Raw genomic sequence first — 233303 nt, 5'->3', positions numbered from 1 at the left:
GGCCAAAAAATCTGAAGGCATTTCCTAATGAACCTCAGTGGGATCTGCGATGGGAAAATGATTAAGTCAATACAGTACTTCATTCTCTCTGTACTTTTGGTGCCATCACCAAGTTTATGGAGGAGTTGTGCACATTTCAACACCATCTAAGCAGCATTTGGAAGAAAAAAAAAGCAGCAAGTTCCTCAGGGTTTCCACAGCTTTCCACTACATAAAAATATGTGCTATGGGGCTTCTTTCCAAATCCTAATTTCAACAATTGCATCTACTGCAAAATTCCTTACGGAACCACCACACCATCCAAAGTGCTTTTCAAGAAAACCTGAATTGCACTGTATATGTAAAAACTGGCATTAACCTTTAGTGTTTACGTGAGCTTTTTAGATAAACTTTATCCATTACAGGTTACATGGCTAAAGTTATCAAATATAATAAAATTTCTACTGGAGAATATACTCTGAACTTACAATCTTAGGAACTTACATAAGTTTAAGTATGGCCACATCAATCGACATGCAAGAAATTCCCAGGGTTACATACTGAGAAATATATAACACGGTGCTTTTAAAAACAACTGCAGCACAGATTCCTCTGTTTTAATTAGAACTGCCGAGTGGATTCTCACTAAATTGATCGACCCAAGGAGCAACCCTTGAAACAGATGTTTTCTCATTTGCAGCAACGTTTGAATTGAAGAAAGAATAAATGATGGAACAATATGTAGTTTGTATCACAGCAAGAACGGAGCTCTGACAATGTAAAACTCCCAATCACATCTCGAGTTCTCAGATTTCACACAATTCCATTTAGTATATACGTACTGGAATCAAATCCCTATGCTTCAGGTCACATCTCTGAATAAATATCATTAAGTATATTGAAAGGAATCTAACTATGAAAGGAGGAAAAAAAAAAAAAGCAAAAAGACTTTTTTAGGAAACAAATCATTTCACTCCATGAAAAATTTAGCTTCTCTTCCAGTTTGCTCCATAGAGTTCAGGTTTTATTTGTGGGCACAGCAGTAACTGAACTATTAGTAAAATGAACGTGGTTTTGTTTATGACTTGCTGTGGATATTTTGTGCAAACAAAAAAACCTCACCATCTGACCCGGGCACCAGTGAGCTTTCACATGAAAGGGCCTTTCACAGAAATATGTCAGAGTATCTAAAGGGGACGTAGAATGCCAAGTTCTACTGTAAAAGAATCTCAGAGGGAAGAGATATCCACCTAACGTGTGCTTTGTAAGTGCCCTTATCTGAAAAATTTCTTTGCAATAATTAAGATGCTGGTATACTTCTCCTATTACACAATCTCTTACACAACCACATGCGGTACATTTATAGACAGATTTACAATCAGAAAGAAAAGTGTTTGGTTTTTTTTTTTCTGTCTTGATAATAAAATTAGGTGTTTTGTTTCTCTTTTGTTTTATACAAACTGTAGTCCAGCCCATTTAGCGCTCTCCACGCAGCAGATGAGCTTCTAGACTCTCCCCATGCTGGTTAGAACAATCCTTTGCAGCATGTTTCTTCTAGAATTAGGTTGTTCCACAACAAACAGCTATAGCACAACACTAACTCCAGGTCAGACACTACGTGCTGGTAATTTGCTTTTTCAAATTCACCCATCATTCATCATCATCATCCTCGTCTTCCTCGCCATCAGAAAGGGAAGTACAAGGGCGGATCTGTCGGTAGCGATCAAGCCACTTCTCCACCATCTGGGTGACCAGAGGATGGTTGCGCCTGCGAGAGCTCTTCTGCATGGCCACCAGGACCCCACCTTCTGTCACACAGCAGTCCAGCCACTCCCGAAGCAGCTTTTCTTGCTGTTCCTCGTTACCTATCTTCAGGGAGAGAGAGAGAACAGATTGAGAATGAGGCTTGAAATGTTAACAGCAACTTTCTTGAAATCACCTTCCAATAACTGAAATGAGCATACAGAATGACTTTTTACAAGGGTGAATAGTGATAGGACAAGGGGGAATGGTTTTAAACTGAAACAGGAGAGGTTTAGGTTAGATATTAGGAGGAAGTTTTTCCATCCAGAGGGTGGTGAGGCACTGGAACAGGTTGCCCAAGGAGGCTGTGGATGCCCCATCCCTGCAGGCATTCAAGGCCAGGCTGGATGTGGCTCTGGGCAGCCTGGGCTGCTGGTTGGTGACCCTGCACATAGCAGGGGGTTGGAACTGGATGAGCATTGAGGTCCTTTTCAACCCAGGCCATTCTGTGATTCTATGATACACTGTCTGGGGTAGCAATGCAGATCCCTTCCCAGGCTAACACTATTAGCATCTCACAGTCACTGCCAATCAAACCAATGCACACTGCTTTTTCAACCAAAATTTGAAAGTTTTGGAAGTCTTCTCCAGCTATTCCTCCCTTTTAAGTTCTCCAAGCAGGCTTGTCCAATACAGTTTTCCAATATTTCAGTCATTTGTGAGAAACTACTTCTACAGAAGGCACACTGTCTAATTAGGACAGGTCCTACAAGAGCCTTCTGGCTTTACAAAGCACTTTTTAGGAGTCCAGCAGTATTTGATACAAAACACTTCCTCTTGAAAGACACTGCTAATGCCATGCCTTACTAAAAAACATCAGCAGCCCTCCCTGAACTTGGAAGGTTGTATTCTTTTCTCGTTCATCTGTAGGATGGCCACTTTTAGGGATGACAAATTATTTTCATCCATTCCCTCTACTCCCACACATACACACTTTATTATAGTGGCTCCTTATCATTATATAGTTATTAAAGAAGTAAAGTTGTGTTTCATTCTAAGAAGAGACAGACCATGCTGTAAATGCTGGCCAATAATTATTCTGCATCCATAAAAAAAAAATTCAGTCTGGCATTAGTGTCAGAGTCTTTATTTGTGGGTCCTTTCAAGGTACACCTGTACCCTGCGTGGTGTATTTACATTCAACTTACAGACCTACAAATAAACACCAAGTACATGGAGGAAAACACTTTAGAATCACCTCAGGTGATGAGGAGGGGAGCAGTATGAATCCATCTGAACAGCCTAATCCTGACCATTCTCTGAACTGCAGGAACGTGGATGCTGAGGCTACAACTCAGAAGGAGCTGTGAAGAAGGCTAGCAGCTACTTGGTTATTTCTTACCTCTTGAGCAGAAAGGAAGTGAATGTGCAATAATTTCCTCTCGCTATCCACCAAGGGTAGAAATGTAACAGTAACATCATCGTCAGTGTTCAAGTTAGCACCAGCACCTCGATTGCCATACCCATCGTTCTCCATGGCAACCAGAGCAGAGAAATGGCCCCTCGTGTAGCCCAGAGCAATAGGACTTTTCCAACAAAAACTCTGTTCCCATAACAAAGGCAAATACACACCTACAACAACAGAAAATAAAGGGTGAGACTCAGAACTACAATCAAGTTCTACATGCAGCTCTTTTGCTACAAAGCTTTTGGTTTGGTCACACTGCTCAGCAGAGCCAATTCATTATAACTGAGTTGGCACACTGGGCTGGATCTGCAATGGCACGAGGTTAGGCAAAAGCCACTGCAGTTCCACCAATGCCACATCACTGTCCCCCTACAATCCATGATCTGCTGTACAGTGATGAACAAAAGTAAGGTTAGGAAAGCAATCTTACACTGACTTTTTTGTGTGTGTGTTAAGATTTATATACAAGATATATGAAGATCCAAATCACAGAGATAAAAGCTACAGTTATGTGTCTATTTTTACCAGAAGAAGAATCCTGCCATCTGCTTGCAAAAGCCTATTATTAAAAGAATGCACTGTGTTAAGCATCATTCAGCATCTAAGCACGCAGCCCATTCCAGAGACAATCCAACTTCTCATCAACATCGTATAAATAAATTAACCCACATCAATTACGCATCTGGAGTCTCCAAAATAAGCAAGACCGACCACCAGAACCTGACACTGCTTTGCTCACATTTGGAAAAAGGAAGAAAAAAAAAACACTGATGGCACAGGTTCCAAATAGAATTGCAGTTTTTCTCCCTTCTATTTTTAGCAATAAAGAGAGTAATTCGCTTGAGGAACAGCAAGTCCCAAAACAAAACCAGAACCCTTTTCTAGGAAGAAAAAAAATCATTCTTGGTGCGTTCTGCTGCAAGACAACTTCAGCAAAAGCAGCCCTTACCTTGTGACAGTTTAAAAATAGCCGTGCATAAACTTAAGTGCACATGTAGCATAGCAACCTTTCATAGTACAGCTGCTGCCAGCAAGTTAGGGACAGAACTGCAGCAAAACAAGGCACCTGGTTCCTCCTCCAACATCCATGGGCACTGCAGGGCAGCAGTAACATGGAAACCTGAGGCAGGGGGTGCTTTGGGGGGTTTTATTTAAGCTTAAAATTCATCTTTTCTACAAAAAAAAACAGCAAGTTCTCAGTATTTGGCCTTCTCTCACTCCCTGCATTCTTTAATTAGAAAAATCAAGAAAAACCTGAAAGAACTGGAAAGACTCACAACTTTATTTATTGGGGGGGTTGGACTCGATCTCTGGAGGTCCCTTCCAACCCCTACAATTCTGTGATTCTGTGATTACAAAATCTAGATTTGAGGAGAAATCTTTAGGAATATCTTAGCTCTCTGTTCATCCCGTTCCCCACTTTATAACAAAGTCTCATACAATTCCCTGCTAAACCCAAAAGATGCAGAACAAGAGCTAAGTGTTAACCAGAGGACATCTGAAGCACTAACATTTGGGCAAGGAATGCTTATCCCAGCACCCTCAGGGTGAACACTGATCTCTTCCCCAGGTTACAATTGCATCTATCAGACAAAGCCCACAGAACAGAGCAGGGGTTCACAGCTACCCAGGCAGCATCCACAACACATTTCATTTCTCCAATCCCATCTGGTAACACATCAGTCACTTCTTCCCTGTTTAGTTCTGAAAGCTGTACATTTGCGCAGCTAGACCAGGAGATGCTTAAGGTCAGGTGAACAGATCTGTTGCTGTCAGAGCCTAAATATTTAAAGAAGCATGAACTGCTGACTGCAATCTAGAGGTGACCAGAAGGCTGTGAGTTATGGGATTCACAGCAAAGTTGCCAGGTCAGAACAAGCAATTCCTGGAGAAAAAGAAATCTGATCAGCAAGGAGGTTTGGGGGCTGGATAGGAAGTTTAGATCACTGTCCAGCGTGCTACAAACAGGCTGTTAAGAAAAGCATTTAAAGATTTTTCCATCTCTACTGTAACCCACGTAACTCTTCCTTTTTCTTTTTTTGGTTAACGCGATCTTAAACATAGACAAAGGGCTATATATTGAGTCACAGAACTCTGAGCATGCCTCAAAGCTTCTGAGAAAGGAACACATGCCAAGTAGAGCTCACAGGCACAGGAGAGTCTTGTACCACTCACAGGAGACACATCTTGCTGGCCCATTGCTCTGCATGCAAGGGCTGAACAGCCGCTTGGTTTCAGCTGTGCTGCTGGCATTTAATTAGCAGACATTAACTACAAAAATGCAGCTGGACAGAGCGAGATGTGACTGCAGGTAATTTGACACAGGAGTCCTGAGTTCACCTGCTGTGCATCCCTGGTGCAGCTCACAGCAAGCACAGCACTGTTCATTAATATCTGCCTGCATTCCTGGAAGCGCACACTTAGCAAGAGGCTGTCCCGTGCACCTGGGTACCTCCTGGTTCACTAAGCAAGAAAACCATTTCAGTGTGTTTAGGCCTTGCTTGCTTGTCTTAATGCCCAATTACTAAATGAAAACATTTGGCAACCGCTCAGCCTTTAAGTCAAAAGCAACTAAAAGCCCAAAGGATGGTGTCTATATATGACTAACTGTTCCTTCCCAGCCTGTACTTTGATCATCTGAAATGAAAAACAAAGCTACAAAGAGTAACAGATTTTATGCTCTCTGAAATATTCCACTTTCCCATTCCTTGTGCAGGATGTTTTGTCACTGCCCAAGATGTACCAGCCACACAGCTTCCACAATTCTCTGAAGACTGTAAGCAGTTACAGCAGGTTAAACTTTAACTTCACCTGCAATTCTTTTTCAGTATGGACTGGCCACCTCTCCCAGTTTGCCAACTTCATTTTTGTTTACAACGAGCAGGCTCTAGATCTGTTTCAGAAAGTTCTCTACTAGGAGGCTCTAAACAACCAAACAACATGTGCAGGTATAAACAATGCTGGGTAGGAGTCAGGCAGAGATACATGAGCCAAGAAGATGAACCATGAGCCGAAGGAATGCCTTAACACCCTGCCACACAGCTGCAGGGCTGGACTGAACGCTTCTTTCCACATCTGTTACATTCACTGCTGAGTATGTACAGATGCTTCCAATCCCCTCTTATGTTTTTAATCCTGCAAACAGGGAGATGCTGAAGTGTTACCATCCAATACGTTGGTGAGTCACCCAAAAACACTTACTTGATTTCTAAAATAGAATATGCTGCTTAAGGAATCTACACACACCTAGGCAACATAGCACCACTATATTTATCTTAAAGATGGCTAGGCTGTTTGCCTAGAGTGCAAAAGCAGTAAGAATCCAATCCAGATATCCAAAGCCACAGTACAGAAGCAGGCCAGTATTTACATCACACTTACGTTTCAGTCATTAACACCTCACAGCATCACACACAATTTAAGAACTGCCTTTCAACTTTATCATGGAATTTCCTTTTGCAGAAAATGATTGGCCTTATCTGTTGACCAATATTTTGTAATCACGTGTAACCAAGTAACCTAATCTTATACCTCACACAACAGAATGCCAGTAGAGCAGGTGTGGAGAACTCCTTTTCCAGCTTCTGTGGCATACATTCAAGTAAGCAGCCACTTCTTTAAATACTAAAAGAACTCCAACTTTATCATTCTCCTCCCTACTTTACATTTCTCCGCCTTCCCTTGCGTACTGGCTTTGCCTCTGGCTTTGAGGACAATTCCTCTTCACTTTTGTTAGGGTTGCTTCAATTCACCTGCTGCAGTGTGCAGAAGCACCCAGCAAATCCCACTGCCACTCTGCTGGGAAACCAGGCCAAAACAAACAACGCAAACACCTTTAGCCCACCTCTCCACCATGTTTATGAAGCATGCTGTGGAGTCTCCTCCAGGAAATGCTAAGTACAATTTCATTTAAAATGAACATTCAAAGCCACTAATAGCACAGACAGGCAGAATTTCAAACGCTATTTATTAAGCCTGTGTCTTACAGCAGTACGAACCATACAACTTTCAGTTCATTTTAGACAAATTAAAGGCTAAGAGCACATTGAATGGAGGCAAAAATGTTTTGTTTTGAAACTGTGGTTATAGGCAGCATGCCCACCACACACTGAAGATTGGAAGTTTTGAGTGGTTTGTTCTGTTCTTTTTAACAGCAGAAGAGTTTGCCTACAACACAACTCCACCCCCTTCCCTCTAGTAGCTGGTGTCATTTCTTTCAGTTTCCTCTATGACTTACAGTTGAGCATTAGTTAACACTAAATTTGAAAAAATACAGGCTTACCTTGAAAGCGGGTATATCCTAATGTTTCTCCTCGGAAACTCTTATAATATTTTACTCCATAGACTATGATTGGTCTTCTAAGAATATGTGCAAGTACAAAAATGTGTGTCTGCTCCAAACTTGCTCCAGGCTGAAACAAAGACAATACAGACAGTGTTTGAGAAAGAACTTATTCTCTCTACTTTGGAATTCGAAAATTATTCTCCAAACTGAGACAGAAAATGCTATTAAGGGTTATCTAGAAAAAAAATGAAAGAGTGTAAGACTACTGCATATCAGTTGGAGATAAGCAAAACCACTTCAGCGTGCAAAAGAACTTAATCTGTCTGTAATAATTCTTCCTCCTATCTTCCAAATTCAGTCTAACACATCTCATCCTTCAGTTAGCCAGGAAGCACTGCAAAATATTTAGTCTAAAATAATTTGCTCATCTGGCGAAAGCTTAAGGTAAGTATCTTCTGATGACAGGAAAAGAGCACATCCAAAACAAATGGCAGGAAAATAGCTATAAATATCATGAATATCATTTAAAAGGGGAGCTAAAAATGTTCCTGTAGTTGGAAGCATACTGAAACGTAAATCTCATTTTGGAGGGGAGTTGCAAAGTATCAGTCTGCCAAAGTTTCACTAGTGTAACTTAGGGATGTAGGGGTATGTTCTAGGAGGTGTGTGTTGCAGGATCTACGAGGCAGGGCAGTAAGCAATCTCAAATCAATTTATTCTACAGACTGTGCTTGAATACCAATGGAACCAAGCTTTTCCCACACTATACTTTTCAAAGGCAAGCTCAACAATTACATTTTTAAATTCACTTGCCAGGAAGAGCCAACTCAATAATAATTTAATATTGCTGGCTTAAGAGGAATGTTTTTCTTTGCAACAGAAAAATCTTATTCTTCAAAAACAGTCTGAGTTCTAGAAATTTCTTTTCACAGAATCACAGAATTGCCAGGGTTGGAAGGGACCTCAAGGATCATGAATCTCCAACCCCCCTGCCACATGCAGGGCCACCAACCTTCCCACCTAATGCTAGACCAGGCTGCCCAGGGCCCCATCCAATCTGGCCTTGAACACCTCCAGGGATGGGGCATCCACCACATCTCTGGGCAGCCTAATGATCTTTTCAGAAAGATCAACATACCCTTTCAAACATCAAATTAATGAAGAATTTCTCTTACCTGGCTTGCAAGAGAGAGTATGAATGCCCAATCTTCCTGCCACTGTTCCTCTCGCAATGAGAAATGTAAACCAAAGCTTTGGGAATACCACGATTCCCAGTCTTTCCAGCGCGTGTAGAACCTAAAAATGTTGGGGGTAAGGGAGGAGGGAGAAAGAGAGAGAAAGGTAAAGGCCACTGTATGCCTGGTAGCAGTACTCAGCCCTTGTAATTAACCCAAATCTGTAATGAATGGGAGAGGAAAAAAGAGCATAAGGACAATATATATACATATTTAGATCTGCATGAGACTCCATTTTGCCAATCCTCATTTAAGAAATCACTTGGGAATCACATACCTACAACAAACACACTGTAGTTGATACAACCTCCAAGAGGCTCCTACCTCATTTGATACATCTTATAACAGCTTTTATGAAGACATGTTTAGCCTTAACTATTTTTAAGTGTTGATCTGCAGCAAACAAAACCAAGACATTTCATTTCACGTAAGGGAAGTTACTCATTCTTCTCATGCAAGCAATACAGATATTTTCTTCTTTAACCACACCATGTGCCAATGAACACCAAAGCATATCAACTTAAAGCAGATTCTGCCTCTTAACCAGTCTATTTGAGGTCAGTTTCTGATCCAGGAAGCAAGGTAATGATACATGGAAAAGGTATAAAACTGCACGGAATTAAAAGCATCAAGTACCAGAAAATAAAATTGATCCTACCTTTTTTTTTTTTTTTTTAAAGTCATAAGGCTTTAATTTTCATTAAAAACTTGCATTTTATATGCTAGTTTACTCACAGTGTTTTATCTTTCTTAATCATCACAAAGAAAATTGACTTACATATTCAGCAGCATATGCTAACTTCTTAAACTTTTTATCTAAGAGAACCTGAGAGAAGTTTGATCGTATTCTGCTGCTTAAAAGCAAACAAAAATCAACACACAAACTATAAAATACTGTGGAAGTTTTCGTAGAGAAGCTTCTGGGGTTAGCCATATGGTCAGAGACATCACCCCACACAAGGGTCTTCTGATAACCCTGTGGACAAGGCCTTAAGACCTCGATTTTGTTCAAATTAACACAAGAGGAATGAATGTATCTGTAAAAAAAAATCCTGTAAGCCAACTTACATTCTCCACCTAAAGATAGCAATGGAATATAAAGGGGGACAAATAAAAATATATGTCAGGGTAAACTGGAAAAAAAAAAAAAAAGTGAAGGTACTTAGATGACAGTGAAAGACAACTCTGGGAACTTCACTATCAAGCTGTTCTGAGCACCAGACTGTCTCAACCACACACTTCCTTGTTCAGCATCTGAACAAACGTAACAAAATGAGGCCAGATGAGTTACTTGGGTGTTCTGACTAAACCTTTGTTTTTAAGTACCTCTGTGAAGACTTTAGAGAACAGTTCCAATAGATAAAAATATATTACTGTTGAGACTAGTGATTGCAGTTAGGAGCTTATTTCTTTAGCAACCACCACTAAAGCCAGAGATAGCAGCATCCCTTCGCAAGTGCTACATGTCCCAGCCCAAGAAGTTTAAAGTTAATGGTATCTTCCTATTCAATCCATGTAGCATGTATAGAATGTGCAGGATGATTTAGTCACAGCAGAATTTAACTGTGAGTTCTCACAACCTCAATCTGGATTTTTTGAAAGGAATTATGACTCAAGTCTGATATAATGTCACCACAAAAATGCCAGTTGACTCTTCAAGAACATCCACCCAGAGGTAGATCAAGTCCTATTAAGGATGTCATTCTGCAGAGGTTTGTCTTAGAACCAGTGCTAATTTTTCTAGCAACCAACCAGCAAATAAGATTACACAGACTGAAAGCAGGCAACAGCATTTAAACAATGATGAGGGTGCATGTACTATATTTTAATCTGGTTTACATTGGTCCTCATTGAAATCACTGTTAAGTAAATTCAGAGGAGAATACAGCTTCTGCACAGAACATGAACTAAGAAGATTAACCAGATTTAATATATTCTAAATAACGAGCATTATGTTTGACACAACAGTCAACAGAAGTTAGCATTTACAGTTTGAAAGATTGGTTTAAAACTCAGTCATCTGCAGCGTGTGTTTAGATACCATGCTTTGTCTTGTTACCATAAAGAACAAAACCTGATCTATCATAAGTTGCTGTTCTGGCCTTAGCGGAACTGCCTGTGATGCCAGGGACATTCCTGCGTGGTTGAGATGCACATTCCACTATAAACAATTCTCAAGTAGTGACAGAGCTATTTGGGAGACAGGATCTCAGGAAAACAGCTTGAGAAGCACCACATGACTGAATCCAGCTCTAGATAATAATTCTCTAAGTCTCTCAAAACAGCAAGTAGCTGGGGGCAGCAATCACAAAATTTTCTTAGAGGTACCCCCAAAAGTAGCCTTTGTTGCCTTCCTGAGAAAGGGGACAGGCTTCCTCCCTACTATGCCAGCTGACAGAGTTTCTCTTGTCCTTGATGACAAGAACATATGAAATCTAATCTCCCATGTCTTACATTAGCCTTTATCAATATCCTGCTTTAGTCCCAATGCACACTTGAGCTGGCACAGACCAGCCGGGTTCTGACTGCAAATATTTCTCTTCCAACAGTGGCAAACCACGGTACAGGATTAAAGAAGGCTGCCAGTGTAAAACAGCAAAAGTTAACTCAGGAAGATAAATTATTTCTACAGCCATGTGACAGCACTAAGTGTCAGCACAGTGCTTTACTGCCATTGCTTTAGCAGACAGCACAGGAACAAAAAGCAGTACCAAGTAAAGCTGCAACTAAGCAGATAGAATGAAAATACTGAGAAATGTATATAGGAATTAAAGGCTATTTTCCAATATAATCTTCTGCAAACTATTTCCCAACAGCAGGGAGATAGAGCACATGCACATTTTACACTGCATGTACAGAGAAATTCTAGTTTTAACTGTGGTCAGCACACTCCTGACAAGCACACAGCACCAAGTATTTCACTTTGTTTTATGTGCTGTTGGGTGAAGATCGCAATCACTGACATCAGGATGCCCAGCTTTCCAGTGCTTTGCATTTAAAAGAAGCTAGAATAGATTACCATGTGAATCACACTGACTCAACACTTTGGATCCACACAGTTGTGTTTATGTTGTTTGGTTTTGCTTTGTTGTTGTTGTTTGTTTTTTTGTTGTTTTTTTTTTAAATACAACTACGGTGCTACGTGAAAAACTATCTTTAAGGGTGACATAGGAACTAACTTACCAATGTGAGCAGTCATGTAAACTGTCGTGAAGAGCTTTCCGCAGCACTGAATCCTTGTCATAAATGCCCCAAGTGGCTTGTAGGACTGAATCGAGCAGGCAGTCCCCTGCAGTCCGATTCCAAAGTGCATATAATCTGCTGTCCAAGCGTGTACCCAATTCCAGTGACCAGTTGATAATAGGAGATTCCTCTTCGAGCTCTGTAACAAGAGGGAGTCTTGAAACCGAATTTGCATTTGAAGTCTCAAACTGGATAGCATGTCAATAGCACAATCTCAGTCTATTTAAATGAACAAAGCTGTATTTTCATCATACTACATACACAGGTGAAGTACAGCAGCTAAAGGCACTTGCTTCCTTGGGCTATATACTGTCAAGAAAGAAGAATGTACAGAAGCCTTAAAGAAACATCACATCAATTGCTTTAGGATCACTTCTGAAGCAGAAAAATTGTTAGGTTTTCTGTAAAGAGCTTAAAGTTTTAGCTGTAAAGCTTAAAAAATACCCAGAAAACTTTAATCCAAAGATGCATTATGAACATAATTTCTAAGACTTCATTCCTACCCTGCCTCTTGGACAGAATGGAAATATTAAACAAAATTTCAGACTAGATATTAACACAAATCACAACTTCAGGCAACAAAGCAACATATGCACTCAAATCTACTTATTAAAATGTATTTACTGAGATAAATATTCTTTAACGACAGGGAGAGAGACTAGTCAGGAGAGTTTACCTTTCTGAACATCTCTATCAAGTACTTCATCAAATAGCTTTTCTTGGACTGTGGGCGGTAAGTCTTCAATATCTGGAGAAAAGGGAAGACAAAAAAAAGTCACTTATTACCTGAAAAAGAGAAGTTACCAGCTGTTATTCAGGAAAATATATTGCCTTTACCCTACCATCCCTAATGCCTCCTCTGAAAAAAGTAATTGTCAAATCCACAGACTTTTGGAAGAAGAGATGCTGTAACACTCAACCAGGTGGTTCTAAACAGCATTCTTACAATGCTGCTGCTTTACAAAGATTAGTACAATTTCTATCTACGCGTTTTCTTATGTTTCGTAGTACTTCTAATCCTCAGTTACTGTTTCCTGTAATAGAAGTCCTCTAATAGATCCTTTTGTTAAGAGGCAAGCAGCTGAATGACATCATCTTGACTGCAGCGTACCTCTAAATATTACTCATTAAGCACTCCTGCTATAAACAAGTACAAATCTAAAAGGGTCTTAAAGGAAAGTACTGAAAGCTGCCATAGCTATGAGAAACATCACTTGAGAGTCCAGAAATATCTAAGCCCTGATCTTGACACAGCCTTTCCTTACACAACTTGACTTTTCATCCATTTCCTCACGTCTGAAGAGGACCACACGCTCAGTTCACAAGACTGATGTATACATCAAAGTGTGCAAAACCAAGAATTAGTTTGCAAATTCAACTACTTGGTCTAACCTGAATTATTAAAGAAATAAAAAACAAAAGTAGAGCCCATGTAGACACTACTGCTCTCAAAAAGTCAACGTATAGGTTCCAAACAAACAGTTCTCGACTAGGAAACAAAAAACAACCAGAAAAAAAAGGAAATAAAGCAGCAATAAGAACTGTATAGCTACCTGCAGGTAACGTGAACGTGACAAGGTCAGTCAGAAAATAGCAAGCAAAGTCTCCTTTCCGCTGATGAAGAGATGCAGCAATTTCACGACGAATTTGTTCCGTGACCTCTGGACACACCATGGCAGGAATGCACTTTGCTGCATGTTGTGATACCTGCAACATAAAGGAGTTACTGCACTCAGTGTTGTTTCTAGCTAAGTATTGAGATTTCAGAGCGATAAACATCGGAGGAAAGTATTTTGTTAGGAAGTGATGCAATGAAAGTGTAAGTATTGGTGCTCTGAAAGATGCAACAGTCACATACAATGAATTACTATCTCTCATTTAGCATGAAGCTGATAATAAGCCTGGTTAAAATTTGCTTTGAATCACAGAACTGAATTAACAGACAACCACTTCCAGCAGAAAAATGGAGGCAAAAATATAGCAGAGAGAAATATACCTCAAAACTGATACATGAGCCCAGCCTACACTTTGCATTAAACTTCATTACCATCACACAACGGTTTCCTACAGAGAAATTTCCCAAAAGCTATCAAGTTAAGACACTTAAATGTCTCTGCATTCTAATTGGTGGCAGAAGGAGCTCATTCAGTGATGCATGGCAAGCAACACCGGGATGACTGTGTATTTAAACAAAGCTTTATAAAAGACACATTTGTAGCAGTTAACATTCTAGCAAAAGAGGGCATACACTGTAGCTCAAACGCTACTAAATACTTCCACAAATGCTACATTGAATAAATATTTCTAGCAGGTGAAGCAAAAACAGGCAGCATTTCAACAAGTTAGCTTTTTAAAGAAAAAGTTTAACTCCATTCCCACAGATAACTATGTGAGCCACACAGAAAGTACTGATATTAGCCATACAGAAGTATGCACCCTTCTCAAGACTTCTGCTCCATTTGTCTTGCTTTATCTACTCTGTTTAATTACTCAACCCCATGCATTCCATCAGCCTCATGAGCTTCTTCTCAGGCAGGGCACTCTCCTCAAGAATGCATGCTTCAAAACTGGAGTAAGCACCAAATTAGGGAGGCAGACAGAATAAAGGCAGAGACGGAATAAAAACTGCTCATCAGGCAAGAAAACAAGTCTGAGATTATGAAAAAGATAACAAAGATAGCTGTGGGTCTTCTAAGAGGGAAGGATTACAAGAAGTGAGGTGCTCCACACAAAAACACAGAAGAAAATGGAATGTTCAAGAGCAAGGGGTCAGAGGACCCAATGAGCCTATGCACTGGGGAAGAGTGGGAAAATGTCACCATACTGCAAAGCAAGGAATTTGCTTTTCTCCTAGAAGCTCCCAAGAATCTCAGGGAAGAAAGAAAAGGGCAGATCCTTGCCAGGTAGATGCATTTGTTAACAAAACTCTGAAAAATTAAGCTGTCACTGAGCTCTCTGTTCTGCCCTCGGGGCATTTCCTCTCCCCCACCCAAAGCACAGGAAGCCCCACAATAGCTCACTTCCACCACCAGTGAGGTCAGAACTTTTGCCAAGACTGCACGATTTAATAGGAAAACCTCTATGTCCTCAGGACTACCACATACATACAGCCTTACAGCAAACTCACCTCTTAGGGAGAAGCAACAACAGATGAAATGCAGCGATTCATATATTCTAACAACGTCAGTGTCAACCAGCAAATGAAGTTAGATGTCACTGGCTGCAAACAATGGCATAGTTACATAAGGCTCCTATTCAGTCTGTGCAATAGCCAAAGCAGCTCACCTCTGTAAGCAGAATTGCTAGCATGTCTTGTCTCTGGAAGCGGATTGCCAGATGTACAAGTGTGTACCCCACATCAAAAGCAGACGGGCGATTTAGCAGGCGTACTTCATCAGCACTGAGCTGGCGGGCAATGTCTCCTCCTGATGACTTGTAGGCTTCAACAGCAGCTAAGTCACCTTCTACAACTCCTGAAGAAAAGAAGAATAAAATAATTCATTCTAGATAGCAATTAGACCACTGTAGACCAAACTACCTTAACTTATGTGGCTTCTCAATAGATATCTAACATGAAGATCACTGCATACCAGCAAACATTCAAGTGATTTTATTTTTTTTAAACAAGAAAAGAACCATACTCACACTTACCTCACCTCCTGGACTATTTCCACTGCCCAAAATAGCTGGAAGGTGTGGCAGAACAAGAGGTGCTAAGGACCCTTCTGGTAGGAAACACCCAGCATAACATAACATACCCACTTATTTGTGGAACAGTATTGCAGGAAGTTCATTCATTGATACTGCAGAGATTCCTTTACTGTACTTTCCCTTCTTATCTTCAAAACACATGACCAGACTTAAGAAATAGAATCACTAAAGCACTGTTTAAGTATGGTTTAGAACAGTGCTGGAAGAGGATACAGGACAATTTCTCTTCAGCTCACTCTCTCTGCTACTGACTGGACCTACTTATCATTCAGTTATCTGTACTTTGTTTACTAATAAAGGACTAAAGAGAAACCACACACTTCTGGAGTCCCCAGGAATCTAACTGCTGGACCACACTTCACATCAAGACCATTCATGCAGAATACATTCCTTAGCTGCAATTAGCAGGATACAACGTCAAGGTGTGGTGGTGTTATATTTAACAATACTGGTTCCAGTTCAACACATTACAAGTCAAAAGCATTTTGAAATTTATGAAGATCTTATTTTAGACAGCTCACATTGCTTTCTTACACAGCACAAATTGAAGAAACAGAAAAATAACCTTAAAGCCATTTTTTAATAATAGAGAAGAATCACAGAATGGCCTGGGTTGCAAAGGACCTCAATGCTCATCCAGTTCCAACCCCCTGCTGTGTACAGGGTCGCCAACCAGCAGACCAGGCTGCCCAGAGCCACATCCAGCCTGGCCTTGAATGCCTGCAGGGATGGGGCATCCACAGCCTCCTTGGGCAACCTGTTCCAGTGCCTCACCACCCTCTGGGTGAAAAACTTCCTCCTAATATCCAACCTAAACCTCCCCTGTCTCAGTTTAAAAGCATTCCCTCTTGTCCTCTTGCTATCCAGAAGCAAAGAGAATACTTCAGATACACCAGTCAGAAGCTCTATCTGCAGCAGCTCACATACAGAAGAGTAAAACGCAGAACAGAGAAATAGGAAAATCCTGTCACCCACTTTTTGCAGCTAAACTGTGTGTCAACTTGTAATACTCAGCAGTATTTACCTACAGCCACAATACAGGAACAGGTGACAAATTTTTCCTTCATTCTACTTTACAAAGACTCAAAAACCCACCAGAAGGGAAAGGGGAAAGTTTCAACCAGGGCACGCACTTATGCTCAGGACTGAAGTCTGAACACCCGACAAAAAAGCAGAAAAATATTTTGAGAAATCTATCATTTTCTAATTCAGAGATTAGAAAGATTTCAGAGGGAAAATGGATGACCAGGGCAAGATTTGCTCAATAGGTAGAACTAATTTGATAAAGCCTCTACAGCTGAATTTTAAATTATTCAAGAGTTATCAAAAGCAACAAATTCAACTGCAAATTTCAGTCACAGAACCTCTGCCACTTCATCAAAAGTCACGTATTATTTCAATGGAAAAGCTGCTACCGACAGAGCAAAGCTACTTCAGGAATGGGAAAGAAGAACACAAAGTTCACTGATCAATTTCAAAACTCTCCCTAAAACACATAATACAGAAGCATGGTATGGGATATATGACCAACACAGCTCTGCTCCTGTTACATTTCTGCTTCCAAGTAGAACTGAGCCATACCAAAGGAAGAGGTAAGAGCTTTGTCAATGCATGCTGCATCCCTAACAAGAATGTCAAGTGTGGCATTTTATTTCCAAAATGTTCTTTCAGCAACAGATAAGACCCAACAATTCCCAGCAGCCTTGGTCTGCCAGCCTTGCCAGGTAGACTGCACAGCAGCATACACTACAGCCTTCAGACAGTAGTGTACTTCATAACACTACCTGTTAGTGTTCTTCTAAGCTACAGCAACAAGCATGCTCAGCAAGAAGCAATGCTGGGAGGCAGCCACTGGAGGCTGTGCAATGCTTCAAGTGAGCAGCAGTAAAGACCCAAACTTGCACCATGTGCTGGGCACAGTACTGCCAGTACTTGCAGTGCACTCCCAAGCCTTGCAATGCTTGGCATTTCAAGAAGTCCCAGTTTTCATTTAAAGAGTACATTTCTAATCTCACTGATGAGATTTAAGCAAGCCATCAATACACATATCAAAAGTGGCATACCATATATGCTTTCTAGGCTTTATTTTTAAGAAGAGGGGGGAGGGTTGTAAATGTGTTATAGGTTGGCAGCACTTTAACAGAAGAACAGCATCGTGTCCTACATGCCACCTCAAGCTGGCACTGACAGCTGTGGAGGAGTGGTGATGTGCAAGCACTAAGTCTGGCCATCCTCTGTTCTTCCACCCAGTCAGCCAAGTGAATATGGAAAAGAAAAAAGGGAAGAAGTGGCAGCAGCTCTTTTTTAGCACAAATCCAGGCAAGCTGTTCCATGAGATTACTAGCAATGCTGTAATGGAGTCTCCACAGATAAACACAGCACACAAACCGTGCAGAGCTTGCTTCACAGCACTTTCCTCACAGAGCCCATTAGGAGCCTCTCCTTACAAGCAGCACATTCTTGAAAACCTGCTGTGTGCTCCTATGTCCAGTGCTCATCTGTACCAAATACTGCAATTTTAATGCCCTGAGCATCACTACAGCAGAGCCTGCTCTGTGGCCATTACAAACCCCAAACACCTACTCTTTTCCAGCTGTTTAGAACAGGGAAAATGGCTGACAGCTCACCAGGCGCCAGTCATAGCAATCCAAGGCTGCAGTGAACCCCAAGCAAAGATGCAGCAGCCTCCAAAACAGACTGACAGAAATCTGAACTAAGAAGTGCCAACCTCACCCCAAAACCAGGGGGCAAACCTGCCTACATGCAACACTCACGAGAACCATCTGCAGTTCTTAAAGTCTGTGCCACCACACCAAAACAAGTCCTCAATGCCAGTAGGAGGCACATTCCTACGAGGGTTTTGGTCTCTCTCAGATGATAGCCTCCAATTCATTACCCCATTTAAATAAAGCTCAACAAAACACTCTTTACAAGAAATATCAGAGAAGTAATTACTGATGTTCTAATTCACTTCTTTTCATAAAGCACAAGTGCCCCATTACTTACACAAGCACTCTTTGAACCACGTTCTGAAGCGGTGCCACGCCAGTTGGACTATTCCCCACTGACACCCACTGCATTCCTCATACTGTTAAAATGTCAGAAGGAAGAGTGGCATTTGCCTTAAGATTGTACACACAGCATCCCCAAGCCACATTTCTTGCTAGGGCACTGCCCTGATTATTCACAAGAGCAAGCTGATCCTTACAAGAACAGCTTCTCTTTGAAGCGCATCCCAGAAGAGGTGGTGTGATACTACAAACTGCAGACACTGGTCTGTGCCCCACCATGCTCCCCTCCTCCCTAAATCCACACTGCCTTAACTGCACAGCCTCACTGACCTCAAAACCACCAGCTGTAAAAGTTTCCAAGAAAACAAAAAACTATAGCAGCTGCCTTCATTCACCTCAGTACCTTTGTGGAGAACACCAGCTGGCACAGCTTGCAAATTAAGTAACTTAACTCCTTCCAATACACCTCTGCAAACAAGGGCAGAGAATATTAACCCTCACTTTAACCACATTATACACTTGAGAAGTAGAGACAGAGCCCTGACTGACATCCTACAGACAGAAAAGTGGAGACCTATGCTGCTCACCTCCTGCTACAGATACAGCTGAGAGAGGTTAACACCACAGATGTGATTTACCCATCCGTGCTCCCAAGAAGGGGTCACACACACCAGGTGACAGCATACTGACAGCCCTAAACCCAGCTCAGACACCTGTCTGAAGCCTCACTGTCCCTCAATCAAAGCAGTGAGTGCAAGGAGCTGTGGTTTGACCAAAGAAGCAGAACTGTACTCTGGAGGTCCAAATACTTCAGAGCACATTGGGTGGTCACAAAGATTTCGCAGTAATGCCATATTTTATCATTTTGAGCAGCGAAAGCTTTCGGGCAGAGAGGAATTTTCTCTTCTTAGAGGAAGGACTCCTTCACAAGGGCATATGGAGCTTCACACAAATTAATAAAAAGAAAACAGAGGGATTGTTTGAAAAGCCTTTAAGGGCCTCTAACCACATCCTTCTGCTCATTCTTCTCTTTCCTTGTTTCCAGGACCTCCCTCCTCAGCACTGGCACACAATCAGCAGCAGAACACATTCTGCTAATGACAGTTTGACACACAACCCTTCCATACAGTGCATTTTTTTGAGTTTCTCAAGCTCTGCAACTTGCATCAACTTCAATAATTACCTTCCAAAAAGGCACATACTTCAAACCTGACGCCAGCCAACACCAGTATGCATGGAAAAAGTAATGATACAATCAAACAGCTCTCCCACCTCCAAGCAGGCCACACGCTGTGCTTCCAACCCCTTGCTACAAGGCAGAGCAGCACACACACAGGTGGGAGCTGTTGGAAGAGATCCCTGCCATCCCCTCTCCTACCTGCCAGCTGTACCCAACCCCACACCGCCCTGATGGCCGATCCCTCACTTGCACACTTGTGCCCTAAAAACAGAGAAGCATGCATGATTTTAAAGTTAACAACTTGTGTTTCCAAGGCAAGTTTAAATAAGTATTTTTAACTTGATTACTTATTCAAATACTTTTAGCTTAAAACACCACAGAGTGTTTAAAGGGAGTCAAGAGACTGAAACAGATGTACTTCAGGATCTGAGGTTTACTAGCAAGAAATAAGGAACAAAGAGTTTTACACTCATTGGACAGATCTGCAACAACAGCACAGATATGTATGCACACACACAACCAGTTAGAATATATATATGCACAATGCAGAGGAAATCACACCAGGGAGCTCCTTTCCAGGTGACAGTGGCATGTTTACATCACTACCCTGGCACAGCAGTACACATAGTGGGGAAGGAGGACAGGCTGTACAGCTCACAGCAGGGCCTTCCCCCTCAGTCATTCCACAGCACTGCTTGCCACATTTAGCAGAGGCCAGCACAGCAGGTAATCACCTGAATTAGTCAGTCACTAATTCATGCTACACTTCCCCCAAGCACTTCAAGAGAGCCTAAGCTGACACAAGCAAAGCACAAGGCATGACCTCTCCCTACCTCCAGTAGTCTGTTTCCACCCATATGCTTCCCACTTCCTTGTTACAGGGCTGACAACCCCCACACAGCAAGGTTTAGCTGTGCCACTCATGTGATGTGACAAGGAAACCGGTCCCTGCAGGATGCTGGGCTGAAGGCAGCTCTGTCCTGCAGCTTGGCACAGCCCTGTAAACACCACCTGAATGCAAACAGAGCTGCTCTCCTTTCCCACAGGGCTTGGGGATGCCTGGCTAACACATCTGGCATCGTTTCAGAGAACAGGAGAATGACAGAGGGCAAAAAAACAAACCTGTAAGAGAGATAAAGTAGTTGACAAAGAAAAAACTAAGCAGACCTATGAAGGAATATTAGGAACAAGCTAGCAGTCCTTTTAAGGATGTACTGCAAAACAAGATTCATTACAGACTGCTCTAAGTATTTTTGGATTTGTTTAGGAAACACACACAGTTTTTTTCCTTCAGGCAGCTCAGAAGAACGCAAGCCTGGTTAGTTTTGGAGCCATCCTCCTGCAGCAAAGCCTGCCCACGACAGCAGCTACCTTCCCAACCTGAGCCTGGAAAGCAGGCTCTCCTGCAGCAGTTAGCAAGCAGGACTGGAGGAGAAAGAATACAGTTTACCCCTGATCTGTGAGCTACAGTTTAGAATCAGGAACATGCAACTCAGGAATCCCCACCAGTGCTCTGCAGTGACGACACTCCACTGTGCAGCCCAGCCTCAAAACATCAGGAGGGGAGTCTCCAGCAAGTACTGAGCACAAGCCCCAGACATCTCTGAGTGTTAGGAGCTGGGACAGTCTTCCTCTGTTTGTACTGCTAAAACCCAGAGGCAGCTTTAACCAGGCACTCAACCCAGTTCCACCCAGCCCTACAGCAGCACTGCTATGCTGAAATGGAGCACGAGTAAGCATGCATTAGCTTTTCTTCTCCCCTCCTCTCCCTTCACTGATCTTGCATTAAGGCCAATACAAAAAAGCACCTGTGTTCCTGCATCATGCTGAAACACAGGAGTTGCACTCCTAACATTCTGTACAGCCTGTGTCTGCAAGAAATAGAAGCCTTGATGGTATATTTAATGAGAGGTAGGGAGAGTATTAGCAGATGTCTCCAACAGTAGTTGAAGACAGCACATATTCTTCTAAATCCACAAAACAAGATACACATCCACAAGTTTCACCCAAAAAGAACAAATGTGGAAAAAAAAACTAAAAAGAATTTAATACTACAGTTGAAAAGATGAAGTTAATTAATCAAGTGGTCTAAAGTACCACACGGTATCGTCGGTATACTCAAAAGATGCCATCTAAGAGAAAAGAAAACCACCAGTTTGCCAAGAATTCCTCCTACTCTTGCTCCTCTAATTTTTATTTGTGACATCAGGGAAGCCACAGCTTGTACATCCAAAGATGCTGAAGTGATCCATCTCTCCCACACACTTACAGCGACGGGACCCCCCACCACTGTGGGTGCAGTGTGAAGTTACCAAGCCCTACCAAGCCATTACTCATCAGCTGGACTATACTAAGTCAACATCCTGACTCTTCCTCTATCAGCTTTCAGCAACCCACTTGATATTTCATACAGACTTGTCAATTTTTAGATAAGCAGTTACAAAATGAAAACAAGTGTTCAGCACAGCTAGAAATTCACAAGAGCTCCAGCCAGCAAACAAACAATAAATCACCAAAGTCACAGTAACTCCATTGATTCCAATGGCAAGAACAGGCACTTCAGGGAAAATTATTCCATCAAGAGTGATGTTGCTTTAAGCACATCACACTAAGGTAGCAAAACAACTACTATAAATGTGACTTACTGCATTTAAAACTACTAGGTGAGCTGACAGAGCTGCCCATACAGATATGCTCTACAAAACACCCAGAGACTGCAGCAGAAAAGCTGCAAAGCTTTAACAGCATGCTTAAGGTTATTTCCATTGCCAAGAACACTTGGGAAAACATTACATTGGTGACAGGAAAAAAATCATTTCTCAAATCAAGGATTAATTACTAATAGCTTTTGGTGCTGTTTAGGTGTCTTGTTTTGTTTGTTGTTTTTTTTTTTCCTTAGCTCAAAAGGAAAAGTATCGTAAGCTTTTAAGTTATAGAAGGAACCCAAGGATTCTTTCAGCAGAACAGTTGCAGAATTCACAGCTCCACTTGCATTCTGGTTTTCTCATCAAGTATCAGGATACTTTCAACCTACTTTCAAACTGTCTTCATTATAGAAGAACTAAATCATTACTGCCCTACAGATAGCTTTTAGTTTCGTATGCAAACTTACAATCACAAGCAACACTGCATATAAACAAATGTAAATAAATGTACATACTTAAATATAAGCTACAATCATCTCCACACAGACTAAGTTTGAAAATCAAGATACTTCTTTTAGTAACATTGAAACAGCCAGAAAAAAAGGTCTGTCCAAAAAGCAGAGGAAAAAAGTCATAACAGTTGATACAATCAATATTAGAATACAAGATAGGTGCTGGCGAGCCCCAGGAATGACCTCCAAGGACTGACTTGGGGTATTCCATAATTTACAAAATGTCATACAGCATTTCAGTTGCTTCATTTCAGGAAAAAAAAGGCTCTCCATGTCTGCTAGCACATCAGAAGCTTAACACACCAGGTAACAGAGGCATCTAGCTACTAGCAAAATGAAACACATCCAAGCTATTTACGTGACAAAGAAGCGGAGTATTTATTAGCTCACTAAAACCATATCCATGATAGCTACAAAAACATTTACACCTGACCAAATATATGAAATAACACAGCTCCACATATCAGTTTTTCAATTACATCAACATGAAGTGATGTTGTGAAACACTGAGGAACAGCATAAGACATACTATTAATACAGCAGCTTCAAACAGAGTGTTTTACCCTAAAAATAGTTGCCTATTTCAAGTCTTGAATCTGCTCGTATGCTAGGGTACAAGGTATCTGCTTCCAGGAAGTTACAGCACAAAAGGTAACTCACAAGGTCAATAACTGGAGAAAACCCTGCTCTCATAAGTCTCTGATCTTTAACATCACTGGGAGAATTACCCAGAATTACTTCAGGAAAGCAATAAGATACAAAACCAATCTGGACTTTTTTTTTTTTTTAAGCAGTTGACTACAAAAACATTTATAACAGTATGCAACATTATTACTTTCAAGGTCAGTATTACACATGCAGTTACTTGGAGCTACATATTTTAGTGTTATTTTTAACATCTGACAGAGCATCTTGTACTGTTGTGAGCTCTACACTGTTTACAAATACTCCCAAGCTGCAGCTGCTGCTTCTACTAGCATATCTTGCCATTGCAAAAAGGAGAGTGCTTATAAATATCCAGTAAAGGCTTTTTTTTTTTTTTTTAATTCGTTCCTTTTAATAAAGTATTAGAGATTACAATGTTCTGTACATTGGTTTTGTAGTTTTTCCACAGAACAACAGCATTCTACTACAATGATATCAATCCCTACAGAAGGACAAAAACACCCAAAGATCCACAAAACGCATCTAACTCTGGTCAGCTGATGCATGAATTCCATACCCTCTCTCAGCAACTGCTATTTCAGGTTTACTCTTTAAAATTAAAGCACAAAGATCTACAGAAGCTGTTTCAAAACCAAATGACACGTTTGTTCTTAAATACTTCATTCTCCCAGAACACCACACCACAGGCACTAATTGTGTAAGGTAGTAAGGAACAACTTACCAACACAAGCATTTAGAAACAGCCAGTCGGTCTTTTTCATCCTATTTTTTATTTGCTTTAGTTTTTTGAAGTCAACTTCAAGTTCCTCCTTGCTGCCAACAGCTCCAGCCAACTCGATTCTTTGGAAGTCCATTTTCACATCCGACTCACGTTTGGTTGTAGGCGGGGATCTTCTTTGGCTATTACCACTACTACTGCTTCCCCTCCACCGAGCTCTGTCTTGCTCATTTATGATTGAAGAAGCTTCTTCAGTGTCTGCCAGTTCTATTGCTTCTATGTTGTTAGGTCTGGGATGGTCACACACAACGCATTTCCTGGCCTTTGCCCAGTTTTCATATGTACAAACAGAACAAGTCCAGTGCTGAGCCCTTGTGTTCAGTTTATTTCTGTCATTATATTCCTCGCACGGATCGACAGAAAAAGGAACTGGTCTCGAACCAGACCCTGAAGACTGAGGAGACTCCGTGGGACTCCGGGTCCTACGCTGAGACAAGCACTGAGTACATCTTATCGCTCTTGGCCAGTTCAAGTACGTGCACATGTGGCACGACCATTTATTTGCACTTTCCATACTGTAAGATGATTTAACCCTTGGTCTTGCACTGGAATCCGGACATATCAAAGGACTACTCCCTCCTTCAGTACTTGTAGGATCCCAGTCTCGACCAATATCACTTGAACCACTTTTAAATGGATCTTCTGTGATAATTGTTCCACTAGGCCTCTGAGCACGGCACATGGTACATTTGATTGCAGATGGCCAGTTTTCATACGTACAATACTCACAAGCCCATTTAATTCCACGCTCTGTCATCGTGCACTCCTTGAAATGAACTGCGTCAGGCAGAAAGCTAAGTAATCACAACACATCATTAGTACACAATAATTGCATACAAACCCTGTTTAGGAATAAAAACCACACAAAAGCAACAAAAAATCCTCAAAACGTAACTCAACTGATGTGTATTGCACCAAAAAGTATGAAAGTCAAACTGGGCAAGGAGACAATCTGTTTTTCCTTCATACTACTAGGACACTGGCAGGAAGTGCTGGGAGGAGCTATGACAAGGGTAAGACTTGAGAGTCAAATGACTAATACTCAAGCCACTTAAAGGCATAATTGAAGACTTCCTAAATGCAGAAAAAGAACCTTAGTCATGCATTTCAGGAATTTCTTAGATTTGAGCAGTGGTATCTAAAAGAAATTCTGAAAATAGATAGACATTGAGCACAGAGAGTACCAAGATAGAGCCTGGAAGGGAGAGGCACATCAGATGGGCAGTTATACAAACAAGTAGTAGTAAGGTATAAGCTTACATAAAAGGCATATGCTTCAGAATTTCACATGTGCTTAACCAAGACTAGGGCTTGATTTGACACACTCATAACAGCAGTGCTATGAGGTTAAAGACACACTCAAAAGCAAAGCACAAGCTACGTGTGATAAGCCAATCCAGTACTTTCATTTTACAACCCAGATTTCAATCCAATTCCAACTCACTTTTTCTCTAATGAAGAGGAGATCCTGTCTTCATGCTGGCTCAGACCTTTTCCTCAGATTGCCAAATATGAAGGATGAGACTAAGCAGATAACTATTCCTGTAAACAAAATGAAAACAGACTCATTATAGGTTTCCTACCGGACTTGAGTAACCATAAAGTTAATAATTAAATGCCACACCTATTCTGATCCCAATTTGCATGTTTGAACTCAGTCATGGCCTGCTAAGGCTAAACTACAGACTAGCATAAATAAGTCAATATTTGGAAAGAACCAGTCACTAGGAAATTGATCAGTTAATCTCCTAAAGAACTAGATCCAAGCAACATCAAATTCACATCAAGATGTCTGTAAACATTCTCAGTGGAATGTGAAACTTAGGATGGAGAGGAAGAAATCTCAATCCTCTCCAGGCAGCATAGAGGGCAAACGGGATAAAGGTTATATGGCAGGTAGACAGAGGATAAACAGAAATGCATACAGCCTATTTCCTCTCTTACTACAGCATCGCTATGCAACATGAACAACTCAGTTATATACTATTCTGAAGCACGCAAAACTGTCTGAAACAGGAATCTGTTGTATCACTTGACCAATAATTCTCACGTTCACCATATTAAAACCCTCCTGGTTAGTGAAAACACTGTGAGTATGGTAACACAAAAGCTCGAAGTTGCACAACAGGATCAAATTGTAATCTAGAAAAACTAAGTACTTTATACTTTTTCTCCTGTCAGGAAATGCTTTATCAGTTAGTACATTCTTCACTCAAATACCTTCACAAGCACCATCATCTATCAAGGCACAGTTACACGTCCACAGCCACTGGACAAGCCCCATGCTGCTGGGAGAGGCACATCAGCACTCTTTTCCCCAAAGCCATACCATCACTGTGCCCTTCTGTGGATTCCAGCACACAGCAAAACTTTGCCCCAACAACTCAAGCCTCATCTATTCAGCAGCTCAGGCAGCTGTGCCAATAAGCATCTGTCACACAGCTGGGACAGAAGAGAGAACAGCACTAATGAACCACCAAGCTTTTTCAGAAAGCTCTGGCTCTAACCCATCTGAGCAGCCTGCAGAACACCTGAGTTCCACCTATATGCTGTAAAACTGTCAGAGCAGGAATGTGCTGAGAAGGCAACTAAGTTTCCTGCTATTTCTCCTCCAAGATCTCAAAGTTCATGTATGAGACCAGAAAATTAACAGGAGCAGTCAGATCATACTACAGTCCCAATATCTGTAATAAAATAAGGTGGGAAGAGGAGGGTGTTATCATAACAATATGAAGTCAATGCTACTGAAGGCAACTTAAAGACAACTTTTCAGAAGCTTGGAGAGGAAGAAAACCACAACCTGTTTCTCTACTCCAAAGGCAAACTAAAGTCTTGCCAAAATAATTTCAAAACATAATAGAATAGATTAATTCCATTTGGTCAATAGCTTTCCTGTCCATTCACCAAATTGGTTTTTTTTTGTTTTTTTTTTTTAAAGGACTAACATTTCTTTAAGCTTATTCTCCGTACAAACAACAAATGTAATGTTTCCTTGTTATGAACTTGAGAGAACTGAACATGGTTTTAAGAATCCCCCATCTCCCAAGTCAGATTGGTGCACTGCATGAAACGAAGCCTGAGAGAGATCTGCAGATGCCAGCAGCCCCTCATCTAGCCTGGATTTAAAGCCTTAACCCCACACTTCCCACTGCAAACAAATCCCAACAGAGAACAAACCACCTCGTGCTGGCAGCGAAGCAGGGGAAAAAGAGACTGCTGCTCCAGGTGAAAGGCACTGGCCACAAAAGTGATCTAGGATATATTATTTTATGATACCAAACAGCACAGTACACACCGTGTTACAGAAAAGCATTTATAAGTACCATGAGATTAGAGAATAATTATAGCTGAAAACCTGATGTCAGCTTTTCTTTGAAGATTTTCACATAGCTGGAAGATGGGGATGGATGCTATGTTAAGGAGTATTATCTATTAATACCAATACAGATAGCTCCACGTTTTCATACACAGCTCTTAAGAAGGCTGAGTGGCTGCAGCTTCAAAAAGCTTTTGATACCAACCCCTACAGCACAGACATAAGAGAAAATGAGCACATCCACAGGTTGGCTCTTACTTGTACATCTTGGTATGACCTCCAGCTGCACCTCCATGCCAATACCAGAGCCATCTGCTTTGCTGGGAATACTGGAATAGCAGCCAGTCATCGAGCAGGCTGAGCACTACTACATTTTTACAGTTACTTCTTTACCACCCTGCCTTCAAGTGAGCTTGTTATTTCAGATTCTTCCCAGAGGAGAAGCTGAATCACACAGCACCTCCTCACAGAGGAATAGCACAGCGGTGACTATGAGGCCCAAGTGCATGCTTTCATGTCCAGAAAGCACGAGCAGGCAAGGAATTAAAAGCTACACAATTCCCAACAAGCTCCAATCGATCAGTAAGAGCAGGAGGCTAAATGCATTTGGGACAGACTAGTACAGTAATTTAGTATATTAGGGAGAACAATATTAATTTATTATAAATCAGATTCTAAAAAATTCAATTTTATAAAAAGTTATTCTGGTAAAGTCAGTCATTTATAACAAATAATCAGAAAGCTGGATTGGTTTTTTTTTGGTTGGTTTTTTTTTGTTGTTGTTTGTTTTGTTTTTTGTATGTTATTTTTGCTTTGTTTCAACTTTCAAGAATGCTCCTTGCTTAGGTGCTTAGCAAAGTACAAAATGACACAGGGGACTGGGGAAAAAAAAGTTCTGAAGTCTTAAAATATATATTTTTTTTATGACAGGATGGAACTACCTTCCCCTCAATACAAGTCAGTTATTTACAGCACCCAGAGGTTAGTTTTCCTTCAGTTCAAGCTAGGCAGAAGGCAGAGCTCCATGCTATTTGATGGCCAAGCCATTCCCAAGCAAGAGGCCAGCTGCTGCTTCAGCCCACACTGCTGATCTCTCGCTGGGATTTGCCAGAAGCACATCTGTGCTGGCACAAGCCTTACAGACCAGACTGATCAATGCTCCCACCTTAACTTGTTGCTCACGAGTAATGACGTTCAGACAGAGCTCAGCTTGCCCTGTATTTACAGCACAAAGCAAGGCTCAAAGCTACACCTTCAGTATGGCTCCAGGAGTGGAAAGCCACCACAACCAGGGGGCTGCCTCTGTGCCCCGAGGTCAGGTTGCTTTATTCAGTTGTATTTCAGAACACCAAAAAGCAACTTCTGACAGCCTCTGAGCGTGGCTGTTACACCTTACACACATCCAACCACAGAGAGGAGCGAGGAGAAACGGGGCTGTGAGTCAAAGCAAGAGATCAAACTGCACTTTCCCTGCCTGTACCCTTTCTGTATTGTGAAATGTGGCATTTAAATGCATGTCTGCTAAGAAAGCCTCAATCTGACAGCTGTAATTAACTAACAGCTGGAAAACATTGCTGTGAAGTTTATATATAAACACGTGCTAACATCTGAAGGAAAAAACAGCTTTTAAAGAATAACTGCCAAAGATTAACTCTGCATAGTTTGACACACAGAAATATTCTCCTTTTTACATCGCTGCCTCGATTTCTTCCTTGGTTACCAATAAAACAACGGCTACACTTCCTAGAAAGCTGACGTTCATTCATACACAGGTAAGATTTCCAACTAAAGCTGCCACGTATCTGAATTATCACAAAAAGCTGTTACGATTAAATACATATTAGTCTGAATTCAGATAACTGTACCTGTTTTTGTTGTGTAAAGCTGCAGAACACACACAAAAGAAGCACACACGAAGAACTGTGGTCGACAACTCCCAAGGGGAAGCAATCCAATGGCTCTGATCTCACCCTTTACCAACAAAGGCACCAACACTTATGAATGCTGTCACTTTGTTGCTCACTCCAACAGGGTTATCTCTTTAAGTACACCTTAGCCTGTACCAAGGGACTCTTCAAACAAAAATCTGTCCATTTAAAAAACAAAATACAAAGTGCAGCCATTGAGAAGGTCCCCAAGCTTCCATCCAGGCCAGTTTGTCTCTTTCTCAAATTTGTAAATTTACTGAAGGTCTCCTCAACTATCTCCTATATCAGACACTTTGCACGTCACTTTCTACGTTACAAATTTACTTTTGTTACTTGGGTCCAAGAATCCTTGTGGAAAAAAACAAAATTTACACTGTCTGTACACTTAGAGAAAATACATTCTGAAATGGATTGCTAAGTATCAAGAATCATTTTTCACATGAAATTTGCCTTTGGTTGACTTTTTAAGGTGGAATTTTTACTGTCAGTTTCCACTCTTACTTTATCACTTACTGTTACATTCTTTTTTCCCCAGCACTCCACCTTCAGCTATCTGCTATTCCTGCACCAGTTTTCCCACATGTTCACAATGAGGCTCAACAAATGAGTGTACCACAACTACCCCAAAACCAAAGCTTCTCTGGCTTGAAGGGAATGAACAGTGGGTTCTATTGTAGTCTCTGCAAATTAGTTTATAAAAAAGGAAAGACAAAACAGAACCACCACACTGACCTTGACAATGGGATAACCATATCAGGTCAGCATTGAATACAGACGCTTAGCACTGAAGGCAATGCCTACATATTATAATAAAGAACAAAAGGATTACTGCAAAGTCATAATTTCAGAAGCACTCTCTCTATTAGCCTGAATACACTAACACAAGTACTGCAGCAAGCAAGCATAGTTTCTTTTGGTTGTTAGCATGATTCTTTAAAAATGAAGACGTTGTCTCAGATCAGCAAGAAGCAAAACCTTGCACCATCTTAGGAAAAGAGCAGCACAATGCTTTTCTGCTGCCTGCTCCAGGGCTGCTTTAGCTTACAACATCTGTTTTTCTGCACAGAACACAAGCAGGCTATTGGCAGCACAGGCAGTCAGAACAGGTCTCGGGCTACCACAGCAGAAAGCCCCTTCTGATATAAATGGATACCAGCAAGAAATGTTGGGACACAATGGTCTTCGATGAGCCTTTGGCTTTTTGGCATTATCCCTTCCATCCTCACCCAAATCACCACTACACAAATGCCAACACCATCAATAAAGTACATCATCAGCAGTGCGAAAGACATGAAAAACTGGAAGTGTTCCACTTAGAACTGAAGGACTGCTTGCAATCTAGTACGTTAAAATTTTGCTTCTGTTCTGGCAGTTGAGGCTGGCAGCTAATATCCTAGACTGCAAGCTTTCAGTGTGACCCGCAGACCACTTCTCATCTACTCCTATAGAGCACGCATTAAAATCCAGAAAGCCCTGATCTTACACAAGGAAATACGTCACAAGAAAGGCAGATCTCTAAACCAATTAAGAATTCTGATTAAGTAGTACATTTTGAAAACACAAAGTCTGTTCTGACAAGAAGCTTCACTTGCAGTCTATCAAAAGCTGCTTCCACGTGGATGGATGGATTCACAGCTTGTTTCAAAACATCTTTAAGACTAATTGGTTAGATATTCACTGTGTTCAGAAAAAAAAAAATCACGGTATTTTATGTCAGCTCTCAATATGCCATTCACATGTCCAATACAAGTGTGACCATCTCAAACACACCTTAAAGCCTGGCTTCACGTCAGCAAAATAATTCCCTGTTACACAACACCTAACTCTGCAAATGCTCTGTGTGGTGTGAAGTCAAACATTCAGGAGATGACAGATCTCAGGAGACATCTGAAATACAAGAATGGAAAGCGGACTTTGTTAGGACACAGATCTACCTATACACAGACTGAGACAGAAGCCTCCATCCAGAACAGATGGATGCCAACACTCAACATTCCCTCTTCCTGAACTTTGATTTTAATGTTTATCCCCTAACGCAGCCCTGTGTCCTCGACCACTGCAGTTAATCCTGCTGTAGACAGTGCAAAGCTTCCATCTGATTTGTACTGATCTCAAACCAAAGTATGTCTCCCCTTATTAAATCTCTGACTAAATACTAAAAGCAGCATTAACTGCTGAAAACAAAGCCATAAGGGACAATAGCAGTGGGTCACAATTCAGTGTTTTCTTATTTCAGGAGAGTTACACTTTCATTTTGTTGATAGTCTTTTTTTTTTTTGTGGGTTTGTTTTTCTCTTTTTCATCTCTATTAAAGTTAACAACTGTTGAAATGAGATGTTACAACACATTAGGAGGGACTAAATACAACCACTTACTTAGAAACCAATACCATTTGGTAGAACAAGAGTTTTAAAGCAGATCAACAGTTACATAATAGATGGCATCTCCTACACAACATTAATCAAAACCAAGCAAACAGACCCAAAATAATGAGCTCCGAAAGAAAACTCGCATGAACACAGGCAAATTTAATTGATCTGAACACTGATCATCAGTCAAAGACAAATACCAACTACAGATAAACACAGTAACAAACATAGAAAAATGTTCATTACATTTCTCGATAATCAAAGTTGAAGGAGAAGTTTCTTTCTAAAAAGGCCAAATACAAAAGCACAGTTTATCTGTATTTGGACTCTATGCCTAAAACATGAGACTTGTTTCTGTTTAGATCTCAACCACCCTTGCAGAAGATGAAGAAAACCAGATGTCATGCTCTGAATAAAAACACACCGCTGAGTCAGACATCAAAACTTAAAAACACTTAAACCTGTCCAGCAACCAAGGAATATTACATTAAAATTTGTACGTTTGACATTCAGTTCAAATAATTATCTGCTGGACCTCCCTAATAGTGGTTGACCATAAATTAGATCATGGCTAGATGCAGACATCCACCGTTTGGTGGAGAAAAGCCATCTGCCTGCGAATGAAACAAGGAAAAGCACTCTCCACATCAGCTAGTGTGTAGCTTCCCCCTCATTAATGGGGAGCCACTTTGGGATAGAGTTAAGGGCTGCCTTTGGTAGATGTTCTTGTAACTAGGTTCAACGTTCAGCACAAAGAAGCTGTACAGGCTGTGCTCATGGCTTCATCCAGCTCTTCCTGAGATACTGGCTAGACAGCAAAGTGGCACGGGGAAAAAAAGACAAACTGATAGCACACACAGCACTGCTCAGCACAGTGCAAAGGAGTCGTATCAACTATCATGGAAAACAAAAACACAAAGTAATAAAGATTTTAAAACATTTTCAGAACATTTTACTTTCTATCGAAGTTGGCTATTCATTTAAATATAAATATATATAAATTAAAACTGTATCAGTAATAAACCCTGCTCTGCTCACAACAGGTTACCAGCAACTCAAGCTAACCACAATCATAGAATGGCCTGGGTTGAAAAGGACCACAATGCTCATCCGGTTCCAACCCTTTGCTATGTGCAGGGTCACCAACCAGCAGCCCAGGCTGCCCAGAGCCACATCCAGCCTGGCCTTGAATGCCTGCAGAGATGGGGCATCCACATCCTCCTTGGGCAAATTTTACTGTTCCAATAAAGGCAGATACTCAAAAAAGGACATTAAGCCAAACCAAAGCATCAGAACTTGATATTTTAGTATTTGGTAACAAAGCAATGGCAAGCACGACCCAAATGTCACTGCACACTGGCTTCTATGCTGATGGGGAACTGCAGACTCTTTGCTCACAAGTGACAGCTTCAGAAAGAAGTCCTATTTACACTTCAAAAATAGACACAAGTTCATCCTTGCAGCCCCCCCACCCCCGGACAGCAGGCTTCACACCTGCCATTTGTTCTGTCCCTAGCTCTCATTACTTCCAGTGTCTGCAACTCAGCCTTAACGTATCCTTGTTTTAAGAACAAGCAGGATAGATTGATTACACCAAGAAAAATTCAAATACCCGAAGGGAAAAATGAAAAATGCCAACTTAATTATACCTGCCACATAGCAGGAGATGCAAAGAGCTGCAATCTTGTCTGGTTTGCAGAGAAGATGCCCCACACATACCAGGAACTCCTCCACTCTTCCCCACTATATTAACATCCCACATTTCTTCATTAAAAAAAAAAAAAAGAAAAGAAATCTACAATTGTTTCTGCATTCTTGAGCCAAGGTCAACCCCTCCTAAAGACGGTTCCTGCTCCAGACCTCACTGCATTCATTCCCTACTGCACTCACTCCAAACCGTTACTTCTCTGTCACCTGAACAAGTTTTTGCATCAATGGGACACAAGCACAGGAAGAGGGGAAAATAGAAAACCTTCTCTTGAAAAACACCAGGTTTGAAAACGCCAGTTTGAATACAGAGCTCCTACCTGCACCACAAAAGGAAAACATTCATAAACTAATAAGTTTTCAGAATAGCAGTAATGCAGTTTTTCTTCTGAAGTATTTAGCTGTTAGACACCAAAGGGATAAGTCCTGTTATTAACCTTCTATTTCAAAGAAGTTCCAAGAGAATCAAATACATCCATGAGAGAGCAACTGATGCAAATGAATAAGAACCTCCCGAAGTTGACAAGTGTTACAGTCACAAAATCAATCAAACCCTCTGCAGTTTACAGCACTGTCAGCTCTGCAAGAAGTGCTACAAAAAAGCAAAGTGCCTGAATTACAAATGTTTGAGATCTTAATTAGAAGATGAAAGTTCTTTTTAAGGTGTAACAAATTCCATTCAACTGACATTTCAGAACTAAAATTATGCATTCTTTAATTGATTTTTCCAAACTATACCATTTGACAAGTGAAGTAAAAAGCCCTTCATGAGCTGCGTTATGAAAAAAAAGAACATCCTCAACTTTTTCTCATTCCCTTCTTTATCTGTAGTACTACTTAACAAAAATATTTAAATGAAGAAATCTGTTACAGCTAAGCCAGCCATTTCCAGCTGCCAAACTAAAGTTTAGTTCCATTTTAGTACCAGGAGACTTGGATTCTAATTTATGCAGTCAAAATGAGGATTACTTGGTTGACATCAATTTTGAACGGCTCAAAATAACCCAGTCTTTAAGTTTGGGCAGTCGGGACGAAGGGGCACGAGACTGCTAACAGAACTGCCAGCAGCAGTTTAACTGTTTTGCTGTCATTTGTAGCTGTATGTCACGCTGAAGGCTGCATTAATCTGAAATTCTACATAATCTCAACTCTGTGCAAGCCTGATAGAGCAGAGAGGCTGCAAAGAGAAAGCTTAATGCCTAGGTTAATGCCACATGAACGAGTCATTACACTGATGTTTCTGAACATACATTGATCAAAAAAAAAGGCTTCCTATACAATAAGTATTTTCTGCTTACATTACTGACTTATTTATGGACCTACCTTGCAAAGATAAGTGGAAACACAGATGGGGTTTCCTACTACAAAGCAATCTACACGCTGACTGACATGTAATTAAAATGGCCACGCACATCGAAATAAGACTTAAAATGCTGCCTTGACCAAGTTTAACTGGTCTCCAATTTAATTCATGCTTCCACGATGAATCCCATTGATGCTTTTATGCTACCAAGTACTGCAATTAAATTAATATTTTTAATTATGCTTCTGAGAAAATGCTAATGGTACAACTCTACAATGACAGATTACGGCCTCACAGGTCATCACCATCTGCCCATCTATATAAAATCACAGAATATCCCGAGTTGGAAGCAACCCATGCAGAACAAGTCCAACTCCCAGCATACTAAGTAGCCCAAGAAAAATAAAGGTAACAACTCTTTTTTTCTCCCCCTAAGAAAGTTAGACCATATAATTAGAGTTTCCCCCATCCTACACAAGGCAATGCATCAAAAAATCGTTTCCTTTTAATGCTGTGACAGACATAAATCAGAACTGATGTTCACATATGAATGCACAGTGAGACACCACATCCAGCTGGCCTAGGGACAGAGGCAAATAAGAGTCTGTGAGAACACTTCCATCACCTCTCTGGGCAACCACTTAAAATACAACCAGCCACGGAGGGCAGATTGAGGTCGGATGTCAGGGGGAAGTTCTTTGCTATGGGACTGGTGAGGTGCTGGAACAGCTGCCCAGAGAGGCTGTGGATGCCCCATCCATCCCTGGAGGTGTTCAAAGCCAGGCTGGATGGGGCCCTGGGCAGCCTGGGCTGGTGTTAAATGTGGAGGTTGGTGGCCCTGCGTGTGGCAAAGGGTTGGAGATTCATGATCCTTGAGGTCCCTTCCAACCCTGGCCATTCTGTGATTCTGCCTTCACAAACCTCTCCCGCAGCCAGCAAACACACAGTTATCAGGTGAGCAGAGGAAAAAAAAAAAAAAAAACAAAACGCATGAACCCAATGGGATACAACAGGAATCCCCAAGAATTCCAAACAAACTTTCCTGCATTGTTACCCCTGACTGGCAGCACTGTGACAGAAAGTTCTCAGCGCCCGCCATGGAGGAGCCCAGGCTTCTCCCACCCACCGCAGGGCAGCCCGGGAGGCTTCGTGTGACTGCACACAGACAGCAGGCACACCGGGAACCTCCTGGGAGCGTACCTGAGTCTGGTGGGAGCTGCTGGAGGGTAGGAGAGCGAAGGCACAGCCCTGAAAGCACCGACGGTCGAGGTTTAGAGCTACCGACTGAACTTTAATCTAGATAAGAAACCTCAGCTCACAAGAAGCAGCTCTGTTTTGAAGTACGCCCAGCCCGTGCTGCTGCCCATTGCCAGCAGTGTGACGGAGAGCAGTGCTGTAGCGCAGACACACGGAGGAGATCGCACCCCTTATTCCATCACAGCGCACGGAGCCAGGCAGACACCCCTTCCCCCTCTCCCCACCCCCAAATAAAAAAACAACTACGAGACAACAATGACCTCACTCCAGCAGCCCCCGGTACCGCAGCACAACATCACAGAAGCGCTCAGCGGAGAACGCCGGCCGTCCTGCCTTTGTACGCCGGCCCCGCGATGGAGACAGCGAGCGATGCGGCACCCCGGGGCCGCTCCTTCCCCGTCCCTCAGGAGGAGCCGAGCCCCGGCCGGGCAGCACAGCCCGCGGGCGACCCGCACCCTTAGCGGCTCTCCTCAGGAACGGCCGCCCCTCCCGCAGCCCGCCAGCGGAGCTGGGTTTACCTGTCCGCCCCGCCAGCAGCCGTCCGTCGGGCACACGCTCGGCGCTGCGCCCCGCGCCGCCCCCCGGCCCGCTGGCTGAGGCGCGCTCTCCCCGCTCACGACATGGTTTCTCCCAGCGCGGCGAGCTGCCGCGGCCGCGGGCGCTCCCACTCGGCACGGCCGCGGGGGGGGGGAGGGGGCGGGAAGGGGGAAAGCCCTTCGCCCCGCTCCCGGCCTCCTCTAATGGCGGCGGCTGGAGTGGCCCAAAGCAAAATAAACCCCCATACGGCCAGCAGCCCGCACGTCAGCTCGGCCTGCCGGCCTGCCCCGCGCCCATTGGCCTAACGTGCGCCTCCCGTTCCGCCAATCGGCGCGCGCCTCTTTGGAGAGAACGGGTGACGTCATCCCTACCCGTGGGGGCGGGGCGGAGGGGGAGGGGGCGGGGCGCTCGTTGGCCGGGGCACTCGTTGGCCCCGCCCCTCGCGCGGCTCCTCTTCTCCCCTCACGGCGCCCGCGCTTTCAACGGCTCGTGGTGCTCTGAGGGAAACCCTTCCGCGGGGCTCAGCGGTCCGGGCAGCCGTGCGCAGGTTAAGCATGGTAGTGAGACTTTCCACCGAGCATCCACATAAGTTGAAATCTAAGATCACCGATACAGAGTTTCCTCTGGAGGTAATCCGCCTTAAGCATCACATGGCCCTCATAAACGGCTCTCGTGGCAGCGGGCTCTGAAAAAATGCCTCTTAAAATACCAACTTCCTTAACAGCTGTCTTTCCAGTTTTCTCACAGGAAAGGAGCATCCTATGCAAGATGAGACCCCAGTGAATGTCCGGTGCCCAGGCAGCACCCACCCACCACAGCTGCCCATGAGTTGCTTCCATTCTCACACTGCAGTGTATTTCTGCACAGAAATGAACTGCCGTGATCCCCTCAGCATCTCAGTTCCAGCACAGCAGGTGTGGGATTGAGCACTGCTCAGCCAGACCCCTCTTTAAGTTCTCGGATCGAAAAACCCTTCTTTGCCCACATCTCAGCTCTCCCCTCCTGGGTCTTGCATCATTTGATACCTGTCTGCTTTTCCACCGCAGTTCCTACGTTTTGTTTCAGGCTTCTGCTGATGTTCTAGCACTTTTATCTCTGTGGTTTCGTGCACTATTCCCAGCCAAGGCAATGGAGGGGCCTCCATTAACTAGCTAACTGCTGATCCCTCAGGGTTGCACTGGGAAACTCGTCCCTGCTGACGAACTGAATCCATTCCTTTTCATAGAATCACAGAGTCATTGAGGCTGAAAAAACACACTAAGATCACTAAGTCCAACCCAGTCCACCCCACCGTGCCCACGTCCCTCAGTGCCATCTCTGTGGGTCAGAAACACCTGCAGCGATGGTGAGCCCATCACTCTCTGGGCAGCTGTGCCAGTGCCTCACTGCTCTTCTGAAGAAATTATTCCTAATAGCCAACCTGAACCTCCCCTGGCACACCCTACAGCCATTACCTCTCATCCCGTCTCTGTTACCTGGGAGAAGAGGCTGACACCCAAAGCTTTGCCATGAAGGAAAAGCACCCAGTGTGCTCAAGCAGAGCAGCAATGCCTTGCGCTGGAAAAAATGCCTTTTGTCCAGCAGACAAGCATCTAAACTGGAGTCAGGATGAGTAAAATCAAATTGTTTCAGGAGACCAAAACAGAAATACGTCTCAATTTGCAATTAAACGAGTCCCATACATGCACAGAAAACTATGGAGGAGTGTAAAGTGGGGATAATGTGATTCATCTTTCTGAAAACAGTGATTTACTGAAATCTCTTTCTATCTTTGCTGAACAAATTGTGCTCTCATCTGAATCTTTGGGAAAAATACTAACAATTAAATGTATTTAGCTATAGAAAGGATTGGGACAACAGTATTTTCTTTCACACACTCACACGGAAAATCCAGATAAGGTTGGATAAATCCTGTGAAATAAATTCTTCTTAAGAAATCATGCCATCTTCCTGCTTAGAAATAATGCAGAAAACGTATCCCTTTCTCTTGATGGAAAAGCAGTCATCTAAACCAATGAGTGATGAGATCAATCATAAATGTTGCTACAACAGTGCAGCAATGGGAAATTTCCCCCAAAGGAATGTTATAGATTAGACTGTCTGAAGAGATATGAAAATAAAAATAATACATAATTTAGTAGAATGTAGCAATTCAAATCCTTACAGAATTTTTCCTAACCCTGTCAGGAAACCATTTGATGGTCATATTATAAAAACATATTTTTAACAAAACACAGTGCCCCTGCAGCACGTGAGCAGAATGCAATGTATTTTACAATGCAGAAAAAGACCTTTAAAGAAGGTAGGTTCATATCGCTTCAAAACCTTTTGTTGCATAGATAAGCAAAAATTATGATCAACTAAAAGATGTTTGAAAATTCTAGAGAGAAATGAGCTTCCTATCTGCATAGTTATTCTGCAGAACAGGCACTCCAAGTAATGAACTAGGTAACAATATAGTATAGGAAGGCAAACACACATGCAAAACTGAATTTGAAAATAGTTCTCAGGGATGTTTATTTCAAAAGGGAATCTCAGCATGTTGGCGGTATTATTTAAGTATATGTAAGATCAGGTCACTGGCTGGATCTCAAAAGCTGCTGGCATCTTCTGCAAGGTTTACTTTGAAGGAATTTACCATTTGTTCTAGACTTAAACAATAGAGCACAATAGGAATGACCTTTCAACAATTCAGAACATTGCTACTTACATGCATATTTTATCTGATTAAAGCCTTCAGACTTTTGATATGGAGAAAAAAAAATCAGGTTCTAGCTGACTTAACAACTCAGTTCTTGATAGATTTGGTATTTGACTACCTTATTCTTTGCTAAATGTCAGAAAGACAATTCTCTTTATTTTAGAGGTAGCAGAAATTGTAGGTAAGTACTAATTCCACTCTAAATTTTAACTTTATTCCACCAGATAAAGGATAAATTTTAACTCCCTTGTGATGCATTAGGAATGTTCATACCTGCTTGACAGCTTATTGTGTTATTTGGGGGACTTTGCTTTGCAGAGTTGAATCTGCTCATGTCTTGGAGTGTGTGCCTTCACAGATTGGCTGCATAAGAAACAGAGCTGCTTTCAGTAAGTCAGAATAAATATATATATATATATATATATTCACATTGTTAGCAAAGTTCCTTCCCTCAGCCCTCCCTGACGTTACTGTTCTGATGCACCCTGCTCATAACCGAGCAAATGATACAGAATGCTATAATTGGAAACTAAGCTCTGAAACCATTCACAGTAGCGTATTTCTAGATGTTGCATCATGGGATTCAGTTAAGCAAAACTGTACTTCAGGTAACCAAAAGACACATACCAGATTATTTTCTGCTGGTGTGGATTCTTCTCATATTGCAGCACAATTTTCTCAGTCTGAGTACAAAGATTACATCTAGTTAGTGATGTATAAGCACAATCTCTCCCTTATGCAGTTCTCTTTTCCCTGGTAACTACTCGCTCTCAGGCAGAATGCTGGCTCCCATTAAGGCAATTCATCCCAGCTCACCCAGGAGCAGGGCTGTACATGCTCACCAGATGGTTCTTTCTCACTAGCTGAACTTTGAATACGCAGAACTCTCTGCTCACACCAGTGCTTCTCTTGCCTTTGCTTTATTCAGTGTTTCCTGGCTCTTTATGATCAAGAAAGGCTTGCGACTGAAACTGAAACACTTAGATAAAAGGTAAGGAATAGAAATGCACAAAAGTCTAAAGAAAGGTTTTGAAGCTACTGAAAGCAGGATATTTTAAGTGGTTGACTGATTTGTTACCATTTTTACATCACCTATCTGAGTCAGCCCCAGCCCTCACACCCAGTAATCACATACTTGTGTCTCTTTTTACCATTTTAGTGTGGAACATAAAAATATCCAACTGCAGCTAGATCACTGTAAGAGAAGGCGTGATGTCCCGACATCCCATTCTTCCTTGCTGCATCTGTAGGGTGCTGTTACAGGCTGCCATCCTCAGACCTGTAAACAAGTTCCATTTATTTGCAACTGACCTGAGGAAGGAAGGCAGGTTCCTCCTCTGGGTTTCCCACACACTCCCAGTTGTGATGGGAAAGTCATCACCTTCACACTAGTGCTGTGTTGTGTCACCCAGGAGCTGCCTTTCTTCTACCCACGGCTAGTTCTGCCCATTTTGTCAGCCTAGTTCTTAGCTACTTCTCAAAAAATGTCCTTCAGAAAATGTTGTCAGAGGCACCTTCTCCCAGAGATGGGCATAACACAGCACACACTGACCCAAGCATTCCTCTCATTATTCAACTCCGTGACTGCTCTGCTACAAAAGCAGAACACGTGTCCACAAGGCCAGCAACAGGGACGTCTTATCTCTCTGGTACCACATGGTAGGAGACAGGCAGTTTTTGTTTTGGGGAAAAAATAGCTTGGAAAGGTAGAAAATAAACAAATGCAGCAATACCTATTGTACAGTTAGGAGCAACTGTGCAAAAATAGAACAGAAGCGAGTGCTGAGTTGTTAGCTCTTCAGTCACTCTGAAATGTGTTTCACTAGCAGCAAGAAAAGAGGTTAAAAGTTGAGAGCACTTGAAAGCTCTAGCATGTACTATATTTTTCTTCATTTCCCTAGTTTCACTTCCCCTAGTAGAGGAAGGGGGTGATGGAGTAAATTCATCGTGCTAGGGCTTTCCAGCTGAAGAGTTTGAGCCACCTTATCAGGGAATCTTAGAAACTTTCCTTGGTTGGGCAGACATTCAGTAGGTAAAGGAGTCTGTGCAGCACAGCCAACAGAAGAACAAGGCACACAAAGGAAAATGGAAAAGTGGGAGGTGATGGCAATGGCGATAATCCAGTGTGCAAATCCAGGCTCTGGGAGGATGCAGGATCTGCCCGTCCCAGATGGCAGGCACAGCATGGCTGCTGCAGTGGCTCTGAGCATGCATCAGCAGGTCTGTCAGAGCGCAAGAAAGCAGCGAGGGGGGGGGGGACAAAGAAAAGAGGAGAAAAAGGCAAGATGCAGTGCTGCATGTTAAAAACAAAGGGGAAAGAAAAGTAAAAGATGGAAATGCAAAGCGAGCTCTTTGAATCTGCTCTTAAAGAAAGTCATCAGGGAAGACAATGACAAGAAACAATGCAACTATAAAAGGAAGCAGCAGCCTGAGTCCCTCTAGGGGAATGCAAGACATTTGTAAGGACTTCAGATAAAAATCCATGAGAAAAAATGGATTAAAATCCATAAGCTAATTGCTGCCGAGGAATGTCAGTCTGAAAGGGGCTGGATTCCTTTGTGCAATGGCCAACATGTCACTTATCCCCTACAATAACACATTTAACCACTACCAAACACCTGGAACTCAAAAGAAGCATTGACAGAAATGGGGGGCAAGTGTAACACTAGCTCCTCCAACACTGCTGAGTGTGGGTAAAAATACTGCATGAATACAAGCTCTGGCTTAGATGCCAGGTTTAGGTAGCTCCCCAATCTGAGCGTTATCTTTTGTGAGCCCCACAGACAGGCAGCACCTTTCCCTGAACGTTGCCTATAAATCATAGAGGTTAAACTCCATGGCCAGAAGCTTGGCTGGGGAGTTCAGACTCACGCATTTTTCTCCTTTTTAAGTGAGCATACCACTTTTCCTACATAGCAACTCAGTGTTATCAGGTGGCAGTAACTCTCCTCCAGTCAGAGACAATGTCAGCAGCACTTAACATTTGGTGAAAGCAAGAGGGGGTTTTATTGTGAAAGAAGGCTACCCAGGAATGTAAAAGGCAACAGAGAACAGACGCAGTTCGCAGAATGCAGCATGTCATGCCAGGCATAATCACTGCCAGCTAATCAGATTATTTGATGAGACAGAGGGAGCAAAATCCATCTTCCAGTTGACGTAATCCGCTGATAGACTTCTGAAGGATTCTGAATACGTTTCAGAAGCCATTCCCTAAACTTCTCCTTGAAGCTTTTTGGTTTTTTATTAGCAAATCTAAGACGAAACACGTGCTGCTCAAAACCAAAGAACGAACAAACAGAACACAGTACAGGTAGCAGTGAGACTGAGAGGGAGGCACCTAGCAGAGCAGTGGGTTGGTGCTGGCTGTCACACTGAGGGTTAGCAAGATGTGAAGGAGTGTCTGTAACTCCAGAGATGGCTTGATGCTATTAGTGGAGGACTGTGAGGGTGATAAATGGTGAAGAAAAGGAATACACAAGCCTGGAATTAAATACAGAAGATGGTTTTCTGGATAGTCCTGAATTTTAAAAGAGAATAGGTTTCTAATTTTAATTCAGGCCTATCGGGCCATAAACCCTTATCACTTTAATATCATTGCCTTATTTTAGGGATATGTTCTGCAAAAAAATGTATAGCTTCCAGCATTTCTCAAAGAGGCAGCTTCAACAGCTAGATAAAATGCAGCTTGAAATCTTCTTCCTATTTCTAACCATACAGAAAGAATTTGGCAGGATTTCCCTTGTAATTGCTATACCTTATTGACAGATACAACAAAAGAAAAGTAAACCTGAGAAACAGAAAAAAAAAAAATCAAATTCAAACTAGATTACTTTCCTGGAAACACAGTTTTGTTTTGTTTTTGATTGCTTTCATTCCTACCTTTAAAAAAAAGAATTCAGTAATTATACATTGAGCAACTATTGTTTCCTGTATCAATCATCACAGACGCTGCTATATCTTCTTTTTTTTTTTTTTTTGTATGCTATGCTAAAATCATGGGTAGATACAGATTAAAATAATTGCAGTGTAACACTGTCTGGGATCACTGTCTCTCACTGCACAAAGAAATGCTGAAGCAAAGCTAAGGCATTTATCGAGCAGCAGGCGCTCATTAGCTTGTTGTCAGTACTCTCCCATTGATAGCTCCTACGTGGATATTTTGTAGGTAAGCAACATTATAAATAGACCTTTTGTAGCTAACATTTTTGCTTGCATATAAAATATATGTTTGCTGTCTCCCAGATAATTCTGGCTATGCTAAGGAACACAGATTTTGTGATTCAGGAATGTGTTGCTTCAGTAAACCCGCTGCATGTCTCAGCTGCCTATGAGTTTCTTTTGCCCAGCCTCCACAAAATGTCTATGCTTTGCCAGCCTGCACTTCATAGAATCATAGAATCATACAATGGCCTGGGTTGCAAAGGACCACAATGCTCATCCAGTTCCAACCCCTGCTATGTGCAGGGTCACCAACCAGCAGACCAGGCTGCCCAGAGCCACATCCAGCCTGGCCTTGAATGCCTGCAGGGATGGGGCATCCACAGCCTCCTTGGGCAACCTGTTCCAGTGCCTCACCACCCTCTGTGTGAAAAACTTCCTCCTAATATCCAACCTAAACCTCCCGTCTCAGTTTAAAACCATTCCCCCTTGTCCTATCATTTGCAAACAACCATTCCCCCTCCTGTTCATACACTCCCTTCAAGTACTGTCTTACATTAGACAGACTGCTCTGGAACTGCCCGTGTCCAGAGACACGGGCAATTTTCAGTTTACAGGAATTCACCAGAAAAGGAAAATTGTGACTTACAGTATACATTGGAACAACATACATTTGAAATTGCTCAAATACTACAGCAAACTGGATCTTCTGCAGAGGTTGGAGTAAGTATTAGAAAATTCGGAAGTATAATTAACTGAGGAGTGAACTCCTGTCTCAACAGCTTATGTCATAAGCCAGTCAGATCCATGTATCATCATTTGTCTGTACACCTCATTGCTGGCCAAATAAAACAGAAACTGAGGGTGAGCCATAGACTTACATTTTCCCAATGCAATTCAGGTTAATCAATAAAACCAATTTTAAAAAATTATACAAAATGTTGCACTCCTGCTGAAATAATTGAAAATTGGTCAAACTGTTTGATCTCACAAAGGCCACGTTCTTTCACTTGAGCTCAAACCTTCACAAACATTAAAACCCTTGACTGAGACACTCACTGTTTTCCTTTCCTTGGACATTGCATTGCTCTCCTTGCAGTGCTGGAGTTTTCCTGTAGCCCAATTTCCCCCAAGATCTCTTATCATTCATCTCTCTGTCAGTCAGCTGACAAGGGTCCTGGGCAAATGCCCAAGGCTCAGTTCAGCTTTGGACCTTTGCCCACAAGCCATATTTGATCGTATAGAAATATCACATTCAATTGAATATATTAGTGATATCTATTAGACAGCTGCTGTAGATAGAATCCAGGCTACATGTGTCAGAAGAGGAAAAAAGCTGTTAAAATGAGTGGGTCTGGCTGCTTCCATCAAATTAGTAAGCCTCTCTCAAGCATAGCAAGAATCTGCTTGGATTAGTGCTTTCCTACTATTTGTGGAAGAATCAGAAGTTCTGGCATTTCGCAGTGGTGCTCTCTCTCTCATCTCACCTTCCTGGCTTTCAATTTGCCAGCCTCTTATTCCAAGTATGCTTCTTGCATGGATAGCTCATTCTTCCGAGAGGTTTCATGTCATTCTCAGGCACTCAGTGAGGAGGTCAAGTGGAGCTGGTCTTCCCTCATAGCACACATCTTATTTCTTGGCTGTCTTCCTCTCCCATCAGAGAACATTCTGAAGAAGGTCTCAGTAGCATATTGCTCAGAATCAAAATAGCTGCATTTTATTCAAACTTGATAACCTCATGAGAAGAGTCCCTCAGACTTTGACTTCTCTTTTATAGCTGTTGACTGCTTCGGCATATGGTCCTGTTAGATCTTCTCAGTTAAAAAGCATTAAATCACAGTTCCGTCAACTCGCGGTAACTGAATGCTTTTCATGGGATATTTGCTTTCTGCCCTAGACCTTCTGCCTCTGGAGACAAGTGATTGAGTTAGACTTGGAGGTTTTATTTTCAAAATAGATTTCTAATCCTCCAGACAGGGCAGAAAAGCATAAAATATAAACTAAATATAACCTTGGTGCAACCTGAAGGTGCATAAACCAGAAGTCAAGACAAAAAAAGGAACTAGAAACATTTGTTCTTAGACTCGCTATTTAAAAATATATTTCAGATGGTTTTGAGACTGATACATCAGTTCAGTTTGGGTTTTTTTCCCTGATGTTTTTGGTGGCCACTTCTACAATGCAGAATACAGTTTCTGTTTGTGCCAGTGCTGGACCTCTATCCTAACTTAGTGCAGTGGAACGAATAGATTTGCTCTCACCTCATCGTCACTCTAGCTGAGGTTTGTACTTCAGTTACATTATTGGTAGACATGCTCTGCTTAACTAATTTCCTCACGTAGCAGATTACCTGCAAATTCCTTTTCTTTTAGATCTGTCAATCATTGCATTTTGGCTGCATGGCTGCCCCAGTTCATCCTAGAAATGACTGCGCTGTAGCTCTGGCTACAGTTATTTCTTTGTGTTTGTCAGTGCTGTCTACGGCTTTGGCATTAAATATGTACCAGATAGCATCATGGAACCATGGAATGATAGGAGGGGAACCTCTGGAGTTCCCTGCTCAAAGCAGGGAGAACTTTAGTTAGACCCAACTTGAAAGGCAGGCTGTGTTGCTCAGATCCTCATATGACAAGTTTGGAAACACTCTGAATTCAGATGTAGCACTAGCTGTCTCCAAAACACACACTCACTCCCTCTTTTTAGTACTGGAAGCCCAAAAGAGGTTTAATTTAGTTGTTTACTCATTGAGAGATAAGAGCTATAAAGCCACAATTTGCTGAGGCCATAGGAAATTAAAGATATTCTGAATTAAACACAACCCATTAACCTAGAACACCAAGGAAAACTTTAGCTTCTTTTTCTATCCTAATAGCAGAGGGGCCATGACAGAAAAAAATAATGATGTAACAATTATCAAAGAGATTATCATAAAGGGGATCTTATCAGTGCAGCTCAGAAGTTTGCCGTAACACTGCTTACGCAAAGCAATTTGGTGCCATCTACCACAACGTCCGCTATTTTCTGAAAGCATCTGCCGAGCCGTATTTCTCCTCCAAAAGGAAGGCTTTGGCTTGTCACCTAACAGCCATCTCTCCAACAACCATTTACCTGAGAGCTCTTCTGAGATTTCCCATTTTCTAACTGCAAGAAGAAAGCGACGTGCGCGGCTCACCGCACTTGAAAACGTCTCGGTAAATTTCCCTGCATCTAAACTAGGCTAAACAAGTTACTTCCTAGGCACACTGACCCCTCGGGGGAACTGCACAGTCTAGTTCAGACTCCATCCACATTACAAAGCCCTAATTTAGACCTGATGTTTTTCCACATGGAAGCCAGTTTTCACAAGGTCACCCCCAACAGAGACAGGAAATTTTTTACTCTTCCTGTGCAGACCTTGAGTTTTGAAAAACGCTTTTGCTTTTCATCATCATCTGCATGCTATTTTTTTCCATCCCACTTACATTAAATGGTCTGTAGCAGCAGTTGTAATTTATGCAGCACCGCAGACAGCTATTTCAGGCTTACATGTAATGCCACCACCTAGATTTTAAATGCTGCTTTTAAATGAATGCTCTCAAAACCACTGGATAGCTTTGACTGGGGAATGGAGGCTGTGTGGTATGGAGGCAAAACTGGGCTGTATCTGATGGCAAACCGAAGCATGAAGAAGATAAAAAAGGGAAAAGGGCTGAATGTACATTACAGTCATTTTTCTATTCCCAGGCACAATCCCTGGGAATTTTGCAGTGTATTTTGAAAAGGTAAGACCTGGTGATGTGTGCCTGTCTTCGAGCATTAGTGCCAAATACCTAAACAGAACAATGAATGAGATCTGTAGGTCTGTACTTGCCCTTCTCAGAGTGCACATGTCCTTGACAGCTCTGCTTTCCTCCACTGCAGTGACAACACTTCTCACACCGGAGGAAATACTCAGCTTGCATCTTCCTGGAGAGCAGCAATTTCCCCGTTCTCATAACTCAAGTGTTCCTCACCAAACAGCTGCAGCATCTCCTTGAACGGTGGAATATATGGGTTTATTTTGGAGTTCTTTTCCCTTAAAGGACTGATCAAATTAGTGCGAGGGAAACATACCTAGAGCATCTTCAAGAACAGCTGTTCTTTACAAATCAGCCCCAGGAAACCTTTTGTCTGTTTATACTGCAAATTAGCAGAATGTAGGCTTCTGTATCCTGAAATATTCTGTCATATCCCATTAAACAAGCGGAGAAGTGAGCCTTGGTTCCGAGCTGCAGATCGTAAATGTAAGTGGGAGGAGAGCAAACAGTCCCTTCAGCACTCACCTTGCTGCATTTGCTGAGGCTCATGTCATGAATTATGTTTATCTGCATTACCTCATTCATCTGGACCTTTAAGCAATATCCTTAGGAAAAAAAAATAGGTGTATTTAGTGTTGGCTTTCATGCATTTATTTATTTATTTTACTAGAAGCGAGTTTCTCTACATCTTTCTTAACTAAGCTGATCATAGAATCACAGAATGGCTTGGGTTGGAAGGGACCTCAAGGATCATCAAGCTCCAACCCCACTTGCCACCAACCTTCACATTTAATACCAGCCCAGGCTGCCCAGGGCCCCATCCAACCTGGCTTTGAACACCTCCAGGGATGGAGCATCCACAACCTCTCTGGGCAGCCTGTTCCAGTACCTCACCACTCTCTTCCCCCTGACTTCCATCCAACCTAAATCTTCCCTACTTCAACTTAAAGCCATTTCCCCTTGTCCTGCTGCTATCTACCCTTTCAGAAAGTTGACTCCCCTCGTGTTTGTAGGCTCCCTTTAGGTACTGAAAGGCTGCAATTAGATCACTCTGCAGCCTTCTCCAGGCTGAACAAGCCCAGCTCCCTCAGCCTGTTTTCGTAGGGGAGGTGCTCCAACCCCCTCATCATCTTTGTGGCCCTCCTCTGGACCCTCTCCAACAGCTGCTGATATGCATGGGTTGTGTAAAAATACATAAGATCTCTATGAACAAGCTATTATTTTCTAACCTGTGCCTGGCCTGGGTGAAAGCGAGCTGTGTGATGTTTGGTCTCACATTTGCACTATGTATGTACGTTCTCATTTTAGCACAGTGACCCTGATGGCTGTGGGCTCGTGGTTCTGGGGGTTTTCCATCCAGGAGTTCAGATAGAAGCGGGCATTCCTGATCCTGCATTCATCACACTGAGCAATAAGCCAGGGCCCATGGTCCTCTATCACTGGTAACTGACAGTAATAATAGTCTCTCAGCTGTCATAAGAGGATGTGAACAATCCTTGTTTGGGTAATGAAGAATTCAGTCCCATCTGATGACTGTCAGCTGAGATGATCTCAGAGGGAAGAGATTCTGCCCACAAATCCCATTTTCCCCTCCCCAGCAGCATTCCTGTCCTTGTCCCTTCCTGCATTCCTCTTCCCCCATGCTCACCTCAACACAGCAGCCTGCACTGGGAGAGTTTGCCCACATCGTGGTGGTGCAGCTCGGAGCGAGATGTACAGCTCATGTCTCCTTCACTGATGCAGACAACACACATCCCAGTGCTATTGAAATCTCACAGTTTAGGCCAGGCTGGATGTGGCTCTGGGCAGCCTGGTCTGCTCGTTGGTGACCCTCCACATAGCAAGGGGTGGGAACTGGATGAGCATTGCGGTCCTTTTCAACCCAGGCCATTCTATGATTCTATGATTCCTGCTTTTCTCAGGAATCACAAACAAAGAATTATTCATAGAGCAAATTCACACCCGTTCTACTGTGCTGTGGCAATTCTGGGACAGCAGCAAGCACAGCACAGGCACTGCATGTTCATTTTTTGCTGGCCTCCTTCTGCAGGAGCCAGGCCAGAACAGGGGCTGTGTTCTTGCTTCCTATAGTGGCAAAGGAGATGCTCAGGAGGGCACAAAGGAAAGTGACTCATCCCTGTGATCATTAATTAATTAGTGCCCTGCTGCTCCTCAGGGCAGGCCAAACTGATTGTATGTGAGGAAAGCTGACACAGAGAAGTAGAAAATTCAGCTCACAAAGGAGCTTAGAAGGTGTTCAGTCCCAAATGAATCCTACCTGCTCCTTTGATACAACGAGATAATGGCCTCAGCCAGCACAAGGGGAGGTCCCTGTTGGATATCAGGAAGCATTTATTCTCCAAAAGAGCAGTGATGCAGTGGCACAGCTGCCCAGGGAGTGGTGGTCACTGCCCCAGGGATGTGGCCCTGAGGGATGTGGGCAGTGGGCATGGTGGGATGGGTGGGGATTGGGGATCTCAGATGTCTTTTCCAACTCAGAAATGACTCACCCTGGTGAGACAGATGCTTCACTCCCAGATGTGGACCAGTGAAGCTTTAGAGGCTGACTGCAACCAGCAAGCACCTCCTGGATGCTGGCCAAAGGCAGTGGTTGCACCCCAGCACCCAGATGAGGTGCTTCTGCCCATCAGCGCTTTGCCATCTCCAGGTTTCTGAGGTTTCTAACGCTGCTTGCTGAGTCAGCAGACCAAAAGCCATTCGTCCTGCTAAAAGGAGCAGGCAGATGGCAGCCACCCCTCCCTCTCACCTCCCTGTCATCAGACAAGTGTATTTTTAGCCTTTTCCCTGTGATCTTTAAAACGACTCCAGACACACAGGTGCACTTCGTAAGCAGGCCAAAAGACAAATCTGTAGCAGATTTGTGCACTCCCTGCTCTGCTAGTGTGCCTTGGGCAGCAAAGGCATCTGCTGCCCAGAACACACCCTTCCCAGCACCCCCTCCATGTCTGTCCCAGAGCAAAATTCTCACCAGATAACCCAAACATTGTAACAACAACAACAAAAAAGAAATCTTCCAGCCCCATCTGCCCAAAGGAGGAGGGATGCTGAGCAGGAGGGCAGCTGCTACTCACCTGTCCTCACAGTTTCTCCCTTTCTCTTGCTTCCAGGGCTGGGGACAGAGCTGAGCAGGAGTTGGGTGCGGGAGAAAGCGTCCGAAGCTGATGGTGTTACCAAGAGCTCAGGCTGCACTGCCAGCTGTTTGCTGCTCATGTTGTTTAATGAAATTTATTAAGCAAAGATCAGTATTGGATGCACAGCCTCCGTCCCTGTCTTAGAGCATGAGCTTGGCCTGAATGTTCCATGTGGACAACAATGCAGGGACTCACCTCCTGGTGATGCAGGTTGTTGATCATCCTGCCCTGACCCCAACCAAAGTTCTGGGGGTATGGAGAGAGCACACAGTGACTGCTTTGGACTAACTCCCTGCACATCCTGAGGACACCACAGCACAGGAGAAATTTGGGGTGAAGCTTCCTGGGGACACAACAGGATGGCCAAATGCATTCGTTAAAAACATTTCTGACTTCTGAGTTCAGGATGATGTACTTCTCTTGGTAACTAAGAAGTATGAGGTCTCACAGCTACCACAGTTTATTAATTTGTCTCTTTAATCTAATTCTCTGTTCTCTGTGGAGAGAGACTAAATGAATCATATGTAGCTCTAGTTACAGGAAAAGCCAGCACAGTGCAAGGGGAGAAATATAGAACTGCAATTCAGGAGAGTCAAAATTCATTTAAAAATATGGGTAAAGAATTTGTAGTGACCACAACCTAAAATAATAAATACTTCATGAGGAGGAATTTACCTCTCTCTTCTGTACACGGGTGAGGAATCCAGTGGAAACTGCTTGTAGAGCTGTAAATAAGCAGGGGTTACGATGCTGTGTGTTCTGGGGGTTCCTCTCTCATCCTACTGCTTTCCTCCATACAGACATGGCTTTGCAAGGCAAGTCCTGGAACGACAGAACGTGGGGAGCAGAATGCTGAAGCAAACCTGCTGATCAGTCACTGCAACCCACACTGTGCCAAGGGAAGAGAACCTGGTGTGCATGGCGCTCAGCTGTGAGGCCATGATGCTGAGTTGCTCGCTGCTCTTCCGGCGAATAATTGGATTGGAAAAGAATAAATCATTATTATTTTTAACAGAGCCATTATCCCGTCCTCGTCCTAAAGCTTCTGCTAACCTCTGGCAGCACAGCTCAGATCCACGCAGCGCCTCTTAACCCCAACCCGCTTTAAAATATTAATCCTCATGCAGAGCACGGGGTGTGAGGGCTCTCATAGTGATGGTGGTCCCATTTGGGAGGAAAATAAGTGTGTTATGATGTCCTCACAGTGATTTTTTTTTGCAATTTTTTTTTTTTACCATTTTCTCAGTTAACATTAAAAAAAACCCATGCATCACAATGCAAAACGAGATCTGATTCTAATTATTTTTCTCTGGGAAAGAGAAGGGATGGGGATGGTTTTCAAGTGGGAGATGATACTATTAAAACATTAAGATGGTTCTTTCTGATTCCTTTTTCATGAAGAATTGCTGACTAACATGAAAATACACCAGGAAGGGGTCATTTTGGATTGAAAAGGCATTGCTCTGTAGAGTGATAGCAGCAGTAAAATTGCAGTTGATGGCTTTCATAGATCCCATTGTGAACCCCAGTGGCAGCGGGTGGTGGACACGTCCCCATCCCACACCACATCAGGGTGCTCTGGCCATGATAAACCTGAGCATGGCACTGCCTGGAGATCCCTTTGCTTCCCAGCCCTGATCCTGCTGCCTGCGGCTCTGCCCTCACCTCCCTTCCTTCTGTTTTCCACCAGGAATAACCTGGAACATACAAGGGTTAATGCACTCCCTTTCAAGATGCTTCCATGCTGAGCCCTTTTGGGATCCCATGTAGGCGACGTCCCTGACTTTGGTAGGGTGTGGACCAGCTCACCCTCCCTCCAAGCAATGCAGTCAGCAGTGCCCCATCGCGTTCTGCAGACAAATGCATTGCACCCACATGAGCAAAGCGATGGTGGGACCTCACCTTCCCCCAGCAGTGGCCATCAGCCCTCCTCTGTGTCTTCATCCTCCGTGTGCTCAGTGGATCCCATGCTCAGAGAACAGACCTGCCACCAAATGGTTTCAGTGGGTGAAGCATTTGCTGAAGCCTTAATGAAAATGCAGAAGCTCCAGATGAGTGTTTTAGTGAATAAATGCCGTTAATCGCATTTTCAAAGAGCTGTATGACTAAAATTAATACCTCCTTCCTCCATTTCTACTGGTGAATCCTCCCCAGGGATAGTTCCACTTCTCGACCATGGATGTACCTACGCCAGCCACAAACCTGGCTGGCTGGAGCACAGCCTGTCAGCATGAGTCCTTCCCAACCACAGCTCGATTCTCCTCAATGTCCAACCAACACACCACCAACCCCAAGGCAGGAGCCAGCGGGGCCACAGACACAACAAGCTCCTCTTCCAGCATCAACAAAGGAATTGTGCTGAGCTTCACTTGTGTGAACACCTGGAGGCTGTGAGACCTCTTGCCTTCCTTCAAAAACCATTTGTTGTTGCTCTGGAGCTGTTTTCCAAAATGACAGCACTGAAAGGTTTGAGTTGGTGTCTTTTGTACCTGTGACCAAAGAAAGGGGAGCTGAGATACCTGCAGGGCTGCAGCAAAGGGAGCCCCAGAACAACAGTGGGTCTCAGTCTGCAAAGTGTTTCTGGGGAAGGGGAGAGAACAGAGCATTGGAGAGTTCTGGTTATGATTCCCCCCTGTGATGACAGTGCAGTCACAGCTGAGAATTATTCATGGTATCCAAAATGATCGTTGATAAAAAGAAGAAAAAAAAGAAAGGAAACAGAAAGATGTAAGGCAGAGCAGCACCTTCTGCAAGCTCAAGGCTGGACTGCCCCTGAACCACCTCCATGAGATGGTCCTGTTGTACTCCTGAAATGTTGCACCCAATGAACGTATGTGGCTGAGGCTTACAAACCTCATCTCCCTTTGCCATCAAGATCCCTGGACGGTCTCTGAGGCCTCGAAGTGAAGCCCTGGCAGCTGCTCCCCACCCGTCTGTGAGACTTTAGCCAACGTGGGCTACAGCTGTGATATGGGCAGAGAAAAAGGAACCTGAGCATTGCAGCAAAGACACTGGGCATCTCGTGCTCAAGCAAGATGAAGAAGCATAGAGGATGAGTGTAAATCCTTGTGCACAGAAGCTCTCTAACAGATGAGTGAAGCGCTGAACCACAGAATCATTATGGTTGGAAAAGACCTCTAAGACCACCAAGTGCAACCCCAACCCATCCCCACTAACCACGTCCCTCAGTGCCACATCCCACAGTTCTCCAGGGGCAGTGACCCCAGCACCTCCCTGGGCAGCCTCACCTCACATTTGGCAACTTCAATACAGTGTTCATAAAGAAACTCAAATTTCTGGTCCCCATTCTCAGCCAGAGCCCAGCTGGCACTTTGGACCCAAGCAGACAATTCTATCACTTCAGTCTTTCATTCACAATGCTTTAAAATTGCAGTGCCCAGCAGCCATAGCACATGCTGGTGAGCCGTCCTCAAGACAACTACAGACATGAATGCAGTATACAGAGATCAGCTCCACCTACAAAACCAATCCATTACTGTAATTACATGGACCAGAAGCCCTACAAATGCATTGCATCATTAGCTGGTCGTGTGCCAAAGGTGAAGAGCTGGCCTGGACACAGCTCAGCAGCAATGATTCCACTCCGCATCACTTGTTATTCCCCAAAACCCCAAAGTTAAAACAGCACCTTTCCTTCACGCATTCAGAACATACACCCTCACTCTCAAATGAGTAAGGAACAAAGCTTAAGAGGAAATAAAAATAAACAGGCTTGAATATAACTTGACATTAATAAAGCTTAAGAAAGGATTAGGCTAAGCTTGGGAAACACGCTTGGTTCCATTCAGCAGCTCCTTAGGCTTCCCTTCAGAGCACACTGAGGCTGCAGCAGCCCCATTTGGGTGTGGGGCAATGCACAGCAGTGAGAAACAGCCTGAAACTCAGCTCTCTTCATTCGCACTGCTGATGTCCTGTTACGTTTCATGTCAGCATCGAGGAGCTCCCAAGCCTTATTAGGTGCATCGCAACAGAGAGCAGCTGATGGGACAGTTCAAGGTCCCATGAAGAACAGCAGATCTTCAGCTCTTCAAAACAAGGACAAGTCAAACAGAACTGCTCAATATTTTGTAGGGCTGCAACTGCTTTGAATTGCAAGCACTGATAAATGAATAGAGCACCAGGGGACAGTCAGGTTGGGAATCAGGAAACATCTCTTATCCAAAAGAGCGGTGATGCAGTGGCACAGCTGCCCAAGGTGTATTGGGGTCACTGTCCCTGGAGGTGTTCCAGAGCCATGGGGATGTGGCACTGAGGAATGTGGGCAGTGGGCATGGTGGGGTGGAGATCTGGACTTCTCCAGCCTTGAGGATTCTATGAGTAATGATGCTGGGCTTTATGCACTGATCACAGTGTGCCCCATCCATCACCTCCAAGCCCAGTTGGAAGAGAAAATTTCTTTCGAGAGTGAGGTATCTACAGTGAGCAGATCACCCTGAGCATCCACGGAGGGAGCAGGACTGGATGAAAACTCGCTGCTAAAATAGCAGCCCTAATCCAAGCACTAAAAGCCCTGATCCCAGTGGGCACCACGATTAGGGGCTTAATGGATAGCTGGCACCTCCCTCGCTCTCGTCATCAGTGCTTTGGGTGGGATTACGAGGGCAGGAGGTGGATCTGTCACTGTGCTGCTGCAAGGACATGGGTGGGCCCATAGTGATGGAGGACACTGAGGATGGGTGGCTGCTCAGATTATCTCCTGGCTTTCTGTTTGGGGATTTACCACTGAGCACTTGGCAATTAGAGGCAGGAGCTAAGATTAGGACAGCCAGAGATCTTCCTGGCTGCAGAACACAAAGGACGAGCTCTTTCCATGCTCTAAATATTCTCACCTGTGTGCAGAGACCACTCCCACAAGCAGTTGTGACACTACAGCCATGCAGATATCCACCTCCCACAGCATCCCTCAGTGCATCCTTACCCTTCCAGAGGAGGAAATCCAGGGTCACCATCCCTGGAGGTATTCCGGGGCCAGGGGAAGTGGCACACTGAGGGATGTGGGCAGTGGGCATGGTGGGGGTGGACTGGGATTGGGGATCCAAGAGGTCTTTTCCAAAGTTAACAGTTCTATGATTCTCCATAATGTACAGTCCCGTTCTTCTGTCTACAATCAGGAAAATAAAACATTTGGAGTTAAAAAGAACAGCAATCCTAGGTTTCTCACAACAGTAGAACAGGGAAACATTTCCTTGTGCCAGACAAACTATGGGACTTCAAACTAAGAAGCAGACACATTTCCAGTAGCTTTTCTTCTTGTTAGTTAACAGACCTCGCTGCAGGTCTTCCACTGGTTTTTCTTTTCGTACGTGCACACACTCCTGAGACTCAGCATTCCACCTCCAGTGGAATTCCACCTTCCATCACAGAATGGCTTGGGTTGGAAGGGACCCCAAAGATCATGAAGTTCTAACCCCACTGCTTCATGCAGGGCCACCAACCTCCACATTTAATACCAGCCCAGGCTGCCCAGGGCTCCATCCAACCTGGCCTTGAACACCTTCAGGGATGGACGGGGCATCCACAGCCTCTCTGCAGCCTGTGCCAGAACCACCACTCTCATAGTGAAGAGCTTCCCCTGATATCCAACCATCTTCACTCTTCCCTTCCTATACGTGCTATGTGTAAGAGACATGCACAACTTGGGCTATTTTGTTCTTGGAATGTCCCAGCACTCACCCATCCCTGTACCACTGTGGCCACACAGACATGGCAGGTTTACAACAGGCACTGCCTCATCTCCCTTCTGCCCAACCCACCTCTACAAACACCCAGCTGTGGCAAGTCATCCATCTTCAGCTGCATTTCTGTACTCTGCTAAGGTCACTCATCAACACAGAATCTGACAAATATTAAAATATAAATTACAGGATTAAATAAGATTTTATTGTCACATTTAACTGCTTTGTCAGAGATGTACATTTTGCAGGTTTCTGTGCGGAATAAAAATAAAACCAGAGTTGCCATCTTGTCAATTCTCATCTTGACACACGCATGGACAGCCGAGCTGCAGGCGCTCACTGACAGCAGCAATGCACCCAGAACCAGTTCTGTTCAATGGACTGCAAATCCCAAAGACAAAATGCAACAGCTTAAGGCTAACAAGAATCGTGTAGAATAGTTAAAACAGACCACGAGATGCTGAATGGTGGAAGCACTCGAAGAGTGGCAGATTTCATATCTCCTTTTGCTTAATTTAGTACAGGTAAAGAGAGGCTAATGAGCAGAGCTTTTCCCACATACGTGCTGAAGTTTCAGTCTTTTGTAAATCTGATGCATTCCCACCTTCAGTGTGACTGCTTTGTTCTTCTAGGCATAAACCAAAAGTGGTTGCTCACATCTCAAAGTGATAAATGCTTACGATGTCCTCATCGTAAACTGTGTGTTTTCTCATTTACAGATCAGGGATTAAATCCAATAATACAAACGTTTTAGTGGCATAATTTCACATATTTTGGGCAACGTTAGTATACAAGCAGTAATTAAATAAAAATAAGTGCATCCAAACATGAAATTCTCTAAATACACCACACTTCATTTATCCCAAATGGCAATTTTCTGATGAGCTGCAGTTCAAATTAAAATAATCATTTACACATTTCATCCAGAGGAAAAGAGGTAATAAACCCAGGGGACTCTCCAAACAATCTTCTCCCACCCCATCCCCTATTTATTACATAAAATAACTCATCTAGAAGCGTAAATCCAATATTCAGATGCAAATAAAATGCAAGAAGCAGTCTCTGCTGTTTGCAATTTGCAGACTCCAAAGTCCAACCACGATGGAATTTACCACTTCCGTCAGTCATTTGCTCCTGTATGTGCACTTTGTATTCATACTAAAATAACAAACGAGACAATAAATGAGGCTAGTGTGGCATACAGTCATTGTAAACCCAGCAAAACCAGAAGAGTAATATTTATGACATTCATTCGGATGATTTATCAGCCATCCCACCCCCCAAAACCCTTTACAGAAAAGAAGGCAACCAACATTGTAAGTGATAGACACATTCTGCTAGTAAAAATGTTGAAACAAACCCCTTCTCTGTTAAAAGAGCATGCCCATAGAAGGTAGACTACATCTGTTCCAGTCAGGCTTCTCAGAATTATCAACATCTCTTTGCTCGCAAAGGCCAATTTGGCTTATCACAGAAAGCTATTTTGAAGGCGGCCGATACATTTTTTTTTTTTCCCTTTCAAAAATTAAAATTCAAGGCATGATAGTGCAAGAGGTAAGTTTTGATTTGAGAACATTACTTGTAGACTAACTGTGCTTAGTTACTACAACCCAATTTATTGTCTTAAAGAAAATACGGCAACAAAAGCTACAGGATTTCTATAAATTTCATTTTGCCTAAGTTTACCAGTACATCCATGAACCTCATCAGTATTAGTACAACTTGATTATCCTAATGATGATTCCATTACAAAACTTGCAAAATGTATCACGAGGTGAATAAACCATCTAGTGCAAGTCTTCTACATTGTGTGCACAGTAATCCTGTGTAGTTCATCTCCTCCAGGTTTAATCCCCAAGGTCTCTCTGTAACAACAATGAAAAACAGTGTCACATCCATTTTTTTTTCCCCCCTATCAAATCTGAGAAGTTTGAGTGTTCCTGGAGTCACCATCGGGATGTGCTGAAGGCCGTGAATCCCTCGTCTGTGAGTATTCACTGTCAGATGACTCTGTAGGTTCAAGCAAGTTTTCGTAATCACTGTCTTCTGACTCATCAACATTGTCACCAACCGCTCTTTGGGAAGATGGCATGGATGCTCCATTACCAGAATATTTCAATCCTGTGTTTGTTGAAACGTAACCAGAAGAACCAACTGCTTGAGGTCGAGGCATAAAAACACTGCTTTCCAGGAGACTGTGACTGACAGTACTTTCTTGACTGGCTGCACTGAAATCCGAATATGGAGGGGGAGGATCAGAGACGTCTGAATCTTCGAGCGTGCAGCCTTCCACTGCAAATCCAGTGTAGGACATTCGTGGAATAAACATAGGTTCCAAGTTATCTGCTGGCATTTGCCTACTTAAAATTGCTTGCTGCAATCCTAGAAGAAACAAAGCAAAAATGGTGTACTTAATGCTTTTGTGAAGTGCACTGCAAAGCCACCAATCTATAGCAGCATCCACCCAACCCTTACCCTGCTCACATTAAGATCCCCACAAACATAGCTGCATGAAGTTTCCATGACTTGATGCTTTTCCTTCTGTTTTCTGTCCTCTCACATCAAAAAGCAGCTATGCCAAGGCTCACTGTGCCTGTGACTCTTCAGTTCATGTGCCTTTAATAGTCAAAACAAGGCCAAAAGCCACAGATATGCCTTGCCTTCAAGGATTTCACAGTCTCAGCATTTCATAGTGAACAGAGAGAGTAACATGAGCAGTACTTGCATTCCAGCCTTGATGATGGAATGTAATCAGCACATGCTTATTAAGATTACAGATGGTACTATTGCTACTAATAGCCACCAGCATAACAGAGTATCAGAAAAGGAATTTCAAACTGATCCTAACAAATGAGGTGATTAGGAAAACAATTTATGGAAGGTGCACATAGGAATGATGAGCTGCACAAACTACACAATAAGGGACAGTTGCATCCTTCTGCAGAAAAGAAACTGAGGTTTGCTGCTGATTGAACAGGCATTACACGTGTGTTGTGTGTAATGATACAACTGGAATGCTGCAGCTAATTTTAGGCACTCCAGGGTGAGAAACATGGCACAATTGGAGAAACCCTGCAGAACAGAAAGATTTGCTCCTGGTCTGGATATCACAGCCTAAGAGGACAGACTGAAATAACTCGGATCGTTACACAAGACTGAGGAAACTGCTTAAGCCTTCAAACATACAAGGAGGGTATTATGGAAAGTTAATTAGAAGGCAGCTTAAGTTGATAGTATCGTACATTACACATGAGGAGAAACTCCTGTGCAGTAACACTTAAGTGCTGGGATAGACTTAAGTTTGACTGGTTTCTAACTGGTTATTAACCTCCAATCAACTGTCAGAACTGACACTCATGTATTTAAGGCTGTCTTGCAGCTAAGTGCTAGACTAAGTGCTATCAGCTCAACTGAGCATACACCTTGCTTCTGGAAAATGCAAAAATCAAAGCTGAATAGTTTCTGTAATCAAGCCAGCGACTCTCTCTTACCTAAATAAAAGGGCACATTTCCCTCAAGTGTCCGAGGAAGGAGCTAAATAACAGAACTGCAGTTTCAGTCTCCAATATGAGAACTATAGTGGGGGACTTTCCGGCATTTGGAAAGTGCACAGCCTACACCCCAGAACACTAACAAAATCATTTCAGTGATCTGTCACAAAGTCTCAGCTGACTTTATGCTCTAGTGATAGAGCAATAATCCATTACCCAAACATTCTCAAGAAAAGCAGGCTTTCACACGATACCATCACAGGAATCTGAATCAGATGCTCCTTTATCTTCCAGCCCAGAGACTGATTAGCTGGAACAACTCACTCACAAAAACCAAGGAAATTCTCCCAATATTGAGGGAGTGGGAGAACAGAAGGCCAGCTTCACTATTTAGCTACTTGCATCTAAAAATATTAGAGATACAAGCTGCGTGTTTTCTTGTTTCAGCTCCCTCTGGCATCAATTCTCAGTCCAGCACTTCCATCTCTCTGGTAGTATCTGGAGACTAACACTGACTGCTCTTCCTCCTCCGCTCCCAGCTTCTGCCATATGGGCTGAGATCAGCTCCAGCCTCACTAAAGAACCAGCTCTGCCTCTCCCTGGCTTGTGAAGCAGCAGATCCCTGACTGTTTCATCACCAGCCAAGCAGGAAGCAACAGTGACTCATGCTGCTTATGCCTTGCAGATAGGCTGTGACCTGTGCTGGTTCTTCACCTCACCTGTGAGGTTCAGGGAAGGAGGAACCTGACAGAAGGCTGAAGTTTGATCTAAACTACTAACATGGTAACAGTACCTCCCAGCCTGGAGAAAAAAGCATCCCATCAGAGCAAGAGTGGCCTGTTGCACAGGTGGGGTTATTAACCAACACAAGCTGTCTGTCAACCTCAGACACAGATACAAAACCAATTAAAAAAATGTAGCTAAAAATACAAAAATTGAGTATTCCAAAACATGGGAAGACAGAGGAAGTGTTTGCTAAAATATACAGGTTGCTCATAAGTTTATTTTTAAATATCACTTCCCATTTGCCTATTCTCTGCCTCTATTTCAACAGAAATTTCTCCAGTGCCTAGATGGGTTTTTCTACTCATGGCTTTACTCTTTTTTCCTTTCCTACAACTGATCTTTCCCTGTGTTACTTCCAGAATTAATTCTCCCACTCTTCCCCTACAGTTTCACCTCTCCCCTTTATTTCCAGCATGCTAACACTGGTTGACTCCTTAGAAACACTTGCAGCACGTACACTTCCAAAGTGTAGGTACCATCCAGCCCAGTGTGGAATATTTTTTCCTTTTGCTATGAGCTATCAGGAATGAAACTCAAAACAATTCCACAAAACATTCTGCCTTTGCAGTATCTTGTTCTGAAACAATGGAATTAAAAGGTACTTACTTATTTTTTGTTCTTTTTCATTTTTCCTTTGTGCAATTTGCCTTTTTAACTTGTTCACATCAGCTTGAAAAGATTCAACCACACGTTCACTTTTTTCTACATCTATACATACTGCCTAGGAGGAAAACATCAGATATGTTCAGACTTTGCAACAAATACAGGAAAGATTCCCAGAACAACATTAACAAATCCAATGCCACAGAAGAAGCCATTAAAAACACAAAGCTAATGGCAGGAATTTGCTATTTCAGTGCATTTTTTTTCACTGGCTGTTGTGAATTCACAACTGCTGCATGAGAGAAAAAAAACACTCCCAAATCATTCCTCAGTTTAAGGAAGATGGCCATAATAAGAATCAAAAATAGTTTTCCCTACTTGGTGAAAGAGACTTTTTTTTTCCTGTTTGAACTCAAAGAGTCTACAGTTACCTTAAGGCACTGCCATCAGCACAATAATGATACTATGGCAGCATGATTACAAAACCTAGCATGAAGGTGCATGCTTTTCATAGCAGGCCAAATTTAAACCAGAGTGTGAAACAGCTGTGTCAACAAACAACTGCCCTGAGCTCATCTCCCAGCTGATAACACTTAAATAAGCAAAGCCCAGCGTTTTTCAGCAATGTTTCCTTATTCTGGTTAAGAAACAAATGGGAAATTTTAGGTAGACCTTCATTTATAAACAGTGCTGCATTACATGGGTCTCCTTTTTAATCCAAGCATGTTACAGTGGATTTTGCTTCCATCTTCAGACAATAAATACTGCTCATCATCAGTAAACACAGCCAGTTTTGAAGAGTACACAACTCTAAAAGCAAAGATGAATCTTGAACAGTAAGTCATCAGCAATTTACTGCTGCTTCTTCAAAGGGTCGCAACCAATGATCTCACCTCCAGCTGGAGTTGAAGAACACGAGCTCTGCTTTCAGTGCTGCATCTAATTCTTAAAGACCACAGCACAAAAAAAGGCACCACACACAAAACTAATTGGTGAATAATGCAAACACAGGCACCTCAGCTGCTTTAGCAGAAAACTTGTAAGGTTCTGTGAAACACCTACTTGAAAGGTCAAAGTTCCTCAAGTCAGCTAACACCCAAGTTCTCTCTCAGCTCCGTAACGACGTACAGCAGCAGGATGGGCATGGTAAAATACAACCAAGCCATATCTAAACAAGTAAAAGGAGCACTTCCTGATGATACCACAGGGCAAATGTGAAGGGAAAGCCTGGAAATTAACTGTGACTCCATCACAATGAGCAGATGTGTGCACTCCTGAGGCAGCACAGCTACAGGCTGCGAGCTGACAAGCTTGCATGTAGCAGGTTTGATAGACGAGGAGCTTTCAGATGCTCTGCTACATTTGGAGCAGGATGCACTCGAGCTCTACACAAAACATTCACAAGTTTTAACTAGCAGATGGAGCTCTGTGCTGCACACTACAAACCAAGAGCCAGGAATCAATTTTAAACTCACAAAGGCAAATCCCCACAGCCTTCAGGAAAGCTTTTCTTCAAGATGCACTCTTAAAAATAGCTATCATCTCCCAGAAATCACTGAGCAACAAGTCACATTTACTTGCAAAAGACAAAGAATCAATGGCATTCATACAAATCATTTTTTCAGAGGTCATTGTCACGTCCCACTATTGAAGTCAAACATTTTTGCACAGTTTATGAGAAATCATTTATGAGCTCTAAATAACTCCTGTGCTCTTGCTTTAATTAAAGGATGAAGAAAAGATGCCACGTATACACCGACCAACAGTAAATAAAGGAAGTTACCTGCACTTTTTCCTGAAGTGCATTATAAACCTGATAGATAGCCCTGATGTCCTTCATCACTCCATCTTTGTCAAAAAAATCAGTACTACAAAAGGAAGCAGAGATCATCAGTTAAAGAAGACAACACAAGTTCCTACCTCACGCCCTCTGAGTTGCTGTTAAGCAGACAATTGCTGTATTTCTAAAATATATTTTCTTTTATACTGCTAAAAAAGTACTAAGCTCTAAAGAACCAAAATTTGAACAGCAGAACATTTGATATCAAAGCTCCTTCTGGAACAATGAAGTTCCATGTTTATTCAGATCAAACATATGCAGAAAACTCTAAGCTTGTATAATTTCATTGTCAGCAGTTATAAGAGCTTTTTTATATTAACAAAATTTAAATAAAATGACTAAAACCAGCAATAACAAAAACTTCAAACACTCCAAATAAGTGTTCTGGTTTTAAAACAAGCCTGCATAGAGAACTGCTTGAGAAAAAAATAAATAACAAAATAATCCTCCAGCCAGAAGGCCTACAGAACTGACTGCCCATAGCAAGTCTGCTTTTCCACTTAGCACATTGAGTTACAACTGTTCCTGTCAAAGATTTCATTCTAAGCAGAAAAAGCACAGTAGGAACCAACTGCTCATTCTCCTCCAGAACTGTTTTTTTTGCAGCTTGAAGTGCATATCCTCACTATTTTGGGGAAGGTACAGAAGGCAGAGCTTGGGATCACCTTACCCGTATTCCTTAATAACTTTGGCATAATTCTGAGAAGTATTTGGCACTGAAGACACTTTGTACTCCTGTTGACTAGTGTTGCCTAGATTAGGAATAGCAAGGGACACTCTTTGATTATACCTGTAGAGAAAGTTTAGAAAGAGTTCTTAATTACGGCTCGAGAAATTATTTACAACAGTCTTGATGCTATTCTGTCTCTCTGATGATCACACCTTGTCTCATTTTCAAGCTTCTTATTATAAAAACTGTTAAATATTAGAAGTTGTGTTTAAATGCATGATCAAAAATCCCCTGGAGATGGACGTACCTCTGTAGCTCTAACAGCCATTGTGCCAGAGACATGAGGGTGAACCTGCATTCATGTCTCTTACAAGGAATATGGTATCAACATCCCATTTCTCTTCAAATATACTGGTTTTGTTGTTTGAGTATTTGAAAACTGAGAAGAACTCTCACTCACCCCAGTACTGACTCATCACTCAGTTACTTGCATAGGGTGGTGGTGGGTGAAAAGCCATAATCACTCACAACTGTATACCAAGGTAACACTTGATAAACAGAAAACCCTCTGCGTAATTGTGCCAACTTCTTTATAGTGTAAACTATTCTGAATAGCAATAAGAAACAGAACAAAAACCAAGGATTGGCTCATCGTGGAGATAGCTTACCTTCGGTTTGGTCTAAAAAGCACATATTCTAAAGCATGTGTTGAGTTATTTGCAGTGGAAATGAAGCTGAAGAGAAGGAAGACGAGATCAGGCACTCCAAGAATGTGGGTCAGCTGTTTATGGATGATGTGCTCTCTGTAGGACATTTGCTGCTGAGTGTTTCTCCTAAATCTGTACCATCCAATAACGTTCTGTAATCAAATGCATCAGAAAAAATTGAGAGATACAGATGTATTGACTGATCATAAGGTTCCCCTAACCTTGATATTTTAATTAGCCAGTTCTTGCAACAGCTTTGCCTGACTGAATTACCAGAGGTTTGCACCTATTAAATAGTCCCAGAAATGGACACATCCTGCTGCACACAACTACTAACTGCTCAGCCTGCTACAAATGCTCACATGCCCTCAGTGGCATTTAAGAGCCCACTTTCATTAGTTTCCAATTCCATTGTTTACTTCTAATAACAAATCTTGGAGCACCTTCAAATTAATCAGACCTGAGCAGTTTTCAAACACAGCAGATGTATTCACTTTTTTTTTTTAGCCTAAACATTTCAACTGCCTATTCACTCGTATTGATTTGCAAGACACATTTCCAGTGCTATGCAAACATATGTGCAAATACTTTGCCTGTTCGTGAGACGTATGGGACTAATCTGCTGTACACAGCCATAAAATTGTGTATTTAATTGTGATAAGGCTCATATGCACAGCAGATATTATAATTCAATGATTATTTTGAACACAACGTATTAAAATTATTTAGTGTAAATGGGCAATTAAATTAAGGCAATAATGACAAAGGATGCATCATTAACAATCCCAAGAATAGGCACTATCACACAGTGACACATTAAGATTGTGTACATTTATTGGAATAGAGCAGAATTAATGTATCTAACAATATGACACTCACTGTCATAATGAAGCACTGTTTTTGACCTCTTACAGTAAAATCTGTACAATCACACAGTCTGATGTAGTAAGTTATTTTGTTAGCAGCATAGAACACAAGACTATCTTAGTTCCAGGACAGCACTGCTGCTTTTCTTTTTTGACTACAACAATTAATGCCATCAGATCTAAAGTACTTTAATCACATGTATGTAACCACGTATGTTCTTTGTGTGTGTTTAAGTGTAAATAGGTAAGTACACACAAGAGTTTATTCTGACAGCATTTGCTGGAAGATAAAAACCATCACAATGATTTACATTGCAACTGCTGCACAGATTTTGGACTTGCTTCCCTAAAGATCCCTCCTCAGCAGAACTGCCTGTAAGCAGAAATTGGCAGTTCAGGTTGGCAAGATGATCAGAAAATAAAAGACTGCAGTTTACTGATGATAACTTCACCCTTGCTGAGAAGCAGAGTAGATCCCAGAAGCCTAGCACACCATCCTTCACCGTTAGTTCTGTGATCACAGGGATGCAGTCTGCAGCTCTACAAGCAGCTGGGATAACACTGGTTTGCTGCTGGTTTGTAACAAGAAATATAACAACAGAAAACACAGCCTTTTATCTGTCACTCCCACCCTGTATTAACTCTACTGCTATCCAGATGTTGTGAGCCCATCTCCTTTATGAACTAACAATGTCCTCATGACAGAAAGCTACAACAGCAGGCATGCAACTACTTCTGACAAGATCCCCAGCTTAAAAGTGGCAGTGCAACATTTGCCTTTACAAGGCTATAGCATGACTTTTTTTAAAAAAAACAACTTTTTAAAATGAACTTTTTGGAACAGATTTTCAGACCAGAGACACTTTTGGTTGGCTTCAGCAGCAGAGTACACAATGGTTATGCTACACATTCAGCTCAGAAACTAGATGGTCCATTAATACCAGCCCTTCATTTCTGGAGATGTAAACTCCAATTCTTCACTCTTCTTCAGGGAATTTAGTTTAACCTAAGTACCAGGAACCCACTAAGTTGTGTACAGGATAACCCTTGTTCAGAACATCAGACCAGATTTGTTAAAGGGAACTATTTCTTCTAGTTAGCTGTCTTTTCAAAACCATTCTGATTATGTGCTCTTACATCTAGAACAGAGGAAAAGAGACAACTTACTTTTCTTCGATCCTTAAGAATCCTGTCCAAACTCTCCTCATTAACCTTGCCTGCATAGTCATAAAAGCTTGAACCAGAAAAGAAAAAATGTAGGCACTTAGTTTACACACACACAATACATAAAGTACTTTAGACTCTTCAAATAGATGGCATTCTATAAATTAGAAATCAACCTCTGCAATTTTATCCTTATCACAACAGGTCAGTATTCACACCACCTACTTAAGAGATACAACTTGAGTGCTATATAGCAGACAAAACCAGAAGCCTGGGGTGACTGCATAGCTAATAATACAGCAGCAGTCACTCACAGAGGAGGATGCAGAGCACTGAGGTGAGACGTATAAGGTGCAAGCAGTCTGTTTTTAAAAACTGGTAACAAAATATAACATGCCCCAAATGCTTTCACTGCAGGTGTTAGTTTGATGACCAGTATTTCGCTGGCAGTCCCTACAGCAGAGGAAACATACAGAAACAGACTGTGGAACTGTATTTTGACAAGCCTACCTGCCAGAGAAGTAAGGGAAGCAGGACCAACTGACATGCAGCTACAAATCACTTTCCTGAGCTCCAGTCCTGCAATTAAGCTCACATGAACAGACCCCTGAAGCCAGTTCACAGTTACACTGGGGTCAGCAACAATCTCAAGTACTATGGTCTTCCCACATGGCTCTGCTTACAGAACAGAGGCCCAAATCCTAGCAAGTTGTTACTCAGAGGACACGACATACTTAAGAATTTATAAAGCTATCCACACAGATAGGGTTATAAATTCAAATGGATCACACTTCATAACAGAAGCAAAAACATTTGAAAATAGATTCCTCCTTGACTTACCTGCCAAGTCCTCAGGCTCTTTCAAGAGCTGATATCACTAACACCTAAAGCAGTGCAGGAAAACACTCTGTTTTAGAGGTTTATGATCTCAACTCTTGTTTATGTAGGGGAAAAAAAAACCAAAACAAAAAATTCTGAGCTCAGTACTTGGCTGGTAAATAAGGGTGGAAATAAGATTTGGTTTAATACACAAGCTATTTTGAATATTAAAGCTACAATTACTGATTTCAGATACAGTATCCGCATAATCTTTTCAATTCATTCTCATAACCTTTGTACATTCTTGTAAGGATTGAATATCCAATTCTTTCTTCACAACTTGTAATTCTCCCATGGGATGAGCAACCACAACTTCACAGAACACCCTAATTTGAGAACTGCACAGGTGGAGATATCAGGCCTTTTAAAACCTTTACTTCTTATTCAGTTCCTGATCCTTGCTAAGTGCACTGGGGCCAAGCTCATGACGTTCATCAGCAATGCAAGAATACAGAGCAGATGAGCCACAGGACTCCTTAGCCTGGCTGCATTTAAATCAAATGGATAAGGCAGAATGCCCCCACACAGCAGCTGCTGCAACTAAAGGAACAACTGGCATCTTGCTCTGCTACTGATAAAGTTTACCTGAACTTTGCGTGATTCCCCTATACTCTGAAGATAATACATCCATCCTTGCTCATGTGCAGAAATCATGCAGTGAAATGCAGACTTCCTCCCCTTCTTTCATCACCTCAGATACTAACAACACATTTCTTGACTGGGGAAAGATGGTAAACGTGATCGGTTTTGAGATGTGCTGCACAAAGCACCAAAGGGAATCAGGAAGGGCCCACCAGACACTGGGACATTATCTCAGTGCGTGGAGCCTCCAGCATATAAATCACTAGGATAAGAGCACCCTTCTGTAATTATCAGATAGCAGATGATAGACTGCAGCTTTTCTCTCTAATGTAACTAATGTCAGTCACAGTATCTAAGGTACTGCATCTTCTTAATTGGCTGGAAATCTCTAAATAAAGATGAGAAGAAATTAATTGGGAATTCCTTCTGAAAAAAGATTTCTAGGCAGCAATTTAGAAGCCATCGCTGTATAACAAATGAAGACTATACAGAAAAGCTACACGTAATAGATTAAAGCTGCTAAAGGGAACATCAGACCTATATTTAATTTTAATTCTGGAGTGCAGAAGATCAGAAGGCAAAAAGAACCAGCAAGCTGAAAGCTTTGCAGTAATTAGTCAGTGCACATCAGTACAACTAACTACAGAACTTGTTAACCCAGCAGGTTTATAAGGTACTGCAACCCAGGAGGCCTAAGCAGAGCTAGTCTAGGACTATGATAAATTAAATTGGTTTTGACATTCACCTTAATTATCAGTAACATGGCTTAATCTGACCTGCATCCTCCTCCACTGCATAGGTGGCAATTTGAAGAGGCAGAAAAAGCAGCCTGGTTACCTCAGCACTCTTTCTAAACTAAGACTTTATAGTAAGGCAGTAGGTACCAAAACTGAACACATGCTCCCATTGCCATGGTACAATTTACATGCATTTCTGTACCATCACCAGGTGAGGAAACAACACAAACATTGCAAGGTACAGCTGAAATGCTGCTACATTTCAGTGAGCTATTTTGTTTTATATTTCTCAGCCAAAACCAGAAGAAAACAGAAAAAGCTTACCTAAAGAGTTTTGAACATGGCTCATGGTTGTGGATTTCTGCAATAAAAAGAGAGACATATGTCCAATTGCTCAAGATAAAGAGGCGTTACAGTGGCATATCTTGCATAACCTTTCCACATCACGCCTGTTGAGCAAACAAACTTCTGTATCAGACCACACAATGTCCTTTCGTGTCTCAGCAACTCTTGATGACACAGCATCATACCCTGAAAGCAGCTTCTCTTTCTCATCTTCCATTTCATAGAGGAAAATACTTGAGCAAATCACAAGACACGCACTAGCTCTGATATATACAGGTATACCCTACTCTCAGATATGTTATTTTACAGTTGTGATCTCTTCAAAAAAGCATTTATGATTATTTCCTCTTTAAAAGCCTTTCCACGTTTTACTTGCATTAATATTCACTGCTGCTTTAATAAACAGTGTTGAAGAAGAGGGATAGGGGAGAAAAATCACTGACACTTTAGACATGGGAATATTTAACCTGGCAAGACAACTGGAATCTATTATGAGAAAAGGTGTTAAACAGCACTCCTTAATGATGAGCTGCATTTTCATTTTACACAACAGAATTATAAATTCTTAAAAAGTTGCACAGACATTTTTCACTGATGGGTTACTAATAAATGCTAAGATGCCCATTTAAGCAAAGACTGTAGCATGTCAGTAGTCACAGATAGGAAAAAAAGCAAAAACCCAAACCATTCAGCTTCCTCTAATACCAAGCACGACTTCCTTTCTGTGGCATTCAGTACTTCTGTCCAGTTCTCCTCTACTCAGACTCCTCAGATACAGTCTGTCACTTAATCATATTATCATGCTTTCATCACATAACTTTTGTCTGAAACCAAATGCTGCTCAGTCTGAGCAAATATACGTGGCAACACTATTTCACATCCTATATCAGAATGCTGCTGGAGTGTTCAGCAACATCTCTGTTTAGAGCCTTCCTTCCTGCGTGACTCACTGCTGTTCTGACAGCCATGATGGCAACCTCAGCAGAATCACAGGCAGGCCACAGCTCCCAACAACAGACTGCACACATTGGCATCGCAGCACATTCAGCCAGCATCCCAACAAGGCTCCAAACATCAGTGGCACACACACTGCCTGAGAAGCATCACTATCACCAGCAAGAAGAATTTGTTGTGCTGCTGTTTGACTTTGAAACAGCTCCAAACACAGAAAGCCATGTCAGCCTCATGTTTTCATTCTGGCACACGGGAATCTGTGGGAATGATCTGCTAAACAAGGCCAGCAAATTTAATTATTCCAGCTCATACTAACGCCTTCCAGCAAATCTATTGACTATGACTGCTGAGAATACATTACTTGATTCTTGCGTTACTGCATCACTACACAAATGTGTGAAGCTACCATCATGCTGAGTTTTACACATTGACTTATTTTACATAAACATATAGATTATCCTTACAACATACACACTTAAACACACACACAGTGCCACTAAGCTTTGAGATAACAGACACAAAAGTGCTGAAGTTCATCTGTGAGAACTGTAACATAACCAACCGTCAATTGCATTTTAACTTCTAAACTCTCTGGTCAACTTGTAAGGCTGATGGATAAAGGCTGAAGTGAAAATTTGGTCAACAAAAAGTATCCAGAATATAAAGCACTTGATTTATGAAATCAGACTAGGGTGCAGCTGATTAGTGACATTACTGCATTGCATCAGGAACTACAACTAGATAGCACTGAGCAGCCACGTTGAGTTTTGTCTGAACAACAGACATCAGCTGCTTTCCTTGCTACAATACTTTGTGTTGTTATATACACACAAGATCTATCCCTTTATTTTCTGTAATTTATCTCACAGATTAGTACAGGTCACACAAGTCAATTTATCACTTATTTTTCCAAACCAGGAATCTACTCAACTTTCCAGATCCACACGTACACAACCAGCCCTACTTCAAGGCTGCAAGTATCTTCAGATGTACCATAATATAGCATGTACTTCCAGAGACCATTAGTTCTGAAAATATCATTTGTGAGATGACTGGAAGATGTCTGTGTAATAGCTAAGCTTTTTAAAGATCCTGGTAAATCATCTACAATCCATTCCACAAAGTCAAGTACGTGCACATTTGGGTTCGTACAGATGTAGATATATTTTAACACAAAGTTATATGTATGCATACAAAAAGAGATTTGCTCTTAAGGACTCCCTGATTTCTTTAAACTGCAGAGTTGGAAACCTGTGATAGCTCCTCACTCAGGACTTTAACCAAAAGATATTCTGCTACCAACGTTTCAGTTTTCATAACAATAAATCATCAATACATACTAGCTCTTCTTGTCACTGAAATAAACCACTTGGCAAATATCCTTGACAAATAATGTCACAAGACCTTACAGTGCTACCATCTACCAGCCTCTGATCCAAACCCTCTTCTCTCAGAATTTCTCAAAGCTCTGTTACTTACCAATTACCTGTAGAAATTCTGTGTTGCTGATCTGGGAGTCACTGATGCTAAAGGTCTCTTCTTGTCTTACCTCTCCTAGCAGAAACCCTTCCTGCAATTTCAAGGGAAACAAACAAAAGACTAAAAATAGGGGAAAAAACCCCACAACATGCAGTAATTTATTGTAACTTTCTTAGTATTAAATGGATGGCTAAATACAAAGTTATTGTTTGAAATAAGCACGTGGGCTGTTGTAGGTATAATCTTACATTTACTAGGGTTGATATCTTAATAACAACACTGTAGCAATGAGCCACCCCATTACAACATGGGGATTTTGTGACCAAAAACACCCATTGTAGTGAAGTGAATGCACCCTCCCTGGAAACATTCAAGGCCAGGCTGGATGGAACTGAGAGCAACCTGGTCTAGAGATAGGTGTCCCTGCCTATAGAGTCACAGAAAGATCATAGAATGGGCTAGGTTGCAAAGGACCACAATGCTCATCCAGTTCCAACCCCTGCTATGTGCAGGGTCGCCAACCAGCAGACCAGGCTGCCCAGAGCCACATCCAGCCTGGCCTTGAATGCCTCCAGGGATGGGGCATCCACAGCCTCCTTGGGCAACCTGTTCCAGCACGTCACCACCCTCTGAGTGAAAAACTTCCTCCTAATATCCAACCTAAACCTCCCCTGTCTCAGTTTAAAACCGTTCCCCCTCCTATCTCTATCCATCCTCACAAACAGCCGTTCCCCTTCCTGTTTATACGCTCCCTTCAAGTACTGGAAGGCCACAATGAGGTTTCTCCGGAGCCTTCTCCTCTCCAAGCGAAACAATCCCAGTTCCCTCAACCTTTCCTATAACAGGGGGTTGGAGCTAGATGATCTTAAAGATCCCTTCCAAAGCCATTTTATGAGGCCATGATTCCCTAAGCAGTACAGCGCTCACGCAGGGAAAGCACACACTTGACGGACAGGCACTGCCTCTAGTCCCAGCCCCATGGGAACACAGCAGGCAGGGAGCAGCCCTAAGAACACCACAGGCGGTCCAGAAAGCAGAGTTCTCATCTACAGAGTCTGGAACAGAGGGATTTAGGAGCACCGCTCCTGCGGCTCTGAGAAAACACCGCTGTGCCCGCAGCCCCCACACACGCTGCCCACTGAGCGGGAGCCCCGGACCCAGTTGCAGCCCCACACCCACCCGGACCCCCCCAATGTCCCAGCCGGGCCGCAGCGGCCGCTCAACGCGCCCCGCGGGCGAAGGGCCGCTCCTCAGAGCCCAGCGGGGGCCGCTGCAGCCGGCCGTTACCCCCCAAGCGGGCCGAGCCCTGCGGGCCCAGAGCCGCCGAGCCTCAAAGAGGCGGCTCCGAGCACCTACGTGGTCGGCGCTGCTGTTGGCGCTGAAGTAGCAGACGGAACTGAACGTGTAGCCCGAGATGGAAGCCGCCATGATGGAGACCGCTGCCGCCGCCGCCAACGCTCCCACAAGGCAGCGCGCGTCCCACGCCCTCCCACTTCCGGCGGAGCGCGGGAGCTGCTGGGAGATGTAGTCCGACAGCGCGCAGGCTGGCCGGGGAGTCATGGCGTCCTTCGAGGTCATCCAATGCATCCGCACCAGCGCCAGACCGTGTCTGTAAGCACCACAGCTACCAGATATCCTGGTCACTCCAGCATCTCCAGCTGTCTGGCAGCCCCTGCCACGATGAGGATTCTTCCTGAGGTCTGAGCCTCGCCTGAGTCAGCACAAAAGCAGTGCGATTATGATGGTTTATAAGTAATGTGGTGTGGTCGCAGATGAAATGGATTCTCTTTTCCCATCTGGGACACACAGTGTTGCTTATGGAGCTGTTCAAGACCAGTTTTGCATGGGGCCCTGGGCAGCCTGGTCTAATATTAGATATGAAGATTGGTGGCCCTGCCTGTTGCAGGGGGTTGGAGTTTCGTGATCCTTGGGGTCCCTTCCAACCCAAGCCATTCTCTGATTCTTTGATTCTATGATTCTATGGTAGTTGTGTGTAAGTCAGATTCTCTATTCAAGAGACATCAAAGCAACAGCACAAATCTTTAATAAAGATTGCCTGGACTTTGGGCAGTCCTCAGGAGTTAAATGATGAGAATCCGTCCCCTTGGAGCTGAGCTGCTCCTTACAAGCACGCTATCCATCGCTTTCAGTGAAACACTTTGGTATGATGATAAATCATGAGCCAGAAGGAGAATGAAATGTTGGCTTTGGAAGTGCTTGGACAAAGGACACAACAGTGGGGCAGATCTGAGCAGCACCCTGCTGCAACCCCCTAAATTTCAGCGCTAGGAAGCAGTGTTTTCGTCCAAGGAAAAGCCTGGCTCCAGGGGCCGGCTTTAGGGAGAACGAGCCCGGCAGCACGGAGCGCCGGTCCTCCACGCCTCAAGGGCGGCGCCCTCTCCTCCCGCGCCCTGCGCCAGCCGCACTCTATGGTCGCGTCGCGCTTCCGGGCGGGCATGGCGGGCGGCGGGGAGGAGCCCTTCGCGCCCTCGGCGCTGGGCACCAGGCCTCAGTGAGTGGGGGGCTGTGGGCAGGGTCGGCACCGGGAGCAGCACCCGGCCTGGGGGAGTGCCTGGCTTCTGAAAGCCGTTTGGTTTCGGTTGTGAAGTGGACTCCAGGTGGTCCCGTGACATAGATGCGGGCTCGCTCTCCTCCTTTTTCCCCTCTTTGAAGTCGTTCGCAGTGCTAATTGCGATATCTTCTTCTCCCTCCCCGTAGCTGGGATGCGGCGTATGAGAGAGAGCTGCAAGCTTTTCAGGAGACGGGAGACGCTGGGGAAATTTGGTAATTAAACCATCTCTACCTGAACGTGCCTGTTTGTTTCTAAAGGGGACGCTGCCAAAATGCGTCCTCCGGGTCGGTGAACAGCTCTGAGTGTTGGCAGTGGGAAGGGGATGTCAGTCTTGGAGCCACCCGTTCCTCTCCTGACCGGCTTTGTAGTGTAAATCGATACGTTGTGCTTACACAACTGTCCTGGCAGACAGCGAGCTGAGAGGTATGGTCTGTTGTACTCAGAAGTGTTCATTGTATCACTGAGTTCTGATGTAAGTAGGCAAGTTGCCAGCACTGGCTTCTCATACAACATATAGAGGGCTTTGCCTTCCAGAGGTGGTGTTTCAGTGATAGTGCTTGAACGGAGCTTATAAGCAGGAGGAGGACTGACTTTTTATGTAGTCCGACAGTGCAATGGGGAATGGCTGGAAACTGAATGAGGGGAGATTTAGATCAGAAGTTAGGAAGAAATCATTCACTCGGAAGGCAGTGAGGCCCTGGCACTGCTTGCTGAGCTGTGGGTGTCCCATTCCTGGAGGTGCCCGTATCCATGGATGGGCCCTGAACAGCCTGAGCTGTCAGGGGCACCCAGTCCAGTGTAAGGAATTGCAGCTCTGTAACCTTTAAGGTCTCTTCCAAGCCAAGCCATTCTGTGGTTTGGTTCGTTTAAACTTAAGCAGATATGAGTATGTCAGTTGTTAGGCAAGTGCTTCAATAAGAAGGGCTCTGCAGAAGCTGGGGAGCAAGGAAATACATTTGCTGTGTTGACTGTGTGTCTTTGCTAGCTTGATTACCTGAGCCCTTGTTCCTAATAGGTTTGGAGAAGAAAGCATGGTTCGCATAATCAGATGGTTGGAGAAACAAAAGGTGCCCCTTGACAGCTCTGTGCTTGACATTGGAACTGGGAATGGTGTTTTACTGATTGAATTGGTTAGTATATTCTGCTTTTGTAACAGTCAGTGCTCAGAACTCAGTTCTCAGTTCTTGTCCCTTCCTCAGTTCTGACAATAATACTTTGATGCAAAAAACGATCAAAACCAAGTAGTTTGTGTAAATGCTTTGAAAAGTTGGTAGCACCTCAAGAAGCATCCATTTCTGCCAGGGTGGAAGCCCCTTAGCAGACAGGTTTTGAAGTGTTATGGTGATGTTATAGAGTGATGCAAGGTGATTTGCAGCTGCAGTAATCCTTTCATGGTTTTGACTGATTCCTTTGCTATGATATTACTGCAGAATTGGTAAAGAAGGAAGCTTTGTTGCTGTAGTAGTTCCTATTTCCAACATTCTCCATTGGTTCCATTAGTTACAACAGAAATTAAATGGAAGTCAAGGTTGGGTTTATAGTGCATAGTTGTTTTAAAAAAACACGGGCTTTGATTTTAGAAGTGTTTAAAGCCTATGTGGGGACTGACTGCCTTGTTGTAGTGGCAATTTAAAAACTATTAAACTGCTGTAAGAGCAGATGAAGGGTATTCACCACCCAAGTGAGGGTGTCTGCTAGTAATTGAACCAGCTCTGTCAAGGAGGAGCAGGAGGCTGCTTGTGAGTACCACCTTCAGGACACTCATCTGACTCCAGAGTTATGTTTGGCACTTGAGTGAACGATCCCTTCCTGTCCGTATGGAGTCAGGCCATACAGGTTTAGCAGCATTTAATGTTGTTTATCCTTAAACTTTCCTTCTCTGCCCCAGAGACTATAGGAGTGAATGGAAACTCCCTGAAGTGACTCAAGCTCTTTGTTTCCAAACAGAGGAGCTGTTGTGGAAACTACGTTTCCACCCCCAGGCCTTCAGCAGAGGCATCTCAGGAAGCTTGGTTTGTTCTTGGAGCTCTGGGGAGGAACGTGGGCAGAAGCCTAAGCAATATGCTGTTCTTCATCAAATGCAAACAACGCAGTCTTTGTGTTTAGCTGAAATTAGTCCTCAATTAAGAACAGCTGGCTAGCACTGCGCTCACTGCTAGGAGGAGGAAGGACTTTTAAAAAACGTAGTTCTCTTTGTTGTTGAGGTATTAGCCTTTGGAATAAATAGACAGGTAGCAGATTGCTGAATGCTAGTTGAGGTCCTTGGAATTCAAAAACAACAACCTCTCCCCTCCACCATTCTGCCTGCAGCTGCCTGTAAGGCCATAGCTCTTCAGAGCTCTTCCTGCTAGGTTTGAATCCAGCCAAATTGGCTGACCCACGTGCTGCCAGATCTGCTCCTACCTGGGAATGCAAATATGTTACCACCCTGCTCCCAGGTACCCAGATCCAGCTGATGAGAGGCGTGTGAGCCCATCTGCTTTGCAAAAGGGTTGCTGGGCTGTCACTGCCTGAGCTGGATGAACTGGGTTATCATTATCATTAGTTCAAAGTCAGCAGAAAAGTCTCTATGTGCTCTTCTGTGTGGTTTGTAACCTGCCTGATTATCAGTGATAGAAAGACCTCACTGCATGCAAATAGTTGCACTGAGATAGACATTAGCATGAAAAATCAGAAAAACAGAAGTTTTACAATGGCTTTCTGTATTAATAAAATATATTACATATATTTGCTCTTAGAATTTAGGCTGTAAGCTGAATAATTGCTTGGTCTCATGTATGTTAAAGAGGTTTTCTTATTTTGAAGCATCTGGCATTGGCATGTTCTCATCACAGAAAATTCCTGGTTTGGAGGTTACTTTTGGTACAGATAAGAGCTTATTTCCCTTCGGAGTTTTTGAGAGTTCTGCTCAGTTTCCCACTTGTTGACATCAACCAGCTTTCAGTCAGCAGTTCTTCTGATGAGGTAGCAGGCAGATGGGGTTACTGCAGTCCGTTCACTTGGCTGTTTAGCTCTGGTGGTGATAACAGAAATAAAAATGAGAAACAAAAGCAGAAGTAAAGGCTCTGAGTTGTTTTTTTGGTGTTTTTTTTTTTTCTTCTCCTCATTAAGAGGGGGAAGGATGAATTATAGGGCACTGGAATAGACCTGGTGAACAAAAAATCTGTTAGCACACTGACTAAGATTCTCTGCTTCTATCTAGGCAAAAAATGGCTTCACTAACCTCACTGGGATTGATTACTCACCTTCTGCAATACAACTTTCAGAAAAAGTAAGGGAGAAAGAAGGGGTGTCTAACATTAAATTACTGGTAAGTGTTGAGGGAATCTTCATTAAGGAAATTGAATGCAACTGACCCCAAGGTTAAGTGACCTACTTGATATTCAGGAGCACTCACTGTAATATATTAATGATGTATTTTGAAATTCATTTGTATTTTATAGCTGATAAGAGAATTCTAACCAAATAAGTCTGTGTTTACAGGAAGATTTGTGGTTATCTTGTTGTTTGTAGCAGTCAAAAGCTGTCCGAAGAGCAGATAGCCACTTGACAAGCTCTGTATTTAAGCTGATATGCTTTGAATGTTAGCTTTAAGGCAGAAGACTAAATCCTCATGGGAAGGAATCCCTGCCAGTAGCTGTGCAGCAGGGAGTTTGGGAGACCTTGTTTGAGCAGGGAGGGACCAGTTGACTTCCAGAGATCTCTTCCAGCCACAGCCATTCTGTCACCAGTGTTTCTCTGCTGTGCTTTTCCCCGCCAGCTCTGTATCCCTATGATGTCTCTATTCTTGTATCTCAATTGTGATCTCTGTAACAGGCACCATCTTCTGTATTTGTACAGGGCCCAGTACATGGCACCTGGAAAACCAGAGATCAAAGTACAAATGATGATTTGAAGAATGAACTCCCTTTTTTGTTAGCTTGAGCTTTAGATGAATAGTTATGTATGTGGGCTTTATAGGAAATAGATTATTATGTCATAGGTAGACAACAAAGAAGCTGATGTGGCATTGTAACTTTGGCTTACCCTTTCCTATTGCCAAGCTTGAGGCTTTTGGGTATTAAAGCATTGGTTTGCATTAAAGATTCAGGAGGTCCTGAGCAGAAGATTGTTTTCACAGTTGTAGACTTCTGGTTTAGGTAGAAGACTTCCTGGCTCCATCAGCTGAGCTGTTGGGATTTCACATCTGTATTGACAAGGGGACTTTTGACGCTGTGAGCCTTAATCCTGACAATGCAGTTGGAAAGAGGAAGCAGTACGTGAGGTCTCTCTGCAGTGTATTGAAGCCAGAGGGCTTTTTCCTCATAACATCTTGCAACTGGACCAAGGAGGAGCTGCTGAATGAGTTCAGAGAAGGTGAGCAATTGAACAGAACCATTTGCCAGCCTATGGTTGAGCAAAGGTGCAGTGGGTAGATTTTAGTGTCTGCGTTAACATATTTTCTCAGATCAGGATAAGACAAAGTAGTAGAAAGACCAGTAAACTCCTCAGCCTATTCTGTTTTCCTCAAGAATTACTGCTGCTACATTTGCCAGCACCAATGTTTCAAGGGGGCTCAGGTTTTGTTATACTTTAGAGAACAAGGATCTCAGTCAAGCTACTCTGGGAAAGGAGGGAATTCTACACCCACGTGGGTGTTTTTTTTTCTGTTTTGGCCTTTTATTAGCAGATCCAGTTCACCCATACAACTGCTCTAAAAATTACCTGTGTTTAGGGCAGCTGGCAAGTCTGACTGACTGTTTTTGCCCCCTCCTCAGTGACCTTTCTGGTACTCTCTGAAGGTGTTTTTGCCTTGTTTTGTTTGTTTGTTTGTTTTTTAATGTGATTGTTAGCTCCTGAATCTCATGTCTGAAGCTTGAAACTCCAAGAGTGTGGATCTAAAACAACCATCCCTTCTGGGGGACTAAAATCGCTGGCAAGCAATCATCTTTTCTGCCATTAATTTGTGTGATTCAGCCATCTGAGATTTTTATTACCCATGGAATGGTTTCAGCTGCATAAAGCAGCAGTGCAGTGTAACAATACAGTCCGATGGAATTACAAAGTAACTGACTTGCGAGTTGTCCAGACAAATAAAGAATGGTTTGCAAAGGGTTATCCAAGAGAATAAAATGACTTCCTTCTAATAAAAGCATTTTAATTTCTGTCTGGCAGGATTTGAAATTGTGGAGGAGCTGCCAACACCCAAGTTCTGCTTTGGAGGAAGAATTGGAAACAGCGTAACAGCATTGGTTTTCCAAAGAAAAAAGTGAGACCATCCATCTTGGACAAATTAGATTAGCTGAGAAAAGTCTGAACTTTAAAGTAAGCCTGACAGCAAACCTCAGACACGTGTGTAAATAAATGTTATTTGAGTACACAGTTAAATGCTATGTATGGAACTCTAAGGGACTATAAAACATTGCCCTAGAAACATAACAGCTTTGCATAACTTGCCTGTAAATTTTGTCCTTGCTACAACCTCGCTTGTTTCAGGGAGGCTGCAAGTTTGAGAGAGACAAGTCATTTTAAATATTGACTGAGATAGCCAAATGATGTTTGCATTTGGAATACAAAGATTATCTGGTATTTAATTTCTGGATTGGTAATCAGTGAAGCATGATAGAAGCAAGGGTGTTCTACAAAGTAAGTCTCATTTCTGTGTTGTGGTGTAATTGGAAACAAGCTTTTGAGATGTAGTTGCTGGACCTTTCATTTTTGCAGAAGGTAAATGTGAATGTAACTGTTAAGGAGGGAAATGAATATAAAAGCTGAAAGTCTTGCAAAAAAAAAGTCAGTGCTTTAAGTTCAGAAGTTGTGTGGCTAAGTGTAGTTCTGCCTCCTCTGAAATAGCTTGACTCTTTCCCCACAGAGGCCAACTGTTGAGTGCTTTTACAAATCTCACCTGTGAGAATGTAGGCTTGCTTCATTACTTACTTCCACTGATCCCATAATTGTATAAAGGTGTGACATTATAATCTCACTAGCATGTGACATATGCCTTTTTCATTACTAATTTGCTATATAATGATATCCTAAGAGCCAGCAAAGACCATATATTTTCCAGTGAATTTCTCAGGATAAATTTTAGTTGCATAATGAGGAGTTTACCTATAAATTCACTCTGTGAGATAAGTGGGATTTAGGGCAAGTTTGAGGCAGAGTTCCTGAGCCTGTCAGCTTCTCAGGACTACACTGAAATTTTCTAGTAAAATGCTCAAGAGATGAGAAGAGTGAGCCTGCAGATAGGTGGTGCTATGGGAAGGAGGGACAAGGAACAGAAAAAAGCAGGGTGACACCCACAAATGAAATGGTTTTGATTCCTAAATTGGTAGTGGCCTCTCTTCAAGCACATGAGCTATCAGTTGGGTCTAGCAATTTCTGTATCTGATCTGTAGCTGGCAATATTCTTAAGCCTGTGCACTTTGAACTATCACTGGAGAGTAGAAGAATGCTTGTAAAACATGTTGAGGAGAGCTTTTTTAAGGCAGTAATAATCAAAGGCCTGCTGTTTGAAATCTGCTGTTAGAAACCTGACCCTTATGAATAATGGAGTCTAGGCAGCAGCTGTAATAGTGACTTGAATAATGTCTTTTTTACTGACTGGTAAGATTTGGAAACGACATGTCAAAGAATGGCCTTGATTTTGGGCAGTTCACCTTGCTAGATGATTTTTCGTGAAGGTATAATCTCAAGATGTCTGTGCTTCTCAGTGAGAAACCTCTTAAAAGAGGCAGAGAAATAAACAGTGAGTTAGAAGCAGTGAGGCTTTGCTTGTGGTTTGGAGAGCTTTATGGTAGTTCATAAAGGTGGATATCTGCATGAATACACAGTTGTGTGACTTTTGGTGTCAGCTGCAAAGCTAAACTACAGGAGAGTAAATACAGCATTTGAAATGCATTCTGCTCCTATTGTGTTTCTCTCTGGAGATTTTGCTTGTGATTTCTCTGTCAAACGTGAGATTTGTGGATAGTAAAACTAATACCATCCCTGGGTCTCAACAAGCTTTTTCTGTAGTCCCGAGTTTAGGTTGGATGGTGCTGTAGGGCCAGCATACCTTCATGGAGCTGTGAATAGCTTTGCATAAAAGGTAGGCAGGACAGAGAGGGATTATGTTCCTTTGTTGACCTACAGCATGCCAAAGGCTGACATTCCCTGAGTGCTGGTAAGCTTTGCACCTGGCTTCATGAGCCAGATCCCAAGCTCAATGAGATGACTGGAAAGACTGGAAGGGAAAGGGTGGTGTCAACCACAGCCCTCTAGAGGGATCCACTGCTTTGAAATGAAGTCTCTCCCATTCTCCTTAAGCAATGAAACCTCAAGACTAGGACAGATCTCATCTTCTAAGCCAGGTGTTTTCAGTATGTGCAGCTCATCATGCAGTGATGCATGAACTGCTTGGAGCTGGTGGTTGTGGCTGGGCTGTGCCGGTCCTACTGGTCACTGCTGACCTTTTCTTCTAGGAAAATGGCTTTTAGGATAGAAACCCTACAAGCAGCACTTCCACAAACAGCTGCATTTTGGTACAGCTCTGACCCCCAGTACCTGGCTCCTGGTATCTGCCATTGCCAAGCAAATCATAGAATCATGATAGAACCGTTAGGGTTGAAAAGGACTACAATGATCCAACCCCCTGCTATGTGCAGGTCACCAACAGCAGACCAGGCTGCCCAGAGCCACATCCAGCCTGGCCTTGAATGCCTGCAGGGATGGGGCATCCACAACCTCCTTGGGCAACCTATTCCAATGTATCACCACCCTCTGTTTGAAAATAGCCTTCTGTGGTTCATTTTGGAAGTATTTACTGGGAAATCCATTGTGTTTGTTGTGGCTCTTATGCTGCTGAGTGTGCTGGGAGCATTTTACCTGTGGGAGAGCAGACCATTGGATTTTTATGGGTTGTATGAAGAAAGTGAACTGTCAGGATGAAATATCTGAAAGAGGAGACCGAGTGAAATTATGAAATAAGTATTGATTCAAGAAGGCCTATCTTTACAGGTGGAATTCAGTTAAAGCATAAGGTAAATAGATTCTCAAGACAAAAAACCTCTGCATTTTCAGCATCACAGCACTTTCTTGAAGTAAAAACTACTCCTCTAATCATATTGCCATAAATTAAAAAGTGGGAAGTACCAGATGTGAAAACTGTAACACAAATGAATGAACACAGAAGATTCAGAAGAAAGAATAATGTTGTCTTGCTCCTTGACTTCCTTCTTGGTGACCAAGCTGTTATTTATATCAAAGTATTTTTGTTTAATGCTCATTGCTCCCTAAGGAGCAAAGAGTCAACGGCAGTGCAGTCTGTAGGGTGTTTTTTAAAGTTATTTTTTTGGAAGGCTAAGAAGGTATGGAATTAATATTCTGGTATTAAATGTAAATATAATTTTGTGGTCTAAAAGGAAGAATTTATGGGAGCTACAATTTTTTTTTGAAGGTATGTTGGATTACATGTGGAACACTAACAGAATTATGGCAGCTGCTGTACCGGAGAGGGCATTAATGGTGAAGTGAGAGTGTTCTGTCAGTGGCTTCACAGTGGATTCACTTCAGTGATGAAGTCAATCTGTTCTATCTGGAGACTATTCAAGTCTTTATAGAGAGCACTGGGTAGAAATAACTACAGTACATCGGGGTCATATCTACATACAGATATGGGCTCTCCCCCTCCGTTTCAAACTCAGTGTTGTAGCCCAATTTCTGACCACCAGGAATGGCCTGCTGTCCCAGTGGGATTTGGGGTGTTGGTCACCTGTAGTGACTGGAGAATCCCACCTTTCACTTTAGGAACTACAGGAGTCGCTTTTATGATTTACTTTGTATCTTTCAGAACAATTTCATAACAGAGCTTTCAGATGTTTGGGATTTCAGTCCTGCCAGTGTGACACCTCCTTGCTCTTCCTGCCACATGTCCCACCACGTGGATCTTAGCTGTGGGTCTCAGGGGAGCAAACACAGTGTGCAGACAGCGCTGTGTTTCAGAGATTGACCTTAGGACACCTGTATAGGGTCAAAGGCCTGAATGGAGAAATGAGGCAATGACTCCACTCACTTGCAGCAGCAGGCCTCACTGTCCAGGTGTGTGGGGTGTGTGATGGCCATAAGGCTGAGAAGTGGGGCTGACATTCATCCTGTCAGCATCTCTTTTCATAAGGATGAGTTCTCAACTAGCTTTTCTGCTGCATTAAGTACAGTATGCTTTTCTTCGTTGCTGACGCTGGCTGCTGTGTATTCCCAAGTTCCAGGAATGCACTGGCAGCATTGTAGCCATTGTAAGGAAAATCCATGTGCATACACTCTGCTATGTCCGTGCTGCTGGGTTCCAGGGTGCCTAGTAAAAGCTGCCAACATTTGTGTTATTTCATACCAGAGGAAAACTGTGATCGTGGTATTTAGCAACATACAGCAAAATTCTCAGTGCTTTGGCACTCAGCTGGCTTTCTGAATCTTGGCACACTGAAAGGTAAAGAACGTGCCTCAGGAACTGTTTTATTTGTATGGACCCATTAAGCATTTTAACATATGGATCGTCTCCTATAAAATACATGAGGAAAATGCACAAAATAAACAGACCAGAGCTTTGCACTGCCACAGGGAGACCCACCTGCCTCCGTGCTTCCATGGTGTGTTGCTTTTGCCTGGGCTTTGTGGTGCTTCCCTTCCTTCAGAGGGGTTGGCTCTGCTCTGCCCCATGGCTGGAAGGTCCTTGGGTGCAACCTAACCCTGCTGGGCAGGGGAGCAGCCCTTGGATAGCTGGGGCTTTCAGTGGAAAAGGGATGAACTGTTACAGCCTCGAGGTGGAAGAGGGAAAGGAACACTGGTGTGTTTTATTTGATACAGGGGGAAAGCCAAGCCGTGGCTTAATTTCCATTTGTTAGGTAACAGTATAGCTTGAAATGAGCGGATTTCTAGGTTACTGGAAAGTAAACAGGCTGCTTGATGTAGCCGTATAAATTCTGGATAATGGCAAGTGCATATGCTTGTGCTGGAAAGCAGAGCTAACACACAGTATGAGAGAACACAAACAAGCCTCAGTGCAGCCACCTGAATGGCCAAGTGCTCATGGGCAGTGTCACAGACCGAGCAGAGATGGGGGCAATCTACACGTGCTTTTTGTAGGGTACCAGCTCACCTTGTTCGGGTACACCGAGCTAGAATGTATCGGTTGTGTTACAGAGAGATGGAAACTAGATTCCTGCACTGGGGACACTGTGCACTGTGCTGACAGCCCTGACAGCACAGAGGACGAGAGGTGAGCAACGCTGTGCTTGGACTGAGCTGTGGATGCAGGCAGAAAGCAGCCTTCTGCTCCGCTCTTGGAGCCCAGCCCTGTGCTGCAAGGGCTGCCACGGGGATGGATTCAATTATACTGCAAGCTTGATTGCTAAATGTTCAGCTGGGAAACCATACAAACTCTATTCAGACTTGATTCCCAAAGTTCTGCAAAATGAGCTTGCAAGTGTTTTATTTTCATTGTTACTGAATATATATGATCGTTAAAGCACACCTTTTAAGCGGGATGGAGGAGCTTGTAGTAGAATGGCTTGGATTAGAAGGGACCTCGTTCAGTTTCAACTTTAGCAAGGTTAGCGGCAGATAAATCAACCACTGGACCGGGCGCCCAGGGCACCTCCAGGGCGGCAGGAGAGGAGGCGGTGGTGGCCGGGGCTCTTCCCTCGGGTGCCGGCAGGAGGCGCTCTCGGCCGCCCGATGGAGCCGCCGGCCCCGAGCACGCGTCCCGAGCGCCCCGCGCGGTGCCCGTGCCCGCGGGGTTCGGGGTGGCGGCGGGGCGGCGCTCCTTCCCGGGCGCTCCGCGGGCGACGGCGGGGAAGCGGAGGCCGGGCGCGGGGATCGGCGGGGCCGTCCCGAGGGCGGCTGCGGGGCAGCGCCGGGGGGCGGCTGGCGCGGAGCTCCGCAGGTGCGGGCCGGGCCCTGCCTCCGCGCCGGCCCCGCTCAGGAAGTGACAAGCGCATTTCCTCCCTCCTCCTCCTCCTCCTCTTCTCCTCCTCCTCCGCCCTCCCCGCCCGCAGCACGGCGGCGGCGGCGGCAGGAGGGAGGGAGGGAGCGCGGCTCGGAGCGGTGCCCACAGCCGGCCCCGGCCGGGCCGCGCCGCCGCTCCGCCACCACGGTAAGAGCCGGGACCGCGCCGGGCGGGGCTGAGCCGCGCTGTCAGCCCGGGGGGGGGGACCCGCAACGCCGTCCCGGGGGCGGCGGACAAAGGGCGGCGGCGGCGGCGGGGAGCGCGGCGGGCGGCCCCGGGTCGGGGGGTGTGCGGGAGCTCGGCCCGGGCCGGGCGGCTCGTTCTCGCAACGTTCTCGCAAGTTTCGCGTTCCCCGAGCCAGCGTTCGCCACCCCCGCGGCTCCCGGACACGTGCTGCGCTCCGTGCGGGCCCGGAGCGATGCTCGGCGCGGTGTCAGCGCGGGGGGTGCCGCCCCCCGGTCCCGCCGTCGGGCTGAATGCGGGGTGCCGGGCCTCGGGGCGGGAGCCGTGCGTGCACCGCTGACGCTTAGCAGCGCAGCCACCCCCGAGGAAATGCGCCGAGTCCGAACTGAGCGTAATTGGTTATGAAACAGACAGAGCGAGCTGCAGTTCGTAACCGCGAGCAGATGCGCCTGCTTTCCTTATCCAGCCCCGAAGCGCTTTCTGACAGGTTCGAACTACCCGCGGGCTGCCCAGGTAACCTCGAGCCGGGAGCATCCCAACATCCCGACCCCCAGCACCGCCGGCAGCAACGCGCTGAGCCGCGGCACCGCTGTGCCGCACCGAACCCCGTCTGAGTCGGGATCCCGGCGGGTTGGGAGCGTCACGTCCAGGCTGCGTTCCCTCCGGAGCGGATGCAGAGCGGGCAGGGTCGGGTCGGAGCAAAGAGCTGCTGCGGGGGCTCAGCCCGCCCCGTCCGAAGCGTTCCTTTGCACGTAAACCCGAAGTGAATCCATGAAAAGCATCTGTGGGGAGATCGGGGCTGTACGCGGCAGTCGGGCAGACTGTGGCACAGATCCAGCGCTGACTGAGGCTGATTTTCAAGTGTGGATACGTGGGCAAGTAACTGTGTGTGTAAATATGCAGATAGGTAAACTTAGTGATGGGATTTACGTTCCTCCTCGTTTTTCTTTCTAGTAATATTGGGTTTGGCTTTTTTTTCTTGCTCGTCGATGTGATTTCTTCTTTCCTTGCATAATCTCAGCTAAAAGAGAGGACACCCCAGGATGAGAAGTGCAGGATTGGTGTGTTCTTTCTCCCCACCCCCCCCCAAATTGCAGGGCTGGCAGGAGCTGGAGGCACTCCTAATGAGTGCTAATTGGCAGCAGAGCAGGGATGCTTGCAGCCTTGGGAAAGCCCAGCCCACCAGAGGAGGGGGTTTTCCACCACGATGGTCTAGGAGCTCCTTTGGTGAGGTCTAACAGCCCATGGAACCCTCCCCAGCACCCAGCTGTGCAGGCAGGAGGGAAGCCCTGCCCCAATCCCCCCACATTCAGGTGAATTCCAGCCTAGGCAGTGAGTGGTGATTGCAAACTGTGCTTATTAGCAGGGGTACAAAGTGACCTGTGCATTACAAGTACTGCAGGTGGAGAGATGCTATCAGGTGTTGCAGGGCGACACCTAATCCCCTCCTCTGGTGCCATTTTTCACCCTTTTCCTCTATCCCCCGATGCTCTCTGTGTTCCCAAACCCACGGTGTTCTGCTAGTGATGGGGTACAGCCCTGTGCCTGCACTGCCTTGTTGGGGTTTGTGCTGCTTGACCCCGGAGCTCTGGCTCTGTGCTCTGTCAGTGTGCTGTGTTTATGAGAAAGGACTTTGCTTTTCCAAGGTCACGCTCCAAGCCTGCAGTCTGCTGGTGCCTGGCCGTTTGCTCAGCCAGCAGTGCAGAACGTGGCTCTGGGGCAGTGACCAGAGGTCCCCAGGCTGTTTTGTTTCTCCACATCTGATGGGTTGGCTGCCTTTGGAGAGACTCACTTCCCCAGTCAGGGCTTGTTCTGCTGGTGCAGGCTCTGATAACACAGGCTGGGGACACACAAACCTTCCATCGTCAACCTGTATTGAAAATTGAAGGGTAGTGACATGTATTAATTGACACATGGAATTGCTCTTGGCTTTGGGGAGCTGATCCATGACTTCTGAAGCGTCTAATGTTTGATAGGCTGGATTCATGTGGTGCCATATAGAATCGTTAAGGTTGGAAAAGCCTTCAGAGATCCCTAAGCCCAACCCATCCCACCATGCCCACTGCCCACATCACTCAGTGCCACGTGCCCACAGTTCTGGAACACCTCCAGGAATGGATATGCAAAATGAGTAAGATTTGGTGTGTTAGGTGTTTTGATTGAAACTTGGTGAAGGAAGGCACTGAATGGCACTGAACTTCTATGAGAGTCCCCAGAGCTGTGTGGGTCCCTGGGCAGCAGGTGTGATGGTACCTGTGCCTGTTTGATTCTGTAATTGAATGTTAGTTTAAGAAATGGATGAGTGAGTGCAAAAAATGCGTTCAGGGAAAGGGTTTGGGTTGAGGTTTCCACACCTCCAACTCCATGAAATACTAAAAGGAATAACCCCGTGGCAGACTTGATCGTGGTTTTTGCTTTTGGAGGATTAAATGTAGCAGCATCAGTGGCATTGCTCCTCTGTAGCAAATGTGAGGCATTTCCTGGGCTGCATCATTCCCTGTGCTCATGGGATTTTGTGTTTAGCAGCCAAAGCTCAGGGCTTGGCCGTGCAGTAGGAGTGGGACCGGAAGGTTTCGCTCCATGGCTGTTTCTCCTGCATCCCTCCAGCTCCCAAAGTGTGTAACGTGTAAACTGGCAAAGCATGCTGTGGCAGCTGGAAAACCTGCTGTGAGCCAGCCCAGAATGGAGCAAAAGTCCTAAGTGGGAAGGTGATGTTAGAGGTGGATGTGATGGGGTTGGTGCTTGTCTGCTAACCTTCGTGTCACTGCAGACTTGTTGGTGTGCTGGGGAATAGCTGTACACACCATGAGATGACTTCAGGAATGTGTTCCCGATCCTATTATGGCATCCTTTTTATGATCCAGCCATTACAAATGTAATATTTTGGAAGGGACGAGATTTAATTCTATTAAATAGATGCCGAAAGCTATTATCATATGGAATATCCATTACAATTATGAAGATATAGAAAGCATTACAAGTATCCACATTTGCTTTTTGTAGCTTCTCTGCTAGTTCAGAGAAAAGATTATCTCTTTATTGGCCCATCAGTTGTGTTATGATTGAAGTTCAGTGCTGCTTCTGGGGGTGAAAGCATCGTGGTTAAAATGAAGATTTGCAGCTCCCAATGGCTTCGTTTGGGCACGGAGGCACCCAAGCTCCCATTTTCACCTGGGTTGTGCTGTTGGTACAAAGCTGCCTTTCCCCTGCAGGTCTTACATGAATTGTTGGCTTTGGGAAGGGGTCTGGAAGGGCTGCTTTGTGCCATTCCTCCTCACTGTTGGGATGAGTCAAACATTGCAAGCTTTGCTGGAAGTCCCCGGCTCTTTGCTGGGCTGCTGACGCCATGGGAGCTGTGGTGTGGCCCCGTGAAGGCTGGAGGTGTAAATTATTTGGAGCCAGTGTTTAAGAAAGCTCTATATTTAGTGCCTGCTGCTTAACATCACCCTGGCTTACTGCTGGCAACAGGCGCAGCCATCGCTCTGCTCTCTCCTGCGCACAGCACTAAAATATCCATTGATTGTCCCTTTTCTGCATCATTACTGATGTCCCTCCTGCTGTGAGGGAGACGTTTTATTATTCCCATTGTCTAAACCTCCTGTCTTTTATTTTCTACCTCTCTGCTAACCACTGGTTTGTTTCTTTGTGCACTTCTGCTCCCGTTTCTGTTTCTCCAACTGCCGATGCCAGGAGGAGCATCTTCCCCAAAAAAAGGAGAGCAGAGAAGGGTTGAAGAAGAGGGGTTACCACGGAAAGTTTGCAAATGTGAAAAAACATCACCCAAAAGACAGAACTTAACATTGAATTGCAGTCCTGTGCATTTGAAGGTGGTGTTGTGATGCTGGGGACTGTGCCACGTTGCCATGTTCCAGGAGCCGTTAGTCCCTTTGCTCAGGAGTGTAGCAGTGTGCAGTTCTCCACGAGATGCTCCATTTGTACAAGGCAACCATTGCCATTTGTGTGCTGGCAAAACTCCTGGCCCAGTGCCTTCCTACCAGCCAGGGAGCCAACGTGGGATGCTGTCGGTCCCCAGCATGGCGTTTGGGGAGGGGGCTGTGCCATCCCTGCTGCTCTGGTCCTTGGGACACAGGGACATTGCCTTTCCCCCTGATTTATGCCTGCAGGATGGGAGGAAAGGGGATGTGTGGAGAGTGTCCAGCTGCTGGAGACTCTGGGAGGAAAAATGAATGTATATTTTTTCCCTTTACTGCACATTCATGCTGTCGTAAATGACTTGGCACCAGGTGGGAAGGGAGTTGCACCCGTCCCGTCGGCTGGCGTTGGTGCCAGCTCAAACACCGCCAGACGTGGCTTTTGTTTCCATTTGCTGCTGGGCCATTTTTCCTATTTGCTCAGAGACAGACAGAGGGATTGGGGTTTCTGTAGTGCCAGCAGTAGTGGGGAGCATCCCACCCCACAACCCCAGGCTCGCAGCATCCCGCCCCATCCAGCGGGACTGTGCAGAGAGCCGGAGCTGCGCCAGGTTTGGGCTATACGTGTTGCTGACACCTTATGGGAACTGAACACGTGTTGGAGTAACAGATGGGTATTATTCCAGCTTTGTGAATGTCTCCCTGAGATATTAAAAACACCGGCTGGACCTCAAATCCCAGCTCTCGTGAATGGCTCCCTGGAAGTGCTGTCGGGAGCATTCAGGTGCTGCTTGGCTTTGATGAAATGAGTAAATGCCACGAGTGGGTGTTTGCTTTGCCTCCTTCCTCCTACAGAAAGGCTCCCTTTGAGGGATGGCAAAGCATCCAGCCCCTATTCCCCGTCACAAAATGTCACCGTCCTGCCTTTACATCGGTGCTTATGGGGTTCTGTAATGAATATCAATGTCCACACCAGTGCAGATGCTCTGTGCCCATGGGGATGGCTGACCCTAGGAGAGCTCGGTCCTGCACAGAGAGGTTGTGAGTGCCCCATCCCTTTTGAGGCCAGGTTGGATTGGACCCTAGGCAACCTGCTCTAGTACCTGATTTAGTGGTTGGCAGCTATGCCCACAGTGAGGGGTTGGAACTGAATGATCTTTGAGGTCCCTCCCAACCCAAGCCATCCTATGATTCTCTCTTCTGGACACAGCATTCAGAGGCTGCCATGGGATGTGCTCCCCAGATCGGCTCCTTGGCAGCCCGCGCACGTAGGAGCCGTCTTCTGCTAACAGATTGTGGTGTATTTAATGAACCCGAGGAAAAACAAGGAATCTGAAGGCTGCGGGGCGATGCAAGTTTGCTGTTCGGTCTGCCAAATTCATGCTAATTCAGACAACTCACAGATGTTTGGCTCCCTGTGTGTTAAGGAGATTTATGTAAGATGCAGGGCTGGGAAATTCATTCCCAGCGTGCCGGAGAGCCGAGCTGGCAGCGGCCGCGCACGGGCAAAGGTTTCCTGTCCATTTCCTTTGTCCATTCCTTGCCACCAACTTTTCACTGCAACATGTCCATTGCTTGCTGGGAGGATGAGTAAAGGTTCATCTTCCAGAGCCAGCGAGCTCTGTGAAGGCTTTTTCCCAGCTGAGGAATGATATCCCCTGAGATAGGGATGATGATGCAGTGGGGACCACAGTGAGGTGAGACCACGGCAGTGGCATTGCCAGCCCTGTGGTTCTTTCTGCTTTATGGGTTGGCCACAGGTGATGCACGATGTAGGCCAGCTGAAAGCATTCCAAACCCCGAGAATATTGTCTGCCTAATTGAATTTTTGGAATATCCTGAGCGATCGTTTTTCTGCTGGAGGCTCTGCAGTCTTACAGCTTTTACTGGTAAGAATGGAGTGGGAGGAAAAGATCTCAGAAAGTCTGGTTGTTCTCCCTCCATCATTGTGTGTACATCCAGTATCCCTGCTTTAAATCCAGACGCTTCCATCACCCTGGTTATTCAGGGACCACCAGCCTCAATCAGGTCTCCAGCTCAGCCTTGGAAAAGGGAGAAATCTGCCTTGCTTACAGTACCCAAGTCTGACAATGATGCTGGAGTTCCAAAATTCCCTGCAAGATGCCCAAGTTCTTGCTAGCACTTGGCCATGCTGTGGTTCTCTGGTTGCCATCAACACATTGCTGTTGATGTTGAAAACTGGGGGCTCTGGAGCAAGCAAGGCAGGCTGGCTGAGAGCCTTGGAGGTTTGTCACCCTGGAGCTTTGACATCTGGCTGTAAGTAGGTGGACATCGTGCTGCAGAGGTAGGTATTGAGATGGGTTTAAAATGGCCTGAAATCGTTCACATTTGAGAAGTGGGTCTGTAAAAATGGCATGGTGAGGCCCTGTTTACCATCTCAGAGGTTTCAGGTTGGATATGGGAAAACGGTGTGAGAAAAAAGCAAGAAGTGGTTTATTTGTTTCTATTTACTAGAGCAGTGTCCTCCAAGCAGTAATTAAAAGTAAACCTAGGCTCTGCTGCCTTGTTCAGCATCCCTGGTTGTTAAGGTTAACAGCTGAAACAATTCTCAGTTCAGCATTTTCTCGACTTTTGGGAGCATGGCCAACACTCACAATATCTCACAGACCATTGCGAATTCTTGTCATAAATCTCACAATTGGAAAAATACAGACAGAAGGGCGAGTTGGTTCTTTGGACTGGCAGGCTGGGCTGTGGTGCTGCTTCAGCTGCTCTTCTCCAGAGACCATCATTGCTTCAGCTCCCTGGGCTCGCTTGGAAATATGCTCAGAATAAGAAGCAGACCCCTAATAAGCAATTAGGCAATGGTAGAAGGTTTTTCTCAAAGAGAACGTGCCATTTTTACAGTCCTTTTTTTTTTTTTTTTTGATAAAAATCATCTTAGAATATAATCATAGGATGGCTTGGGTTGGAAGGGCCCTCAGATATCAACCCATTTCAGCCCTCTGCCTTGGGCAGGGCTGCCAGCCCCTAAATCAGACACAGCTCAGGATGCTCAGGATCCCATCCAGCCTGGCCTAGGGCACCTCCAGGGTTGGTGCATCCATTAGAGGGTATGTCTGAATGGCCTGCGTGGCACTATGCAGAATTATTGGTGGCATTTCCTACCAAGGTGGCTGGGACATGGGGATGGCTCCTCTTGCCATTACTTGCTGTCATGCATGAGGTCCATGCAGCAGACTGGACCCCGTGCAGTCACTGTGTGCATCCAGCTACCCCTCTGTGCCAGCAGTCCCTTGTTTTGCACTTCATGTTTGCTCTTTGCAATGACTAATTTTGCTCTCTTCTTTTCCTTTTCAGTTGCCAGGGAGGAAAAGGCAAAGTCACAGCCAGTGCCGCTTTCTTCAAGCTGAGATGTTGAGACAAAGCACCTCTGACCCTGTCCTGTCCTTTCTCTCCATCCCTTTCCGCCGTTTGTTTGTGAGGGAGTCCTTCCCCTGCCACTCCTATTCCGTAAGAGCAAGGGGGCAATAAAACTGATGTTTCTTTACTGAATTAGATGGTGTGCCATTTTCCTTAATCACTGATTTTTTGGGGGTGAGCACTTGGATTTCGGGCTCTCCCTGACAGATGCGTGACTTTGGGCTCGAGACACCAGGACTTGGTGTCACTTTATGGCAGGGTCATTCATGGAGCATTTGGAGGCAAGGGTTGGATGGAAGGAGGCTTTTTTTTAATTTGCTGAGCAATGTGTTTATGGTCTTGGTCAGCACCTTGGTACGTGTGGAGCTCCTGGTTGGGAGGGCCATGGTGATGGACCAGGTTGTGCCTGGCCATGGCCAGGAGTTGGACTGGGTGGTCATTATGGGTCACCTCCAGCTTGGGATATTCTACAGTCCTCTGATTTACAGTGGTGGCTCAGGGTCAGGCTTTCTGTTCCTATTGTGGCTCCTCAAGATGGGCACTGCCATATTGAGCCTCCTGGTTGTGACTTTTCTTTCTTTTTGAGGGGTTGCATTGTTCGGGGGTATTTATTCACATTTTTTGGAGGTTTTAATCTTGTAAATAAAGTCAGTGTTGACTAATGACATGGAGCAGTGAGCACCGTGTGGCCTGGCTGTGAGAGTCCAGTGAGGAAGTGAGCCCTTGCCTGGCTTTGTACAAATACAAACCTGTAAGGACCTCTTCCAAACTTGTAACGCAATAAATCAACAAGTTGAAAATGCACCTCTTGGTATTATTTGAAGTGTGGTGAGGCAGATGTGGAGCCCTGACATACCTGAATGGAATGGTGTTCTGTGGACAGACGAAGACTTGTTGTTCCTTGGATACCATCCAGCTTTTTTGTATGCTGTTTAGTGCTTTAATTCTGCTTTTTTAAAACACGTCGGTTGTCCCGTTGAAACCTTCAGGAAGATTTTTGGTTGTCCCCCCCTTTTAAGTCATTTGCAGATGTTGGGAGAGCTGTGTTGTGCTGGGCCCAAGTTTTTGCTGGGGCTTTGCATGAAGAAATCAGGATCTGGATATCAGGAGGAGAGTGTGCATGGGGATCCTTAGTTTCCCCTTGCCCTGTTGTAATAGGACAAGGGGAAATGGTTTCCAACTAAAAGAGGGGAGATTTAGATTAGATATAAAGAAGAAGGATTCTATATAGGGGTAGTGAAGCACTGCTCGGGCTGCCCAGAGAGGTGGTGGTGCCCATCCCTGCAGGCACACAAGGTCAGAGGATGGGCTCTGAGCACCTGATGGAGCTGTGGGTGTCCCTGTGCACTGCAGGGGATGGGACCAGATGGCCTTTAGAGATCCCTTCCAACTCAAATGGTTCTATGGTTGTGGCCATAGCACTGGTCTTGGCATTACTTTTCCAGTCCATGGATGACAGTTCAATCCTCTGACTCTAAACTAAGAAGAGTCTTGCCCTCTTCTTGCTGGCACTAAGGGTGTGGTAATGATAGGAGGCTTTAAGGGTGAGAAACAGATTCACGGTTTGAGCAACTCTAAGAACAGAAAGGAAACAAATTACTGTTGTGACTGTAGTCACAATAGTAGAGTAGTAATACAGTGAAATGCTAAAAGTGTATGGGTTTCATTCCTTCCAGCTGGTAGCAAAATTTAAGGCAAAAACAGTAATAGCAACTCTCCGTTCACAGAGCAAGTGGGGACGTGGCTGGGGGGTTGGGGTGTGCAATGCAGTGCCCACAGAAAAGTGTATGTGGGCAGTGGAGGACGTGTACAACAAGAATTGTTTGATGGTAATTTGATGGTAGCAATAGCAATTTAACCATACTTTGCAGAATAAGCCATAGGAAATTCTTGATCTGCTTTAATATCTCTTCTGTGGCTGAGCTGCTAGTTGAAATCAGTGACGCCTATAGAAGCACATATGTGTGCTCATTGGGCAGAGGTCTTTAAGTGGAGTGGTTGGAGATGCTCTTGCTGCAGTACTGGCTGCAGAAGGAGATTCCAAGGCAATCCATAAGCCCAATAGGTTCTTGAAAGATTGAGTGTTCAGCCTTTTGGGGGGTTAAAAAGCTCCTGGATTGTGTCACATCATGGCTGTGGCCCAAGTCTAAACTTAACCTTGACTGAAGGATGAAGATAGTTCCTTTATCTGATTGCAAATGAGGAAATACATTCCTTAAAATAATTAATGGTCCCTGAAGAGCATCTTTTTATTAGCATCTGTATGCGTGGAGAGCTCTGGTCCATAAATACCCAGCAGTTTCCTGCTCGTGGCATGGCATTTATAGGAAGACCAATGTGAATGGGTGCTGCCCTACAGCACCAGCAGGGCATGGTGGGGCAGGGCATTGCAGTGGGAAGTTTTGGCCGTGGCACAGTGATGTGGTGGTCCCCAGGGGGATGCGATGGGCAGGGCACTGTCACCCAAATGGGGCAGAGAGCTGCTGCCTGGGCTCAACTCCATGCCTGGGTGTGCGTAGTGCTCTGCTGCAGCAGTATTAATCATTACCTTAGGGAAAGATAATTATTGGTGGAGAAATTGTAGCCTGTTAATGAGAAAACGTGCTTAACTGCTTCCCGGCTGCTGGGACTGCTTGTTTGATCTGGATTTCCCCTGCGGCTGCTCACCGGCGGTGGCCTCAGTGCCTTTTGAAGCACCACAAATGTGGTGTGGGTGAGCATCCCTGCCCCGTGTCCCAAGCAGGGACCAGTGATGGAGATGGCTAGAAATGGTGCAGAGGTGGTATGTTGTGACCTAGAGGGCTTGTGGCAGTGGGAGAGGGCTCACTGCTCCCTGCTCTGGGCCCTAAGTAGGGCTCGTGTAGCAGATGGTGTTTCCTTGAGCAATATCAGCTCTGTTTTGGCAGATGTAGGTTTGGATGTCCTCAATGGCAGCCCTGCCCTGTCCGTGGTTCAGCCACGGTCGCTGATGGAGCTGAAATAGCAGGAAGAACATTCCTGATGGCTATTCCTGGTGACATTCCCCAGTGAAGCCAAGGAAGAGAAGCATGCAGGACTTGGGGTGCTGTGTGGTGCCACGTGCACGTCACTGGGGCACCACAAAGGCTTTGGAGATCCCGCTGTGTATCACTGGAGGTGTTGACAGTGCTCGTGCCATTGGGTGGTCATTGGGCTGCCCGGGGGTTTGTGGTGAAGCTATAGTAAATTGTACATTATAAGGCATCCAATGGCCCAGAAGAAGCTGGAGTCTGTACCACGTGCCTTTTGGAACAGTAAATCTTTGAAAAATGTATTGATTCCCGATCCTGGCTTTGCACTCTGGCTGAACTTTGTCCTCACAAGACACAGTAGGTGATTTCTCTACCAGCCAGCTGGCCTCTAAATGAGCTACTCATAACTCCATCCCGACCTCTAATCCAAATAAACATGAAAAAGATTATTTGCAAGCTGGAAAGAGAATCCTTATCAGTTTGTAATGAGGTTTAATACTTAGCAGCGTGTTCTCAAATATTGTCCTTAAGTACTGCAATTTGGTTTTGACTGCGTGTTACAAGATAAGTGTTTCATGCTCTTCGGATCATGCAAATGGTGTTTTTGTTTGTTTGCTTTAACGGCAAGGCAACAAAATAGTGAAACAGGATTAGAGGGGCGGTTTGGGAAAAACACTGATTTCTATAATCAGATTTGAATTGCAATCTGTTTGCTTTTGCGTGGGGGTGGGTGCATGGGAGGGAATGCCAGGAGGTGAAGTAGGGTTGGGTGAGTGATTGCAGCCTCTGTGCGCTCCTCGTGCAGCCCTAACACAGCATTTACTGCCTCAGACCCTCAAGGAAATAAGTAGGGATCAAGAGGCATGGAGTGATGCTTTGGGTTTGTGGGCAGGGAGCCCTGTCCTTCCTTGCAGGAAGCTCTTTGCCTCGTTTCTTGCCCAAAGGGCTCCTTGTGGTTCTTCCAGGAACCAGGGGGTTACCACGATGGCATGGGGCAGGAATCAGGGAGTTATTGGAGTGATGTGGAGCATCCAGACGGTTTCATAGGGGTAATGATGCTGAAATGGCTTTGTCTGCAGGAAATCTGTTCTTGGTTGATCTGCTGGCAAGGGGGGTTGCCTCTGGGACTGTAGTGAGTGCTGCTTCCAAGCTTCAGAATCTCCATACTGAGATGAGCTGATGGGTTCCCTTTTTCAAAAAGCAGAATTAGGAGGGCTGTGTGTTTATCTGCCTGCAACACTCCTGTTCCTCCAGCACTCCTCGTGCACACTGTGTGCTCCCAACAGCTCCTGCAAGTGCTGCTGCACGAAATGCCTCCGAGCTAATCGGGCGCCCAGGAACGCCAGCAATGCTTAAGAGCCTAAAATAAATACTCCTTGCCTCGCTCCTAGGGCAACCCTTTCACCCCGTGCCTGCCCGTTGCACTCAAGCCAGGGGTTGCTCCTCAAACCTCACCTGACTCCTCATCCTCTTCCTTCTGCCCACAGGGAGCCGCCAGCCGCAGCCCCTGCTGCTCTCAGCCCTTCTGGGGAAAAATGCACTGAAATGGGAGCTTGGCCAGAGCATGGCTGACAGCGACCTTTGCCTGGACTCTGATGGACTCCAACGCAGGACTGCATTACCATGGTGATGATCTTAACCAAAACTCGGGAAAACAAAGGTGCTGACTCTGTAACATGCAGGACTGAGCTGGTAAGCATCGTGACGTTGCACTTCACAACTCTGCTGCTTTTGCCATCGCTTTGCTGTGGCTTTAGGATGCTTTTTCACACTGCAGGGTTGGATCTTGAGATGGTTTTCTTGCTTGTGCTACACTGGTTTCTGCTGGGGTTGTTAATATCCAAAAAGCAGGTGATGAGTAAATGATTGGAGTGCTGTGGCTGTTGCATATGTGCATTTCAGTGAGCACACAATAGAATCAGCTGTGAATAACACGGGTTAGAAGTTGCTTTGCCCGGAGTGAACAGATGCTCATGATTAATAGGAGGATGAGCAAGTGGGGAGCAGGATTAAGTGGGAGATGGAGAGGTCGGGGCTGTGTTACCTAACAGTCCTGCTGGCAGCACAGAGGGATGCAAACCCAAACCAATGAGCAGGTAACAGAAAAAATGGGGCAACAAGTGGGGAATGATGCTGAAAGAGGCAGCATTATGGTGGGGTGGAGGGTAACACAGAGCTGTCTGGTAACACCCAGGGGGGACTGTTGGGGTTTTCACCCCTGTCCTGCAGGACGAATGATCACAGTCTGGAAAGGAAGGAGACAGAAAACTATACTGTGCAGGGAGACACAGATAGGGATGCTCAGGAAGCATCTGGCAGGATGAGCCATACATGGGCATTTGGAGCATAAAAGTGATGGTAATGCCCAAGTTCACTGAGGATGGAGCACTCTGTGAGCTGGCTTCCTGGGCTGGTAGTGCAGGCTGCTGAGCACCCCAGGGTGTGGGTGGAGGGGTTCAGCTGCAGGAAGGAGAAGAGCAGAAGCTCTTGTGTTGTGCGGGATGGGCTGCATAGCCACACCACAAAACTTTGCCCTCCCTTGTTTGCTGAGTGCCTGCCATGGTGCTAGTGCTGTGTCAACAGGGAGTAACTGTTCTGGTTATACAGTTTGCATTGCCAGGTTGTCCAGGCAGTTAAATTGAGGCAGATGTTCAAAAGAAGTCTGATCCAGCAAAGAGAGCAGCAGTTTTTATGTTGGTAGAGAGTAGAACTCAAAGGCAATAAGCATCTGAGCAGCAGGCACCGTCACCTGCTGGAGGATGGTGGGCTCGCTGGCTGGTTTGTATCCCAACATGGTCAGGCTGAGCACTTATAAAATAGCAGTTGTACTCAATAGGGGAGGTATGTCATTTGGAGATGTTCCTCTTCCTTCCTCATTTGCAGGCAGTCACTTTGGTCTCTGAACAAAGCCTGCTTTGTGGTAGTAACGGTGATGGAAGGATGGTTAGACCAGATGATCTTGTTGGTCCTTTCCAACCTTGTGATTCTCTGATTCTATGCTGCTCTGGGGGCTGGCATGTCTGTGTTTGTTCCACTTTGGCCACTCTTCAGAAACAGCTGCGTGCCCTCCTTGTCTCCTGATCCATTTTGCCTTCTTCTTAATAAGATGGGGCCTGGCAGAAAGAGATCTCTTTACTTCACCTAAAAAGGTGGTACATGCTCCAAAAAATGTAACCTACCATTACTTCCCATCTCCTCATCTGCACAAATCCCTGCTTTCTGCCTCCACATCCCTCTGTGTTCACTATTGGCAGCCTACGAAGTGATTCCATTGGTTTGTCAGCAGTTGGCACAATCTTGTTTTCATTATCATTATTATTATTTGCGATGTATTGATGAGGAATCAGGAGAGAAGGTGCAAATGCAGTGGCCTAATGGTGGATAAAACACAACTATGGCAGTGCAGATGGATGTGGAGCGTGTGCTGGTGCTTTGTTCAGATGAAGTAAGGCTCGTTCAGATGGGGTGGAGTTGCCAGGACAGATGCTTCAGAAGCAGAATGTGGATGTTTTGTGGGATAACAAAAGGACGATCAGTATGAAAGTGTGTTTTTGCAGACATAGCTGAAATGGCATGTGGCTCCAGATGACATATTGATTTATTGTATATAAAACTGTCCATGCCCATTTTTAGAAGTCTGATGATTTGTCGCACACAGTCAAGAGGAAAATTCCTGGGAAAAGAAAAGAGCATAAAAAGCCAACTGGGCTTATTTAGTGCCCATATAATGGATTTTCCCCTATTTTTAGTGCATGTTGGCACCATCCAAGTGCAGAATCCTCAGAAAAAGTGCCGGGGTGCCTTAGAAACACACTGTATGTTTAGGCAAAACACAAAGCAGCCCTGTGTCTAGATGGGAGGCCTGCATGAGCATGGAAGGGCTTCAACCTCCACTGTTTCACTGCTGCCCAGCTCCCAGTTTGTGTTCTGCAGAGCTTTGGGTCCTGTCGGCAGGGACAGCTGCAGGACTGATCATTTGCAAGCTCAGGCCCTGACAGCAGCTCTCCACATCACGTAGTTAACCTCAGTTTGTCTGAGGGAGGATGGAAGGTGGATGATGTGCAGGCTGGGAGATGAGGCCTCACGCTTGGGGTCTGGCTGTGGATGCCCGAGCTGAGGATGCAGGCTGGGTGTTTTCTAACACATTGATTGAGCCTGCTGGAAGTGAATAGTTTTTCTGGTTGTTTTCAGCACACTCCAAAGATGAGTCAAGGACCTACCCTCTTCTCTTGTGGCATTATGGGTAAGTAGCAAAAACTTCTGCCCGTATTTCTTTCATCTCCGCTCCTGGATCCTTGGCAATGTGTGGGAAGATGTCCTCATCTTCTGCACCTCTCCTAAAAATGCTGCCCTGCAAAGCCTGGGGTGCAGCCCACCCATGCCCTGTGCCTTGGGGTTCAGTACTGCCCATCCCACTGTACCAGTATGGGAAGCCCCTGCCCAGGGGTGGTTTGCTGCCCTGCAGTGCTGAGCGCATTGCTGGTCTCCTTTTCCATTGCTTTCTGTGCATCTTTGAAGTTATTCGTGCAGTTGGGATCATAAGCATTTTGGGTCTTAGATTGCGTTTCTCACGTGTTTGAGAATCCATCCCTCAACTACAGCTCTTGACTGTTTGCATGTATGATACGTATGAGATGTATGATGAATATATCAGTATTATAACTAAAAATATTCTTCCTTTTGGCGCAGTATGTATGGACAGACCTCAGGCAACAACAGAAGCATCTTTTTTGCCTTTCACAATAACATGAGCTGTTGTATGTGATGTTTAATACCGTTTTTGGCATAGCTTGCTACCAACTATCTTGCTGAATGGCTAGTGAAATTGATGGGGTTTTGGTGCGTCAGCCCAGGATCCTGAAAAAACAGTAATGCAGGAGGATGTGCCACTATACAGTGCTTTTTGGGTTTTGAAACGGGGAGCCAGTCCCTAGGCGAAGTCTCAAATCCCAATTAAAATTGTAGGTCAAGTTTGAGCCAAGCTACTTGGTATGAAAGCCAATGCTTTGCAGACAAAGCGACTGCCCCTTTTCTTCGTGGACACAACTCTCATTAGCGTTAATGGGAGCTGAGCACATGCATTGAGAGGAGATATTTCCCAAGCTCTCCAATACTTGAGTTGTTTGGAGGAGGGGGGAAAAGATGGAAAATGTTTTGATTTTTTTTTTTTTCAGATGAAAGTCACAAGCTTCAAAGTCAAGAACGGGCAGAAACAGTCCGTTCCCTTTCTCCTGTCTGTCAAAAATGAGTAAGGAACAAAGAAATCCAATCGGATGGTTTTGTTTTGTGCCATGGCACTGGCAGGCTCTTCCACAAATATGAAGAGTCTAAGCCTAATTGAAAATCAGCTTGGTGTTAATAGCTTTTACAAAGCCGTTTGCGTCTTCCTAGCGCTGTGCTGGTCTTCCTTGGCTGCCAAATTATCCTGTTTCCAAGGGAACCTAATCTCACCTCCTTGACCACAGCTTACCATGTAATTGTCTTTGTCATGCCCAGTCAAGAGGAGTGAGTCTCTGGTGTGCGAGAGAGCACTGTTTGGTTTGTGCTTAATTTCAGGCATCTTTCCCAAACGCTCTTCTTGATGTCTTCAAACTTGGGCCACGATCACATACCAACTCTGTGCTGAAACTTGCTGATGCATTTTAAAAGAGTTGCAGGGTTATGATGTCACTGAATGTGCAGTGAGTGAATATTTCAGGCTGAGAGCAAAAGCATGGAAATGAATGAATCCAGGAAGGTTGCATCAGCCCACATCAGCCCAGGGATGCGTATCTACAGGAGGGGTAGGAAGAAGCTGGCCAAGGCCCCAGGTGTGCACCCCATAACCAACAAACCCAGCTAGCCTGAGCTGGCACATGATTTGTGCAGCATAAGGTTGGTTTGAGTGTCACTTGCTTCCTGCCTAATGCGACTGCCAGAGACACTGGGGCTGGCAATAGCAGAGAGGATGCCAGGTACAGGGGCTGCCCCCGTTGCCAAAGCATGTATTGGTGTCCTCGGGCCAAATGTAAAGAAGTCAAAACATGAACGTGGCAAATGCCTCAGTATGGCACGCCGGCAGCATCACAGTGAGCAGCACAAGGCACTCTGCTGATACCAGTGCAGGCAAAATGTCCCGAGAACCACTTTGAATGGGAAAGGAATACATTGATGCCCACACCTTTTAAATGTAAGCATTTCATAAGGTACTGAAGTCTGGGAAGATTCAAAAATCAATTAAAACTTTAAAAAAACTGAATATATTAGTAAGCTTTATTAAAGACTTGGTGTGTCAGATGATGCAAAATTTGATCCACTTCTCAAGGTGAGCTAAATATTTAGATTTATGTGTGGGATGATACCAGTATTACTAAGAAGACTGTTGCACTTACAGTTTTGGGCATTTCATCTTGATTCTTTTTCCCAGCAAAGGGCTATTTAGAGAACAAAACTCATTTCCTTTTTCCCTTCTGCTTGATGCGCCCTTAAAACACCTGGGAGTAAAGGAATTATCCTGTTACCAGATGGAGATCTTTTTCCTTTTCTTGCCATGCATTCTCCACCCCTGTGAAAGTATCAGTGGCTGTGCTAGAGAAGGCAGCCAGCATTTTAGAAAGTTTGGGTATTATTTTTGGCTTGCTGCATTGAGAATTTTCTGTCTGTGGGTGGATGGCAGTGGAAGATTTACACTATTTTAACAATGCCCTGGTGATATTGCCTGACTTCTCTCTAAGCAGGTATGTAAGAAGCACTTGGCATCTCAATCAGTAGCAGCAAGCAGTATTCTTTTGCAGCCCTCTGCAAGAAGCTTAGTGGATTTGTAACAACAGCCACAGCCTCACGTTCTCTGAGAGCAAGAAGTAATCTTTGACCTGACATCCTAACTGTTTATTGAGCCAGGTGACTGCTGGTGAGAGAGAGGTGATGAGGAATGTTTTATTTTTACTCTATTTTTACTTGTGTGGATTTTCCCCTTGTCGTATGGCTATTGACACCAAGCACGTGTCACCTGGGCACGTTCTCAGGCAATAAGTATGGGCCTGTTGTTTGCATTTCCCATTGAAGCAAAGCTCCACACATCTTATTTTAATCTTATTTGTGCCATGGGAAAGCAGGAGGGCTGTCAGGCTCCGTGGCGCTGCCATCAGCTAATTACAACCATTAAATTTGTTCCACGTTTAGGAATCATCTCTTGAACTTAAAAAGGAGGCAGCGGAAAATACAAACTGCCTTTTCATGTTGCACAGAGGCTGGGAGACCGACATTCGACGTCAAGAACATGTGAAAAAGGGAACTGGATGCACATCCAAAGGAAGAGAAATGTTTGGGTTAGGATCCAAATGGAGTTTATCTGCCAAAAAGGAGGAAAAAAAAAAAAAATTGATTGAAACCCGTAATCACTTTACAAGTTGCTGTAATAAATTATGTATGAATGTAAATTATTTCACAGGAAAAGAACGTAGGGGAAACTTGAGCAGAAGGATCATGCATTATGTATAGAAAGGAGCCGTAAAAATATTGCAGCAGCACATTTGTGTCGTGGTAAAGTTGTGTCAGCGTTTTGATTTGATGCCTTTCTCCGTGGTGAGGAGCTCGGTTGTTCAAGTTTTGGTGCCCAGATCTTGGTGTAAGAGCTGTGGTGGTTGCTTCAGGGCTTACTGAAGCTAAAGCATAGAGGGAGGGCATTGTTCAGACACCTCTTGAGCACTCACACTTGGCAGAGAACAGCCAGGTCTCCTCTCAGCCTCCTTTTCTCCAGACTGGACAACTGAAATGCCTTCAGCTTCTCCTCACAGAAGTGCCCTGCAGGTGTTACATGCTTTTCTGGAGCTCATGGACAAGGGACCTGGCAAGTTGCAAGTTCTTGTGTAGCCTGTGCAAAATGTGGGAGCTCAACGCATGGAAATGTGCCTATAGTGACCTGGATGCCTTCGTCTGATGAGAGCTGCTTGTGCAAAGATCTTAGGGATGCTTTGAGGATGGCACCAGTCCCCATGGGTTTGGAACAAAGCTTCTGAGAGCCTCGTGACCTGGACCTCTGTGCTTGTTTGATGTGATAGAGGTTACCCAGGGAAAAAGATGGATGTTCAAGGCTGTGTGCCAGACAGGTGTCTGGCTTGTGAGAGGAAACAGCAGGATTTTGCCCCGGAGGAAGTTTAGAAGTAGGTGCGGTGTTTTAAACCTGATGCCTGATAAATTCATCCTTGTTTCATCGATGGGCATGTTCAGCAAGGGGCTGGAAGCATTTAGTTCTGCAGTTTCAAGTTAAAATCCAAAAGGAAGAGGCCCAGGCTATTTTGTCTGAGGACACTGACCACCAAGAAGGACCCATTTAAGCAGGGAAGTGCCCCACGTGCTGTATCTACATCATGCCTTGGTTGTGAATGCCTTTCTATCGTTTTCTGATGGGCAAAGAGTGCTCTCCAGCAAAGCCGTTTATTTCTGAACTGAGGAGTTCACATGATGGATTTTGCCCTGGAACAAATTGCTGCCTCTGGGTAAACCAAGCTGAGGTTTGTAATTTAAGAAACTTAATACATGCTTAACCGCAGCAGTATTAATGGTTCCACTGCAATTATTGTTATCAGCGCTCTCAGGATGTGAATCTTAGTCTTAAAAAGTTGAGCAGAAAAACAGACTTTTTTTCCTCATAAGTGGCTCCCAAGTCTTTTAATTACACCCTCAATGCTTAGATGATCCCTGTTTTCAATTTGTTATTCTGTTAGCATCACTTTGCATCGGAAAAAGACCACATTCTGGGTTATTGTAGGGCTTTGCATGGGTGGTTTGTCCTGGGGGGCAACAGGGGAACGGAGCACCCCATGCATGTGCATCTCCTGGATGGCAGCTGCCCTGCCAGAGCCCCAGCTTCCTTCAGCACAAGCTGAGCACAAAGGAGGAAAGCAAACAATAACCCAAAGTTGTCGCTCGGGATAACAGTATGCTTGCAATTTTCTTTGTGATTTGTTTTCTTTTTTTGAAGGTTTACAGCTGTTTGTGCAGAAGTAATGTCGAAAGAGGAAGGTATCCTGTATCCTCTTGAACAAGCTTACCAAGGCCTTTTGTAAAACGTGACGTCTGGGCATGGGGGTCATGGCAGCTTGCCATAAAAAATTAGCTTCTATTTCTGTTTCTTTTGTCTGCTGACCTGACCCGAGAAATCTCTCTGCTGGCAGCATAATAAGGGGGGAAAATAATAAAGATCTAAACATAGATGTAATTGTTTAGCACGGATTTCTCACTTCTCATCGTGCTTTTTGAAATGAGGACAGCAGCGGTTAAGGCACGGCGCGGTGCAGCGCAGGGCTGCTGGGGGATGGTGGTGTCCAGGCAGCTGCTGGCAGGGGGAAATGGGGAAAGGAGCCAAGAGGGGTTTATGGGGTAGCTTGCAGGGCCCCAGGTCTGACCTCCCAGCTGGAAGTGGGCATTGATAGGAAGCGGTCTGTGCTGTGGCATCTTTCCTGCCATCAGGCTGTACCTGCAGCTGCAGGCTGGGCACGGCTTTGAGTTGATTTATCTAAATGGAAAAAAAAAAAAAAAAAAAAAAAACAACCCTAAAAAATACTGTACCATTTAGATATGATCACATGAAACTTTGCAGCGACGGTTAGCTAGCACGGTTTGCCTCCCAACAACAATAACAGTTACCAGAGAAGGTCTATTGGTGGTGATGACTTTTTTCCATTGCAGCAGCCAATGGTGCAGCCCTACCATGGTTTTCCTGTTGAGCATCAGCGGCGTGTTTGTACAGAGCCCTGCTGGCCCCAGCAGCCCGTGACAAGGAGCCCAGCCCTGATGGTCCTCCTTTCTTCTTTTATAGTCAGGGAACCATGTGTGTGAATGAGATCATCGTGCTTAATCCTCTTTTCACATGGTCATCTCTGGGATCTCTACATACAGCTGGTTTGCGGTTTCCCCATGTCCACGTGGATATTAGGAAAAATTTCTCAGAAAGAGTGGTAATGCATTGGCACAGGCTACCCAAGGAGGAGTGGGGTCACTGTCCATGGAGATGTTCCAGAGCCGTGGGGATGTGGCACTGAAGGATGTGGTCATTGGGCACGATGGGGGTAGGATGGGGTTGGGCTTGGGGATCCTAAAGGTGTTTTCCAACCATCATGATTCTCTGGTTCTATGAAGTGGCATTTGGCCCATTGCTGTACACATTTTGAATGCAGTTAGAAACCATTGACTTGGGAGCCACAGGTTTCTCAGAGCTTTGCTCAGATCCCCAAAGCCCATCTCATAAAATGAATGCCTTCACGCCATCCCCTGAAACCTGCAGATTTGAAAGATCAATGCAAAATGTGCAGAACTGGTGGGCACAGCAGCACGGGTGACTGGGGGGATTGGCATCTGGGCCAAAGCACCAGGAAACCCCAGTTTGGGGGGAAGGATGGGAGGTAGGCATCTAATACAGTATCAGCCAGCACAGTGATTGTTACGTGCTCTAGTTTCTGTTAGACATGGTGTCTTTGGCTAGCTGTTGGATATCAGGGGGAAATTCTTTACTATGAGAGTGGTGAGGTGCTGGAACAGCTGCCCAGAGAGGCTGTGGATGCCCCATCCCTGGAGGTGTTCAAGGCCAGATTGGATGGGGCCCTGGGCAGCCTGGTCTAGTATTAAATGGGCAGGTTGGTAGCTCTACTTGTGACGGGGGTTGGAGCTTCATGATCATTGAAGTCCCTTCTAACCCAAGCCATTCTATGCGTCTGTGGCTGTGGAAGAGGTGCTCAGAGCCTTAGTGTGGATGAAGTTTTATTGGCTTCACTGGAGCAATGCTGTTTCAGCAATTAGCAAGCAAGACAGCCCAATGGGCATACGGCTTTGGCATCCTGTAGGCTCCGATGTCCTGTGTGTATTTCTCTGCCCACAGTGGTGGCCACAGCCTCTGCCATGGGGAAGCCCCCAGGTCCATGTCAGCCCGGTGTTGCAGCAACTTTGGGTTTGCAGCCCCGACTTTGGGTTTTTTTTGCACCTCCCAGTTCACATTGCTTGTGGAGTCTGAGATGAAAGGAAAGCATCCGAGGCACGATCTACCCCAGAGATATGGCAACGACCGTGTCATTTCATAATGCTGGATGCCTCTTAGCCAGTCTGGATATTCAAAGGCAAATTTCTATCATCTTCTAGCAGTTTTGCTCCTGCTACAATTTGTCTCTCTCTCTATCTATGCCACAGCAACCATTGTGCTGGCGGTTCGGAAAACCATATTCCGAGCGTTAATTAATTTGTACTGCAAAAACGTCCCATATGCTACTCTTTGTTTATGCACGTGGAAAGCGAATCACAGAATCAATTAACGCTAATGCCTGTGGGTGTGTGTGTGTGTTTTTATCATTTCCGAACCAGAAAATGACAGATGGGGAGACCTCAGCAGGAAATGTCCACTGCAGATCGAGCAGCCAGGCACCAGCATCTGGGACTGCCTGGCCGACAAGGGCGAGGAGGGCACGCTGTGGCCACGGGAAGCCACCAGCACCTGCTCGGTGACCAACCTCATCAAAGAGCTCAGCCTCAGCGATCCTCACAGCAGCAACCCATCGGCGCCGCCCAGCAAGCGCCAGTGCCGCTCGCTGTCTTTTTCGGATGAAATGTCCAGCTGCAGGACATCATGGAGACCTTTGGGCTCCAAGGTCTGGACACCGGTTGAGAAGAGGCGGTGTTACAGCGGGGGGAGCGTCCAGCGCTACTCCAACGGCTCGGCCACCATGCAGAGGAGCTCCAGCTTCAGCCTGCCGTCCCGCTCCCATCCTCTGGCCTCGTCCTGTGACCACCGTGCGGGCTGCCCGCCGAGGAGATCGGGGGCTGGAGGTGACAGCTGGAGCCCCGAGGGCGGCCGGGCGGACATGCAGCGCTCCCTGTCCTGCTCTCACGACCGCTTCTCCTCCTCGGAGCCCGGCCCGCCCTCAGCCAGCAGCACGCCGGCCTCCACACCGCAGCTGGGCCGCCGTGCTGGTGGGCTGTGCCGCAGCCGCTCGCAGCCCTGTGTCCTCAATGACAAGAAGGTGGGCGTCAAGCGGCGCCGGCCCCAGGACGCACAGGAGCCGCGGCCATCACTGGACCTGGCCAAGATGACACAGGTAAGGCTGGGAGCTGGGCATGGCCTCCCTCTTCCCTGTGTCATATCCAGCTCGTGCTGCGCCCCAGCAGCAGCGCAGGGCTTTGTACCTATAGCAGCTCCACTTTTATGTTCCAAGCAGTGGTTTGCTCTGTCTGTGCACCATTGGTTGTTCGTAACACCGCATCAGGTGAGGCTGAGAAACATCCTGGTGTTTTCACTCCTCATCATCCCATGCAATAAACACGTTTGTTCTCCCTTCAGGGATGTGATACTTGATGGCATTTCATGCCTGGCTGCTCAATGGGTGTTCAGATGAGCTAATTTGTGCTGGAGGATGTGATTAGTGTTTCCTCCTCCAGAAGAGCTTAACAGATAAAAGGAGTCAGAGAATGACGTGTTGGGGTAAGTGCGGAGGACAACGCATGGCACTGCAATCATCTTTTTGATAAACCATGCCAGTAACATTTAATATGCTGAGCTTATTTCATTAGCTAATAAGCTGGACGGGCAGCGAAAACAACTGACACTTGTTACTGCCTTTTACTAGCTACAATTGGCATGACTGAAGGCCCTCTCATTTCCTTGCGTTGGTGGAAACGTTTCTAAAACACACCCAGCACAGCACTGTGGTTGGCAGCAGGCTGGCTCTGAACGCTTTGTCCTATCCATCGAGTTCTCACCCTGGATGAGGAGATGGAATGCAGTTTAGCCATCTACTTTTCGTCGTGCCTCCCCCACTCCAAGTTCTCTCCCAGTGAGCAGCCACTTGTTGCTTCACTTGTATTGCAGGGCAGAATCTCCTACAGGCCTGGGTGGGAGTTTTGTGCAGCGTTGAACCTGTTCAGTGTATCTTGCCATTGGAACTGCTCACCTTCAAGGGGAGCTGACAGCGCTTGTTAGCATAGAGATGTTCACAAGACCTTTCAGGATTAGACCAAAGTGTTGAATGAGTTGTAAAGGCCAATGAGCTGATGGATTACTGCACGTGTGCCCCATCTGCATTTGCTGGAGTGGTTGGTGGTGAGCAAAGGGAAGAGATAAAAGAGACAGAACTATTTTTATTCCCAGAGCTATTTTGAGAGCCCACACGGTGGTTACCGTCACAGAGTGATGCTTGTGCTGTGGTGAGATGAGCGAGAAATGGTTTCGGCAGTGCGGAGGAGAACCAACTGCAGGTTCAGGTACTGGTAGGAGGAATACAGGCAAGCAGAAGGGAGCAGAACTCAAAGAACATGCCAGTCCTGTTGCAGTTTTCCTGGCAATGAGTGCTTTGGGCTGTTGAAGTCAATGCAGAGCAGACTGTGCTCAGAATAGTGTGGACCATCCTCCTCAGGTCACAGCCATGGCAGGCTTTAATCTCTTCTTAAAAAAACAAATGAGTTTATCTTTCATAGAATACACCCACAAAGACCATCATGTCCAACCTCCAGCTTCACACAGGGCCACCCAAACCCAATGTCTGAGAGCAGTGTCCCATCACTCCCTTTTCCTGATATCCAACCTGAACCTCTCCTGACAGTTGATAAATAACCTGAAACTGAACCTCCCCTGGAATCTTTGAAAATGCCTATGATGCAATTATTTCTTTTTTTTTCCCAAAGGCTCCTGGTGATTTTCTGCTCTTTAATTGACAACAAACGAAGGGCTGGGAAGGGGAGAGTGGCAGGTGGAGAGGCACTCCCAAAAACATCCATCCTGCCCTCCTACTGACAGACCGACCAAGGGCTCAGGGCATCATCTGCAGGTCCTGGTGGTGCCAGCCCTCCCCAAATTTCAAAAGAAGTGCTAAGGGATCTAACAAATCCCAGCCTGTCAGCTAAGCTTGTGAACCACACCAGGGTATATACCAACACATGCCCAAATTAGGACCCACAAGAATCTAAGATGCACTTTTGGAAGATGGCAGGCCTTGGTGCCTGCTGGCTGCAGTGCTAGGGCTGCGTGAAAGGTTTGGAGCCCACTGGTTTTCCAGACCACGGGGAGCTGGGCCACCAGCTCCCACAGGCCGTGGTTGCATTTGCTCATCCTGCAAGCATGGCTGCAAAAGTGAAACAAAAAAAGAGAAATGGGGGCAGCGCGGACAAAGGGTTGCGGTTATGAAATAATGCAGATGCTAAAAGCAGCAGTGCGTCACCGTACTGAATGTGTTTGGTAATGGAATTGCTACAGAAGGGATGCTGATAGTGCCACAGCAGCTGTTTGGCAAGTGAGGGGCTGTGAGAGAAGCAGGGGGGGAGCAGCTGTTCCCTTCCTGCAGGAAAAAACAGGGGAAATGCCCCTACGTGGTCCCAACCCGTAGGGAGCTGGGATGCTTGGAGTGAAGCTGAAGAGCAGACTGAGCTCTGAGCAGAGGATGTCAGGGGTGTCCCTGGGTGTCTGCACCAGGTGCTGAATGGTGCTCGTAGGCCTTTGCCCAAAGGTGTCACGTGTGCGTGTCACATTTCCCTTGCACTGGATTTGCCTGAAGTTGCTGGACTCCAACTGCAAAGTTAACTGATTGAATTGTCCTGGGAGGCCTCAGGGCAGAGCGAGCTTCTCCGTCAGCTTAACCAAGGTGGATGTTTGTCAGCTGGGAGGCAAAGCAGTGGAGGCTTTTTGCAGGGAGATTCTGGTTGAGCCTGTGGAGCTTCCCTTTTCCTCTGGACACCAAGCCTGGGTGCACGTATCATTTGTGTAGCTTTGGGTTTGGACTCAAACAAGGGCCCAAGAATGACAAAAATCAGATCACTCAGTGCAGCTCGATTCCTTGAAAACCTCAACCATAAGGAGTATGTATTTTCTCTGGCTCCTGTACTCTACCTCAAAACATCCTCCAAGCCTGAAAAGCCCTGCCTGCACAACCTGCATTGCCCAGCTGCCCTCCAGCACTGGATCAGAGGAGTGCAGCTGCCAGGACGGCTCATGCTGCTCAAGCAGCAGTACCATCAAGGAAGGAAGCCCCCGTGCTGGTGGCACCTCCTCCCCACACATCGGTGCCAGCTTTGTGGCCAGGCTGCTGCTGGCTGCTTCCCATGCGTTGCTAGCACAAACAAACAACGTGGCCATCACCACAGAGCCCAAGGAGCCGGCCCTGTGCCTGTCCTCATGGAGCAGGTCTGACCCACGCAGGGTTGGCTGCTGAGTTTGAGGAAGCGGGGCTGCAGCTCTGCATGGGTTGCAAAAGCAGACTTGAGGAAAAAGCAGTTCTGGGGGCTGTGCACAGGATGGGGTTTTCCTCATTGCTTACTTGGGGTATGGAAAGTTTTTCACCCGAAAGCCGTCTCCACGTGGGAGGACTGGCAGGGAGCAAGATGAGGCAGGTTATAGTGAGCATTCTTGCCTTTGGTGGGGCCGGATTTTGGGGTGTGAGGCACTGTCTTGGAGCCCTCCTCAAGAAGGGAATGCCACAAAAACCAACTGGTTCCTCTTGGGAGACACTGTGGTCAGTGTGCTTGAGAAAGCCACGCAGATTTGGGTGTTGGGATCAGTGTTCCCTTAGGCAGCTTTTAATGACTCTCAAGCAATGAAAGTGGTTGGGTGATTTGAGATAAAGAGCAGAAAAAAATGGCAAGGGGTCCACGTTGCTGCACGTTTTCTCTTCTCTGGCCTTACGGGAGGTAGAAATGGCTTAAAGGCATTCATTTCACAGCTGGGGAAACTGAGTCTCACCAGCAGAGCCGGGGACCAAACCCAGCTCCCAGATCAGCATCCAGCTCTGGCAGAGCATCAGTTAATTCTTTGCTCGTGCTGGTAACCACATGTGTTTATAGACCATAAACCCAGCACCATAATCAAAATAAGAATAATTTGACCTGAAATAAATGTTTTCTTCATACCAAGAGGGATACCTAGTCCAGGCAGGAGGCTTTGAGGCAGGAGGGGAGCGAGCTGCTCCTGGAAGCAATTACATGGCCACATAGCTGGGCTAATTAAGAAAGGGATCTAAATGTTAAAGTTCTTCTGGGAGGGAAAATGCTTGGAAAAAACATTGCCTTTAATTCCTCAAGCACTCATTGCCTGTTTTTGTCTATTCTTTCTGCATTTTCCTTATAAAGAAGAGGTGGACTCACGTTGCTCATGTACTGGTACAGCACCAAATCAGAAAGGCATCAGCGTTGGGCAGAAATCAAACCCTGAAAATTACTGTCCTTTGATACAAAATGGTCAGAATCATATTTTTCCATGGGCGGTGTGGTCTCTCCAGCACCTTTTCTCAAAGCATTGGGTGGGTGCAATAAAAGATGCAGGAGATGGGTGATGTTGCAGGGTCTCAGGGCCCAGCCACGCTCCTGCTGGGCCGGCGGATGGGCAGGATTTGGGACAGCACTGCAAAACTTCACTGCAGCACAGACGTTGATTCATGCTGTGCCGTTTGACTCATCCACAGAACGCCGAGCCAGGGGCCGGCCCTGGTGTTGCCGTATGTGCCGAGCAGATTGCTTTCCTTCACACAGGCTCTGGAGAGCTGCAAGGGAGACAAAACACGTCTGTCACAGCGATCGCAGCGGCCCTGGATCAGAATCTGAAATCATCCTTGGTAATGGCAGAATGGGTCCTTGCTATCTTTTGCCCGTTCTGCTTCCTGCTTTGTAAGATGTTGATACGGCTGTTAGTACGAGATGTGAATTTGTGTTAGCACATTTCCAAACGCAGCTATCCTTTTTAAACTTGTTGTTGGTTGGTTTTTTTTTTCAAGTGGCACATTTATATATATGTTTGTTTAGCTCTCCCTGCAGCATGCAGCCCTGGCCTGAAAGTGGAGGTGGCCCCGTGTCCAAGGCAACGTGCCATGGGAAGATGGACATCTTCCTGGTACATGCTTTGATACCTCCATCACAGCAGCAGTCAGATGCGATAACAGCGAGCTGTTCCTGGAGGGGGCACAGAGGAAACCTTATTGCTCTCTACAACTCCCTGAAAGGAGGTTGGGGCGAGGAAGGGGTTTGAAGGACCTTGTTCCTGAAGCTGCTTGTCCTGATGGGGTGCTGGTGTGTTTGTGCCATGTACAATGGGGCTATTCACAGCGCTTGCTGGCTCTACAGACACATGGTGCCATTCATGGGGTGACTTCACCCTTCTCCAAGGACCACGTGCTTTCATAGGATGGAGACGTTGGCACCCGTACTCACAAGAGGGTCCTCTTGAAATGTGGTCAGGTGGTTCTTAGCAGTTTTCAGTATTAAAATCGGCTTCAGCTGGAGCTGGAATTTCATGCTGGTGATGGGTGGGAGTTGGGCTGTCCCCTGTTTCCCCTCCAAACCAAAGAGTAAGAGCACGTATCCATAAGGGTCAATAGATGAAGGAGCTCACGGGCTCCCAAAGATGAAGTTAACAGCTTAGAAATATTTTATTCTGGTCTTTATATTGAATGGGGAAAAGTTTTAAACTGTAGGATGGGGGAAACTGCTCCGTCCTCCCCTCTCCAGTCACTCAACTCTTTCCTGGAGTGGTAAAACTCTCTATATTACCATGTAAGGCTTTCTGTTTGAGTTGTGGCAGCTTTTCTTTGGATGGGATAGGCAGCACCTCTGGCTGCCTCAGCACCCACTCTGAGGAGTAGCAAATATTTCCCAAAGGTAGGATGAAGGGTGAAAAATTGGAGGTTTGGAATTCCAATCATGTCCCAGGAAATAGTTTGATGTTGATGTAATTTCTTGAGAGAAGTTCCAGCTTCCAAGTCCCAGTGTTTTTTAAATAAACACGAATGAGAGACTGGAACGGTCAGTTTGTGGCTTGGTGGAAAAATGCATTGGAACTGAGCTTCGGTTTGGGATCAAATGCAGTGAGGTGGCTTGGAGGGGCAGAGACTTTGGAGGCAGCTGGGTTTGGCTTTGGTCAGACTGTTGTACATGCAGCATGGATGGTTTTGAAGTTATGGTGTTGGACTGGATCCTATATGCATCAGTGCCATCCCTGTCTCCTCTGTGAATGCCCTTATAGTTTCCAAGCCATAAAAACATGGAGATGTGGCACTGAAGGACAGGGTTGGTGGGTGCAAACTTGAGGACCTCAGGAGCCTTTTCCAACCTTAACCATTCTCTGATTGCTAACGTAAGAAGTAACGGTAGTGACCATTTCAGGCAGTACATTGGTCTGCTCAGAAGATGCCTATAGGAGGTGGTTTGTTGTGGCAGGCTGTGCTTTAGGGGCACGGCAGAGGTTTTAGTAGTAGTAATGTGTAATGCAATTCCATACGCTGTTTTGATTTTACAGTAGAAATAATCCCATCTGCTTCAATTGCAAATTTGTGACTCACCAGACAAAACTGGTGGATAGTAAATCCTGCCCTGGGAGTGGGCAGTAACTGGGGACATGGGTGTCCCTGCCATCACATTGGGTTGTAGCACAGGGATCTGAGAGCATGGCCAGGCTCTTTGTGCAGCACCCTGAGCTGAGCAGGGCCCCAGGCCCCCCTGACTTATGCAGCCCAGCTCTGTCCCCACTGCCAGCTCTGTCCCTGCGGGGCCAGGCATTGCACCCATTTGCTCTCACATGAGAGGATGGGGCTGGAAACACAAACAGAGCTTTGCAGTGTCTGTCTGGAGCAGACACAAAATCCAATTGTGTCCCAAATGCCCACATCTGATGCATCACATGCCTGGTTTAACCCCTTCTATCCAGGCTTGCATTGTGCATAGTCCTAATGAACAGCTTTCATGCAACACAGTGCCTGATCCCCAGCCCACCCTGGGCCTCTTGAATCCCTCTAGAGACCTCCATGTTCATGATGGGAACCTCAGAGCACCCACAGAGGCTGGTGCTGACCTCAGGTCCCTTCGCTTTGCTGAGCCCAACCTGGTGTGTAACCCTGTAGCTCTATAATGTGATGGAAAGTATAGTGATAATAGCAGGATGGTAAAGTCTTTGGCTACAGCAAAAGAACACAAGCCCAAATACAGCAGTTGTGGACACAGGAACAAGGGAAAAAAGGTGCTTACTACCTTTGGAAGGCCTCAGGTAGGCAGGGATCTCCAGCAAGAGATACCCTCATTTCCACTGCCAACCCTTAAATGAGGTCTGGGAAGGGATGGATCCTGGCTCCAGCCCTTCTGGTCACTCAGCTGCACTGCATGCACCTGAGCTCCCCTGGGTTGGCCCTGCCTTCCCATCAGGTGCTCCATCACTGCTTTAGGCTGTAACCTAGCATTTCCATGACAGACCCATCTGAGTTCCTGTTTGCTGAAGTCTTTGCAGCAGAGAGAGGATTGCAGAAAAAAACAACCACTCTGGCAATGAAATCTGCAAAGGTGCAAAAGAAAAGGAAGGTCCCACAGCTGCAGAGGTCACCATCTCCATGCTTATTTGACGCTGTGTCTGCTCCTTGCTGCCTTGGTACCAGGGCCAGGGCACTGCCAACTCCTGATGCTCTGACAGACTCAGTGGTGGTGGCCAAAAGCAGTTGCTTATGCTGTTTGAAAAGAAAAACACAAAAAAAACCCAAAAAAACAGCCCTGCAGAGGGCTTCTGGGCTTGCCCATCCTTTCCTCGTTTATGATGAATGATTCAGTGATGGGATTTGTAAACAGCAGCCAGGTTCCTCTCCTGTGTCCCTCTGAGAAGCTTCATTCATCACGTCTTGTAGCAGGGGCTGCTGACAATGCTCAGGGAGGATGTGGGGCTGGTAGAGCAGGGCAGCATGTGGCAGGGCATGAAAGAGAAGCTGAGCTGTGGCCAAGCCCAGCACAGCTGTCACAACGGCTCCTCCAGGCATGAGGAAGCATGGCGGTGGCCTCCCGGGCAACGGGTGTTATTGTAAAAAATATTTGTTCACTGCAGAGTTTTAGAAGTGATGGTCAGAACAGTTCCGAGGGAATCTCCTTCCTGCAAAACTCTCCACAAGCCCTGCAGAAAAGAGAGCTGAATAAAACAGGGGAGCAGCTTGCTTTTCTCTTCAAGGGAAAGATGCTCAGAACTCACCCGAAATAGGGACTGTGTCCACAAAGCAGTGCCTGCTCCATCTGCAGGGCCTCCCATCGTGGTGCTGAGACAGCCAACACTGACAGTAAGTTACCACCTGCTACTGGTGTGCAGCACATTGCGTGGTGTCAAACCCCTGTGCAGCCATGTGTCATTGTAGGTCCTGTCCCAGTGAGGACATCTCTGGGTCCCAGCTGGGCAGTGAATGGGCCGTGTTTTGTGATGGTCTCAATGGCTCTGGCTCAGGGCCATGTCGGGAACAGAAATGAGCCCATCACCCTCCTCTTCAGTTTTGCTCCATTGCAGTGATTTTTTGGCAGACGCAGCCTCGACGGTACGTGACTGTGCAAAATATAGTATTGGACATAGCCATGTTGACTCATTTGGAAAATGTTCTGCTTTCTCAAACCATTTTCCACAGCTTCCTTTTATGCAAGCCAGGGCCAAGGAAGCTCATTGTTCACTGGTGCTCACATTTGCCCTCATGCAAGCATTTGCCCTGCAGCCACAGGACCCCCATTGGTACATCTTGACCCTCACTCACTCTGATGCTGAGGCATCAGGAGGAGCTGGCAGAGCCAGGAAGGTGATGAGGAAATGGAGGCTGGTTTTAAAGAGGAGAGGAAGCCAGGTGATATTTTGATATTAGTGGTCACCTGCCTTCCTGTGGCTTTGAGGGTATGGATTGAAGCACGGCACAGCCTTGGGGCTCCTGCCAAGCAGAGAAGCTGGAGGGGCTGCGTGGGAAAGCCACCTCTTCCAAACTGTGTGTAGCTGTGTACGTTTCAGCTCTGCTCTGCCCTATGTGGGATGGAGCCATGGGCACGGTGAGCAACTGGGAATAAAGACACAGGTCTTTATTACCAGCTCATGGCTGGTAGGGTTGCACAATGACCCAAGTGAGTGGATCTCTCCAGCTCATACTGAAGCATTCGGTGTCTGTTAGGGAAAATATTTGTTCTCGGCAGGAAGTGAAGATTTCCTCCAATTATTGTTATGAATGGATATGAAGCTGGGAGGCTTCGCCGAGGCTGCTGTGAGGTGTGTGCATGAGGTGGGTGAACCCTGGGCAGCACCACTGCTCTGATGCCATGCATAGCTGTGCTCATCCCTCCTGGATTTTGGGGTTGCACCTCTCCAGCATTTCCCAGGGGCTCTGTAGCAACAGCAGCAGACAGCTCCTACAGCAGCATCTCATAGAGTCATTGAATCACAGAATGGTTGGGTTGGGAAGGACCTTGAAGCCCACCCAGCTCCATCCCATGAGCAGGGACATCCCCCGAGCTCAGGTTGCCATTTGTGAAACCCCATTACAAACACACACTATGGCTGGGGCAGTTACAGAGCTCCAACATGAGAGTAAAGCTACCAGTGAAACCACTCTCGAAGGCAGTGTTAATATTGAAGGCTTAATCAAACTCTCCTTTTTTTTTTTTTTCTTTATTTTTGGTCTATTAATGTGGTGTGAAGCAACTCGGTAGGATAATAGATATTTCTCAGCATGCTTGTGAAAGCTGTTTTACAGAACAAGCAGAATAAAAGCAAAATTAAGTGCTAAAGCTGTAGAATTTCAGTGCAGCATCCACACAAACACTGAAATGCTGGTGTCTGTCATAAAATTAGAGGTTGGGAAGCAAACTGTGCTCACCAGCAGTGACATCCTCTGCTCATCCCTTCCAGGTGTGTTGTCACAGCTGCCTGGATGCTGACAAAATACGTGCAGGGTGGCTGCAAAATGTGAATCACTCTTTTGCAATGGAGGTAACGGGGCAAGCGATGTAGCTGGGTGGAAAACAAAGGCAGACAATCAGCCATCCAAAGCCATCCCTACCAGGAGGAACCTGTCTCAGAGAGCAATGGCAACATGCATGCAGCATCTGATTGTTTAATATTACCCTGTGTTGTGGAAGTGGAAGCACCTCGAGCCCCCAGAAGCTGCCTTGGGTGGAGGTGGGCTCACAGAGTTTTGGTGCTGCCTGCAGTGCAGACAGAATTTCAGCATCAAGGACGACTGTTGGTTCTTCTTGTGGGTTTGTTTTCCAGCATCTCCTCGTCTCCAACCTAGATAAGTATCTGGCCAGAGGGGCTTGAAGGATAAACAAGGCTATAATAGAGCAGCAGGGCTCTGCAGGCTGCCTTTGCATTTTGTACCGGTTTGCTTTGAAGCTGGCATATATGGTTGCTTGTGGTTTTGGTAATGAGCACTGAACACCCTCCAACTGGCTCTCCTGGGCCTGTTTGAGCACACGAAGAGCTGGGTGCCTCCAAACAGACTCATTGCTGGGGAACGAAGCAAATCTCACAGCTCACAGTAATGTCTGAGGGATGGCCAGCTCCTTGGAATGGAAACTTGCTTCCGCTTCTTTCCCTCGCCCTGCTGGCCATCCCATGCCTGCAACACGGCTCAGCTGGAGCTCTGCCCACCACCAGCTCAATGCCTCGATAGATACATTGCAAAAAAAAAAAAAAATAGTGGATGGGTTTGAAGTCCCTGACACACAACTGCCTATAGCCCAGCTCCGGATGTACGGAGCTGTTTGCATTTCATCTACCTATAACTGCCCGCTGTGTTTTTTTTCCTCCAGTATTTTGGCTGTTTCTCCCCTGACACTTCATCCATCACCAGGAGCTCTCTCTGGTGCAGGCAGTGCTGGTGATGGCTTTGCAGCCCCGATGGCGGTGTTGGTTTTGAAGGTTGGGCTTGGCATGGCTCAGCCCCTTGGGCAGGCAGATGGCAGCTCTCCATAAAGTCAGACCTGGGGAGATCAGCCTAGGGATGGAGTCAGAAAAGAACTGGTTGAGTATTGAACCTGAGTGTTGTGTATATTACTGATCTGAATCGTGGCAGGAAACCCATTTCTCAGTCTGAAGCAATGGATGTTCTCTTTGGCAGCACAAGCATGGGACGTGCAGGATGCGGGTGCCACGTAGCACTTTGCCATCCTACAAGAGATCAAAGCAGCAGATAGATAGCGATCAAGGCTGTGGGTGAAGGTACCTCACAGCAGCAGGCTGAGAGAGTGGCTTAAAACAGAGCAGGGCAGTGAGATGCCCATAGCTTTGTTCCACCAAAGCGTGGCGGGGCTGAGGAGGCTGGCGCTGGTCCCCTGAGCTCCTCCACTCCCTTCTCAGCCCAGGTTGTCTGCAGCATTCTGAAGAAACTGGAGCGCAGTGTGCTAATGGGAGGTGATGACAGCTCAGTAGGTAGGGCTGGGATCGCTGACAGCTCGTAGCATTGCACCTTCGCTGGGAAAATTGCAGCAATAACCTGGCAGGGTGGAAAAGAAGGTGTTTGTGCAAAAGCCGTTCCAAGCGTTTCGCCATGGGGATCACGGTCGTGCTAATATTTATTCTAGCATATGCACCAGGATCTCCTTATTTGAAGGAGATGTGTTTCGGGGAAAAACTCACAGACCCTTATTTTATGAGGGGAAGAGTGTTACGAAGAAATGTTCCTGAGGAATTTCTCCAGCTTTCTCGCTGCGGGGGCTGCCAGAATTCAGCCTGCATCCCTGCCTGCTAGGCATGCAGGCAGCAGGAAGGGAGGGAGGGAAAACCTATGGAAACTTGCACCAAAACGCATAGAAAAGGTTAAATGTGGGAGGTGATTCTCTTCCTGCAGCTGCTTTCCCCCCCAGGTCCCCTGTAAAACCTGGAAGAGAGAATTCAAGTGACTGCAGGAGCAGGTAGGGCTCTTGCTGGTTGACCTGTTGTCCTTGGTGGCCCTGTGTAGGGCAATCACTGTGAATGGAATTTGTTTTGGGCTCCTTCTTGGAACCTTTAGCTGTTCATCTGCTCCCTGCCTGATGGGGAGTGCTGTGGAGCATCCCTAAACAGTCTGAGCCATGCCATAAAGTCTTTGCTCTGGTGGTTGGCTGGTGACAGTGGATTCCAGCTTTGCAGCTCATTTTAAGTTGTCAAGAACTCCTTATTTGTGCTTGTAGACAACTTTTCAGGTGCTTTCTTTAACATCTCATTTTCTTCCTCAGGGATTGCTTTGCATGCTCTTCGGGCATCTGGACTGCTGCAGAAGCCTAACTTCCTCTTCTGATCTGGTGTTAGCAGGCAGCTTTGGGAGAGGCTCATAGGAGCCCTGAGGTTAGCAGGGATGGAGGAGAGGCTCTGCGTGGTGCTGAGGCCAGGAGGGCTTGCACCACCTTGCACTAAGCTTCTCTCTTTGTCCAATACAGAGGACTTTGATGCTTCATTTTCATTGCATTCACAACTCTTCTCTGAATTGTGTCCAAGCTCGGAAACAAAAGGAAATAAACGTTCCTTGAGTGCCAGGGCTTTGTTTGTGGAAGGGATTTGCTCTTCTGAGAGTGCTGTTGACTTTCAGGAGACTTAGGCTTTCAAGTACCTAAATCACTTTTTTGGAAACACGTTTGCAAATTTTTCTGAGGTACTTAGAAAATAGTTCTCATTTGTCCTCAGGCCTCCTGCAAGTTCTGTGTTAATTACACGTTGTCCATTAACCACAGCTTGCAGATCTCTGCTTGAAACTGTTGTACATTCAGCCCCTGCAAGGCAGAACACACAGAATGACAAGGTTGTGTTAAAAACAGGGAAGGGATGAGCTGGGGCTGGGTACCTGCAATGTGCCCTGGGATGGGTGAGGGCCACAGATGGCACTGATGAGAGGGAGCAACCCTTGTCTTAAAGTCATAGAATCATAGAATTCTTTGAGTTGGGAGGGACTTTCAGGGACATCCAGTCCATCTAGTCTTTGCAATGGCTTCTTGTGCTGCTGTGCTTCACTAGTGCAGCACCTGTTGATTATGAGGCAAGTAACTGGAGGGCAAAGTAGCTGCGATTCCAACCTAAGTTTTTCAGGAGATACATCAAGGGATGATTTGGCTTCATTTAGAGCCTGGGGTAAATTGTTTTGGTAGTTACTCCCAGCTTACATGGATATGAAAAGTACATGAGAAATAAAAGCCTCAGGCGAGTGTGCTGCATTTTGCTGGGATCATGGATCAGAATGTTGGAAGCAAGGCTGATCTTTGGGTAGCTGGATGTCCCCAGCAGGCAGCAGCAGCCCTCTCTGTCCTCCAGCTTTGGTTTGGCCCGGGCTCTCAAACGAAAGCCTTGGAAACAGCACATAGATTTGCCTTCTGGAAGGAGCGCAGAACGCCCAAGGAGCTGACCACAGAAAGCCAGAAAGTGGTTTTTGTTGATCCTTTACACCCTGCACCCATCTTAGCTCCTCTCTCCCCTTCCTTCCACAGAACCGCCAGACCTTCAACAGCCTTAGCAGCCTTAGCAACGCAGCAGAAGACAACGCCCAGCGGCTCCCCACCACCCAACCATGGACCACAGCCCCCCACTCCCCGGAGGTGATGCCGGGCAGGACCCCCGCCTGCACCCCAGTGCCAGAGCCACGCACACGGGGCGAGGAGCGCGGGGCGAGCCGGGACGACCTGTCCTGTGAGGAGTCCGATGAGGGTGGTGGGAAGGAGGAGGATGGGACCCCGTGGCAGGGCGGTGGGGCGGGCACCCAGAGCCCCTTCCAGCTGGATGGAGAAATAGACATCGAGCAGATTGAAAACAACTGAGGACGCGGGGCTCAGCGTGGCTGGGGTCTGGGGCTCGCAGTGGGGAAGGGTCCCCTGGGGGTCAGCGTGGGTTGTGCCGTGCTGCCTGCGTCCCCCTGCCAGCTGGAGGGGATGAAGCAGCTTTGCCAAAATTTCATCAGGTATTTAGAGCAATTTTGTGTGTGTGTGTGCGTGTGTGTGTGTAAATCTTGAAATTCTTTGTAACTACTGTAGCCAGATATCAGCTAGTTTGGGAAAACCGCCTGTCAGAACTTGGAGACCAGAGGGATGGGGATCACCAAACAACGCTCATCCATCAGTGAGAAAACTACTTCTGCAAATGTAGGATCGCAGCTGATGGATCCAGCCATGGCTTCCAGTTCACACATGTGCTTGTTTGGAAAGCAAAAGGAAAAAAAAAAAAAAAACATCCCCGGGGAGGACTGGAAAACTGGGGGAAGGAAGAGAAGTCAGCTGAGATTGCCAACCGTGTAGTGGTGAGGCTGGGCTGGTGGTGGGGCAGCTGCGATGCCCAGAGCCCACACTGATCCTCTAGCCCCTGGCGGTGCCATCAAATGGAAACCACAATTTTTGCTGAAATTTATTGATGGTAAGAGCTGGATATTTTTTTTATACGGATTCTTAATTTTCTTTTTCCCAATGAGGATCCAGCAGCGCTCGGCCCCTCGCCAACCATCGTGCGGCTGCCACACTCTTTTTGCTCTGACTGTGAAGTGGATCCCTGTCCAATGCCATAGGATTACTTGACAAAAGTAAGCTGTCAAAATGCTGAAAATTCAGGTAGCAGCACTGAAAGCTTTTCCTCTCGCTGTGCCTTGTTAAAGCACAGATAAAGCGGTGACCATTGCGTTTGTACGAGATACACTCCTCCATGAAATAAGCTGTCTGCTTGCTAACTGGTTTAGAAGGACACATCCTTATTTTTTTTTTTCCCCTTTCTTTTGTTTAAACCTCTTGGAAAGCTGTACGTGCGGCTTCCAGCATCTTCTGCAGGTTCCTTAGGGTTATTTCCCAAGTTCTGCAAAAGCACAAAGGGAAAATGAAGTGATAGATCCCAATGGATCCTAACCCCTTCAGTAGGGGTCCAGCACCCCACTGGGAGTCTGCAAGTCAGAAGAGGCTGAGAGCGGCCAATGCAGGTTTACTGATCCCTGCTGTTACATTACTGCACTTTTCCTGCGGGGTTTTGGGCGTTCCCCCATCCCATCCACTCATAGCTTTACGTCTGCTTGTGGCCGCGGTCATCTCAGCTCCATGCAGAGCGGTGCCGGGACCTTCTCCTGTTGGGGAATCCTCCATCTCTCTTCAAGTGTCTCTCAATGTGTTGTTGAAAACAACCCACCCTGGCTGCACACCCCTCGTGGGAGGCCCCCAGCCCAGAGCTGGGTATGGCTCTATGAGTCAAGGGCCTTTGGGACGTGGTGTCTGCCGGCCCGTATCCCCAGGAGCAACGCAACCATATTTTGGCTTTGAGTCTTCCTGATGTCCCAAACCCTCATAACAGCCCCGGGCTCCCGCAGAGCTCAGGGCACGCTTGCCTATGCACACGTGGGGCTGTAACAAGGGCTCTTTTCTCCCTCCAAGGGCTGCTACCTAGGACATGCTCACCCCATGCAGTAGGACGGTGACCAAGTGGCCGCCGGCTGTACCTGACACAGACGTAGCATACAGTTTACATACAGCACAACCCGTTTGCCTTACTAAAGATGCTTCTCCAATGAGTAATGGCCTTATACCGGGCACATTAGCTTAGACACAGACTGCAGTGACGGTTTGTAGGCCACAGTGGTGTTCTGTTGGGTGTTTCTCTGTTGGTTTCGTATGATTTCATGTACTTGTTTTCAGTTCGAGAAAGCCTTACTTAAAAAAAAAAAAAAAAAGGAAAAAAAAAATCTCTCTCTGTAGAGGTAAAACAGTTGTGGATTTATATATATATAAATATATATATAAATAAATAAAAAAAAAAAATATTAAATATAATATAGTACGTGCCTCAGATCCAGGGGACATCCTGTTGATTGTAGTTAGATGCGGTGCGAGTTCCTTGAGATCCATTGCAGCCCAGGGGCTCCCAGGGATCCACTGGTTGTTAGAGGACCTCACTGGGAACCCTTGCAGCAAAGCCCTGCCAGAACGTGGTAATGCAGTGCAGGTGGAGGCCTTTGCTTGCAGCTCGCAGGCTCGTGGTTGTGAAGATGCCCGTGGCTTGTTGAAGGCTTGACCCAATCCGACAGCTTCAGGATGACAGCAGGCCATGGCATCAGCAATAAGATTGCAGCAGTAAGGAAATAAAGGGTTTGGATAGAGGAACGCTTAGCACCGGTAACACACGCACGTGTTTCGAGCCTGTTCTAAGGAAGATTACATCTTGGACAAAAAGATGGGAAGAAGTGTTTGTAACATAGATTGTAATTTTTTCACGTTATAGCATAGCCTCCTTGGCCAATACAAGTTGTGTTTTCAGTGCTTTGTTTCAAAGCTCCTGGCTGAACAGGATAACAAACTGATGTAGGATATTCTAGGATTGTAGCAGTGCTTTACGGAGTTTTATGTTTTCGATGTGGAAGAAATCAAAAGAAGAGGATGGCCAAAAAAAAAAACAAGTCAACAACAAAAAAAAAAACACAACAAAAAGAAATATGACAACAACAACAACAACAAAAGCCTTCTGAAGCTCTGCCCTGTCGTAGCAACATCTCTGCACACTGCACAAGCGCAGAGGTATGTGTGTGCCCAGGCCATTGCAGGTGGCCCCGGGGTGGGCAAGAAGACTGCTGACCTGTCCCCTCTCCATGACTTGATTGCACTAGAGCAGCTCAGTCTCAGGAAATTGCTTGTTACTTTTACTGTGTAAATAAAGCTTCCTGGTTCCATAGCCCTCGGCCCGGCCGGCGTCTCGCCTCTCTGTGCTCCTACGCACCGCTGTGGGTCGGAGCTCTCGTGGTGGTGGGGGGGCTCGTATGTGGAGCTGGGGGAGGCGATGGGGAATCACAAAGCTGAGTGCCAAGTGATGTCTTAGGTTTCTTGTTTAAGGTCAGAGGTAATCATAGAATGATAGAATTGCTCAGGTTCGAAAAGACCTTCAAGACCATCAAGTCCAATCACAACCTAATCGTACTACCTAACTTTAACATCTGATGATGTCCCATCCTTAAAATATGAAGCTGAGCAAGGCAGGAAGCCCAGGTAAAGGCACACAGGGCTTCTGTTATCTGTGAAATCAGACAATGTCCTACAGCCTGTGCTCTGCTCCTTCCCTTCACTTATTTCTTAAACCAGAAAGCAGAACGGCTGCATTTCCTTAAGTGAGCGAACAATCCAAAAAGTTTGTCTGCCTAACTTTAATCTGACCGACAGGCTTAGCAGAACAGAACAAGAAGAAAGAATTACAGGATAAAAAAGGAATTATCCGTGACCCACTGCAGCACTAATGCTGGACCGTGGCTTACAGCATCCTCTGTGTGTGTGTGGAGCCGTAGACTTTGGCTGAACCACTACCCTGAGGGTAAAAGATAGAAAAACAGAACAAGAGACACCACTAAGGTCATTTTCCCAGATGTAGTTTGTTTTATTGCAATTAAACTCCTACATTCCCCCTCCTGTCCCCAAGGGGTGCAGCCTTTGCAATGCACTCGGTGCAGAAACACAGAACAGTGCATCAGTGCCTGGGGTCACCTTAATTCTGTGGGCTGCTGGAAACCGAGCTGGAATTGTCATTTACTGCACTCAGACAACAGTAGCTGGATGCAGGCAGCATGCTGTACGTACACACACGTGCTCTTTGTGTTTAAATAACCTTTCTGTGGTCCCACAGGAGGCCAGAAGCAGGTTAAAATCCACGTGGTCTCATTCCGTTCCACTCTAAGGCACAAAGTCTTGCCTAAAATCCAAGGGGTGCAGAGCTGCTGACCGCACTTGAAAGCTTTTGGCTTTAAAAGGTTGCAAACACCATCCAGAGGCAGTGATGGTGGGGAAGCCATCCCAAATCTATAATTTTCTCTGTTTGGAGTGAGCTGCCCTGCCTGCTCACCAGGCTGCCCTGCAAAGGGGAGGAGAAACCATAGGCCCCTGTTGGAGATGTCCCCTACAAACCCTTTGGGGGTGCTGATCCAATTGAACACGACAACAACAGGATTAGATTCACAGCACTGTGTTTATTAACGCCATGACGGCACAATTATTCTGCGATTTGTCATAGCAGTCCTGAATTCCTGCCCTCTGACTCAGGGCAGTGCCAGAGAGGTGCTGGAAACCAGGATGGAAACAGAACCACAGCCTTGCCCAGTGTGCTCTGATAGTCCCACAGGGTTTTTGGGATGCCCATAGGATGCCTACCAGTGTGGAGGCACACCAGTACCCAGCCAAACTGCGCAGGGCATGACTGCTCTCCATGCCCCTCAGAGACATCCTCATCTTTAAAGGGCTGTGCTGGCACTTGGATGGCACCGAGGGGAAGGAAGCTCAAAATGCACACAGAGGGTTTGGTGTTCTCTCTGTTGAGGTTAGTCTTGGTTTAGTACCTTGGGTGAACAGTTCAGAAGCACACCAGGGAGACAGAGGACGGAGCAGCTGGTGGCTGTGCCACATGCAAGGCACCATCCTCATCCCTTAGGTCTCTGCAGCACCATTGCCCCTACATCTGGCTGAGGATCGTGTCCACTGCTTCTGCCAGGTTGTTCACATAGGCGTCAGGCTTCACCTGGGGGTGGTTTTCATCAGAGGGCCTGCAAAGGAGACAGAGGGGACAATGAGTGAGAGCAGCCTGCTTGCTGGGTCCTTCTGCTGCTACCCACAAAGCTCGGCCAGGCTCAGGATCCAGATGGAGCCCTTGGCTGAGCCTGGGTCTCAATTGACTGCAAGCCTACGAACCTAGAAAGTTGCAAACAATTCCTCTCCCATGGTTGTTTTTTTTTTTTTTTTTTTTTCCTAGAAATAGGTAAGGAAAGGAAGAATCCACTTCTGACCCAGAAACAAGCAAGGTCTGCACACAGTTTTAGTGAATGGGGAGGATCTGCTGGGGTTGAATTTTGCAAATCCAGTGGTGGTGTTTTCCATCAAAAAGAGCCAGACTTGTAGTCACTGCCATCAGCACCCCGGAGCAGAGCAGCTCAAAGCTGTGCTCACCAGGGATTTAACTGAAGATAGTGCCCTGCAGATGCACAATCCCATTTCACTGATTCAGCAGCATTTCTGGCTGGGAGAGACAGAAAGAGCCCGGGTCAGTTTCTCAAAACTCACAGCCCCGTTATGGCCCTGGGGCTGAGAAACCCAACAGCTGCTGAACAGAAAACATACGTATTTTATACGCTTAATGGCTTTCCTTTGGGAAAGAGTGAGAGCCCTCATGTCCAACTCCTGTCACTCTTGGCTCCTGTCGAGGCCATTTTCCCAACAGGGAACATGCATTTCCCATTGGATGAGTGGGAGGCAGAGATTATTATTATTATATTATGTATAATATATTATAATATTATATATTGTTATAATAATAATGATTTGCAGAAGGTGTTGAGCACTCGCCCATGCAAGTACCAAGTTATTTCTCCAGTTGCAGCAGCACACTCCCAGGGCTATTTCCTCTCTGCTCATTTCTCAGCTGCTCTCACAATGGCAGAGCCCTTCTCTTGATTTTGCATGCTAGAAAGTTGCATTGTGCAATAGGGAAACTGAAAGAATGCTCTCCATGCTCCTGGGGTCACCTACACATGGCTCTGTGAGCAGCCTTTGGTATTTCATAGAATCATAGAATGGCCTGATCTGAAAAGGACCACAATGATCATCCAGTGTCGACCCCCCTGCTATGTGCAGGGTCACCAACCACCAGACCAGGCTGCCCAGAGCCACATCCAGCTTGGAAATGGTGCTGCCTGGAAATGGTGCTGCCTGGAAATGGTGCTGCCATTAAATCTTTTTATTTAAGAGGTGAAAGGTTATTCCACAGGTCTTTATGTAATTCTCCAAGTTCTACCTTGTTCCAGGGCTGCGGTGTGATAGGAGCCACATTTGTGAACATTTTTAGGTTCTCCTCAACCAAAGAAGGGTTTTGATTGCTGAAGGCAATGCAAGTTATAAAATACTATGGAGAAAAACCTTAAAATTTAAAGAATAAAAATCCTGTGCATCCCCACCCCTTATGCACCAGTCATTGCTCCTTCTATGATTTATCCATGAGTCTTTTATGACTACAGAAATGCTGATATGGTAAAATACTCCTCTTTTTTTTTTTTTTTTTTTTTTTTTTTTGCAATAATCCTTAATCTCAGTGGGGATTAAAAAAAAAATAATGAACAAAACTTTTCTCCATCTTACACCTTGTAAAATGTGTATTTCCTTGCTTATACACCCGTGTGCTGGGAAGGGGTGGGCACAGAGATACGCAGATCTATCAGCTGGAACAGAGAGAACAAGGGAACAAGGCTCTGATAATGCAACCCTTCCTGCAGATCAGGGCCAGGCCATGTGCATGCTGTTGCCTGGCTCCAGAAAGGACTATGGGCTGGACTGCATCACAGGGCAGAGTCTTGGAAGAACACACTCTTCCTTACTTGTCCCAGGGCTGAGCCCCCATCAGTGCCATTCCTGAAGCTGTTTCATGTGGTCACTGCCTTGTCTTGCAGGACACAGCTGTGAACACTTGACCAAGCAGCTCTGGGTTTTTCCCTTGGCTCTTTTATGCATCTGTCAAAGGGAAAACTGTGAGCAGTAATTCTCAAACAGCAACGCCAAGAAGCAATGCTCCAAATGTAGCCAAACCAGGCTTGTTAGAAATGAGGCAGAGAGGCTGTGCTATGGAACCATGGGGACCTGGGCACCAAGGGGCTGCAGGATGAACAGGGATGGTGGTGAGGGGTCCTCCAACCCCTCCTGGGGCTTCAGGCATTTCTCCAGCTGAAAACACCAAATCAGGAGTTTGGGACCTTTACATCTGCTCCAGCACTGATGGCTCTACAAGAGCCCCCACCCAGGGCCTCCAGGGGTGGGTGGGAGCTGGAGGTTTGGTAGTACTTATGTCCATCAGGTATCCCTGGGGCGTGACCAGCCTCTTCCACCCCAGCCCATGGGTCAGTGGTGCAAGACCCCAGCAGCTCTCTATGGCCCCAGGTGCCAGATCCCCCACCCATCCTGAATAGGGTTGGTTCAGGTCAGTGCTTCAGCTCCAAGGGAACAGCAGGAACAGAGAGTTGGCTCTGCCATATCACCTCTTCACACAGTCTCTTGGTGAGAAGACCTCCTGCATGGGAGCAGGGCTACCAGCAAACAGCTGGCTTCCTCCTGGTGAAGCACGGAGCTAAAACCCAGATCACAAGGCAGAGAAATTCTGCAGGGGGTCTTTCACTGTCTGGGTCAGACTTCTCCAAGTTTTATAGGCCACTTTCCATAGGTATGTTTCTGCAAACAGAAGTGTAAATGGAGGTGCCATTTAGGACAGGGATGACATGGGGGTGGAAGCAGCTCCATCACTTGGATCAGCCCCAAGGCCTGTAGAAACTTGACTTTGGAGAAGAGCAGATGGGAACTGATCAACACACAATCGCTATCGTGGATTAAAATCAGCTTTTGTGTAGTCCTTTAAAAATAGGGGTGGGTAGGAAAAACAACAGGCAGGGCCAGAGCAAGGCACAAAAGTTAAGTGGAAAAAGACAAATGATCTCACATTCCAGTGTGCAAGGCTGCAGTCATTTGGTCCATAGTGCTGCACGTCCCACAGTCACTGACCTTTCCAGCAAGGCAGCAAGGAAAGATCACCCACCAAAGCTCCCTGTGTTTGCACAAGGAAGCTTTTTGTGTCACAACACAGAATTCCTGCTAACTCCCCAATTAAGCAGCATACACTCCTGCTGCATAAAATTAGATAAAAAAGATTAAAACCATTCCTCCTGACAACGTATTCTTCAGGGGCTCTTAGCACGGCTGTAAAATATGTGAGAAGGAGTTTAACAAGATTTTCTTTATGAGGAATGTAAACAGACACTGTTAACCTTTGCTGGTGTCTTTGGACAGATGCAATAATTTCAGTCGGTGCTAGGAGTGAAACTCTCGCTTTCACTGAATGTGCAATTTAATCAGTTCAGCACTGAAAGTCTAAATAAATCACAGTGACTGACAGCACACCGACGTGCAGCTGATGGATGCCTGTGCAGCACATTTCCTGGTGTTACGGTGGGAGCCAAACCAGCATGAGAGGCACCTGGTGAATGCACCCTAGGCTGGAGCAGGTCCCAGAGCTTCAGGGGACGGTGCCTCATCCCTCATGTCACAGCCAGATGTCCCTCAGAATAGAAAGAGAAGATTTTCTGGCTCAAACACCAGTTTTTGGAGAGCTGCTGCAACGGCTTGCATAGAATTATAGAATTACAGAGTCATTCAGGCTGGGAAAGACTTCTACAATCGCCAAACCCAACCCCAGCCCACCCCCACCATGCCCACTGCCCACGTCCCTCAGTGCCACATCTCCATTGGTCTGGAACACCTCCAGGGATGGTGACCCCAGCACTCCCTGTGCAGCTGTGCCACTGCATTACCATGCTTTCTGAGAAGTTTTTCCTAATAGCCAACCTGAGACTCCCCTGGCAGTACTTGAGGCCATCACCTCTCATCCTATCGCTGTTAACTGGGAACAGAGGCTGACCCCCACTTTGCCACAGCTGCCTTTCAGAAAGCTGGAGAGAGCACTGAGGTCTCCCCTGAGCCTTCCTTTCTGCAGACAGAGCCACCTGAGCTCCCTCAGCCACTCTGCATAAGACCTGAGCTGCAGACCCTTCACAATTCTCTTGCCCTTCTCTGAACACAGTGCCTCACCTCAGTGTCTGTCTTGTACTGAGGGACCCAAAGCAGAACACAGCACTTGAGGTGCTCGCAGAGGTGGACAAAGAGTCCCAACCACAAGCCATGGAGCCAAGGATGCCTTCTGCATTGCCACAGCTGCTGTGCCATTCTCCCTGGCCAGTAAGCTTGCACAAGGAGCACAAGTCAATGCCGGAGACTTGCAGCAACCTCCATCTCTCCTCTCTTACCTCCCAGAACTGTGCACAAAGCTAATTGTGTTTAATTGCAACTCATTGAAATTCAAGCATTCACCAACAGGTAGAAATTAACAGCCAAATTGTTTGCTAACATCTGAGGGAAGTCTGTGGGCTCGCCTCTTAATTGCTGCCATTTATGTAAAGCTGCTGCAGCTCTATCTGAGCAGTAAACCTGCTTAAGTACAGCACTTCTCCGGGCAGCAAGGATGCATTGTGAAGAAGGTATTTGTAACTTCTGTGCAGGATGTTGCTAGGCCAACTGATACAGCTAGAGAAAACAGATAGGACTTCTGCAAATACAACCCCATTGTCTGGTAGGGTAAACGGGAGCTGAGATTTATTGCTTTAACTCTGCTACCTGCAGCAGAGCACCTGTGCAGCTGTACCAAGGGACACTGTCCAGTAGCCAGGCTTGCTAAAAAGCACACAAAGCACTGAGTTCTGCAAATCCTTCCAGAAGTATTGCACTGAACAGACCCTATACCAAGATCTCTTTAGACTCCCAGTGAGAGATGCAAACTGTGACCCCCTGCACTAAACCCTGTCAGTAAGCCAGGGTGAGCAGTGGGATCGGCCGCTCTGCCTCGTGGATGCACCCAGTGCTGCAGTGCAAGCACAGCACAAATGGTTTCAATAACAACAGGTCTCCCTCTCCTCCTCAAAAGTTAAAAGCACATTTGCTGCTTGCTGAGGAAGTTTGAGTGCTGCCCCTGCTCTGCCAAAGCCTCCAGGCTAACAAGGTGTTTGCAAGCACTGTGAGACCCAGCCTGCCTGGATTAATTATTGGTGACCTGCGTGGTTCTGCCAAGTGACCTCACTCCATGCAGTAGAAAATCAATTTAAACATCCCCAGGAAAGAATTTGAGCACAAACGTGTTCTCTGTGCATACCTACACACAGATGTGCATCTTTGATGCAAGCAGTGCATTGGCTGTTGGAGGAGCTCAGTATTACCTGAAGGTGGCAAAGGCTGATTTCAAGGGCTGAGCTCGCAGCTCAACATCTTACTCTGTTGAGTGGCTTTGAAGATCCTCTTCGAAGGGAATATTTCGTTGTATTCCTTTAATACATTCTTTACATAATCCATGTTAAATGTGCAAAGTGACAGCAGTGTATCTCATCTGATAGTGCTCCCTGAATTGAATGTCGGGTACTTCTCAGAAACTGCTCCTCCTTTAAACAATTAAATCATTACTTCCCATTGATTATTTGGAACTCTTTGCAACCTTTGCCACTGGCCGTTACAAAAGCAGGGATTGCATCCAAGTGAGGAAAAAGGCTGAGTGCACACCACCAAGTTGTGACATGGGCACACAGTTTCCCAAAGATGCAGCCCACAGCGCTGCAGCAGCTGCCCAAAGGGCTGGAGCACATCAGTGGTTCTGCTTTGGGCCTTCCTTAGCACCAAGAAGAACAGTGAGCCTCATGCTGGGTGCCCACAGCCTCTGAATCACTGTACTGGGCCCATTTGGGGAGCAAAGTGACAAAAAACAATGTGATCCTATGTAGGAAGGGGTCCTGGCATTGGATGGGGATGTGGGGCTGAAGGTGTCAAACCACATCTATCTGTGTTTGTGCTTAAGAATGGATTAGGGAAAGCATGCTAAGCCAACAGTGTTAGTGTAAGGATTAAATCCCCAGCACTGCTGGCTCCTGGCCCTCTGCAGGTTTCTACCTACTTCCTTCCAGCTCCCAGTCCTGCTCCTCCTTCAGGTCAGACCAAACTTGCTACAGTTCTTAAATATCAAAGCAATAAACAGTCACTTTTAATACAAAGGAAAACACAAGCGAGAGCAGCAGCTTTGAGGCTGCTTCACCTTCTTGGTCTCAAAGCTTTTGCATTCATCCACTGAGACTTTTCTTCCCTTTGCATCACCTTCAGGTGAAGACTAATCCTCTGGAGAACGAAAGGCTCATAGCACGGGTTTTAGCCGTGCAGGAGTTGCTTCTGTAACCTAACCTGCCTTGAAATGAAGTTTATTTACACAGCGAGCTCCATACCTTTGAGAAAAGCTGCTGCTTAAAATACTTCAAAGCACGGCTTTGTGCTGGAGGTGGAGCAGCCCAGAAGGCTGCACTCTGCACAGACTGCTGGATGAGAATTCAGCACAAGGCATCTGAGGGTGGAGATATTTGTCTATGAAATAGAAAAAAAATAAAGTAAAACAACCCTCAGTCCTTTTCAAACTGCATCCATCCAGGACAGTGCAGAGAAATCCATGGAGGGCTGATCAATCCTTTGTGCTGCTTTTTCCCAGTCAGCATTGAGCAGCAGCTTGAAATGTAGGCTTAGTTTGTGTGGTACGTGGGCATAAATGTGAAATAAAGGTGTTTCTGAAGCAGACCACTCAAGCCCTCATGTGGAAAGGACTTTCTAGATCATAAAGAGAGAGTCTTCATCTTCATTAAGTAAAACATTAAAGGAAATGTTCTAACTTAAAGCACTATACATTAATGCTTGGCAGTGTAAGGGGTTTAATTGCCTGTTGCTTTCCCACCATAAATTATGGCCTGCAGTAATGGAAAACCTTCCCCCAGCCCTGTTGGTGCACCTCGCTCCCATTTCATGCCTTCAGTCTGGATGGAAGCAGAAGGGCACCATGGAGTTGTCCAGAGTTCATAGAAATGGGAAAGTTTGGAGAAGGCAACAAGAATTTAAGCATCGCACACGTTTGGTACCAGTAGCTCATTACACAGGCAGTGCTCTGCACGTTTTGTTGTTGTGTACATGTGAATGGAATAACTGGCTAGTATGGGGTTAAAGATGCCCCATAGCGAGCCAGCATTACACAGTCAGACAGGAGGTAGCCATTGCCACTCTTTGTTTGCCACTGACCAATGTCCACATCAAATATACGTGGGTATATCTATCTATATATATAGGTATATATGTCATTTCTCCTCATTATTGCTTGCACTAAGTGACCCCAAACTGCTGTGCAACTCTGTCTAGCATCTCCTGTGAGGTCAAGAAAAGCAGCACCACTATGAAGGAGGTCCTGAATGCCCCTGCAGGGCTGATCCATCCCCATTGGGACCACTTCTCAGAGTGCCAGTGCTCACACCCAGGGACACATGGCAGGTGTCACCAAAGCCCTTCCTCTGCTCCTAGTAGCAGCCAGCATGAGGGCCCAGAGCCATCACTGCCCCAAGGACATGCTCAGCCTGGACAGTGAGCTACCTCTTGGCTGTGACATCTGGCACCCCAACAGAAAGAGGTCAAAAGTTTCATAGAGTTCTAGAACCATAAGCTTCTAAGATGGCTTGGGTTGGTAGGGACCTCAAAGATCATCCTGTTCCAGCCCCCCTGCTGTGGGCACAGCTGCCAACCACTAACTCAGGCACCAGGTCAGGATGCCCCATCCAGGGGCACCTCCAGGGATGGGGCAACCACAACTTCTCTAGGCTTCCACTCACACTGTCTAATTAATTGGTACCTTTGCAGATGTCTTCTAGGGCCAGAAGGGAACCACAAATCACCCAGCCTGACTTCCCATCTGCTGCATGCCATGAACGTCACCTGGTAATCCCTCTGTGGAGTCCCAGAACACGTGCTTGGCCAACATTCCTCTGTCCACAAAGAAAGAAGCTATCAGCAAATGGAGATTTGACCGTTGCCCTTGGCAGTGTGGGCTGATGCTAAAGCCCTGCCAACATTTGTACCTTATTTCAAAGTTCTTTTGCTACCACCTCCAGTTGCTGGCTGTGGTATGCCTTTCTTCACTGGATTAAGGATCCCTCCCATTCCCAGCTTCTTCTCCCCATGACAGTGCTTAGCCACTGTAATCAAATCCCCATCTTCTTTATAACAAACTAAACAGATTGAGAGTCTCAAAGGGAAGGCATTTCCTCCAACCTTACAATCACATCTGTGTCTCCCTTCTAAGTCCCCTTGTGCTTTCCAATTTCTTTTAAAAATCGCTGCTGAGAAGAGCATCACGTGCCCCCACAACACCAACCTGACATCCAAGGAACGTGTTTTCCTTCCCACCCCTCAAATTCCAGCCCCGACTCCTAGCAAATTCCACCAGCCAGCTTCATTGCTCTATAAAATCAGATGTGAAATCATTTCATGGTTCATAGGAAAGGGAAAATCTCAAAGAAGAGCAACTAACGTGACCCAGGCGAAGCTGCAAAAACCCAGCGGGAAGAAAAAGTGCTGATGGCCCAGGCATACTTCTGCTGCAAAACCTAACAAAATATTGATTCAGCTTCCAAAAATGAGGCTAAGATCCACGGGCTATGCAGATCTCTAAACCTGCACGTCTCCCAGCTGCCACCCACATGACCCTTCACTTCAACTGTGCTGCAAGGAGTCATTTTCAGACCTTCCCTTATGGAGAGCTGCAACTGAAGTAAAAACAAAAGTAAAGGCATCTGTATCTTAAAATAACCCTCTGAAGTCACCAGGAGAATGAGCTGAGATTTCCCCGATATTTAGGAGGCTGCTAGGTTGATGTTGGCTCTTCTGACACATAAGCATTTTTTTGTGCCCTGCACTTAACTACAGTACTTCTTCTACCAAACCTCTCTTCTATTCTCCATTTCGCCCAACTTAACATCTCTAAAATAAACTCTGGGCTAATGTGGATGTCAGGCTTTCATAATTATCCTGCTTTCAGCATAGAGACACTATACGCCATGTCTCCCTTGGCGTTGCTTTGCCACAGCCCTGTACTCAGGGCCACACTTTTGATATGGACTCTCATGTGATTTGGTTAGTAGTTACATAGGCTTGATTACTCATTAATATTAGTAATAAATAAAACCAAGTAAAGGTCTCTCATTGGCAGTGCCCTTTGGCTCCTCTGCTGTCCTTCACAGCATGCAGTACCAGCAAGGTGAAGAAGGATTATTTACAGGAGAAAAAAACTGGCTGGCTGGAGACCAGTTTAACGTGAGCCAATTTTAAAATCTTACAGAACAAGAGACGAAAAGGCCTGAAATAAAAACAGGCAGAGAGCAGCTCTCTCTGTTGTGTCACCGGTCTTAACTCCGGTTCTACAAACTGTGGGCTAGTCTGCAAAATTAAAATTACAAAGCATAACTATGGATTAATTGCTAGAGGGAATCCATAAACTCAGACTTTGGAAGACATCTGCCTGGGTCCTGGCTCCAGGGGCTCCGATAGTTTTCTAACTCTGCTTAGTTGTTTCTCTGGTCTTCATCAAACCCATGCTTTGATGAAGTTCCTACTGCCATGGCCAATAGTAGAGGAAGAACTTTCCATCCAGCCCGTAACTACTTACAGTTCCTAAAGCTGCCTCTGCCTCAGTCACTGGAATCTGATTTTAAATCTGCAGCCTCTGCTTGTATCCTATGGCAGTTTTTACAGGTCAGCACACCAACCCCAGATTAGGACTTGTGGTGCTTTTGCAGCTAACCCAATGAGCAATGCTCAGAGAACATTCAAGATGTGGAAATTACAAGAAAACAAATAACATGAGGAAGAACCTGCAAAACGTTTAGTTAACATTTATGCAGAATATCACAGAATCATGAGAGTTGTTTGAGTTGGAAGGGACCCTTAACAGTCATCTGGCCCAAATGCCCCCATAATGAACAGGGACACACACAGTATCACAGACAGTCCACCCATCAAATCCATACCTTTTCAGTTTGGAGAGAAGGATGTTATGGGAACCACATCAAAGGCTTCCCTGAAGTCCTCCAGACAGATGACATCAGTGGCTCTTCCCTTGCCCACTGATGCAGTTACACCATCATAAAAAGCAACAAGGTTGGTCAGGCAGCACCTGCCCTCGGAGTACACTGGGGTTGTTATGTAATTAGCAGCAGACAATAGTAAATACGATGGTGAAACCGTGCTGATTTCCCCACAGTGCTGAGAACAACGTGCTGATATAGCCAAGCCTTCAGTCAATACTAATGCAATCATGGAGTGCTGCTGCAGCACAGGGCAGCAGAGGTGACACCATTCTTAGACAAGTGCAATGCCTCCTGCAAAAGTAGGCCCCAATTACACTATCCCTAATTAGCTTTCCAGTGGTAATATGATTTTATTTTATTTTTTTCATTTCCTGTTCTATCAAACCGCTGCTATGTTCCGCTCTGAAAACACTTCAGGGATTAGCAGAATGGTCGCAGTGCAAACTGGGCCCCAAATCTGTGACAAGTGACAGATTCGTGAGAACGTGCTCTGCTGGGAAAAAACCCAGCAGTGGTTTGGAGTGCAGATGGAGCTCCTGGGAAACTCTGATGTCACAGCAAGGGCAACTGCATCCACACAAGGAACGCCAGGGTGGCTCTAGGAGCCCCTTGTAGGAAGCTCCTATGTTCACATTGCTTTTTTTTTAGTTTGTACATGAGAGAAGTAAATGATTTTTTAATGCACAGGGCTCCTGGTGTGCTGAATTCAGTACCACCTGCACAGGCATATTCCCTCTTCAGTTGACTACAGCCCATTATGCTACCTACCCAGTAGGCATTACTACTTACTACTTCCCAGAAGGAATAAAACACTGTTTAAGCTGATGATTACAGAGTGCTGATACCCAGCAGTGCTGGCACTGAATCGTAAAGGTTGGATCACCAAGTCCAGTGGCTGACCCAACACCACCATACCCACTTCCCTATTTGGGACAATGGGGCCAGTTGCTTGAATGGGGAAAAAAGTTACCAATGGAAAACAGGCAGAAGAGCAAGGAAACATTTGGACCTTGATTTCACCAACCTAAGTCTGGGAGATGCTGTTTAGGTCTAAATCCAAAGGAAGCCCGAGGCAGCGCCTCCTCCCAGCCCCCATTCCAAAGCACAGCTTGAAACTAAGTCACAACGACTGTTTGCAGCATTAAAGCTCCGTGGCAAGAAATGATAGCTGCTTCCCACAAATCTGGGCGAGATAAACATCTTTGTTACAAAGCATGAGCCCCTCCAGTTTTATTGACCGAGATAGAAAGCGTCAGATAATGGGAACTGCTGAATCCAGCCTCTGATTAGCAATTAAACACTCAGAGAGGGGCAAGCCTCTGGGCAACAATGCCCTCCCCATTGATTCATATAAAACCTTCTCACATAAATTAGCTATCCCCATGATTTTAATGCTTCACTATGCCCTTGACAAAGGAGTCCTTACAGGGCTGTGCTCAGCAATCGGCTCCAGCCTGGCCCTTTGGAAACCTGGCTGGGATCCAGGGCCGTGGATGCTGCTGTCCCACTGGAAGTGGGATGCAGGAGCAGAAGGGGCTCCTCGCCCCGCCAACCTCCTGGTGGCTGTGGGATGGGGTTGCTGTGCCTGGATGTAGCGTAATGCACGAAGCACAAAGCGGGGATCCGTCCCATCACATCGATTTGCACACACAAACAGCAAACACACCCTGGTTGGCAATATCAAGGAGCGTGCACAGCCCGTGCATGGCCGCCCTGCAGCTCCCTCTGCCTTTGTGCACCTCGGGCCGGGTTCCAGCCTGGCTCGGCCAGCACCGACCTCACAGATCTATTTTGAGATTTGCACGGGCTGATGGAAGCGAGATGTGAGCGGGGCATTTTCTACGTGAAAGGTATTATATAAAAGCGAACTGCTATTCACGTCAGCAGCCCATCTCCCTAATTAAAAGCTGAAAGGATCCGAGCTCGGCCTGAGGAACGATCAATCCTGCCAGACACAATGTACCCGGGAGACGTTTGCAGAACACAACCGACGCTGCTGAGGGCTTTGTTTCCCTGAACCTACTTCCAACCAGTGTAAAAGCTGTGACTGGAAAGTCCTGGTCCTTGGAGGGAGCGCTGGTTTTTATCAGATGGTAATGATGAGTACATCATGAAATCATTTAATAGTTCTCATTAAATGCATTGCTGGAGAGCAGGCTTGATTTACGGATGGTATGCCAGGGGTATAAATAAGCTGCGCTCTGCTTGTAACACAGCTGGTCAAGAAAATTAATGTTTTGTTTTCCATAACCTTTGTGCTCTCCCTTCCTCTGCTACTATGGCAAAGCTCGAGGCGTGTAACTCGATCGTTCTCTGAAAGACAACACAGGTCCCCAGGCCTCAGCCCAGCAGTGGAAAGGCTCCCACATGGAGCTGCATTCCAGCCCCAAACACGTGGACGCTTCCTCACTGCAAAACAAAACCCCGAACTACTTCCAGGCAGTCCTGCTTCTTCTGCACTTGTGCTGGGAATGCTCCCAGCTCCTACAGATACAGATACACTCAGCATCGCTGCACCGAATGCATTTCAACCTTTAAAAGTACAATATCTCTTTTTCTTTTTTCCTCTTCTTTTTTTTTTTCTTTTGCCCAGGAAATAGGACAAAAACCATTCAAACCAGATGACCATCCATCTTCAGATCAGACGAGAGGAAACATGAGGCAGTTGCGGTGCAGGACGGTGGCCAGAGACACTTTTAATGCTTACACTAACTGTGGCACCTAATCCTAAGCAAACACTTCATCAGTTGCATAATGTTTTTTCAAAAGCCCTTTTACTCCCAGCACAAGGCACCCACTGTGCGTGTGACACGGGGCAGGAGAGCTGAGCTCTCGAGGCAGACAGACACGGCTGAGGCTTAGCAGAGAGTCGATTTCAGCAAGGACAGAGGGAAGGGCTTTGCAATCATATGGTTCACATCTGGAATTTACAGGCCTGATAATTTTATAACCCTCTCCTTACGGTTTTCCAGCAGAGCAATATTCCTCCTCGCTTCCCAGCCTAAGCCTTGTTTCATTGCGCTCTGCAGCAGCTGCTGCATCTCTCCAGCTCAGAACTCCACGGAAGGGTGGGAAAGGACACATCCATGCTGACCTTGGTGGCACAAAGCAGGACTTTGCAGACCAAAGGTTGCTCTGCCAGCAGCGGGGGAAGGCCAGCAGGACAGCTTGCTGCTTGCTCACAACAAGTGGGGCCAGATGACCTTTAAAGGTCCCTTCCAACTCAAATGATTGCATGATTCTATGATAAGTCCTTTTAAATCTCACCCAGAGTCCTTTCTGGTTGCTTTTATGGCACATATGAATTGCTCTTCATAAAAGCCACTTTCTAAAGACAATTTTAGTGTTTCTTTTCTGGTTGAAACCAAGAAGCTTCTTACTCAACCAACCATTTCTCAGATGCACTGAATAACTTAGGCAGTAATGTCACCGCATGAAGACATTCAGAAACAAGGAGTCAAAACACCGAGGTGGCGGAGAACACAACAACATGAAAACCACCTCTAACCATGACAGGAAACATGGAAAAGATCAGTCTCATTTAAGACAGGGATCTGAGTGCTTGTGCACATTTATTAACAAATAATCTGTTGCTATGATTGCTAACATTTGTTAAGGATGGTTTCAGCGTTGCCAGCCTCTCCCACCCAACGTGAAGACACTTGGTGAAGGATGTCCTTTATGGTGACACAGAGGTCATTGCTGTGAGCATATTCCAGGCTCTACCTTTGTTCAGGGACTCGAAATCTGCCTAGAAGCAATCCTAGCCATAGGGCTTAGTTTAACCATGCTGCTGGAGAGTCAGCCCTGGCCCCTCTGGGGAAGGAGCAGCCGCCTGGGGAATGAGGGGTGAGGACACAGCAACTTCAGTAATGGCTTTGCCCATCCTGTATGGGCCAGTTCTGGGCCCTGCTTTCTGTGGAGAACTTCCTTTGAGTGCAGTAGGAACTGATCCCAGGCAGCCGAGGGCAGCATTTGTTTCCCTGTGTGCAATGCCTTGTGCTTAAACAAAGGAGGGAGGAAGAGACCTCTTTGGTAATCATCACAGAAATGATCTTGACCTTTTAACACCAAAGCCAAGAATAAAACTGATAAAACCCCTAGAGCTGATCTCTACCTCATTACTGTATTTATGCCAGATTAAGCTTGGAAACTTGGCTTGTTTGCTGGTGTGCAAGGATGTCCCCTGCACAATGCTTCCACTGAATGTATGCAATGTATCCCCCCAGTGGCAGGGCCTCTGCTGAGCTCCTCCTGGCACACCAAGCCTTGTGCCTGCAGATCTACACCCTACACACTAAGTGCAGCCACAGCAGCCCCATGACTGATGCTGCAAGGAAAGCCCAAAGGCTTACCTTTAGCATCCACATTCAGTGATGTCTCTGTCACCTTGCACAAACCAGTTACTCTATATTGCAAGTGCAACATGTATAAACAGAGCCAAACCACCCAGCCTTCAGACACCTGAAGACCTGTGAATGAGAAGCAGTGCACTGAGGAATGCAAACACTCAGTGTTACCTAATCACAGCCCAGGTCCCTTTTTCCTACCTACACACCATTTGCACGTACCCTCAAGGCTCCAGAATGCTTTATTAGGCATTCTGAAGCCTTGGGGTCACAATCACGTGGAGCACTCTCCTTCCTTCAGGCTCCTGTGCAAACTGCAGGACCTCAAACTAACAGTGACCAAATGCTTGGAAATTCCAAGGGATGTGGTGGCTCTGGCTGACAGCAGATGCCCACTGTGTGCTCAAACAGGCCAGCCTCTGCTTGACCTAACGTGTGAGCCACGAGCATCCGCCCCAGAAAGAGTTAAAACAAAGAGTTCTGCTAATACTTAAGTGTTACAAATTTTCCCTGTTAAAATAAATTATTCAGGAGATGTCATCCTCCCATCAGCACCATCTGAGCTACGTCTTTAATAGTTCTGTGCGCTGAACACTTTCTGTCATACTGTCAGTGATACCACGGCTGCAAGATGAAGAAGGGGGGAATGCATGCATGCACACTATCAAACATGAGAGACAAAGCTGCTTCCTCTTAATTGCTATGAAACTCACCCTGCCAAAGGCAGAGGGGAGATTCACGATGTCCACTGCATGTCAGAGGTGTAGAACAAGCAGAAATAACATGCAGACTTCAGGAACAGCAGTAACCTCTGCTTTCTCACCTGATGGATAATTCAGACACCCCTTATACTGCATTTCCCTCTTTTGCCCCCAGATGTTAAAATAACCACCTACTGCCCACATTATCACTTACTTGTCCATGTGACATGCAAAATGCAGGAAGCAAATGTCACCAAACATTCAAAAGCAAATGTGAGCCTAACATAGGAGAACATAGGAGAACTCTTCTCCCAGGACAAGAGGTAGTAGCCCTGAGTTGCATGTGGGGAGGTTCAGGTTGGGTATTAGGAACAATTTCTTCTCTGAAAAAGTGATGAGCACAGGCTGGGGGAGGTGGTGGGGTCACCGTCCCTGGAGGTGTTCCTTGTTATGGGGATGTGTCACTGAGGGATGTGGGCAATGGGCATGGTGGGGGTGGGCTGGGGTTGGGCTTGGGCATCTTAGAGATTTTCTCCAGCTCTCACGGTTCTGTCATTACCACAGCACTGCCTGAAGTCAATGCCTGCAATGCCCGGAATGCCCAGGCAGCTGCAGGTTATGGAGAGAGCAGATTCTTGTTCAATCCTGGCACCACACTCAGAGGTAAAGAGCAGCAAGAGGCATGAATGCTCTTGGCACTGCTTGTCAGCACACCCTCCATTCACCAGGCACCTCAACGGGACTTGAAAGCATTCTGCTGAATGCAAAAATGCTGTGGTCAGTTACAAGTGCTCAATGGCTGAATAGTCAGCAAAGAAAAGCTGTACATGTCCAGGCTGGAATGAAGAAAATTCAATTGCAAATATGCTAAAGTATTCCTTGCAGAAGTCGTGTCCCCTGTGGAGTGACAGAACGAGCATTTGCCAACACTGTGCTTTCTGAGACCAAAGCACTGCTGCCAAAAGAGAACAGGGTGAAGCCACCAAACAAGGAGTGCAGAAAGGACACCGAAGCCTGAAAGTCCAAACAGCCTAAACTCTCAGAGATGAGGACAGTCTCTGCTGTGTGAAAAGGAGAACAGCCACACTCCACAGTAAAGCCAGAGTTCCATCACTTTGCCAAGACTTCTGATTTATGCCTGTGTCCCCAGCTGTTAAACAGGTTAACTCCCCTCACCTATGCCAGATAGGTTTCATATGTTGGTGCTCCGTGTCTCATCTGCTGCTAATGCACTCGTTTCCTAAATTTGGATGCAAGGAGGATGAGTTGGCCCTGTGCACACACATAAGGGATGGTCAGCATCCTGGAGAGAAGCCATCCAACCACAATCTATCATCCAGACCAGATGGCAGAGAATACAAGTGTAGGCTGAAAGTCAGCTATTGTGTGATGCACCTACAGGAGAACATTTGGAGAAATAAGGTTGACAAGGAAAACAGGAAGCCTGAGCTTGTTTGCCCAAGGACAGCGATTATAATAGTGCCTATCTTTATAACATACAACGGACATTCAAGCAAGGCTGTCACGTGCCACGAGGAGGAACATCTGGAGAAATATCTCTGTTTGGATACCTGGGAGGGTGAGGAATCTCCATCCCATCCAGTGTGAGGTGAACGGTACAGGAGCAGAGCAGGGCTGGATGGGAGCACAGGGAGGGCCAGCTGCTATTTCTGGCTGCGGTGCTGCCGGAGGTACTGGGGAGGTCACTTCCTTCTGTGCCTCTTTCTTGCTCAGTGGAAAAATAGTTTGTCATCTGACATTGGAGAAATAAACACTGATCTTTTCCAGAAGTGCTGTGCAAGTGGATCAGTGCTGAGATCCACCATGAAGAAGGAATTCCAGATTGGACCTGGTATTACTATTACCATGGTTATGGTAACTCCAACAACAGTTTTACATGAGGCTTTTCTAAGGGTAAAACTAGATATTGTAGGATCACAGAATGTCCCAAGCTGGAAGGAGCCCATGAGGATCATTGAGCCACCATAGTGCTGATACCCTCATGGAAAGCACATTTCTGACCATATATGCAAAAACTTAGCAGGAGCATGGCCTGGAAGTTGTGGGGAATCACTGCTGTGGGGGTCAGTGCTGTGGGGGATCACTGCTGCTGGGTGTTCTAGCATGGGAGCCATGGCCATGTGTCCACATGGAGAAGCGTTGAAGATGGATGTCACCTCTTGGGCATGTTGGGAGCCGTGTGCCAGTGGCAGCTCAGCTCAGGTGCTCGGGGTCACTTATCCCCAATTTGGGCTTTAGGTGAAAGGTCAGGTGCACAGGGTCCTGAGTCCAGAGGCAGATTTCTTCCTGTCATTTGCACAATCCTAATACGAGAGACACAAGGAGCAGCCGCTTGTCCTGCTGTTATTAGAATCAGTGTCTTATAAATTCCCCTTGCCAGCTATTCTATGAGAAGGCCAAAATGTCACAGGATTAAACCTCACAGGAAGCCTAGTAATGTAAAAATAGCACTTTGCAGAAAAACAAATGTGATGTCTGATGCCAGCCTGAACCACAGTTTGGGGAAGAAATGCTTCTCACATCCCTCTGCCCAAAGATCTGGGAAGGGTGGCACAGCACCCACAGGGGGAGGTTCAGGTTGGGTGTTGGGAGCAATTTGTTCTCAGAAAGAGCTGTGATGCATTGGCATTGGCTCTGCCTGGGGGGAAGGGGCACCATCCCTGGAGGTGTTCCAGAGCCACAGGGATGTGGCACTGAGGGATGTGGGCAGTGGGCATAGTGGAGGTGAGCTGGGGTTGGTGATTTTAGAGGTCTTTTCCAACCTTAATGATTCTGTGATTGCAACTTGGTCATCAGAGGCAAAAACCAAGAAACCCAACCATAGTGCAGCAGCTAAGGCCCAAAAACACAGCGAGCTTATGAATATTTAAGACAAAGCGATTTGTTTTGCTTGGAAACACAGCCTGGCAGTGTCCACAGTGAGAATGCATGACCTCTAATGTGGAACATGTGTTTGGGGAGAATAATAGAGCACCTGAGCTGGAAAGTCAGGCGGGTTGATCCTCCTCCCTTCTCCTGGCAGCCTCAGGGTCACTTTCTGGTTTATGACTTTGGGGGTCAGAGCACATCAAACAGGTGGGCTGGGAGGCTGAGTGCATCCTCCTGCTACCCATCCCCAGAAATCCAATGGCAGAAGCAAAAAAAGAGATGGGTGGGAAAAGAGCCGGCAGCAGTGGAAGCAGCAGCAGAGTTCTTACACACAGCAAACCTGGGAACGGGTCCAAGACTCGCTTACTGCCAGACCAAAGCCACCTGCATGACCATTTCCTAACAGTGCAGCACAGCACGTGGCACGAGGCGTGAGGTGTGCGGATATGCTGGGAATCTTGCAGTCAGACAAGCTGGCCAGCACACAGGGAGGGTTAAGGCAACTGGAGCCCTCTGCTCGTTGACTGTGTGAATTAGAGGCAGATAGTTTGCTGCGAACATGCTGATCAATATCTCCCAGCTGCCAGTTTAATCAGGATTAAGCCAGCAGCTATTAATTTTGCTCTTTTCCGACAACATTTAGCCACCGTGTGAAAGCGTTTCCTCTATCACAAACAAATCGACCTTGATAGCATCTATCCAGACATTTTAAAGGGACTAAAAAAAAAAATAATGATAATAATAAGAAAACCCCAAATGCAAACACTAACAATAGAGGCCAAGACTAATAATCTGGCTTTAATTAGAAGTCATGTTTTCCAGTGAGTCGGGAGGAGGAAGCGCTCCGGCTGCCAGCAGCTCAGCCCCACGCTACAGAAGCCCAGCTTTTGCTCTTAGCACACACGTGTGCTTGCTGCAAGCACTGCACCTTGCAAAGCCACCTCTTAGCTCCTGGTGTGTGCAGCAATGCAGCCAGCAGCAGAGGTATCAGCATCCCAGGAGAGGTTTGGCTCCTCGGGCACTTTCACAGTCCCTGAGCATCCATCCCTCCTGGCAAAGTGAAGGATATATTTTAACATTCCAGCTTGTGTGGGTTTTGGCTCACCTGCAGGCAATGAAGATGTATATACACATAAACTGCTTTGCTTCTGACATGCATCCACGTTGGGGAGCAGTTGCAGTCCTACCCAGTGCAGGTATGCATACCAATGCCCCGAAATAATGCAGCGGAACTCAGGGATGAAAGCCCTGGGCTACACACAAAACATGCCTGCAGACCTATGAACAAAACAAATGATGACAGGAATAACAGCTCTGAGAGGCAGCCGTTTTGTCCCCTTTATCCTCAAGAGTCTTAATCTCAATTACAGAGTGACTCATGGAGGAAGAGGGCACATCCTAGGACAGGGGGACCTGGCTCCCAGCTCCACGAAAGCCCTTTCTCTCAGCTATTCTGCCCATGGCAAGGGCACCAGACATTCTCTGAAGAAAGGATAACAGAGGGGCTGGGCTTTCCTTCCAAGCTTCCTCTGAAATCACACTTGGCAGAGAGGCCCCAGCCTGCTGAAAGAGCATGGGAATGTGCATGGCAAGAGCCGTGTCCAGGTTGGACCTCGTTGGGGTTTTCTAAGCCATCTGGGCTCCGATTTAGCTTTCCAGATAAGCTGCAAGTGAAAAGCCAGCTCCTAACTGAAGGGCTCCGTTTGGAGTTGTTGGCAGGGGAATGGCTGCAGGACGTGCTCACTGAGCTCTACCCTTGCCAGATGGGGTTAAGGGCAGCAGAGAAAGGCTTTTGCCACCACTGCTGTGTGGGAAGGACAGCTTTCTCGCTCCTTTCCTATTCCCCAGATCCACGATTCCACTGCTTCTTCCAGCTGGAAAACTTCTGCTCCTATTTCCCATCTGCTGGAAAAGGAGTGAGAGACCTCGTGCAGGCAGAGCTGAGGCAGCTAACGCATTTCCCAGTGCTGGGTTACACAACCCTCCCCCTAGCAAACACAGCAGGATGATGCTTGAAAGGAGGTTGCCCTCCATCAGTCCCAAAACACCAAATCCCAGCTGGAGTACATTCCCCACCATCGTGCCTCGCAAACATCATCTGCTGAGAATCCCTCATTGTTTACAGGGCTCCAAAGCTTGGACACCTCTCTTCCCCTTCTCCACGTGGACCTGGAGAGACCCTTGGAGAAGGGATAAATGCTGACCACCATTTGCCAGCTGGTGTGGATTCTGCCCTCTGGATGATGTCAGCTAAGGCAGCTGTTCTTCCCCAGAAAGACATGACTGTGGGGGGGGGCATGTCTCTGCGAGAAGTCTTTTAAGAGGAAACAAACAGGGAAACCTCAAAAGTGTTTGAGCACAGAATTCTGCTTCCTTCCACTCCAGTCTGTACAAACCATCTATTAATTGCAAAGCGACATCCGGCTCTGACTGATGGATTGGGTGACACTCAGCCTCCACCCTCCCAGCTTAAGGCAGGAACTGAGTTGATATAAATTAAACTGAAGAGCCATTGTTCAAATCAGAGTAAATTAAGCCGTATTTGGGCCAGAAAGGGGCGATTTGAGGGAGGCTGACATGTAGCAGAGTTGGTTCAGATAGCACCGAAGGGCAAACAAACATGGAGAGAGAAAAGCCATCAGTGCCAGGTGGGACTGCAGCTCCCATTACTCTCCCAGGACTGGATGTAATCCAGGTGACAGCAGTTACCCAGCACTGCCTCTGGGAATCAGCAGAGGAATGTTAAAATAATACTTTGCTTTCTTTCTTTAAAGATCTTACAGAGCTTTGCAAACATTGGGGAACAAAACCTCTTGGCGCTCCCGAGCTGCAGTATAAACTGGGTGGGAGAAGCACTCAGGCAAGTCAGAAGTCCCAACCACTCTTCCATTTGTTTTTCTGAAGGGGAAACTGAGGCCCCGAGGGAGGCAAGCCAATGTTTCCTGATTTGAATGCCTGATGTTGGGCAACTCATCCGCGCGAAGAAGCCATTCACAATGTTAAATATATACTTTTAAATCAGATTAAAGCATCACAAGTTTGATTCCCTTCCAGACAGCTCGGTTGGCTGTGTTATGTTTCAACACTTGGATTTTTCCCACAAAAAAAAAAAACAACGCTGGTATATTGCAGCAATGAGACCATGTGCCCACGTGTGCTCACACATGCATGGCTTTGAAAATGGCAACACCAAATAAGTACTCCCCACAAAAACAAAAATTCCCTTTGAATCATTAAAGCTGCTACACAAAATATATATACTTACTACTGCATAATTAAAAAAGCCTCTGCAACTTTAATGCATATTGCCCTTGATCATGGGGAAAGCAAGAAAGAACAAAATCATTAGGAGCTAAATTATTCCAGTAGCCTATTATCATAGTGTAATCTTATTAAAGAAAATTCATGCTGGTATAGCCTCTTATCTTCTCCACTTACAGAAGAGCCATGTGGTGTATTTCTGAGTGCACAGAGATAATAAAATTATGGTGAATTATGCAGTCTGCATAAGGAAGAAGCATAATTCTGTCCCTTCGAGGAAGGATGCTAATTTTTCTCAGGGAGGCCAAAGCAGCACTACCCAGTTACTAAGTATGAAGGGACTATTTGTTATTGTCTGTGGAGAAGCAATTCTGGAAGAGATCTAGGGGCTTCCCCTCTGTGAAAGGGATCATCTTGCTGTCACAGCTCAGCCAAAAGCCACAGCTGTTCTGTGACCCCTACCAGACCACTTGGTGTGGGTGTCAGTGCCCACCCAGCAGAGCACAGGGGCTGTTGTGTCACCACTGCAGCACTGCTGCTGTTCTCTCCTAGGTGAGTTCGTGTCATGCAGCTGGACCCAAGCATGGCCACTAAACCCCTTCTGTGTTGTGGTGCAGCACTGGGAGAGCTTTCTTTGTGAGCATCCCTGGAGCAGACAGATCCCGCTTGGCTGATGACACTAATTGAATTCAGAGTGCTAATTAGCAGGGAGGATGATGGCTGCTGCTCCAGCTGTCCCGTGGTTCACTGACTAGCTGAGGCAGTCCCATGAGCTTCTGCTGTGCTATGCCAGGATGCCACAGCAGAGCAGGGTGTGAAATCATAGAACCACAGAATCCTTAAGATTGGAAAAGATCCCCAACCCCAGCCACCCCCACCATGCCCACAGCCCACATCCCTCAGTGCCACATCTCTATGGGTCTGGAACACCTCCAGTGACCCCAATACTCCCTGGGCAGCTGTGCCGGGGCCTCACTGCTCTTTCAGAGAATATATTGTTCCCAATACCCAACCTGAACCTCCCCTGATGCTGTGACCTCTCATTCTATTGCTGTTACCTGGAAGCAAAAGCTCACCCCACCCCACTCAACCTCCTTTCAGGTAGATGTGGAAAGCCATAAGGTCTCTCCTGAGCCTCCTCCAGCTCCACTTTCCATTGAGATACCACTGCACCTGTCTGGTTGGAGCTTGCCATCATGGTCTCTATGAGAGAAGCAGGATGCTCATCCAGCCCACCCAGCTCAGCCAGCTGCCCTGAGTGAGGATGGGCAATACCAGGAAGCTCTCTGTGCTTTGGTGCCTTTGGTGCAGCTGCTGTCTTTTCCAGCTAACTCTTACAAACAGAGTTTAACTGGTCACAAGTCAAGGACACAAAGTACATTCCCTGCAAATGGATGTGTACACCAGCAGTGGAAGGGAAGAAGGCCCCACTTCCCACATTACCTGCTGTGAAGGACAGACACGCAATTAAAAGTTTTCTGTAAATGTTAATTACAGTAGACTTACTTAGCTAATGACCAATTGATCTTCTGATTGTATTAGGTTTATAAGTGTAATGAACTCAACTGAAGTATGGATTACAATCTTGTTCTAATTAAAACAAAAATGTGTAACATACATCAGCCATCAAAAAGAGATTTAATGGTTGTATGGGGTCCAATAGTTGAAAATATGTATGTGTTGTCTAAGCCCACAGCACTTAATTTGCTTCTTCATCCAAGTGGATGTGTGTTACCATGATGCATCCAGATAAGATTTTCTTGTGCACTCAAAACCAGGCAGAATGCAGATCCAGATTGTGACTTCCATGCTCCATCACTTGCTCCCCTGCTTTTGGACTCAAAGTGTGGAGAGGGAAGGTCATTGTTACCTTGCAACAAACTGATAGAGAGCAAACACCGCACACTGCTACCAGCAGCCACGGGGAAAAGGTGCTGAGTGCTTGTGCTTCAGTGGGAGATAGGTAAAGCTGGCCAGGGAACAAGGCAGAGCTCCAGAGACCACAGGGTTGGAATGCTGCAGTCCTGCAGGTCCTGTGCCGGTGCTCGCATTGCTGAGAGGAGGAACTGACCTACTTTAATCAAAGTTTTTAAAGCCAAGTGAAGAGAGGATTGGAAACGGGACATTATCCCTGGAAAGATCCAGAGTTAATTTCTTCCACTCTTTTGGCAGCACCTGTTTCTCTGCTTCTCTAAGTCAAAGTACAGTTTTTTCCCTTTCCCCGAATGCTGCTCCAGGCAGGGAAATGCTATTGGTTATAGGTGATGTCTCCACTCAATTCCTACTAGAAGTGACACGTTTACAAAGTCAAAAAGCCTGAGGCCTCTCCAACTACCAAATAACTCTTTTAATGATTGTGATCCCTTTTCTCCCAGTGATGCTCAGAAGGGTACTTACAGGGGGAAATACAAACTTATCTCTAACAGGAATCCCAAAACCACAGGGCAGCCTGGCACTGACGGGCTGGTGTCTCATTTATTTAAGTTTGGTGTCAGGTCTTGCCATTAGAGGAACAGCCCAACTGGTTTCGTTTCTCCCCCAGCCCTCAAAAGAAGCCCCATCAGGCTGGATGGAGCTCTCCAGATTGCCCTTCCTATAGCTGCAAGGAGAATCTAGCAATATGCAGCTCCTGTCTGGTCTTCTGCAAAGCAGCTCTGAAGGGTGGTGGAGGTGCTCTGTAAGAGCAGCAGTTGCTCAAAGGCATGGTTGAGGAGGAGAATGTGTGAGTTCAGGAAGAGCTTGTGGTTATGATTCAGGGTGTCGTGAACTAGCATACGGGATGATACTCAGACCAGTTTGAACTGAAGGCTTCCTGTCATCAAAATACCTCATTTGGGTCCTGCTTGAAACAAGCCAAGCTCTCAACAGGTGCACTTAGTGCCATGGTTGGCTCTTGGATACATCACCACGATGGTGCTGTCATGAAATTTGCACACCCAAGGCATCCCAGTCTGTGTCTCTCAAACCTACCTGCCTATATTTTATCCCTCCCTATTTCTCTAGATGCTGACACAGCAGCTTGTTAACATTTGTTCTTTGGAAAAAAACACCGTCCAACTCTCTCAACCCAAGCTACCACCTGGGAATGGAGTCTGGGGACAGCAGAGCCTTTCTCAACCTGCCACCACCTTCCTGCTGCTGAGCCCTGCCACCAGTGTCACCCCATCATCAGAGGCTTCAGTTCCAGACTAATCTCACTTCTGATTGCTTAACAGGCTGCCCTTGGCAAAACCAACCTCATTAAGAGCTTTCCTTGAGAACTGGCTGTGTTCACCAGGTTAGAAACTAGTATTTATCTGCTATATCGAGTCCTTGATTATGCATACAGCAGTGTGTCCTATATTAATAGAGGGAGGAAAGCTTATGTTAGAATGCAGAAGTTGATTTAAAAATCCTTCTTGCTTGACTTGCAAGTCCATGGCAGGACTGTATAAGACAGACAGAGAGAGTTTGAGCCCACTGGGAGCTGCACTTGTCACCTCTGAGAGGTGTAATACCCAATGATCAGGGCAGGGGAATACTGCAGGGAGTAAACCTAATTATGGTCCTATTAAGCTGGCAAGAGCTGGAGGGATAGAAAACACTATAAGGTGAATGAGTGTAAGATAACATCTCTCACACTGGCAGCACCAGAAAGGAGAGAGCCTGCAGCCAGAAGTGGCCATGTCCAAGCAACCCAACACCCTGAACACTCACTGTGAAATAAAGAGCAGACTAAGGAGATGATCTGGTCAAATTCAAGGCCAGAGAGCTCCATGTCTGGGATGACTGGATTTCAAGGTAACAACAATAACTAGAAATGGAAACTGGAAAAAGCCAGTGGTTCCATCAGATTGGCACAGGTCTGCAATGTCCCCATGCAGAGCTCTGTGATTTTGGAATGCAACTGTCAGAGCAGAGTAATAACCACCAGTGGGAAGCACTTGTCAAAAGGGGATACATTTACTTAGGGCTACGGTGTATTTATGTGCACAGAAATATCACTGAATGACCCTGGTGAGAACTAGGAAGGTTCACAGTTGCACGACCTTAGGTGCACATTGCAGCAAAACAAGCTGAATAGGAATGATATGATTCACTGAGAAAACACAGCTATAAGTCCCTCTAAAATCTGCAGATTTTGCTCCTGAGGTTTCTGTGCAATAAATCGCATTAGCAACAGGATTTACATGTTGAGAGGAGGTAAAGCAGGGTTAAGAAAAAGATAACACAGATGCTGCTTCCCCAGCCCCAGCTAATTTTCATGCAGTTCTGGTTTTAGATAAAGAGCCTTCCATCCGGGTTCATACAAGAGCAGCAATGTGGGGTATTCATAAGGACCATAATGCGCTGCTCGGGCAGCTAAAGCCTCTGCTTCTGAGCAGGCATCCTCACCAAGCACAGCAGGGTGCCAGGACGTGTTGTTCAACAGCTCTGCTGCCAGACAGTTCCTCCCTGAGACCTTTCCCAGCTCAAGCTTTGGGGCAGAGGATGGGACAAAATGATCCGGTGAAGCCCTGGTTCGCTAATTGCATTTTGTACTGCCAGTGGATTACATGGGGAGCTAACCAGAAGCAAATGAGTTTGTTCTGTAGGATGGCTATTTCAAGGAGTTGGGCTGAACACTGAACCCCACATCTCGGCACATCTCTCCTTTTTCAGCAAGATCCTTGAGATTGTCCTTCTCTTAGGGGATGAGATTTCATCTTTGTTAAAGATGAGTGCATGCTTAATCATAGAACCATAGAATCATAGAATCACAGAATCGTAGAATGACATGGGTTGGAAGGGACCTCAAGGATCATGAAGCTCCAATGCCCTGCTGCATGCAGGGCCGCCAACCTCCATGTCTAATACCAGCCCAGGCTGCCCAGGGCCCCATCCAACCTGGCCTTGAACACCTCCAGAGATGGACAGGGCATCCACAGCCTCTCTGGGCAGCTTGCTCTTAAGCGATTCACTGAAAACAGATGAGCTGAAAACTATCCTCAAGTGTTGAACAGAAGTCACCATGGGTGGCTGATCTCACAGCCCCAGAAATGAGATGCAAAAAATGAAAGAAAAAGAAACAAAGCAAAGGAACTTCACTTTGGCTGAGATAACTCAACCCAGGCACATGCATGCACCAAATAAAGAAAGTACAGCTCTCTGAAAAGCTAAAACAAGCTCCTCTTTCCCAAGAGTGTCAAGTATGACCATCTGCAAAACAGGAACGTGAGTGGATGTTTCTTTTACTATTTCATCATTTTAAAGTGGCTTTTTTTTTTTTTTTTTTTTTCCCCACAATGAAACACGCAGGTGAATCTTGCTCAAAAGCCAGACCTACCTAATAGATGCAATGCGCCCAGTCAATCCATGGGATCACAGTTCAACCCTTTTGTGAGCCAAACTGAGGACTCGTGCTGCCCTCACACAAGCCCTTTTGGCCTTTCTGTTCATATATTTCTAAGCAATGTGGAAACCAGACAAGGATAACTCAAAAGGGAGCTGCTGTTGGATGGCTTCCCTGTGGCTTTCACAGAGTGGGCTCCTTTTAGCTTTTCCCACCAGGCAGATGTTGCCCTGTGCCCAGACAAAGCTCCCACCCCAGTGATGGAGAGGCTCCCCTGCCTGGGGCCATCCCCAGGCTCTCTGAAAACCAGAATGCAGGATTTTGTTGCATGACTATAAATGGCGAATTGCAAAGGCCAAGAAAGATTATTTATTTATTCTTTCATTCCTTAGTGCATGCAAAGCCAAATTCTGCCTGTCTTATGGGACTGCATGTAGGGTTGATGCATGTGGACTGGCTGCTGGGGCAGAGTCCCCAGGTAATGCAAAGTGGATGCTGGTTTCTTGTGCAAAGAAACCTTCCCAAAGCTGCACATGATGTGCAAATATCTTTGGGACAGAAGGTTCACCATGGCACAGAAGCACTCTGAAAACATGCTCATAGGATCATAGAATTATAGAATTGCTCAGGTTGGAAAAGACTTAAAGATCATCAAGTCCAACCACAAGGAGGTCATCTGACCCCTGTGAACAAAAAACCCACTAATGCTGATACTTTGAGTACCTGACAAATCTTATTCCATCATGTTATAAAGTGTCATATGGGGATATCCTTTTTATCTCCCATTTAAGCTCTTTCCTCAGTTTTCCAGCTCTTATAACCATGAATAACATTTAATGGTCCTGGGCTCTCTGACTGTGCTCTGATCTGTTCTTGGGAACCATCATGTTGTGTTTGTTCCTCCAACTTACTTAATTTGGCTATCCCTGTTTCTTCCCACGCCTCTTCCCACTGCCTCTTCTTCAAGTTCTGCTCAAGGAAATAGGATACATGGCAAACTATAATAAAGTGAGTGGCATCTCCTGTCATTTTTCCCCATAAAGGTAATGCTCCTACCTGACCCTGCAGCCCTGGGTGACTCTGGGCAGCACTGTGGTACCCTCTGTCATCTCAAAATCCTCAGGAGACTTTAATCCTGTTTTCAGATCTAATCCACTAAACATATGTATCATCCCTACCCAGATGTTTTGTTTTGTTTTTCTCCAGTAAAGCTCTGTGTCAATTCTCTCTCTGTTAGACAACACTTTTTTTCATCAGCTTTGCTCTGAGCACAGATCCTATCAAAACTGCCCAAGACAGACAAACCCTCTGTGCTCCAGCATGACTGCATGTAGGCTTGGCAAATCACCCCAGGAAACACATGAAAAAAATGACAATTTGTTTTCTTCTGAGCCACATGACAGTGCTCTTCAAGCTCTGAGTGGTGCAGAGGACATCATGTGCAGATGGTGGAAGCCCAGCACATCAGCTGCATGGACACTGCACTCTCTCAAAGATATGCAGCAGTGCCACTTGACTGATAAGCTTTGCTATCTCCCGAGGGTGAGAAAGTCCAACAGCACTTGTGGCTACAGAATATCATAGAATCATAGAATTACAGAATGGCCTAGGTTGAAAAGGACCACAATGCTCACTTAGTTCCAATCCAGGGTCACCAACCAGCAGACCAGGCTGCCCAGAGCCACATCCAGCCTGGCTTTGAATGCCTGCAGGGATGGGGCATCCACAACCTCCTTGGGCAATATCCTTGACTCATAAAAAGAGAAGACAGTCTGTGGAAAGTCTTTTTTCATTTTCCTAAAGGTGGAGTTTCCAAGACCCCTGCAACCTAAGGAGTCCCTTCCCTTCTTTGTTCCCAGCTCAGGCTCAGCTCCTGTCTGGAAATGCCCCAGGTAGGTCAGAAACAAGTAAGAGTTCATCCAGGGCTGCACTCCCATCAACACAGGTCCTGCTGTGGGTGGTGCTGGTCCCACTGGAGTGCAGAGGCACTGGGGCTGTGCCAGGGGTGTGGGAAGAGGTGCCAAGTGCCCCCATGTCTCCATCATTGTTTTCCAGAATGAGTTTTGATGTGAAACAACCTACCCCTCTCACACCACTGCTCTGTTCTCCTGTTCCAGCAGCCTGTCAGGACACCCCCTCACAAGGATTTTTAATAACCTGAGGAAAGTAAATTAGCTGAGATGGAGTGATTCTGCACTCAGCAGGATAACAGTCCAATGTTTCTTCAATAAAAGTCCTCAGGTTAGAAAACTGTCATGCAATTTCACAGACTTTTACAGCAAAACCTTCGTGCGTATAGCAGTCCCAAATTTCACCCAGTGCCCAGACTTACACATTGACAAAGCCCTTTCTTTTGCTCTGTGCTATTCATTGGAATGGTACTTCAAAGGCCGCAGGTCTACAGAGAAGAAAAGGACATTTTCTTTTGACCATCTATTAACATAAATGAAAGTCCTTTGAAAAGATGTGAGCTCTAGAAAGCTGCTGTACGCTTTTCACAAACTGTCTGCAGTGAAAAAAAAACCAAGCAGAGCCATTCTGTCACCTCCCAGTTTCCTTAATGCTGACTTAGAGAACGTGACTTTGGAAGAACTCACGAAGAGACCAGAAATAATTGCGTGTTAGCAACCAAAATTTTGCAAGGTATGTGTCAGCTCAGGCTCTTAGGGGTCTCTTGATGGGCTGAACCTGCTGGTCTCTCAAATCCCTAAATGTGGGTTTGGGGAAGAGGGATTTCCTCCAATAGATTGCTGACCTGTGGTGACTATTAGATATACATGTGGTTTATAAAGAAAGAAAATGATGGCATATCTTTAATCATCCTATGCAGGACAGTGCATACGCAATAAGTACCTATATGTATTAAAAGTGAATTAAATTTAGACATAAAAAACTGCACATGAAGGCCTGCGATGAGCAGACAAATGCATTTTTTCTGCTAAGATTACCAACAAATAGCTGAATAATAGAAGCAGGGAGCCCTAATGCAGCACTCATCCAGTCCCAACACCAGGAGGGAAACTGGGCCCCACATTGGGATTAGACATGGGGCACGTCACTGAAAGCTGAAGCAAAAGGAAAGCAATGCACAGCTTCCTTATTTTAAGGACCTGCCATAGAATGAAAGAAAATACAATTTATACCTTCCTTAATACCTGCGACAGGAATGAGAGGCATTTGCTGTCAATCTCCACCTCCAAGCATTTGTAGAGCAGCTCATTTGCAGCTAGCACAAGCAGAATGGTGGCAGGGAACTTGCTGTCTTTGATGCCATCTACTGGGAAGGTGGCTCCAATGGCCAGGACACGGCCTGGGATGTGCTGCTCCACTGGAGAACACGAATTATTGCTGAGATGCAGAGTCAAAGGCATCAGCAGAAATGACAGGGACACACTGCCATCTGCTTACCTGGGGTGATGCAGGACCAGGGAGCATGGCAGTCTCTCAAGCCTGCAGATGTCCATGAAAAGAGGCAGGAGGCAAGAGTGCAAGGAATAAGCAGTGTTGTGGGAAAGGGGGATGTGCAAGAGAGAGGCCCTGGGTGTAATGTTCAAGCTACAGGTGATGATGGTCCTGATAAGAAAGGAGAGGAGGGACAGAGCAGTCTTTGAAGGGAGGCAGTGTCACTTCCAGCTACAGCCCACTACAGGCAAGTCTCTGAAATGAGACAAAGCTGAGCTGCTGCTTCATGAACAACAAGAATCATAGAATGGCCTGGGTTGAAAAGGACCACAATGATCATCTAGTTTCAGCTCCACTGTCATGCACAGGGTCACCAACCAGCAGACCAGGCTGCCCAGAGCCACATCCAGCCTGGCCTTGAATGCCTCCAGAAATGGGGCATCCACAGCTTCCTTGCCATATTTAATCTCCAGGCGAGGATGGTGGGCGTATTTGGTTTTTCGTGCCATTTTATGAAGAATTCCAGCAGATAAGACTAGGACTGGCCTCGTTTGTTTGTTTTTTTCCCCCCATCCCAGTAAGAATGCTTTACAGATGGGAAATCCCTGCCAAGCATCCCAGCTCCACAGCACATTCTGGCTCAGGCTGTGGAGTCAGCACTGACTTGGAAAGCTGGCACAGCAATCTTGTAGAAAGGACACTTCTCCCACACTCTCCTCGGAAACTAGCCCAGCAGATATCAGCAACCACGTGGCTTTCTGCAGAGAGCAGCCTGTTTTCTCCCTAAGAAAAAGGCCATGTACAGAGCACACCCTGCCCCTGGTGTCACACCTGCCCCGAGTCCTCTGCAGCCACGTAGTGCTGTGTTTATGCAAAGCTGCTCTTCCTGATGCTGTATAAAAGATATGGGAAGTAAAGAGAGTAAAAGAACTACCCAGGAGAAGCAGTAATGTCGATGGCCAACAAAATGCAGCTGGTATGCAAGGAAACATCAGAACTCAGCACAGATAAACAACTTTTCTTGGATCTCCTGTAAATACACAAAGCTTCCACAGTATTTCTAAGGGCAGCACTGAATGAGGAGAAGGAGATGTCTAAACTACCAATAGATTTTCAATGTTTTCTTCTGCCTATATCTCTGATCACACACACACAGTCACACTTGTTGGCCCATGCATTACCCTACCAATAGCTTGTTCCTTATCGCTATTCATTGCCTGCACACAGCTTGCACAGACAGCAGAATCAACAGTCTCCAAAGGGAATAATAAACGTGCCTGAGAAAGCCACTTATTTGGAAATAAACCCCCTTAAAATAACAGCAATCACTGGGAACTCATCTGGGAGTCCACAAGGGACACCCACAGCTGAATTCTGGGGGCTCTCTGCCACGTGCCACCTAAGGGACATTGCTGGCACTGGGTCCTGGGGCAGCAGCATGGGCTCAGGGCACTGTCATGCTCTTGTGCAGTCTTAGGCTTTGGCATGGGTCCCGTGGATAAAGAACCAAACAAATAAAGACAGGAATCTGGGGCAAAGAGAGAGAATGGGATAATAAAATGAGGAAAATGAAAGGATGAGCAAACGCTGCATGCATCTCAGATATAGTATGAGGGGTCAATCGAGATATAAAAGGCAAGTTTGTTGTTTTCTGTAACAGCTTATGCTGCCTTTAGTGTTACCCCGGTGTTTACAACAGGGATCTGGGCCGATTCTTCTTGCAAACAAATGGGATTGATTAAATTCTATCGCGCTCTCACGGATTTCAGCAGGCATGTCCTATATGTTTGCTATGCAGAGACCTGGCCAAATTCCCTGCAGAGTAATAGCTATGGAAAACTGTTGGTTTACTGCCTTTTCAATCCTCTAGAAGTTTCCAATAAAGACAAGCAGCTCCTGGATTTGCTTGGCAATCAGCCATATCTTCACAGTTCTTGAACCCCTCCAGGGACAGTGGCTGCCCCCCCTCCCTGGGCAGCTTTTTCCAATGCCTCACCACTCTTTCTGAGAAGAATTTTTGCATAATATCCTGACCTAGCACCAGCTGGGGCTGCCAGCACTTTGCTGGGCTGGGGGCACCCACCTCAACTCGGACCTCTGAGTAACATGGGCTGCCCATTGAAACTCATCACTGCTTCAGCCCCCAGCTGTAAAGCTGTCCATGCAGTGACGTGCAGCCAGGCAGGGAGAGGGCAAACACAGCAGCAGGGAGCCCAGCCACAGGAACTGGCTGCAGCAAAGCCATTTATCCATTTCCATCAGATCCAGTCGCTCTTTTTGATCCAGGAAGCATCTGTCTGGATGGAACTGTGCTCTGCGTTATGATTCAGCGTGGCTAAGTTTTATATGGCAAACTCTGTGGCTTCCTCTTAATTGTCCTTTTCTTTTGGCAGGGACAAAGCCCTTGAGAATGGCCATATTAGTACACGAGTGTGTGGGAGGAGGGTGCCAGAAGAAGCAATTTTGAGCTAAATACTGTACGCTGCAGCTGGAACAAGGATCCCAGTCACTGACAGAGGGCAAGAAGGTTCCTCCAACCCCCGCCTGACCACACCATTTAGCATCTTCTGTCATGTGCTTCCCAAACTTTTCAACAGACTCTTAGAGAGACTTCTGAGAAACCCCATTCTGAGCTGTGGCACTGACAATGTCACCACAGCTTTTTTTTTTTTTTTTTTTTTTTTTTTTTTTTTTTTTTTTTGCAGCTGAAAGAGATCCCAGGTCTCAAGAACAGCCCTGCTTCTTCTGCCTGGGGTGTGCGATGCTTCAGCAGTAACCACAGAACAGGAAGGAAGTGACAGCCGTGGGATCTGTGAGACCTTGCCCAGTTCTTTGGGACCTGTGGGTAAGGCTCCCAGCTGCCTTCAGCCAGAGCAAACAGCATCCAGCATCCACGGCCAAATACCTTTGAGGGGAGAGCAGGATGGGCAGCACAGGAGCTGAGCACAGGACCATGGAGATGCTGCTGCAGCAAACGGGGCACTGAGGCTTTCTGACACACAGGGCTCAAACCCTCCCTGCTCTCTTGTCACCTCAATCCATCCCATTTACAGTTCCCTTCTGGAGCTTGTGGCCTTAAGGGTGACCATTGCAGGAGTGGCAGTGATAATGCACCCCTCCTGTGTTCTCCTATAGGAATGCACAGCTCAGGAAAGCCATTGTGCCTGCTCACACAGCCCAAGCTCATTCCTGGCTCTGCTTTCAACAGTGGCCAGCTTCTGACAGCAGTTGAGAAGCAAAATGTGGGAGATTTTATATTAGAATTTGTGCCCCGAAGGAAAATTTCCTTTTGAATTTTATGAGTGAGAATTTGGCTTGTGTCTGGAAGCACAAAGGCTTGCGTTGCTACCAAACCCTTCGGACTGAAATCCTGACTCCAAAGGATTCAAAGGAAATTCTCCTTCTGTCTTCTTTGCAGCAGTGTTTTCTTTCAGGTTTGTTGTTTGTATGAGTGTCCTTATAACAACCCTAAAACCTCCAAATGCTTTAGAGATGAGTTGGACATCAAGGCTATGCATTTACACTCCTGCAAGACATGCTGGGCTGGAAAAGACTGTTACTCTCATGGTAATAAAAGCGTAAACACTCAGCCAAAAGGCACAGAGCTCATAAACCCACAAAAGCAGACAGGCCCAGCAATTAGGAACTTGCTACAAAAGAGACCTGAAATAATTATTAAACCCCAATCCAGGCATTTTCCTCTAATATAAAACGATGGCAGCAAAAGGGCTTTCAGGCCCACAGCTCTGCTCCTTTGTCCATCTTCATTTTCACACCTGCTGGATAACCTCTTTTTTTATTATTTAACAAAACCCACACGGTTCCAAAGTAATTTTCCTTCCTGTGTTGCTACTCCACTTCCAGCAGAGGATTCCAGTTGCAATGGAGGATACCCATGGCTTGCATAACGAAGCTGCAGTCAGCCCTCCCATTCAGAAATGCATTTGCTACTGCAACGCTTCCTTGCATGGCATATTTCTGAGCACAGACATACATGAAGGAGAAAACACAATGATAAACTGGGAAGAGAGAAAACAGCAAAGTCACGAAGACGGGACAGAAGGAGCTTTGCTCCTTTCCCACCAGCACTGATGCTGCCATGAAAGGCAGGTATTGCTTGCCTGCAGAACAAGTGGCAGAAGAGCATTCTGAACTCCTTAGCCTGATTTGGGCTGGTGCCTCACAAGGCCTCTGCAGTGCTCCCGTTTGCATTCCCTGTTCCCACGGCCCTGAGCAGTGACAATGAGAAAAACCAGAGCAGCCCACGGGCTGTGCGGATGATCTCTGAAGTATTTACATTACTAAACTGCACCTCCATAAATCTGGCCGATTCTCTGACATAGGAAAGGGCCCAGGGTGTTAAATAAATAGGCAGTAAATTTCAGAGGATTTGGTAAAATGAGAGTTGTCGTTACTTTCCCATTCCAAGAAGACTGATCTTGGTTATAATTATCCCAGCCACATCCACTCTTTCCAATGGCCCGCATGCTGATAAATGAAGCATTTGCTCCCACAAATGCCTCTCCTTCTCCTGATGTATGCAATGTGTTCTAGATGGATGGAGAAATCTTTTTTTTTTTTTTTTTCTCCTACACTTGCTAAGCTATTTTCAAGCACCCAGAGCACCAGCAGGTGTAAATCAGCAGCGCTGTGCCCAATTCTGACACCCCAGGTCCTCACCTGCTGTAAAGAGCAGTCTCCTGCTCCTAAACTTAAAACGTACAGCACACAGGTGTTGTCACAAGCAATATCTCGTGGATGCCTGCTATAGGAAAAAAAAAAAAAAAAAACCATCAGAAAAACACAAAAGGTGGTAATTGCACCAATCACTTTGGGCAGGCGATGCTGCTGCTGCCTGCCAGCTTAGTGCTGCTCCTGGAAATAGCCACTTTAATTAGGCTGATTTAAATGCAGATAAGTTTTTCTTTCAGCCGAGGTCTTTGTACCCACTTTGTGTGTGCAGGAGTTGGCTTCAGCCAAAAAGTGTCCTTTTGCTCCTCTAATGGGTGCCAAGTGCTTGCCACTCTCTTCAGCAGGGAGCAGCGGAGCCCATTGATGCCGACCATTGTACTTAGCTCCGCAGAGAACACAGTCCTCTGAATTTAGTCCAGTAGCTCCTTTGAGCAAGGACTTCACCACCAGGTTGAGAACAATCAGAGAACAACGTGACAGGACCCAGCACAGGGTGTGGGAACCCGGCTGCTCAGTGGAGGAGAGTGGTACCTCTGAGGCTGGTGAGCAGCAGGAGACTGATGGAGATGCTCGGGAGATGCTTGGGCATCAGAAACATTAGCACACACTCTCTGTTTGCAGTACTCAAACGCTCCTCTGGACACACTGATCTCCTGAGTGCCTGCCTGAGGGGAGCCAGGACCTCATCCACAGGAGTGCTGAGCTCACACAGCTGCCCCTGCAGCGTCTGCAAGCTGCCTTTGGAACATATGTTTCCATGTAATGCTCGAGTACTTGCAAGCTAAGCACATGAGCAATTGACCCTTTGGACAGTCTGAGTTCTAACCTCTGTGCCTCTGTTTGCTGCATGCAAAGCAATCATAGGGTCTGAATATTGCCTGGCAATTTGTACTGCCTCTGTTTTGGGGCAGGGAAAGTGCAGGCTGGCTGTGCTGGGATGTGTGTTCAAGAGACACAGCTTTAAATGATTTTGTGCATACAAGTGCAGCTTTGTATGTAGCTTTGTACATGATGGAATTCAGGGACTGCTGAGAGCAGGGGCGGTTAGTCATGGCAAATGTTCAGGAATGGGCTTTTCAAAGCAGAAGTCCATTTGCTCTGGTGAAAGCAGACTCCCTGCACCTCTATGGATTTTTAAGATAAGAAGTGTCATCTTTAAAGATGAGTGTTTGCTAGAACAGCTCAACTGGCAAGAAAAAATAAAGAGCTCTGCCTACAAGAAGAAAAGCCAGCTTTTCTATTGTGTGCACTGCTTTCATTTATGTCAGCTCCATTAATGCCCCATGAAGCCACGGGTCTGTAATCGAGCAGCTGACCTACAGCAACACTGGCATTCGCTGCTGTCTTACACCAGATTTACTCCAGCTGTTAAGGTTTAAGGCCTTGCCTTTCACACGGTTCCTCTTAATAAAATGTACCAGACATCAGCAGCTAAAAGTTATACAATCGAGTTGCAAATCGAGACTGGTCTCTCAGATGAAGAGGATTCAAATTGTAATATAGAAAGTGGCTAAAACACAGAAGCTCTGCCCAAGCCCTCATCTGGAGGTGCAGCACACGGTGACCTTTCTATTGAGGTCAATTCCTGCCCCTGCCTGGGCCACCATCTGCCTCCAGCAGGCTCAGACCATGCCAACAAAACACCTTTGCAGCTGCAGGCTGGTCTTTTCCCAGCAGGCAGCCCAAAATATTCTAATGCTTAGTCAGACAAATCCCAACCAGAGGCTGATGGAGTGAAGAGCAGCTTGTCTGCATGCACTGCTATGGCAGATGTCTACAAACCAGAAGAGGGTTTGCCCATCTCCAATAGAGTTTCACTGCTGAGATGATCTAAGAGTGAACACCCAGAGAAGGGCATGCATGCCTGAGTGCTTTTCTCAGTCTCTAGCCAAATACATTGGTTTATTATTAGACTATAGGTTTGTATGTTTTTTGTTTTTTTTTTCCCCTCTTTATCACTGTTGGTTAGAAGTGCCAAGCAGAAGTCAGGAAACCAGCTCTTGATACAGTGCTTACAAAACAACAGCAGTTCTTTCAGCATCATTTGGGACTCTGAGACCAAACACCGCCCATGGTGGTGCTCCAGGCATCTTTGCTATAACAGCATTATAAATATGTAATGAGAATTTAAAAGGCAGAAGGCAAACAGATAATGGAGACACCCAACATAAACATCACATTTAACTCTCACCATCTGAAAAAAGCTACAAATTCCAGCGTGCACTCATCAACACCTGGCAGCATCCAGACAGAAAAGGATGGGGACTTTCAGAGGAAAGCTGCCTACTGCATCTTTTATATATTATCATTTTTAAAGAAGACCAAGAAACTTAGCACATAAATATGAGGAGCTGGCTTCAAGCTATTAGGATTAAGAACACCAACAGTGAGGTCGTCGACGCTGCTGCACCACAGATTTTGCTAAAATCCCAAGAAGTTAGCCTGGATGAACCTGCTTGTGAATATCACAGTACTGAAATCAGGGGAGGTCACTCAGTGCCTGGCTATCTCAGACATCCCTGTGCTAAGAGAGTGCTTCCACAGGCAGTGGGAATCACTGTGCATAGAGATGGACCTCTTTTACTTGGAGTGGTCCTCGGACTCCCACAGGAGCAGGGGTTGGACCAGATGGACCCAGATGTCCCTGACAACCTCAGCCATGCTGAGATTCTGTTAATGGTCCAGAGAACAACCTTGTTTTTACTCCTCTCATCTTCCCTTGAGATACAAAAGATGAAGCTCCCCAAACGCTTCCCTGACATGCAGTCTCCATCCTCCCCCTCCATCTTCATCCCTTTCCTTCCCATTCTCAGTGCCTCCTTTCTTTGAGTCACAGTCACGTCAAATTTGCTGCCTGATTATCAGTTGCACCAACATTTAGAGTTCCCTCGTGGAAAGCAGCATTTTGAAAGCTTTTCCAGCTTCTCCTCCAGATGATGTCACCCTGGGTGGGTGCCAGGCTGGGTTCAGAGTGAAAATTCTTCACTTCAGGGTCAGACATTCTCCTATTTTTAGGCCTGATTTCAGTGCCAGGCAGCCAATAGTGTAGCTGAATGGTTCGTGTTATTCAACTGCAAATGCTTGTTGGAGTTCAAACAAAGCTCCGTTTGTAGCAGGTTAAGGGGCTCTGCAGCCCAGGAACCCCTTTTGAAGTGTGGCTGCAGCTGCTCTGCTCCACAGTACTCAGTCTGGACGGAGGTGCAGAATACTTCCAGCTCCCACCCTTGATAAACTGCAATTGTAAAAGCAGAACAAAGGGTTGAATTCTATCTGGGTCTTCGTAATCTTCTGGCTGCATTCTGTTCCTTGCAGTCCTCTGGAAATGCACACTGTGAAAATCATGGCTCCTCAGATGCGAGCTGGAAGCTGGCAGCATCCTGGGATGGTGGGGATGGGGAAGGGGACAGAGAAGAATGGCCCTACAGCACACAGGGCTGAGCCACAGCAGCCACTACCTACTTAGAATCAGAGAATGGCTTGGGTTGGAAGGGACCTTTAGATCTTCTAGTTCCAACTCCTCTGCCATGGACAGGGTTGCCACCCACCAGATCAGGCTGCTCAGGGCACCATCCAATCTGAACTTGAATGCCTTCAAGGATGGGTTATCCACAACCAGCCTCTAAGCCATCATGCTTTTGTCATAGAAGCATGGTGATGCGTTGCTGCAGGTAGAGGCTCACCTCCTCCACATGTAGGCATCTGTATTCACATAAACTATCTTTACAAGGCAGAGCAATGATACCTGTGGTGTGTGATCTACCTGACCTGCTGTACTATGGGACGAGTGATGCTGAAAGTGCCCAGATCCCACTGCAAAGGCAATGAGGGTGATCAGCTCACACAAGGTGTTTGCTCTGTTGAAGCAGGACAGATTGCAGCATCCCTTCATTCTGCAGGAACATAACCATCTGCAACACCACAGCAGCACACATTGTGCAGCCAAGTTTCCCATGTGAGAGCAGGCTGTGTAGCTGTGCGAATGTTTCACGTGTATGCTGACAGCTGTAGAAACAGGTTGGGAGAGAGAGACTGAAAGGGCAAAACTGACACATCCTCCTCTTCAGCTTCCTCAGGTGGCACTCAGAATGCAACTGGGAATGGAAACAATAACTGTAGCTGTGAATTGAAAGCATACACTGACACAGGAGTGGTGAGGCACTGCAGTTTGCTTAGAGAGGTGGTGATGCTCCATCCCTGCAGACACCCAAGGTCAGGGGATGGGCTCTGAGCACTGATGGAGCTGGGGGTGTCCCTGTGCACTGCAACAGGATTGCACCAGATGGTGTTTAAAGGTCCCTTCCAACTCAATTCTATGGATTTAAAAAGAAAATGATTAAGTTTTTCAGGTGCAACAGCCATGCCCAGCCCAGCTCCCCACAAAGCAAAGCAGAACCTCATTTTTCACGAGGGTGGATGGCTCTGGTTTAAATCTGGCTGCTGCTGCACAGGACACAAAGCCCATTCAAAGCAGCAGCCCAGCGAGCTGCGTTAGCTCATCTTTTGGCAACCTATAAGTGAGCAGAGCTGAGGTGTAACCATATACACTGTTGACAATGACTGAAAACCACAAAGAAGTAAGAATGGTAATAGTTACAGGGCAATGTGTGAGCATGAGTCACATCCAAGCGTCAGCTGCAAGCTATCTTCATCTCCACCAAAGAGCCCTCCTTGGTGCTGGATGGGCAGAGGGGACTGCAGCTCCTCAACACCCCCCCCTCATCCTCTTGTCTCACATTACTCTGTTTCTTCTCGACATGGGACACAAAATGAGCAGCCATGTATGGAGCCATTGTAGTTGTGCAGAAGACCTGGCAGTGCTGGTGCTTTATTTTTAACTCCAAGCAAGTCACATCATGTCTTCCAAAGGGCATGAAAAACAGCCACCAGCCCAAGCACAGCAGAGGCAGCCCGAAGGGGAGCAGTCCCCACCTCTTGTCTTTTACAGTCCCTAAGCCACACGTCTGCAGACCCCGCATTCTGCCTCTGATCACCTACAGCTACATGACCACACACTGGAGCAGACAGCCCTGCAAACATCTCAAGGGCACAAAACATACCGGGCCCAAGCCAGTCACCCTGGGTTTGTTGGCTAAACTCACTCTTATCTACCTAGAATCAGAGGAGAAAACCAATGTCATCAGGTAAGCCCCCAGGAAACCCCCAGGCAGGGCAGGCAGCACAGCACCGAGGCATGAATTCTTGGTTGCTGTGTGCAGGCACAAGGTACTGCCCAGCACAGCCGCTCCTCGGTGTGATTACTGGCTGAGCAAGAGCCCCAGCCAGAAGGAAGATTGAATTTCAGATACTGAATCGTTTGCTTCGAGCGAGTTACATCAGCAGCTAATTTGGCTTGCTTCTCACTTGTTTGTTTGCTCCTTTCTTTGAACTGAATGCTGTGCTTTGGTTGTATCAGAGCAGTCCCCTCTCGCCGTGCTCTCCGTTTGAGAGCCAGTGCAGAACTCCACCAACCCAATGAGCTGGGATGGCATTTAACTACGGCAGAAAAACACAGCGAGAAGAGGAACCTGCTTTTTAAAAAAGGAAATCTCAAACGAAACCACAATTGTGCAGCTGTCCCAGCTCTGCCATTGCTGCAGCACATTTCAACACGCTTATTAGCATTTTTACGGAAATAAAGCAGTTAGCTATTGGTATGGTATTCATCATTGCTGTCAAATGTTGAACAAGCTAATGCAGCTTGGCATTCTGCAAGCGACAAGTGTTGAGAAACACTGCTGTGCTCGACCAGCTCCCATGACTGTTCTGCTGAGGAATTTTTCTACTGCAACATTACATTGGCACTGAGAAAAGGCCGCTAAAGATAAAAATAAATGAGAGCCTGTTTCCTGTCCCATCTTGCAGACTGTGGTTTTGGGGCTGATAGCAGAAAGGGAAGCTGGGTGTCCAACAGGAGCTAGGGGTGGCCCTGCCCTCTGGGATGCTGCAGGTCCCCTTAGACAGGCAGATCCCAGACAGACCTCAGGTGCATGCAGTGGAAGTGGGTGCAGAGCGGGAGAGCAGCCCTGGGAAGCCCATGAGCTGCTTCCTTTCACTCATTCCAGCCACCAGGGCTGTTTTTCTGGGCTTGTGAGTTATGTATCTGAGGGGAGGAGAGAAACAGCATCTTTTTGGGCAAGCAGCTTGGCAGCCTGAAGTTGCCACAGGCTCTGTTGGTACCCACATATATGCTGGTAGCTGCTGCTGCCAGTAGTGTCTTGTCCTCTCACTGTCCTTTATTTCATTTCAGTGTAGGAGGAATGGAAACCTGTACAGCCTGACTGCATTATGGGAAACAGGGAAAGCAAAAGTGCATTACAAGCTGATGTGCTCACTACCAGCTTGATTTGCTACATGCAAATTGCTTCCTTTCATCAATGTTTCAGATGTAGCAGCTGATTAGAGTTGGACTACTACAGAAAACATGGCAACATTCAGGTAGAGAAACAGAAGAACTGAAGTCACACCAAGGAAGACTCCTTGGAGTTAAATGATAAAATGTTCTACTTCCAAATTCACCACTTGCAGTTCAGTGGTAAAGTATTTCCAATGCATTGCTTTATTTTGCATTGTAGTTAGTTATATTTTCACCCAGAGGGTGGTGAGGCACTGGAACAGGTTGCCCAAGGAGGCTGTGGATGCCCCATCCCTGCAGGCATTCAAGGCCAGGCTGGATGTGGCTCTGGGCAGCCTGGTCTGCTGGTTGGGGACCCTGCACATAGCAGGGGGTTGGAACTGGATGAGCATTGTGCTCCTTTTCAATCCAGGCCATTCTGTGATTCTATGATTCTATGATATCCTACGATGACGAGCAGCTGGTTGGTCTGTAACACCCTGTTACAACATCAGGAACTTAGACCTGTTCATACGCCCTTCACTCCTACAGCACCTGAGGCTTAAACTCTGATTTCTGTACCTGAACTTTCTGAACACATGGGGAAATGTAAGGCTGTCATCAGGTGTGTGTTCATATGCTAAGGCTCTGCAGTATTAACTCTGAGCTTCCCTCACAAAACTGAACCATAGATGACAGTAACCAAAGTGTGGTCAAGAAATTGATAAACACATGCAAAGCTCCTCACACAGAGGGAACAAACTGTGATTTGGATGTGTAATGAACGATGACTAAGACAACACCTTCTGATGCTGTGAATAAAATGAAAGCCGACTTGCTGACACTGGATTTTAATGAACATTGCTTAAGACACTAACATAAATTATAATGCATCTTTTATAGCACAAATATGGGTTGGAAGTCTTTCCATTTAATATGTGAAGTGGGTGTCATCATCAGGACTGTGAGGCCATCAAAATGCCTCTGGTTCTGTTTCAGCATTAAGGGAGTGCCGCTGCGTGTTCCTTTCAGTACCTACTTCTGGTATGCTCCATCAAGCCCCATGAAACATGAACAAGCTAATAAAATTGTTCATCTTGGCTGTGGTTAGTAATTCAGTAAACAAGAAAGCAAGGGTGGGAGTGATGCTGCTTCTATTTCAAGTAGCAACACTGCATAGCATCAGGACGTGACTGCTGCTTTACAAAACAAGCCATGATCTTTCATTGACTGTTACAGGCTGTGATTGCTGTCCTTCTATCTGCAGGTGAAAATCTGCTTTTTAGGATCATTTAATAACTTTATTTAGGGAGTTATGATAAACTTTTTTCTGTGATTTATTACGCTTTATGGACTTATCTCCTCCACACATGGTTTGGCTGCTGAAGAAGAGTGCAACTCCAATGTACTGTTGGAGGATAAAGTGCCTTTGAGAAGGTAAACACAGATACAGATACGCTCTCCTTATACCCCTTCTGCTCCTCCCTGGACCCCAAATCATCACCTGCACAGCCAAACACCTCAGCCTGTAACACAGAATTTGCTTTGCATTCCATAATCTGCTCACAGCCACTGGAATCCCTTTGAAATACAATAAACAGTACAGTGAGCCTTGGCTCGTATGCTATATTTTGTGCTGCAGTGTGAAACCCCTGGCTGGCAGCAGGTCCATGGGTTGTTGGTATAAGTTGCAGTAGCTCCTGAATGAAGGAATGATGCCCGAAATGCACAGCAGATAACAAGGTGTTAGGGTCAGTTTTTCAATAAGAGTGGAGGAGAACAAGAAAATCCCTTGGATCTGCAGAACAATGTGCAGAACAATGTGCCTTAACTGGGATAACCTCTGCAAGACCTATAATTTCCCCATATCCAGCAGTGTGATGTGAAATGCACTTGCAACAATTCTTCTACTTTACTATTGTCTGTTGTACTTTGGAATCAGCTTTGCACCCGTTCTGTTGAAGACTCCACCTTTGTGGTGGAGATGGAAAAAATCACTCAGCACAGAAACACAAAAGCAACCCAGTTAGGGTGATGCCCCATATTCTGGGCTGCAAGGCTCTCACAACCAAAATGTCTGGAAATCCCACCATGCCAACACCCAGCATCTCCAGTAAAACCCTGAAGCCGATTTGCTTTTTACTTCATTTGCACAAACAGCCTTGGCTTTCAGGATTGCTCTCGAAGTGGTAGCTAATTCTGAAGTAAATGTACTAATGGTGCCATCCAGAGGTACTTGGGTGCAGCACACTGCTCTGTGTCAGCAGACTGGCTCAGTAGCAAGGGTCGAATTTATCTCTGTTGTCACACAGACCTCCTTCACTGATACGGGTATCTGTGTGACATTAAAATGTGGATTCACAAAATGATTCCCGGTGATCTCCATCAATATCAGAGAAAAACCAACTGTTCAATCCTAATTCTCCTGTAGGGAGTTAATAGGATTACACAGATCACAGATAAATAACCAGGATATTACAAGTGACGTACTTTCTTCCTCAGAAATCATCACTTACTGGTCCATCAGAATGATTTCATTTACTTATATAAACCCAAATTAAGAGAGAGAAAAAACACTCGAAAACTAACGAAGTAACATTGCAGATAGTCAATGGCAAGCACCAATCCCACAGCCCACCTTACATCAAATTACAGACATGGTTACCAAACCATGCCTACTGTGAGGAGGTATAGCTAAAATGTTAAATGTAGGGACCGATGTCTGCACTGCATTTAGAGAGCCACCCTGAGTTGACTTCAACCTTGCCTGGGCAGTGCATAGTGGCTTCATTTTCCACTGGGTGCCCCTGAACTCTGCCTTATTTAACTGCACTCAAGTCTTCTGCCAGGAGCGACTATCAATAGCTCCTCTGTCAGTGAACACACGTGATGATGGAGACACCTGCATGGAGAAAGGTCTGAAGGGCCATTAGAAAGGTGAGCAAGTCTGCAGAAGCTCGCTCTGGTTTGGACATGAAGTGGAAAGACAGCTCTCACATTCCAGACTTCTCTGGGCTGAAAATATGTGTGGAGAAAAGAGGAGATGTACAGAGTCCTTCATAGGGCTATGAGAGATAACCCACAGGGACCCCTAGTTGGTAGTTTAATTAAACGTCTTGATGCTGCTAGAAGTTTCAGATGTGTCTCGTATCAAGCAGAGAACACTCACATTAGTATAAAAATAAATAAGCAAAACTCAAGAAACAAACAGTTCTGTACACTAAATGTGATGCAGAATTACTGCTGTAATTTTAGATGAAATATTACAGCAGTAATTTAACAGAAAATATCTCTTGAAAATCATAGAATCATAGAATGGCCTGGATTGAAAAGGACAACAATGATCATGTAATTTCAACCCCCCTGCCAAGGTCAGGGTTGCCAACCACCAGACCAGGCTGCCCAGAGCCACATCCAGCCAGGATCAAAGAAAACATGCCTCCCCTTCCTGCTTCTTTCACACAGTCTTTACTCAAGATGCATTTTGCAAAGGAAAGCACCATCATGCAGCCAAGCCTGACGGCTGCACGAAGAAGTGTTTGTTCAGGCAACAAATGGAAATACACGTGGATGGCAAATGGGTGCCACCAACAGGTAAAAATCTGGAAAAAGGCACAGAAAAGAAACAACCAGACAGGTCTCATGCATTCAATCTGAAGCACTATTCAGAGGCGTACCAAGTTTGAAACCATAACTCTTCTTTTAGAAATCAACGTGTTGAGTGAGAATTAAGAGCATGGCGTCGCTTGGCCAAAAGGCAAGTGCAAAAATCATTGAGTACAGCTATTTCCCCTCTTTCCACGATGACCTGGATGGAGCCAAGGCTGTAGGGATCACACTGACCTGTACTTTCCTGTCCGCACCTGCACTGCCCTCATCCCGCACTGCTGGGCGCCTCCGACGTCGCTCACGATATCATCTCCAATCATGATGGCCTGTCAGAGCAGTGAAATACGGAAAAATCGGTGTCAAGAGAATTTTATTTCTGCCATCCCTCACGCTCCTTTGACATAATAAACAGCTTGATTTGATGTTTAATACTGCCATCAGACAAATTAAACAAGATAAGATTGTCATCGTATTGATTAAATGTCATTCTACCTTGAATATAATTCAGGCGATAGCTCCTTGAGCAATACACTGGTGCAGTATACATCTGTACAATTTGTAATCAATCACGAAAATCAAAGTGATGTGGCACACAGTTCAAAGAAAATGTTGAATTTTATGAAGTTAGTCCCGTTCAGTTCCTAACCATGCCTTTATGTTATGCTCCAAGTAGTTTAAATTAAGGTCTTCTTTTTAAACATTTCCTTAAAATTGATATGCTAAGAGCTGGGCAAAACCTTAAGCTTGTGATCACTGAAATGTGTAATTTACAGAGTTTGATTCCAACCCATTTTCAGGTTCATATAAAAATTTGGGAAGTCTTCCATGAGTGCAAAATCTAATTTATCAATTTGTGCACAACGTGACTAATGAACTCAACTGAGCACACTATCAAAAAAAGGTAAAGTGTAAGGAAAAGTAAGGAAAGCGTTGCTTTTCCTACTGAAGAAACTGCTTTTACATTTTGAAAGCAGAAGTCTTTCTAGCAGGCATAATTTCAGTTATCACTTCAGCTAATCATCAAGGTCGGAAAGTGATGGTTTGGTATCTTGTGCGTTCTCTCCATGGAATGAATTTCCAGAGTGTATAAAAAAATATTGTAAAACAGTGTCTTAAGCTGAAACACATTTGCTCCAATTTCGTTCATCCCTCTCAGCTCACTTGCAGTTCTTCCCTATACCTTTTCAGCTGACCCATATCCAAATGGGAACACCAGAATGTGAACAGAATTTCCACGACAAAGACCTAAACTCCTCCTGGCTGCTCTCCTGTTCATACATCCATTTACCCAAACTTTCCAAGCCCTTTTTGCAACCAAATCACAATAGGAATTCATGCTGCAATTGCTTATTTCTAGTCAAGCAACCAGCCTGCTTGTCCTGCTCTGTCCTGCTCTTACCTCTCTCTGCACCAACCCATCTCATCATCACAGATGAGATCACAATACCAAACCCCAGTGGGATCCAAGGCAGCACCTTACATAGGCAGTCTTTTCCCCTGCATGCATGTATACTCTCTCCCTCCCCAGGGACATAAAGGAAACTCTTTAGAGCTCTCTTTAATGCTGTCAGGCAGGGAGCTGCTCTGGGACTGAGCTATGGGTGCCATGCATGAGACAGGGCCATGGCTGTGCAGCTGGAAAGATGGGATCAGTTCCTTCTGTCATCTCTATTTTAACAAAAAGTGCAGTTCCCACTCTGTAAGCTGTCTGCTGGGCAGGATTAAGTTAAATATATAGAAGACTAAAAGTACTAAGGCTCCAGAGCTATTTTTAATCGTCATCTGATTACAACAGAACCTTCTCCTACTTATTAAATAGCACATAAAGGAAATTTCAGGATACACCTAAAACCCATCTAAACAGATTATTTTCTGAGAGCCTTCATGTACCTAACTGAGATAGGTACATCTGGAACAGCTTCAGCTGATAAAACACAAATCCTCTTTTGAGTAATGCATCAGGTACAGCATGCAAGATTACATACAGTAGCTACCAGCCCAGTTCATCTTTCATGTTGCTTTTAAATACCATTCATGTGAAGGATTATCATCATCCCTCAGGTGATGGGATGTAATAGGCCATCCCTGCAAGTCAAGGCTCATTTGTCTGGTTCCATGCTGAAACAGTTTGTTTTGAAGCAGTTCATATATGCACACCCTTGCTTCATTCTGCCTAAGAGCAAAACCTCTGCGATCACCCTTTGAGAGCTTCTCTAAGCAGCAAGGAGACAAAAACTGATGGGAACACAGAGCTGGGGAAACATGGCCATAGGGAAGGAGCAGCAGGAGGCTTTGGGACAGATGGCATTGCCCACAAACTGCTTCAAAGCCACCACACGTTAGAGGGCTCAATCTTTTTTCATCCTTTCATTACTGGATGATTTTCCTTATCCACTCTGCTTATGGAAACACAAGTGCTCCCAGAAAGATGTATGGTTCCCTGCAGATAGCTCACCTTTCCCTACCACTGCACTAAACAGGCGTGAAATGAGGAAGGCTTGATTTCAAGTAATGAGTAAATAAAGCATGAATACGTAGGTGAAGAGAACAGAATGATGGCAGTGATTACATTTCTCAAAACAGCCTGGGGGAAAATCGGTAACAGTAGTTGGCGGAGAACAGTTTTGCCAGATTCTGTGCTTTTCTTGTTTTTTTTTTCTTCTTTTTTTTTTTTCTTATTTGTGTATATATCCTTTGTTTTCACTCCTGGATCCTCAAAACACTGGAAATGAATGTGTTCAGAACGCAGGAAAGGGCAGAGAGGGGTGGCTCTGAGCCCCGGGGAGAAGCGCGCTCACCAGGGCTGTATTTCACTCCATCCAGGCAAGTTTTCCTGCAAGACACACAGCAGCTCTGCAAGTGCAGCTGCACATGAGCAGTGATGCCTGTCCAGGCCAGCTTGTGGCATACGCATACCAAAATGTACTCCAGCCCCGGGGGATTTCACAGATTTACTATCGGTGAAGGGCAATAATCACTAAAGGAGGAGCAATTATTCCCAAATCATTTAGGATTTAAAAAATCATTGGCAAGAAGATAGAGGTCAAAAGGTGCGCTGTCAAGGGAAATAAAAAAAACTCTACCTGTCAAACCTGGGTTTAACTTCCTCTCCGACTGCAATATGGTAAGAAGAGAAAGAAATATAAAACTGGAAGGTCACATACCCACTGAAAGAAGGAATCAAAAGATCCCCATTCGCCTTCAAATTTTACATGGGAACCACACCATTCATCCATTCAATCAGTCTGGGGAAGGTACTGTTCTACATCAAGTAAAAAATTATTGGAAAGGACAAGAATGCAGTGAGACGTCGCTCTGGCTGCTAGAAAATCATTAAAGAATTAAGATGGGTATAATTCATATTTCCCTAAACCTTACAGCTGATGAGAGATGGTGTGTGGCTGTATGAATATGATAAATAAAGCAGACGTGTGCCAAAGCTGAGCAAAGCCATTGCTTCTGAATAGCTCCAGTCTAAATAGCCCTTATTCCCCACTACCTGGCTCTGCTTGTATTGCAATGCCCCGCTTGCTGGGAGGAGCGCACACACAGTATATTAGAGGCTGAAGTCTATGGAAGGTGCAAACATGAAGATTCAAAGAGGGAAGCATGCTTCAGCAATGTATTTAATACAACGAATGATTCTAGAGCCAAAAGTATTGAAGCCAAAGCAGATTTTTGCTATAGGCTTAATAACCAAGCTAAGTGTGCCAACAGTGTAAAAATAAAATAAAATAAAGCTGCTGCACAAAATCTTGATGTGTTAAGAGCCTTTGCCCTAGAAATATGATGCATTTACCTTTCTCCCTATTCCCCATGGCCCAGCTGGTAATCTGCTAGGCTTCAAGATCCCATAATTCTGTTAATTACATTTCTATCCAGGCTGCGCAAACATCAAACATGCATAGGGCATCACCCGTGGCCTCTGACCCCACAGAATTTGTACAACAAGGCAGGTGAAACAAAAAAAGAAATACACGACACCTCCGGGGCAGATTTCCAAAGGTGCTGAGACCTGCCAGGCCAGTGGATCTTAGAATCTTAGAATCACAGAGTCATAGAATCATAGAATGGCTTGGGTTAGAAGGGACCTCAAGGATCATGAAGCTCCAACCCCCTGCTGCATGCAGGGCAACCAACCTCCATATCTAATACTGGACCAGGCTGCCCAGGGCCCCATCCAATCTGGCCTTGAACACCTCCAGGGATGGACGGGGCATCCACAGCCTCTCTGGGCAGCTGTTCCAGCACCTCACCACTCTCACAGTGAAGAACTTCCCCCTGAGAGTGTTTGAAACTTCACATGGCTGCTTAACTCTTCTTCCTGAGATGGAGAACCTTCCTGTTATCCTGGCGATTGGGGAAGGGATGGCTGCACAGCAGCAGACCTTGGGGTGACCCAGCTCTGCTCTCATGCACTGCTGACCCCCACCTGAGGTGTGCAGGTGGCAGCAATGGAACTGGTTAACTACCAGGGCTTTATGCACTCCAGTATGACCTGCCATAACTCCGGGCAAAGCAGGACAATTTGCTACAGATAGAACTTCTTTATGATTATATAAAACTAGGGGAACCTTAACATTATTTAGGTTTTATTGTAAAGCTGTAAAAATCACCCACTGTTCCAGCTGCCTTAAAACATACGAATTAGGTATCTCGGTAACCTTTAAGATGTGTTATTCTTTGTCGTACTACTGAATCATAAGACAAATCTGGTTACCTCTAAGAGGTTTAAATTTCCAATCTATTAAAGTAATACTGGCAATCTGTTATTTCTAGGCCATTGAGGAAAGGTTAAAATGAAAATTGGACTTCAGGGAGTTCCTCCCATTCTAAGTGCAGGCTGAAAACATCTCGGCAGCAGAAGGTAAAGTCGGGGTCTCAGTAAGAAGCAGTTACCAAGGGAAATGACTGGTGATAACTTTATTGATTAAAGCAGCTTGAGAAATTTCAGGTTTGCCACTGTCTAGCATTACTGCGGTGAGACAGCTTTATTAAAAAGATACTTCTCATTAAAAGTCAGGTAAAAGAAAATTGTAATATGTTTTCAAAAGCACAGCTCATCTAGAATAGTTTAATGGATTAAATGCATTCCACAGGTGGAATAAATTACTGGCAAACATTTTATAAAAGTAAAGGCTAGTAAAGCCAGTCCTCATCTTGCCATTACAAAGACATAAAGCTCAGTCGGGAGACAGATTAAAATGTAACACAATGTGCTACTGATTAAGGAACCTATTGAACAACATACCCTGAGTTTTTATTATTTTGCATGTCTAATACAACCCAAAAAATCTGCCTCAAAAGAGCATTAAAATTGCAAAGTTAAGTGCTCAGAAGTTAGGAAAATCCACATGCTCTTCTGTAGTTTGTTGTAGGTTGCCCAAGGAGGCTGTGGATGCCCCATCCCTGCAGGCATTCAAGGCCAGGCTGGATGTGGCTCTGGGCAGCCTGGTCTGCTGGTTGGTGACCCTGCACATAGCAGGGGGTTGGAACTGGATGAGCATTGTGCTTCTTTTCAACCCAGGCCATTCTATGATTCTATGATCCTTAAAATACAGTAGGTAATACATTTACCAGATCATCATACCTATGGAAAAGGGCAAGCAATGGCACTACACCGAGCCTTGGAAAAGCCCAGAGCAGCATACCATTCACATCTCATACAAGCAGAATGAAAACAAATCTTCATGCCTCTGAATGAGAGGCATAGAATCCAAGGGCTGAGCTATGTATGTGGGCTTTTTTTTTTTTTTCTTTCCTTTGTTCTTTCTTTTTTTCCAGCTACTTTTTCTTCAGATGCCATTCTGTTTCTGAAATGGATTTTTTGGCTTGTTGGTTGGATGAATGGATTGAGTAATTGCTCAATATCTAGGATATTTTGTTCAGGCTGAGCTATCATGTTATTGGGAAGATATTGACAAACTGAAGGCAGTAGAGAAAAGAACCCCATGCTGGGTTAGGGGGCAGAGGGACTGAACTGCAAGGAAAGTTGCTGAGAGCTAAACACACAATTTTAGTAAGAGAAAGCCACTGTAATGATAAGGAGCCCAGAGATAATTGGAAGAAGAAAACATCCAGGAAGGAAACCAGTTATTTTTTGGTTGTTACCTAGAGTAAAATGAAAAGAAGGATATATCGTTTAAATGGAGATCATTTCATTGAATGTCAGAAAAAGCTGCCTGCCCATGAGATCTACTAAGCTGTGAATACTGTCCCTAGGGAACTTTAAAAAGCCTGTTTTTGCTCACTTAAAAACTCTCTGGACAAAATATGGATAAACATGGAGCAGGGAACATTCCTGCATGGGGAAGGAGATGGATAAGATGGCCTACTAGGTCTTTTCCATCTTCTCACTCTATAATAAAGTAAAACTCAAGCACACAGTGAATTACAAGGCTATAATTTCATCTCCAGGCTCCAGGGACCTACAAGCCACCCAAACTTCACTCCAATTGTTTATGATGTCACCAGAAGCCTGTGATGGAGTTATTACCTTGTAATTCACTGCCGTCTGTTAGTCATTTCGTACTCATCCTTATGTCCTGTGTGATATAACAACAGATCAATAAAGAGGGCACAACTATAGAGAGGGAAAAAATGGGCCATACTAAGCAAGCAGGGAGCATCCCACACACTCAGTGTATTTCTGGAAAGCCTGATGAAACCAGCAACATGAGAGGGGATTTGGGCTGGTCGGTGCTTCCTGTCTTTCCCTTTAGGAACCATACTAAAAATAATAGCAAATGTGACAGCAAAGGAAATAACATTTTAGTTACAAATCCCCCTTGCTGCAGCCCTCAGAGCAGCTGTTATCTTGTGAAGCACAACATCTTCCATCATTCAGAACCATTACCTGCTCTGGTAGAACTCCCATTTCTGCTAGGGCTGACTCAAAGAATGCTTTTGCTGGTTTGCCCACTACTTCAGCTTGAACATCACAGGCATACTGGAAAAAAAAAAAAAGAGAGAGGAAGACACAGATGACTACTATTAAGATCAGAAAAGGATTTGTTCAACTTCGTAGCTTCAGTCAATTGTATAAAAAGTATGTAATTATTGATTTTCAGCCTTAAGTAACACGATGGGTTAGCAGGTGAAGATTACTATCTGGTAGCTTGGATAACAGGAGTGTTCAGTGTTCTCTGTCAAAAGAGAAAGTCCTCTTGAAGCATCTCGAGCTACAAACCTGCTTGATTCTCTGTCGTGACAGCAGCCTACCGAGTCACTTCCACTATCCCTCCAGGTTGTGAGAGCCTCGCTATGACAGAAATAACAAATAGCCTTCACATTAAAAGATGTGGAGAGTTCATTCAACCTCCCTGCATACTTTTAATGGCTAAAGTAAGCAGTCCGAGTTGAAAAGCTTTGTTCTCCAGCAACGTGCTGAAGACTTGAGTACATAAAGCATTTCTAGCTTGTTCCATGATGAAAAGTCCAAACTTTTTGGGAAGGCAGAAAATCTCTCTGAAACTTATCCAAATGAATGTGCTTCAAGCATACGTTACATCCACTATCTTCTGTGCTTGTATACTTGCCTACTTTGTTTTATTATTCACATTCACTCAATATGATTTTTTTTTTTTTTTTTGCAAGCCTCTTTAAAGAGAGTAATGATTGTTCCCTCCTCTCACCCTTAGGTCAGCTTATCTACTGGGTTCTGCACAGACTTTGGCTTAAAAACAGACTGCATAGAAGTATCTTGCTGAATAAGGACTTTATGCTGTAAATTGCTAAGGGCAAGGGGCTGTGTTAACAATGCTGTGCCAAACATTAATGGACCTTCAGTTTTTTCTTGGATATCTTGCAGAAAATATACTGTGTTCTTGTTTTCCAGTTCCTTCTTTCAAGGGCCTCACTTCCAATAAAGATACCATGATGTTAAAAGTTCACATTTTAAATATAGTAAAAATGAATAATATAAATCCAGCCATCTTTAGAATGCAGCAAATGGGTTTCAGTCTGTGAAAACTTTCTCCACCAAGGAGAGTAATTACAGATGATGACCCATATTCATGCCAGTGACTCTTTAACAAGGTGCACAGAGCGAGTAAGCATAATGCAAGCTATAAAATACCTCTAATGCCTTCATATATGCTCCAACATCAAGTTTCAGACCATCAGTTTCTTTATAGTAGCGTCTGGAAATGAAAGTGATAAAGTTCCAATGAAATGAAAATGTTGGCAGTTAAATCCAAAGAAACTACATTTTATTATTTCTCTGCCTATACAGATGTCCATATGGCTGCAACAAAAAGTCAAGTCATCAGAAACTCTGAAGCCTTAAATTAGCACCAGGAATTAAGTAAAGAGCAGGCTCAGCACTGTGCAAAGATTTCAGACCAGGTGCCCATCTGCCATCTGGGATACGACTCTACTCATCCAAAGGGATTTCCTCAAGTTTATTTTAGGGATGAAGTTGCCCCATTTTCTACTTCACAGGGTACCAGTTTCTCACAAAGGACAGCAGGCACATTGCTCTTGTTTTGGTCAGAGGCAGAGGTACTCCTTGGTAGATGCAAGATCTCCTTTAGTAAATCTGGAAGGAGGCCCCAGACAGGAGACCACCATTGCTTGTCATCAGCCTTTACTTGCCTTTATTTTTATCAGGACTGAGAATGTCCTCAAAACTAGATTTTACTCCTTCCAAAAATGTTGCTATTGCTATGGAGTTCACAAAATTAATTACAGTCTTTATGGACCTTTTCTTGAATAACCATTCATGTTAACACAGGTCTTCTAAGCTGTCCTGATCAGAGCAAAGATGGGTTTCTGTATGACAGGAAAAAAAAGTGGGATGAGCAGTCAGTGAAGATTTTATGCCTTATCCTTCTGCCATTTTCGATTATTCAGCACTGCCTCCTTTTAAAATGACCACTTGACCTTTGCTAGAACAGCCATTAACCTTCTATAGTCTAGCGTAAACAGCTTAATTTTCTGACAGTGGCATGACAGAAGAAATTACAAAGCCAATTCCCACTCTCAGCCCAAAACAGATGCTAAATGTAAATCACTCCATTTTCAGGAGGAGGGCATTCTGCTTCACTGACTCTGACGCTTTCCTTTTCCATAGAACGAACTAAAACTTCAACAGAAATCAACCTGCTTGCTCCAGGTAGAGGAGTTGTTAAGGTTCTCGCACACTGATTCTGCACATGAGCAAGAAAGCTGACTTGTGGTTTGTTGGTTTTTTCACATGACTCTTGGCATCGATGATGCATCTTAGCTATAAACTGCCAAGCAGTTCATCCAGTTTATAATCTCCATTCATCAGGTCTGAGAATTTACCTACCACAGTTTTTACCTCACTTATTCAGCAAGTTCTGCAGAACTCTGATTCACAGTATCTAGAAGTTTGATTGTAGAAGAGCAAAAACTGAGCTCAGGAAATCCAAACATGGGTTATTCTTCATTAGAAAAATAAAAAAAAATAAAAAAAATGATAAAACCCACACCCCACCAAACAAACAAACTGTGGGCCTGCTCTGGAGCTGTCTGCATCAATGAAGGACTAAACAAAATAATACTTTTATATGCACAGGGCACAAGGGCTTTCTGGCATTGCTCATGTTGCAATCTTAAAGGTAGATTCTGTATTTCATTTTGAAAGATGGTATGATGCCACACAATGCTTGGTTATTTTACATACATTAGCCACTGTGCTGTTGGCTTATAATGGCTTTTCCTTATCCTTCCAACAGAAAAATCGCATGGACTTTTTTCCCTGGTTTATAGGATCAGAGCATGTGAGTGAAAAGATTGGCAACACAATGGATTTAACTGCTCCTCGCTGATAAGATCTACCTTCTGGATCAATAACCCACCAACTCAGAAGGGCTTTCACGCTCATTATGGTCTATTGAACCACTGAAAAAAAGTCTCCGTGGTTTCCTCAGACTAAACAGGCATATTCTTTTTTAAGCCCATACACAGGGCAACAGATAAGAATAACTCCTCAAAGGCCACTGGGATTTGTCATTATTCAGCATTGTCGTTAATAAGCACCTGTTCACCATCTCAGAACACATCTAAATGAACTTTTTAACTAAAACATTCAAAATTCCCGAACTGGACTTCTTCTGCCTATGAAAATAAGCAGTCAAAATTTCACTTTAATGTTCAGAGTATAATTAAAAAATATCTTTTGACACCTATACTATCAAAGCAACCGATTTGTCAGTTCAAAAGCAGAGGTGCTTTTGCAGGTCTTCATCATACCTATCAGCCAAGCCATTTCTCAGTATATCACTGGGCTCTCCACACAGGTCTCCTCAGCCACCACGCTTTGCTTGCAGCCAGATAGCCCCCACCTGCACTACAATTTTGGTGGAGTTTGGGCATTGCAGAAAAATGACCATCAACAATTGAAATTGAAGAGATGCCCCACCCAGTGCATCACAGAGACCTCCTGATGGGCATTTGCTAAGTTAGCTGGAGGATTTAGCATTGCATGCTGAGAGATTGCCAGTGCTCTCTGCAAACCTGCACAGTGATGATCTGGGTCTCATCCCAATGAGTGCTGCATCCATACCACCCTTTACCTTCTCGCTTCAGTTTCTCCTTGTATCTCTGGAAAGACTACAAAACAAAAGTGACTCAAGACAAGAGGCCAAGTTTGGTGACTGAATTACGATCCTCAAAGATCCACTGAGGATCTTTCATTGACAGATACCTCAACAGATCAACCTCTCCATTTAGACACATCGATGAACCACTTAGAAGCGTGAAAGCCTATGCCAATATCTGGCATCCACTAAGTACAAAGGCACTGGGTGAAATTAAAAAATAGAAAGATGAGAGGGAGAAACAAGTAGTGCTCAACTCACCCTTTTCCAAGGGAGATCAAAACAGGTTTCTCCAACCCAATCAGAACTCTGAAAGCTTCATTAAGGTTTGCATAGGAGAAATTTTCTGCCGCATCTCCGATAACCACACAGTTTGGGTTTGTTTTATCAATGTCAGCAAATTCAGGGACAAGATCTAAAGAAAAAGAAATCCATACATTCCTTACCATTTCATATCCTACCTGAACTGATGGTTTTCTTGTAGCTTTGTGTTTCTTTTCATTCATCACTCAACACATTAAAAAAAATAAATACAAGTCTGAATCAAATAAATAAATGCAAGTCTGTTCTTCAGCTTCCTTTTATTTCTGGCTAGATCCTGCTATTCATCACAAGGAGGAGAAAAATAAACCATTTCCCACTGTTGCCTGAGCTCCTGCCACCCACTTCTGAGTGGCTCAATACACAGAGCATCTGGGAATAACCTGTTTGCTGGGAAGTTTGTTCTTTACTTCCCACACTATTATTTACTGCTTCAAAAAGACATCCCTGAAAAAGGAGGCCTCCTTGGCTGTTGTTTTGCCAAGTCACTCTATCAGCCTACCTTCACTGCACTACTGATGGAGATCACACTCAAGCCATTCTGTTACAGTTCTCCTAGAGTCTCACGACTGAAGAAAGAATAGGAACAGAACAGCTAGGAGCTCTTTCACTACCAAGCTATAGGACTTCACTGCTTGGTCACAAATGCCTACATCCCTCTGGGTTGTCCCCACCCAAGTCCCAGTGGTGTCCCACCATCGTGCACGAGCAGGTGTGGCCTCAGCCCACGCTCCTTCAGAAGGCGGCAGGCTGCTGGTGCTGGGGCGGTGACTTCAGCCACAGAGATGTCAAAGCCCAGGCCCTGCAGCTTCTTCACAAATTTCTCTCGGGTCGCTTGTGTTTCGTTAGTGCAGAACCGCAGCTTCAGGCCGGATGCTTTGATTCTGTTGAGTAAAAGCAGCGGGATTTAATTGGGTTAATTGGACATGGAAAAGGAGTTGGAGTATCAGCTTCGCTAATCCGCATAAAACATGGATAATTACAATAAGAATGCAGTGATGACAACAGGAGCAGGATCCTTTATCATGACCATGTAGGCATCCCTACAATACATGGAATTAGAACACAGAATCATAGAATGGCTTGGGTTGGAAGGAGCCTTCAGGATCATGAATCTCCAACCCCCTGCTGCAGGCAGGGCCACCAACCTCCACATCTAATACCAGCCCAGGCTGCCCAGGGCCCCATCCAACCTGGCCTTGAACACCTCCAGGGATGGAAGGGGCATCCACAGCCTCTCTGGGCAGCTGTTCCAGCACCTCACCACTTTCTTGGTAAAGAACTTCCCCCTGATATCCAACCTAAATCTTTCCTCCTTCCACCTAAAACCATTTCCCCTTGTCCTGTTGTTATCTACCCTTTCAAGGAGTTGACTCCCCTCCTGTTTATGGGCTCCCTTTAGGTACTGAAAGGCTGCAGTGAGTCACCCAGCAGTTTTAGGGCACTACATATGCAGAGCCCCTGCATAACATGGAACTGGCATCTGGAGCAGAGCTAACATCACCATGGTGGCAGCACTGATGATGACATGATACGCAGGATACCTCAGCCTGCCATGCTCACATTCTCTCCATGTATCAAAAACCTCCAAATCCAGTTCTGTATCATTAAAGCAGTCCTGGGACGTACACACAAACTGCACAGCCATGAGCACAGGAGCTGGTGCAATAGCACTATTAGCATTTCGATTTGGATTTACACCTTACCACTCACTGGTCATCTGCTACAGTGATCAGCGCTTACACTGGAAGTAACAGCACAGCTTTGCACTTCTGCAGACTCCAGGCACGAGGCCTGCCAGTTACACTGTGCTACAAGAATGATGCTTTTATCAATGCAGGGATGGCTTCCGTCACATTTATCATGCAATCTCTCATAAAACACCTGTGCTGCTATTTGTTGGGTAATCCTGAAAAATAGAGCAGTTTCATTGATTTATTAATAAATGTTTACTGAAAAAAAATGTTTTTGACTTCTCAAGGGAAGAAAGAAAATATGGCCTCAAATGCCCAGAGCCAAGGACACCATTCCTGTGGATCACTGCTCTGCATTCTCATGCAAGTCCTCTGCCTCAGAGCAATTTTGCTTCCCCACCTGCAAGCAAAGGTGCCAATAGTACATATTGCACAGAGCTTCAGCGTTTGCAGAAATGTAATTATCTCATCCAGTTTTCATTGTCACATGAAAATAAAATGTTTTAACCATTCTTCATTGCACTGCGCCAGAAGCATTTCACAGTGCCAAGCTATTGCCTTGGGATTCACCAAGTTGTGGTGACCCACTGGAGATACCATGAAAAGGTCTATTCTCCAAGGATCAGCTGTCTGCCTTTTGGAAAATCAACATATTTCAATGTGGTCATTGCAAAAGAGAGGCCTTTAAAATCTATCTCAATCTTTTTTTCTTAATTTCTGCCAAAGGGACCCTCACTTAGCTCCTCAAATGTACTAAAATGTCTAAATTTTGTTAGTTTTAGCGAGAATATGTACATAACTATCTTTGAGGACCTGGACCTGGCCTAATACAGGTTCACATACCTAGGTAAGTTTGAGATTAGGTTTATTAAATTGGTATTAAACTATTATTGTTTTTCTTTCGTGTGTGTGTGTTAGGAAGAATGATGGCTTTTCTATCAGGAAATCACCTGCGCTGATTCTTAGCAAGATGTGTGGGTCCTTTTTCTAGGAAAGAAGATCCCAACAGGTTGGTGCAAACACCAAAGCCCAGACACCACACATCCAATGAAGAACTTTCCATCCAAGAATTCTTAGAAATCCAGTCCTGACCCAGAGAGCCCCTTCTGCTCATTAAAGCTGCATGCCAACGTCTTCCTCAATAACACAGGTGATTCATTTCTTTCTTATTATTTGTCTTTCCTAATCATAGGTATGTGAATTATCAATTACACTTAGTGTTTAATTGCCCTTCATAAAGATAGCTTTTCTATTTTAAATTAGGCAGTTAATATATTGTAACTAATAGCATCCACTTGTACATTATAAATATATCTTCATTGATTGGAGCAGCGAATGTGAGATTCGCTCGCAAGTTAATGAAGCAATTGAGTGAAGAAGTGCAGGGTGTACCCAGGGAATAATTATTGTTAATGAATTATGATGTGACCTTCTCAGAACAATGAACAATTGGTGTGACAGCGAGATGACAGTGTTCCACATCTGTTATTCGAAACACGGTTTCAGCTGTAGTTAAAAAGCAAAGCAATGTAATTTGGATGCATAAACTTTTAACAGAGTGTGCTGTTGTTAAAATATATATATATATTCTAAAGGCAAAAAATGCCATGATTCATGATTGTCTGGAAACAGACATTTGTTGAATAAGAATATATTCTCTCTTCTCAAAGGTCAATGAAATGAATTGAGGAACATCGCTAAGCGTTGAGTTGTGCAGTCAAATAAATGTGCCCAAACTGGTCAGTAGGCTTAAAGCAAAGACCAGCTTTTCCTGTACTACAAATTCAGCTTCTTCTCAGGATTTTAGATGAAAACCACAGTTGCACTTTGAAAATGCACGATAGAATTGGACACATCCTGGGCAGTTCCTGGCTTTGTGGCAACCAGAAATCATCATCCCAACAGAGTTCTTAGTAAGAAGTAAGGCCTGGAAAGAATTCAGTCAAGTTGGTCAGAAAATAGGAGTTGTTTGGCCAAAGCACAAAGATAGCTCTCAAAAGCATCCTGGAATGCTAAACAAAAGAAAATCAACAAAAACACTTGAATCTACAATGAAGAGAGCTACATAAAAACTTTTACAGTGAAAGCTCACCTATTCTTTCCAAGTTGGTGCCCCTAAAAAAATCCCTCTGTAAGCTCTCCGCCAAATCCCTGTGTGATACAATCACACCCACTGGTAACTGTGTGATTATATGCACATCAGGACCAGTCCTTCAGTGCTCAGCATGCAGACTGTGATGGTACAGAAGGCTCTCAGAGGAAACCTTGTGTTTCTGAGCTGATGCAGCAGCTAATGCTCACACTGTAAGGACCAGAAGCGGAGCATGTTACCACACCTTCTAGCACTGCTGAGTGAGAGGATGCTGGGAGAAGAGAAAGAACAAAATTTGTGATGTGATGCTTTGTAAGATAAAGAGCAATGGACTAGATGCTTGCAAGTAGAGAAAAATGGGCCCCAGACCCAGAGTAGGAACAGGGGATCTTAAGTTTTGCCTGTGTGCTCGCTTCTCTGGGTGTCACGAGTGGCAAACTGCTAAAACCCTCTCTGCTGCAAAAAACACCCCTCAGAGCTGTACTTGGAGGAGGACAGCTGGGTGTGGAGGGCTGCAGGGAGCAGATGAGCAGTCTGACACTCCTGATGCTGCATGAGCTCACCTGCAAGCCTGTTAAGCTCAAAGCGACAAGCTACTGCTAACAGAACTTCTGAGCTGCAAATGATACCTAGAATCAAAGAATACTTGGACAGATGAGTACAGAACTAAAACACCAACAGGTGGGTAAGGAGACCTCTTCCTATGCTTCACCACTTGGTCCCAAAACAACTATTCAGTCACACAAGCAATCCCTAAATCTAGAACTCAGCACCAAGCCGTGAGGATGCGTACATAAGAGATAGGAAAATGAGGTTTGAATTCCAGCCCGGCACTGTCCCTCCTGCTGTACCAGCTCTTTGAACTGACCTTTACCTCATCCTGCCAGAGCAGGACAGGACGCTGAGTGACAATGTCCCACAGTGCAATTACTGTGCGTCAGATGAGCCAGTCCCTTACAAATCACCTCGAACTTTACACATCTGCTGGCTGTCAGCATCTGCCAGGTTCACTCACCCGAAAATAATGAAAAAAACTCTCATTATTGTTCCATAACAGGTAAAGTGTTAGGACAATTATTAGACATCCTGACTGACCTTGTGCAGACTTAACCAGCTGCCCTTGCCAACCTTTATGGGCAGCCCTTGGGCATATAAAACACAAAAGCTGTTCTTTTAGACGATGAAGAGACTGTGACACCAACAGGAAGAGGAATGACCCAAAGATCTGGATTGAAAGCCATCACTCCTGCAATTTGTGCTGTCCTGCAAACAGCAAAAGAAACTGAGAGCACGGTGAAGGCTAAACTTTGGCCTCCCCATCTCTGACCAACCTCTGGCTCAGTGAAAGGTTTTGCTAATGAAAGAGTTGAAATCATTCAAAAGGAAACACCTGAAGGGCCATATTATTCCATGTTGCTCACTGCATGGCTCATGCACTGCCTTCTGAAGCAATGAAGAGTGGCCACCATCAGAGGGAAGTGCCCCATTCCCCTTAATTCACCTAGCAAATCAAACACTGCTATACAAAGAAGGCAAATATTCTTTTCTAGCCACAGTAATTAGCCAGTTACATCACGAAGAGTCAGCTCAAGTCACACTAATTAATGCCAATCCTGGGCCTGGTCTTGCAAGGTGGACAATGGTGAAATTCAGAATGGTCCCATTATAGAACTGAGGACTCTGGAAACACCACTTGGAAACACTTTGTCAGCAAGAACTTAAATTGTTTAGTTCAATGTAAAATTGAAATCCTACCGACACCTGTAGTTAGGTATCTAAATCACTCGTAGTTTTTAAAGAAGTAGAGATACTGGGTTCCCATACAGAGCACAAGGCTTATCTAGTCCTGTATTTCCCACACAGGCTGCCTTCCTCTGATGCACCAATTACAGTTAGGTACTGGAATTACTGAACACATTACTTGGTACTGTAAATCACATTTCACCTGCTTGAGCAGAAGGGCAGATTACATCACACACTCACACAGCACTGAATGCTGATCAAACCTACAGGTGCATTCTGGAGCAAAATAAACTCTGGTAGACCTTAAACATTTGGCAGTTCTCCACTTTGGAGCTGTCAGTAACAAAACTCAGAGCTTTGTTAGCAGGAACAGATCTGGAATATATTTATTTTCATTAGGCAAAGCATTTCTATGGACGATATAATTAATCATACTCCAATAGTTTTAGATCTTTGCTGAAGCAGTTGCTTTGTCTCTGAAGCCACTAATTATTCCATTAAAGGTTTAATCAAAACCAAACTATCTTTGTCACTGTCACATTCTCAGTTTGTATACAAACAGCATCTGTTAGTAAATAATGGATTCTCTTTTAAGCAAGTCAATTGTCAAAAGGCTTCATTTAGCCTATTTTATCAATAAATAATTCACTCTCATGTGCCTTGCACTCTGCTTTAGAAGGTGCCACAAGATTTCACAGTAAAACAAGCTGCATTTCAGCAAACCTAGTGTGACTTCAATGTGGAAGTGATGAACTGCTAAGGATACAAATGCGGACACAAACTCCCTCAAAGCAAGCAAAACTCATCTGAGCATCCTTCGGTACCTGCAGACCCTCTCAGCTGACTTCTGCATCTTTCACTGTACTCTGAAGAAGCAGCACAGCTAAAAACTATTCCTGCACGGGCATCTCTTGCAAAGACTACGTGCAATTTTAATGAAGGCCCCTAAACCTAATGGTGATAATTAATGATGGTGGTATTGCTGAGGTTATGCAAAGGATCTGGTTTGGTTCTTAAGATTTCAGACCAAGTTCACCCAACATGAAAGATGGGAAAAAAAGTTACCCAACAGCACTAAGCTGAGACAAGTCTCAAGTCCTAAGGCACTGAATGAGGCAGACAGCTGCTAATCCATTTCAGAATTAAACAGTATTTAGATGGTAGAAGAACAAGTACTGTTAGTGGGTACCGTGGCAATACATTTTATTATTCTTCATTGGTAAATATTAGTACGTCCCATAATTGTGCTGATGGATGGTAAATAGCTCAAGATCCTAAAGGTTAATGATATTTAAATTCCAAAAGTGTAAGCACTTATTCATGCAATTTACACGGACAGCATTTGCTCGGAGTACCAATACCTTCCTTCAGGCAGGCAGCTTTTTTTAAAGCAATAACAAACATAGTGAAGAAAACCTAGATTAGGAAGGTCCACTGCTTCAAGAAGCCTGGGCACATGGCTAGTGCTGCAGAAACATGGGACCACAGGCTGCTGAGGAGCTATGGCCACTTCACAGCCAGTGAGGATCAGTTCCTGGCTCAGCCAGTGAATACCTCTGTGCCTACAAGGGACTGCTTCATCTCTTTGTGTCTCTGTGGCTGCCTCCAGAGCGGGCAGATGGTCACACCCAGCCTTCTTTGTGATCAGAATTTGCCAACAGAATTAAGTGTAAAGACAAACAAATGGAATATTAACCCAACAGTTTGTACAGTTTATTTGAAAGCCTTTCTAGGACTCCTTTGCTATCCCATGCCCTCAGGATGTAGCAAACCAAGAAACTTTGCTTTGGTTATCATCCGCTGCAACAAAGATTTCTTGCTCCCTGTCCTACCCACGCTTTCAGCTGGCTCTTTGTAAACCCACCACCATCCCACCCGAATCCCCGCATGCCAAATTGCTTTACAGTTCCCGTTCCACTTGTTCTGCTCACAATCCTCTCCTTGTCCAGCTCCCCAGGTAGCTGACTTTAACATGACTGCCCAGCTGCTCTGCAGCCTCCCCGCGCCCCAGATTTCCGCTGCTCTTTTCAGGGTCTCTGTAGAAGGCCCGGCTCACAGATGCACTATACAGGCCAAACAACAGGATGTTGTAAAGGTCCAACTACTGTGTGCTTTTCATATGGATATGCTAATGGCCATACTATCAGCACACAGCTGTAAATGCAAATAGCAGAGCTCAGCTTGGGCATCTTTTATGGGTGTTTAACCACCTTCTGTCTTATAAGGGACCAACTCCCTATTATTTGGAAGATAAAAAGCGAATAGCTCACCTCGTGTCAATGCTGTGTAAATCAATTAAGACAATAAGAGCACAGTACAGAGGTGCTGTTAAGTCTGGCTCCAACAGAAGGCTTTAAGTCACTGATGGCTTTCTCATCTGCCCCGAATGGCAGGCAGTATCTGCCAGCTATCTGCACACACTGCAGAGAGCTGTGTTTCATTCAACTCCATTATAACTCACTTACAACAAATGCATGTCACAGTAAACTAAGCAATCAGGAAATGTTGTGGGTTAAAAGTTTCAAAGGGCCAAATTATCCTAACAAGACATTTGTGGGTTGTCTAGTCATGTACCTCTCCAATATCCTCACCTGAAATGAACAAGAGCAGTCCCTGCTGGGTTTCTGTGTGTTTTGATACCCTGGGTTCTGGGTTAAAACAGTGGTGCCAATGCCCTTTGCCACACAGGTACGTGTCTGCCATGGTTTGGCCAAGCATCTGAAGGATCCACATCCACCTTAGTGCTACTTGAGAACAGAAGGATGTGCGCTCCATACAACAAATACTTCCATGGCTCATTCCTTTGCTCCCTATTCACCCATTTCCATCCAGTGCATACTGAATCCTCAGCTATTTCATTGATAAAAATTATCAGAGATGCAGGTACGTTAGGAATAAAACACTCTCTGTTGTCATAACAAGTAATATGGCCATAGACAGTCATTCCTTGGGTGAATCTCTAAAGTACAAATGTGTGCCATCCTGGTCAGTGCATTTCCCAGCACATCAGCTTCTTTGGTGTTCTGTTCTACTCCATCTGACTATACTGAAAGCTAAAACCAAAAACAAATGAGAAAACTGAACCCCTGCAGCCATTACAAACATAAAGCAGACTGAATTCTGCTGGCAAAAATTACACTGCTACTCTCTCAAGTGCTAACTGAAATAACTGCAGAGCAGAATTTTGCTGAAAACAAGAAAAATCACGCAGCTAATAGAGGAGCTGAAATGACTTCACAACAGCAAATGAAAAGATTTACTTATGTTTTTTGTTGGTGTGTGGTATATATTGTTACATGAAGTTAATTGCTGCAGTGGTGTGGGAGATGATGCAGGAAGACAACAGATCAGCCACCACTTTGTGAGAGTTCATATCCATGGTATGAATCATCAGAATGGTGTTTGAGAATCGTAGTGGACTTTTAAAATACATATGTGAGCTGAGAAATTTTAGATACATCTCTTTGCAAAAGATTGTATCAAAAAGAATTAGCTATAAAGTTCTTAGCTTTCTGCATTTATGACTTCTTAATCGATACAAAAATGAATTAATTAGAAAAGAGACACTTTTTGCTTTAATCCATCTGCATGAAACCACTGAGCCGTATTGTGACACAGACACTAATATTAATGATCAACTCGTAATAGGATAATGAGTGAATAAGGATTTTAAGTGGTGTGAGCTAGAACAATTACCAACCTAATAGGCTGATAAATAAGGCTACTTGACTTTACCCACAGAAAATGATCATTCTTACCCACTTACACTGAACGACCTGAACAAAACATGCTTTTTCTTTTTGCTTCCTGATGCCTTTCAGTGGTCATTTGTGTTGTCTCCAACTGCCATAGACAGAACCTCTTGTTGACACATCTAGCAGACCAAGTATATCGAAACTTGCCTCCCTGTTCTTAGCACACTCCTTATGAAGTGAGTGAGTGTGGTGCTTGGATCCGGGTGTCTCCATGCAGGGCAGTGGGCAAAGTGCTGCACACAGAGGCACCACACTGTCCCCATCCTGAGCCCCAACCCTTCTCACCACACCCTGTCCAACTCAGCTCAGCTCTCCCAGCATCTCCAAACCTTCCTCAAAGATGCCCCGAAGCCCCCTCAGCATCAGGTCAAATTAGCTGCTGAGATGCGGAAATGCCTAACGAGAAACAGAGGCCCAGATACTTCCAGCATTTCAAGAGAAAGCCATTAATATCTTGCATTTAGCCTAAGGCCAGAGCTTTCCTGTTGTTTCAGCAGCGTATTTCTGGCATTGCCGTAAGTTAAACTGCAGTGTATGTTGCCTCCATACGGGAGGTTTCAGCAAATGCAGTGACAGAGTTATTAAATAACAGTCTGCAACCTGATGGAAAATAAAGTTTAAAAACCTAGGGAAAACAAACAATATGTCAAAAACATCTGGGGAACTGTGATGCAGATATTATTAATATGTCCTGGTTTATAAGGAAATGATCTGCTTGCAGACAGTAATTATATGGTTGTTGTTATTTATGTTTACTATGGCCATGCCTGAATGCCTCAGCTACGATCAGGGCTACCCTGCACAAACTCAGCATAAGAGAGAAGCCCCTGAAGCACTTCTAAAGAAACAAAGGAATAAATCCCCCAATTTACCAAAGGGGCAACAAACCACAGGAGAACAAAATCATTTTGTCACAGCCATGCAAAAAAATTCTGGCAGAAGGAATCAAGCAATTTCTCTTCAAGATAAAGGAGGCTACAGATGATACAGAAAATAAAGCAAAATTAATCTGTGGCTCTGACGGCAGGCATGTGTGTCCTTCCTCTGTCTCAGCAGAACACCTGGCTTTGACCATCTCCTGCAGCCACCAGGATGAGAGGTAATGGACTCAAGCTGCACCAGGAGAAGTTCAGGTTGGATGTCAGGGACAATTTCTTCTCTGAAAGAGCAGTGATGCAGTGGCACAGCTGCCCAGGGAGTATGACCTCCAGGGGTCACCATCCCTGGAGGTGTTCCAAAGCCATGGGGATGTGGCACTGAGGAATGTGGGCAGTGGGCACAGTGGGGTGGGCTGGGGTTGAGCTTGGAGATCTTAGTGGTTTTTTCCAATTTTAATGATTCTATGATTCTTCCGCCTGGGGAAGGGAATTGCCAGAGCAGCTGGGAGCCCAGGCAAAGTAATCAGAAAATGCCAGTCAAGGAGATGTGACAGTGCTGTCGCAGGAAGGTGATAGGATGTCTTATCCTGGAAGATGGAGAGCAGGAGCTGCTCCTTCATGGGCAAACTGACTGTCAGCCACAGCTTCAGCAGGGAAATAATGTCATCAGGAGGATTTGGGTGAGATGAGAAGGGAAGCCAGGGAAGTTTAATCCTGGCAGAGGTCGCACCCAGCAGCACCTGCCTCTGCCCTCAGCAAACAGGCTGCTCTATACCTGAGGAGAAATAAAAGCTTTTATTTTACTGTAATCTTTTCCTCCTAGGGTCTATTCTGAATCCCAGATCTGCATCCCAACTACAGAAAAGCGAGACAACACACTGCAACCTTGTGTACAGAAAACACAGAGTCAATATTTACCTTGAAATAAATAGAGCCCAGAGCCACTTGGCCCCCAGGGGCCAAGGGACACACCGACCAGTTCCCCGAGTTAATTAGCTGAATGAAGCCACTGCCTGCCCAGCAGCCCTTTGCACCACCTACATCTCATCAACGCAAAGGGCACGCAGCCCCCCGCCCAGCACCCCCAGCATTCACCTCATTGCGACCCACAGCCCTGCTGGCCCCCAGCCCCCACCACCCCACACTGCGTGGGGTCAGGCTGGGAGCAGGGCCTCACGTACCTCTGCACAGCTTCAGCCGAGCCGGCGATGGGCACCCCGCCGCCCTCCCCGCCGCTGTCGTACAGCACCCCACTGATGTCCAGCAACAGCCCCCGCACCGCCCGTGCCCAGGCCGCCATGTCGGCACCGCCTCGCTGCCCCGGGGGCTGCTGGGAAATGGAGTCTGAGCGCGGCGAGGCGGCCTGAAGGGAGCAGGGGATGGATGTTACAAACAGCAGGGATGCGTGTGGTTTTCTCCCAGTTGTGCTGCTTCTGTCAGCTCTGAGCGTCCCACGCTGTCAGGAGAAATGCCTGGGCTCTGCTATGGGTCTGCCTGCTGACCCACTCCGCGTCTCCCCCTCGTGCAATTCGTCCTCACACGCGGCTCCTAGAGCACAGAGAACAGAACCCAGACACAGAATTGGGTGCAATACTGAAGGTTCGCTCTGCAGACCACGGGTTCCAAACATCTCCAAACATCCATGCAAATAGGAGCGTGGGCCTGGTTCGCTGGGACCCTCTGCTATGGGGATGGCTGTGTTGGTCCAAGGGACCCTTTCCAGCCTTGTGATGGCTGTGTGGCCTCACCTGCCCCAAACACTGCCTCTGTGTCACCTCCTCACACGTGCTCCAAGAAAAATAATTGCCTCGTCATATAAAAAACTGAACTGGTCCCCTCTGTTGTGTCCCCTCACAGAGAAGATTTTATCAGCGGTGTTACAGATAGCTCTGGTTTCTCTCTCGATATAGTCGAAAGGCTGCCTTATTGCTAATATTATTGATAGCAGACTGTGGCTCACAGAACGCATCACAAGCTGTTCTGGTACCACAGTCCACTTTGTTTTAAGGAAAGCAGAGGAGCCTTGGCAGCATTGATTTGCATCGCCGCGTCTGGAACAGCCTTTGGCTTCTCCTTAAAGATATTATCTAAACTGTGAAATTCACTAAATAGACCCAGAAATGGATCAGGTTATTTAAAACAACATCACTAATGGCGCAATATCTCAGCTGTCTACGCTGATAGCGAACATTGTCTTGGATAGTGTTATCAGCCCAGGACACCCGCTATGAATATTGATCCGCAGCTTGTTACAGCCATCACTGCCGTCAGGACAGGTCAGGGTTGAAACCCACCCAGCATCAAAGCAATTTAAAGACAGCACTCAGGCTGAATTTTAATGCTTGAACTGGAAAGCAAACCAACTTCAAACAGGCTGCTAAAACCAATCCATGAACGCGTGCTTTTTGTGTGTCCCTTCCATGGGCATGTCTGTTTGTAGGTCAGCCGCCATGCACGTGCTAACCTGATCATATTTGAAGATGTCTGCTAGCCCACAAATTAATCCCAGCACTACAATTTACCTTTTAAGCTTCTGCAGTTGCAATAACTCAGAAATATTTATATTCTCACTATAAATCAGGTCAGTTTTTTTCTTCCAAAAATGAAACATCTCCAGAGCTGCTAAGGCTAACAGGATGCCCCATCCCTGAAGGCATTCAAGGCCAGGTTGGATGTGGCTCTGGGCAGCCTGGTCTGCTGTTTGGTGACCCTGCACATAGCAAGGGGTTGGAACTGGATGAGCATTGTGGTCCTTTTCAACCCAGGCCATTCTGTGGTTCTATGATCCTTAAAATACAGTAAGTAATACATTTACCAGATCATCATACCTATGGTTTTTCCAGGTACTTTGAAACTGGTATCGTGACAAACAAGAAGAGTCTTGTTCAAAACCATACTTACATACTTACAGGATATGCAAGAATATTTCATACTCATTTCCATTATCTGACCTCACTCTGGTCCTACGCTATCCAGAAATGGGGAACTTTTCCCTCTCCTTTTGCACCTCAGGCAACTTTATCACTTTGACACATGAGAAGCACTGAGCAGCACCCAGCAGGGTGCTTTCCACCTCAACCCAGAGTCATTTTCATGCAGGATGCACCCATGAAACTAAGCTTCACTTCTCTGCAGCTTCAGTGCATGAACTGTCCAGGACAGAGATAACTTCTCTTCTGAATGTGTATGGTATCCCATACCAGAGCCCAGTGCCAAACAGACTCTCAGGTGCTGCTACCACATAATTGACTAAAGAAATTACTTGTAATCATGTCTCCCCGCACATCTTTATCTCATCTTCCAGCTCCTTATTATCTTAAGACCTGTGCCTTTGCAGTACAAAAAGAAATCCCAACTCCATCTTCTTTATTCCTATTCTGCAGCACCTGTTACCATCGAGCAGTGCCTTATTTTTACTTAGTCAGATTCCCACAGACAAGCAGAGAGTGTGAGCACTGCCTTTCCTGCTGCACAAAGTCTTTGTCTATACCTCACCCTGATGTGCAGCACCAACAAAATGCAGAACTGCTAAGGGGAGGGGACAGCATCCTCCTCAAAAGCTGCAGAAGTACAGCACTATGTTGCTAGGAAGTTTTAAATAAAGGTCAGAAGAGTGGAGCAGGGTGGAGAGACCTGGCCTGTTGTTGATCACCTTACCTCTTCTATAAGGATAAGAGGTGATGGGGCACTTCCATGCCAGGTGGTAGGGCTTAGTCAAGGGCTGCTCGGTGGGGCAGGTGTCCAGCATGGGTGTACCTCAATTTCTCCACCTGTGAAATGGGACTGATGCACACTCCAGAGCCAGCCCTTGAACTACCCAGACCTTGAGCTGACCCCAAACTAACCGAAAACGCGAAGATGCTAATTTGCGAAGATGCTCATTAAGGACCAAAGCTCAATTTTACACCCAAAACAAAGGCCGCTGGGCAGAGGCAGCGCACCGAGCCTCTGCGCTCCTCACCGCAAGGCTCACCCGGGAGCAACCACGCGTGGATCCCCCCGGGCCGCACCGCGGGGCGGCGATGATGGTGGGGGGCGGCGCCGGCTGCGCCCCCGCGGAGCGGAGCGCGGGGAGGGCGCGGGGCCGCGTGCCAATGGCTGCTCTGCCCCCTCCTCTACCCCCACCCCGCCGCCCGCTCTCCTCCTCCCCGCCGCTCACTCCGCGTCTCCGGCGCCCAGGCGGAGGTTCCGCGAGGAGGCGGCGGCGGCGGAGGCTCCGCGGTAGCGCTGCCCTCCGCCCGGCCCCGGCCCAGCGCTGGCACCCGCGGCTCTCCGGCAGCGCGGAGCGGGGGATGCTGGAATGCCCGGACGGTGGGGCCAAGGCGGCCCCCGTCCAGCAGCATAAGATCTCCTTCTCCATCCTAGACATCCTGGATCCTCAGAAATTCACCCGGAGAAGCGAAACGGCCGCGGGGAGCGGGGGCAGCGCCTGCCGCTCGGGAGAGCAGGAAAAAAGTTTGGCGAGAGTTGAAGTAGGAAAAGGCGCTGCTCAGCACGAGAGCGAGAGGAATAAACTAGAGGCGGATGGTAGGAACGCGTTCGAGTTTCTCTGTTCGGCGCTGGCGGGGCGAGCAGGTGCCGGCAGCCGGGGAACATCCCCCGAGTCCGGACAACTGCAGGGGGGGTCGGGCTGTGGGCCGCCGTCCGTCGGGAGGGAGGCGAGGCGGGGGGCGAGTGGGATGCAGCCCCTTTCGAGTTTCGAAGATAGAGAAGTCCCCACCAGGGCAATCCTCCGGCTGCGCCCCGAGCGCACCACGACGTCGCCCGGCCCCAACTGGAAGCGTCCCTGGGCCACCCTTCCCCGGGCAGGGAGGGGGTCCCGGTCCCGATGCCGATCCCTGCCCGCTGCCCGCCCCCCCGCAACCGGGACAGCCGGCTGGATAATTGCTCAGCCCGTCCCCACCGGAGGATGCCTTAGCTCCCATTGATCGATATCCTATTACTGACTCCCGCCTATCTCCTGCCCACAGCTTGCAGGTACCCACTTCAAACCTCCTTCCCCCGGCCTGATCCTAATATTGTTCGATTAAAACTTACCTTTAATAGATGACATCTATCGATCCGGCCCTCGCAAATCTGAAACTCCATTAGCACGGAGATAGGGAGGGGGGGGGGGAGGGGATTTATTTCGCTTCAGAAGGGGACTTTAATAACTTCTTTTTTAATTGGTAAGAAATCCATATCCACACCTCCCCGTAAATGAGCCGCCGTGGCGGGGGCTTGCCGGGCGGATTTCTTTCTCCTTTTATTTAACGACCGTTAAATATCGGCCCGGGGAGGGACGCGGAGGGAACGGCTCCTTGCAGGGTAGGGTCGGGGGGGACTCGGAGCTGCTCCGCAGTGCCCCCTGACCTCGCCGCCCTCTCCCATAGATGCGCGCACCCCGGCGGAGAGCTGCGCGGAGGCAGCGGTCGAGGAGGGGCAGCCAGCGGCCGGCGCCGGCTCCTCTTCGTGCTCCGCAGCCCCGGGGCAGGAGGAGCCGGGCTCGCCGCGAGGCGGCCGGCGGCGTCGGGCCGAGGCGAGCTGCGCCAAACCGCGGCGAGCGCGGACGGCTTTCACCTACGAGCAGCTGGTGGCTTTGGAGAACAAATTCCGCGCCACCCGGTACCTGTCGGTGTGCGAACGCCTCAACCTGGCGCTCTCCCTCAGCCTCACTGAGACGCAGGTGAAAATCTGGTTCCAGAACCGCCGCACCAAGTGGAAGAAGCAGCATCCCGGAGCCGACGGAGCGGCCGCCTCCGCTCCCCCCGCCGCCGCCCGCTGTTCCCCCAGCCCGCCGCGCCCCGCAGCGCTGCCCGGGCAGACTTTCCCCCCGTACGCCGCCGCCAGCGCTCTCTTCCCGGCCGCCTCTCCCTTCCCACTGGGCGGCCCCGGCGGCGGACCCTTCGCTCCCTTCTTGGGGCCCGCGTACCTCGGGCCCTTCTACGCCCCGCATCTCTGAGAGCCCGCCCCGGGTCTGTCCCAGCGCTCCCGAGGGTGAGGAATCGGGTTTTTCTTCTCCGGCTTGCTTCGACAAAGAGAAAAAATACCCACATGCTGTAACCACTGGATTTTATTAGCACGTTTGATATGTAATTATAGGCGTTGGAGATGGAGAGAATAACCCTCTTTACACATGCCTGACTCTAATTCTTCTCCAAGTTTCTCTTTCCAACGTTCCTCGTTGCCGTCTGGCTTGCCAGCACACGCCTCAGACCCGGGGAGCCTGGAGCTGTGACACTTTGTTCCCACTGCTGCTGTCCGGGTGCTGCTGACCACACACAGCCAGTCCGATCTCCAGGGATGCTCACACACAGAGACGTCCACGACTTTTGCTGCTGCTCCGGGGACTGGTGCATGACTCATTTATATCAGATTTCAGATATAAGCTCGGTTACCTGCTAAGAGTTCTCTCTTCTGTGCCATCAGGTGATGTGCACGGGGTCCGCTCAGGCAGTGGGAAAGTATTTGATTGCTGCTAATATGCATCGCCCCTCTGCCTTGCATTTCACTTCATCCCCATTGACTTCAAAGCTTTTAGATGAGTCGTCCAAAGATCATTCCTTTTGCAGAGAACGGTTGTTCTTGGAACAACAGCGTTGGTGCCAAATGAGGCAGAATCGAAAACGTAAATCAGAGAAAATGATTGCAGTATTCATTTCTTTAAGAATGGGCCATTTGTGGTAGAAAACAAGGAAAACACAGAATTTCCCGCATGCAGAGACCTATTTTCTGTAACAGAGAAAAAATGCGTTTTGGTGGGGTTTTTTTGTTTTTGTATTTTGTTTTGTTTTTGCCTTTTGAAGCATTTCTTAGAAGGGAAAATCATATTTCATCTTCATTGTTATGAGCATCGGAATGAAAAGGGACTTTAGCTGGGGGCTGTTCCCTCCCTGAATGCTGGGAAGTCATTGGTTTAAAATAAATCCGCCTCGTGTGGCTTCACAAATTATTACAACCCATGTGCATCCCCTCGGTCACATCACGATGCTTTCAAGTACGCGTTGGCTCTCCAACCAAAAATCTGAGCTCATAAATCCTATCTATCTCTTGTGTTTGTCTAAATAAAAAGGTTGTGCTGTTTTTCTTTTTCTTTTTCTTTTTTTTTTTTTTTTTAAGTTACCCTGTGTTTAATTGTTTCTAATTGTGCTCAGACAGAGTGGTGTTTGCATTCCTCTGTGGGATTTTTAGGTTTCTTGAGCCGAGGTGCCCTGCAAAGGCTCAGTGCAGGCGAGGTCCTGCTGTTACCTTCTCACGCCCAGGAGGAGGCAATCTGTGTCTTCCCAATTATTGTAATGCTGTTAACAAAGCACAGGGTTTGCCTCAGGTCATGATTTTGGAAGTCATAACTCTGGTATATATTTACTTGTCGGTTAATTACAGTAACATTTTCACTCTGATTGGATATGAATTACAGTTGCAGCAGCTCATCCCATCTGTGCTCCTGTCTGGGAGAAACCAGACTGAAATCCTCTTGGCCTGGCAGCCTGCTCCTTGGGGCTCACATTGCTGTGTGTGCAGACACCCCTCTGGGTTTCCTTTGGCTATCACTGAGATGTTCCCAGAGCACGGGCCCGTTGCTCTCCTGCACTGCTCTGAGGTCTTGTGGGGAAGTTATTCTGCTTGTGATATGTTATTCACTTGTGATATGGTCAGCTCTCCTCCTTTGTGAGTGTAAATTGTAGAAAAACCAAAGAAAGTTACAAATTAAAAATGCAGCAGTATAACTTGGTATGCAATCTTGATGTTTGCAAGCCTTTTAAAGGCTTTTGCCTTTAGCTTTATGAGAAATCTGAACACTTGATTCCTGTGCAAGAAAAGCCAGCCTTTGCCCCGACCCCGTTTAGTCATATCTATTGCTCTGGGTTGATGAAAAAGTTTTACATTTAATTTCAGAGAATACATCCCAGTTCCTATGGTGTATCACTTGCACCTTCGCCTTGTGCATGGCAGTGGCACTGCAGACCTCAGAGCACTGAGGTGCTAAAACACCTGGCTCAGCTCTGGCCAAGCACTCACGCTGATGTGTCCCTCCTCTTGTCCCATGTCCCTTGGCTGGTGACCCCTTTGGCTTCTCTTTGTGACTGGCCACTACTGTGGCTGTGATTCAAACCTCAGCCCTGGAAACAGCAATTGCTGCTGAGCTCCGAACTGCCCAGATTGTGCTATTCACACCAGTAACACTTTTAGAAGTGCCCCACTGAGTATCCATTATCTCTAGCAGTTCTGAGTATGGAGTTGTGCAATATTATCAACCGTAGACAAAAATTGACTTTACTCACAGCTGAATATAGATGTTAAATGGAATCACAAGTAAGATTCATGTGTAAACTGCAAAAATTGCATCTATGTGTTAATTTAGAAGTTTTGAATTAAAATGCTTCAGAGAAAGCAGGAAAGTTAGTGGCTAATCTCATTCCCCTCATATTGACTGTAACAACAGCATGGGCAGTGAGCAAGCCCAGCTGCTGGGCATATTTGGGTCATGCATCCCCGTGTAAGGCTTTGCTCACAATCTTGATTTCTATTCCAGAACACTGCATAGCAGCTAGGGCACCAGCCTGAAATGCTCCTCCTGCCGTGGCAAACATGTGGTGCTTCATAGGGAAGCAAGAGAGCATCTGCTGTGCTTCAGCAGTGCAAGTTGTGTGTGGATAAAGGAAAACTTTTGACTCATACCATGTTCATCTTTGGACCAAAAAAAAAGTAAGTCTTGTTTTTTTTACGTTCTCTGCACAGGGAACAAAAATATCAGTGGGCCAAGCCTCACAAAAGCACTCTGGTAATCAACTTCATCATTTAACTTGTTAATGAACAAAGTACCTGGGGTCAACCATGATCAAAGCTAGGGAAATGTTGGAAATGGTTGTTTAACTGGACTTTTAGGAAACAAACAAGCAAACAAACAAACCATTTCATAAAGTTGGGTTGAAACAGTGATTGAGCACCTGGTGGGAAGGCAGGACCAACCCAGGGCAGCTCAGGTGCATGCAGTGCAGCTGAGTGACTGGAAGGGCTGGAGCCAGGATCCACCCCTTCTCAGACCTCATTTAAGAGCTGGCAGGAGACGTGAAGGTCTTTCTTGCTGGAGATTCCTGCCTATCTGAGGCCTTCTGGAGGTAAGCAGCTTTTTTTTCTTCATTTTTGCATCTGCAGCTGTTGTATTTAGGTTTGTCTTCATTTGCTGTAGCTGAAGACTTTGCTACCCTGTTATTATTGCAGTACTTTCCGTCCCATTGCGTCATTACAGTAGTTAAACCTACTGAAAATGAAAAGATAAGATATATCTATTGAAATGCCAGTGTCCAAGCATTTTTAGTGAAGAAAATCAGTATTTATTGTGCAATACAAAGCTTTAGGAAACTTAGCTGAAGTATAGTTGCTCCTTAGCAGTCTCTTCCTTCTTTCTCTTTCGTTTTATCCTCCTCTATCTCTTTCTCATTTGCTTTCTCTTAAGTTATTACATACTGGAACGTGTGCAGGGAGTGCTTAGCTCTCTACATGCAGGTCTTGGAGCTGAGGATGGATTTCAAACCCCTGCTCTTCACATGTGGACTTTTCCTCCCCAGCTCAAGCAGACCAATGGATCCTGGCAGGCCTCATAGAACCCTTCTGTGTGGTGTGCGGCAGGTGATACACAGGGAGGTGGCTCTGGTTGTTCCTTTTATCAGCTGCCAGATGTGTTACCATCAGTCTTTTCAGGCTCGACTCCTGCCAGGAGTTTTTCTGCCTGTTTTGAGTGAAGAAGGCTGAGCCTCCTTCACAGATATGGGGAATCTCATTCTATGCTATTCTCCAAGATGCACGGTTCAGCAGTGTGGAATGTGCAAACTCAGCCTTGGTCCTCCTGATCCAACAGCTAAACTCTTTTTGTTATTTACCTCCTTTCATAAACCATTGTTTTGTTTAGCTGTTCTATATGTAAAACCATGGGTACCATAACTGGCAACCTGCCTGTCCCATAGCATGTTCAGGAAAGCAGTGAAAGCTGAGGCAGCCTGTGTTTATTGCAGACCTCACAAAACCCATAGCTGATCTATCATCAGCCTGCAAAGTGTCCAGATGGGTCAGGAGAGGTCAAGCAGCATTGCTTTGGCCTCATATACTGGGCAGGAACACAATTAAAGTCTGATTCCAGAAGCTTTAGAGCTTGCAGGCAAACCAGACGTCTAGCAAAATATTTGGTGGGTGAAATCCTTCTGAAGAGCAATTGATAACAGGACTCTTGCATAAGTAGACCTGAACACATTTTTGTTTTCTGTGATGATCCCATATCAGCTAAAGTCACCTTGAGCAGACTTTTATGGCAATTTCTTGGCACAGAGAGCTCACGCTGTGGGACTGATAGCTGGTCACCTGTTGAGTAAAAGTTTCTGGGAAATAATATGTGCGTCCCAAATTTACAAGCTGTGTGTGACAGATTTCTCTTTGCATCCCATGTATCATCTTGCAGCTTGGCTCCTGGGTCTGTTCTATGGTTCTGTGATTCCTGCAGCACACGGCACCACAGCCTTTGCTATTTGCTTACTACTGTAGCACAGATATTAACCTTAATTTCTCCTGTATTTTCCTCCTTAAATACTGAGGAGCTCCGAAGCCAGCTTCTTTCCCAAGTTAATCATCATATTTTCTTCTCCTTATAAAACCATGTGATGAATTGTAATTAAAAAACGTGGTATTTCATGTGGCTTAGGCATGTCCTAACACTACAGAGGGCTTCAGTGGCATTCAGGCTTTTTCACCTCTCTGATACACTGAAATACTTTCAAAGGCATCATATCTGTGTACAAATCCAATACAAATAAAATACTTTACTCCTCTGAAAGTCACGCTACTGGTCTATCGTGGTAGCTCTTATCAGAAAACTTGTTCTAGTGCTATTATTTAAAGAAGTAGTGATTTTTATTTCTTTTTTTCAAAATGAGAGTATGTACAAAGATGCATAGGCTTTGTGAAATAGGAACCTTACAGGACATTGGGTTCTGCATCAGGTTCCTCAAGCATGTTGCCCAGCACACTATGAGTCAGAAAAGGTGAACTCTTGTCCTCTCAGGTAAAGTCACCCCTGTGTCCCAGCACCACGTTGACACCTCTTGGTCCATGTTTGTGCACAGTCACTGGCTGACAGCTCTTGTCAGTCCGTCCCACTCAAATACACTGAAAAGCACAAAAAGCTCAGGAGGTGCTGCATTTCACTGAAACTGGTAGAGAAGAGCAGTGGTGTGGAGAAAAAATGAGCTGCAGAGAGAAAAGAATGGGCTAAATGCTCTGCTTTCCAAGTTGCTTTGCCCCTTCTTTGTAACAGGAAAACCTTTAGGCTTTCTGAATTATCTGGCACTCTAGAAGGTTTCAGGCTGGTTTAAGGTCCTGAAAGGAGGAGCTTGGGAGCAAGTGAGCTAGAAGTTGGGACAAGTGGCAGTGATGCAGTGTGATACTTCACTAATCTCTCCCTGTAAGGCAAGGAGACTGAGTTAAAGTCTGCTGGCACGAGGCATTATGTGCACTGCCCAGTGCCAGCATGCAGCAATGCTGAGCAGCTCACTGCTTGGAGAGACTGGCAATTGCTGCTGTGGCAATGTCAAGCACATGAGTGGCAGGGCCCTGTGGAGTTGTGCGGGGGTAGAATTTTGAGGAGAGCTTCCAAGCTCCTGAGATAAAGTGAAACCAGTTGTTCAGGACTCAGTTCTGAAATAAGCCTAAATGACAAGGTGTTCATTCTTTTTACACAGCTACGTGGACGTGTGTTCCTACAGCAGTTACAGTTGCCAGCTTGGTTAGGTTTTTGAATGTCTTAGAGCAGGTTAAGCAATTTTCAGAATGTCTTTTCCAGAAGTCACTGTCATGATACAATCCAAGAGTGAAGTTGGTGGAAGTTCAGAAGGTTTGTGGGATCAGGATCAAAATACTTTGGTACAAGAAGGAAGCAAGCTCATGTGAGGCACTTGGAAGCCTGAAATTCAAAGTAGCTTAGTCTTGCTTTGATATTCTTTGGATTTTGTTTTATTTTTTTCTCCTTTTTTTTTTTTTGTGCCAGGAAATGCCATTTGTCTTGTGGGCTCTCAGATTCCTGCCCACTTGCTGTACTCATAGATCTTACATTTGGGTCATACATGTGATTACCTACAAATTCTAGAAGTAGCTGAGTTTATCATTCACCCTTAAGCCTAGGTTTCACATACAAATAACATCACATCTCCTTTGTGGAAGGCTCTGGACGTAAGCATCAAGAAGTTGCAAGGGAAAATAACTGAATATAAGTTCAAGCATATGAAAAAATGCCTAATAGAAGACAATGACTATATTGATTCTATAATTTAGTAATGCATGTTGTCATCTAAGAAATTATCATTGGAATCTTTTTAAAATACAACAAATGGGAAAGCTCTGTATAGACTGTAGCTCAGGGTTCATCTTGCAGTGGGACTATCATCTCCAAGGTTCACTCATGGTGCTTTAAGCTGAATTAGGGGACATCTACCTGATGAAACAGCACCAATTTTGATGGGGTAGTGCTATGTTTTTCTAAATTACCTTGAAAGGCATGAACTAAGAAAGAAAACCTCTAACTGAACTTGAAAGGCAAATGTGTTTTGCATGAGTTGTGATCTGTTGTTTCTGTGTTCTGACATGCTACAACATATAATCTATTAGTTTGCTGCGGGAAAGACTGAACTTTCTGGTCCCGCAAGAAATGTCTTAGTGTAGAGTCCTGCTGTCAGTAAACAACCAGGACAACACAACCATGGGCTGTAGGAAGTAATTTTGTATACCAGGATCTCTCAAATTAATATGGATTTCAAATCTTACTGATGAAAGTGAAAGATTTAAGTGTACATGTAGAAAAATTCTTGAAATCACTCATGTATTCATTGCTATCTTACAGTAAATGAAAAAAGGTGTGAAGCCTACCTTTGTGGCTTCCTAGAGTTAAGAAGATGGGTGGGACTGTGCCTGTTAGCACTGTAGACATCTATTAGTTTTAGCTAATTATGAACTTACTCCTTGAGCCTCATGACTTGATAGGACTCCAAGCCCAGCCTGCTGACTGGCCTTGGTTGTGCTCTATGGTTACACGTCCTCTGAGCCAAGTGATGTACTACCATGGCCACCACCAAAGAATGGAGTGGAAAGCTATCATTCCACTAGTTCTTCCCATGGGCAGCACCTTCCACCTGGAGAGTTTGTGCAGCCTCACCCGTGTGGGAGCCAGAAGTAGTTCAAGGGTACAAGAATGTTGGCCCTACCTCAGTGGAAGAAAATAATGGTAATAAGTGGGATGCAATTCCTCAGCCTCTTCACATGCCTAATTCCCAATGACTTCAATGAGCAATTCTGCCGGAGAGAGAGCTGCAGAATTACTCCTAATGACTGGCATGACTTAACTTGTTTCTTCATATAACTTTGTGGTTTACATATATGTCAAACAGTATTTTCTGGAGAAGCAGAATGAATATAATAACCTCCTTCCTCAAGTAGGTCAAGATTTTCATCTTTTCTGTAGGGCAAATTATTGAAAAATGTGAAAATTTCATGTCTTCTATTTTTTTGAGGGTTTTGGTTATATCGTGTGGAGTCTTTTAGGTACCTGAAGGTAACTAAACAGTACTCAGTAAGCTTCTGTTGCTTTTTTTTTTTTTATTATTTTTAATTACATGGAATACTACATCTAGCTGACAGCAACTGTTTGAAGACCTATGGGAACAGCTGCTGCTGTGAGAAATATCAACATGATAAAATTTATAGAAGAAAAATGGGTATTTTTCAGTGTCTCAATTATGAGTGCCTAAAATAAAGGAGGAAAGAAAGAGATTCACGGCAGAACTGCAGTGCTCCAACACAAACTGCCATCAAGCCTATGCACTGTGGGGGTTTGAATTCACCCTCCTGGATGTTAAACACATACAATCCAGTTGAGGGTTACTTTATACTTGTATGGTTTTTATCTCAAGAACAACCCATGCCAGCTTCAAAAAACCAAGAACATTTGCATTTAGCATGTAAGCATTCTGTGTTATATCTGCACTTATGCACATAAGTCTTTTTTTTTTTTTTTCCGCCTTCTATCTGGCTTTGTAAAATCCATAAGGAAGCGAGGCCTTTCTTGCTTCAGGGTTGTTTGTTTGTGAGTCTCTGCATTTCAGACAGGAATGTGTAGTGTTTGCTGAATGTGACCATTGCTATCTGGGGAGTGAGGCTGGATTCATGCCTTTTTTTTTTCTTTACACCAGAGATGAACAAAATATAATTGCTGCACCGCTTTTCTTTTCAACCTCAAAGCTGTAGGTGTTCTACATAAAAATCATCATACGTTGTGTTAGAATAGCTAGACTGTTCCCAGTTTTAAAGAGCAGCTTGGCAGGGCGTAGTGATGTGTTCCTTCAGCAGCTGCGATTGTGAAATGCATTTTGCGATCTGGCACCAACGGCACAACCTTTTTGCATCAGTGATTTTTTTGACAGGGAGCTGTTGGAGAGGGTCCAGAGGAGGGCCAGAAAGATGATCAGGGGACTGGAGCACCTCCCCTATGAGGACAGGCTGAAAGAGCTGGGCTTGTTCAGCCTGGAGAAAAGAAGGCTGCGGGGTGAATCATTGCAGCATTTCAGTACCTAAAGGGAGCCTACAAACAGGAGGGGAATCAACTCTTGGAAAGGGTAGATAACTGCAGGACGAGGGGAAATGGTTTTAAGTTGAGGGAGGGGAGATTTAGGTTGGACGTCAGGGGGAAATTCTTTACAGAGAGAGTGGTGAGGTGCTGGAACAGCTGCCCAGAGAGGCTGTGGATGCCACGTCCATCCCTGGAAGTGTTCAAGGCCAGGTTGGATGGGGCCCTGGGCAGCCTGGGCTGGTATTAGATATGGAGGTTGGTGGCCCTGCCTGCAGCAGGGGGTTGGAGATTCATGATCCTGGAGGCTCCTTCCAACCCAAGCCATTCTGTGATTTATGCATACAGCTGTGGCGGCAGGCAGAGGCACTCTTGCTGAGGCTGGCTGTAGCTGTCAGTGCTTATGGGGAGCACGGGATCGCCTGCCCCGCTGTGGGAACATTTCCTCCGAGGGCATTGCTCTGTATCTGCGTGAGTTCTGCCTGTTTGGTGAGATGTGACAAGATCCCACGATACTGGGCTGTTTCTGTGTACTGTCGATCCTGCTATATCGTGATTTCTCCGTGGGGGAAAAAAACCCACCAAACTCCTTCCCAGCACCAACGGGCTCGTCGGGACAATGCGTGCGTATTAAGCGTATCTCCGGGCCATTGCGAAAGCCCAGACGTTCTGGCTGCGCCCTGGGGTGACGTGGGGCGGGAGGGCACGCGGTGCGGGCGGGATCAGCGGATTCTCGCACCGCCGCCGGGACAACAGAACGGAGCTCCGGGCGGAGCGACGCCGCCCCGAGAGGAGCTGGCAGTGGGCGGGGCTTGCTGAGGGGTTGTGCCGGCGTCGCGCTCTGATTGGTTGAACGAAGGGAGTTCTCGCCGTTCGACCAGTAGGAGGCGAGGGAGTAGGGTGCGGCGGCGAACGGGAGCCAATCAGCGGCGGGCGGGTAGGGTGTGACGCTGGGCGGCGAGGCGCGGTGACAGCTGCCGCGGGCGGCCTCCGCCTCTTCGCCGCGGGCTCCGGGCCGAGCAGCAGCAGCGGCGGCGGCAGCAGCAGCAGCAGCAGGTATCGCGCAGCCCGTATCGCGCAGCCCGCCGCTCATCCTCAGGCATCGCCTCACTCTGGGCACCGGCGGGGCGGCGAGGGGCTGTTGGGTGAGGCGGGGAGCGGGGCCGCGGCCTGCCCGGCGTGCTGAGGGCCGCCCTCGGTGCCCGCTATGGCGGTGCCTTCCTTCATCCTGGCCGTTCCTCTTCCGTGTGTGTGCGGCTGCGAGCAGGTGTTGTTCTGATGCAACGTCTTTTTGCCCTCGGTGTGGCGTGTGATGCAGGGCGTGCTGGTGTTTCTGTCTTCCTCACAATCGAACGCAACCGTGCCCTGCCCTTCCCGGCGTTTCCTTCAATCTTACCTCGCTGATCAGCACTAACGGCTTTATTTTATTATTATTATTATTATTTTGCTCCAGCTGCAAGCTGTGTTCTCGGTTTTGCTCTGCCTTACGTTCCAGTTTGTAAACAGGAGGGCAATCAACTGTTTGAAAGGGTTAATAACAGCAGGACAAGGGGAAATGGTTTGACGTTCAAGATAGTTGAAGATTTAAGCTGGATGTCAGGGGGAAGTTCTTTACTATGAGAGTGGTGAGGTGCTGCAACAGCTGCCCAGAGAGGCTGTGGATGCCCCGTCCATCCCTGGAGGTGTTCAAGGCCAGGTTGGATGGGGCCCTGGGCTGGTATTAGATATGGAGGTTGGTGGCCCTGCATGCAGCAGGGGGGTTGGAGGCTTATGATCCTTGAGGTCCCTTCCAATCCTGGCCATTCTGTGATTCTGTGAAATGATTTGTGCCATAGTTTGAAGGCTGCTTCTCCAAACAGCTCTGTGAGAAATTTCTGATGAAGGTTTTCTGCCTGGAAAGAAGTAGAAGAACCACCTCCAACTGGCAGTCTGCATGCAGCAAGGCAAATCTCTGTTACGAGGCAGATGAGAGCTTCGTTTCCTTACAGCTTTCTTTTTAGCTGTGTCTGGAAAACATCCCGAACTAGAGCAGCTTATCAAGGGAATTAGCTGCTGTGCCATGGAGGTGTGTCAGGGGCAGGGTGGTGCAGACCAATGGCCTTGAGGGAACTCAGCTGGTTGTAGTCCTGAGTGGTGCTGCTGAGCTAAGCTTCTCACCAAAATCTTGGATGTAGAAATATATTTTTTTTCTTCTTCTCAATGTGTGATTATGGTCTTGAAGTATTAACACCAATAGCTAATACTTAACAGGACTGGAGGTAGCTGGTAAAATGCCTGGGCTGAGGAGCAGCTGATCCCTGCTGGATCAGAGACTGCTGACTCTTCCCAGAGACTCGAATGGTCCAGAAAAACTGGAAAATGTTCTGGCTTTGCTGGGAAGTGAGAAGCAGCAGTGTAATATTAGAGGATACTGCTGAAAAAACAGTGCCTGTTTAAGTTGACGCATCCAGGGTGAATTATTTTTACCAAAATAAACTTTGAATAAATCTGTGACTTAATATTTCTGTCTCTGCAGGCAACCTGAAACAACAGTCTGCTTGTGTAAACTATCTCCACGTGCTCCTTTTTAATATTTAATATATCTCTTTTGGTTAGGTTTTGCTGTGTGCTTTCATTGTTAGGGAGTGCACCGGTATTGATGTTACTTAGAAATCTCGTTAGTTTGTTATGGAGTCTGTTACAAAGGAGGCTGTGTTGGATAATCAGGGTGCTTGTTATGATCTTCACTGTGGGCTATACTACCCCTGCCAGTTTGAAAGTGTGATGTGCACAACTGCCTTCCTCAGCTCTGACAGGTTGTGGTCTTGCTGAAGTGATCACCTTTGCTTTGATGGTTGTCTGCTGTCCCCAGAGTCTGCTGCCACTCTTCAACTGCTTCTTTTCTCTTCTCTGAGCCCGTTACATATCTTTGCATTGTCTGGGGTGAAGCCATGGAGGAAACATGAGTGCTCACTTGATTTTTATGTTTTCAACCAAGTATGATATAGGAATTTTTGCTGAGATCTAGACTAAAAATTTGGTATCTTGTAGGCTGTGATTAGTCATGTGAAACCTCTTCTCTCTCTTATGCAAGAACATGACATACGTGGAATAATCCTTTGCTCCTTCTAGCCCTTCACAGACTCTTTGGTCTTTTATGTGTTCAAGCTGCTCCTTGAATGAAATGATACAGAACCTTCCTGCAAAGTATTCTTTTTGTGCTGTCTCAGTGGTGTGTGTCAGGTGCTTCTTAGCACTTCACCACAATTTGGAGGTGCTGTTGTAGAACTGTGGAAACAATTTACATTTCATTGGAAAACGTGAATCTGAGAAGGTTTACTTCTGCCCTCAGTTTAGGTAAAACTGCTATGTTTGTTTCCTAAGATACATCAGTCATATAAATCTTAAGTTTCTGGTCATTTCCCTGCTCTACAAATTGTAGCTTATACTTGTAAATTTAGTCACAAGTTAAGACACAAAGGAAAAGAGTGCTGCTATAGGTAAAATTGTGCAGCTAGCTCATACATTTCCAGAGTTGCATAGTTTTCTTACTGTATTAAAATAGACACTGAGTGTATATTAAAATAGGAAAAAAAAAAACAAAAAACCAACCCAAACCTGAGCTGAAGTCAGTGCTGTTATAGGAGATTTCTTGGTTGAAATGCAGAAGAGTTGAGAAACCTGTATTCCTGGCAGTAAAACCACTTTAATCACGTCATATGTTTATTCTGAAGTACTGTCAGTGCTAATTATTAACTTAATTTTTTTTTTTCCTCCAGATCAATTACGACATACCTGCAGTCAACCATGTTTTCCAAGCTAATCCGCTCCCAGAGCCTTGCTGCTCTCTGCAGAGGTGTTCATACTTCACTGAACTCTGCTACCTCAGTTGCTACCAAAAAAACTATTCAAGGACCTCCATCTTCTGATTACATTTTCGAGCGTGAGGCGAAATATGGTGCCCACAATTATCACCCACTGCCTGTTGCTCTGGAGAGGGGAAAAGGTATTCTAATTTGATTTCCTTGGGCAGTGTAGACGGGATGTGTGTGTGCAATGACTTTGGCCTAAGCAATTTCAGAACTTTCAGTCTGTTTTTTGATTGTTGCTTGGGTTGTTGGCAGGGTGAGTGAGGGGTGCATTGAGTAATTGACCTGAAAAAGACAGCTAATTTTTAATCATAGTGCTTGATGAGGCCTTACGATGACTTTTGATGTCATGGTAAAATGATATCTAAAATGGTTTATTGAAATAGAGATCTGATGATTTGCTTATATCAATATTACTCAGTAAGAAAGTTTCGAGCACCTGTGTTTCTTCTGTTACCTTGAGTGAAGGTTGTCAGTGTGAACATGGAAAGCTGTATTGAATCTTGATTGAGTCCCTGCTTACTGCTCCAGCATTACTGCTTCATTGAAATGTACTCTGACTTTTCACTTTATTTAAGGGGCTTGTCTTCCTCTGTGGGTTAAATTCTGAATCGCTATGGACTTGGAGGGGAGGCTTGCTATTTAATAACTTATTTCTCATGCTATTTAATAACTCAGTGGAATAGTAGCTTTATATGGGGAAACTTTTTTTCTTGATTCCTCATTGGCTCTTTATTCTGTACCACCTTTTTGCTCAGTCTCTTCATCCATTGTTTGTTTTCCAGTTAGAGTGCCTCTTGTGGTCGTACCTGAGTTCTCCAGGAAATAGCAAAAGTACCATTTGTGCCTGACCGGGTTGCATTGCAACTCCTAGCTTAATTCATTTATTATCTCTTATTTATTTACAGTAACTTTGTTTTTCTAGGTGTTTATGTGTGGGATGTCGAAGGCAGAAAGTATTTTGACTTTTTGAGTGCTTACAGTGCTGTTAATCAAGGCCACTGTCACCCAAAGATTGTGAACGCTCTGAAAGCTCAATCTGAAAAACTGACCCTTACATCTAGAGCATTCTATAATGATGTGCTTGGTGAATATGAGGAGTTTGTCACCAAAATGTTCAACTACAACAAAGTTCTTCCAATGAATACAGGTAAAAAAAAAAAAAAAAAAGGGAGTACTTCTACTTTATTTCTTGCCCATGAGTTTGGGCCTGCACTGATGCATTTGGTACTGCATCAATGACCTGTCTCCTGTACAAGTATGACACTGGTACCACTTTATGTTTTAGGAGTGGAAGCTGGAGAAACTGCCTGTAAGTTGGCTCGCAAGTGGGCATACACTGTGAAAGGAGTTCCAAAATACAAAGCAAAGATTATTTTTGCAGGTATGTTAAATGCATGACCTGAGCTGAGCTATTGATTCAGGAAGCAGACAGTTCTAGACACTGGCTGTAACACTCTCTCCTATAACTACAGTTTACTGCAGTGATTACACCATGGTATTCTTAATGTTCCTTTCTTTTTCCTCTCAGTTAGCTAATCTGAAGGTCTGTAAAATCTGACCTTTGATGTTTTCCTAGTTTGAGCTAAAATCTCAACAGGTTACATTGCACTCATGTATCTGCAGGTGATGATTTTGATTAAAAACTACTGTTGTGGCTACAGTAGTGTTTGCAGAACGTTTACATTCTCCAAGTGCCTCCTTTTGAGTTGTGAAGTTCAGCCTTAAATATGTTCTGTTAGCACAATATTGGTTTTTTTTCTGGCTTTTTGATTTTAGACTTAAATAGTTAACAGTGAATTATAAACTGTTTCTTAAGTCTCCTTTAAGAGACGCTTGATCTGAACAGGAACGATTGCAAAAGCAGGAGATATAAATATAATTCCTGGGATAAATTGATTTCAGATCTTCTCCCTTGAGGTGGGCATAGCAGGAAGTAATGAGGGTAGATGTGCTCTGCCAGGAGCTGCTGGTAGTGTCAGCCCTTGCAAGAAGGATACAACATTGAACTTAAGTCCAGGAAGGAAACCATGGTTAATGAAGTGGTTTATAACACTTTATAAACAGCAGTTGAATATATAAAGCAGAGATTATTTGTACTACTTAGCCTCTTTAGTTGTCAGAAATTGCCTAATGGCAGCCTGAAGCCAACTGGAAGCTGCATTCATCCTTTGCGCTCTTTTAACTGCTCTTTGGTTGTAAAGATGCAGGGTTTCATTGGTTTTATTTTTTGACTGTTTCAGTTTAATTAAAATAACTCACATTTGCTTTTTTTTGGTTGTAGATGAATTGTCAGCTGTCTTAAGTGAAAGTGCATTGTAATTTTGTCAACTAAATGTATATGTATATTTTTCTTCTTATTTAGCTGGCAACTTCTGGGGCAGAACAATGTCTGCTATCTCAAGTTCTACAGACCCCTCCAGTTATGATGGATTTGGACCCTTTATGCCAGGTTTTGAATTAATCCCATACAATGACCTCCCAGCTCTCGAGGTATGTGAAAATATTTTATAGCGTCTCTTAAGTAAACAGCAAGGTAGGAAAATTAGGTTTGCAATTTGAAATGCACGCATTAAGAAGTATATATTTAGACACATATAAGAAACATAAATGCTATAATTACCTGTAGGAAAACTTTGGTTTTGATTTTCAGTTTTGATTTAAGAGTAGAAGGGAAACCAGAAGATCTGTTTCGTTTCCTTCTTGCTTAGATGTTCAAGGTATAAATAAAGAACAGCAAATAAACTGTAAGGGAATTTATGTTAGATGTTCACAAGGCAAAATATATTCCAAAGTTGGACTTGGATTCAGAAATTGTTATCTTGAATTACTTTTTTCAAAAATGTTATCGATTCTTCAATGACTGGAGGACTAGAATTCACTGCAGTTGTTTGTGAGTTTTGCCAGTTTTACAGCATCTTTAAAACCATGCTAGGCTGGTGATTCACTCAAATTACTGCAAGTTCTAAACCTTGTTGAGCTTGATAGTGCAAGAATGTAGCTGTGGACTTTGCTTTAAGATGACAGATTTGCTCTGCAGAGGCTCTGTTCATTTCTGCTTGAGGTGAACTGGGAAAGCATTGAGTAATTGTTTGTCTTGCATGGGCTAATGCAGAACTGAATGTGTTTCTGATGTAATTCGTGAACTGATCCCATAATCTGCTTGTCTGGCTTTGCAATTTCTGAGGTTTCTAATTCCCTGAGCAAACACACCAGCTGATGTTTTGAGTCAAATAGTGACATAGGCTTCTGTTTTGGAACTTGGGTGACAGCCTGACATGATTACTGCTGTCATCATTTGGGATTAAAACTCAGAGTTTCAGCTAGGCTTTTCTACACGTGTTTATCTCCACATTTGTAAATTTGACCTCTTTCCTATACACACCATTTTCACAGCGGGCACTTCAGGATCCCAACGTAGCAGCTTTCATGGTTGAACCAATTCAAGGTGAAGCAGGTGTGATTGTTCCTGACAAAGGTTACCTTACAGGAGTACGGGACCTCTGCACAAAGCACAACGTAAGGAATTCATTATAACAGCAGTCTTTGTTCTGATAGAATTCAAAGAATTCTTCTTGTAGAAGAGGATTTTTATGCTAAAGTTGTCGGTGAGAAATAGCACTTCTGAGTTGTGTGATATCTCAGAGGGTATGTGCCTCTCCAGGAGGCTCAGGGAAGCTGCAGGAAGGGTGTACATTGTAACACAACTGGAAAGTCTTTCACTGGCTTCTGTGCAGCTTTGCTAGATTGTTTCAAGTAAGAATGGGTGTGAAAAGTCATTCTCTGTTACTGTGGATTTTTTTTCCTTTTTATCTCTGTGAAGGTTCTGTTTATTGCTGATGAAATACAGACTGGATTAGCCAGAACAGGGAAAATGCTAGCTGTTGACCATGAAAATGTGAGACCTGATATAATTCTTCTTGGAAAGGCACTTTCTGGTGGCTTATATCCTGTGAGTAACAAAAAATATCCGTTCCTTGAATAAGCATTTGTAACTTCCCTCCTGTTTATACTCTCCCTTCGAGTATTGGAAGGCCACTGTGAGATCTCCCTGGAGCCTTCTCTTCTCCAAGCTAAACAAACCCAGTTCCCACAACCTTTCTTCTTAGGAGAGATGTTCCAGCCCTCTGATCATCTTAGTGGTCCTCCTCTGAACCCCCTCCAAGAGCTCAGCATCTTTCTTGTGCTGGAGGCCCCAGGTCTGGATGACATACTCCAGATGGGGCCTCACAAGAGCTGAGCAGAGGGGGACAATCAGCTCCCTCTCCCTGCTGGCCACTCCTCAGCCCAGACATCTTTGTAGGTGTTTTGGTCCTTGCTGATTATCTGAATCAGTTTAATCTAGATCTGTTTTCTTCAGTTTGATAAAATCAGGAAAATAAGTGTCCAGTAGCCAGCATTTCATTCTGGCATTACCAGTTAGTCTCTTTATATGTTCCCTGGAGAGCAGTTGATCTCAGTCTTGCTATAATGAATTTCTTAAGTAATTTCCTAAAACGGGGGGGAAAAAAACTATATTAATGTTAATAACATATCTATAAAGAAAAACAAAACATTTTGCTGAACAAGTGACATGGTTCACTTGTCTGCCATGCACACATGACCGAGTTTGTCCTCCTGGAGTGACTTCATTTCTTGCTGATTAGGCTGGAAGCTTCAACCTTCCTTGAGTTGTTTAACAGCTCAGAAATCAGCAAAACAGTGTTTTAAAACTCTAGAAACAATGTTCATTTTGGAAAAATGCCTCTCAGCTGTAGTTAGATGTTACCAGTACAACTAAGCATATTTAAAAGGATTAAGCTGTTATGTGATAGTCAGATATACCCTCCTTTGCACAGAGCTGGAATGTGAATGTAATATATTGCTATAGGATGAAAATGATCCTTTCCTGAGCCCTGAGGAAAAGTTGGCTTCAGAGAGGTTTAAGTTTTACTGTTCTAAATATATACATAAATGAATTAGCTGACCTTTCTATTCTAGGTCTCAGCAGTATTATGTGATGATGAAGTTATGCTGACTATTAAGCCTGGTGAACATGGATCTACATATGGAGGAAATCCCCTAGCTTGTCGTGTTGCACTGGCAGCATTGGAGGTTTGTGTATTTCAGTAAAGACTGGGATTACGAAGGAAGAAGGGTGTCATGTTGATATAATCTTCACTTAAGTAACATTATTGGCTGTGCTCAGGTAGAAATCTATCTATAAGTAGAGGTGAATGATTGGCAGTGATTAACTGCACTGTATCACAAAACAAAATCTGAAGTCTTAGCTGTAAATGTATCCTAATTTCTGTGTATTTTGTTGTCTTAACAATTTAAATGACAAAATAAAATTGATCTAGGGCATGTTTCTAGGTGCTTATGTACATTCATAAATGGTTTCACTAATTTCACTGAGATTTTTTAAAATGGTGCAGTTACTACAGTAGTGCTTCTGTGAGCTTGCTAACATGCAGATGCCACTGGAGCTTGAACAGAAGCTGGTAAGATATATTGTTCATATTCCACATTTTAAACACTTGCTGACTGCATGATGACCACATTTAATGCAAGTCACTCAAACAGCCTCATCATTGCCCAGTCTTGGGCAAACTCACAAGTTGGCTCTGTGGAGATTTCCCTTTAACTTGTTTTATTTTTCTTTTTCCTTAAAAAAAAAAAATCAAAAAATTACGAGGCTGTTTCTTGTAAACAGGAAAGAGTGAAGACTTAACATTAATTGGCTTGGATGTGCTGCCTTTGCATTGACACTTTGGATTAATCAGCTTTTGTGTCTCAGCAATTGTAACATCATTATGTGCCATGCTAGAATAGGCAACTAAAACAAATGCAGTGCCTTTCAGTTGATTGTAGATCTGACTTTCCTTTAGGTAATTGAAGAGGAAGGCCTGGTTAAAAATGCAGAAATAATGGGTAACATACTAAGAAATGAGCTCATGAAGACACCATCTGACATTGTAACATGTGTCAGAGGAAGAGGACTTTTAAATGCAATTGTAATTCGGGAAACCAAAGGTAAGGAAATAAAATTCAATGACTTGAATATTGCTCAGGCCTGATGGTGAACCTAGCACCCCACAGACACCCTGCTGACCCTTCACCTGAAGAAAACTGGCCATATCTGGAAAGCTCTTTCTGTCAGAATATGGAAGATTAGTTGAGGTTGTTTGTTCCAGGGTGGGTAGGTGATCACAATGAGTACAGGAAGGCATAAGAAAGGAGAAGATTTGGTGGTTGAGAGCAAGTTTCTAGAGATAAACACCTTGAAGTACATGAGAAAATGGCTTAAAAGCCAGAACTGACAATTATTATTATTTTTGGTCATCAATAGAAGTGACAAACTGCTGCAGAGAAGGAACACCTGCTATTTCATCTTCTCACTGCTAGATGGCAAACGATTTACAGTCTGTCCCTCTGTACTGCAAGCTACAATTGTGCCCCTTTTTCTGCCTCAGTGTAAATGCCTTTCCTTTAACTGCAGACTATGATGCCTGGAAGGTGTGTCTGCGGCTGCGTGACAACGGGCTCCTGGCCAAACCCACACATGGTGATATCATCCGGCTGGCCCCACCACTGGTCATTAAGGAGGATGAAATCAGAGAGTGCATCGAAATCATTCATAAGACCATTCTGTCTTTCTGAACACGTGGATTTTAAAGTATGTTTGTTGGCTGACCCGAGGTGATCTGTAGAAATGTGTGTGACGGAGGCCTGCTTGTCAAGCAAACACCTTTAATTCATTTCATCATCATCCTTTTAGATGACTCTTAAAAATAAACAATAAAAAGGGTGGGAAAAAAAAATCAATGTCTTTAAATAAAAATGGCTTTAAAGAACACAAATAATGATTTTAAAGAGCTTCCAATCTTGGAATACTTGGAAATGAAATTGCAAGGTTCTGTTTGTACGTTGGTGCTTACTGAACTGCTAAATCAGAATATCTGAGGGGAGATGTTCATAGAAATCTGTTTAACTCTTGAAAATCTTGGCCAAAGTTCAACATATTATTTGACATATATTTTAGTAAGGGTGGTCTTGAGCTCTCATAGAATAGAGTCTGAGACATCAGTCTGATTTAGTCTCTCTCTCATGCATCTGGCATTTTTCTCTCCTGGTGTAATGTCTGTTGTGTGGAAGCACTTGCAGTTATGGCTGAATTTCTGTTTCTCATTTATAGCTTAAAAAAATCCTGAAATTCTGTAGATTTGACAGACCAGTTGTTATACTGGTGTTCAAGCATCAGGCTGTATTCTGTGTGTAAAGTATTTTGATTGTATAACAAGAGTTGCTATTTTCTAGGCTGGTCTCAGTGTTTAGCTTTGCAGCCTTGTAAAATAGATCTGAGTATACAGATCTGTTTTCACTGTTATAAAAGTTTCTATAATCTGAATGTTTATATTAAAACATGCCTTGCATTAAAAAGAATGTGCAATTTAAATCTGCAAAGTATTAAAAACAGCAAGCCTCACAGAAACTTGTGGTTGCCTCTGTCCAGTGTCACATCAAGCTCTACCTTTTGCAGCCTGCATTTCTCTCTGCTGTGATATGGAAGCTTTTGCTATGATTTTTATCCAGGATGAGTACTTCTGTGTTTCTGTGCCTCTTGGGTCCCCAACTATTTGTGCAGCTGCAGAGCTGACTACTATTTTTACACTAGGCTGTTTTTTATGTTTATTACCTAACTGAGCTGGTTTTAGCTGAGGCTAAAGCCTGATTAATAACTGTTAAAGCAAAATGGTGCTTTTGCCAAGCATAGGGGTTAAATATAATCACATGTTGATAATTGGATGTGGTAAACAATTCTATTTTAATTTCAATAGTATTTTAAAGACTACAAAGTATATAGGAGTGAACTAATCTGCTGTTTAACATCACAGTGTAGATGAGTGTGTACCTTACTTTGTACATGGATGAAGTAAGACTTGCTCAATTTGGAAAGGCCTCATTTTTGCAAGGGATAGTGTGTCATTGTGGTTGTTACTCTTAGGAATAAGAATAAAAGTGCAGAAAGGTGCTGCCTAGGAAAGCTCGCACTTCTGCCAGCTGTGCTTATGCAATGTAATTGGAAGGGGATGAAATAACTGAAAGAAACTGTTATGTAAACATCATTACTAGCATGCTTTCAGAGATCAAAAGGTAAACCCCAGAAAGTCTTCATGTTTACTTTCATAGAGTAACAGGGCTGATAAGAACCAAAGACATCATCGGGTCTGTTCTCCTGCCCCAGTTATAGCTTTGTCACTGTTGGCCTAAAAAATACTGCCTGAAAGGGCTGTGGGGCAGAAGACTCCACAGTTTGTGTTTCAGTGCTTCCCTGTCCTTGCTGTCAGCAAATCCCCTACCATATTCTCCATGCATTTCTCTTGCAGCCCATTGATACTATCCACCAGGTCCATAGAGATGATGTTACTTTCCTTCTGCACAACAGACTTTTACATATGTAAAGACTGCTATTAATTCTATTTCAGCCACTGCTCTTTCTCTAGTCTAGTCTTATTTCTTTTCTGAGAGAGATTTTCTGGAGCCCTTGAACATGCCTGCTTCTCTCCTTCTGTGATTCACCACTCCAGCTGTTGCCATCACTGATCCTGAGCTGGTTTGTATGGCTTGTTTGCTGTACTGCAGTACACACCCAAGTATTGTGGTTTGGTTTTTCTTGCAGTGGCATAATATTTTAATTTCTCAGCCTGTGCTCCTAGGCTCCCTTTTGTGCAAATTGTTTAGAAAAAAATCTTTGAAGCTGTTCTTTGCTCTTTTTAAAAACTTCTGTAATAAGCAATAATAACCTGCATGTAAAGTTTTGTGGTCTGGTTTACTGTATTTCACCTCATATTGCTGAGAAGGTTTCTCTGCCTTTTGGTGATAATTTGAAGTCTAATTTTGTCCAGTCCACTTTCTGGTTGCAGATTAACTAGGCCAAGTCTGCTTGGGACTTGAGAATCATTATTTCTACAGCAGACCATTGTTGACTGATTTCTGGGCATTTCATTCATCCTGTGGTTATTTCCTTGACAAGTTTATGAAATTCAAGGTATGTAAAAAATTTTTGGCAAATCAAAAACTGTCATCCTAAAATGCAATTATTCATGACTAAGCAATTGTGGAATCTTCTTTTGACCTGAAAGTTCTCTGCATTGCCCTCAATTCTGCATTGTTCCCAATGCCACCACTACTGTGTGAGGAAGGAAGGTATGCAGTATTTGCCCAAGCAGCTCAAAAATTTGGGAGCAATGTTGAGGATGCTGAAGTCTGCAGAGCCAGAAGATATGTTTGGAGCCCAAATACATGCTTTGGGGTGCCAGCCTTGCAGTTCAATGTCAGAACAAGAATTGAATTGCATATATTGTTTAGGGAGTAGAGATGGAACCCAGGACTTCTCTTCCGCACATTAACCCTGCACCAGCCAGCTTCTGCTTCAATAACAATAAGCAACATCTCAGAGGCCATCAGTGAGACAACAGGAAGAGCTGAAATGGCCAAAGGAAACGTTTGAGCTCCTCCTCTTCTAGTGTGTAAAGGGGCAAGACTGTAGGCTGTTAGATCGTCTGCCTTTGATATGTGTTTTGTGGAGGAGAGGGCAGGGAAAGGGCTTACTTTATCATGTAAAGTCCTTTTTCTTTTTTCTTTTCCCCCGTTTTATAGCAAGCATAAACCGAGATTTGGCCTGTTTTCAGTGACACAGCTTCAACCTCTGAAATTCAGGTAGGGCTGCTCATATAGATAATGTGCTTGTAAATCAGCCTCTGGTTTTGTTGTCTGAGATCTTAATTAGCGTTAGAAATTTTCTTCAGGGCTTTTATTACAAAACAAAACGTAGACAACTAAAATGCATTTAACTGCTCAGTGCCAGGGGTTGGGTGCTTTCGGCTTTGTGCTTTTTCTACATGTTGCTCAGTTGTACCATAGCTCTGCCAAATGCTGGTCCTAACGAAGTTTAATTTGAAGGATGCCAAACTGAAAATCATTTACAAATTAGTGTGATATATATAATGTGAAATGTGCAAAGAAAACGTGTAAGATGTTTCATAACATATTCGTTTGCTTTTTGCATTGTAACTTCAAAGGAAGTGAAGTGAGAAAAGCAAACTCAGAGAATATCCTTTCTGTGCATCCCCAGTGCCTTCACAGTACTTCTCAAGTACTTTTCTTACCTTGTCTTCGTGATGAGAGCATGGAAATGACATTTCTCTGGCGATGCTTTTTGCTGTTGTAAGTTGGAATTTATATTTAAAGCGGTGTTTGGAAGAGATGTGCATGTTTAACACAAACTGCCTCTCCAAATCCCTTGTCTTTCTGTAACGGAGCTATGCAGCAATAAAATTTTCTTAAGGTCTGTTCATACTTACAAAGCATTGCTTTAAGCATTTGGCTGTAAGGGCTTAATCTGTCTCTATTATATTGCCTATGCAGAGTTTGTGAAGTAGCTTCTGACATTTCTTTGTGTCAGGTCTGGTGGATGAAGTGCTTCTCTAAATGAATAGTGACTCTGCATTGAGTGCTGTGCAAACACAGAGAGGGGAGGTGATCTAAGCAACCAAGAGCCAAACCAGAATTCCTCATGTACCCAAGGCAGCCATTGACATCACTGGAAGCTTTGTTTGCAAAAATAATGCTGGATTGCACTATATGCCTATACTCTTTGCCAAACAATACACACATTTCTCTTGGCATGAAATCATGTAATATATACACTGGCAGGGAAAAAGTAATTCTTTGTTTGTGGATAAGCACAAGCTGAGTTATAAAAACACCACGTGCAACAGTGAAAGGTAAAGGCAACATAGTGAGCAGTGGGGAGACTGGAAAACATAATGCAGGTTTCCTTTTTGTTTTGTTCCCTCTTGCTGGCGCTCTTGGGAACCATGTTTATGGCATTGTCCTTTCCAACTGCAAAAACATGAATTAGCTATCAAACAGTATTTCTTAAAAATTACCAAAATTACTTTCTTAAAAGGATCCAAATGCCTACTGGTTATGACCTGGGAAAGAACTGCATATCTTAAGCCTGCTAGAAGTTTTGATGATGAAGCAGTTTCTATTTTGTTGGTCTTTCAACAGCAGCTGTTGGTGATTAGTTAATCAGAAGTACCTGTCTTAGTTGAATTTTTTTTATTTTTTTAATGGCTGATGCCTGTTCATGTTCCTGTTTTTTCCATCTTTCTGGCAGCAGATGGAGCCAGAAGTTCAGCTTTACACTAAGTGCTTACTGCTTTTGGAGTTCCTGACTCCTGAGGGTTTGCTTTTGGTCTTTACCAATACAAAAACGTGACCCAGGTTTGTCTCGTCTCTGGGTGCTTTGGCAAAGTGTAGCTTATGCTGTGCACTCAGGGCCAGTCGTGGGTAAAGGGAACTGCCTCTATATGTAGCATGATCAGATCTTGGCAGTTCATAGCAGTTAGTGTTAGATTGATAGGGATGTAGGAACATCTGAGAAAGAGGATGAGGGGGAGAAAAGAGGCTTTCTTTCCCAAAGAACTGAAGAAAGACAAATCAGAAGGTGGTGGGGGGGGGGGTTGTGACAGAACTTGAAATATTCCTTTATATTAGGAAATTGCCTTCTGTGGGCATCCCAGTGGTGCTTTGGTCCAGAGTGAGAGACATGACAAGTTGGGGTTCCTGTGTTTGTGCAGCAAGAAGTGAGCTTTATACATCTACTTTTCCCCTCGGGAAAACAGACATGAAAAATGTGGTGCCAGCAATATCAATCAATCAAACAGATCTAGAGCTAAACCTCACCATACCACTGCAACGACTGCTGCTTGGCTGGGGGCTTGGTGTCTGCTCCTGAGGTATTGCTTTGTCTGTGAGGAACTGGTGGAAGGTTCTCTGGTCCCACTCAGACACTGTGCTGTCAGAGAGCTCACGGGGTCAAGGCAGCCCTGCTTACAGCACTGCTTTGTTTTTCTTTCAAATGCGAGTGCAGATGCTTTTATTTTCATATTTGGGGCAGCCTGTATTCATCCTGCAGCCTCGTATGCTAACATGGCACAGATAAGAGGTGACCATAAGGAATCTTGCCCTGTTGTTTCCCTCCTCAGTGCTGTCTGTCTGTCTGCATGGGTTTGTTTGCAGAAATCTGAGCAGGGACTGTGCTGTCTGGAAAATCCCCGAGCTGTTATCGGCTCTAGTCCAAATAAATAAGAGTGGAAAGCAACTCCTACTCATTCCTGTATGAAATCCTATTATTTTTCCATGATTTAGGCTATGTATAAAGACCTGCAGGAGTATTGACCCTTTGCACAATGTGCAAACCAAACAAAGGCCTGGACCTTGGATGAACTCCCAGTCCTTCCCTGGGGTCTGACACATGGAGACCTAATCCTCAATGTAATACGCTCATTCGGAATAGATGTGAAGTGAGAACAGGGAAAAGCTGTCTGCATTGCACAACTCCTCTTGAAATAACAGAAGGAACAGTGTGTAAGGGCGTAATTCACACTGAGCACCTGACTGAGCTGTAGTTGGCTGTCCAACTCCCTGGCTTGTCCTGTAGTGGTGGGGCTGGGGAGGTGAACCCCCCTGCCTGGGGGAGACAAGCAATGGCAAAGACTGAAAATCTCCTTTCTTCTCAGCAGGTACTGTGGCTGCCCTGCTGTAGATGAGTACTGATGGAGCCTGGTTCAGCAGGAGAATCAAAACTCAAGTGGACTGTCTGGGTAGGACTGGCAGTGGCATACGTTCCCTCTGGCACTGCTCAGTTGATGGTGGTACAGCCGAAGCCTTATCAACGTGAGTTGTGGCAGTTGGCAATTAGGAAGGTGTTAAAGGAATTATTCACCAAGGAGCTGTAGAAGTTTCCTCAACATTCAGGAAGAGAGACAGGGCACAGGAAGGCTTCCCTTCCTGTTGCTACTGAATGCTCCTTCTCTTGAATGGCTGTAACAGCAATAGGGTGATCCTTGCAGAGATCCAACTGCTCCATCATCATGGGTGAGTGCAGGAGGAACACATTCCTATGAGGTGCTGCATTAATCTCATTCTAGAAACTGGGTGAATCCCTGTTGGAGGGGATGGGAGTGAGATGCATCCTTAATTTGAGCCCCAAGGAGATGATGTGAATGAGATGGGAACAGTGCTTTATGTTCAGTAGACAGCCACTCAACTCCAGTACCATTTTTCTCTTCAGGAACACCCTGAGAAGACTGAAATTTGGCTGCAGCTCTCTTTGATGGTTAGCTCTTCTTAGGGCACTCATAGCAATTAATGCTCATTAGCTGGTGAGCTCTGAGCCATCAACAAGTTCCTGACAGCCCTGCATCTGGCACCAGGAATGGGATTTCTCTGGCACCTAAGCACTGCACTGGTTGTTTTGTGGGTGGTGCTGATGGTAGAAAGCAGAATGTTATGAATTGAAAAGGACAAAGAAAACTAATCAGTGGTACTGAGAGCAGTGCAGCAGGCTGGCTCTGTCCCTGGGCTGGCTGTGTGCACATGGACCAGAGCTGTGCCATGGAGACAGTTTGTGTTGTCTAGACTGCAATAAGTGCAAGGCAGCTGAAGCACGAGCTGTGGCCTTGCTGATACTCGCCTCCCTCTCTTGCTCCTTCACAACAAGGTTAAGGACAGCAGGAGGAATGTGTGAGAAAGGGAGCGATGTCTGCACGCAGTGTGGGGGGCTCTGAGCAAATGAGCTCCAGCTTTGGTTCCTAGCACTGAAGTTAACCTTTGAGAGCACAACAATGGAAACAAGATGTAAACCATCTCAGCTAGGCATTCCTGGGCAGCTGCTGCCTTTGTAACTGATCATAGCAATGTTATTATAGGTATGAGATGAGTGTGGAATCCCCTCTCCAAGCAGAGCTCTTGCTACAGAAGGACCTAATGCAAAACCCATCATTTTGCAGGGCCATGATGAGCAGGGATTTGCAGAGGTGAACTGGGCTCTGCAATGGGACTTTCTCAGCTATAGGGTCCAGCTCTGATGCAGCTGTGAACTGCATGGATATCCAGCTCCTGGGAGAGCTTCATCCTGGGTGCCTTTGTCCTGGTGGCTTTTTTTGTTCTGGGAGCAGAGGAACCCAGCCAGGCTTCTCCAGCCTTTTCATGTTCCTGTCCACCCTCAGCACAGATGCTTGCTTGGATACCACATGGGGAACTGGGGAGCATGGGATGTTCTGAGCTCCTGCAATGTCCCCACAGCTGCTCTGAGACAGACGGGAATGCTTTTTTTTTTTTTTTTTTCCATGCAGAAAGTCACCAGTTTGCAATTCACATGACAGGAATCAGAGCAAGAACATTTTGGTTTAATCTAGTCCTCTGCCCGCACTATTCTTCTGCAGGCTGGTGGGTGGTCACATGCTAAGCCAGTATCAAGTAAATTAAAACCAAAAAGAAGGGCTGAGACCCACAGTGGTGTCTGGGACCTGCATCCCCATGCTATGCAGCTTTCCTTTCTTGGTGAAGTCTGGGCCAAATATGCCTACATGGCTGTGCAGCATTTCTCTCCAGGTCTCCTTTCTCTTAGCAAAGCTGAAATTGGGGAGCTTTGGAGAATGTGCTTTTAGAAATGAAGAAAAACTTGTAAAGTGATCAAGAGATGTCTAAAAAAAAACACCACCAAGAAAAAGCATGTGAAAGCATTAGATGTGAACTCGCTGAGGTTTCTCAAGAACAGAAAGTCCAGCCGTGCATCCCAGCTGAGTGCTCTCTTCACATCAGAGAAACCTCAAAACAAACTTCTCCTCCTCTGTCTACCATCATGTCCTACCTCATCCCATTACTCCTCCATTCCTTGCTCGTATCACCCAGACCTTGGAGATCACCTTTTTCCTCTTACGGTGTCTCCTCTCTGGGCACTTTAAGGGAAAGCTGACTGGTGAGGGCTTCTGGTATTCTCAGCAGTGCCCTCTCTCATTGTCCTGACCCAGAACTAGTTGCAGCCTCTAGCCAAAGCTCTTCTAGACCTTACATGGAGCAGCAGCACGCCTTCAAGAAAACTCTTCTTTAGGCATCTAAACAAGATGTTTTCTCCCTTATTTTTTCACAACAGCATCGCTGACATCTCACTTGTATCCCATTCTGTGTTCTCATCACTGGTTTTCCATCATGTGCTAGTGCAGTAGTTTACTCCTGCCCAAGCATCAGACTTGGCTCTTGTCCTCATCCACTCCTCCTCAATTTTCTCCAGATTTTGGTGAACGCTTTCCCCAAGTCTCCCTGCCCAGGAACAACTTAGTGGGGCCACGGATGCCTGGACTCAGAGTGGTCCTGATCCCCTGCTTGGTGCTGGTCCCACTTGCACTGGTTCCATGTGGCCCTCAGCAGTTCAGTCCAGATTGTGGATGGGGATCCTGTAAACACTAAGGGAGATCAGGCACGGTGAAAGAATGAGGTCTATTAACAGATGATGAGGTCTATTCTCGTGCTAATTACCGAACTCCAGGCAGACAATTAGCATTAAGAAGGCAGCATTCCACCACTGGCCCATAGTTTTGTACCCACCATCTGCGTTCTGCATTACTGCTGCCAGGCAATGATTCCCACAGCACTTAGTGAAGGTATATCTCAGAACATGGGAGCATTTCTCTCTGCTGCAAACCAGCAGAGGTGTTTGTGAGGGGTTTTTGAGGGGGAAAGTCCTTCTGCATCTTAACTGTGGGCTAAATTTGTGTATGCACTGCAGTATTCCAAGCTGCGTGGTCAGAGCCCAGCTCAGATTCTTTAGGTGAAAAACACTGTGCAAACACACTTTCCTTTGATGTGATCTCCTAAAATGCACATTTGGGTACTTGTATTTCTTGGACACTGCATCTTGCCTGGACCTAAGTGGGGTTCAAACTAAAATACCTTATGTCCTTATTGATTTATTGGATTCTCAAGCTGATGGGCCCTAATTCCTGCCTATTTTTGGAGCCTGCTCTTTGTGTCCAACCTCCTGAAATATGGTTTGCTGCCTCTGTACCAATTTCTCAGATTAATGTTCCTCAGTCACTCCTATGCACTTTCGCATACACACAGAGAGGAAACCCCAATGGGAAGGTAATTGCTGAGAGAAGATAAGATTCACAGACAATTACCAAGCCTGGCACAGAGAACACAGGTGTCTGTTGCTTGTTGCTGCTTGTATCTTCCAGTAGAACCCTTGCAGTGCTCTCAGTGTGACCAGGATGTCAATATCCAAGCCTGGTAGCATCTGGGCTTCCTTGCCATGGGCACGTGGAGTGGGGTGCAGGAGCCCTGCCAGGTCCCTGCTGCATCCCTGCAGGTGCTGGAGCTCTTGCATCTATACAGCTTTATTACAGTATTACAGTAAGGATTTTTTCTTTTTTTTTCTGATGGAGCTATTCTGGCTGATTATCTATATCAGCTGACAACTTTCTTAAGGTGGATTTGGCAATTTTTCAGATGAGGCCACCTCTGAAGTGCTGTGGGAAAAGTTGATCTGCAGGCAGCTTGCAACCAGGTCACTACAGCTGCAGCAGCACACGCTCAGATTTGGATGTGACCAGAATTTTCTGCCACAAACTGCATGAGTAAATGTCTGACACAGCCTCGCTGCTGGACAAAACAAACACTGAGGGTGAGCAAGCAGTGGGCAGGGATTGTTTTAAAGCTGCATTCCTCAGAGAGCCCAGCATCAGTGCAGGAGGGCATGATGAAATAGTTAGGTCACATGTGGAGGCAGTGGGAGCAGAGATTTGCCAAGGCTTGTCTGATGTCATCCTTCCTCCCACTGAGATACAGGACAACCCCTGGTGCTGTTCTTTGGGAAGTAGAGATCGCTAATGGTTTGTGCTGTATGTTCTGCTGCACAGCATCACATCAACAGCAAATTTGGTCATGAGATTTGAGCAGCAGGAATGGAGCTCTGCTGCTTGGTTGTATCTGTCCCCAGGACAGGAGGAATCTCCTGGGTGTCTTTTCTTCCCGTGCCTCAGTGATGATTTTCTTTAAGCCTCACTTCAATGAAAATTTCATTCATCGTAACCTCATCGCCTTTAATCTCTGAAAGGCCTGTCTAATTACACCCATAAATACTTCAGCAGAAAAATTATAATCAAGCATCGTCCACTTAGCATCCACATATCTTGAAAGTCACTCTGCAACAATGACTCATCTCATACCACATGCCAAAACCCATGCCTTGCATTTTTAATATCTGAAGTATTGATGTACTTAGAAAAGCTTGGCCACCGCACTAAGAAGTGTCATCAGATAACACTGGTGTTCAAGGGCTGTGCTCAGGGCACACTCATCAGCACACACCAACTCATCCACCAGCTCGGTGGCTTCCAGCTCCCTGTCTCACTCTCATTCTCTTCTTCCTTTTCTGCATCTGAATTAAGGAATGCTCTCACTGCTGGCCCTCTTCACCACCTTTTTTTTTTTTTTCTACTGATCTCGTTTATTATTTCATATACTGGGCACCCCAGACGTCCTTGGACGACATCTGGTTGTGGTGCCTGCCAATGGCTGGTGGCTGGCTGCCAGGGGATTGCTCTAAAAAGAACTTCAAAGGCAATTCTGCCTGGGAAATCCCACGGTACTGAGTTAACCTGCACAGTGTTACCTTCCCACCTTTAGGTCCAGCCTTGCAGGCAATGGGGACATGTTTCTGTGTTTCTGTTCCAGCTGCACACTTTGTATCCAAATTTGTGCAAGAAGTGGCTGAATGAGTATCCCAGGCTCGTTCATTAGCTTAGGAAGTTAATCTGTTTGATGCTGCCTGATGACATTTCATTAAGCATTCAACCCTGGACCCACTCTTGCCTAGACAAATAAAGGAAATAAGAAGCAGTGCATTAGGCTGAGTCTTATCCTGCTGTCTGATGCTCCCCTAACTTGAAGCTCTGCTCTTTTAAATCAAATTTATTTCAAATACAATTAAAATTATTGGCCTTACATAAAGCTCAACACAGCACAAGGCTGAGGGCTTTGAAATGAAGACTTTCCTTTACTGTAGCTAAGACGTGGCCTTCAATGCAGATGGATGGCTAAGAGCCTATGGCTGTTTTCTTCTGAACTGGGGGGGAGGAGGGGGAAGCTGGATGCCAAGGAGAGGTTGTGAGTTCTTAGGGCTGCACAGAAAGTTCTGCTTTTTTTTTGCTCAGATTCAGCTGGCAAGCCCCAGCTGGCTTGCATCACCTCCAGTGGTTTACAAGGAGTGCTTAGTTCCACTATTTGTAAACCATCTTTATTTCCCAAGGAAATCCTCCCTCACCATGACCTTTCTCCATATATATACAGATTACTCAGGCTCAGGATGAGCTACAACTCTGCACACTCTGTTGGGGTTTCCCCAGTCTCCCAGAAGTCCCATTTGTTTCCTTTGCTGGAAGAAGCTACCGATACAAACAGATCATTTTTGAGCACTGACTGAAAAGTCTATTAAGAAATGACTAAATGGGGGGCAAACCCCACAGCTACCTGACACTGAATGCTATTCTTCCTGGTTATCATGACGTACTTTTTCTGTGTATTTCTTTTCCCCCAGTGCTTTGCAGTTTGTCATTCCCCACGGTGGGGACGTGGGACGTGCTTTATGTGGTGGACTTAGTTGGATTAGGTTGATGGGTGGACTTGGTGATCTTAAGGGTCTTTTCCAACCTAAATATTTCTGTGATTCCTGCCATTGCTTTGGCCAAAGTCTGGTTCCAGGCTCTTCCTTGGGCTGCCCTTCCCAGTCCTAGCTCAGCACTCAATTAGCACACGTAACTCAATGACTGGTACTCAGGAATAACATTTCTGATGAATGCCTGGGCTTGCAGGGCTCAGCTCAGCTAACCTCACGCAGCTGCTTTCTCACGAGGGGCAAAGGAGCAGATGCTATTACTTATAGGCAAATAAAAACAGCACAATGTGGTCATGTCAACCCCTTCACAAAGACAGGAAGCAAATTATAGCAACAGTGAAGCAATCTCAAGATAATATGACTAGCTACCAATTAATTGCAATTTCAAGTCAGTTGGCTTTCCTTTGCAAATGCCAAAGAAAGCAAGAGATGCTCTGGAAAGCAAATGATACCTTGTCAGTTATGGAAGCAGAATGAGCAAAGCTTTCTGGGGCTCAAAGCTGTGTGAAAGAATGGATACTGAGACAGCCATTACAAACTGGCCATCTTTTTAATGCTGGTTATGCCTGTATCTTTGTCCTCAGGGTCCTGTGTTTTTCCAGAAGCCATGCAGGCTTTTTTGGGGGGTTGGGCTAAAATTTTCTCATCCATTTTCAGTTAATAAATGAGTGCTTATAATTTCATGCTCACTCTCTCTAAGTATCATCCAGTTTGCATATTGCCTGAGAGCCCAGCTCTAGCTTTAGCATCTTAGAATCATTCTGTTGTTTCTTTTTCTTTTAAATAGGTCCTAAGTACCCAAGCATTGCAGCCCACGTGTTGGTACTTGTGTGCAGCGTACAAAATCTGCTCTCTGGCTGTGCTATTTCTCCTGGCTGAGGAAGGGGAGAGGCTTGTCCCAACAGATTCATCATCTGCTTCCTGAATTGCTCTGCAAGGAACTGGCTTTCCTTCCGAGCTCAAAGCAATGATTCACGGTCAGCACACGGTCCAGCAGCTGCTGGCATGCATGTAACTGAGGCTCTCTTACTACTAGGACGCACGTTCTCCCTCTTGTCTTAGGAAGACCTCAACTGAACCGACTCCTCACCTAAAGCTGCAGCAATGCCTAATGTGGCAGTGACTAGGCACACCCAGTTGCTGCCCCCATTTCAAACAGCTGGCTTGCAGGGCATCTAAGAATTAGTTTTCATTTCACATTAGGTGTCTTCAGCCTGTTGAAGCAGAACCTTAACTTACTGCATTCGACAGCTTTTGGACGATCCTCTTTTTGCTTTCTGCAGAAAATTAAAAAGAAGGACGAAATTTACTTTTAAGGTCCCTGATTTTGTTTTTTCTGCCAAATCAAATGAAGGATCTTTGTTAAAATTGGTTTTCAGCTGCTTTCAGAGAATACCCAAGCTATTCAGGAGGATTGTACAGCTGAAATTATCTGTGACTTTTAGGTTGTATATGGATATTTTGGCTTGGGAAAGTCCACTATGAAATAACAGCGTGCTTTGATAGGGTTATTTTTTTCTAGAGCTGCACTGCAGAGGTGCCCTGTTTCTGCTATGAAGTGGTCAGATGAGTGAGAAGCAAACATCCTAAAGCCATTTAAGGGTGAATCTCCAATGAATCTGACTCTTTTTTGATGTGCATTTCGATGTGATGGTCAGACAGCTTTCTCATAGGCTGCCATGAGGTCTCCCTAGAGCCTTCCCTCCTCCAGGCAGAACACACCCAGCTTTTTCAGCCTTTAGAGCAGAGTTACTCCAACTCTGCTCATCCCCATGTCCTCCTCTGGACCTGCACCTACAATCTGACAGGCAGTGATGGGAGAGTAGGGGGATGCTCTGCTCCTGGAATTGTTGGGTTGGCCATGGGGTGACCACCACACCTGCTTTGGTGGGGAAGCTGCCCTTCTGGGTGCCCCTGGGTGTCCCTGCCCTGGCAAATCTGGCTCCAGTGGCTCCTGGGAACACCCACCAACAAATCCCAGGCTCTGTGGTAGCACTGTGGGCTGAGGGCTGATGATGTCATGGCCAGTCTCACTTCCAGGGCTGGGTCTACATAGGACACGCTGCTCTGCTCCATTTCTGCCTTGGGTCCCATAGCATCATCCTGCAGGTGGGTAGCAGACCCTGTAGCAGGAAGGCAGGCCTCCAGGCTGCTCCTTAACAGAAGCAATCACATTTTCACTCTTGGATGACAGTGTTTCACCATGCAGCTCCAGTGCTGTCATTACATTTTGCTGAGTGCTCTCTTTATGCTGCTCTCCCGAGTTACTGCCCAAACAGCCCTCAGCCATATACATCATCTCCCCAAGTTATTTCATGGTTATTATCTTGTTGGATATAAATATGCTATTCCAGAGCCTGCTATGTTTCCACCAGAAATGAATGCATTTACAGAGTAAAATACTTTGCAGACTGGTATGGCTGGCAGTACTTTTCCACACTCCTATAATTAGATGGGTCCTAACCAAACTACGTGTAGGAGTCTGGCTAGGACTGCAAATAATAGATTTAGTCTCTAGATACCCTCCTGCTAACTGGGCACAGAGTATTTTTGCTGCTTAGAACGATTAGTGGTTCTTGGTGCACGCCCAGAGCTCTTCCAAGCCAGCCCACCTCCTGCTCAGTGTTTGCCCTCTGCTTTGCCTTTATTAATTGTCTGACCTCAGAGTAAGTTTCTGGAGAAACAGTAGAAGTCTGAGTATAATCAGCCTGAAGCTGCCTAGCGGGGCTTCTCACTGCTAATATTTGACTGTCTGGGCAATAATGTGCTCTGAATCTCTCAGCAGAAGGATTCTGCTGCTCCTTTGTTTCTACCGCCTTTGTGGCTGGTGAAAATGTCCAAATCCAAGGCTGAAAAGCATATTTCATAGTCTTGATCCAGGTAACTGCAGTGAAACTCAGTCCCACAAAGCAGCCTGGCCAAAGGCTTTTCAAAAGAGTGCAAACATTCTGATTTTCCTGGAGAAGTGAGGTCAACCCTTGCAGTTGTTCCATGGGATATACCCAGCAGACCAACACCACTCTGACCTTGGCAGTTCTCCCCAAAACACTTACTTTCCATGTTGAAGATTCTTTAAAATGCCACTTGTGTCCTGGGCACCACCAATTACTCTTGCCTTTAATGCATTTCTCTTGGATGCGTGTTTTGGGCCAGCAGACTGTACTGCAGGGGAAGGAGGAGGCTGGAGGTGGCATCAGTGCTATGAGTCCTTGGTCCTGAGGGGCTGACGGCTCAGAATGCTGGACTGGTGATATAACTGATAAAAAGCCCCATCTGCTCCATTTTTATTACTGGCCACAATGAGCTGTTGGATTATTGCACGTTACAGCCTCCCAGTAGCCGGAGGTTTTACAGCCTGCATTTTACTCTTGGTAGTTCAGCTTGTGATGGAGGACTGGATGTGAGCAGCAGCCCTGGTTTTATGGTTGAAGACAGTGAAGTCACACTGAGCACCTGACAGCAGGGCAGGAGACTGCAGTTACAGACAGCAGTGTTATGAGGGGCAGCAAAGTTGGCCAACTCAATGGAGAAACATTTTGACCTTCAAAATATTGAGTGTTAATACAGGAAACCAAGAACTTTACTGTTTTGATTTGGAAATGACTGCATTGAATATCCAGTTCATCCAGTCCTTGTAGGGCTTGTGTTTTATAGCATGATGGTGATAAAAGACTGTCAGTGTTATTCTGTTAAATACTTATAGGAATTTCTTAATGCAGTGATTTGCAGTCCTCTCTTCTAAACGCTGTCCTGAAGAGGAGGAATATTTGCTGTCTCACAAATAGGTAATGAGGGAAGGGAGATGCTGAGTTGCCTAATGTAAGACATGAAGTCTGCTCTGCAGTGAGAAGCCTTGGCTTTGGTTTCTAGCCCTGGGCCTCTGCATAGTGTTTCCTTGTTCTCCTGGTGCCTGAAAGAGGCTGTATGTCTCAGTACATGGAAAAAAAAGAAAGAAGGAACACTTCGGCCTGTCAAGTGCTATTTGCTATGGCCCAGCACTGGGTCGTGAATCTCCTTGTTCATAGGCTGTCTGAGCTGTGCTGTGTGTCTGTCTGCTGTCTAACATAGAGGGTACTTAGACACAGTCAGAATATTTTGGATGTGAAAATTATGCAAATATATTTGCTGCTACTTCTAATCAAAACGGTTTAAAAAATAGGCAAAGACCTCCTGCTGTCTAAAGAAGCTGAGGATTTTCAGGAAAAAGTCCAACAATTCACTCAGTACAGCAGCCTTTGCTTTCAGGTTCCTTAACCATCTCCTCTGGGAAAGCAATAAAAACATTTTGCAATCATTTTCATTTTAGTTCTTCTAGATAAAAGAGGGCTTATTCCCTAACAAGATCTGTCAGTTGTTCTTGATCTCTGCAAAACCCACTCTTGCTGCTCAGGGTTGGCGTGCCTTTGGGCTGGGAGCAGAGTGATGCTGGTGGGTCATGGAGCAGCTTGGGGGGAACAGTGGGACCCTATGGGTGATGGGAACAGTTTTAGACCAGTGACATGCTGCTTTTGAAATCCCACACAAAAATAGCTATAAAAATAGTTGGATTGGAAAAATGTTGACCATTGAGACATTGGAAGATGAAAGATTGAGGTGCACAGTCCAGAATGAATACTGGGATTCAACACAGATATGCTGGCCCAGCAGCTCAGTGTCATGCAGCTTCTTTTTTTAATATATATTTTTTGGCTCTAAACTAGTGGCAACATCAGCTCGTGCTTACATGTCCCCTACAATCTCTTTAGGTATTGAAGAGTAAATCAATGGCTACTTAATTCCTGGAGATCTGTCCCTGTCAGTAGTAGAGTTTCACCATGGAGTAACCTGTATTCCAGAAGAAAACAGAACTGTGATTCGCAGATAGCTGTTAATGTAACTCTGCCCAAGTGTTCCTGCTTTGCAGGGAGTCACATACAGATGAGACCTCTTAACCCACAGGAGCTGAAGAGACGAGCAAATCCAGCCAGTTCCCAGACATTCATTGAGACATATCCCACACTGAACCCTTCTCATAATTTTATTTATAATTTCCCATCAGTGTTTTCTCCAGGGCCTTGTATTTTCCCTTTTTGTCAGGATAGATCATGATTGCAGTCACTTCCAAACTTTTAGCATCAAAATGACATAGATGTAAATAAGACTCATAAATCTCGTGACCCTTCA

At 45.3% G+C, this 233303-nt stretch overlaps 7 protein-coding genes and 2 long non-coding RNA genes across 24 annotated transcripts; 6 read left to right on the top strand and 3 right to left on the bottom strand.

The window, feature by feature from the left end:
- Positions 1-964: 964 nt before the first annotated feature.
- ZRANB1 (zinc finger RANBP2-type containing 1) lies at positions 965-37040 on the bottom strand. 4 transcript variants are annotated; one of them, XM_031597326.2, is made up of 11 exons: positions 36855-37040; positions 25901-25998; positions 24400-25250; positions 15239-15426; positions 13507-13660; positions 12630-12701; positions 11894-12092; positions 8651-8771; positions 7473-7602; positions 3125-3354; positions 965-1848 (listed from the first exon to the last, which is right to left on the bottom strand). In XM_031597326.2, exons 3-11 carry the CDS (start codon positions 25211-25213, stop codon positions 1630-1632), a joined length of 2127 nt encoding a protein of 708 aa, XP_031453186.1. In that variant the 5' UTR covers positions 25214-25250; positions 25901-25998; positions 36855-37040; the 3' UTR covers positions 965-1629. The 4 variants fall into 4 exon arrangements, with proteins under 4 accessions (XP_031453186.1, XP_031453187.1, XP_031453188.1 ...); XM_031597327.2 differs by lacking the exon at positions 36855-37040 and adding an exon at positions 36597-36784; XM_031597328.2 differs by lacking the exon at positions 36855-37040 and adding an exon at positions 36280-36590.
- Positions 37041-37320: 280 nt separating this feature from the next.
- Positions 37321-51796, top strand: LOC149917128 (uncharacterized). The gene is made up of 4 exons (XR_016468597.1): positions 37321-37502; positions 39893-39963; positions 40503-40565; positions 51461-51796. It is a non-coding gene; the product is annotated as an uncharacterized LOC149917128 (long non-coding RNA).
- A 4743-nt stretch (positions 51797-56539) lies between these two features.
- ABRAXAS2 (abraxas 2, BRISC complex subunit) lies at positions 56540-73058 on the bottom strand. Its single transcript, XM_031597330.2, has 9 exons — positions 72816-73058; positions 71460-71550; positions 69006-69042; positions 66487-66553; positions 64415-64605; positions 63747-63866; positions 63020-63104; positions 61240-61354; positions 56540-58738 (listed from the first exon to the last, which is right to left on the bottom strand). Exons 1-9 carry the CDS (start codon positions 73044-73046, stop codon positions 58272-58274), a joined length of 1404 nt encoding a protein of 467 aa, XP_031453190.2. The 5' UTR covers positions 73047-73058; the 3' UTR covers positions 56540-58271.
- Positions 73059-73901: 843 nt separating this feature from the next.
- Positions 73902-80910, top strand: EEF1AKMT2 (EEF1A lysine methyltransferase 2). The gene is given in 7 exon segments (XM_031597331.2): positions 73902-73971; positions 74178-74243; positions 75047-75161; positions 77234-77341; positions 78171-78387; positions 79186-79278; positions 79281-80910. Coding segments are annotated over 7 exon segments (687 nt in total). The 5' UTR covers positions 73902-73915; the 3' UTR covers positions 79313-80910.
- Positions 80911-84944: 4034 nt separating this feature from the next.
- On the top strand, positions 84945-123517 carry FAM53B (family with sequence similarity 53 member B). Of its 3 annotated transcripts, XM_031597333.2 has the most exons (6): positions 84945-85138; positions 92368-92520; positions 96908-97112; positions 99612-99663; positions 106752-107482; positions 120588-123517. In XM_031597333.2, the coding sequence occupies exons 3-6, from the start codon at positions 97044-97046 to the stop codon at positions 120912-120914; spliced, it is 1179 nt and encodes a 392-aa protein (XP_031453193.2). In that variant the 5' UTR covers positions 84945-85138; positions 92368-92520; positions 96908-97043; the 3' UTR covers positions 120915-123517. The 3 variants fall into 3 exon arrangements, with proteins under 3 accessions (XP_031453193.2, XP_031453194.2, XP_090001759.1); XM_031597334.2 differs by lacking the exon at positions 92368-92520; XM_090145633.1 differs by lacking the exon at positions 84945-85138 and having other exon boundaries at positions 85699-92520.
- LOC149917127 (uncharacterized) lies at positions 99670-104612 on the top strand. The gene is made up of 2 exons (XR_016468891.1): positions 99670-102320; positions 102582-104612. It is a non-coding gene; the product is annotated as an uncharacterized LOC149917127 (long non-coding RNA).
- A 1531-nt stretch (positions 123518-125048) lies between the features above and the next one.
- On the bottom strand, positions 125049-192748 carry LHPP (phospholysine phosphohistidine inorganic pyrophosphate phosphatase). 8 transcript variants are annotated; one of them, XM_090145638.1, is made up of 8 exons: positions 192382-192737; positions 181735-181922; positions 180979-181132; positions 178230-178293; positions 177009-177101; positions 170387-170478; positions 160201-160285; positions 125049-125638 (listed from the first exon to the last, which is right to left on the bottom strand). In XM_090145638.1, exons 1-8 carry the CDS (start codon positions 192498-192500, stop codon positions 125630-125632), a joined length of 804 nt encoding a protein of 267 aa, XP_090001764.1. In that variant the 5' UTR covers positions 192501-192737; the 3' UTR covers positions 125049-125629. The 8 variants fall into 8 exon arrangements, with proteins under 8 accessions (XP_090001764.1, XP_090001763.1, XP_031453196.2 ...); XM_090145637.1 differs by lacking the exon at positions 160201-160285 and adding an exon at positions 133375-133507; XM_090145634.1 differs by lacking the exon at positions 125049-125638 and adding an exon at positions 147839-159498 and having other exon boundaries at positions 192382-192748.
- A 2546-nt stretch (positions 192749-195294) lies between these two features.
- Positions 195295-197256, top strand: NKX1-2 (NK1 homeobox 2). The gene is made up of 2 exons (XM_031597344.2): positions 195295-195727; positions 196573-197256. Exons 1-2 carry the CDS (start codon positions 195295-195297, stop codon positions 197139-197141), a joined length of 1002 nt encoding a protein of 333 aa, XP_031453204.2. The 3' UTR covers positions 197142-197256.
- A 2515-nt stretch (positions 197257-199771) lies between these two features.
- On the top strand, positions 199772-216370 carry OAT (ornithine aminotransferase). 4 transcript variants are annotated; one of them, XM_031597341.2, is made up of 10 exons: positions 199772-199885; positions 209540-209766; positions 210555-210779; positions 210918-211013; positions 211995-212122; positions 213026-213148; positions 213453-213581; positions 214610-214723; positions 215500-215644; positions 216111-216370. In XM_031597341.2, exons 1-10 carry the CDS (start codon positions 199860-199862, stop codon positions 216269-216271), a joined length of 1374 nt encoding a protein of 457 aa, XP_031453201.1. In that variant the 5' UTR covers positions 199772-199859; the 3' UTR covers positions 216272-216370. The 4 variants fall into 4 exon arrangements, with proteins under 4 accessions (XP_031453201.1, XP_031453202.1, XP_090001757.1 ...); XM_031597342.2 differs by lacking the exon at positions 199772-199885 and adding an exon at positions 200211-200298; XM_090145631.1 differs by lacking the exon at positions 199772-199885 and adding an exon at positions 206730-206837.
- The last annotated feature ends 16933 nt before the right edge of the window (positions 216371-233303 follow it).

This window comes from Phasianus colchicus, chromosome 8 (genome assembly GCF_987193195.1).
Source record: "Phasianus colchicus chromosome 8, bPhaCol1.hap1.1, whole genome shotgun sequence".
Classification (NCBI taxonomy): Eukaryota; Metazoa; Chordata; class Aves; order Galliformes; family Phasianidae; genus Phasianus; species Phasianus colchicus.
This window is presented reverse-complemented; position numbering and strand designations above follow the sequence as displayed.

Coding starts and splice junctions, on each gene's coding strand:
- FAM53B (XM_031597334.2), top strand. CDS start 97,044: ATGGTGATGATCTTAACCAAAACTCGGGAAAACAAAGGTGCTGACTCT. Junction 97,113..99,611: donor TAACATGCAGGACTGAGCTG/GTAAGCATCGTG, acceptor GGTTGTTTTCAG/CACACTCCAAAGATGAGTCA. Junction 107,483..120,587: donor ACCTGGCCAAGATGACACAG/GTAAGGCTGGGA, acceptor TTCCTTCCACAG/AACCGCCAGACCTTCAACAG.
- NKX1-2 (XM_031597344.2), top strand. CDS start 195,295: ATGGCTGCTCTGCCCCCTCCTCTACCCCCACCCCGCCGCCCGCTCTCC. Junction 195,728..196,572: donor GAATAAACTAGAGGCGGATG/GTAGGAACGCGT, acceptor CCTCTCCCATAG/ATGCGCGCACCCCGGCGGAG.
- ABRAXAS2 (XM_031597330.2), bottom strand. CDS start 73,046: ATGCATTGGATGACCTCGAAGGACGCCATGACTCCCCGGCCAGCCTGC. Junction 64,606..66,486: donor TTCTTAAGGATCGAAGAAAA/GTAAGTTGTCTC, acceptor ATTTGATTACAG/AACGTTATTGGATGGTACAG. Junction 58,739..61,239: donor TGAAAAAGAACAAAAAATAA/GTAAGTACCTTT, acceptor TGTTTCTTCTAG/GATTGCAGCAAGCAATTTTA.
- LHPP (XM_090145634.1), bottom strand. CDS start 192,500: ATGGCGGCCTGGGCACGGGCGGTGCGGGGGCTGTTGCTGGACATCAGT. Junction 178,294..180,978: donor TTGATCTCCCTTGGAAAAGG/GTGAGTTGAGCA, acceptor TTTCATTTCCAG/ACGCTACTATAAAGAAACTG. Junction 160,286..170,386: donor GTGCGGACAGGAAAGTACAG/GTCAGTGTGATC, acceptor TTTTTCCTATAG/CAGGCATCCACGAGATATTG.
- OAT (XM_031597341.2), top strand. CDS start 199,860: ATGTTCATCTTTGGACCAAAAAAAAA. Junction 211,014..211,994: donor AGCAAAGATTATTTTTGCAG/GTATGTTAAATG, acceptor CTTCTTATTTAG/CTGGCAACTTCTGGGGCAGA. Junction 215,645..216,110: donor TGTAATTCGGGAAACCAAAG/GTAAGGAAATAA, acceptor CTTTAACTGCAG/ACTATGATGCCTGGAAGGTG.
- ZRANB1 (XM_031597326.2), bottom strand. CDS start 25,213: ATGACAGAGCGTGGAATTAAATGGGCTTGTGAGTATTGTACGTATGAA. Junction 13,661..15,238: donor TAGCAATTCTGCTTACAGAG/GTGAGCTGCTTT, acceptor TTTATGTTGCAG/GTATCACAACATGCAGCAAA. Junction 8,772..11,893: donor TTACATGACTGCTCACATTG/GTAAGTTAGTTC, acceptor CAACATTTTTAG/GTTCTACACGCGCTGGAAAG.